General features: G+C 44.8%; 5 protein-coding genes and 2 pseudogenes across 18 annotated transcripts; 3 read left to right on the top strand and 4 right to left on the bottom strand.

Annotated features, from left to right (window-relative positions):
* Nucleotides 1-29227: 29227 nt before the first annotated feature.
* On the bottom strand, nucleotides 29228-36354 carry LOC101040132 (zinc finger SWIM domain-containing protein 5-like; annotated as a pseudogene).
* A 24987-nt stretch (nucleotides 36355-61341) lies between these two features.
* LOC101039803 (TBC1 domain family member 3B-like) lies at nucleotides 61342-68607 on the bottom strand (annotated as a pseudogene).
* Nucleotides 68608-71987: 3380 nt separating this feature from the next.
* On the bottom strand, nucleotides 71988-102624 carry ZNF286A (zinc finger protein 286A). 3 transcript variants are annotated; one of them, XM_003929267.4, is made up of 6 exons: nucleotides 102551-102624; nucleotides 101942-102175; nucleotides 100963-101051; nucleotides 96708-96822; nucleotides 94863-94955; nucleotides 71988-79848 (listed from the first exon to the last, which is right to left on the bottom strand). In XM_003929267.4, the coding sequence occupies exons 2-6, from the start codon at nucleotides 101976-101978 to the stop codon at nucleotides 78617-78619; spliced, it is 1566 nt and encodes a 521-aa protein (XP_003929316.1). In that variant the 5' UTR covers nucleotides 101979-102175; nucleotides 102551-102624; the 3' UTR covers nucleotides 71988-78616. The 3 variants fall into 3 exon arrangements, with proteins under 3 accessions (XP_003929316.1, XP_074244304.1, XP_074244305.1); XM_074388203.1 differs by lacking the exons at nucleotides 100963-101051; nucleotides 101942-102175; nucleotides 102551-102624 and adding an exon at nucleotides 100723-100955; XM_074388204.1 differs by lacking the exons at nucleotides 96708-96822; nucleotides 100963-101051; nucleotides 101942-102175; nucleotides 102551-102624 and having other exon boundaries at nucleotides 71988-79907; nucleotides 94863-94951.
* Nucleotides 102625-114698: 12074 nt separating this feature from the next.
* On the top strand, nucleotides 114699-205029 carry FBXW10B (F-box and WD repeat domain containing 10B). 5 transcript variants are annotated; one of them, XM_039476067.2, is made up of 15 exons: nucleotides 165142-167823; nucleotides 168479-168557; nucleotides 171440-171604; nucleotides 172936-173136; nucleotides 173228-173355; nucleotides 174150-174272; nucleotides 178168-178277; nucleotides 181048-181248; nucleotides 185952-186073; nucleotides 187623-187771; nucleotides 188789-188931; nucleotides 197232-197390; nucleotides 199331-199602; nucleotides 201458-201514; nucleotides 204155-205029. In XM_039476067.2, the coding sequence occupies exons 2-15, from the start codon at nucleotides 168479-168481 to the stop codon at nucleotides 204976-204978; spliced, it is 2733 nt and encodes a 910-aa protein (XP_039332001.2). In that variant the 5' UTR covers nucleotides 165142-167823; the 3' UTR covers nucleotides 204979-205029. The 5 variants fall into 5 exon arrangements, with proteins under 5 accessions (XP_074244303.1, XP_010338180.3, XP_039332001.2 ...); XM_074388202.1 differs by lacking the exons at nucleotides 165142-167823; nucleotides 168479-168557 and adding an exon at nucleotides 114699-114964; XM_010339878.3 differs by lacking the exons at nucleotides 165142-167823; nucleotides 168479-168557 and adding an exon at nucleotides 160623-160709.
* TRIM16 (tripartite motif containing 16) lies at nucleotides 114958-164367 on the top strand. Its single transcript, XM_039476068.2, has 9 exons — nucleotides 114958-126562; nucleotides 129462-129532; nucleotides 131454-131573; nucleotides 135294-138714; nucleotides 146334-146429; nucleotides 152091-152324; nucleotides 155126-155291; nucleotides 156085-156180; nucleotides 159163-164367. The coding sequence occupies exons 4-9, from the start codon at nucleotides 138172-138174 to the stop codon at nucleotides 159744-159746; spliced, it is 1719 nt and encodes a 572-aa protein (XP_039332002.1). The 5' UTR covers nucleotides 114958-126562; nucleotides 129462-129532; nucleotides 131454-131573; nucleotides 135294-138171; the 3' UTR covers nucleotides 159747-164367.
* An 8592-nt stretch (nucleotides 205030-213621) lies between the features above and the next one.
* On the bottom strand, nucleotides 213622-220219 carry LOC101043442 (TBC1 domain family member 26). Its single transcript, XM_003929264.4, has 9 exons — nucleotides 220157-220219; nucleotides 219958-220040; nucleotides 218103-218142; nucleotides 217572-217652; nucleotides 217263-217370; nucleotides 216819-216928; nucleotides 215484-215532; nucleotides 214394-214528; nucleotides 213622-213708 (listed from the first exon to the last, which is right to left on the bottom strand). Exons 1-9 carry the CDS (start codon nucleotides 220217-220219, stop codon nucleotides 213622-213624), a joined length of 756 nt encoding a protein of 251 aa, XP_003929313.2.
* An 8807-nt stretch (nucleotides 220220-229026) lies between these two features.
* Nucleotides 229027-278596, top strand: TVP23C (trans-golgi network vesicle protein 23 homolog C). Of its 8 annotated transcripts, none has more exons than XM_074387974.1 (8): nucleotides 229118-229184; nucleotides 230042-230193; nucleotides 236362-236444; nucleotides 237570-237714; nucleotides 243726-243815; nucleotides 244976-245107; nucleotides 250635-250763; nucleotides 252088-253107. In XM_074387974.1, exons 2-8 carry the CDS (start codon nucleotides 230191-230193, stop codon nucleotides 252112-252114), a joined length of 609 nt encoding a protein of 202 aa, XP_074244075.1. In that variant the 5' UTR covers nucleotides 229118-229184; nucleotides 230042-230190; the 3' UTR covers nucleotides 252115-253107. The 8 variants fall into 8 exon arrangements, with proteins under 8 accessions (NP_001268789.1, XP_074244079.1, XP_039331651.1 ...); XM_074387976.1 differs by lacking the exon at nucleotides 229118-229184 and adding an exon at nucleotides 229196-229391; NM_001281860.1 differs by lacking the exon at nucleotides 230042-230193 and having other exon boundaries at nucleotides 229027-229184; nucleotides 252088-253296.
* The last annotated feature ends 9762 nt before the right edge of the window (nucleotides 278597-288358 follow it).

The following is a 288358-nucleotide window of genomic DNA, read 5'->3' as shown; positions in this document are numbered from 1 at the left end:
TTTGGCCACGTATTGTGGCTGACACCTGTAATCCTGGCACTTTGGGAGGCCGGGGCAGGCGGATCACCTGAGGTCAGGAGTTTGAGACCAGCCTAACCAACATGGAGAAATCTTGTTCTCTACTAAAAATACAAAATCAGCCAGGCGTGGTGGCGCATGCCTGTAATCCCAGCTACTACGGAGGCTGAGGCAGGAGAATCGCTTGAAGCTGGGAGGTGGAGGTTGCAGTGAGCCGAGATCAAGCCATTGCACTCCAGCCTGGGCAACAAGAGTGAAATTCCATCTCAAAAAAAGAAAAAAAAAGAGTTAGATTTGTATGTATTGATGTGGAAGGATGCCTATGATACATGAAATAAAAAGTGGGCTGGGCGTGATGGCTCACGTCTGTAATCCCAGCTTTGGGAGGCCAAGGCGGGTGGATCACTAGGTCAGGAGTTCAAAAGCAGCCTGGCCAAGATGGTAAAACTCTATCTCTACTAAAAATACAAAAAAATTAGCTGGGCGTGGTGGTGGGCACCTGTAACCTCAGCTACTTGGGAGGCTGAGACAGAGAACTGCTTGAACACGGGAGGTGGAGGCTGCAGTGAGGCACGATTGTGCCACTGCACTCTAGCCTGGGTGACAGTAAGACTTCATCTCAAAAAAAAAAAAAAAAAAAAAAAAGAAAGAAAGAAAGAAAGACATGAAAAGGAAGGTGCAAAGGTGTAGCGTACTGTGTAGAATAGTCCCATTTTTATTTAAAAATATATAAATGAACCTATATATTTTATGAGTAACAAAAAATATACTCACTGTTACCACTGATTACCTTTCAGGGTGAGTAGTAAAGGAGAGACAGATTATGTTTTTCTTCACACATCTCCATTTTGCTACCAGTATACCTAAACATTACTTCGTAATTAAGAAAAAGTCCAATACATTAATTCACCAATCTATTCATTTTTAAATTTCAACAAGACACATCTAGATTACAAAGTCCATACTATATTTTCTGAGACTCTACAGTTTTGTTTAAAAATTAATTTATGCAAAACTAGTGTTTTTGCTCCACGTCCTTTTGTTCTAATAATCAAATTATTCATATCCCATGTCAACCTTCTATCTACAACTTATATTTAAAGTCCAGCTTGTTTCTCCCTCAAATTCTAGTTATTTGAGGAGGCTCTGAAGTTCTGAAACAGTATTCATGAAAAAAATGCAGAACAAAATGACAAAAAGGCTCTGCAGAAACATAGCTAGTGATTAAAACTCAAGCGGCAGAGGAGCTTCTGTATAATAACATTATTTAGCATTTTATAAATGCTTACAGATAAAAATACTCAACAGTACCTGGAGTAAAGACAGGACAAAATGTGGGGTGCAAATGCAGCGGTGCCTTCTAAGTTAACATTGCAGTTTTCTTACTGTTTATATTTAAAAACATCCAGCAAATGAGTTTTAAATCATTCCAAGAACTCTGAATCCGAAGTAAAGGAATTCCAGAATATAAATTTCAGTCTCACTTGCAAGCATTTAAGTTATTTTTACACAGAAGACATCAATGTCTCTTCTTTCTCACACCAACCCAATTTTTCTACTGATTCTGTGCTGTTTGGTTTGACACTCCAAAACATCTTCCTGAGTTTAAAGAGCATTCCTGGCCGAGAGTGGTGGCTCACGCCTGTAATCCCAGCACTTTGGGAGGCCAAAGCAGGCAGATCATGAGGTCAGGAGATTGAGAACATCCTGGTCAATGTGGTAAAACCCCATCTCTACTAAAAATACAAAAAAATTAGCTGGGCATGGTGGTGCATGCCTGTCATCTGGCTACTTGGGGTGCTGAGGCAGGAGAATTGCTTGAACCCAGGAGGTGGAGATTGTAGTGAGCTGAGATCGCACCACTGCAATACAGCCTGGGCAATAGTGCGAGACACTGGCTCAGCTCAAAAAAAAAAAGCATTCCTGTTCCTGATTTTCCTTATATTAGAAAGTAACTCTTGTCTTATACTTTGGATAATGTAGCTAATAGTTCCATGCTGAGAATTGCAGGAGGTTTTTATCTGATGGATGTTGCTGAATTGGATTTGGATCTTCACAAATACACGTTACCTCTGGAAGCTTAAAACAACATTTTGAATTGTGGATCACTCAGAGTTGAACACTACGTTTCCAGGGCAAGTTTCATCCACGAGGCTTTTGGTGTAGCTGTCATTCAATCATTTTCCATTATATTTCTATTGCTGTTGTCACCGTGCTTATCTATCTGGCTTAGCAACGTCCTTCGTGATCAACCAAACATCTGCTTATGTTGAGCCCAGCAAGATTCTAGAAATCAGCCCAAAGCTTAGTGGCACCTTGTTTCAGAAGAGGTAATGCAAGTCGGACCTGCATGAAGAGGCTCAATCAAGACCCCACAAAAGGAAGCCAAACTTTCTGACTTCTTTGGATTAAGGAATCACTCACATGGCTTCCTACTTTGCCTTGAGTAGTATGAATTCCAAGATAATCAGGTATCGCAGTCAAAAGGAAGCAGAGAAATGAATGCCAAAAAGTAGAACCTGGGTCTGTGCTGCAGCCAGCTCAGCCTCTGCTCTGCCACTGTGCCCTCTCAGCACTCCAGCTACAGATAGCTCTTCTTCATGAGACTTGTACTTTGTTTTTTCAGGACAATCTCATTTTACTCTCCAAATAAAAGACTGAAGCTTCTGAGAAAAAGTAAAAAGAGTGACGGATCATCTTTGATCATGCAGCGAGCTGATTAAAAAATGTGGACAAAAAGCAGACACTCAATGGCAATGACTCCAAGAAATAGTGAATGTCATGGGGATGCAAGTGGGCTCTTTAGAACGAGGCAATTTCTCTTCTACACATTTCCCCTTTCATCTCGACATGGCTATGGCTCCCAATCATGGCAAGGGCTGGGCTGTCTTTCTTCCACCAAATGCTCTGCTTACACTGTCCCACAGGGACAAGCTAATATCTAGGACAGGCCAACGGGTTTTAATTCCTAGTGTTCCAATTTTTGGGTAGCCAAAGGTTTTTAGACATAAAAAAAAATGTCAGGCTGCAAACGCCTGTACTAGGCTCCTTCCACGAGAACTTCCAACAAAGAACTGTGTGGTAAAGCAGAGATGTCCAGGATGAACACCACAGGCCCCTCCGGAATTTACACAGAGGCCTGAGCTTTCCTCTACTGCCAAGGCCAACAAACCTTTTTTATTTCATAATTTCAACCTAGAAATCCAAAGGCATAAGGGAAATTTATGTCCACACTGTTCAAATCTGTAAAGACAGGCGTCAGGGAACAGGGAGGTAGACACAGCTCTTTACAATGAAAGACTGTGTATTTAACGCCATAAATGTAAACTATGAAAAATAGTACTATGTGAGTGAACAGATGACGCTGGCTGCAGTAAGAGGATATGAGAGGACCAGGTTCTACATCAAGAGCCAAATTAAATGCCAGAGGCCCCTGTCTGTCACAGGTGCTAAGGTGAGATTTGTTCTGAAACTGCTTAGAAATCCTAAGGGGAATGGGCCCCTCCACCTGGGAGAGGGGCTCGGTACCACAGCATCTCTGTCAAGAGAGCTGGAAAAGGGACCTTCGGGACCCAAGAATCTATACCACCAACTGTCGCCCTTCCCCTCTCCGCAGCAGCTGGAGAACATGTGCTGAGCGGCTGTGACCCATTGGAGCCATCAGAGCAACACAGAGGGCAGTGCGGGCACATGCAGTGATGCTTGGGCTGACACGGATGTGCACTCACAGAATTAAAGCCGATTCTTGTGAAGTCTACACATGCTGCGCCACCACACTGCTCACCTCTGAGAGGGGACAACCCAAGAACTGGTGGTGCAGGCAAAACACAATCGAATCACAAACATTCTATTTAGATACCAATAGCACTATTTAGGCACTGATGTTAAGTGTGCTTAATGATCTCTTTTAAAGACGTTTTCCATGGGTGTTTACTGGTGTTATATAAACATGGTAAGAATTAAGTAAGTCACCTTAAAATAATGGCATTTACTGTTTCAGAACAAGAGAAATAAATGAACACAGTAAATGGAGGTCTTTCCCTGCTGCTGTTAGAGAAGTCTGGGTCATGCACTGCTCATCAACAAGGGGGAAACTACTATGTCAAAGAGGTTCAAAGGATTGCACCAGAAAGATGCTAAGGCTGGCATTGGAGTTTCTGACTCTCCCACCAGGAAAAGGTCACCTGACCAACCAGCCCGGAGAATAGCAGAGCTTAAAGGGACCTGGTAAATGACTCGCTTTTCCCACCTCTGTGTGTGTGTGTGTGTGTGTGTGTGTGTGTGTGTGTGAGAGAGAGAGAGAGAGAGAGAGAGAGAGAGAGACAGATTCACACTTGTTGCCCAGGCTGGAGTGCAATGGTGCGATCTCAGCTGACTGCAACCTCTGCCTCCCAGGTGCAAGTGATTCTCCTGCCTCAGCCTCCCTCAGCTGGGATCACAGGTAGCACCACCACACCCAGCCAATTTTTTTATTTTTAGTAGAGATGGGGTTTCACCATGTTGGCCAGGATGGTCTCGATCTCTTTACCTCGTGATCCGCCTGCCTCTGCCTCCCAAAGTGCTGGGATTACAGGCATGAGCCACCATGTCCAGCCGGTGAAGCTTTTCAAGAGCACCGATGTTCTAGTTCCACACTCCAGATATATGGAGGCAGAATTTCCATGGGCAGGAACCTGGGCATGTGTGCACTTAACAGTTTCCCAGGTGGCTGGATCGCCTCTCCCTGCATAAAGATAACCTGCAGCCCCTCGTTCTCCCTGCCTCAAATTCACTCCACATGGCTAACAGAGTCATTCAAGTTTAAATCTGATGGTGTCAGTCACCGAGCTGAAATTCCTCAATGGGTCCTCATGCTCCAACCTAGAGCAGTAGTTTTCTATGAAGGATGTGAATCAGAATCACTAGAAAAGGCTAAAAAGATGCTTGAGGGCTGGTCCTGTCCCAGCAGTTCTAGTTCTAGTGGGTCTGGGAGTCTGTGTCTGAGGTCATTCTGCAGAGTAGAAAACATTCCTTAATTTCTTTTTATTTTTTCAGTCAATTTCTCTCCTATCAGGATATTATGTCCCAGAAGGAGTGACTGGTCTAGGGCTGGATTCAAGTGTCCGAGGGTCTCTGAGCAAAAACATATCTGAATAATACTTCAAAATCCTTTAAAAAAAAGTTTAACAGCTTTTCCAAAGACTGCTTGGGTTATTGTCAGTCTTGGATATATGATGATATAACCACAGGGTGGGCCTGAATTTTGCTGTGGACATTAATTATACACTGGTTTTCTTGGTGTGTCTCTGCTGACTTTTAAGGATTTAGGGACAATACAACCTTATTCTCAACAGCAATATATCACAAAAACAAAAACAAAACAAAACAGAATTTTGTCTTCTTTGACTTTTCGTCTCAACCATGCTGCTGGGTTTGGAAGGATACACTGATGATGATGGCGTCTAGGTTTTCAGGTGCATCCTGAGAACAGCCTGGACGGCAATGACACTGAATGCCGAGGTGCTGCAGTTCCACTGCATGTCATGTCCAAGCAGGAATGGGGCAGACACTGTTAACTCTCACTCTAACCAGCTAGTCAACGTCTGGAATACAAAGTCAATTCTCAGGTTTTTGGTAGTCGCATAGAGTTGCCAGGCACACCAACTCAGCAAACGCTGAACTACTGTCCCTAGGAAAAATACAGGTTAGGCTCCTGAGATCCTCTGGTCACAACATTCTCATCAACTGAAATGCCATTTGCGTTATGTAGGCTCACCTGCCAATAACTTTATAAAACAAGCAAGTGTCATCAGCAGTGGAAACCCATTCTTCCCACTTCCTTCTTCCTAACACCGAGCAAGTATTTTTAAATTCTTCCTCAGTTTCCTGATCTGCAGAACCTACCTAGCCTACAAGGTTACCTTTCTCACACATTACAGCCTTTTGAAACTTGGGAGCCGACCAGCACTAGCTGAGAAAGCTGTTAACATTTTTCTGACCCTGACTGATGTGAACATACATTTCTTTGGTTTTCGGCCTCACAAGAATGTTGCCCATTGCTTTTTAAAACTGGCTGTCATCTCATGAATCCATGAATTTGGCCTCTTTTCCATAGCTGCATAACACTCTACAGATGTCCCCTTTAGCACTTCTCAGGGCAGCTTTACATACATACATTTCTCCTTTCTCCTTTCTTCCTCTCCTTTCTCAGATATGCTGTAATTGTTGATTAAATAATTCAAGCTCAACAGCACAAGAGCTCATGCCTTCACGAGGCTTCCCCAACACACGTGTTTCCTCTGCAGATCTATCTCCGCCTCCCTGTGCTTAGGGACAGTGGACGGCACTGCAGCACTGCACTTGGGGCCATTTTAAACAGGAAAGTCACCAAAACCAAGCACAGAAATGCGAAAAGCATAGTACTAAATAGACGATGGAAAAGACACATGTACAGTATGAGAAGGTAAAGTGTCTGTCTGACCTGAGTTGGGAGAGTAAGCACCGGATAACTCAACTTTTTCACCTCTCTGTGCACATCCAAAAATGACAAAAGTAACTCTGCGGAAGTGCTCTGGGTATTGAATTGGGGGTTAAAATACATTTTAGCGGCTGGGAGCAGTGGCTCCTGACTGTAATCCCAGCACTTTGCGAGGCCAAGGCAGGTGGATCATCTGAGGTAAGAAGTTTGAGACCAACCTGGAGAAACCCTATCTCTACTAAAAAAAATACAAAATTAGCCGGGCATAGTGGCACATGGCTGTAATTCCAGCTACTTGGGAGGCTGAAGCACGATAATTACTTGAATCTGGAAGGCGGAGGTTGTGGTGAGCCAAGATTGCACCACTGCACTCCAACCTGAGCAACAAAAGCAAAACTCTGTCTCTAAACTAACAAACAAGCAAACAAAACAACAACAATAAAAACCATTTTAGCAAGCAGGTGAATTTACAAATACGAAATCTGTGAATGATTGGCAGCACGGGGTGGGGAACTTCTCAGGCCACTGACCAAGCTATTCTTAGTAATGGGTGATGTGACCTAAATGCTTTATCCATTAATTTTTTTTTTTTTTTTTTTTTTTTTTGAAGCAGAGTTTCACTCTGTTGCACAGGCTGGAGTGCAGTGGCACGATCTTGGTTCACTGCAACCACTGCCTCCTGGGTTCAAGAGATTACCCTGCCTCAGCCTTCTAAGCAGCTGAGATTACAGGCACCCGTCACCACACCCAGCTAATATTTATATTTTTAGTAGAAAGAGGGTTTCACCATGTTGGCCAAGCTGGTCTCAACCTCTTGACCTCAGGTGATCCACTCACCTCAGCCTCCCAAAGTGCTAGGATTACACACATGAGCCACCACACCCAGCCACGTCTATTAAGTCTTTTGTCACAAAAGCAAAACATGTTACAGGTGATAATTTGATAAGGCTCATTTGGACAAAGTAAACAATGTTTAACCCCTTTTAAAAATTTCTTTCCTGGCTGGGCATAGTAGCTCACGCCTGTAATCCCAGCACTTTGGAAGGCTGAGGCGGGTGGATCATGAGGTCAAGAAATCAAGACCATCTGGCCAACATGGTGAAACACTGTCTCTACTAAAAATCAAAAATTAGCTGGGCATGGTGTTGAGCGCCTATAATCCCAGCTACTCGGGAGGCTGAGGCAGGAGAATGACTTGAACATGGGAGGTGGAGGTTGCAGCAAGCTGAGATCAAGCCACTGCACTCCAGTCTGGCGCCTGGTGACAGAGTGAGACTCTGTCTAAAAAAAAAAAAAAAATTTCTTTCCCAAGTCAAAGCAAACAATGAGCTCAAAAACAAGCCACATGATGCCTCTTCAGCAACTACGTGGCTGACATCTGTAAGTTACTTGATATCCTACCATCAATGGCACATGTGCAGGAACTGTTTTCTTCCTTAGGGGAAGAGCACACATTGTCCATCCACTCTGACACCTATTATCCATCTCTATCAGATGCAGCACAGTGTTAATACTTGGTGACTAGTAAGCTTTTCTTTTGAATAACCCACTCCTACCCCGCAGAATGTCCTTAGGAAGGGTCCCTGTGAACTCTCACAGTCACTGCTGAACACGTGGCCTCCAAGCCAATCAGGCTGCTTAGAGACAGTGGCAGCAGCATGGCTCACACACAGCACATCTAGCACAGCCAAGAAACATTTGTGGCCGGGTGCGGTGGTTCACATTTGTAATCCCAGTGCTTTGGGAGGCTGATTCCAGATGACTGCTTGAGTCCAGGAGTTTGAGGCTGCAGTGAGCTATGGTCGCACCGCTCCACTGCAGCCTGGGCAACAGAGTGAGACCCCATCTCTAAAACAACAACAACAAACAACAAAGCATTTGCTATTTTTCAGTCACTTATGTTGCTTACTCTTTTCTTCTGTTACCCAGTTTTCAACTTAGTTTAAGGTAATAATGATTGTTTCTTAGATGCCATTCTTCTTGGGAGAGTATAGCACACTCAAATGAAAGACTCTTCATAACTCCCAGCCAGCACATGGTCCAAAACCTTCCCACAGTCACCCACTGCTGCTGGTTTCTTTAGTGTTCTGCTCACTACCGTGTGGGCTGACCCCACTTATTTTTTAGCTCACTGATGAGTTGATTACTGTGTAACTTGACAGTCCAGTGTTGTTCCACCTCATCTTCCAATGCAAACATGGTTTCTTTCATGTCTTTGATCCCTACATCACTCTCTGATGCTTTTTCATGCAGCTTTAGGCTGATTCTGTTCAGCTGTTCTGCATAGTGATTACGTATCTCCTTCAGTTATGAATAATCCTTTTCCACCTAAAATAAAAGGCAAGTTCCCTGGTCGGTTTCACAACAAACTTCCCACAGTGATCAGCACACTACAAGCCAAAGCCCCATCGTGACACAACATACCCATGTAACAAACCTATACATGAACGGCCTCAATCTAAAATACTACATTACAAAAGCCCCCCCCCCCCCCCCAACCACCACCACCGCCCACTGCGCCTCCGGCAAGTCAGCAGCAGGCTCATGGACACACTGGCAAAGACGCCTTTGGCATGTGCTGTTTCTTGCGTTTTTCACCTCAGAAACAGCCAAAGCGGCGAATAGTCAGAAAAGCACGATGTATGCTTGCAAGTCACTGGATTCTGTGCCCCTTCCTACAAGCCAAAGGGAATCTGCATACAGTTAAATATTCCTCTTTCCTGCAGCTGTGGGGAGCAGTGCTTCCCTGGGAGGCACTGGCCCTGCACCAAGAGGGCTGCCTAGTGTGGTCACCCCACTGCACATCAGCCATGGAGCGGCGCCCTCTGCTGCTGAACTGTGAACAACACCCCTGAAGCCAAGGCTGATCTGCAATCTCCTTGGCCATAAGATACTTGAGGTTACAATGTTTCTTTAGAGGCCTACACTGTGAATGTGATAGAGAATCCCAGCAGAAGGCAAAGAGCACTGAAATGTGCACACACCAGAAAAGTGGCACAGTAGCCACTTTTTGTTCAAAAACTGAACAAGTGGCCGTTCAATTTTTGATTATTAAACATTTTAAACAGATAGGAAACTACCAAAAATAAAAATAAACAGGCACCCAGACTTAACATTAGCTAAATTTTGCCACACTTGCAAAACCTTTTTATTCTAGGAAGAATTTTTTAAAGCTTCAATGTTCCCTCCCACCTCAGAGAGTAATACACATTATCCTAAAATTGTTACGTGGTCATCCCTTGAATGGGTTTTCACTTTTCTGTATATGTATGTGTCCATAAGAATATATAGTATTGTTCTGGGTGTTCTGAAGGTTTTATACCATGATGTTATACTGTACTGTACTTTTGCAGTGTACTGTATTGTGTTTGGTTTATAATACAGTAATATGCTCTGTCCTTCACCACCCTATGCTTATTATGCCCTTCAGCTTGTTTTTAGCTGTGTTTTCAAAATGTAGCCATACTGATACACATCCTGCTATGTGGCTACTTTAGTTGCTGCATAGTATTCCACTGTCTGCAAAAGAAACTATCAACAGAGTAAACAGACAACCTATAGAGTGAGAGAAAATATACATTGTAAGGTATATATTAATAAAGGGAAGCCAGGCAGGTGGCTCAGGCCTGTAATCCCAGCATTTTGGGAGGCTGAGGTGGATGGATCACCCAAGATCAGGTGTTTGAGACCAGCCTGGCCAACATAGTGAAGCCCCATCTTTACTAAAAACACAAAAAATTACTCAGGAGTGGTGGTGGGCGCCTGTAATTTCAGCTACTGGGGAGGCTGAGGCAAGAGAATCACTTAAACCCTGGAGTCAGAGGTTGCAATGAGCCGAGATCATGGCATTGCATTCCAACCTGGGCAACAAGAGTGAAACTCCATCTCAAAAGAAGAAAAAAAAGAACACAGTGAGAAGATACAGCAACTATAAATTTATATAAACCTAATGACAGGATCCCAAAATATATTTTAAAAAATTGACAAAATGAAAGAGAGAAATAGATACCCTTACACTAATATTGGGATATTTCAATACCCAACTTTCAATAATAGAATCAGACAGATCAATAATAAAAAAAAATACAGGACTTGAACAACACTACAAACCAATTAAGCCACAATAGACGTATATAGAACATTCCACCCACCAAGAGAATACATACTCCTCTCAAGTGCACACAGTACCTTCTCTAGGATAGCCCACATACTAGGCCACAAAACAAACCTTAATACATTTTTAAATATTAAAATCATTCGAAGTATGTTTTCTGATCACAGTGGTATAAAACGACAAATCAGTAACAGAAGGAGAATGGAAATTCCACACATGTAGAAATTAAACATGCTCTTCCATTGGTCAAAGAAGAAATCAGGGAAATTTGAAAATATCTTGAGACAAAGGAAAATGAAGAGTCAACATGTCAAATGTTATGGGATATCACAAAAGCAATGTGAAGAGGGAAATTTATGTAAATGCATACACTGAAAAATAAGAAACGTGATAACCTGATCATAACCTAATTATATACCTTGAGGAGATAGAAAAATAGAGCAAACCAAACCCAAAGCTCGAAGATAGAAATAAATAATGATTAGAGCAGAGACAACATATAGAATGGAAGAACAGGGAAACTCAACAAAACCAAAAGCTGCTTCTTTAAAAGACCAAAAAAAAACGGACAACATTTTAGCTACAGTGACTAAGAAAAAGGGAGAAGATTCTAATTATCAAAATCAGAAATGAAATTGACTAAGAAAAAAAATGCAGAAGATTCAAGTCACTAAAGCCAGAAGTGAGACTGGAAACATTATTACTTATTTCTTATTTCATGGAAAGAAAAAAGATTATAAGAGAATATTATGGGGAAAAAAAAGAGAATATATGAACAGCAGTAAATTTTAAAACCAATACATTTTACAACCTGGATAAAATGGACATACTCCTAGAAACACACAACAAAACTGACACAGTAAGAAACAGAAAATTTGAATAGACCTAGAACTAGCGAGGAAGTGAGGAGATTGAATCAGTAATAAGACACCTACCAATGACAAGTCCAAGATCAGATTGCTTTACTAGTGGACCCTACCAAAAGATTTAAAGAAGAATCGTGGCCGGGCGCGGTGGCTCAAGCCTGTAATCCCAGCACTTTGGGAGGCCGAGGCGGGTGGATCATGAGGTCGAGAGATCGAGACCATCCTGGTCAACATGGTGAAACCCCGTCTCTACTAAAAATACAAAAAATTAGCTGGGCATGGTGGCATATGCCTGTAATCCCAGCTACTCAGGAGGCTGAGGCAGGGGAATTGCCTGAGCCCAGGAGGCAGAGGTTGCGGTGAGCCGAGATCGTGCCATTGCACTCCAGCCTGGGTAACAAGAGCGAAACTCCGTCTCAAAAAAAAAAAAAAAAAAAAAAAAAAAAAAAAAAAAAGAATCAACTCTAATTAACTCTAATTCTTTTCCAACTCTTCCCAAAAATCAAAGTGGAAGAAACGCTTCCTAACTCATTCTGTGAAGTCAGCATTATACTGATACTAAAGCCCAATAAATAAAGACATCAGAAAAACATAAAATTACAGACCTATATGCCTTACGTATTTTGATGCAAAAGTTCTCAATAAAATATTAGCAAAGTTGAACCCAACAGCATATCAAAGAAATTATTCAACATAAGCAAGTGGAATTTATTCCTGGAGTGCAAAGATGGTTCAAAAAACAACCAATAAAATGCACCACATTAAAAGAATTAAAGAAAAAAACTGTATGATCATTTCAGTTGATGCAGAAAAAAACAATTTAAAAAATCCAATACTTTTTCATGATAAAAACATTCAAGAGAGTAGGGATAGAGAGTAACTTCCGTATAAAGGCCATATTTGAGAATCCCACAGCTAACAATATTCTCAGTGGTGAAAGAGTGAAAACTTTCCCCTAAGATCAGGAACAAAGACCAGGATGCACACATTTGCCACTTCTCTTCAACATAGCACTGGGAGTACTAGCCAGAGCACTTAGACAAGAAAAAGAAATAAAAGTATAAACACTGGAAAGGAGAACAAAAGATGATCTCTTTTCACAGATAACGTAATCTTATACGTAGAAAACACTAACAATTCCATTCAATGGGGGAAAAGGACAGTCTCTTCAACAAATTATGGTGGAAAAACTGGATATCCACATGCAAGAGAATGAAGTTGAACCCTTACCTGACACCATATACAAAAATTAACTCAAAATGGACTACAGGCTAAAAAGAAAACAAGAGAAAATCTCAATCAACTGAATTTAGAAATGATACTCTGTATATGGCAACAAAGGCATATATAATTAAAGAAAAAAATCAGATAAATTGAACTTCATGAAAATTAAAACTTTTGTTTTAATAGGACCAAAGGATACTACTGAGAGAGTAAAAACACAAGTCACAGAATGGAAGCAAATAATTGCAAATCACATATCTCATAAGGGATTCATATCCAGAATACATAAAGAACTCCTAAAACTCAACAGTACGTAGTGTGCAAGATAAAATTACGGGCTATAAACAAAACTAAATAGGCAAAGTACTTGAAAGTTGTTAGTTGGCTCAAGAAATCTAGAGAGAAGTAAAGTTCAAAGAACATGGGTGGTATCGTGTGTCTGGACTAGACTTCCTGAGGGCAGAGACTCTACTGGGCTTCCTAAGGGCAGAGACTCTGCCATACCTACGCATGGTAGGCTCTCTGTCAGCATTTGTTGGGCGGATGGACAGGTGACTAGCACATTCCAGCTAAGGTAGGTTGGAGCCATAATGCAAATATTCTTCACTGCTAAGGAAAAGCATCCAGAATATGTTAGTATCCAGAATATATTAATATAAAGAATGCTTATAACAGAATAATGAAAAGACAACCCAAATGTGGATTAAAGATGTAAAGAGACATTTTACCAAAAAAGACATATGACTGGCCAGCAAAGCAAATGAAAAGATGCTCAACATCATTTGTCATTAGGGAACTGCAAATCCAAACCACACTGAGATACCACCTCACATCCCCTGAGATGGCTAGAATGAGAAACACAGTCAATGACAAGTGTCAGTGAGGATATGGAGAAATCGGAACCCTCGTGCATGAAGTGAATTATAAAACAGTGCAGACACTTTGGAAAGCAATTTGGCAGTTCCTTAAAATGTTAAATGTAGAAGTATCATATGATCCAGTAATTCCACTTCTAGGTGTCCCATCTACTTAAGAGAAATGAAACATGTCCACCCAAAACTTGAACACAAATGTTCACAGAAGCATTATTAGTAATCACAGTAACCAAAAAGTAGAAACAATCCAAATGTCCATCCACTGATGACTGGATAAGCCACACGATATATCCATAAAATGAAATGCTATTTAGCCACAAAAATGAAGGAAGTACTGATATACGCTACAGCATGGATGGTCCTTGAAAACACTATGCCAAGTGGAAGAAGCTAGTCACAATATACCACATACTGTATGATTCCATTTATGGAAAAAGTCCAAAAGGGGCAAATCTATAGAGACAGATACTAGATTAGTGGTAGCCTGGGGCTGGGGAGAAATGAAAACTGATGAGGTTTCTTTTTGGGGAACAAAGAGAACATCAAAATGTTTTAAAATTACATTAGGGTGATGGTTGCATAACTCTATAAATATACTAAAAAACAGCCTTGTACACTTTGCACAGGTGAACTTTATGACATGGAAATTGCATCTCAATAAAACTGCTAATTCAAGGGGAGGCAAGAATTGGGCAGTCGGTGTACAAAGAGGGAAAAAAGACTGTATTGTATCTTTCAATACATTCTGAGTTTCATACCATCTGACTATACTATCTATTCAAAAGCAAATCTAAAATGAAAAGATCAAACAAAATTAAAAACAGCCTCCGATTCTCCCCTGATTTCGGTGGGGGAGTGGAAAGGGAGGGAGCTACCGCCCACCCTGTCGTAGTGTGAAGAGCTGGTTGAGTGGAAGGCCGGCAGTGCGTCCTATGTGACAAGGGCAGCCTTGGGAGGTTCCAGGACCCATTCACGGCCTGGGAGCCACCAAAGCCACTGGACCTGAGGAGGAGACAATGCCTGACTGAGCAGACGGCAGGTGCCCCACTGATGAGAGCGGCTGTCCATGTCCTTCCTCCTCTATCACTATCTCAACCTACATAAAATCCCAGAATCACCATTAAGCCCCAAAGAGGAGCACAAAAACCCTAAGACTGACAGCGGCCTGGCAGAGTAGAAGCCTAACAGAGAAGTTCCATTAACGGAAAGTGAAGAAAGGGAACTCCCTCTGACACTAGTTCTGTGGTTTGGGCTCACAATCCCAGGTCACCGCAGACTCAGATGTAGGATGAAGACTCTCCCCTGCGCCCTGAGACCAGAGAGCAGCCAAGGAAGGTGATTCTCAGAGCCCTCTGCTTGTAACTCCTCACATGCTTGGCCGGTTAACAGGTGTTGCACCAAGAAAGATCTCTGTGGTCAAATTAGCTTGAAAAATGCTGGGTTAAAGAAAGTCAAAACATTTTTTTTAATCTGCAGGTCTTCTCAGAGCCTTTTCTTGTGACTCTTCAAGAGGGAGTCTGGCAGATTCAAAGCACTTTTGTGTTTTTGAGGGGTATCTAACAGGAAAGACAGCCCTCTCCATTTTACAGCTGAGGGGAGGTGGCTCAGCCAACGTCCCAGAGTGGGTCACTGAACAACCGGCCAGGGCTGATTCGGCAGCACCAGGCAGCCTCTGCCAGCGCCAGGTCACAATTCTGGCTGGATCCCAACTTGTGGTCCCAGAGCACTGGGCAATTTCATCCTGTGTTGAGGCGGCCTCCAGTCACCGCCTTCTCCAATTCTCTCAGAAATTATGTATTTGAGATGCTGGTTGGGTAAATGCCTGAGACATGGTTGGTGAGCACAAAAGACAATCAGAGAACAGACGTGCTCTTGCCTGGAGTGTGGGGACAGAGCAGCAGGGAAAGGCTGTGAATCCAGCCTGTGTCCGGGGTCCATCTGGTGCTGGGTTCCATCTGCGCCGTGAGGGACCTGCAGTTTTCCCCTCAGCCTGTTAGATATAAGTCAGCTGCAACCCCTCCCACCCCCCATGCCTGCACCTTGGGTCTCAGGAGCCCAGGTGGGTGGCTGGGGCCCAGGTTCCTAGCATCCCATGGGGCACTGCCCACCAGTGCACACCGAGCAGAGGAAGGCCTCCTTGGCCTTGGGATGAGATATCAACTATGGGATGGCCTAAGTCTTCTAGATCTGGCCTTGGCCAAATTTGGGGGCCTGATCTCCTGCTCGTACCCCTCCCCCCGGGCCAAGCAAGCTCTCCACCCTCCCAGCATCACTCAGGACCTTTCTTCTTCCTGGACATACTTATTCATTGCCTGGTCAGCTCTTCCTGCTCCTCCTTCAAGGCTCCACTGAGGCATCACCTCCTCCAGGAAACCATCCCTGACTGCTCCAGCTCAGTGGTGTTCGTTCTCTGTGTCTTGTTAGCTCTGCCCAACATCTAGCAGAGCCCTGGAGAGGCTGAACCCCAGAGCTGCAGAGCCTGAGTTTGAATCTTGACTCTGCTGCACACCAGTGGAAATCCTTGGTGGCAATTTATGGAATTCCTCTGTGCCTCCATGTTCTCTGTGTAAAACGAGGACAAGAACATTCCCTGTCTCACAGGTGGTTATGAGCACAAAGGGAGGAACCACAGTTACATTCTTAGAGCAGGTTCTTGGCACACAGTAAGTCCTCAATAAAAACTGGAGGGCTGGGCACAGTGGCTCACACCTGTAATCCCAGCACTTTGGGAAGCCGAGGCAGGTGGATCATGAGGTCAGGAGTTTGAGACCATCCTGACCAACATAGTGAAACCCCGTGTCTACTAAAAATATACAAAAAATTAGCCGGGCATGGTGGTGGGAGCCCGTAATCCCAGCTACTTGGGAGACTAAGGCAGGGGAGTCGCTTGAACCCAGGAGGTGGAGGTTGCAGTGAGCCGAGATTGCGCCACTACACTCACTCCAGCCTGGGCAACCATGCAAGAACTCCATCTCAAAAAAGAAAAAAAAAAAAAAAAGGCTGTGGAGAATGAACACTATAGCCCATACAGCATCGCACAGCGACTATATGCCTGTGTCTTCCCAATCCTCTGAAACCTCCCAGGGATGGGAAGCCCAGCAGCAGCCAAAGACAGAGTGAGAGGAACGCAACAAAGAAAGCCCATGGGCCCTCAGGAGGAAACGGAAGGACGAGGACACAGGCAGGTGGAGAGGAAGGAGGGAGGCTCCGGGAAGCAGCTGGAGCAGGAGGGTGGTGCACAGAGCAGGAGAGGGGACGCAGACAGTCGGCAAACACAGAACATGCCCAGTCTCCCAAAATTCAGAAAAACACAACTGAACAATGAAAAACTAACTTTCACCCATCAGGCTGGAAAGTTTTAAAGTTGGTAACATCAAGGGCAGGGGGTGATCTACGGAAACATGAACCAACACCCCGCTGGAGGAGGGAGCTGGCAGCAGCCTTCTGGAGGACAACCAGCCAGAGTCAGTTAAATGTAGAAGACAGACCTAACCCACCCCTCAGAAATAATTCTCCTCAGTGAGCCTCCTAATGACAGCGAGAAACTGGAAACAATATAAAAGTCCATGCAGCAGAGGATGCCTGAATGAGCAGGGTGCACGGGCCAGAGCCAGGAGTCTAGGCCACAGTTAAAACGATGAGACAGACATGAAAGGTCTGAGGACAGACACTGAGTGAATACAAGTAGTTTACAGCATGTATCTTTACCAGGAGGGAGTGTGAGTTGTCTAGGTCCTTGATGTTTTGAAGAACTGAACAAAACACACAAAGTAACAAAGACATGAAACACAGGAAGGAAGCAGGAAAGCAGGGATTTATTAAAGCAAGAAAGCACTCCACAGCGTGGGAGTGGCCCAGAGCAAAGGGCTTAAGGGTTACAAAGCTTTCTGAGTTTTAAATACTCCTTTTTAAGTACTCCTATAGGCTACCCCTTACCTGGATGAAGGATTTGGTTGTGGCTAATTAAGGGCTGGGGTGAATTGGTGCCCTATGCAGATGAAGGGATGGCTTGTGCTTGGCGCTGGCCAATCCAAGGCACTCTCCCTTTCCATCTGAGATGTGGTGGAAGGGGAGAGTAGCCTTTGATCCTCTGCCACTTGGGTGTGGGAGATCAGTTTGTGTGTCGGGAGGGGTTAGCCTTCGGAGGTTCGAATTAATCGGCCTTAGGTTCATTGCCCCCAGATACAGGTGTTCTCTCTTTTATGGAGTCAGCATGAATTGATCCTAGATTCCCTGTCCCTAGAACTTGGTGGTTTCCCTTGATTGAACTTTAGGAATTCAGCATGAGTTGGCCTTAGGTTCCCTGCCTCAGAATGATGCCTTTTAGTAAACCAAACATCACACGCATACACACACGCACAAACACACGCACATACAATATAGTACTGTGTTGTCTGTGATCATGCACACATGACTGTGAAGCCTAAGAAGTCTGCAAGGACATGCATGACAACACTGGCTACCACTGACTGGGGCAAGAGGGAACCAGAACTGGGGTGACCATCAAAGAGCCTTTAGTGCTATTTGTTACCTTTTAATTTCATTGCTTGTATCAACAAACAGTAACAAAACCACAGCTGGGTTCTGGCAGGTGGATTTCTAAGAGAGGTAACAAACAGATCCCACTGCTAGGAAATTTCTGCCTGTGGAAATGAGCAAGTTTAAAGTCACTAAGGATGCCCTTGTTGTGCCCCACCTCCCCTTCTGGTTGCACATCCCAAGGGCTGGGGTTCTCAGCACCTCACAGAGCTGCTGACTCCAATACTACAATACTGCTCTAATATTCTAGTTTCACACATGAAACCAGTGGCCTTTAAAACTCTTAAACTCAACCTGCTACAACTTGCTAAGGGTTATGGATTCCAGCTTTGGAGATGCAGGTGAGGTGTAGGGACTCTGTACCCATACCCTTGCCTGATTCACCAGTGTCCAAGAGTCGATGGCATAACAGGGCCCAAGGAGCGCAGCCAAGGTGCCAACCATGCGTGTGGGGCAGCTGTGCCTCATCATGCTTCTTGGGAGGTGACAGAGAACTTGGGAGAGACTTAGAGCTGAATTCCACACATTCATCAGAGTGACCTCCAGGCCAAGATCCTCCAGCTGAAGGAAGGCAGAAGGCAAAGCAAACTGAGCATCCTTGACCTGGCTGAGGACTGAGGGCATCAGGACAGAGGAGAAGACAAAGGACCTGGTGGCACCACACTTGCAGTTGTCAACCTCAGAACTGCACAGCAACCACATGACAATTTCTGGGCATGGCAAGGAAATTTCTAGCACTAAAGCATTAGTGGCTGTCTGCCAGGGGCCCTTCTCAGCACCTTCTCACATGCTCCTCCCTTTTCAAGCCACCAAGAACATGCAGAGTCCTTCTCATGCTTTGAATTTCCCTGACTTCTGCCACAAGCCAGAGACACCGCTTGACTTTTACAGGGCTCTGTGATTCGGTGGGGCACATCTGGACCAGCTCCCTGGGTCATATAAAGGGGAGGACATTATACCAGGGAGAATCATGGGGATCATCCTTAGAGTTCTGTCTGCCACATTCACTCTCTTGGCTTTCTGTTCCCCCAGAATTCTTACTGGAAATTACATTAGAGATGGAGATTCCCCCATCGTAACACAAAACTAGGAGCTCAAAGTAGACTTTTAGATGAAAGAATAGGAGGTGTAGGGGTTCCCTGGGTCAGGGCTGCCCTTGGCTTAGAAAACAGCTAACACTCATTAGCAGCATGAAATCTGAGGACTCAAAGTAATCTGTCTGCAGGGCCTTCCCGGGAGTGACTTATTCCAAAAAGACCCCAGGATGTCTGAGTGGGGCAGAATGTGTGGAAGACTCTCCTAGGCACACCATTTTGAGCTCACTGAGGGCCTCACTTGATAGTGAGGACAGACTCATGTCCTTTTACTGGGTCTCAATTCTGGGCCACTCAAGACGTCAAGAGCTAGCCCAGGGCTCAGCAGGTGGGTCTGGCTGCAATGCTCACTTCCCCGTGCCACTGACCTTGGGTGACCACTGTGTGTCACTTCAGCTCCTATTGCCACAGTCACTGTAGTGAGGACTTCCTTACTCTGACCTTCCACACCTAGTCCTTGGTGGGAAATAAATCTTCATGCAGACACCAAAGCCCTTCAGGGGAGGGGAGCAAGTGCTCGAATGTCACCTCCCTGACCACTGTGTATCAATTGTACCATTCACCCAACATTCCCAATCCTCCTTCCCTGCTTTATTTCTCCCCACAGCAATACTACCTTCAAATACAGTACATATGTTACTTTTTAATATTAATTAACTACCCAGTGCCGCTGAGAATGTAAGTTCCATGAGAGCAGGGACTTTTGCCAGTTTCATTCACTGCGGAATCCCCAGCACCTACAATATTACCTGTAGCTGAACAGGTCCCTGAACAAAAGTTCATTATTTGATTAATACATGGAATGAGGCTGAAGGAAACCAGAGATTGCACAAATAAATGGAAAAACATTCCATGCTTATGAACTGGAAGCATTAATATGATTCAAATGGCCATACTGCCCAAAGCAATTTACAGATTCAGTGCTATTCCCATCAAACTACTTTTCACAGATTTAGAAGAAACTATTCTGAAATTCATATGGAACTAAAAAATACCCTGCATAGCCAAAGCAGTCCTAAGCAAGACCAAAACAAAAGTTGGAGGCATCATACTACTGAAATTCAAACTACACTACAACTCTACAGAAACCACAACAGCATGGTGCTAGTATAAAATCCAGACACATACATCTTTGGAATAGAACAGAGAACTGAGAAAGCTTTATACCTACAATTATCTGATCTTCAACAAAAACAAGCAATGGGGAAAGAACTTCCTATTCAAAAATTGATACTGAGATAACTGGCTAGCCATATGCACAGGAATGAAACTAGACACCTACCTTTCACCACATAAAAAGTTAACTGAAGATGGACTAAAGATTTAAAGGTAAGACCTCAAGCTATCATAATTCTGGAAGAAAACCTAGGAAATACTCTTCTCAACATTGGCCTTGGCAAAGAATTTTTAGCTAAGTCCCCAAAAGCAATGGCAATAACAACCAAAATAGACAGATGTAATCTAATTAAAGAGCTTCTGCACAGCAAAGAAAACTATCAATAAACAGACAACTTACAGAATGGGAGAAATATTCACAAACAGTACATCCAATATCCAGAATCTAGAAGGAAAACTTAAATCAACAAGCACAAAACAAATAACCCCATTAAAAAATGGGCAAAGGACATGAATGTATCTCAGAAGACATACAAATGGCCAATAAACATATGAAAAACTGCTGATCATCACTTATCATCAGAGAAATGCAAATCAAAACCACAGTGAGATGCCTTCTTACATCAGTCAGAATGGCTATTTAAAAAAAAAAACACACGCTAGTGAGGCTGTGGAGAAAAGGGAACACTTATATACTATTGATGGAAATGTAAATTAGTTTGCCAGCATGGGAAGCGGTTTGGAGATTTCTCAAAGCATTTCCAACAGAGCTACCAGTATCGACCCAGCAATCTCATTACTGGGTATGTATCCAAAGGAAAACAAATCACTGTAACAAAAAGATATGTGCACTCATATGTTCATTCCAACACTAGTCACAATAGCAAAGACATGGAATGAACCTAAATACCCATCGATGATAGACTGGATAAAGAAAATATGGTACACATACACCATGCAATACAACACAGCCACAAAAAAAGAAGGATACCATGTCTTTTGCGGCAAGAAAGAGGCAGCTGGAGACCATTATCTTATGCAAACTAAGGCAGGAACAGAAAACCAAATACCGCATGTCCTGACTTATAAATGGGAGCCATCAAGTACACGGAGACAAAAAGATGGGAACGACGGATACTGAGGACTCCGAAAGGGGTGAGGCGGGTCAGGGATAAGGCCTGAAAAGCTAACCACTGCACACTATGTTCACTACTTCTGTGATGGGATCAATTGTACCCCAAACCTCAGCATCACACAATATGCCAATGTAACAAACCTGCACATGTAACCCCTGAATCTAAAATAATACACATGGGCACACGTGCACACACACACAGAAGGAGAGAGAGAGGGAAGGTGGCGGAGGGAGAGACAGAGAGAGAGGTGACATAACCTATCATGCTATACTTTGGTGAGTTAAAAGAAAGTTATTTCAAGGAAAAAGCACATGGCTACTGGTTTTCAAAAAGATTATGAACCATCTGACTTGCACCCGTTGTTTTTGGCTTTCTAATTCTCAGAGAACAAGCCTATGAGGCATCATAGACAGACAGCTCTAAACACAATATTTTGTAAAGAATAAATTAAGCAGACACATATTTATATTTCTTTCTCTGTCCCCACCTCCCCAAAAGGCTTGAGGCTGGGAAGGGAGTGCTGTGGTACCAGAATCTTTGGAAGGTTGTAAAATGCAGTAGGAGTGGTGATTTTAAAGACAGTTTCTACTTAGTGTGAAGACAGAAGAATAAAACTTTCACAGGAAGACATAGGACAGTTATCTTCATTATCTTGAAATAAACCAGGTCTTACACAGAATACAAACAGCACTAATCGTTCAAAAAAAGATTGATGAATTAGACTTAAGAACTTTGTTCTTCAAAAGAAAATTTAAGGCACACTGGATGAAGGTATTTGCCACACAATTATCTGACAAGTGATTAAGAATACATTTAAAATGTGTCAAGAATACACTTAAAAAACTCTTACAAGCAATACGAAAGAGAATGACAATCTGATTTTTTTTTTTTTTTTTTTTTTTTTTTTGAGATGGGGTCTTTGTTGCCCCGGCGGGAGTGCAGTGGCACGATCTCAGCTCACTGCAACATGCACCTCCCAGGTTCAAGCGATTCTCCTGCATCAGCCTCCCCAGTAGGTGGGAACACAGGCACCCACAACCATGCCTGGCTAATTTTTGTATTTTTAGTAGAGATAGGGTTTCACCATGTTGGGCAGCCTAGTCTCGAATTCCTGACCTCAGGCAATCAACCCACCTTGGCCTCCCAAAGCGCTGGGATTATAAGCATGAGCCACTGCTCCCGGCCAACAATCTGACGTTATAAATGTGCAAAAGTTCATGTTCTGCTTACAGAGCCAATAAATCCCACCCTGCAAGCAAACAACGATGACGGTTTCCAGCTTCATCCATGTCCCTGCAAAGGACATGATCTATCTCTCTTTTATGGCTGTCTAGTATTCCATAGTGTACATGTACCACATTTTCTTTATCTAGTCTATCACTGATGGGAATTTGGATTGGTTTCATGTCTTTGCTATTGTAAATAGTGCTGCAATAACCTACATGTACATGTGTCTATACAGTAGAATGATTTATATTCCTTTGGGTATATGCCCAGTGATAAGACTGCTGGGCCAAATGGTATTTCTGATTCTAGATCCCTGAGGAATCACCACACTGTCTTCTTTTGAGAAGTGTCTGTTCATATCCTTTGCCCACTTTTTGACGGTTTTTTTTTTTTTTTTGCAAATTTGTTTAAGTTCCTTGTAGAGTCTGAAAATTAGACCTTTGTCAGATGGATAGATTGCAAAAATTTTCTCCCATTCTGTAGGTTGCCTGTTCACTCTGATGCTAGTTTCTTTTGCTGTGCAGAAGCTCTTTAGTTTAATTAGATCTCATTTGTCAATTTCGGCATTTGTTGCGATTGCTTTTGGTGTTTTAGTTGGGAAGTCTTTGCCCATGCCTATGTCCTTGAATGATACTGACTAGGGTTTTCTTCTAGAGTTTTTGTGGTGTGAGGTTTTACATTTAAGTCTTTAATCCATCTTGAGTTAATTTTTGTAGACCATGTAAGGAAGGGGTCCACTTTCAGTTTTCTGCATATGGCTAGCCAGTTTTTAAAGCACCATTTATTAAATAGGGAGTCCTTTCCCCACTGCTTGTTTTTGCCAGGTTTGTTGAAGATCAGACAGTTTTAGATGTGTGGTGTTATTTCTGAGGTCTCTGCTCTGTTCCATTGGTCTATATGTCTGTTTTGGTACCAGTGTCATACTGTTTTGGTTACTGTAGCCTTGTAGTACAGTTTGAAGTCAGGTAGCATGATGCCTCCAGCTTTGTGCTTTTTGCTTAGGATTCTCTTGGCTATACAGCCTCTTTTTTGGTTCCATATGAAATTTAAAGTAGTTTTTTTCTAATCCTGTGAAGAATGGCCATGGTAGTTTGATGGGCATAGCATTGAATTTATGTATCACCTGGGGCAGTATGGCCATTTTCACAATACTGATTGTTCCTAACTATGAGGATGGAACACTTTTCCATTTGTTTGTGCCCTCCTTATTTCCTTGAGCAGCGGTTTGTAGTTCTCCTTGAAGAGGTTCTTCAAGTCCTGTGTAAGCTGTATTTCTGGGTATTCTGTGCTCTTTGTAGCAATTGTGAATGGGAGTTAATTCATGATTTGGCTCTCCGCTTGTCTATTGTTGGTGTAAGAATGCCTGTGATTGCTGCACAGTGATTTTGAATCCTGAGACTTTGCTGAAGTTGTGTATCAGCTTAAGGAATTTTTGGGCTGAGATGATAGGTTTTTCTAAATATAGAATCATGTCATCTGCAAACAGAGACAATTTCACTTCCTCCATCCTATCTGAATACTTTCTTTTCTTTCTTTCCTTTTCTTTCTTTTCCTTCCTTCCTCCCTCCTCTGTCTCTCTCTCTCTCTCTCTCTCTCTCTCTCTCTGTCTCTCTCTCTTTCTCTCTCTCTCTCTCTCTCGACTGAATAGGAATGGTGAGACAAGGGCTCCTTGCCAGACTTATCTTTAAAGAAAGTCTTTGCAAAACAAATATCTGAAGAACTTGTGTGTAAAATATACCAAGAACTTGTGAAATTCAACAGTAAGAAAATAAACTACACTTAACAAATGAACAAATATATGTAGTAACACCTCCCAATAGCAATTATTCTGACAGAAAATAAGCATATAAAGATATGGTGAACATTAGGGAATTAGGAGGAAAAGTAATGCACTGTACACTAAGGAAAAGCAAATTAAGGCTGGGTGCTGTGGCTCACACCTGTAATCCCAGCACTTTGCGAGGCCGAGGCAGGCAAATCATGAGGTCAGGAGATCAAGACCAGCCTGGCCAACATGGTGAAACTTTGTCTCTACTAAAAATACAAAACTCAGCTGGGTGTGGTGGCACATGACTGCAATCCCAGAAACTCAGGACACCGAGGCAGGAGAATCCTTGAACCTAGGAAACAGAGGTTGCAGTGAGCCAAGATCATGTCACTGCACTCCAGCCTGGTGACACAGTAAGACTCTGTCATATACACACAAAAAAGATGATGTTAAAGTTTTAGATATTTAATACCCTATGCTTCTTATTGTTATTTTAGAGTATATTACTACTTATTTTTTTTAAGGTCAACTATGAAACATCCTCAGGGAGTTCCTTCAGGTTTCCAGAAGGCATTGTTATCATAGGAGATGACAGCTCCATGCTGGCATGCTGGTTACTGCCCCTGAAGACCTTTAGTGGGACAAGATGTGGAGGTGGAGAACAGTGATACTCATGATCCTGACCCTGCTTAGGCTTAGGTAAATATGTGTGTTTGTGTCTTAGTTTAACAAAAAAAGTTTTAAAAATAAATAATAGAAAAATGCTTGTAGAATAAGTTTATAAAGAAATAAAGTATTTTTATACAGCTATATAACTTGTGTGGTTTTTGGTTTATTTATTTCTTTGAGACAGGGTCTCATGCTGTCACCCAGGCTGGAGTGCAGTGGCACAATCATGGCTCACTACAGCCTCAACCTCCTGGGCTCCACCGATCATCCCATGCTGGGAGCCATGGAGGCGGAAACCAGGGTGTGCAGCCTGGGCTCCTCTGCCTCGCTGGAGAGAGGCTTCTCTCATTCACAAGAGCCACAGTCCTGCTGCTGCAGGACCTCTTCCTTCTGCTGGTGCTGGTGGTATCTATCTGTGTGGAGGAGGCACCTGAGATCAGGAAAAAAAGCCTGTGAAGAAGGGTTCCAGCAGCTCCTCCTGCTCCCAGAGGTAGCCTCCTCCTCCAGGCGTGGAGGTCTCTCCACAATTGGGCATCTGACCTGTTTGCCTCTGATGTCCTGCCCAGGGTGGCCTCTTCTTAACAGATGGGCAGCGGGTGAGGGAACCAGGGGGTGGGTCCAAAAGCTACAGGACCTAAACCTTCCAAACTCTTATGCCCCGGGCTCTCCATGCGGCCACCTGCCCTGGCTTATAGTCATAGTGTTAAAATTAGCAGTTCATGAAATAAACTTTTAAATGAAGTTTGGCTTTTGGAAACTTCACGTCTTTTTAGACTCTCTAATGTTAGATCATATGTTTCAGACTATCCTGAAAATTGACTATCCTGATAGTTGTGTCTTTTTGTTGTGGTTGTCTATGTGAGTTACCATCGAATCAACTGTTACTGGAAACCTTTCAGGTATGGCTTTTAGAAGATCCTGACCTACTTTTGCCTGTTTTGAATCTCTGGTTTATTGTGGAGAGAGGAATAATGTAGATTCATTTTTCCAGTAGATCAATCACGTTTGCCATCAAGGACCTGGCATCGGAGTTTCCAAGAATTATGTGTACTAGTTGATATGCTGGTACTTAACTAATCTGGGTGTCAACACAGAATGCCATAGACTAGATAGCATATAAAACTTATTTATCACAGTTCTGGAGATGGTAAAATCCAAGGTTAATGGTCACAGATTCCGTGTCTGAAGAGGGGGGGCTTCCTGGTTCATAGAACAGCCATCTTCTTACTGTGTCCTTACATGACAGAAGGGATGAGGGAGCCCCGGTGCTCCCTTTGATAGGGATACCAATCCCATTCATTAGGTTCCTGCCTTCACGAACTTAATGACCTCCCAAGGCCCCACCTCCAAATACGAGCACACAGGGAATTAGATTTCAACACATGAATTTGAGGAGGAAAATAACATTTAGTTTATGACATCAGCTCACCCCGAGCCATATGCACTCACAGGAAATCTATAATCTATTATTTCCTGGTCCCCTATGGATTTAGGGAATTTTTCTGTTTTTTTTTTTTTTTTTTTTTTTTTTTTGCTTTAAGAAAAATGATCTTTTCTGTGATCCATAAGTAAGAGTGGTCTCTCTCTCTCTCTCTCTCTCTCTCTCTCTCTCTCTCTCTAACAAACCCATCGGGCTGTGACGTTCTAGGGGCCCTTGGCTGGACAGTAAGACCTGAGTAGTCACAAACGGCAAATACAACTTCTTGGTCAGTTTGTAGTGAAAATAGTGACAGTTTGCCTTAGTTCACATTCTAGCTACATCACTCCTTCACTGTCAAACCCGACCCCAAACTCAGGAACTAAGACATGAAACAGTAAACACCAAGGTACTGGTATCCAGCTGACTCTTCTGAATGCTCTTGCTACCTCCTACAACAATTCCAGGCTGAGCATAGGGGTAAAGAAGGTGGAAGAAAGATGATGATACATTGCGGATGTCAGCCAGGGATAAGACAGGGCTACCCACTAGGGCTAGAAATTAGGGAGAAGCTAAGTGCAGACCAGCCCTAGCCTCCAAGTCAGTGAGCAACCAGACTGTGACAAAAGCAGGGAGAGGAAGCTTGAGGTAGAAAGGCAGGGGAAGAAAGCAAGCACGGGGTCAGAAGAGACTGTGCTGCTAAAGAAGCCAATCTGATGGCAGAGGGAGACTGCTGCTTGGAAGCTCCTTTGGTGACAGAGAATGAGTAGAGGTCACACAGAGATGGGTAACAAACCTTTAGCTGGTCAGAGCCATTTAAGAGGAATGGGAAGATAAATCTGGCAAAAGGACACATTCACGTAGATCCTCAAAGATGAACACGCAGACATGCCACCACGCAGAAATATGCTCAGTTACACATATAAAAAACACAAATGCGAGGTCAGGCGCAGTGGCTCACGCCTATAATCCCAGCACTTTGGGAGGCCAAGGCAAGTGGATCATGAGGTCAGGAGTTCGAGACCAACCTGAACAACATGGTGAAACCCTGTCTCTACTAAAAATACAAAAATTAGCTGCGCGTGGTGGCACACACCTGTAATCCTAGCTACTCAAGAAACTCAGGTAGGAGAATTGCTTGAACCCAGAGGCAGAAGTTAAAAAAAAAAAAAGATGCATGGAGAGCAAGCATACACACAGACACAAACATATGTTTACACATGCACTCATGGAGACATAAACATACACACTAAACATGAGCTATATATACAAACTAAACATGTACAAACATGAAAGCATTTACACACACACATACACACTAAACTTAATGCACAAACATGAGAGCATTTACACATAGATATGCATCCTCACATGTACGCAAATGTTACATCCTCACACAGAAACCCACAGTCCAGTGTGCACATATCCACACAGGTACGACACAGACACACAAAAATAAAGGCCAGGCGCAGTGGCTCATGCCTATAATCCTAGCACTTTGGGAGGCTGAGGTGAGCGGATTGCCTGATCTCAGGGGTTCGAGACCAGCCTGGGCAACAAAGTGAAACCTTGTCTCTACTAAAATACAAAAAACTGCCTGTGGCAGCATGCGCCTGTAGTCCCAGCTGCTCGAGCAGCTGAGGCAGGAGAATTCTTGAACCCAGGAAGCATACGTTGCAGTGAGTCAAGATCGCGCCACTGCACTCCTGCCTAAGAGACATAGCAAGACTCCATCTCCAAATTCACACACACACACACACACACACACACACACACACGCACATACAGAAAGGCATGTACAGATGTATCTATACACAGATATATATACTTAGCCATACAGATACATACACACAATTACAGATGACACCACACACTATCTAACACAAAGGTGACCAGAGTAGACAAATATTATGAGCTTAGTGGCTTCCCAGACCTTCATCTGCCTGCACTTGTTTCTCATGCGCTCAGCCAACCCCTGGTGAGGCTGTGTGAGGCAGGAGCAGAAGCTTTAGGGTCCTCACAGCTTTGTGAGGCAAAAGTCTGAGTTCAGTCCTGGCCTCTGCCCCTCACCCACCACTGGGTCTGTCTGTAGGTGAGAAATTATGCATAGACTAGTCTTGGGATTTTTTCTAATTGGCTATTTTTCTCCTCGGCACCCCCTCCTCTTCCACTGCTAACAGCATACCCTCTGCAAGGGATACCTGAGAAACGGTTGTGAGTCTCCTCAGACAATTAGCATATCCTCCCACCCACAGCTACCTCAAGTGCCCATCCAATCAGAACCAGAATTATAAATAGTTACAACCACCTTACGGTAATTGGCAACATATATACTATCGTATTTACTGTACCATAAATGCATCTGTTTCTCTGGTTAAGCATCTCTGAGGTCGAACAGTGTTCTGTGCTTGCCAAGGGAGACAGGGCCAAGACCAGAACACGCAGGATATAGGGGCAGGTGGCAGCATATCGTGGGGTTTCTAGTCGACCTACTGGGCCCAGCTCCTCCATGAACTGTTGTGAGAAGCTTGCCAAGGTAGGCATATTGACTAGAGTTGGACTCTCCCCATCCTTAGCCCTGTGGTCCTTTGGCCTCAGCCATAGGTGCTCAGGGTCATCTCAGGGTGGACAAATGTGTCAGTGTCTTTGGCCTAACCTGATACTACCTGGGAACCCAGGCTGCCGGGGCAGTGAGCAATCTGCTTTCTCAGCCAAAGGGCTCTCCAATCAACAGTATTGCTTTTTCTTGCCTTTGTAGATCTGTGTGAGGTTGTCAATGAACTGGGCAAATTGCAAGTGGCCATCTTGGGGCAGCAGGACAGTCTCCCAAGCCTTGCTTAGAAACTCAATGAACTCTCCATACTGGTGAGGGCTGATGTGTGTTAGGTGTGAGAGTATGGTGTTGACATAAGCATTGAGGGTGGCATCAGAAACTGGCTCAATGGAGCTTTGTCAGTGGATATGAGCTTTCCAGAGCTGTGGCGGCCTGGGGAGCTGGCCAGGCCAGGTACAGTCACCGTGCAGCCTGCACACAGGATGTCTGAAAAGCACCATGGCAATGTGCACACTCTTCACCACCAGGAATATGAGAACTGCCAGCCCCTTCTTGCCTAGAGAGTGGCTGAGAGCACAAGCCCAGAGCACATCATTGATGGCTGGGTGGGTATCCTGGTTGCAGGCCAGGATAAGATGGCTCATGGCCAATGAGGCCAGCTTGAAGGCAGGGAGTGTGTAGCCACAGAGCTCCATGTAGCAGGCAATGGTGAACAGCTATGAATGGGTCATGCCACTGGCAGCAGCATCAGTGGCAATCTGGTAGGCTGCCTCAAAGGCAACGTGGTCTTTCTCACAAGAGTGCAAGGACTGACAGGCAACGGCTCTGGGGATGCTTCATAGCGCACTGCAGGGCCAGTGTGTGAGCACAGCTAGCCAGTTCCTCCCGCTGTGCATAGTTAAGACTGAGGCGCAGGATGGTGGTGTGGGACACAAATGTGGCAGCTACACTACTAGTAGACTCAGTAGTGGGGAAGAGTGTGTTCCAGCTCTGCAAGATGCTCACTGGGGCCTGCACACCTGTCAGGGAGAACATGAGCTCAGCAATGGCCATCTGGGTCCTGATTCAGGTCTGCACAGATTACCGCGTGGGGTTGAACTTAGCCAGCAGAGATGAGTTCTCCCTCCTCCTCAGCAACCTCGAGATGATCTAAGGCAAACCAGGGCAAGGGAAGCATCCTACATGGCCAGACCCTATTTGGGGTCTCTTTCTATCCCTTCCTTCCCCAGGTCAGAGGGTTGAAAGTTTCTGCAGGTGTTCTTAGCCCATCACAAGTATGGAGCAAAAGAGTCTGTGGTTTGCTTGGCTTGAGGCCAGGGATGCAAAACTGCCAGAGGTTCTAGCTGAAGTGGGGCCTCTCAGAGTAGAGTCCTGTGCTGGGGCTTTGGGCTTAGAAAAGGTCCTAAGTCTCTAAGGTGTCTAGGGTTTCTCACAAGCATGGACAGGGGCAGGGAATAAACCACCAGGCCCACGACCTCCCAAGGGTGCACTTGAGTACTGGACGCTGAAAATTTATTCTCTTAGACACGTCTCTGATGAGAAGGTCAAAGTGCTGCTGACATCAGCATACGGTTCAAGCAGTGGGGACAGAGCTTGGGCTGGCTGAACAGAGGCCATCTTCTCCCACCAGCAGCCCCATCATTTCTTAGGCCACCAGGAATAGGAATATGAGAGATCCAAACATTCACTGTCCTGTCCCAAGAGTAGGCCCAGAAACTCCTTCCTCCCCTGGGGGCAGACGGAGGTGGAAGATGCCTACTTCTGCACCACAGGTCATCAACCATCGTACCATCTCTCGGTGTCTCCACTCAAGGGTCGGTCAGGTCATCTATATCACCTGTAACCCAGGTTCCAGGGCCAGGTTGAGTAGGGTGCTGTCAGAACTACTGTCAGTGGGAGTAGCAATCCCGAATGCATTTTAGGCCAGTTTGAAGATGAGGGAGGAAGAAGAATGTGTTTCTCTATTGCTTTCAGAATTGTTCAGAGCCTGCAAGTGTCTCCTTTGGCAGCAGTCAGCACGGTGGAGGCCAGTTCATGCTGCTATGATTCTAAGTGTCCAAGCGTGAACCAGCGAGGATAACGGCTGGACACCACAAACACCATACGGTGAGGGAGGGATGTGTCACCTGCACAAGCTAAGTTTTCTAAAACCAGTAACCTCATGACACATACGGCTAATTTATAGGCCAGGTCTGGATCATGAGGCAGCAGAGCTGAGAACAAATACTTGGCAGAGGTATGCAGGGAAATGCTCTCTCAGTGCATGACTTCTTACAGACTGCTGAAAGGCCCCCTTCCAGCAGTAAGATGCATTGTTTTTGCAGTGTTTGCATTAGCTCATCATCCAGCTGCAGCTCTTGAAGTTGGCTCAGGAGCTGCTCATCATTATGGCATACCTTGTTCCATGTATAGAGACCTTCATGCATTACCCTCTGTTGATCCAGGCCCACTGATGCTCCAGAGCCAATGACAAGTAGGACACACTGCTGTTTGGGGAGCCCACAGCCACACTTATATGCTGGTACACAGGGTGTCTGTTTTCATTCATATCTGGCATCTCCAGACGCCCATCATCATTCAGGAGGCTGGCCCCAGTCAAAGTGAGAAACGCAGCCAATGGGATCAGGGGGTGGCCCACTCAGCCCTCCAGGTCTGTGATGGTTGTGGTTCCTCTCTGCGACACTTCTTTCTTCTGATGCTTGCATATTTTTAGTTGCCGCTGCTGCAACCTCAGAGTATTAGTAATGGCCACTGTGAGCCTCAGGACCTCTTTTAGATAACCATGGGAATATAGGGTGTCAACCCAAGCAAAGGCTATAGGCACATGCTCAAACCACAGTGGCTGGCCTTGGGAATTAAAGAGTAGCTTTCACTTTTCCGCTGGCAGGTAGGAGCTGTATAAACATCACTGCTGATTATACACTGTAGGTGGCTGTCTTGTCAATGTCATTCACAGCCCTCAATAGCTCTAGTGAATACTGTTTGTTTCAGTCTGGATAAGGAGTCTGGGCTGTGCATGGCATTCTGGGGAAGTACACTGGTGATGATGGGCAGCTCATGTCCATAGCTCCCATCCTCCAGGGGACAGGCATCCAGGTTGCTCCACACCTGCAGCTACTGCAGCCAGTACGATTTCTCCTCCAGTTTGCACTGTGGATTTAAAACTAAGTGCACCCCTAAAGCCCCTAGCTCTAACCTGTGGCTCAATGCAAGACTGCCAGAGAAACCCGGACTTTGGGCAACTTACTGTTCCAGCTCTGCCGGAAAAACCCTGACTTTAGGCAATCTACTGCACTCCAGCCTGGGCAACAAAGCATGACTGTCTGAAAAGAAAAAAGAGCCCAACAATACTCAAAGTTTAACTGGTAATAAAGCCACATGAACTGACTGTAAAAGCACATCTTGGCGGGGTGTGGTGGCTCACTCCTGTAATCCCAGCACTTCGGGAGGCCGAGGTGGGTGGATCACAAGGTGAAAAGATTGAGACCATCCTGGCTAACATGCCGAAAACCTATCTCTACTAAAAATACAAAAATTCGCTGGGCATGGTGGTGGGCCTCTGTAGTCCTGGCTACTCAGGAGGCTGAGGCAGGAGAATCACTCAAACTCGGGAGGCGGAGGTTGTAGTGAGCCAAGATTGTGCCACTGCACTCTAGCCTGACAAAAGAGTGACACTCTGTCTCAAAAATAAAGAGAAGAGCCCAACAATGCTCAAAGTTTAACTGGCAATAAGGCCACATGAACTGACTATGAAAGCACATCTCTCTGCTTTGGGCCAGGGTTATCTGGAAATGGCAATTCTGTACAACCTCAATATAAACTAGGAAAGGGAACTATTCCCCGGACACTGCAGTCCGGTTGGACCAGTGATTCCTGAGTCCTCCCATCTGGGTGGCATGAACAGAGACTCAATGGACCTTGCTAAGAGGCCTTGTAGAAGGCTGCTCCATGCTGGGTGTGTAGAGGAGGCCACCTGAACATATTTTCCAGGAACACTTCCAAGGGCCTTATGTGCTGCCTTTGAAATCAAAACCCATTCCAGAAGGAATCCCAAAGACCACAGACACAATGCAACGCCTGTGGCAAGAAAATGCAGTTTAAGGCCCCTACTCCAAATGTAATATTCAGGGTGGGGAGGGGATGAGTAGCAGACACTTAAGAAGAAGGGGAAAGGGAGCTCCCGGGCATGGAGGGGGCTGAGTGGAATCAACTTACAGGGTATGAGTGGCAGCACTGTAAGGGAGCGTGTGAGGAAGGACAGTGTTTTAACTGGAGTCAAATCCAGAAGGAATCCCTGGCAGTGAAGCAAACCACAGGTCAGGTCAGTGGTGGTGCCAGCTCTAGTAGGGCCCCTCCCTGGGCAATGCACAGTTTATCATGAGGTGACCCAAGGCCTCTGGGCCCCCAACCCTGCACTAGTGCTACTGTGCTGCAGGGGCAGGCCTTGGCATGGAAGGAATTGGGAGCTGCTTATTGGGAGCTGCTCGCTATAATGCAAACATTTGTTAAACAGCTCTTTTGCCTCTTCCATTTGACTGTTCCTAGAGTCAAACTCAACCACAAAACAGGCAACACCCACATGAGAGATCCTCATTCTGAAGGGAGCACTACACATAACTATACATAATTGAGACCTTTTCTGTACAATGTACAAGTGCGCCAAATGCAGGAGCCCTGCTGATCCTGCCACCCCAGGATCCACTGTTCAACTCTCCATCTCCCTCTTCCATTCTGCCAGTTTACCCATAGATGGACCCCTTTCTCTGGTTCCTCCCGCCCTGAGAGTTGGTTCTGCTGCCCTGACCCGAGACCGGTGCGCTGGGCTGTCAAAGTTGGTCCCATCTGGAGCCAGGAGCAGCCAACTGCCATAAATAGGTTTTGGCTAGAGGGCAGGTCACCAAAAGCCTTCAACCCCTGAGAGAGAGAGAGAGAACAGCTGAAGTTCACGGCATGCACTTGCTGAAAAGAGACATTGCCTCTGCTCAGCAGAGGTCACGTCACCCATTCCCACTGTGGTGCATCTGTGGCTGCTTGAGAACCAGAGGCTGGTGGGGATTCTGCAGCATCTGGGGTGGAGAGGGGAACACAGATCCCAGCAGGAGTGTGAGAACCTGTAGAGTACAGGAGCCCTAAGACATGCTGCCTCCCTCAAGCTTCTGATCAAGCCACCAAGATCGGAAAAAATGACATTTTATTCAACAAATATGTGAGTGCCAAAGTGTACCAGGTGCCAGGAATAGAACATGAACAAAGTCAAAAAGCCTCACCCTGAAGATACAAAACGGCCTGGAGAAAAGACCGCTTTTGTGATCAAAGCCAGCTCTGGCCAAAGAATCATCAACTGACTGGTTGTGTGGCTGTGTGCAGAAACCCTCAGAGTTTAAACACTCCCATTTGAAAGGTGAGAGGGATGACGATTCTACCTAAACCTCATGACTCCCATATGACGACTAATGAGAAAATGCAATTAGTAAAACCCAGCACAGGAATGTGAAACGGTGCTGCCACCTTGGAAGAGTCTGGCAATTCCTCAGACAGTTAAAGGCAGAATTACTCTAGGACCCAGCAATTTCACCCTTATGTATACACACCCAGGAAAACAAAAAACAGGGGTTCAAATAAAAACTTGTGCATTAAAACCCAAACATTTGCCAAAGGTGGTAACAGCCTAAACATCCACGGACAGAAGAACGGATGCACAAAGTGTAATGGATCCACACAAGGAAACATTATTGAGCCAGAAAAAGGAACGAAGCATCACATACACTACAACACAGAGGAACATCTAAAACACGATGCTAAGTCAAAGAAACCAGACACAAAAGCACACGTTACAGAATTCCGCTTACGCAAACGGTCTAGAATAGGCACATCCACAGCACAGAAAGCAGATTAGTGGCTGCCAGGGACTAGAGGAAAGGGAATAAGGAGAGGCAGTTAATGGGTATGGGGTTTCTTTTGCGGGTGATGAAAATGTTCTGGAATTAGACAGTGGAGATGGTTGCACAACATTGTGAATATGCTAAAACTCACCCAACTGTATCCTTTAAGAGGGTGAATCTTAAGACAGGTGAATTATATCTCAATTTCAAAGCTGCATGAGCACCAAGAACACTGAGCATAGTGTCTGGTCTGTGAGGTCTCAACAAATGTGAGGCACTGTTCCACTTCACGATCCACAGAGCCCCCACTCCCCAGACCGAAGGTAGGAGCTCAACACAGCGGATCTAGACACACACTCTGGCTCCATCTCCTTTCTCAGCCACACCCAGCTAGTAAGAAGGAGCTACACCTATAATCCCAAAACTCTGGCAGGCCAAGGCAGGTGAATCATGAGGTCAAGAGATCAAGACCATCCTGGCCAACATGCTGAAACTTATCTCTACTAGAAACATGAAAATTAGCTGGGCATGATGGCATGCTACTCGCGAATTGGAGGAAGGAGAAACGCATGAATCCAGGAAGCGGAGCTTGCATTGAGCCGAGATCGCGCCACTGCACTCCGGCCTGGTGACAGAGGGAGACTCCATCTCAAAAAGAGAAAAACAAACAGAAAAAGGGTACAACCAGGCCTGTTTATCCAGTCCCCTTTGGAGAAGAGTAATACAAATGAAAACCCAAATTCTCTGACTGCTGCTTACACACACAGCCTGATCCCTGGATGCCCTGAGGGGTCCCCCTGATGTGCTTTTTACTCAGTACTCTCCAAACTAAGAGGCCCCACCACATCACCTCATTTCGTCGCTGCAGACTGTGACTCAGAGAGGAGAGGTCATGTGCCAGAGGCTGCGCAGCCTCCAGGCTGAACCAAGAATCCTCTTTCCTTGGCTTCCGCCTACAGGGTCCTCAAGGTCACCAGGACCAATTGGGGCTGTGTGCCTGGAGTCAGCGGAAAGCTAAGACGGGAGAGGCTTGCTTTGATCCAACAGGGGAGTGGATACTGGCTGCAGACACAGCCCAAGAGGGCTAAAGGGTGTGTATTAGAAATCCCATCTGGGAAGGCAGAAGCAAAAGCAAGGAGAGGTCTATGCTCTCTGTGAACTCCAGCTGTGTCCAGCCAACCTTAGGTGGGCACACACACTCAGCCTCTCCACCTCCCCATTCCAGGAGTGCACACACCCTAAGCAGACCTCACCCAGAGGCCTTGCATACAGCATGGGAAAGCTGAAGCTGGAGAACTTCCGGTGTGCATCTGGATTCTGACTCCCAGCTCGGCCTCTCATTGGCCACAAGAGCCCACCTGTGAGGTCAGAGGCCAGCCCACCAGGCCATTCCTCCATCTCCAGCTTGACTGTGTGACTTTGGCCTCTGAAGGCAACTTGAGGTGTTGTCACATCATCAGCTACATTTACCTGACCTTTCTCCAGGAGGGACTGTAGGAAACCGTGGGTTCAGCATCTGTTCCCTCAGAACCCAAGCCTGGGTCTCAACCCAGGCATCCTCAGCAAACCTCTGCTCAGGACCCCTGTGTGCGTGGCCCTGGGTGCTGTACCTGGGAGCCTGCAACAGCCACACTGCTGGGCTGTGACTTCCTGATATGGATCACCACAGAGGGGACTGACCCAGGTGGGCAGGCTGGGCAGGCGCAGAGCAGAGGGTGAGGTGCAAGGTCTCTGGGAGGAGGAGCAGGCTGGGATGCAGGTGACACCCCATCCAGTGTTCATCACTGCAATGCCACAGTGATGGAGAGCAGAGGAGTGGCTGCCTCAGGTTGGGGGGCAGAAGGGTGGGGGTGACAGCCAAGGGGTGAAGTGCTTCTTTTGGGGATGATGAAATGTTCTGAAAGTGACTGTGATGATGGCTGCACATCTGTGGGAATATCATAAAAATCATAGAATTGTATAGTTTAAATGGGTTAAATGTGTAATGTGTGAATTTTACCTTAATAAAGCTGTGTAAAAAAATCACTCATCAAGGCCTATGTCAGGCGTTGGGGAAGTAAGGATAAGGATTGCCCCAACTCTCGTGGGCACACAGTCCAAAGGCAACATAAAATTACACCAGTCCTTCTCCAAACCCAAGGAAGTCCAGCATCTGGGGTAGCAGAGTAGGGGTCCTATTTAAGTTTTCTGATGACTCTGCCTCAGCCAGATGTGGCTTCATTCAAAGAGGCAGGAACAGAGTTGACAAAGGGCAATGGCCTGATCCACTGGTTACAGGAGGGAAGCTGGAGTGCGCCGGGGGCCGATGGGGTAGGAGACTGGGGGGATGGAGGGCACCTCCCCTGGGAGAGCTGCCCAGGTACTGGCAGCTGGACGGCAACAGGACCTCCAGATGTTCTTGCACCTCGAGGGTCCCGGGACGCAAGGAAGGCATGGGGAGCCCTGTGCTGCCACACAGAGAAAAAGCCCTGAAAAAGGTAAGTACCCTAAACACACAGGTGAGTCCAGGGGTGCAGAGGACTCTCTAGGCAAGGGTACAGCTGATGCACAGGTGCAAAGGCAGAAATGATGGCACTATGGGGCCACGAGGGGCCATCTGTAATTACTGAGAGCTCAATCCTCAGACCCAGGGAGCCAGGGACCAGGACCTGGCCGGCTACGGCACCGCCACTCTTCCCTCTCACAGCTAGTCATGTGGCCTGTGCAGCTTTCTCCAGCCTCCTCAGCTCCCCAAAACCCGGCCCTCTCTGCCATCCCTCAGGGCTTCCCCAAAATGTCCCTTCCTCAAGGGGACAGTCCTGACCCTCCCGTCAGTCTCTAACTACTCACTTCTTCTATTACCATCACTGCACACCACAGAACTAATTTCCATCTACTGTTTCATTATGTAACTACATTGCTATGACATGACTGCCCCCCACCGCCACCTCAGAACCTTCACTCCAGGAAATCAAGAATGGGGTTGGCCCGGCCCTGGCTGTGTCCTTGATCCTGAGGCAGGTGTGCAGAGGGAGTAGAGGTGAGTATCCTGCCAGCCTAGGCCAGCAGTGGGTGTGTGGTGCCGGCTCTGAGCTTCCTTCTCCTTACATAACCTAGGTCCTGACTCAGACAACCTGTCCTCACCCCCCAGGTGTGGGAAAGCCGTCCCAGGAAGAGCTGCTGCTTCTCTATGTCTCAGTCTATCTAAAAATGCTGCATCTTCCCTGGCACAGCAGACCACAGTGTCTGTGAGTCCAGAAGTGCCCACAGGCAGAGGCTCCTACGCAGGCCCACCTGCTCCTGGGGTTGCGCCTCTGAAAGGCCCTAAGGCAGGCATCCCCAAACTTTTTACACAGGGGGCCAGTTCACTGTCCCTCAGACCATTGGAGGGCCGCCACATACTGTGTTCACCAAAGAAAGAGGTGCCCCTTCCTGAAGTGCGGCGGGGGGCCGGATAAATGGCCTCAGGGGGCCACATGCGGCCCGCAGGCTGTAGTTTGGGGACGCCTGCCCTAAGGTATTCTCTTCCAGAGTGTCCTATAGTAATCTGAAACTGGGACACTAAAACAGAAAGCCCAAAAGGCAGCAGGCAGAAGGGAGTGTGCTTTGGAAACGCTGCATGGGTAGGCTTAGCTTTGCTGTTTTCTGGTTGAGCTGCTGGGCATTTTGGAGGGAGGCAGGAGAAACAGGTATCTGTTGTTGACACGCGGGATCCGAGCTGGGCTGTAAGGACCTGAAAGAGGGGGCCCGAGTCCCGTTTCAAGCAGCCCTGCACACAGGGCCTCTTTCCTATGCAGGTCCTCCCAGAGGATGCATCTGGCTTCGGAACCCATATAAAAGTGACCACATGAGACTCCCTGGAGCTACCTCCTCTCCAATTAAACTCGGCCTTCCATCATGACACAAACAAGCCAGAGGCTGTACTTCCGACTGGCCTCTAGGAAGAAGCTGCTGGTGGTCTGGGCGTGCTCTTCAACCCAAAGATCTTTCAAAAACAGTGCCTTGAAACTTCTGCCTCCTGGACAATGAGGCAAATCTCATATAGTTATACACTAACTAGAAAAGTTTCACTGCAAATACAATGATTACAAGCAAGTTGAAAATTAAAAAATAATGATACATGCTGCAAATATTAATCTATGGAGAACAAGTTGTTATATTATCAGATAAAGTATATTTCAGCACAAAGAAAATGACCAAGACTGAGAGCAGTATTACATAATAAGAGTCAATTCATTGAGACATAGTCATGTACATGTACATTTAAACATCAGAGCTGCAAAATAATGTGAAGCTAAAACTAATACAACTGAAAGAAAAAATAAATAAATCCACAAAGATTGTTGGAGGCTTCAACCCTCTCAATAACACAACTAATACAGTCCTAGGAGAGAACTAAATGTAACTAAAATGCTCATATTAGAAAAGAGGAAAGGTCTCAAATCAACAATCTAAGCTTCTATTTCAAGAACCTAGAAAAAGTAGTACAAAATGTACCAAAAGCAAGAAAAAGAAGAAAATAAGATAAAAGTAGAAATCAAAGAAATTGAAAAAAATCAATGAAATAAGGAGCTGGTTTTCGGAACAGATCAATAAAATTGACAAACTTCTGACAAGACCAACAAAGAAAAAAAAGACATAATGGCAGAAATTAACATCTGAAATAAAACAGAGATAACATTACAGATTCTGCAGACAGCAAACGGATGAGGAACACTAATACAATTCTACAAACATTAATTTGACAACATATAGAAAATGGACCCATTCCGCTAAAAAGCACAGATAATTAAAATGATACTACAATAATTAAGGAAACCGAATATGCAATTTTATAAATCATAAAAAAGAAATCTCCAAGCCCAGATGGTTTTACTGAAGATTTCCACCAAGTGTTTAAAGAAATAATGCTAATTCTATGTTATCTTTTTAAGAAAACAAAGGTAGCACTTTCCAACTCATTTTATGAAGCTAGTATTACCCTGACACCAAAGCCAGACAAACTATATGACAAAACCCAAAAAATTCTTTAAAGGTGAAAAAAGAACTATGGGCTAATATCTCTCATTTATATATATATTGTATATATATATATGTATATATACATATATATGTATATATATGTATATATACACACACACACATACACACACATATATATATACACACACACATATATATATATATATGTGTATATATATATATATATATATATATGCCCAATTTTGACAAAGGTGCACCAGGAATTCAATGGAGGAAAAACAGCCTTTCAACAAATGTTGCTAGCTAGAGTGAGTGACTGTTCGTTTCATAGGTAAAAAAACAGAAAAGCCTCAGGCTGATAGAAAAAGTAATGTTATACCAAAAAAAACCACAAAATCGAACAAATTTTAATTGATAAATTGGACTTCATTAAAATTAAGAAACTTTTGCTCTGCACAAAGTCCTAAGAAGATGAAAAGATAAGCCACCAAGTAGGATAAAATATTTTGCAAACGACATATCTGACAAAGGAGAAGTATCTAGACTATATACTAGTATCTACGCTACATTAAGACACTTAAAACTCAATACTGAAAACACTGAACAGTCTAATTAGAATGTGAGAAAAAGACATGAGGAGACTTTCCACAGAAGATAGATAGCATGAAAAGGTGTTAAATACCATAAGCTATAGGGGAAAAGCAAATTAAAACCACATGAGATGTTACTATGCTCCTATCAAAATGGCTAAAAAAAAAAAAAAAAAAATGGTGACGACACCAAATGCTGGCAAGGTCACAAAGTAAGTACATCACTCATATCACTCACACACTGCTGGTGGGAATCGGTTTGGCAGTTTCTTAAGAAACTTAACATGCAGCTACCATACAACTTAGGAACTGCACTCCTGGATATTTACTCCAGAGAATGAAAACATACACTCACACAAAAACTACACGCAAATGGTTTGTTCATATTAGCCAAAAACTAGAAACAACCTAGGTGTCCCCTCATATGATGGAATGCGAGTTAGCAATGAAAAGCAAACTACTGATCCAAGCAACAACCTGGATGAATCACCAGAGAATTCTGAGTGAAAAAAGCCAGTCTCAAAGGTTCCAGGATATATGATTCTCTTCATGTAATATTCTTGAAATGTCAGATTTATGGAAATGGAGAAGGATTCCTGGGTGGCTGGGGCTGGGGTGATATGAGAGGGAGGCGGCGATGGAGACACTGGGTACTCTGTGCATTGTAGCCAGTATCCCAGCTGTGGTGCTGTACCACCGTGTTGCAGGAGGTCACCATCGAAGGAACTGAGCGAAGGGGTACACGGGATCTCTATGATTTCTTACAACCACAGGAGAAACACAATTTAAAAGTGTAATAAAAACTTTTTATTAGTTTCATTTCTTACAACTAGAGGGGAAGCACAATTAACAGTTTACTAAAAAAGGAAAAACAAAACCCAGCCACTGTGGCCTCTTCAGTCAGTCCTCAGGGGTCTACAGTGGATGGCCATGGGCCTCCTCCAGTGACACCGCCTGCCATGGCCTTGAGCTGTACCACATGTGCTCTGCTGGCCTCTCCAGCTGCTTCCCTGGAGGCCACGCACACCCCCTCTCTCAGGAGTTCTTCTGCCCCTTCCCCTCATCACCCTCCCCAGGCAGATCTGGTACGCATGTCAGGAAGAACTGAACTATCTCAACTTTGGGTTGCCCAACTGCCCAAAGTGGGCGGCCAGGGGCAAGGGACGGAGAGGCATCCCAGCCAGCTATATGTCTTAGAAGTGCAGTGGCAGCCAGTTGTCAAGCTGCCAACACTGATGCTTCCCAGATGTGCACAGGTCTCTGGACACAGCCAATCCATCATAACCAGCTCACACGACATGCTTGGCACCAAAGAGGGCAGCCCTCAAAGAATCAATACAGACAGGTGGGTCTCACCCACCTTACCCCATCACATCCTGCCACCCAGACGGCCCTCTAGGGTCCCATGCCCCCTCACCTCCCATACACAAACATCTTCTATTCCATGGAATAAGGTGGCTCACTGTCCCAAACACAGCCCTCTCAAAATCCCACACCTCCTTCAAGAACCCTAACAGGCCCAGGCCAAATGTATTTCTTCTCTCACACCACCACATCTCCTCGCTACAAGAATCCTGCCTCATCCAGCAAAGCACCCGGTACAAAGCTGGGCTTCAATGACCAAATAAATAAAACATGTGAATGAATCAATGGGTATACTTTAATTAGTCACTCGCACTCAGCTGAAAAGGTTAACTGCTCCCTAACAGCTCTGAGTGCTGCCGGAAGGCCCTCCCAGCCAAGACCTGAGTGAGCCAGGCTGCACCTCTGCCTCCCACACCCAGAGCTCCCAGGTCTCTAGGACGACACTGCTCAGTACCCAGCAGTGAGGGACAATCAGCACTCTGAGGAGCAAATAGACACAAGCCAGAGCTTGGCTCCCACATGGCTGAATCCAATTTGTACTTCTCCTTTCTTGAGTCCAAGTCTCCAGGTGTGCCACTGTGTGCACTATGCCACCAAGGACAAGAGGCAGTGCGTGGACAAAGCTGGCACTCAGACAGCAGCACACGGCCATACACAAGAGCCACGGCACTTCCAAGACTTAATACAGTCCCTGTATGAGGTTTTTGTGCCTCTTTAGGGAATAAACAAAACCAACAGCTGAGAAAATAAAGCTCAAACCAGAAAGCTTAGAGAAATGTCTGCTCCTGGGAAGATGACATCTCAAGAGCAAAAGCCGGCCAAGGCCGCTCACCACCTCCCTGGGCCCAGTATCCTCGCCTCTTAAAGAAGGGGCGGCCTCAATGGCGGCTGATGTACCTTCCATCTTTGAAGGTCTAAAATAAGCTCAAGATTGAAGGGGCAGCAGGATGCACGGGCTTGGGGGAGACTGGGAACCGATTGGTGGAGGGTTTCTAATGGAGCCATAAGGATGAGAGTGAGAGGGTGGGGGAGAGCTGGATGCAGAGAGCAGCACAGAAGGCTGTGGACAAAGGCCCTGAGTCTCCTCTCTTTTCAAGAGCGGGTTCTTCCCGAAAGACCCCAGGAAGGAGAAGACTGGGCTAATCTCTCCCAGCACAAATAACCCCACTCATTATTTCAGAAACTACCATTCCAACTGTGCCCTGAAGGTCTCAGGCCAGTTTGAAAACCCACAATTCAACTTTGAATACAGTGAGAGTGCAGTATATTAAGTTTTCCTCTCCCAGTAAATCCAATAAATAATCAATAGATTTTTTAAAAAGCTTAGCAGACTGGACTCAAACATGCAGATTCCATTCCAGTTTATCTAAGCTTAAGAATTCACAAACAGCCCCTATGAGGCGTAAAGTTACCAATTCTGGCAGTTACTTTAAATAACCAGGAAACCTAGAAACCTCTGTCAGAACCTTGACAACTTCTTCAATCAAAGTGTGCATGTTTTTTGTTTGTTTGTTTGTTTGTTACATTGTAAGAGAATAAAGTTTAATAAAATGTCATTTCTTGCTTTTCACAAATGTTCAGTGAAGGAGGTAAGCCAGGGACCAGTACTCCTAATTTACAGATAAGGAAATTAAAATATAGAGGTAAAGGGATTTGTTCAAAGGTCACATGGGTAAAAGTGACAGCCCAACACCTGAAGCAGTCTCCCAACTCCTCCTCATCACATAAACTGTTTTCCCAAAAAAAGCATCCAGATGAGAAGAGGGAAGCAAGTTCTTTACACTCCAGAACACTTTCCCAGGTAACAGTTCTACCCATCCCAAGCTGACCTTCCCCAAAGCCCTTGGTATCTTAACCATCTATGACTTTGCAGCCTTGAGTGTTTGATTAAGCTTTCTGGTTTTAGATGCAAAGAATCTTTTCCTGGAGGTTGGAAACCTGACCTCAGAGAAATGCCCCGTGCCCCAGGCCCTGCCCCATCACCCAACTCCAGTTGGCCATGTAAACGAGTCAAACCCCGGGACAACTGAAGTGGCATCAAAACCAACCAGGCCCCTTCACTGAACACTGACAGCAACGTTTTCAGTCTAAGGGGTTCTTCTGCGACAGGAGTGGCTACAACTTGTTCTTACTGGACTGGAATGTGAAGGGAGTTTCCCTGGCTTCTCTCAGGAGGCCGAGAGAAAGCTCTGAGGAGGATGGAGATGATGGCTCTGGGGAGGGCACCCAGGCACATCCCACGGAGGTGCACACAAGGCTCAGAATCCTGGAACTCTAGGAGTTCAGATATCGATCTCTGCAGGGGTTCCCGAGGGCCCTGGGGACTGCAGCCAAGCCTCTTGGGGCCTTTTAGCAATACAAATTCCCCATCTCCCAAATCACTCCGGGCGGCGGGGGGGGGGGGGGGGGGGCGGGGAGTGGGCAGAATCTGTGTTTAATGGCTATGACTTTAATGCAGGTTTGGGAGCTACAACTAAGTCACAACTCTGTTTGACAGAGAAGGCTGGGAGACAGAAACCAACTTTCCCGAGAACCCCCAGGTCTCTTCACCCCTCGGCCAGTGACCAGGGAACTGGTCCCAGCTCTCCCCTCAACTACAGCCTCCCAGCCTAAGTTCAAGGGCAAGAGCCTCCTCGCCAGACTCGGACACCCTTCGCCTCTCTCCAGTCCTTGACGGTGATGACGATTCCCAATCGGGGCAGGCTGGGTCCCACTAGACAGAAGCCCAAAGTCTCCCCAACAATCCGACTCCCTGGGTCACTCTGGCTGGACAAGTCCAAGTCTGGTCCCAAGCAAGAATCTGAGGGAGGGGGTCCCTTCAAGCGGCATCCAATCCCCAAGTGCTTTGTTCCTACTAAGGGAAACCGGGCGCTTTCGAGTCACCCCAAAATCATTTTCCAACAGTTGGGCAATGGGAACGAGAAAGGATGTTATTTTTCCGCATAGTTGAGTTTGTCTCGGCTCTACCAATGCGCTTCCCTTTGTCCCCATGCCCCAGGACTCGCGCAATTCCCTGCCCCATTTTCCTTTTTTTTTTTTTTTTTTTTTGAGACGGAGTTTCGCTCTTGTTACCCAGGCTGGAGTGCAATGGCGCGATCTCGGCTCACCGCAACCTCCGCCTCCTGGGTTCAGGCAATTCTCCTGCCTCAGCCTCCTGAGTAGCTGGGATTACAGGCACGTGCCACCATGCCCAGCTAGTTTTTATTTTTGTATTTTTAGTAGAGACGGGGTTTCACTACGTTGACCAGGATGGTCTCGATCTCTTGACCTCGTGATCCACCCGCCTCGGCCTCCCAAAGTGCTGGGATTACCTGCCCCATTTTCCTGTTCCCCGCAGCCCTCCGCGGCGCCCCCGCCCCCGCCCCCGGGGGTGTCCGCCCGGCCAGGCAGCTCACCTGCCTCAGGTCCTCGGAGTTGAGCGATGCGACTCGCGGGGCGTGAAGCAGTTCTGACACTCGCCCTTGTTGAAGATACGGCCTGGAATTTCCTGCACGGGTTTTCCTTGGCCGCCGACCTGGTGGCGCCGCGGGCCGGCCGGCGGGGCGCTCCAGGAGGGCTGAGGGCTCAGCGCGGCCGCGGCAGCGACGCTCGCCGGCGCCGTCTCAGGCCCGGCCCCGCCTCCTCCCGGGCGGCTGGGTGCACGCGCCGAAGCTCCTAGTCTCCCGGGCCTCCTACTCTCCCGAGCGGACTCGAAGAGCTGGGGGAAATTATGGGAAATTAGCCAAGGCTGAGTCTCTGCCAGGTACTGAGCTAGGCATTCTTTCCCCCGTGATGTGCTTGAGGAAATGAAGGGTCAGACACCTGGAGTAATTTGTTCAGGATCACTCTGCTAGGAAGGGGCCGAGCTGTGACTCCTGTCCTCCACTGTCCAGCCGCCTGGCCAAAAGACAAATTGAAAAAAGCTGTCACATCGATTGATAATAGGATTCATCTGGGAGAATATGTGAATGCTACAGGTTTCCAGGGTCTGTTGGAGTGCAGGAATCTATGTTGAGGCAGAGTCTTGCTCCAGGAGTGCAGTGGCGCGATCTTGGCTCACTGCAGCTTCAACCTCTGGGGCCCAAGTGATCCTCCCCTGTCAGCCTCCTAGGTAGCTGGGACTACAGCAGCGTGCCGCTGCACCTGCTAATTTTTCTGCAGAGATGGGTCTCACTATATTGCACGGGCTGGTCTAGAACTCCTGTGCTTAGGATATCCCCGTCTTAGCCTCCCAAAGTGCTGGGATTACAGGTGTGAGTCACTGTGCCCAGCCTAAGAATCTTTTTTAAAAAAGTATTTCTGCTAGGCAAGTTTTGGAAACAGTAGGTGGAGCTATGGTTCTCAAATCCTGGGGAGTTTAAAGAATTCGTACTCTGGAGGCTGGACATGGTGGTGGCTCATGCCTGTAATTGCAGCATTTTGGGAGCCTAGGCAGATGGATTGTTTGAGGCCAGGAGTCTGAGACCAGCTTGGCCAATGTGGCAAAATCCATCTCTACTAGATATACAAAAATTAGCCAGGCGTTGGCCTGCCGCGGTGGCTCACACCTGTAAATCAGCACTTTGGAAGACTGAGGCAGGCGGATCACCAGGTCAGGAGTTGAGACCAAGGCCTGGCCAACATAGTTAAACCCAGTCTCCACTAAAAATACAAAAATTAGTCGGGTGTGGTGGCATATGCCTGTAGTCCCAGCTACTTGGGAGGCTGAAGTTAGAGAATTGCTTCAACCTGGGAGGCAGAGATTATAGTGAACAAAGACCATGCTATTGCACTCCAGCCTGGGTGACAGAGTTAGACTCCCTCTCAAAAATAATAATAATAAAATAAAAAAATAGCCAGGCGTTGTGAAACAGGCCTGTAATCCCTGTTACTCAGGTGACTTGAACCTGGGAGGTGGAGATTGCAGTGAGCCTAAATTGTGCCACTGTATTCCAGCCTGGGCAACAGAGCTAAACCCTGTCTCAAAAAAAAAAAAAAAAAAAAAAAAAAAAAAAAAGATTCCTACTCTGGCCCATTCCCAGCCATTCTGATTTAATTGGTGTCTGTAAAGGTTCCTCAGGGGATTCTCATAGCTACATTGGAGTTTGAACCACTGGATAAAGGAGAGTGGAGAGGCAAAGGCTCTGGTGTAGTGGTGTCTCAGTCAGCTATTGCTGCAGAAAACCACCCCACCCTACCAAGCAGAGTGGCTTGAGCACTGTTTTCTTATTTCTCTGACTCTGAGAGTTGACTAGGCTCTGCCCAGCAGTCCTGCTGGTCTTGCTTGCTGTAACTGCAGCTGCATGGTAGCTGGTAGCTGGGTGGGGTCATCAGAGGCTGGACTGAGACAGGGCTGGCTGGGCCCTTATCCTCTCCTTGCAGCCTCAGAGCCTCTCCTTTCCCCATGGCCTCCCCTTCTGCTCAAGGATCTATAGACAATACATGATAAAGGGGTTCAGCTGTGTTCTAATCAAACTTTATTTACAATAATAAGTGGAGGGCCAGACTAGGCCATCTCTTGGGTCCCCTCTTTTCCTGTTGCTTGGGTTTCCCTCTCCTGGGCTGAAATGTTGGTCTCCCTGTCCCAGCCAGCACCTGTCATCACTGAAGAATTCATGATCATTGAGCACTGACAGTGTGCCAGTGCCAGGCTGTGTGCCATGTGCTGGGCATCCGTCAGGTCAAATCTCACTAAGTCCAGATGTCATCATTTGAAATTAGCTCTGGCAGGATTGGTGGTACCTGATGGGGGTCCGTAGTGCCCACCCCCACCTACCATCAATCCCCCGAAAGCCACCCCAAATAAATATATACTTTTTAAATACAGCTTCAAGAAAAATCTCCTAGACCCTTTCCAGTTGCCACCCCAGGATTACTATTATCCCCGCTTATAGATGAGGAAACTGAGGCACAGACAGGGCAATTGTTCAAGGTCATACAACAGTAAATGATAAGGCTGGGATTCAGACATTTGCAGCATCTTCATGAGCACTGCTCTACATAACCTCCAACCTAAGGAGCTGCACGTGGCCCTGACAGCGCCGGGGCTGGGCCCCACTCTTCCCTGGAAGCCAGACCACAAGATCTCTGAGGCCCTTTCCAGCTGTGACTCCATGAGACTTTTCTACAGCAGGCACCAAATGAAAATAGTCTCCAGATGTGCACTAAGAGAGAATGTAGTGTACAGGACACAGAAAGTCCACCAAAAGGGTAAGTTGGAATTTTATTTAAATGTTAAGTCTGTGACCCCTTTGACATAGTGATTCCAATTCTAGAAAGATAAGCTGTAAAATTGCTTACACAGGTACACAGAGGTATTATGTACAAGGATGTTCATTGCATTATTGTTCTTAATAGCAGAAAAATGGAGACACTCCAATTGTCTACCATTAGAGGATCAGATGAACAAATTATGGTTCTTTGATGATCCAGTGGAGTACCATGGAGCTGTTAAAGACTGAGATAGTGTTAACAAGGCTGAAAATATGGTAAGAGAAAAACTTAGTGGAGAAATGGTGTGCATTGTTGTAGCTCATTCTTGTTTTAAGAGCATGTGTGCTAGCAATATTCACAGTTAGGGTTTGCATGGAGAAGGTCAGGGGCACATACGCCTAATCGTTCATTGCAATTAACCCTGGGAGGTGAAAGAACGGGGACTCACACGTAAGCTATAGATTTATATCGTCTTTAAAATATTTAATATAAGCTTTTGTTTTCTTACTAACACAGAGAAAATCATACAATGAAGGTGGATGTATCTATCACCCAGCTTCCGTATCAACTCAGGCAAGTCTTGTTTCAACCATACTCCCTCATCCACTGTGTGTGTGTCTGTAAAAGATAAAAACTATTTTCAAAGAGTAGCCACTCACACCTAAAAAATAATTATTTAATATCATTAAATGTCTAATAATTGATTTCCAGTTATCTCCTAAGAACATAAATTATTTTTTTAATAAGAAAAAAAAAAGGCTGACAAAAAATTGTCAATCCAGAGAGAAGATCAGTACAAATTTCCTGGAGCTTTGTTTAGTGATACTTATCAAGAGTCTTAACAATGTGCGTATCTTTTGCCCTAGTAATCCCCACCTGTGAATTTATTCTAAGAAAAAAAAAAATAAAGAGGTATACAAACATTGTTCACTAAAGTATGCAGTGTCTGTTACAGAGAAAACTATTTGTTGAGGCTAAGTGTGGTGACTTACACCTATAATCCTAGTGCTTTGGGAAGTTGAGGCAGGAGGATTGCATGAGACCAGGAGTTCCAGACCTGGCCGGGGCAGGGAGAGGCGGCAGCTCTTTCGGCCTGTGTGCCTGCGTATGGCCAGGCTGGGGAGTGGTTTGCTTAGAGTCCACAGGGCTGGGGGCTGACACTTCTAGTTCACCAGATCACTTCAGGGGCTGTGACTCCTGTGTGTGTGTGTGTGTGTGTGTGTGTGTGTGTGTGTGTGTGAGAGAGAGAGAGAGAGAGAGTGAGAGAGAGAGAGAGAGTCATGGATATATCATCTCCTTAGATGTCTGTGCATGTCCGGGGGTCAGGGAGGTCTGGCTATCTCTGAGGGTGTCTCTAAGAATGACCATGTTATGTGTCTACATGCATGTTGGCCTGTTTATCTGGGGGTCTGTGCCTGCATCTCTGACTTGTGAATACCTGTGTGAATTGTAAAGATGTATCCATCTTTGTGTGTCTGTTATATCATGTGTGAGATGATGGTACATACTTATGTGAGTTTGTGGGCAACTGTGCTATCAGGCTGGCCCCAGCGCATATATATCTGGGCTTCTATGTGATTGTCTATGAGTGTCATTGTGTTTGTGTGTCTATTCTGTCTGACTGAGCTGTGTATGTCTGTTGTATGAATGGGGGGGTCCATGTGTTCAAACTTATGTGTGTGTCTCAGCTGGGCAAGTTGCCTCATGCCTGTAATCCCAACACTTTGGGAGGCTGAGGCAGAAGGATCATTTGAAGCCAGGAGTTGGAGACTAGCCTGGACTACTATAGGGGGTACCCAGTAGCTTACCACCACTGATACTGCGGGAGCATCTGCCGAGTTTCTTCACTGTAAAAGAATTGTTTTTATTCTTTCCATACGTGGTGAGACCTCATCTCTACAAAAAATTGAAAAATAAACTGGGAACCGGGTACAGTGACTCTTGCCTGTAATCCCAGCACTTTGGGAGGCCGAGGTGGGCATATCACTTGAGCTCAGGAGTTTGAGACCAGCCTGGCCAACATGGTGAAACCCTGTCTCTACTAAAAGTATAAAAAATTAGCCAGGTGTGGTGGCTCATGCCTGTAGTCCCAGCTATTCAGGCAGCTGAGGCAGGAGAATCACCTGAACCTGGGAGGCAGAGGTTACAGTGAGCCATGATCCAGCCACTGTACTCCAGCCGGGGCAATAGCAGAACGGCCTCAAAAAAAAAAAAAAAAAAAAAAATTAGCTGGGCATGGCAGTGCACACTTGTAGTCCCAGCTACTCGAGAGACTGAGGCTGGAGGATCACTTGAGCCTAGAAGACTGAGGCTGCAGTGAGCAAGGATGACATGACTGCACTCCAGGCTGAGCAACAGAGTGAGAACGTATCTCTAAAAGTAATAAAAATTGTCCCGAACTGCAGGACAACAACAGGAGCCCGAAGGGAGGGAGTGGGGATGGATGGGCAGGAGACGCGAAGAATGGAGACAAGACAGGAGTCTGATCAAGTCTCGTTTATTGTTGCTGAGCTCACAGCTTAAATAGGCCAGGCAGGGGGGCGGGGCAAAGGAAGCTTGCAGCTGGGAAATTCCGGCCAGGTGTGCCAGGTGCCGCTACCAGCCTGGTGCCGTCCACAGGCTGGACCTGAATCATCAGGACTTGAGCCTCCCACAAGCGGCACCTGGGCTCTCTTGGCCCCAGGATTTGGCCTGTGCTGCTGCCCACAGGTCCCCCTTTTTTATTTTATTAGGCTGAGTGGTAGTTATGCCCGCGGGAACCGTGCCTGTCTTAGGTCAGAGGACCCCACATGAGAGAACATTGACTCCTTATTCATCATGGGGAGGGGAAAAACGTTTTCCTCCTTATCTTAGGCAGAGTGTCCTTACTCATGCTCCTCAGTTGCTCGTCATTGGCTAACCGGTTCAGCTCACCGGGTGACCTGAGAGGAAAGGTATCAAGTTCCATCTCTAGGTCTGCCATCTCCAGTCTGTGGTAATGGACCTGAATGGGCTGCATCTTTATGGCCTCAATTTGTGATCTTGAGAAACTCCTGAGTTTGCTGAGTATAACAGGACTGATTAGATAATAAGACAAGGAGGGAAAGCAATCAGGATAAATAATACCATGTTGTTGACTCCTAAAAAGGAAAAAGATAGAAGACCCTCAGGGCTCGGTGTCATCCCTGGGTGGAGTTGGTTTTTCGGATTTTTTGATATTTACTTGCTTTACAAGTCTCTCGGGAAGCCACCTGGCCAAATCGGCTTCCTTGGCATAAATGCACACCGATCCTCGACCCCAAATCAGGACCGGGTCCGGGCCATGCCATGCGCCCGTCATGGGATCTTTCCATATTCAAAATGCCAGTGTCGATCAGCAGCAGAGTGTACTTTCACCTTTACTCCTCGCGCCTTTAATGCTATGCTGAGTTCTTCTACAAACAACTCATGCTTACTAATTTCCTGACCCATAATATCATCGTCCACTTACCAGAGAGCAAGGCCGCAGCAGGTTCCCGCGGTGACTCCTCCTCTGGATTTCTTCCTTCAATCCAGCCGGCTTCGACGACGTCCCTCACTGTGTCCCTCTTACTTTGGGTCCCTGTTCGGGCGCCAAACTGTCCCGACCTGCAGGACAACAGGAGCCCGAAGGGAGGGAGTGGGGATGGATGGGCAGGAGACGCGAAGAATGGAGACAAGACAGGAGTCTGATCAAGTCTCGTTTATTGTTGCTGAGCTCACAGCTTAAATAGGCCAGGCAGGGGGGCGGGGCAAAGGAAGCTTGCAGTTGAAAAATTCCGGCCAGGTGTGCCAGGTGCCGCTACCAGCCTCGTGCCGTCCACGGGCTGGACCTGAATCATCAGGACTTGAGCCTCCCACAAGCGGCACCTGGGCTCTCTTGGCCCCAGGATTTGGCCTGTGCTGCTGCCCACAAAAAATAATAAACAGAGTAAGATTAATACATGTCTGTGTCTGTGCCCATGCCTCTGCGTGACAGTTTGTCAGTGTGTGTAGCTGTGTGTTGTGTCTGACTGAGTAGGCACATGCGTGCGTGTGAGTGTTGGATGCTGGGGCAGTCAGGGTTTAAGTCACTCCCAGTCAGCACCTACTCCCCACTTCCTCGTGCCTGTTCCTACAGGTCCCCACAAGAAGCATCCAGGGCCCAAGCACTCCCTGCCACCCCCAAACCCCAAACACAGGCAGGAGAAGGATGAAGGTGGCCAGCTGGAGAGTCCAGGCCTGGAGGACCCTGAAACCAATTCCTGGTGTACACACTGCAGTGTCAGCCTGCCCTGGCCTGGCTCCTGAGGGCCCCTTGCTGTTGGCCAGTTGGAGAGCTGTTAATTTGGGACACAGCCCCAAAGCGGGCCACCACTTTATCCCGCCCTCACATACTTCCTAAGGCCATTTGTTGCTAGAAGACAAGCACAGGCAGTCTGCTTTGATGGCTCTCTAGACCACATATCCCTATCCCTTCCCACTGGATTACCTGGCGGATGGAGGGAGATGCCATCATCAACTCGGGAGTGAGCTGAGATGCTCTCCCCATATGCATACTCCTTTATGCAATGAAAATAACCTTCTAAGATGATAGGTAAGACTAAAGGCATTATTTTTTAACCCTTTTCTGGTTCAAATAGGCAAAATCCAAGTACTCTGGTGAATCAGTACGAAATGAAGACCTGCATGACACTCAAGTCTGAAGTCCAATGGCTCCAGGTATTTCCCTCTCTCACCGCACAAGCCTCAGTTACCTGGAACTCAAGCAGGCAGAACAGTCCACCCACCATCAGGGATGATGGACTCCAGCAAGTCCCGCCGACTGCACCGAGTTGGAGCAGGTTCTTTCCCCTGAAGCGTGCATCTTACCACATTCCATTAAGGCGATTTTGCAGGGCAGTTGGACAAAGGAAGTACAGCCTTTCATCGCTCCTTCTGCCTCTGCTTGTCCCACACCACTCTGTTCCGTCCTTCCACAAGCTTTTGACACTGACCCTTTTGCTACGGACATTGTAAGAGCATCATTGGCTGGATACAGTGGCTCATACCTGTAATCCCAGCACTTTGGGAGACCGAGGTGGGTGGATCATGAAGTTAGGAGTTTGAGACCAGCCTGGCCAATATGGCAAAACCCCGTCTCTACTAAAAATACAAAAATTAGCTGGGCGTGATAGCGCATGCACCTGTAGTCCCAGCTACTTAAGAGGCTAAGAAAGAAGAATCGCTTGAACCCAGGAGGTGGAGGTTGCAGTGAGCTAAGATTGTGCCACTCCACTCCAGCCTGGGCAACAGAGCAAAACTCCATCACACACACACACACACACACACACACACACACACAGAGCATCACCCTCATTTCGTTATCCAGGCAAGAGTCACTTTAGGCCTCTCATGCTGCTCCAGCTAAAAAGTGAATGCCCAATAGAGTACATTTCCTAACAATTCAGCTCCCACTTTTGCATGCTACTGCATGTTCCTTAGGATGTAGAACTGGGCCATGAAGAAACCAAGGTTCCTTTTCCCTCACACAACATTAGGCTGCTCAGCTGAACTGCCCTTGAACCTTCTGCAAAACACTCTCCATAAACTGACAACCAAATACTGACAGTCAGTGAAGTTGCTCCAGGATGGTGGTGGGAAGGCAGAGGGAGATGCACGGGCAGAGGATGGCTCTGTCCTCAGCATGCCAGGAAAGACCCAGGCAAACTGTGAGGCAGGAGAGTGAATGGCTTCCCATGCTCAGGTTTCCCACACAGCAGTTTCATATGGTTAGGCTTCGCTTTCCCGTCCTCTTCCCTCCTCTCTATCTGGACGCTGGGTGCTTTCCCATGACCCCAGGCCATTCTCCCAGGGAGTGGCATCCAATCCCATTCATCCACGCTTGGACAGTCACCTGCTTTAGAAGGGCAGTAGTTTACAAATTAAAGTAAACTAATTGCAACGCGACCCCCGCCCTCCACCGACCTTAATGTGAGGAGCAGGGAGAAGTAGGAGAGTGAGGGTGGGTAATACATTGCTAATGAGCAAGTGTGGGCCTCACTGTGTAACAAGCCTGGACCCTCATCTTGGCTCTGCCACTTCCTGGCCACATGGACTGGACAAGTCCCCTGGCCCGGCCCACTCAGTACTTGTTAGCAGCTGCTTCGCAGGGTGTCTGCTCACCACCAGTGGGGCTCCAAGCTTGGCAGAACACCCCAGACCAGTGCTCCCACCTGCACACAGGCAGCATGCTACATGCCCCCAAGGCTCAAGAGAGGTAGCACTGATCACATGTGCCTGGTTCACTGAACCAGTCTGAATTCACTGAGGGACCAAAGAAAAAGCTGGGTCTCTCCAGCTAATGTCTTTTAATACACTCCCTTAGTGTTTTGATTATATTATAAGGATAACCTTCTTAGGGCAATCAATAGTCATTCTCAGATTATTAAAGTCCTAGTTGGGGATGGGCACAGTGGCTCACCCCTGTAATCCCAGCACTTTGGGAGGCCGAGGCGGGCAGATCATGAGGTCAGCAGTTTGAGACCAGCCTGGCCAACATGGTGAAAACCCATCTCTACTAAAAATACAAAATTAGCTGGGCATGGTGGTACATGCCTGTAATCCCAGCTACTTGGGAGGCTGAGGCAGGAGAATTGCTTGAACCTGGGAGGCAGAGGTTGTGGTGAGCTGTGATTGTGTAATTGCACTCCAGCCTGGGCAACAAGAGTGGAACATTGTCTCAAAAAAAAAAAAGAAAGAAAAGAAAAGAAAAAGGAAGGAAGGAAGGAAAGAAAGAAAAGGAAAGAAAAGCATGTTCTGAACAGAAAACAAAAGGTATGGCAAAACAGCTATTTGATGGGGAGATCGTGGTTGTGACTCATGGATTTAATCAGCCATCTCAGGAAAAGCCAAGAATGGAGATGGATTATATCCACAGAGATAAAGCTAGTTTGAACTAAAGAAGAATTAAAAAGTGGGATGGCATAAAGGAAGACTGTCAAACATCTTGGATTCTACAGGACAGGACAGTAAAGCTATTAGGCCGCAAACATTTTCTTGAATGCCGTATCGCTGGATAAAAGAGAATGACCATGTAGGTGACTCAGAGGTCTTCAGGGCTGCACTCTCCTCAGAGACCCAGGGAAGACATTAGGACTCTCTCCCCCACTTGCAAAGGAAGGGCCATAGCTTTAGGTTTCCTAGGCCAGGCGGCTGCTGGGTAGCATCTTGGTTTTCTGTAGTAAGATTACAATTTTTCAAAGTAGATACTTTATTTATCTTGCTTGAGATGTATTGATCTTATCAAATCTTTGGGTTGATATTTTATTGATTCTGGAAAATCAAACATTTCTGAACTATTTTTCTTTGAATGTTACTTTTGTGTCTCTTTCTCAACTCTCCCAGTGACACCAATTAAATGCCTGTTAGGCTGTCTCAATGTATTCCCAAAGTTTTTATCCTCTCTTCTGTGTTTTCATTTTTAGGCTGCTTTCTGTATATTTTCTTATGACCATTCCTCAGGTCCATTCATTTTTTTTCCTTTCATTCAAATAAAATCTGAAATCACTCCCATTCAAATTGTTCCGTTTCAATGTGTAATTGCACGGGAGTGATTTTAGATTTTATTCCAATGAAAAAGGAACAATTTCAGTTTTAAAGTTTTCAGTTGTAAAAATAATTCATTTTCAAGTTTTGTTTTTGTTTTTGTTTTACTATTTTTTAAGTAACCAGTTTCCTAATCAAATTTTACTATCTTGGCTTTTATTTATTTTTTTCTTAATAATGTTACTTTTAGTTCTGTGACATATGTGCTGAACGTGCAGGTTTGTTACATAGGTATACATGTGCCATGGTGGTTTGCTGTGCCTATCAACCCATCATCTCGGTTTTAAGCCCTACATGCATTAGGTATTTGTCCTAATGCTCTTCCTCCCCTTGCTTCCCACACGCCCTGACAGGCCCCAGTGTGTGATGTTCCCCTCCCTGTATCTATGTGGCTTTTACTTGTTAAAACAAATCATATTTGCTTAATCATCTGTTGGAAACAAATGCTTGTTTCTTGGTGCTGAAAAGAACCAGCACTGAGACAAAGAACATTTCTCAGCAAGGCGGTTTTACTTTCTCCAGAAAGGATGCTTCTCGGAAGTCTGAATGCCACAAGAGCACATTGAACAAAGAAAAGCAGAAGTTTTTATCCCTGACGCATTGGATCCTTACTGCTGTGTCCTGTCTCCATTGGCTGGAGCTGGACCTCACAATCTAGACTGATCCTGATTTGCTAAGAACTTAAAACTTTCCTAATTAGGTAAATGCGTGATGGAGAATAAAGAAAGAAAGGGAGTTGTTTACAGGAAACTAGGAGAATAATAACATTTCCAAATAAGGAAGAGGTGTCGATGATAAGCCAGGAAATGCCTGGGCATGTTTGGACATGTCCAAGCAAGTCACAAGCCAGAACAAATAACTTGGTTAAAGTACAGAAGATAACAAGGTCAAGAGATCGAGACCATCCTGGTCAACATGGTGAAACCCCGTCTCTACTAGAAATACAAAAAATTAGCTGGGCATGGTGATGCGTGCCTGTAATCCCAGCTACTCAGGAGAATTGCCTGAACCCAGGAGGCGGAGGTTGCAGTGAGCCGAGATCGTGCCATTGCACTCCAGCCTGGGTAACAAGAGCGAAACTCCGTCTCAAAGAAAATAAAGTACAGAAGATAGGGTTTACTTATTTCATTTCCTTACTATATTTAACAGCTACATAGGGCATAATGAAGAGTTATTAGTAAAATGCAAGGAAGCTTGAAGGAAGTTAGTTTTTAAAAGAAACTATTATTTCTAACACTTATTATTTATTTTGTAACAAGAAGGGAAACTTTGAAGTGGAACTTTTTACTTTTCCCAATTGCCCTTCTTGATTTTACAGTTGTTTTTCTCTTCAAACTTCCTTAACATTTCTTGATTTAGTTGTTCTGCTTGACACTTTAAAAGAAGAAGCGTCTCTGAATAAGGTTGAGGAGAGTTAAGGGAGGTTTTAGTAAGTGCTGTCTCTATGAGTCTTTGCACCAGCCCACAGATGCATGATATGACACAACACCAAACAAGAATGAGTACACCTACTATGGCTGTGAGAGAAGTAAGAACTGAGACTATTATTTCATTCCATTCACTGAATCATATTTGTAGCCACCCTGTGAAAGGTGTATTTACTCCTGAGTTTTTGGCTAACTCATTGGACAGAGCAGTTAGACCTTGTAATGCCTTTGCTATACTTCCATCAGAGGTGGTATTGTTTGGGAGAAGGTACAACATTGAGTTTAATCATGATGCAAACTCCTCCTCTTTCTGCTAATATAATGTCTAAGGCTATCCTGTTTTCCCAAGCCATCTGGCTAGCAGCCCCTAATTGCTCAGCTATTCCTTTAATAGTGTCTTTAGTGTAGATAATAAATGGCTGTAGGTTGTAATAAATGTAATTTATCCAATCTATTTTTTTTTTTTTTTTGAGACGGAGTTTCGCTCTTGTTACCCAGGCTGGAGTGCAATGGCACGATCTCGGCTCACCGCAATCTCCGCCTCCTGGGTTCAGGCAATTCTCCTGCCTCAGCCTCCTGAGTAGCTGAGATTACAGGCACGTGCCACCATGCCCAGCTACTTTTTATTTTTGTATTTTTAGTAGAGACGGAGTTTCACCATGTTGACCAGGATGGTCTCGATCTCTTGACCTCGTGATCCACCCGCCTCGGCCTCCCAAAGTGCTGGGATTACAGGCTTGAGCCAATCTATGTTTTTATTAACTGTCACCCACCAAAATATTGACTCAAATTCTGCAGCTATTTCTTGAGTTTTAAATTTATCTGGTACTCCTTGTGGGACTCCAATTGCATCTAAATAAACATGAGACTTGAAAGACCCATAAAGGGCTTCCCTTGTTTTACGATGTTGTTGTAGTTCTTTTCTCTCTCTGGTTGATGAAATGCCAGGGTCAAAGAGATAGCCAATTGGACTAGAGCACAATTGCTGCTCTTGTTACTTGGCAGAGTGTCCATTAAAGGTCCACCACAATACCACCATGCATCTGCTCGGAGATGAAGCAGGGCTGACTGATTGGTAAGCTCTTGAAAAGCCTTAAGCTCATTGCATCCTTTTGGGTCTCCAAGAAACACTAAGTTTCCTCCTTGTCATGAGAGACATGAAGTGAACTTAGTTTCAAGAGATGGAGGCTGGATGGCTCTTGGGACTGACCCTCAGGGTGTTGAACTTTGGGATATAGCAGAGAGAGAGCTTGACACACTTGCTACCCCAAGCTGTGGAATTGTGGAAAAGAGCTGCCACACAGCCCATGCCTGGTTAGCTGAAGGACCATCTTAGTGGAAAGGGGACAACCCGGGCCTCTAGCCTGCTATGAGCATTAAGCATAACAATTGCTTTTGTTTAAAGTGCGGACAGAATATTTGATCCATTTCAACCAGGCATTCGCATCTTGATATCCTGTCTCAATTGCCAAAGTTTGCTTTAGGTCTTTAACTTCTACAATAGCTACCTTGCTCTTGTCATTAGATGGAAGAGGAACAACTGTTTCATTGAGAGAGGTTTTGGACGAAGGCTTAGGGGAAGATGTAGGCAGTGGGGGATCAATGAAATGTATTTTAAAGAACCCGATACGGTCTGTTCCTGAAACCCCAATCCCCGTACCATAAAACCAGCTTAAAGAAGGGAACTGGCTTAGAGAAGGAGAAGTTTTGAGGCTTTGAAAGAATAACCGGTATTGGATTGCACTGGTTTAGCTAACAGGGGAAGCTGTTCCTTTAGTAAAATGAACGTACGGTTTTAGGAAATTACAACTACTGGTAGGGGCAGTTCATCCTTGCTGTTTAGTGGTCTACAGAACGTTGAAACAGCTACGGAATAAAATCTCTGTATCAGGGTGGAGGGGGTAAGACTCCCGGTTGATACTGGGGTCTTCATTGAAATCTTACCAGACTAAATAATCCCAATTCACTAATGTCTACTGAGGAGAGCCAGAAAGGATAGGGGTACTTTTCTGAAGTAGAGAGCTGTTTTTGACTTGACAAGTCTCCACAGGGTATAACAAGGCAACCATCAAATGTAATAGTTTGAGGTAAAATTGACTTGTTTATATTAATAACTAGGTGGTCAGCAATAGAGTAAGGAAAGAAGAAGGAATAATAGAATAGATGAGAGAGTTAAATTTTTCTTAGCCTTAGTTTGATAGGGTTTTCCCTTGAGACTCCAGAGAGGGTAGTGTTTTCTTGACTCGAGTGTGATGGATCCATCCTCTCTCTCTGCTGTCCAGACTGCAGTTTTAGTAGTTAGGAGCACTAAGTAAGGTCCTTCCCAGGCCAGCTTGAGCTTCTCCTTTTTCCAGCTTTTGATGAGGACGTGACCCCCAGGCTGATGCTGATGCACTGGGAACTCCAGGGGCAGTGCCTATGTCAAGAGACCTTTAGTTCTCAGAGAAGAGAAATTAGAAGACAGGCTTGAGTATATAATTTTTAAGAAACTGATCTTTTGTTTCAAAGGTAGGAATGTCAGCAGTGGAGTATAAATAGGGAAATCCATAGAGCACCTCATAAGGAGAAAGACCAATATCTTTCCACAGTTCAGATTCTCAGAACGGCAATAGGAAGACACTTGGTCCATGGTAACCGAGTCTGCAGAACCAATTTGGTTAAGTGGTTCTTTAAAGTCTGATTCATTTTTTTCTATTCCCTTGATGAAGATGGGTGCCAGGGAGTACTCTATTCCATCTAATGTCTAATGTTTGGGATAGCTTTTTAATGATGTGTGTGGTGAAATGAGTTGCAATGTCTGAGTCAGTATTTTCTATTAGTCCAAACCTGGGTACTATATTTTAATTAGGGCCTTGACTGCATTATTGTTTGTTGCATTTGAAAAGGGGATAGCTTCAACCCAGTGAATGAGGTGATCTACTATTACTGGTAAGTATTTTAGATGACCTATTGGAGGCATTTTGGTGTAATCAGCTTGGATACTTTGGAACGGTCTTAATTCTGGATTTCTTCCACCAGGAGGTAGTTTTCTGAGGGCCTGTTTATTAGTCTTTTTACATACCAGGCAACTATTTGTAACCTGTCTTGCCAAAGTATAAATTCCTACACATTCATAAACTCTGAGGTTTGTGTCACACGTGGCTTGGGGGTCCCCAATGGGTCCCTTCGTGCAGTTAGAACTAGATCTCCCTCATAAATGGTTTAGATTACATTTTTCTCTGGTGTGGCAATGTCCATTTTCCTTCTGAATTCTCTTTAGCTCCTCTTTTTATTCATTTTTAGACCAAAGAAAGCTAAACACCATTTTATATTTGATAATGGTTTCTGTATGATTTTATACTAGATATGCTAAATTTTATCTTTATATACTAGTGTGCTATTAAACTCAATTTTAATAAAACCGTTTAGCTGTATTTATCCAGTTTTAATGTCTGATCATAAGGTAAGATTTGTATACTCTTTTTTTTTAATGTCTAAGATGATAACAGTTTTTTTCCCAAAGCAAACTTCCTTTATGTCTGTGGACTAGACTGCTTCAGGCCACAAGATGAGAAGTTAGGATAATACATGTTACACTGTTAACTTTTAGCAAACTTTACTTTTGTTGAAAACCTTGTAAATTTGAGATTTTAATTATATGCTAGATGTAGAGCCTAGGACCTAGACAGTGCAGATGAGATCTGGCTTCTTTTAGTATTTAATGCAATGTGTCCTACGTTTACCTAGCTGTAAAGCAGGCCAGCTGTACAGCTAAGAAATGGTAGCCTGTTTGGCTATCTGATCTGCTAGGTTATTCCTTCAACTTTCAAAAGAAAGGCTTTTCTGGTGTCCAGGGACATGGACAATAGTTATTTCTTTTGGCAACTTAAGGTTATTTAATAGTTGGGTGATTAATTCCTTGTGGACCAGGTCTTGGCCTTCACTGTTAATAAGACCTTGTTCAGCCCAAATTTTCCCAAAGGTGTGAGCTAACCCGAAGGCATATTTAGAATCAGTAGAGATGGTTCTTTCCTGGTTCTTTAAGACTTTAAGGTCTGGCTGAGGGCAAACAGCTCACAAGTTTGGGCAGACCCATTATTGGGCAAATTTTCTGACTCTATTTCTTCAACAGTTTTTCTGTCAATTACCGAATACCCATTGTGTCTTTTTTTTTCCCCCTCATTCACTAGGGGAAACCATCTATAGATTAAATGCCGTTCTGTCCTAAAGGAAATTTCTCCTAAGTCTGGTCAGACATTTGTATTGTTTTACCAGAGCGAGTGTAGAAAATTAACACCGAGACAAAAGTATGCCAAAGTGCAGGGTCTTTATTGCCCGCGGCGACGGAGGACTCACATCTCTCCAACCCGTGGCCCCAAGCTCAAGGGGTGCAGGGTTTTTAAACTGAAAAACCACATCCTGGTATTAGAACCAAGAGGGTGAGCGGATGCAGGGCAAGCAACTTTACAGCAAGCTAGCTGTTTTTATTTACAGAAGCCAAGGTCAGCAGTTACTGCAAGGAAAACGGGGCAGCAAACAGTTATCACAAAGGAAACGGGGCAGCAGTCACAACTTAGTTTTGGAAAAACCAGTTTTCTTGGTGCTTGCAGGGGACAGGGTTTAAGATGGCATTGCTTAGGTTCTAACTCTGGGTTAGCTATGGCACATGCCCCCATTTTTATGTACATTGAATCAAATCATTGATTCTTGTATTTGGAGAGACTGCTCAGTTTGGTACAAGGGCTCGTATTGGATCTGAGGACCATTAGTTTTAGAGAGTTGATTCTTGACTGGAGTATGTTGAGTAATTGGTTTAGGAGGCAAGGTCCAAACATGAGTCCTAGTATAAGTAGGATTAGAGATCCCACTATTGCAGTAACCAGGGAAGTAAGCCATGAGGACCAAAAGAACAATTTTTGATGCCAGTTTTCTGAGGCTTTCCAGAGCCGTTTTCTGGTTTCTAAATATTGTCTGACTAAAGAGAGGCTGTCCTGGATAAGGCCTGACTTATTGGCATAAAAACAGTATTGTTCGTTGAGGGCAGCACAGAGCCCTCCCTGTTTTAGGAAAAAATTTGTTCCATTGTAACTTAGGGGAAGAGTCTTATTACAGAAGTGTTTGTAAGGGGAACTGGCAAGGGTGTAATCAGGGACACCTGGGTGTCAGGAAGGCCATGCACTCAAATTTGATCCCTTTCTGTGACTGGCCTGCTGCTGGTTGACCCCATTCCTTCTTCTCTGGGCATAAAGGAGACAACCAGGATTCAGGACAGCCTTCTGACTTGAGTGTACATGAAAGTCACTTGAGGCCCTTGACGTGAAGGAATCCTTGCCAGGCTTGGATTGCAAAACCCAGGCTGTGGTATAGCAATGTGCGTTTTGTAGCAAGCTCCCTTAGCGATTGGAGAGTTGCAAATGGAAAGACATACTATAATCAGTGGAGAGAAAATGTGCACAGCTATTCTAGTGCACGGTTCTGTGACAGATCACAAGGCCGGGGTGATGTCCTCTCCCAGTGGCCTCCATACTTCCCCTGCCCTCAGCGGGTCACAGTTCTCCTGCTTGGCCTCATCTTTGACTCTGAAGCCTCTGAGTTCTGAACAGTTCTGCCCCCTCTTTTTTCAGATGCCTCTGTGGCAAACCTTTGTGGCAAGTTATTTGACTTTCTTTACATGGAAACACCAAGAACACCAGAGAGTGCCCCGGGTTTCAGACTTAGTCCAGTCTCTTCACATTAAATAGAACCATTGTTGTGTTCCCCTGGGGGAAGCTTCACTCTGCCTGGGTCCTAAGACCTTCCAACCAGCATTGTTCCCAGGTGGTGGAAACAATGGAAATATGGAAGAAACGACCTTCCCAGTCTGAGCTGCTGAGGCATCCCACCCTCTGGGAAGCCCAGCTGGAAGGCGCTTGGCAGTGGTGCCTGCTGTGGCTGGGGCAGCAGCTAGGCTGCAGGATGGAGCTTCCAGGAGGGGGATGGTGTGGCAGGCAGGGCCTTGAAGCCTCCAGGTGGCATATTGGCTTAGCAGACCGTGGTACTCGGGGCGCTGCTGGGCCAGGCTCTGGTGTGCAAACTGCCTGTACTGCAGTTATGACATCAGGAAGAGGCAGTAGTGTTCACAGCTGTTGACCTCCTTGTGCCAGCCACCCATATCATCACTGCACAGGCTCAGTGTCCCTAGTCTGGCTTGAGAATGTTCTCTGATGTGAATCCTCGCAGCACCCAGGGCTCGCAGTGCCCTGGTCCCCTGCGAGTCACCTGGGGGCCTGTTGTGCCCCTTTCCTCCTAGGACTTTGGCTGAAGCCGGGTCCCTCTGGGCCTGGGACATGGGCTCTGGGGGAGGGGCTCTGACTGACAGGTGGGGTCAGAGGCTCCAGGGCACGCTGCTGGCTGGCTGGGGCTGCGGGAACCTTATGCTTAGCATTCCCTCCAGAGGCCTTGATGGGACCACAGTCCCCATTGAGTAGTATTTCCCAAGGCCCAGAAGCCAAAAATAGAAAATAAAAATAAAAGAACAGTAAAAAACAAGGTTCAGCAGCCATCTGGAGCCGTGAGGCAGTTGGGCGGGTGCCACATGGACTCCTATGCCATGCTGTTCTACTGAGGACTCACAGGCAGGGGAGACCTTGATGTTCGGGTGTCTCGCGAAATGCCTCCTCTCTGTCATAAGCCCCGGCAGGGCCTGGTGTTGGGGTCCCAGTGGGCTTGCTGGGCAGGGTCCCTCTTGTTGTTTCAGGGCTGTCCACGAAAGATGCAGAAGTGACAGAGTCCCAGAAGCCATGTTCAAAATGGCAGTACGGGAGACATAGGTCCCCAATGTGTGGGTCTGTGTGGAGCAGTAGCACGGAGTTCCCAGACAAATATTTCTGCGGAATACAAAGTCTGAACTTGCCGAGGGACTTGCTGCCCTTGTCTTGACCCTCTGGTCCCTCCAGAGGGCATCATGCTGCCCCGGGTTCTGGAGACACCACCTCAGAGTCCCCGGAGCCATGTTCAAATGGTAGTGCAGGAGACACGGATCCCCGAAGTGCGGGTCTGTGTGGAGCTGTGGGATGGGGTCCCTGGGTAAGTGTTTCCATGGAATGGAAAGCCTGATTTCACCAGGGGACAGGCTACCCTCATCTTGAGCCTCTGGGCCCCACAGAGAGCAGCCTGCTGCCCTGGGTTCTTGGGAATCTCCCTCATGCTGCTGAGCCTTGGCCTGGGCCTTGGGGACAACCCCATCAGGCCAGGCTGGGGGAGGACAAGGCTTTTGTCACAGGTGGGTTGATGGCATGAGCTCCTGGAGCTAAGCTGGAGGGGTGGGGAGGGCCAGTCTGTTCTCCTCACAGAGGGTCCCAATGCCAGGGGACACCCTTGAGGACCCTCGTTCGAGCTTGGCTGAGAAAAGGAAACAGACATGGTTAGCATCTTCACCAAGCCCATCTAGTCTCTTCAGGGCTACACCTCACAGGCCTGGGTCTCTGGAGTCCTCGGGGTCCCTGTGTGGCCCCCTGGTCTGACACTGAGGATGCCCCTGCAGGCAGCTGATCCCAGGGCAAGGGCTGAGTGTAGTCTGGGATGGGGGAGCTTTCGAGGAACGTCAGGTCACTCCTAGAATGGCCCCCAGGGTTCCGGGTGGCTTGGGGCTTCCGGCCTCACGTCCTCACCTCAGGGCCGTTTGGTATCCCTGATTCAGAACACAGGTGGAAGGGACCTGCACTGTCACCCAGCTTTCTTGCCATCTCACATGGGGGCCTGTCTCCACAAAGCATGAGAAGGCCTGGGCATGGGTTCCCCTCTGCCCTCCAGGCCCTTCACTCCATGCCAGGGCTGGACCCATCCCACGCCCGGCTGAACTCTTGGTTCTGGCTCTGCGTCAGGGCTTCCCCACAATGCCCTCTGCCTAAATCCTCTCTGGGTCAGGGACACTGATTCTCTTGTTCCCCTGTGTTGTTATCTTGACACCCTTGGGGGAGCACTCAAGAATAGGGGGTCTTGGCTGCTTGGAGGTAGGGGTGGGGCCTTCCATAGCTGGGTCTGATTCCCCCAGTGTGCCTCAGGGCCCTTCAAGTGAGAGAGGAGAACAACATGGAAAGTGTGAGAGGGGTGTTGGGGGGTCCTGCCCACAGCCCCTGCCTACCGGCACAGCATGTCCAGGACACGTGCGCTCAGCACCTGCCCTGAGGACCAGCAGACCCATGTGACTTTCTAGAGGAGGAAGAATAGGTGCAGGAGGAAGGCCAGGTAGGAGGGAAGGTGGGGCCAGGGCACTCCCCACCATTGACTGCCCAGAGGGTGACTCAAGAGGGGATCTGGTGCTGGAGCCCACCTGGGGGTGGCAGGTCCCAGTGTGTCCCTATGAGTTCCTTCATGGAGGCCTGAAGGTTCCTGAGGATGGCATTGTCCTCCAGAGCCCAGCTCTGAGAGAGCCGCTCCCGAAACTCCAGGATGGTGTTCCAGGAAAGCTTCATGAGGCACTCTAGGGACAGGGTGACTCGAGAGGGGACCTGGTGCTGGAGCCCACCTGGGAGTGGCAGCTCCCAGTGTTTCCTTGTGACTTCCTTCATGGAACTCTCCTGTGAGGGCCATCCTGTGTGGGACCCTGCCAAGCTCCTAAGCTTTGGGGCAACACCAGGAGGGGAAGGTCATTTCTTCATCTAACGTGGTGGTTGGGTCCACGTGACACCAGGAGTCTGGGCCTCAACCCTTTTCAGCCAGCAGTGAGTTTGAGTCCTGCCTACTACATTCTAGTAGGTCATGAACTCTGGATTTTCAACAAGTGCTGACACCCCCGAGAAACACCCATGCCTGTGAATACAGGAATATGGCCCAGGAATATCACTGCCCAGGAATACTCACAGGGTTATATGCAGAATAGGCAATGAGAGTATCACATAATTCTACTACCTAGAAAAAAAGGAAAAGAGAGTTTTGTGCAAATGCTGTCAGTTTCATCTTGTCTATAAACTCAGATAATAAACAAAATTCTGGGTTCAGATGATCCCCCAAATAAGCAGTGATCACTGATCCAACTGTACACCTGTAATATTTGCATGGCAAGGAATGTTGGATTTTACTGAAACAATTCCTAAAAACTTGTTTCAGTAAAATCCACATTCCTTGCCATGCAAATAGCGCAGGTTGGATCAGCGATCATTTTCACTCTGGTTGATTTTTTTCTTCCCTCATTTCTCGGTTTGCGCCCACAGAAGTCCAGTCTTAGGGAACCACCTGGGTTTTCACCCCACACGTCCCAGCCTGGCCCAGGGCTTACAGCCCCAGAGGTGCTCAGTCCATGGTGCTGGCTGCTCCCTAGGGCAGGAGAGCCCTTTGTGGCTCTGTCACCCCTCCTGGGTGACCCTGGCCTCTGCCCTGGGGAAGCCCTCATTCCTCTGGATTGCCCAATCTTCCCTGGCACCCCTGCAGCCCCCACAGGACTTACTTGACCCCGAGTCCTTCTATGAACATCTTGTGGTTCTGGAGGGTGTGCTTGACATCTAGCTTGATGAGGCCGATGATCCTGGAGGAACTCTTGCTTTTCTCCTTCATGACCTGTAGGGAAGGACCAAGAGGAGGAAGCAGCCTCAGAACAGACAAAAGACTCCCTGCCCCAGACAGCAGCCATCCCACAGTCAGCACTTCTGCAAGGAAAGGAGGAAGGTTTCCTTCTGCAGAAAGCTCCTTTTTGCCTTGTTTCTGAAGCCAGGGAGGGTCAGCAGAGCCCAGCGCACCTGTGGTGCCTGAGTCACTGTCCATGCCTAGGATGTGCATCTGACTAGAACCCACCCCCTCAATCCGGGTTTGAAATTCCTTCCAGCTGGGGTTGTGGGCTCCTGATACAGCCTGGTCTGTTGTCCTGCCCTGGCTGATATTTCCCCAAGTTCTTAGCCTTGACTTTGTCAATGTCTAGCAGAAGTGACCATGCCCAGCCCCTCACTGTCAGGGTAATGCCTTTGTACACTCTGTGGGAGAGCTACAGACAGAAGAACACTCCAGTGAGACAGGACATGGGGCGACCATGGTGAGGAAAGCTGGCGAACAAGGCTGCTCTCCTATGATGAGGATGGGTACCACCCACCCACTGAGAGGCAGGTGGTGCCAGGTCACAGCCATGGGCACCTGTCTCCTTGCTCTGTAGAGAGTAGTCACGGGGGCCACTCCCTCCCCATGGTACCTTCTTGCTTGTTCTGTATTTTGGCCAGTCTCTGAGCATCTTCAGCCACTTCTTAGTTTGTTTTAGTTCCTGACTTCTTTGCTGCCGTATGAGCCTTGATGGAGTTAGCAGAGCTGTCAGGCTTCTGGTGGTGGATCGTGGATTCTGGGTTCTGTGCTTCAGAGCCCTGAAGGAGGCAGGAAAGGGCAGATCCCAGGGGCTGAGACCCTCTGAACTAACTGGAGCTGGGAGTGTGGACTGGTGATACCAGGACACACCATCTTTAGGCCACAGACACCCTGAGTTTCTGTCAGTCCCAGCCTTCAGCTTGGGACTTGGTGCAAACAGGCAGTTGACTCTGAGCCAGGACTGCAGTTCCTGGTTTGGGTTTTGGTCAAACCCTCATGGAAACAGAATCCAGCAGGAATGGCTGCCCCTCCCAGTGACAGCTGTGGCCCACTCACCACCCACCGGGCCCACGGGCCACCCCTACTGCCTCACCAACCACCCGAATTCCCCGTCCCTCGACCAGCCTCTCATGAGGCAGGCCCAGGCTCTTACCTTCACCTCCAGAATACGGACAGGGAGCAGCTCTGTCTCACTGTAAGGCAACCCAAGCAGAGCTGAGGACCTGCCCAGGCCAGGATCCATCCCCCTCCCAGAGAGTGCCCCACAGAAGGACCAGCCCATCCCTGTCCACCCTAAGTCTCAGCCCAGGAGAAGGCACAGGGAAGGAAGGCAAGAGCCTCCCTGTGGAGCTGATGCCTGCGAGGCACCAGGACCCTAGAGAAGAGGGAGCTTGATGCTGGCCTGGTGGGGGCCACTTGGTGCCTGTGGGGTGCCTTGGGCTGTACAATGGGGTTGCCCCTCCTGGGCTGGAGGCAACACCCTCTGTGGGAGCTGAGTTAAGTCCAGTCCTGAGACAGGATAGGTGCCACCCAGGGTGGGTGGCCAAGCCCTGACGGACAGCAGTGCCTCGGGAGTGACCACATCACTCACCAGAGTCCAGGGAGCCTGGCCTGAGACCTGCCCAGGGCCCTGAGGACACACCTGGAGCCTGTCCCACTGGACACTTCACACAGGCCTTGCAGGGTCTGACCTCCCAGCATGCACCTGCCTCTGCCTGCACCCTGGCCGCTGACCCTGCCTGCTCCCCGCCTTCCCCCATCCTGCTTGGCCCAGAGACTGTGGCCTTCACTCAAGTCACCCTGGCCTTTCTGTGACCCTTGTCCTGTCAGAACCTCTGAGTGAGACCTCCCTGATCCGTCCACACCCAAGCCTCGGCCACTCTCTCACTGGGCTGCCCAGCACTGCTGGGGAGATATCCAAGGCAACGAGGGTGAGCAAGGGCCCTGCAGCTAGTGGGGCTGCCCCACCACCCTGCCTTCAGCCTCAGCTGGCTCTCAGGTCACTGACGTTCAGCCCTCAGCCTCCTCCAGCCACTTCGAAACCAGGACATGGGGTGCCTGGCTGTCCTTTCCCTACTGTCCTGCCTGCCCTGACTCTGTGCCCCCATCCACCCTCTGTGGTGCTGACTGAGCCAGCGGGAAGCAGGGTCTCTGGAGGGCCACGCAGAGCCTTGGGGACTGACTGAGTCCCCTGACTGACGGGTCCCCTTCACACACACACACACACACACACACACTTGCACACTCACACACTGGAATAAAATGAATTTTGTAGCAAGCGTGCAAGTGTGTGTGCACTGCTGGGTTACTGGCCTGTGTTTAGCTTCATGAACATGGGTTTCATTTTATTTTTATGAGGTTGCAGCTCTTGCTCATAGAATCCCTGACTGATTTGTAATCTTCCCTTGTTTACTGCCTGTGGGCTTCAAGTAGCAGACACAGAGAAAACTTTGTAGAGACCGTTTACTCAGCCCCCTCAGTTTCCATAGCAGGTCTCTTAATTCCCATCACCTCCAGGGAGGTCACTGCTGAGATCCTAGGAATCGTGTGCCTTGTTTTTTGGCCACAGTGGTAACCATGATAGTCAACTATTCCCTCTGTGCAATTCTGGAACTAAAAATCTCAGGTAACAAGACTATAGGAAGCAATGAAAGCAACACGAAACTGAGAGTTTGATGGCCTGTGTTTCTAAGAAATTTAATATTTTTAGATAAATAACAAAGGAATGACTTTTCTGAAGTTCCTATCATTTATGCCGTGGATTGAACTCTTCTGTGAAAGTGGTTTCATTGATGAATGTGGACAATTAAATAAAAGATTAGAGTCAGCAATTTGTAAACATAACTGCTTTTTTATGACATTAATCATACAGTTGTGGATCTCCAGAAATATATATTTGTATGCATAAGTTCTATATTGAAATATCCAAATTTGGAATCCTTTGGATAACTTATTTTTCATCAACTAGAAATAATATTAAAACTTAAAAGATTTATTACAATTTAGATTATTTGTCCTAATGGCAAAAATGAATTCAAATACATTTATTAAAGTATAACATGCACAGGAATCCTTATTATTCTACTACTCAGTGATTTATCTTAAACAGAACACATGCTTGGACCTACCACAGGGTCCAAGAAAATGAACTAAAAATAACAATCTGGAAACCCCTCTCCTGAAGACCTGCTCCCTAACCACCGCATATCTGTCTTGCCAAAGCAAATAATCACCTGGTTTTTAGCAGCCCCAATTAGTGCTGCCTGTTTCATGAATGGATTCATGGAGGGCCATTCAGTAGGAATGGTTGTGTGTGTGGCTTCTCTGGCCCAGCATCACATTTGCAACGCTCTCTCATGTGCTTTCATGAAGCAGTTCATTTCTTTTCCCTGCTCGGTGATGCTCTGCGTGAATACGGCACATCTGTCAATTCTACTGCTGGTGGACACTGGTGTGTTTCCAGTTTGGGGCTATTAGCAATAAAGCCACTACAAACATTCTTGTTGATTTCTTTTGGTACACATGTATAGATATTTTAGTTAAGTACGGACCTACAAATAAAATAGCTTGGTCATAGTAACTGGGTATGTTCCAATGCAATGCATGTCACCAAAAATTTCAGCTAGGAGGAAAAAGCTCAAGAGCTCTATTGTACATGTTGACTATAGTTAATAACAATGTGGTAATGCTTGAAATCTCTAAGACAGCAGATTTTAAATGTGTTCACCACACAAAAAAAGATAAGCAGCTAAGGTAACTGATACACCAGATAGCTTGATTTAGCCATTCTACAATGCATGTCTGTGGATTTCGCTATTCTACAATGTGTGTCTGTGTGTATATGTATATATAAATAAAATGTGGTACACCACAAATACATATAACTTATCAATTAAATTTTTTTAATTCCAAAAATTTTTTCAACTAATATACAACCCAGCCACAAGTTTAAAAGAGTTTTAATTAGATGTCCTTTCTAACACTTGATTTTGCCAGTCTTTCTTTTATATATTCTGGTTAGTGAGTAATGCTATTTCATTTTTATTTATTTTGGTCTTCTAATTATTAAAAGGCCTGAAACCATTTTCATATATGTTTATTGAAAATGTATATAATCAGGCTGGGCTCAGGGGGTCATGCTTGTAATCCCAGCATTTTGGGAGGCCAAGATTGGTGGATCACTTGAGGTCAGGAGTGTGAGATCAATCTAGCTAACATGACGAAACCCCGCCTCTACTAAAAATACAAAAAAATTAGTTGGACGTGGTGGTGGGCACCTGTAATCCCAGCAGGTTTACAGGAGGTTGAGGCAGAAGAATTGCTTGAACCTGGGAGGTGGATGTTGCAGTGAACCGAGAATGTGCCATTGCCCTCCAGCCTGGGGTACAAGAGTAAAATTCCATCTCAAAAAAAAAAAAAAAAAAAAAAAATAGGCGTGGTAGTGGGCGCCTGTAATCCCAGCTACTCCAGAGGCTGAAGCAGAAGAATTGCTTTAACGCAGGAGGCAGAGGTTGGGGTGAGTCAAGATTGCGCCACTGCCCTACAGCCTGAGTGATAGAAGCAAAATTCCATCTCAAGAAAATAAAACAAGACAAAACAAAACAAAAAAGAAAAGGTATATAATCATATTTTCAGGGGTTTGCTGTGCAATTTTTTATACTTTTTCTACTGTGGTAACAACCCTTCTAAATGATCTTCAAGAAGTTTTAAAAAATAAATTCTTGATATATATTTTGGGATTTTGCGAGTTAAAGGTATAAATACCTTCACTTTTAAGAAAGAGCTTGTTGCCAGGCATTGTGGCTCACACTTGTAATCCCAACACTTTGGGAGGCTGATGAGGGTGGATCAACTGAGGTTGGAAGCTCGAGACTAGCCTGACCAACGTGGTGAAACCCCATCTCTACTTAAAATACAAAAATTAGCAGGCTGTGGTGGCACGTGTCTGTAATCTAAGGAAGCTGAGGCAGGAGAATCCCCTGAACCAGCGAGGTGGAGGTTGCAGTGAGCTGAGATTGCGCCATTGCACTCCAGCCTGAACAACAAGAGGAAAACTCCGTCAAAAAAAAAAAAAAAAAAAAAAAAGAAAGGAAAGAAAGCTTATTAACGGCTAATCAATCATTGGTGATACGCTTTAGGTAATATAGAAAAAAATAGTCTTTTAACATAATTGTATTACATATACTTTTGCCTTGTATTTTTGTTAGAGAATGGGTCTAACTTTGGGTCAATATATGTGTTCACTTATTTTTTTTTTTAATTTGAAAGAAACCTGAAACTTACACAAAGGATGCAACAGAACTACAAAGGATAGCCAGGTTCCTCTTGGTCAGATTGACACACTGTTAACATTTAATCCTGCTTATTTTATCATTTGCTTTTTCTATACACAATTTTTCTTGACTCATTTAAATGAGGGTAAATTTCATACATAACTCTTTTTTTTTTTTTTTTTTTTGAGACAGAGTTTCACTCTTGTTGCCCAGTCTGAAGTGCAATGATGTGATCTTGGCTCACAGCAACCTCCACCTCCCAGGTTCAAGCGATTCTCCTGCTTCAGCCTCGGGAGTAGCTGAGATTAGAGGCAAGCACCACTATGCCTGACTAATTTTGTATTTTCAGTAGAGACGGTGTTTCTCCATGTTGGTCAGGCTGGCCTTGAACTCCCTACCTCAGGTGATCCGCCTGCCTTGGCCTCCCAAAGTTCTGGGATTAGAGGCGTGAGCCAATGCACCCAGCCCACATTATTCTTCCTTACCTTTAAATACTTCAATATGCATTTCCCAACAATAAGCATATTATTAATACTCTATATAACCATAATATAGTTAACAACTGCAGTAAATTTAACATCAATACAATACTTTTATCTACTTTATTGCTTGTATTCCAGTTTTGAAAAACTAAACCAATAATGTCTTTGGGGGACTTTCTCTCACACAAGACCTAGTCAAAGATCCTGTATTGCGTTTGCTTGTCTTGATTCTTCAGTCTCTTTTAATTTGGAACAGTTATTCAGCCTTTCCTTGTCTTTTGTGACATTTTTGAAGAATGCAGTCCTTTTAATAGTCCTCATTTTGGGGTGTGTCAAATATCTCCTCATAATTAGATTCCAGTTATGCATTCCCAGCCAGAATAATACACACATTATGTTGTGTCCTTCTTGTGGTATCACATCTGAGGCACACAATGTCTATGTGCTGCTTACTGATTATATTAATTTTGATCACGGATTCAAAGTAGTTCCAAGTTCTTCCACTATATAATTATTTTTTTGCCTTGCAACTGCTGATCATAACAAGCAATCTCTGGAAAAGATATTTGAATTCTAATCAAATACCCTGTTCCTCATCAAAATTTCCCCTTAGATTTAGCACCTATTGATGATTCTTGCTTGAATCAGTGTTTAGTGTTATGGCTACAAAATGATAGTTTTCCAGCTCCAAAATTTCCTTTGCCTTTACATGTTGGTATCAGGTATTTTGCTGTAAGCAAGGGTCCTCTGTTAACGCTCATTTATTTACTTACTATCAATGTGAACTCATGAACTACTTTTTCAATGGCTTGCAATTCGTCCTCGTTTTGCTTTGCTGCTCAAATTGTTCTTCCTGTGTCTTTGTGACCTACCCTCATTTCTTTGAGTACTATTTTTTTTTTTTTCTCCCTGAAATAGATGTTCCAGGATCTTCATGGAGTTTCTTTTTCTCAGACCTGGAATCAGCCACTTTTCTGAGGAGCCTTGGTTCCTTTTAGTAGAAAGTGGTATCAGAAACCAAGATCTGAGCTCATTGAAACTGAGGTGTTATTGCTTTTGGTTCAAGCCATTCTCCTAGACTCAGCTAGGAAATGTGTGTGCTAAGGTGTAAAAGGGATGTGTGGCTGCAGGAGGTTATTTTATGTGTTTGTGAGTTTTGCTTATTTGCTAAGTTGCCTGTCTACAGTAGAGAGTTCTGATTACCTAGATCCCAGTTAATTTCTTTGGTTAGCAAATCTGTGATTAATATGAGTGGCTATGAGGCTGTATGAAAATACAAAATAGTGCAGAAAAGTTAACACAGCAAGCCCGAGCCTGCTGTCTTTAGAAAGACTTGCTTGCAAGGTTGGCCACTGGCTGGCATCTGGGAACTGTAACTTCGGGATTGTTCCCACAAATCCCAGAATTGATGAGTGGATCACTGCTCCTAAACTGCCTGTAAAAACAATGCCATTTATGTTGAACACCTGCTTTCCTTCTGGAAGTCTGGCATTTTGGTACATGCTAGACAGAGAGTGCTTATGTGACTAGCACCCAATAAAAACCTTGGGTTTTGAGGTTCTACTGAGCATCCCTGATAGACCACATTTCACACATGCTGTCACAACTCGTTGCTGGGGGAACACAGCAAGTCTCCTGTGACTTCACTGGGAGAGGACTCGTGGAAGCTTGTGCCTTGTTTCCTCCAGACCTTGCCCCATGAGCCTTTTCACTTTACTGATTTTGCTGTGTGTCCTTTCACTGCGGTAAACCACAGCCAAGCGAATGACAATATGCTGAGTCCTGTGAATCTTTCCAGTGAATCATTGAAACTGGGGGTGGTCTTGGGGATCCCCAAACATGTATAAAAGAAAATGTGATGTTTTTATCAAAAGAAAACAGGACTATTTTTTCTCTTAGAGTGAAATGTGTGCTTGTTTCAGAATATAAAAGATAGTAAAGGACAAAACCAGAGAGGATGCTGGAAGTTTTAGAAGGTTTGGGTGAAAGTGAACGTGTGCTTTTTAATAGCTGTGAATACCAGAATGAAGAAATAAAATGTATTAAAATTCTGACAAAAGCTGGCTTGATTTTGACGGGTTTATTCATTAAAATCTTTGTGAAATCTTTAATACAAAATATTACATTTAAAAATATTAAACTTTTGTTCTCTTCACTTAAGTGATAGTTTGTTCAACAAGAGAAAGGGAAAGATCATTCTTTTTTTTTTGAGACAGAGTTTCACTCTTGTTACCCAGGCTGGAGTGCAGTGGCGCGATCTCGGCTCACCGCAACCTCCGCCTCCTGGGTTCAGGCAATTCTCCTGCCTCAGCCTCCTGAGTAGCTGGGATTACAGGCACGCGCCACCATGCCCAGTAATTTTTTTGTATTTTTAGTAGAGACGGGGTTTCACCATGTTGACCAGGATGGTCTCGATTTCTTGACCTCGTGATCCACCCGCCTTGGCCTCCCAAAGTGCTGGGATTACAGGCTTGAGCCACCGCGCCCGGCCTATCATTCTTTACCTTCTGTGTAATCTGCCCAAACAGTAGAGATTGTCTCATCAGAACATGGTTTTGTGCTTTGTGCTGTTATGCTTTTCATTATATATATGTATGTATATGTGTATATATATATGAATATATTCATATAAATATATTACATATTCATATATTATATATATAAAAGACATATAATGTCCCTCTCCATAAGTTTTATTGACAAGGCAGCAGGGTATTCCCCTGTATGTTGCTACAGAATACTGTATATTACTACAGAATACAGACTACAGAAGGGAATTCTCTTCTGCCTTGTCAGTAAAACTTATGGAGAGGGACAGCTCATATGGCTCTGGGTCCCAAGACTGGCTAGTTGGGGTCTAGAAAGAATTACACAAGGAAGGAAAGAAAGCAAGCTTCCAACCTGAGTCATCTTCTAATAAACACATATTTTTAAAAGTGAGAACACATCTAAGAAAATGAAAATTGAGAGACTTTTAATAGATAATTGATCTAGTTAACTGTCAATCAATTTGAATGATGTTTAGTATTCTTACATTATCATTTTTACATTTTGGGTGGTATTACATTGTCTTCCCCCAAACCAGATAGAATTAAAAACTTACACAAAATCAGATTTTTACCACATTTTGCCTAATATTTAAGACAATAATAGTTTTTTTTTTTTTTTTTTTTTTTTTGAGACAGAGTTTCACTCTTGTTGCCTAGGCTGGAGTGCAATGGCATGATCTCAGCTCACTGAAACCTCCATCTCCCAGGTTCAAGCCATTCTCCTGCCTCAGCCTCCCGAGTAGGTGGGATTACAGGCATGCGCCACCATGACCAGCTGACTTTGTATTTTTAGTAGAGACAGGGTTTCTCCATGTTAGTCAGGCTGGTCTTCCCGCCGTCAGGTGATCTGCCCACCTCGTCCTCCCAAAGTGCTGGGATTACAGGCGTGAGCTACTGCACTGGCCCATTTTGCCTAATTTTAAGTGTGTTTTTTATACAAATTTCATTCCTTCCTTCCCCCTCAATTAGCCCTACTGAGTGGTGCCTATACCTGGCCTGGGAATTCAGCACTACTTATTAGACACTACCTTCCTCTACTGCTTAACCTTCTTGCAGATACTCACGGCTGCTGAGGGTATCTCCCATCCCATCATTCCAGAAGTTGTGAAGCCAGATGAACAACTAAAAATGGGATTGGTATCCTGAATGATACGGAAATATTTTATGGTTGGTCCTTTATTACATTGTAGGTTGGTTTTAAAATATGCTTTAAAAAAGAAATATTTAAAAGCAATTAACAAAAGTTTCAGACAATACATATACAAACATCTTTATTGACAAGTGAGCCAATAAGAGCACATTTAGTTCATAGATAATAAAAAACATTTGAAATGCCGAACGTTAAAATGTCCACGATTCATGTTGCAGTACAAACATGTGGCAAGTTAAACATCAGGCATAAAAAGGGACAAATAATGACATGCAAAGGGCCAGAAATCTCAAGCCCTTTAACGCTATTTAAAATGCTATTCAACTGCAAACTTCAGCCTCTGGAAACATCCCAAGTAGCTACTGGTTAAGTGATACTCAGTAGGAAAAAAAATGGTTCTGGAAGGTCTCAAGGAGGCTGTGTAGAGAACAGCACCAGATGGATGCAAGAGCAGAAAGAAGTAAAGTCCCATCTTTACGATAAGCCAGAGAGAACAGGATGATCACAGTTCTTCATGGATAAACAAAAGATGTGGAAAACACACCCACCCCTTAAGTAACTTCTACTGATGCATGCTCAGCCACTTCTCTATGGAGACAAGGAGAGAGAAAGAGAGCACCAAGTAGGAGTGGGGGATTCTTATTTATTGTCTGCCAGTTCCTTTAATCCTTATGACAACCTTATGAGAGGCCAATGATGTATTTCCTTTGTTGAAACCTAATACAGATAAAGAAACTGAGACTCAGAGTAGGGAGTTTTTCAAAGTCACAAGACTGCCTAGTGGGAGTGGCAGAATTCATACTCAACTCTGGAAAGCCCATGTTGGTCTTCCTTCCTTAGTCAAATTTTGGGCCTCAAATGAATTTCTTTTCACTCAAGAATTTGGCAAATTTCAATAACTTGAATTTTCTTGACAATGCATAGTAACATCCTAGAGTGAGAAGTATTTTGATGCATCATTTCCCATCTCTTTTATTTATCTGACCCCACTTATCTCTTGATAAGTTCAATTTTTCCATTCCACCTAATTTCTCTGACTGGTTTAAACCTTCTATCCCACTTCTTGATGAATGCTCTAGAACAGAGGTCAGCAAATATTTTCTGTAAACAGTGAAATAGTAAATATTTTAGGCTTTTGGAGACAATACAACCTACTATGGGCTATATCTCTACCAAAGTTATATGATGAAACTTAATTCTATGATGATATTAGGAAATGTGGCCTTTTGGAGGTGATTAGGTCATAAGGGTAGAGCTCTCATGAATGGGATTAGTGCCCTTATAAGGGGCTGAAAATACCAGAGCTCTCCCCTTCTACCATGAGAAGACACAGTGAAAGGTAATTTAACCAAGAAGCAGAACTTCGCTAGACCCTAAATCTGTTGGCATCTTGATCTTGGAATTCCCATCCTCCAAAACTGTCAGAAGTAATTTTCTGTTGTTTATAAGCTGCCCTTTTTGTGATATTAAAGCCCAAAGGCACTATCTCTGCTGTAGCTACTCAATTCTGCCATAGGACACAAAAGCAGTCAAAGACAACATGTAAATGAGTCAGTATGACTGAATTCCAATAAAATGTTCTGAGAAATAGGTGGTGGGCCAGAGTTGGCCCATGAGTTCATACCACAGATTGTCAATTCCTGTTCTAAACCATTAGTATTGAAGACTAAGGTGATAAAAGAGGTGAGTTCCTTTTTTTTTTTTTTTTTTTTTTTTTTTTTGCAACAGTCTTGCTCTGTCAGCCAGGCTGGAGTGCAATAGCATGATCTCAGCTCACTGCAATCTGTCTCCTGGATTCAAGCAATTCTCCTGTCTCAGCCTCCTAAATTGCTGGGACTAAAGCTGCATGCCACCATGTCTGACTAGTTTTTGTATTTTTGGTAGAAACGGGGTCTCAACATATTGGTCAGGCAAATCAAAGAAGGTTACCATAGTAGAGGGATAACAATGATATAAATCAATAATGAACATAATCCATGTGAACATAACTTAGAATGATCTGTAAATATTATACATCCTAGTTACAGTCATCAAATTGGACAGCAACTTGTTGGGAGAGGAAGAGAATCCTAATGACTTTCAACCCTGCCTTTTTGTTTTTTTTTATGGCTAATATAAAAGAAATGACAGTCTGGAGGAATTACACCATATGCATATCTAGATCTCTACTTGGGACTCATAGAGTAATAAATAACAACACTATGTCTTCCTGATAAGGATATAAGCCCTCAACCTAACCTACCCAGTAAGAATTTCCTTACAAAGTGAGAGGCTACAACAAAGCTCTGACATAACCCAGAGTGGGGAAAACTAGAATTTACAATGTTTGTACTGCTACCCACTCTCAGGGACTTCTTGAATTTCCACAAATAGCTATTTGAGAGGTTGGAGATTAAAATTTTAAAATTGCTGGCTAAATTTTATAATTATCAAATTAATGCACATAAGAAACCTGTCTATGGCTCAAAACTATGCATTATAAATGAAATTAGATGCATAGAGAATTGGTCCTCACATGCATATTATGGATGGGTCTTCCACCTAAACAATCAAGTACTTAACACAGTGATAAAACCAACTTACATTTTTTCACATTCAGTAACTTTTTAGGGCTTCTCTTCAGTGTGAACTCTTTGATGTCTGATGAGAGATGAACTGCACTTAAAGCTTTTCCCACACTCAATACATCTAAAGGGTTTCTCTCCGGTGTGTGTTCTCTGATGTTGAATAAGAGCTGATGAATGAATGAAGGCTTTTCCACACTCACTACATTTGTATGGTTTCTTTCCAATATGAATTCTTTGATGTTTAGCAAAATTTGAGCTCCGGCTGAAGGTTTTCCCACATTCACTACACTCATAGGGTTTCTCTCCAGTATGAATTCTCTGATGTTGAACAAGATGTGTGCTCTGACTAAACGTTTTTCCACATTCACTGCATTCATATGGCTTTTCTCCAGTATGAACTCTCTGATGCTTAGTTAGGGATGAGCAATGGCTAAAGGCTTTCCCACATTCTTGACATTTATAAGGTTTCTCTCCAGTGTGAGTTCTTTGATGTTTAATGAGTGCTGATGAATGAATAAAAGCCTTATCACATTCATTACATTCATAAGGCTTCACTCCAGTATGAATCAACTGATGCTGCACAAGATGTGTACTTCGATTGAAACCTTTCCCACATTCATTGCATTCATAAGGTCTCTCTCCAATGTGAATTCTCTGATGTGTTGCGAGGGATGAGCTTTCTGTAAAGGTTTTCTTGCATTCATTGCATTCAAAGAGAATTCTAGTATGAGTTCTCTGATGTTTAGTTAAATTAGCTCTGTGGCTAAAAGATTTTCCACATTCACTGCAGGTATAGGGTTTCTCTCCAGTATGGACTCTCTGGTGTCGAATAAGCACTGAATGGTAGGTGAAGAGTTCACCACAATCATTACATTTATGAGGTTTTTTCTCTTTATAAGTTCTCTGCTTTTTCATTAAGTTTGATTTTTGTTTCAATCTTTTTTCAAGTGTATGGAAGGCATAAGATCCTTTGGGAACTCTGTCTTCAGTGATAAGGACAGACTTCTGATTGAAGCTTTTCCAATACACATCATGCTCATGGTCTGTTTCCTCAGAGAGTGAATGCATGTGAGTGAACATTTCTCTCAAATGTCTCTCCCCATCTCCTTGCTGATTCTCTAACCAATTTTCACATTCAAGAGCTGCTTCCAAGTTGGAGTCACAGACACTATTTCTTGTCAGTCTGTCTATTATTGCAACTTTGCATGATTCTGCTTTGGAAAAATCTTGCACTGAAGTTGAATCCTTGCTCTCTGGTCTAGCCTTCATGTCTGAAAGACATTGGAAATGCAAATTTCCTTCGTTTTCTGTGCTCAACAAAAAGGCAGTTCTGTAATAGGTAAGAGTTAATGAAAGTGAAAAGCATGCCTTCAAGGAGCAAGTGGATTTGACTCGTAGATGATTTGCAAAGAGAAACAAATGGAGGGAAACAAATGCTCAGAATATGCAGAGAAAATGAGTACATTCTATCCAGAAGAGTCAGAAGATGGGAAAGATGACAAGAAATGTAAGAGCAGAGATGCCAATAAAGATAAAGCAATATATCCATGGATGAGCAGCCAATGAGTACATAGATCAGGATAGGGAAAAACAACATTTTATAGTGGACATACTTGTTGTAATAAATTTCTAGGCACAGAACCATCTCAGTGTAGAGTACAGTTATGGCTTCTAAATTTTCAATATTCCAATCCTACTCACATCCAAATATGTATTCCATTGCCAGTTTAATCTTCCTAACAATGCTTTTGTAACATTTCCCTGATCAAAAATCTCCTAAGATCTCCTAAAGGCATAATGACAAATATATGAAATGATACATGCACAAGGCTATTCATTGAAGTACTAATTGAGGTAGCAAAAGACTGATAACATCTCACATATCTTACTATACAGGAATGATTGAACATATAGTGAATACATACAATGGAGTACTATGCAACTCCTTAAAAAATGACAAAGATTTTTATATATTGCTATAAAGTGTCCACCAGGATATATTAGCTTAAATAGAAAAAGCAAGATATAAATAAGCATGCACAGTTTGCTACTTTTTTATAAAACAAAAAAAGGGGGTACAAATTCATACACTATTTTGTTACATTTTCAAATACAAAAACAAAAAAGGATAAATGGAAAACTAGTAAAAATTGGTACCTATAGGAAAAACATCAGAACAGGGGAGAAAAGGCAGAGATGGGAACTTAACCTCTCTAAATATATCTAATATAAATATAGTAGAATTTTTATATCAAATATAAAGCTGATTTATAGAAATTATTATTTTTTTCTGAGACAGAGTTTCATTCTTGTTGCCCAGGCTGGAGTGCAATGGTGTGATTTTGGCTCACTGTAACCTCCACCTCCTGGGTTCAAGTGCTTCTCCTGCCTCAGCCTCTCCAGTAGCTGGGATTACAGGCATGCGCCACCACGCCCAGCTAATTTTGTATTTTTAGGAGAGACAGGGTTTCTCCATTTTGGTCAGGGTGGTTTCAAACTCCAGACCTCAAGTGATCTGCCCCTGGCCTTCCCAAAGTGCTGGGATTAAAGGTGTGAGCTACTGTGCTCAGCTGAGATAAAATATTTTAAACAGTGTAGTTCAAAGAAATAAACAGAGGAGTAAAATAGAAGAGCAAATACAGAAATAAAGCATATATAAGAATAAAAGAGAATATGATGGTGATATTTCAGTCAGTGAACAAAACATAATTTGTTTCTCCAGTGATGCCATGGCAACTGATTAACTATTAGAAGAAAATTAAGTTAGATGAGTCACTCATTTCATACACTCAAATAAATTCAATTCCTTCATCAATTCATCTTCTATTCATTTTATTCAACAAATATTTATAGAATATTTTCCATGTACTGGGCTCCAAACTAGTCACTGGGGAAAAACAGTCACTATGCACATAGAGGAAAAAAGAATTCAATTTAACATTCACAAGCAAGATGTGAATTGCAGTTCTGCCACTTACTATCTGTGTAATACTGGGTAAGTTATTTAACCTCTCTACTTCAGTTACGTTACATGTAAGAGGGGGCAATGACAGTACCCATCTCACAAGGAATGCTAGCAATACCTACATTAATGAGCATTAAATGCAAATATTTATGAAGCACTTAAAACTCTGACATAGCATAGTGTTTGTTAAATAAATAAAACATAAATTGATACAAGACTTGTATAGGTAAGTAGGGGTAAAGATCTTCAAGTATGGTCTATGAACCCCTGGGAAACTGTAAGTTGAAAACTCCTTTCGAAGTAACATTTAGGTGTTACTTGCCTCTTTCATTGTCTCAACATTTTCAATGATGTTGTAAAAGTAATGGTAAAATTGCTAACAACTTAGCACAAATCAAGACAATGATACTAAACTTACTAGCAGTCACTGTATTCTTCCCCATTATGTACTCTTGGTTTAAAAAAAAAAAAAGCCAGTTTTATTTTAAAATGTCTAAGGAAGCATAAACATTATTAATTTCATTGGATTTCAACCCTTGAAATGCCTTTTTTTTTTTTTGAAACACAGTCTCACTTTGTCACCCAGGCTGGAGTGCAGTGGTGCAATGTCGGCTCACTGTAACCTCCACCTCCCAGGTTCAAGCAATTCTCCTGCCTCAGCCTCCTGAGTAGCTGGGACTATAGGCATGTGCCACCACATCTGGCTAATTTTTGTATTTTTAATAGAGATGGGGTTTCACAGTGTTGGCCAGGCTGGTCTCAAACTCCTGACCTTGCGATCTGCCCACCTCAGCCTCCCAAGTGCTGGGATTACAGGTATGAGCCACCACGCCTGGCCAAAATGTCTTTTTAACATTCAGGGTTAATGAAATTGGATATATTTGTAAGACAATTCTGTTTACAGCAAAGAACGATAGTCATCTTGAGGAAAACCACTATGTAATCATTTGAGTTGTGAGCTGAACCTACCACTTGTTTCAGAGACCACCATTTTCCCTGAAAGAATGACTGAATGAGGCCGGGCGCGGTGGCTCAAGCCTGTAATCCCAGCACTTTGGGAGGCCGAGGCGGGTGGATCACGAGGTCGAGAGATCGAGACCAACCTGGTCAACACGGTGAAACCCCGTCTCTACTAAAAATACAAAAAATTAGCGGGGCATGGTGGCACGTGCCTGTAATCCCAGCTACTCAGGAGGCTGAGGCAGGAGAATTGCCTGAACCCAGGAGGCGGAGGTTGCGGTGAGCCGAGATCGCGCCATTGCACTCCAGCCTGGGTAACAAGAGCGAAACTCCGTCTCAAAAAAAAAAAAGAATGACTGAATGGCAAACTATGTTATCTAATTTAGGTATTTCGCAGACAGTTTCAGGCAGAAATTACGAGTTGTGGAAAACTTTTATCTACCACTAAGAGCTTGATGGCTTCCTAAAACTTCTGATAAGGTCAGTTATGACACTAAAAGTTATAATATTTTAAAATATTGCACAATGTAAAGTGTCAATATAGATCTGCATAACTTAGTGAACCAATAGTGTTCAAAAGATTGACAGATTTTAATATATGAAAAATTCATGGATGTTGGTTCAGATTCCACATTGCACCTAGTCTTTCAGAAAGTACCACTTGTTCAGTTTTGGAGCTATTTCAAAGAATAGCTATAATGACCTGAAAAGAATATAAAATACTCCTTCCTTTTCCAACTTATATCTGTACGATGCTGGATTTTCTTCATACATGTCAACCAGAACAATGTATCATATCAAGATGCATTCAGAAGCAGTTGTGAGAATATAGTTATCTTCTATTTATGAGATTTAAACAGATTGGCAAAAGTATAAAACAATTCCATACTTCTTAATAAAATTGTTTTTTGTTAAATAAAATAGCTGGGTTTTTTTAAATAAAAATTATACTATGGTAACATGTAACAGGTTTTAACTGTTTATTTCTGTTTTTCTTTTAAGAGATGGGTCTCACTGTATTGCTCAGGCTGGTCTCTAACTCCTGGGCAACTGACTCATCCACCTTGGCATCCCAAAGCACTGGGATTACAAGTGTGGACCACCACACTTGGTCAAATTAGCTAGTAACTTAAAATTTTTCTCAGTTTTAACTTGTTGTATAGTAACTATTGGTAGACACAACCCATATAAATGAAACACCTTTAGGGTCTTTAATAATTTTTATAGTTACAGTAGGTCCTTTAATGCCAAAGCATTCAGAATTGCTACACTAGAGCACAGAGACGGAAGAAGAGTTAGCTGTGAAATGAGGCTGGGATAATGTGTAAAAGGCAGATTTCACAAGATTCTGTAGATCTCCAAGGTTTTATCTGTTACCCTAAAGGCAGTGAGAAGCCACCGAACATGTTTCAGAGTGATGACAAGATCAGATTTGATTATGAAAATATCACTGTCACTACAATCTTGAGAATGAAGTATTGAGGGCAAAGGTGGAATCAGAAAGAGTATCACAGTATTCCAGGCAAACAAAAAATATATAAAGGGAAATTAACAGTGAAGAAATACTTAGAATATAATTAAGTAAACACAGTGATGAATTGGATAAAGAAAAGGGGAAATGTAAAGACTGTTCAAAGGTTTCCGGCGTGTACAATTTGATGACAATAAGTACCATTAAAACAATTACTGGAAAAGGATCCCAACTCGGGGTGGGAGATGGGAAATTTAGACTTATTTTAGACATTCAGTTTTAAACATGTTGTATTTGGGACTCATTTTGAAAGAAGGTAACTGGTTGTGGGAAGGATGAGACTAATGAAGGAGTAAGTAAAGGCTGCAAATGGTTGATCAGTTGGCCAAATCTGACCTTTGACACATTTTCTTTGGCCCACACTGTTTATACAAACTTTTAAAATTAGTTACCGGCCGGGCGCGGTGGCTCAAGCCTGTAATCCCAGCACTTTGGGAGGCCAAGGCGGGTGGATCACGAGGTCGAGAGATCAAGACCATCCTGGTCAACATGGTGAAACCCCGTCTCTACTAAAAATACAAAAAACTAGCTGGGCATGATGGCACGTGCCTGTAATCCCAGCTACTTAGGAGGCTGAGGCAGGAGAATTGCCTGAGCCCAGGAGGTGGAGGTTGCGGTGAGCCGAGATCGCGCCATTGGACTCCAGCCTGGGTAACAAGAGCAAAACTCCGTCTCAAAAAAAAAAAAAAAAAAAAAAAAAAAGGAAAAAAAGAAAATTAGTTACCCATGTTTAAAAATAGAAAGATTACAGATAAATGAAAATTTGGGCTTTCTCTTTTGAAAAAAACTGGAAGCATACCGAATGACAACAACCACTTAGAGCAGGGATTGGCAACTACAGCCTGCTGTCTACTTTTCTAAATAAATTTTTACTGGGACGCACCCACTCATGCACGTATAACATTCATGCACATATTGTCTAGGGCTGCTTTCATGCTTCTGCAGCAGACTGAGTGACTGCAGAAGCCTAATTATTTACTATCTAGCCCTTTACACAAAAAGCTTGCCAGCCCTTGAACTAGAGCTAATGAAGTAACAGCTATTTCTTTCAGTTGAGGCCTCTACTCCTCTAGTTCACCAGTTTCCACCATTTTTGCTTAACTCACTGATATTTCCTCCTGTCCCATGTAAGTACTCAAGTTTCTGACTACATGCATACAAAAGGAAGGAAGATTAAAATCAAATTTTGAGCAATTTAAACACTTAATTGTTCATAAAGAAGGCAAAGAAGATACACTCAGAGAAGTAAGAGGCAATTCCAAATGGATTAAGAATTTAAAGAATTTGGCAGGAGATCCAAGATGGCCAATTAGGAGCAGCTCAGGATTGCAGCTCCCAGCGAAAGCCTGGAGGGCGAGTGCACGCTGCATTTATAGAAGGATTTTTATTACCTACAGACCAAGAGATTCCCAGATGGAGGAGCCCCACGGGTCACCAGCACAGCTGTTTTGGCTGGCACAACTGTTTTGGCCAGCGCAGCTGTTTTGGCCAGTGCCCCACCGCCACGGATCTCTGCACAAAATATACAGTCCAGGTGCCATTTTAGCTGGCGACTGGGGCTCCTGGGAGACAGAGTCACCCATTCAACTGACAAAAAAGGGGACTGAAATAGGGAGCCGCCCAGGAGATTCCTGGACAGAAAAGCAGCATGAATCTCAGCATGGCTGTTTCAGCCAGTGCAGTGGGTTGCCACAGGGGAAATCACACAGATGCCGGTGCCTCTTCAACAGGCGACTGGAACACCTGGGAGACAAGGTCACCTTTTCAACTAAAAAAAAAAAAGCGGGGGTCTGAGGCAGGGAGACAGGTAATCAGGCTCAGCTGGTCCCATCCACACAAAAAAACAGCAATCTGAAACGTTCTGGGTTGAGTGTTACACAGCAAGCACAGCTGAACCAGGGACAGTCCAGCTCTGTGGAGGAGGGGTGTCCACCATTACCAAGGCAGTCCACTACTACGAAGGTAATCCACCATTGCTGAGGCAGCCTGCCATTGCTGGGGCAGCCCACCATTACAGAGAGAGTCCGCCATTACAGAGGTGGAACGCCATTGCTGAGGCAGTTCTAACTACATCCATACAAACAGGACTGCAGGGAAGTTCACATGGCAGCTGGGCAGAGCCCACAGCAGCTCAGCAAAGCCTCTGCAGGCAGACAGTGACTAGGCTGCCTCCTCACTGGGCAGGGCAGCCCTGAAAAAAGGCAGCAGCATGACAGAAACTTATAAACAAAGCCCTAACTCCCCAGGACAGAGCATCTGGGGAAAAAAAAGGGAGGGTTTATGAGTTATACTGCAGCAGACTTAAACATACCTGCCCAGCAGCTCTGAATGAACAACGGAGCTCACAGTTCAGCACTTGAGCTCCTATAAAGGACAGACTGTCTCCTCAAGCAGCTCCCTGACCCCCATATATCCAAAGAGTCACCTCATAAAGGAGAGCTCAGACTGACATTGGGCAGGTATCCTTCTGGGACAAAGACAGCAGAAGAAACTGGCAGCAACCCTTACTGTTCTGCAGCCGCTGCAGGTGATCCCAGGCAAGCAGGGCCTTGAGTGGACCTCAGCAGTCCTATAGCAGAGGGGCCTGAATGTCAGAAGGAAAACTAAGAAACAGAAAGAAATAATTTCATCATCAACAAACTGGATGTCCACTCAGAGACCCAATCTGAAAGCCAACAACTACAAAGATGACAGGTGGATAAATCCACAAAGATGGGAAGAAACTAGAATAAAAAGGATGAAAACACTGAAAACCAGAACCCCTCTCCTCCTACAAGGGATCACAACTCCTCACCAGCAAGGGAACAAGGCTAGATGAAGAATGAGTGTGATGATTGACACAATCAGGCTTCAGAAGGTAGGTAATAAGAAACTTCACTGAGCTAAAAGAACATGTTCTAATCCAATGCAAAGAAACTAAGAACCTTGAAAAAAGATTTGATGATATGCTAACGAGAATAAACAACTTTGAGAAGAATACAAGTGAATTGATGGAGCTGAAAAACACAACACGAGAACTTCGTGAAGCATACACAAGTTTCAACAGCCGAATTGACCAAGCAGAAGAAAGGATATCAGAGGTCAAAGATCAACTCAATGAAATAAAATGAGAAGGCAAGATTAGTGAAAAAAGGGTAAAAAGGAATGAACAAAGTCTCCAAGAAATACGGGAATATGTGAAAAGACCTAATCTACGTTTCATATGTGTACCTGAATGTGATGGAGAGAATCAATCCAAGCTGAAAAATACTCTTCAGGATATTATCCAGGAAAACTTCCCCAACCTAGCAAGGCAGGCCAATATTCAATTCCAGGAAATACAGAGAACACCGCAAAGATATTCCTCAAGAAGAGCAACCCCAAGACACATAATCATCAGATTCACCAGGGTTGAAATGAAGGAGAAAATGCTAAGAGCAGCCAGAGAGAAAGGTTGGCTTACCCACAAAGGGAAGCCCATCAGACTCACAGCAGATCTCTCAGCAGAAACTCTACAAGCCAGAAGAGAGTGGAGGCCAATATTCAACTTCCTTAAAGAAAAGAACTTTCAACCCAGAATTTCATATCCAGCCAAACTAAGCTTCATAAGTGAAGGAGAAATAAAATCCTTTATGGACAAGCAAGTACTCAGAGATTCCATCACCACCAAGCCTGCTTCACAAGAGCTCCTGAAAGAAGCACTAAACATAGAAAGGAACAACCAGTACCAGCCACTCCAAAAACATACCAAATGGTAAAGAGCATCAACACAATGAAGAAACTGCATAAACTAACAGGCAAAACAGTCAGCTAGCATCAAAATGGCAGGATCAAATTCACACATAACAATATTAACCCTAAATGTAAATGGGCTAAATGCCCCAATCAAAAGACACAAGCTGGCAAATTGAATAAAAAGCCAAAACCCATCGGTGTACTGTATCCAAGAAACCCATCTCACATGCAAGGATACACAAAGGCTCAAAATAAAGGGATGGAGGAAGATTTACCAAGCAAATGGAGAGCAAAAAAAAGCAGTAGTTGCAATTCTCATCTCTGATAAAATAGACTTTAAACTGACAAAGATCAAAAGAGACAAAGAAGGACATTACATAATGGTAAAAGGATCAATGCAACAAGAAGAGCTAATGATCTTAAATATATATGCACCCAATACAGGAGCACCCAGATGCATAAAGCAGGTTTTCAATGACTTACAAAGAGACTTAAGACTCCCACACAATAATAGTGGGAGACTTTAACACCCCGCTATCAATATTAGACAGATCAAAGAGACAGAAAATTAACAAGGATATCCAGGACTAGAACTCAAGCCTGGACCAAGCAAACCTAATAGACATTTACAGAACTCTCCACCCCAAATACACAGAATATACATTCTTCTCAGCACCACATCACACCGACTCTAAAACTGATCACATAATTGGGAGTAAATCACTCCTCAGCAAATGAAAAAGAACGGAAATCATAACAAACAGTCTTTCAGACCACAGTGCAATCGAGATAAAACTCAGAATGCAGAAACTAACTCAGAATTGCACAGCTTCATGGAAACTGAACAACTGGCTCTTGAATGTTGACTGGATAAACAATGAAATGCAGGCAGAAATAAAGATGTTCTTCGAAATCAACGAGAATGAAGACACAACATACCAGAATCTCTGGGACACATTTAAAGCAGTCTCTAGAGGAAAATATATAGCAATAAATGCCCACATGAGAAGCAAGGAAAGATCTAAAATCAACACCCTGTCATAAAAACTGAAAGAGCTAGAGGAGTGAGATAAAAAAAAAAAACAAAACTCAAAAACCTAGCAGAAGACAAGAAATAACTAAGAGCAGAACTGAAGGAGATAAACACACAAAGAACCCTTCAAAAAATTAATAAATCTAGGAGCTGGTTTTTTGAAAAGATCAACAAAATAGACCACTAGCCAGATTAATAAAAAAGAAAAGAGAGAATAATCAAATAGATGCTATAAAAAAGAATAAAGGGGATATTGCCACAGATTCCACAGAAATACAAACCATCATCAGAGATTATTACAAACAACTCTCTGCACATAAACTAGTAAACCTGGAAGAAACAGATAAATTCCTGGACACTTGTATCCTCCCAAGCCTAAACCAGGAAGAAGTCAAAACCCTGAATAGACCAATAACAAGGGCAGAAGTTGAGGCAGCAATTAATAGCCTACCAACCAAAAAAAGCCCAGGTCCAGATGAGTTCACAGCCAAATTCTACCAGACATACAAAGAGAAGCTGATACCATTCCTTCTGAAACTATTCCAAACAATCCAAAAAGAGGGAATCCTTCCCAAATCATTTTATGAGACCAACATCATCCTGATACCAAAACCCGGCAGAGACTCAGCAAGAAAAGAAAACTTCAGGCCAATATCCATGATGAACATAGATGCAAAAATCTTCAATAAAATATTGGCAAACCGACTGCAACAGCACATCAAAAAGCTTATTCACCATAATCAAGTAGGCTTCATCCCAGGGATGCAAGGCTGGTTCAACATACCCAAGTCTATAAACATAATTCACCACATAAACAGAACCAAAGACAAAAACCACATGATTATCTCAATTGATGCAGAGAAGGCCTTTGACAAAATTCAACAGCCCTTTATGCTAAAAACCCTCAATAAACTAGGTATTGATGGAACATATCTCAAAATAATAAAAGATATTTAAGACAAACCCACAGCCAATATCATACTGAATCGGCAAAAACTGGAAGCATTCCCTTTGAAATCTGGCACTAGACAATGATGCCCTCTCTCACCACTCATATTCAATATAGTATTGGAATTTCTAGCCAGAGCAATCAGGCTAGAAAAATAAATAAAAGGTATTCAATTAGGAAAGGAGGAAGTCAAATTGTCTCTATTTGCAGACAACATGATTGTATATTTAGAGGACCCCATCGTCTCAGCCCAAAATCTGAAACTGATAAGCAACTTCAGCAAAGTCTCAGGACACAAAATCAATGTGCAAAAATCACAAGCATTCCTATACACCAATAACAGATTTAAAAAGAGCCAAATCAAGAACGAACTGCCATTCACAACTGCTACAAAGAGAATAAAATACCTAGGAATACAACTAACAAGGAACGTAAAGGACCTCTTCAAGGAGAACTACAAGCTACTGCTCAACGAAATAAGAGAGGACACAAACAGATGAAGAAACATTCCATGCTCATGTTTGGAAGAATCAATATTGTGAAAACGGCCATACTGCCCATAGTAATTTACAGATTCAATGCTATCCCCATCAAGCTACCAATGACCTTCATCACAGAACTGGAAAAATCCACCTTAAACTTCACATGGAACCAAAAGAGAGCCCGCATAGCCAAGTCAATTTTAAGCAAAAGGAACAATGCTAGAGGCATCACACTACTGGACTTCAAACTATACGACAAGGCTACAGTAATCAAAACAGCATGTTACTGGTACCAAAACAGAGACATAGACCAATGAAAGAGAACAGAGGCCTCGAAGGCAACACCACACATCTACAACCATCTGATCTTTGACAAACCTGACAAAAACAAGCAATGGGGAAAGGATTCCCTGTTTAATAAATGGTGTTGGGAAAACCGGCTAGCCATGTGCAGAAAGCAGAAACTGGACCCCTTCCTGACACCTTACACTAAAATTAACTCCAGATGGATTAAAGACTTAAACATAAGACCCAACACCATAAAAAACCTATAAGAAAATCTAGGCAAAACCATTTAGGACATAGGTGTAGGCAAGGACTTCATGACCAAAACACCAAAAGCATTGGCGACAAAAGCCAAAATAGACAAATGGGACCTAATCAAATCCCACAGCTTCTGCATGGCAAAAGAAACAGTCATTAGAGTGAATTGGCAACCAACAGAATGAGAGAAAATTTTTGCAATCTACCCATCTGACAAAGGGCTGATATCCAGAATCTACAAAGAGCTAAAACAGATTTACAAGAAAAAGCAAACAAGCCCATTCAAAAGTGGGCGAAGGATATGAACAGACACTTTACACAAGAAGACATACAGGAGGCCAACAAACACATGAAAAAATGCTCATCATCACTGGTCATTAGAGAAATGCAAATCAAAACTACACTGAGATACCATCTCACACCAGTTAGAATGGCGATCATTAAAAAATCTGGAGACAATAGATGCTGGAGAGGATGTGGAGAAATAGGAACACTTTTACACTGTTGGTGGGAGTGTAAATTAGTTCAACCATTGTGGACGACAGTGTGGTGATTCCTCAAGGACCTAGAAATAGAAATTCCATTTGACCCGGCAATCCCATTACTGGGTATATATCCAAAGGATTATAAATCGTTCTACTGTAAGGACACATGCACACGAATGTTCATTGCAGCACAGTTTACAATAGCAAAGACCTGGAACCAACACAAATGCCCACCGATGATAGACTGGACAGGGAAAATGTGGCACATATACACCATGGAATATTATGCAGCCATAAAAAACGATGAGTTCATGTCCTTTGTAAGAACACGGATGAACCTGGAAATCATCATTCTCAGCAAACTGACACAAAAACAGAAAATCAAACACTGCATGTTCTCACTCATAGGTGGGTGTTGAACAATGAGAACACATGGACACAGGGAGGGGAGCAGCACACACTGGGGTCTGTTGAGGGGAAATAGGGGAGGGACAGCGTGGGGTGGGGAGTTGGGGAGAGATAGCATGGGGAGAAATGCCAGCTATAGGTGATGTGGAAGAAGGCAGCAAATCACACTGCCATGTGTGTACCTATGCAACAATCTTGCATGTTCTTCATATGTACCACAAAACCTAAAATGCAATTAAAAAAAGAATTTAAAGAATTTACACAACCTTGGGGTAATGAAAAATGTTTTAAGCAGTACTGAAAAGGCAGGAAAAAAAAATGTAAAACATTGAATTTGTAAATCAAAACATACAGCAAAATTGAAAGGTGAAAACTAGAAAAAAATACCTGTAACATATCAAAAGGTAAAAAACTCATATATAAGGATCTGTTAACAGATCACCATGAAAACTGCAATACCCCAAAAAACGGAGATGGGTGGTCAGTGGGCAAGTCACAGAAACTGATAGGTCTATGAGGGGAAAGGGACATATTTATAATCACAGGTAAAGATTTTAAAACTCTTTCAATATTCAAAAGTATAACATTTTTTAAAAAAAGAGAATATCCAGGAAGGATTTTCTTTATGAGCTATAAATACTACTAAGTATAGTAATTAGAACAGTATGGTATTAGACATAGACAGACAAGTAAACCAGAGAGACAAGAAACAGAACCAAGTACACAGGGGAACTGGGTTTACCAAAGCTAGCATCACAAATCAGTAACAGAAGGTTATTCAATGAACAATCCTGGACTTACTGGCTTTAAGCAAGGAAAAAGACAAAATTAGTTTTCCTATTTCTACCATAAACAAACATACATACCCATAAAACAAAATGGAACATTTTGGAATAAAATAAAGATTATCTTTCTGACACTGGGATAAAGTACGTAGAGAATTAACAAAAAAAAAAAAATGTTTAAAAAAATCAAATTCTATATTCCTAAGACACCAGAAAATAAAATAAGCCAAAGATTGGAAGAACCAATTTCTTCTCACTGATTTGCAATGCTACTTCTGTCATATATTAGCACCAAAAATAGATGAAGGATCCACCAAATCAAGAGAAAAGCCCTATCTCAAAAAATAAGCAAAGGGTATCAACAGGTAACTCAAAAGAAGAAACTTGAATAGCTATCACATATGAAATGCTGAAACTCATATTTATCACTCAGAGAAATAAAAATGTTAAAACATCCATTTGCATCCATCAGATTGACAAAAATTAACAAGTCTGATAACTCAACTTTTGGCAGCTCCTGGTAAAGCTAAACATGTGAGGATTTAAGATCTACGAATTGTTCTTCCAGTTATCTCCCTAAACCAGCTCTCAAGATGAACATTAGGAATCAAAGAATGATTACTGCAACTGCTACTAATGGCAAAAAAACAAACTGTTCAGTTTATTCACACAATGGACTTACTGCTCCACAGTAGTTGAAATGAATAAACATTATTCATACATATTAACATAGATTAATATCAAAATACACTGTGAACATTAAAAAAATTAGACTACATAAGAAAAGGTACAATAATAAAATATACATATTGCTTTATATACATATGTATATATGTCTCTGTGTATACACACATATACACAAACATTGAAATCATCCACACCAATTTCAAGATACAGTGATTGCTTCTAGGGAAGAAAGAGAATAAAAGGGGTTTCTTTTTTTGTTTTTGTTTTCTTTTTTGAGACAGTCTCCCTCTTTTGCCCAGGCTGGAGTGCAATGGCATGATCTCGACTCACAGCAACCTCCGCCTCCTGGGTTCAAGATTCTCTTGCCTCAGCCTGACAAGTACTGGGATTACAGGTGCCCGCCACCATGCCCGGCTAATTTTTTGTATTTTTAGTAGAGATGGGGTTTCACCATGTTGGCCAGGCTGGTCTTGAACTCCTGACCTCAGATGATCCACCCACCTCGGCCTCCCAAAGTGCAGGGATTACAGGTATGAGCCACTGCACCTGGCCGAAAATAAAAGGGCTTAAACTGAATATGTAGCATGTCTCCTTTCTTAAAAAATAAAAGATACCACACACGTCAAAAGGGTGGTTAAATGAAAACGAGCAATATTAAGTGTTGATAACCATGTGGAACAACTAGAACGCACACACTCTGCTGCTGGGAATGTAACTGGTGTAATGACTCTAGAAACCTCTTTGGCAACATCAACCAAAAGTGAATATGTATCTATCCTATGATAAAACAAGTCTACTTGTATGCATATATCCAAAAGAAATGCATATATTTATTCACCAAAAGGCATTAAAAAAGTGTACATAGCAGCATTATTCAGACAGCTAAAAACTGGAAACTATCCAAATACTCATCTTCAGGAGAATAAACTGGTATATTAACAAAATGAAAGATTACGTAACAATGAAAATGAATAAACTACCATGACATGCAACGACGTGGACATATCTCACAGCTAATGCTCAGTGAAGGACGCCAGATACAAGGGTATATACAACACGATTCTATTTACAGACAGTCCAAGAACCATCAAAACTTGGTGCTCTAAGTTAGGATAACATTATCCTTGGGAGGAGGGAGGGGCTGAAAGAGGGGGCACAAGAGTTCTTCTAGGGGTGCTGGTGAGGCTGTTTTCTTGATTTGGACAATAGTTATATGAATGTGCTAAATTTGTGAAAATTCATACAACTGTATAATTATGAGTTTTATATTGTAAGAAAAAGGAAGAAACAAAAAGAGGCAAACAAAGCAAAACAGGAGTATGTGTCTAATCTCAGTGGATATATGAATGTTATTTTATTTTCTGGACTTCTGTATATACTTAAAATGCTTTAGAATTTTTAAAAAATTAAAAAATAAAGGTGCACAGGCACTTCTAATATTCTTTGTTAAGCATTGTGTAATTATGAATTTTATATTTTAAGAACAAGAAAGGAAGAAAGAGAAAGAAAAGAGGTAAACAAAACAAAATATGAGTATGTGTCTAATCTCACTGATAGGTATACGAATGTTATTTTATGTTTTGGAATTCCCTATATATTTATAATGCTTGAGAATTTTTTAAAAAATTAAAAAATAAAGGCGCACAGGCACTTCTAACATTCTTTCTTAAGCACTGATAAGTATCATTTCTTTGTTGTCCTGCTAGGCTATCATTTCTGAAGACTCCCATCTATGTGACTCACCTGAATAGCTGTTTTTAGGGGCTTTTCTCTCAAGCTTCAATGGTTCTTTTCCATTCTCCAAGGTGTAGTTGTCAGGTTTGGAAACTGGAAGCCCTATTCATTTAAAAAAAAGAAAAAGAAAGAAGAAAGTAATAGGAGTAAGTTATTTGTGAACTTTTTCTTCCGGTAGGTTGAATTGTTAGATATTCCTTAGTGAATTCCAACTTTCTTTATTTTCTTAATTTATAAAAATTTATTTTTTATTTCTAAAGTTAATGGGGAGTAACTATAGTGCCCAGGCAGGTCTCGAACTTCTGGGCTCAAGGTATCCTCCCACCTCTGCCTCCCTAAGTGCTGGGATTACAGGCGTGAGCCACCATGCCCAACTTTCATGGTCCCTGACCTGCTGGACTTAAGTTATTTGTAACAGGTATCAACATCTAAACCAGAATATGGTCTCAACCTCTTGATCTACAAAAACAAAGTATTACAGGAAAAGCTGAAGTAAGGAAGGATGGACCTCTAAATGAATATCTGCAGTAAGTGTCTGGGCCTGGTAATGAGTTCAACTAGATTTGCAAATACAAATATTTTCAACCATCAGAAAAGAAAGGAATTTTTCTTTATTTCCTTATTGTGTGAGGAAACTTCAGAGAGATGTTGAAAAGTGGTCCTTACCCCAGAAAAGGAGGAAAAAGTGGGACCTCAGTGGCAGCACCACACAATTGTAATGGTGGTAACTTAAGTTTTTATCTTCTAATGTTTTCCCTTTCCTCTTTCTTCAGTTACTAGAAGTCACTTTCCTAGGGGATTTTTTTTACATAAGGTTTGGGAGGGGCTAACCGTCCCCTCCACCCATCATACAAACATATGCATGCATGTGTGTACCAGCATGCACAATAGTAGGCCCAGGATCTAAAACTGGCCACAGAGTACTCAATCTCTCTGGCTCTAGAGACTGTTTCACCGATGGGCATCTGACTTTATTTGCTGAAACGCCAAGGACAGAAGTAGTTTCTTTTTTAACTTAGCTATCTAACTGGAAGAATAACAAAACCGTGGGCTGCCACTTGCCATCTTTGCCACATGGGGAAATCCTAAGAATAAAGCTAATACAGGTCCTGGCATGGTGGCTCACGCCTGTAATCCAAGCACTCTGGAGGCCAAGGCAGGCAGATCACCTGAGGTCGGGAGTTCAAGAATAAAGCTAATACAGAGCAAAACCAAGCCAATTGGTCAAAAATAAATCAATTAAGAAATAAAGGAAATTCCTGATAATATATTTGGACCCTTGAAAAATCAAGATTTTTTTCCCCTTTAAGAGTGTGAGTTAAATTTCTGTCACTTAAATCCAAAGAATCCTGATACAAGACAAGCATAGACATTTCATCAAGAATCTAGAGCAGGAACAGATTTTCAACATAGGCCAAAAAGAATTAACTTTTTTTTTTTTTTTTTTTGAGACGGAGTTTCGCTCTTGTTACCCAGGCTGGAGTGCAATGGCGCGATCTCGGCTCACCGCAACCTCTGCCTCCTGGGTTCAGGCAATTCTCCTGCCTCAGCCTCCTGAGTAGCTGGGATTACAGGCACACGCCACCATGCCCAGCTAATTTTTTGTATTTTTAGTAGAGACGGAGTTTCACCATGTTGGCCAGGATGGTCTCGATCTCTTGACCTCGTGATCCGCCTGCCTCGGCCTCCCAAAGTGCTGGGATTACAGGCTTGAGCCACCGCGCCCGGCCAAGAATTAACATTTTTTGACTTCTGAATGCAAAGGTGAAGGCTTTGTTAAGCTATTTCACTGTCATTAAACCAATGATGTTCTCATAAGCAGATTCCAGAGTCACAATGAGAATCCATTCTTACATAGTGAGACCAGGTTCCTATAGTTCTCCAGCATCACATCCCTTTGTGCAGGATCCAGCTTCCCCCACTCCTCTGGTGTAAAGTCCATGGCCACATCCTTGAATGTCACTGTTTCCTAAGACATAAAACATTTTTTTCAACATTTTTCCCTTGTAACCTCTCTTTCTTCTCCCAATTTCTGCTGGCCCTGGAGCAAAAGCCTGAGATGCACTTAACAGGGGAACTGACTCTGATAAATAACAAGTATTCTAATGGTGTTCAGATTCAGAATATTTTACATAAAGGGTCACTATCATTTATGTGCCAGGTACACTATACTAGATTCAATATGAGAACCAAAAGATGACCCTGGTTTCTCCATTGAGACACTACAATTTTTCTGGGGAATAAAGTATTAAAATATGAACCAATGAGTCAACAATGTAGTTTGATTAAAGTAAAATATAAGCAGAGGGAAAAAAGGTCATGTCTACATAATGCTTCTCTGAGTCAAGAAAAAATTGCAGAGTCAATCTAGCCAATCACTAGATAAAATGCAATACAGAATTTGTAAATGGAGAAGTCATGGAATGAAAAACAGCAAAAAGCAACCAGTTAAACATGAATTAATTCAAGGCAAAAAGCATTACACTGGAAACAGCTTCAATGTATTAGACACAACTCATAAATATTTATGTATAAAATATAATAAGATTATACTTCTATAAGACAAAAAAATACAAAAACCATAAGGAGATAGGTATATATCTGCATTGAACCGGCAGCTTTAAACCCACAGGCAACAGGAATATTTTAAGGTTACTGAAATAAATATAAACCAAATGCTCTAACTGGATAGAAAACATCTTCTGTTTAAACATTCATGTAGCATTTGCAAAAAGTAACAAAGTAAATTTCAGTATATCCCAAAACAAAAATAGAACAGAATAATTGATAATAACTGAAAAAATATATCAAAATATGAAAATAATGATGAAATAAAATAGAAAAAAATGCTAAATGGATAAAACTGTACTCAGAGGAAATTTCATAGCTTTAAACACTTCCATTACGTTTCTGAAAAACGCAAATAAATGAGCAGAGCACACAAATCAAGTTAGAACAAAAAACGTAGGAAAACAGAAATATTTACAATATAAAAGCAGAAATTTTAAAAAGAGAAAAATAAGACAGCTGGGAAATCTGAATAAGGTCAGTAGGTTATAATATTATACCAATGTGAATGTCCTGGTTTTGAAAAAATAATAACAAAGCAAAGTAAAATATAAATTTTTGCAAAATCTGGGTGAAACATATATAAATTTTTTGTGCTATTTGCAACACTTCTTATGAATAAAATTATTTCAAAGTAAAGCTACTATAGGGAAAATAATCTAAGATTTAAGAAGTAAGATAAAATTATTCCCTTAAGATAAAATAATATGTAAAAATTACTAAGTAGCCCCTACGTAGAAAAGACATTATGAGGAAATGACCTTTAGCCTAGAATCTGTATATACATAACTAAATCAACCTTCACTGGGGATTAAGTGCTAAACAATCAAAACAAAAAGCAAGAACAACAAAAATGCAAACCACTGCACAAACAGTAGGGAAAATACGAAAGAGGAAACAAGAAAGCACAGGAAACAGAATTATAAAAATTACATGGCAAGAAAAGTTTGAAACATATGTATTATACGTGAATGAGAAAATTCCCCTTATAAAAAGGTTTTTCTTTGTTTGTTTGTTTGTTTTTCAAGCCACATCCTACATACCGAATAGGCTATCCAAACTGCTAGGTTGGGTACTGGTGGGTAAATGGAAGGAAATTATGGTATACCATATGTCTGAATGTAGTAGCGCAAGCACAAAAAAATATGGAAAAATATACATCAAATGTTAGTAGGGAGAGGCAGGGACTGAAATTGAAGGGGAAGTAGCACTACCTTTTTTGTTTTTTTGTGTGTGTTTTTTTCTTTGAGATGAAGTCTCACTCTGCAGCCAGGCTGGAGTGCAGTGGCACAATTTCATCTCACTGCAACCTCCACCTGCTGGCTTCAAGTGATTCTCCTGCCTCAGCCTCCCAAGTAGCTGGGATTACAGGCACGCATTGCCATGCCCAGCTAATCTTTGTATTTTTAGTAGAGATGGGGTTTCACCATGTTAGCCAGGATGGTCTCATTCTCCTGACCTCGTGATCTGTCCAAACTGGCCTGCCAAAGTGCTGGGATTGAAGGCGTGAGCTACTGTGCCTGGTATATTACTTTACATTTCTGTTTATCTGTGTTGTTCACTTCGTTACAATGAGCAAGAATTAAAACTTTAATATTTTTAAAAATCAAATAAATCAAAGATAAAAAATAGCCCAGGCAAATTCTAGTAAGCAAAAAAGCTGCAATATTGCATTTTAAAAATCCAAACAGAACAAAGAGAGCTTTTAAAATTTTCCATTAATAGGTTCAATCACTTTGATGCTATAACAGTGTTGAATCTAATATCAAAGTACTGAAATATAGATTCACTTCTGGTACCTGTGCCCTAATTTTCCCCTAGCTACTATGCCTGGCCACTTTGAGTCTGTGTAGTTCAGGAAGTACTGACTCCAACTCTGACTCATGAGGTGGGATGTGTGCATGCTCCTGGGTGTGTGTAGGGGTGTGTGTTTGTGTGTGTGTGTGTGTAGGTATACTCTATAGAGAATTAGATTTGGCCAACAATTTATCCAGGAATGAGCCTAATACCCCATTAGAGTCAATCCCAGCACTTCTGCAAGAATGACTAGAAGAGAATCTGCCCTTTTTCTCTGGCCTTCAACACAGGAAAATGTAAGCCTAAACTTGTTAGAGGCCAACACTAGGAGAAAAACCTGCTTGACAACAAACTCATGGAGAAAAAAGAAAAGGTTAGTAAATGAAGAAACAGGTTTTAACATTCTTGCTTGAGCCCTAGATATAGCCAGACCCAGATTTTTCAGTTTGTTCATCATTAGTTACTTCTTTTCACTTAGGCCCATTTGAATTGGTTTCATTAGCTGCCACTTAAAGCTTCTTGATTAATAAAGCCTTTAAGACTTCAGGTTGAGAAGCCAATGGAGACAGGCAAGTATATAAAGGATACTGAAAAGTCACTTTTACAAACACTACAAACATGCAGCATCTACTTTTTACACTTTGGATTATAGAAGCAAAGAGAAAGGCTGACTGAGGACTCTCTGGGTTGTGGTATGCCACACACATCATGGAAAGCTCCTTTTTTCCTACTCAACTTCTTTTCTTTTCTTTCTTTTTTTTTTTTTTTTGAGACAGTCTCACTCTCATCCAGGCTGGAGTGTAGCAGCCCTATTTCAGCTCCCTGCAACCTCTGCCTCCTGGATTCAAGTGATTCTCATGCCTCAGTCTCCACAGTAGCTGGGATTACAAGCGTGCACCGCCACACTCAGCTAGTTTTTGTATTTTTAGTAGACACGAGGTTTCACCATATTGGTCAGACTGGTCTTGAACTCCTGACCTCAGGTGATCTGCCCACCTCGGCCTCCCAAAGTATTGGAATTACAGGTGTGAGCCATTGTACCCAGCCCCAAATTCTTTTAATAATATCTTCAAACATACAAAAGTTTAAAGATGAATATAATAATCACTGATACAGCACAATCACCACCTAAATTAAAAAATTCTTAATATTTGTCTATTTACCTTTTGGGAGAGAGGGGCTAATAATATAAAAGTAAGTTGCAGACATAATACCTTAGCTTCCATCATCTCAGAGGGCTGGATTCTAATTGTAACTCTTTCAATTATGCCTTCATAGGCTTTCCTTTTCCAGCATTTCTTTGAACTATGTGAGTACTTATTATTTTTACAATCACTTCAGCATTTAAGTGCTTTCTTAAATTGCTACTTAAAGTCACATACATCCTATTTCTTCTAGAGAAACAAGTTTTGAGAGGTATTAACACATTGTATTTAAAATAGTTTCTCACATTACCAAGCACAGAAATGAGCATAGAAGGCTAAGAAAGGGAAATGTTGCTTACCTGATACCTGTCTGTTGAGGGGCAATAAACACTAAATGGGGAAGAAATCCATCCAGTGTTATGAGTAAGTAGAAAACATTTTCTTCTGAGTTAAGTAGCTTCCTGAGTAGTCTCTTAGATTTAGAACTCAGCTCTGTAGATAGATTTTAGTGGATAAAGAAACTCCACATCAAAAAGAAGGGAGCACATCTGTACTCTAAGAAACAAGGTGTAATTCCAATTATCAACAGACTCACACACCTGGGATCTGGCCGTGAGGCGCAGAGCAGCCACTTCTCCCTCTTCTGTGCTCTTCTCTTGGAAATGGGGAGAATCCTGGGAAGACAGAGCTAACGGCAAGAAAGCAGTAATAATGAAGCCTAGACTTATCTAGCTACTCAGATATAAAGTCTAAAAACTGCTCCAACATCCTGTATGTGCACCCCACAAACACTGAGACTGAAGGCAGCCCAAAACCAGCCTCCCACTAGGACCCTCGTCCCAGGATGTACAGGAATACTGCTACCCCAGGCTCAAATTCAGTTGCTATAATCATAACACATTCTGGAAGACGGCATCCTCTGATCCAGAAATTAGAATATGTCAGTTAATTTCCCAGCTTAATCTATACTAAATAATTATCAGAGAAATAAGCTCAATTGTTCTCACTCTGAAAGCTTACTTATAATGTAGATTGCTGGACCCCACCTCAAATTAATAAGCATTAGTTGAGCCTGGGGTACAACCTAGAAATCTAACAAACACCCCAGGAGGAATTCTGATACAGGAGATCACAGCACAACCTTCATGAAAGTGGTCAGGTAGAACTGAAGCCAATCACTGACGACTATGCCTGTTTTCTTCTATGTAAAACAATATATTTTTGCGAACCAAAGAGCTGAATTCTCAGGCCCAATGGAGACTAGCATGAGATAATCATTTGGGAGGAAGAGTACATGAGAAAATGAATTAATTGAGACTTTGTTGCTTATGCCCTAGAAGTTAACACTTCACTCACATTTTGGAGTTAGCTTTGACGGGTCCACTGTGTGTCCAGCTGCCATGGAAAGGGCAATGCTCCCATACCAAGCCCTCCAGTCTCACTTAAAAAGCCCACCCATCCCCAAGACAATGGAGACAGCCAGCCAACTGCCACCTCCCCTGAGCCAACGGTTTTCCCTTCAGAAGCAGAAATTTCGCCCTTTCACGTCCACAAGTTCAACACGTCCGCAGTTCTCACCTCTTTTCTCGGGCATTTCGGTCAACTCTGTCTCCATGATCACCACCTCCTCCTTATTCTGGAGATTCTGCTCTTCACCCCAATTCAGACCTCTCTGCCCAGACGAGTTAGAAGCCCGGGCCTCGTGGACCCACTTCCCAGCTTCCCTCCTGGGCTCTGATGAAAGGCCTGGGTCAGGCTGGGTCGGGTTTCTTCCTCACGGTGGAATCTGCCTCGGTCCTACGGAGCTGGACCCTGGAAGCCCGGAACAGCATCCCTGAGTCTGGGACCTCAGATGTCTGTCCCCACCGCTTGGAGATGTCCCTACAGCTTGGAGCTGTCACTGTGGGGACCGGGCGCCTGGACGAGGTGGCGCTGGGGCACCAGGAGCATGGACAAATTCCGCCGCGCTGGGGGCACTGGCCCAGGACCCCGCGACCGCCCCGCCCGTCGCACAACGGCGTCCCCGGAGGAGAGGACCAGGCTAGAGCGAGAAGGGACGGGGCTCATGGTATGCCCTCGAGGCCCCTTTAACAAACGCGCACTCCAGCCCCGACCCGGCGCAGAACGACCCGGGGAACCACCGCCGAGACCGAGCGGAGATGAGCGACATCACCACAACCGACTCACCTCCCATCCCGGGCTTCACAAAGGGTATGAACTTCTTGGGCCAGCTCGGGAGTTGCGCATGCGCAAGAAGGAGCGGAACCAGGCGGGTTGCCCTCATTCCGCCCGGAACTACAATTCCCAGAAGCCCCCCGGGCATCGCCGGACTTCAGTTCTCCGCAGGTGGGAGCACCCGTGATGCTGCTGGGAGAATCCAAGGATGGAAGAGCTCTGTCCGCCTCGCGAAAGTATGATGCAACATCTCAAATTTGTTAAAACAGCATCAATCTTTTCAATTCGTTTTAAATACATGAAATTACAAATAGTCTGTGGATCCAGGAACATCGGACTGAGCGTACAGAAGGACCTGCTCTTCCTAAAGGATCTTGTGTCTGATCCTGCCGGTCCTTCTCCCCTCCCGCCTCCCCCCACCCCTCGGTCTGGGGAAGGAGGGAGCAGATCCGAGTCCAGTCTGTCCCCGCGCTTTGTCTGCACAAGATCCTGCGGCACAGTGCTTAAGACTGCCGAGTTCGGCCGGGCGCTGTGGCTCACGCCTGTAATCCCAGCACTTTGGGAGGCTGAGGCGGGCGGATCATCTAAGGTTGGCAGTTCGAGACCAGCCTGACCAACATGGAGAAACTGTCTCTACTAAAAATACAAAAATTTAGCCGAGCGTGGTGACGCATGCCTGTAATCCCAGCTACTCAGAAGGCTGAAGCAGGAGAATCGCTTGAATCCGGGAGGCGGAGGTTGTGGTGAGCCGAGATCACTCCATTCATTGCACTCCAGCCTTGGCAACAGGAGCGAAACTCCGTCTCGGGGGAAAAAAAAAAAAAAAAAAAAAAAAAAAGACTGCTGAGTTCAACCCAAATTACTCCAGTTTAGTAAGATACATTAAAATACATAGCTTTTATCCATATTTTGTCCTCCCAGAACTCATCGTTTGCTTTCAAAACATATGACAGATCTTTTTAGGAAGAGCAGGTCCCTCTTTGTACGCTCAGTCCGATGTTCCTGGTTCCACAGACTATTTGTAATCCTAAAATATCACGTATTTAAAATGAGTTAAAAAGATTGATGCTGTTTTAACAAATTTGAGCAACAGGTTCTTTGCAGACATAAAAATTAGTTTAAATGTATCATAAAAAGTGGTTCTTTCAAGAGATCGTGATATAGTCTCTCCAATTCTGTCAGGGAACTAACCCACCCACCTCCAGCTTCGTGTCTAGACTGCTCTCCTTTTTCAGTGAATGAGTTAACTGCCAACTCACTCATTTGCACAAGCTAGAACCTGAATATTCTTAACTCTTTAATCTCACCATCTATTTATCACCAAGTCCTATTCATTGTATCCTAAGTAACCCCAATTTTTCCATCTTTCTCTATTCCCAGTAGCATTACTTTAGTTGGGGCCACCACCATTTCACTAGGATTGCTGTCGCAGCCTGATAACTGGATTCCCTAACTAGGGTTTTCTCTACCACCAATCTGTTCTCAATACTTTCTGGCTAGTGCTCATTCTAAAACAAGCATATGCTATTACTTTACTGCTTAAAACCATTCAGTGGCTTTTAGAAACTTTAGGAAAAGACAATTTCCAGTTCCCAAAAGGGATTTGTTCCTCTCATTATCTGAGACTCCTGGTAGTTACACCCTTGTGCAATCCCCTCCTCTTGTATATGAACTGGGACTCACTTGTAACCAATACAGTACAATAAAGGCGACACATAAAAGTCTAATGTGTGTCTTGTTAGGAGACTCCTCTCTTGCTGGCTTTGATGAAGTGGTGGTGATGTTGCAGAGGCCCATAAGCCAAGGAACTGAGGATGGCCTCCAACCAAGAGCCTGCAAGAATGGAAGGCCCTTAGTTCCACAACCTGCAAGGAGCTGAACCCTTTGGACAGCTCTGTGTGCTTGAAATTATTCCTTGTAGAGTCTTCCCATGAGAACCCTGTCTTGCCTGACATCTTGATAGCAGGCTGCGAAGGACTCAGTTAAGCTGTGCTCCGACTCTCACTCATACAAACTATGAGATAATAAACTTATGTTATTTGAACCACTAAGTATGTGGCAATATTGTTATGCAGGGAAATTCACCTAATATAACTTTCTAACATAAAAGAGGATCTTTGTCAAAATCCAATCTGGAGATTCTCTGCAAGGGGGAAAATTGTTGGATTGAGCAACTCTACGGTTGGTCCTAGGAGGTGTGTGGCCTGTATATATACTTTTAAAAAGCTATCCTAAGAATGATAAAGGAGGATACTTGAAATATCAAGCAAGAACTTACCATAAAAATAAAAACAACAAAACTGTGTGTCAAAATATAATGGTTAATACTAGGTTGAATGGCAGAATATGTAAAATTGAAGAGTGAATATCTAGAATAGCCTAGTGAAGCTAGACTATCAGGTCAGAGAATTCTACACTTCCATAAAATATCAGGGAGAAAAAGTTGAAAAATATGAAAGAAATGTTAAGCAGTATGGAGACTGGCTAGATTTTATATAATGAAAACCGAGAATGAAAGAAAAACAGAGAGGAGGACTATTTTAAGAAACAATAATCAAGAATTATGGAAAAATTAAAAATTAAAGACTTTAGATTGAAAGTATACATAGAGAGTCAAACAAAATTATGAATAGACACCACATATTACAATGAAATCTAACAAAGAAGAAATTCTAATGCCTTCTAGAAGCAAAACAAAAAAGAAAAAAAAATCACAATTAAAGAAAAATCATCAGTGTTAAAAACGGTGGTTGGCATTTTGTGGCTTCTCAACAAATGATTTGTCAATAGCAGGACTGATTACAAGAAGAAAATGTAATACTGATAAATAATATTTGTACGTATTTATGGGGTACATGTGATATTCTGATACATGCATAAGATGTGTAATAATGAAGTTGGTATTTAGGATATGCATCACCTTCAACATTTATCATTTCTTTGTGCTGGGAAAATTTGAAATGTTCTTCATGCATAGGATATGTAATAAGCAAGTCAGGGTATTTATAATATCCATTACCTTCAATATTTTTCATTTCGTTGTGTTGGAAAAATTTGAAACGTTCTTTTCTGTACGATTTTGAAATATATGATATATTGTTGTTAACTGTGCTATCAAAGAATCAAACATTTCTTCTATCTGTGTGTTTGTACCCACTAACTAGCCCCTTTTCATCACCCTCCACACCCTTCCCAGCCTCTGGTAATAATCATTCTATTCTCTACCTCCATAAGATGAACTCTTTTGGCTCCCACATATGAGTGAGAACATGCAGTACTTGTCTTTCTATGCCTGGCTTATTTCACTTAACATGATACCTTCAGTTACATCCATCTTGCTGCAAATGTTGGTATATCATTTTTTATTATGGCCAAATAGTATTGCATTATGTATATATACCACATTTTCTTTATCCATTCATCCACTAGTGGACACTTAAGTTGCTATTGTGAATATGGCTGCAATAAACATGGAAGTGCAGATATCCATGTGATATACAAATTTCCTTTCCTTTGGATAAACACTCAGTAATGGGATTGCTGAATCATGTAGTAGTTCTATTTTTAGTTTTTAGGCTGAGTGTGGTGTCTCAATGCCTGTAATTCCAGAATTTGGGGAGGCCAAGGAGGGTGGATCACTTGAGGTCATGAGTTCAAGACCAGCCTAGCCAACATGGTGAAACGCCATCTGTGCTAAAAATACAAAAAAAAAAAGGGGCCGGGCGCGGTGGCTCAAGCTTGTAATCCCAGCACTTTGGGAGGCCGAGGCGGGTGGATCACGAGGTCAAGAGATCGAGACCATCCTGGTCAACATGGTGAAACCCCGTCTCTACTAAAAATACAAAAAAATTAGCTGGGCATGGTGGCGCGTGCCTGTAATCCCAGCTACTCAGGAGGCTGAGGCAGGAGAATTGCCTGAACCCAGGAGGCAGAGGTTGCGGTGAGCCGAGATCGCGCCATTGCACTCCAGCCTGGGTAACAAGAGTGAAACTCCGTCTCGGGGGAAAAAAAAAAAATACAAAAAAAAAAAAATGATGAGGTGCAGTGGCTCATGCCTGTAATCCCAACACTTTGGGAAGCCAAGGTGAGTGGCTCACCTGAGGTCAGGAGCTCGAGACCAGCCTGGCCAACATGGCAAAAACCCATCTCTACTAAAAATACAAAAATTAGCTGGGCATGGTGGCATATGCCTGTAGTCCCAGCTACTTGGGAGGCTGAAGCAGGAGAATTGCTTGAACCCAGGAGAAGGAGGCAGCAGTGAGCCAAGATCATGACATTGCACTCCAGCCTGGGTAACAGAGTGAGACCCCATCTCAATAATGATAATAATAAACAAACAAACAAACAAAACACACACAAAAAAAGAAACCCACAAAAAATTATCTGGGCTTGGTGGCACACACCTGTAATCCCAGCTACTCAAGAGGCAGGAGAATCACTTGAACGTGGGAGTTGGAAGCTGCAGTGAGCCAAGATCATGCCACACTGCACTCCAGCCTGGGAGACAGGGTCCATCTTAAAAGAAAAACAAATAAAGATAATTTTGCTGTATATAGTATCCTAGACTGAACAGCATAAAAAATGCACATTCACAACTGTAAAAGGTGGATGCCAGGTGGGGAAGAAACCTATGTGTGGATTTTAATAAGTTAGGTACAAACACCAGGAGAATAAAAATAGGATGTATACTATTCAAACCAGAAGAAAAGAAGTGATTATTCCATGGAAACTCAGAGAAGAGGACTAAAAGAAACAGAAAGTATGGAAAAGAGAAAACACAACCCTGTCTCAGAAAAAGAAAAGAAAATACAAAATGAGACCTATTTATCACAGTAAATGTAAACGGGTCAAACTTACCTATCAAAAGGCTGAGAATCTCAGTTTGAATTAAAAACTAATAAGTGGCCGGGCGTGGTGTTTCATGCCTGTAATCTCAACACTTTGGGAGGCCGAGGCAGGTGGATCACGGGGTCAAGAGATCGAGACCATCCTGGCCAACATGGTGAAACCGCGTCTCTACTAAAAATACAAAAAAAAAAAAAATTAGCTGGGCATGGTGGCATACGCCTGTAGTCCCAGCTACTCAGGAGGCTGAAGCGGGAGAATTGCTTGAACCCGGGTGGCGGAGGTTGCAGCGAGCCAAGGTCATGCTACTGCACTCCAGCCTGGTGCCTGGTGACTGAGTGAGACTCTGTCTCAAAAAAAAAAAAGCAAAAACTAATAAGTAAAAAAAAAAAAAAGTGCAGCAATATTTTTAAAATAAAACATATATTGGGATTCAAGCAAAACAAAAATATTAAAATCCAAGTTATTACAAAATATATACCAGCCTAATATGAACAAAAATAGCCAGGCAATGTTATTAATAAAATTAAACTCAAGATTTAAAAAATCATAATGAACAAAAAAATCGACATTATATTGTAAAACTTGAGGACAGGTATGGTCTACTGTATTTGATTATATTTTAAATTTTTCTATTATTTCTTCCTTCCTTCCTGATATTCCATGATACTTTCGTTTACTATGTTCTTTTTGTTTAGAGAACTTCCTTTAGTCATTCCTTAAGGCTAAATCTATAGCAACAAATTCTTTTTTTTTTTTTTTTTTTTGAGGCGGAGTTTCGCTCTTGTTACCCAGGCTGGAGTGCAATGGCGCGATCTCGGCTCACCGCAACCTCCGCCTCCTGGGTTCAGGCAATTCTCCTGCCTCAGCCTCCTGAGTAGCTGGGATTACAGGCACGTGCCACCATGCCCAGCTCATTTTTTGTATTTTTAGTAGAGACGGGGTTTCACCATGTTGACCAGGATGGTCTCGATCTCTTGACCTTGTGATCCACCCGCCTCAGCCTCCCAAAGTGCTGGGATTACAGGCTTGAGCCACTGCACCCGGCCGCAACAAATTCTTTGAGTTTACATACATACATTTGAGAATGATTTGATTTCCTCTTCATTTTTGAAGGATATTTCACTGGATACAATTCACAGTTTGCAGTTCCTTTTTTTTCCTTCAAGTTGAAAGCACTTGAAAAATATCCTATTTGTTTCTGGCTTTCATGATTTCAAACACGAAACCTGATGTCATCGAATTGGTGTTCCCCAGATGTCATGGAAACATTTCTCTCTGCTGCTGTTAATAACTTTTTAATCTTTCGTTTGCAGCATTTTAATTATGATGTATCTTGTTAGGAATTAGTTGACTTTATTTGGGGTTTGTTCAACTTCTTGAATCTGTAAGTATATGTCTTTCATAGTTTGGAACATAAACGAAATTTGGGAAATTATCTTCTACTATCTCTCTTTTTCTTTTTGAGATGGTGTCGCACTCTGTTGTCCTGGAGTACAGTGGCACGATATCGGCTCACTGCACCCTCTGGCTCCCCCCGTTTAAGTGATTCTCTCGCCTCAGCCTCCTGAGTAGCTGGGACTACAGGCATGTGCCACCATGCCCCGCTAAGTCTTTGTGTTTTTCGTAGAGATGAGGTTTCACCATGTTAGCCGGGATGGTCTTGATCTCCTGACCTTGTGATCCACCCACCTTGGCCTCCCAAAGTGCTGGGATTATGGTTTTGAGCCACTGTGGACGGCCTACTATTTCTTTAAATACTCTCAGTCCCACCCATTTTTTTCTCTCCTGAGACTCTGATGTTAAGATTGCTGGATCTTTTTTTTTTTTTTTTTTTTTTTTTTGAGACGGAGTTTCGCTCTTGTTACCCAGGCTGGGGTGCAATGGCGCGATCTCGGCTCACCGCAACCTCCGCCTCCTGGGTTCAGGCAATTCTCCTGTCTCAACCTCCTGAGTAGCTGGGATTACAGGCACGCGCCACCATGCCCAGCTAATTTTTGTGTTTTTAGTAGAGACGGGGTTTCACCCTGTTGACCTGGATGGTCTCGATCTCTTGACCTCGTGATCCACCTGCCTCGGCCTCCCAAAGTGCTGGGATTACAGGCTTGAGCCACCGCGCCTGGCCTAAGATTGCTGGATCTTTTGTCATTGTCCCAAAGAAAGGCCCACGAGGCTGTGTTCATTTATGTTTAGTCCATTTTCTTTTTGTTGTTCAGACTGGGTAAATTCTAGTGATCTCTCGTCAAGTTCTTTGGTTCTATTATTTGTCATCTCCACTCTACAATCAAGTCCATCCAGTGAGTTTTAAATGTTTTAGTAATTGTATCTTACTAAATAATATATATTGTATATGACTAAATAATATAATTTTCGTTTGGTTCTTTTTTGTAACATTTCCCTCCCCTCCCCTTCCCTTCCCTCCCATGTTCAAGGGATTCTCCTGCCTCAGCCTCCCAAGTAGCTGGGATTACAGGTGTGTGCTGCCAAGCCCAGATAATTTTGGGGGGTTATTTTTGTTTGCTTCTTTGTTTATTATTATTATTATTGAGACAGAGTCTCACTCTGTCATCCAAGCTGGAGTGCAGATTTTTTATTTTTTATTTTTTCATCTGTTTTAAGAACATTTGTAATTTTTTATTGAAATTGTTTTTTAAGATGGTTGCTTTAAATCCTGGTAAGATGATTTCAGAATCTGATTCTTCTCAGTATAAGCATTAGTTGATTGTTTTTTGTCTTTCAAGTTGTGATCTTCCTATTTCTTGGTGTGATGGGTGATTCTGGATTGACTTCTGGATATTAAGAGACTCTGGAGTCTATTTAAATCTTTAATTTTAGAAGAGTTATTTAGGTTTAGAATATAGTATCTAGGCCTTGGTCTACTTTTTGTGGTGGGTTGTGCTTCCAGTGACTATCTAGTCTTCAGAGCCTTTGTGGCACTATTTTGGTCTGCTCTGGGTCATCTACTGGCACCTGTTAGTGTTGCCTGAATGAGTGGAAAGAGCTTGTCCAGGCTGAGCCAAGGTGGGGAAAGGGATTCTCCAGTCCATGTGGAAGTAGAGTGCTTCCTGTATGGCACTCTCTATATGGTGGAATTTCCACCTGCCTGTACTAACCAACCACCTGGCATTGCTAGGAGTGTGTGTGTCTGTGTGTGTGTGTTTGGGGCGGGAGAATGGGGATTCCCAGGTCTGACTGCGCTAGTGATTGCTGTGGCAGGATCCCCTATGATGGTAATGTCCATCCACCTGTTGTTCTAGATGGGAGAGGAGAGTCTCAGGCCTGATGGGATCTCCTCTGGCTACCTATGGTTAGTGAGATTTCCAATCAATCCCTCCAGGCTTACCTGGTGTTGTTAGTGGGGCCCTTGTTCCACTGGGGGAGGAATAAGTCTATGTAGGCCATCTTCTAGTGCTAGGCTTGGGGTTATAAGATGCCCCACTAACATGATAATCCTCCAGTCCTGGGGTCTCCCTCTACCCAGTCCAATTTCCTTTTTATTTCTTTTTCTTTCTTTCTTTCTTTTTTTTTTTTTTTTTTGAGTTGGAGTCTAACTCTGTCGCCAGGCTGGAGTGCAGTGGTGCAATCTTGGCTCACTGCAACCTCCACCTTCCAGGCTCAAGTGATTCTTCTGCCTAAGACTCCTGAGTAGCTGGGACTACAGGCATGTGCCATCACACCTAGCCAATTTTTGTATTTTTAGTAGAGATGGGGTTTCACTGTCTTGGCCAGGATGGTCTCGATCTTTTGACCTCGTGATCTGCCCTCCTCAGCCTCCCAAAGTGCTGGGATTACAAGCGTGAGCCACTGTGCCAGACCCCAATTTCCTTTTTCTACCTGTTAGAGTTCTTGTTTGTTGTTTCTAGTGTTCATAGTACTCAGCAGGAAGGAATGGAGAAAAACATATCTACAACACCTTGTTTGGACACATTATATACTTATAAAAAGAATGTGAGATCAAGAAGATATATTGACTGACAGAAAAATCAATAATTGTAGTAGGAAAGTTTTACATAATCCTCTGAAAAACGAATATATCAAATAAACAAAAGGAAGGAGAGCTTTAGAAGTTTCAGTAACAGGATTATGAATCTCAAGATAACAGATCTACATGCAACTTCACATGCAACAAACAGAGAATATACATTCTTTTCTAGCACACATGCATTATTCAGGAAAGTTGACCATATGCTAAAACACAGATGACTCTTCAATGAATTTAAAATAATTCATACACATCTATACCACTATATATAGAGAGAAATACAATGTAAGTGACATATGTAATTTTAACTTTTAGTCACTATATCTTAAAAACTTTTTTAAGAGGTGAAATTAATTACATAAACATGTTTGTTTATTTATTTATTTATTTATTTATTTATTTATTTATTTATTTGAGATGGAGTTTCGCTCTTGTTACCCAGGCTGGAGTGCAATGGTGCAATCTCGGCTCATGGCAACCTCCGCCTCCTGCGTTCAAGCAATTCTCCTGCCTCAGCCTCCCAATTAGCGGGGACTACAGGCGCACGCCACTATGCCCAGCTAATTTTTGTATTTTCAGTAGAAACGGGGTTTCACCTTGTTGAACAGGATGGATGGTCTCGATCTCTTGACCTCGTGATCCACCCGCCTCAGCCTCCCAAAGAGCTGGGATTATAGGTTGAGCCACTGCGCCCGGCCTCATAAACACATTTATTAACTCAACATATCCAATATATTTTTATTTTACTCCTCCAGGACACATACCTCTCGGCCAGCCAAGCAGCTTTGTTCTTTTGTTGCAGGCCTAAGTAACAGCCCACAGGCTTTGCCTAGAAGACATGCTCCCAGGACAGCCAAGCAGCTGTGCTTCTGTGTCCAGGGTCTGAGAAACAGTGCCACAGGCCACCACTGGCAGGCACCCTCTAGGCTGGCCAGGCAACAATGCATTTGTGTCCCCATTTAGAGTTAATAGCCCCATAGCCCCAACTCCAGTGATCCAGAGCCCGAGTTGGCTGAACCACCATGTGCACAAATGAGCCTGTGACTTGAGAAACAGCCCTGTGCAAAAGCCACATGACCACTACTACCATCTCTCAGCCTAGGCCACTGAGACATTCACAAATGTCATTAGCTTTTTTTTTTTTTTTTTTTTTTTTTTTTGAGAGTCTTGCTCTGTCACCCAGGCTAGAGTGCAGTTGGCTCACTGCAACCTCCACCTCCCGGGTTCAAGCAATTCTCTTGCCTCAGTCTCCTGAGTAGCTGAGATTACAGGTGCCCATCACTGTACCTGGCTAATTTTTGTATTTTCAGTAGAGATGGAGTTTTACCATCTTGGCCAGGCTGGTCTCAAACTCCTAACCTCAAATTCCCAAAGTGCTGGGATTACAGGCATGAGCCACCGCACTTGATCTGTCACTAGCATATATTACAGCTGAAGAAGCTACATAGAGAATACGCTACTGCATCCACCTAGAACGAAAGCCAACACATTTCATTGAAGCAACACCCCAAGACCCATTTAAATAAACCTTTCCCTACAGAACCTACTCCATGAAATTGGAAGAGGTGATTGTTTTATCATGCATTTCAAAATCAATGCAGAGCTGGGTGCAGTGGCTCACGCCTGTAATCCTTGCACTTTGGGAGGCTGAGGTGGGCAGATTGCTTGAGTTTATTCAGCCTGGCTAACATGGTGAAGCCTTGTCTCTACTAAAAATACAAAAATTAGCCTGGTATAGTAGTACATGCCTGTAATCTCAGCTACTTGGGTGGGTGTGGCAGGAGAACTATTTGAACGCGGGAGGTAGAGGCTGCCATGAGTTGAGATCTCTCCACTGCACTCTAGCCTGGGTGACAGAGCAAGACTCTGTCTTAAAAAACAAAGAAAGAAAAGAAAGGAAGGAAGGAAAAGAAAGAAATGTAGAAACACATGAAACATGAAAAAGCAAGGAGCACAACACCTCCAAAAGAACACAATAATTTCCAGGAACAGACATCAATCATAAGAAAGTATACAAAGTTCCAGAAAAGGAATTTAAAATAATAATCTTAAGGAAACTCAGTGGAATTCAAGAGCATACAATTACACAGTTCAATGAAGTCAAGAAAGCAATTCATAATTCGAATGAGAAATTTAACAGAGATATAAAAAAGAACCAAACAGAAAACCTAAAACTAATGAATTCAATGAAAAATACAATCAAGACTTTAATACAGACTAGCTCAAGCATAATAATTTCTGGGCCAGGCATGGTGGCTCACGCCTTAATCCCAGCACTTTGGAAGGCCAAAGCAAATGGATCACCAGATGTCAGGAGTTTGAGACCAGCCAGGCCAACATGGAGAAACTCCGCCTCTACTAAAAATATAAAAATTAACTGGGACTGGTGGTGCGCACCTGTAATCCTAGCTACTTGGGAGGCTCAAGCAAGAGAATCGGTTGAACCTGGGAGGCGAAGGTTGAATTGTGCCACTGTACTCCAGCCTGGGCGACAGAGTGAGCCTGTCTCAAAATAAAAATAAAAATAAAAATAAAAATAAAAATAAAAGAAAGAAAGAAAAAAGAAAGAAAGAAAAATAAATCCTGGCAGAAGGATTTCACAGTTGCAATTTTGCTTTCTTTACAATAGCATTTTTGTGGATGCCCAGAACATTCTGTTCAGAAACGCGGTCAGGAAGACAGGATCTAGAGCACAGGGGCAAAAATTGGCTGGATTTAGGTACGGCTCTTCTCCTGAGGGGTGTGGTTGGCGGTGGAGGTAGTGGCAAGCCTGAGGCTGTCCTAAAAGCTGGTTCTTGCCACCTCCTCATTCTGGAAGCGACAAAAAAGAGAGCAACAACTCAACTGTCTTCATTCTTGTCCCAGTAGAACCGAGCAGAACTATATCCTGAAAAGTCCGTCATGGAGAGTGTGGTGCAAAATGGAACCTGGATAAATATAAAATCAATCACTAAGGGATTTGGAGGAATGTGATAAGATATGTAAGTAGCTAGGAAACAGGAAATAACAAATAGGAATAACGGGACACTGTTGTGGGCAGAGGCATGTAAGATGGCCCAGGGAGGGCCCCAGCTCTCCATGAATTGGAACACAGCACTTCTGTGATAGGAGCCCAAACGCCCATCGGAGGACCACCTGCTTCGGCTGCAGGGGCGTGGGAACCACTGAACCAGAATGTGAGAGCGAGGCTCATTCGTTAGGATCCTGGAACGAGGCAGGACCTCAGGTGTGTGACTGTGGTGTTGGGCGCTGAGAAGTAGCGCTGCAGCCCTGTTTATTTCGGACTACATTACCCAGGAGCCTCTGCACGTACTTCCGATTCCGGCCCCTTTGTGTGTACGGGCTCTGCGCGCGGCGCGTCTTGTGTCCTTCCTGTCCTTCCCTACAGAGACCCTCCCCGTGTCTGGACCCGGGAGGAGCAGACGCTGGACAGGGTGTGGGTGTGCAGCAGTGGATTGTCAGACTTGGTGTCCCGGCTGCTCCCCAATTTGTGTGTGTGGCAGTGGGGTGCATGTGTGTTTCCTATCCGAGACACCTCCGGGTCGTTTGCTCGGAAACAGGCTGAGGGCCCGCGTAGCCTGGAGCACCTTGGCTGGAAGGTGAGGCAGGTAGCGAGCGCCCAAGGCTCCCATGCCCGGGCCAGGTCAGGCACCAACGAGTCCCTTAGGTCTGCAGTATGGTGGAACCGTTTTATAGACTGACAGTGTGAATGTAGGAGGGGGTGGATATCAGAGATCTGTTTTATCTGCATTTTCAGAGAGTGGTATTGCTCTTTGATATGAGTGTAGGCAGGTTACTCTCTGTGGTTCCTTTCTTTACTTATAATTTGAGGTTTGTTGTATTGTACCTACTTTTAAGTGGTAGTTGTGAGGATTAAATGGAATTTTGATATGCAACAGTTGACACAGGGCCAGACACCAACTCAGGCATCAATGTGTCGTCGATTTTATTAATAGTAGACATCCATCTCCCCATTTGTACATAAGAAGGAAACACCTAGCAAGGAAAAGTAACGTGTTCTGGGTCACCCAGCCAACTACCATATTGCAGAAATTAGAATCCAGGCACTCCCAGCAGGGGCCTTTCCACCACCCTGCACTTGTGTCTCCATCAGGAACCTTATCTTTACTGCTGTCTGTAACTGTCTGTGTTCCCAGTATCTGACTCTTCAGGGCCCTGGGTACTCAGACTTGCCTGTGTTTAGGGTTTCCTGAAGATTAAATGGCTGCTGAAGTTCTTAAGTTTAGCTTTTAGCTCAAAAGATACTGCTTCAGACTCTACATTCTGAGTAGAGTGTCAGAGAATGGAAAAAGAAATACAATGAAAAAGGAGAAAACTTCAATCCAGAATTGCTTGCCAGAGTTTCTGGGAAAATGCTGGCAATTCCCAGGAAGATATGTGGAGAATGGAAAGGTTGCTACATCCAAACAGTGGTGCAAAGGCTGTGATTATGGAGAGTTGGACCTGCAATCTCCAAAACAGAGGTAAGAAATAGAAATAAGAGAGGGTCCCACCGTTAGCTGGGAATCTACAGTGTGCACACACAACCTCATTTTAGTTTTTCTTCACAGCAACCTTGTAAAATGTGTGTGGGCAGCACAGAGACCTTGGGCAAGTTAACAGTTTCCTCATCTGTAAATAGTGATTTATGGAAAGTGCCTGGTACCTGAGTGTGCAAGAATGGTAATGATTTTGCTAATATTCCCTTTTTATTTGAAGCTCTGAAAAAACAAGATACCTTACTTCCATACTCTTTCCATTATACCAGCTGCCTCTCTGAAGGATGAGTGTAGGATAAGTCAGACTCCTTGGAAGAGGAGAAATAAATAGATATGGAGAAGCTGATGATTTGATTTTAGCATTATAGCACAGGGGCGAGCCCTAGTCCCTTGAACCTTCTGTGAGCTCAGGCCTGCATCCCCAGGATCCTTGGCCCTGCTGCTCGGTTCTGGCAGAATTAGGGACTGCTCCTCAGCTCCTTTTCAGTTTTGTCTTAAAAAGTACTTTCTCTTAAGGAGATACAAAGAGATGCCCCAGATTAGAAGGGACTTCCATAGTCTATCTTTAGCTTGTTTGACTTTCCTCTAATATCCTGACCTCAGCCCCTCTGATTTCTGGAAGACCTGGAACTTATGACTTCCTAACTCTGCCTTAGCCCTCATTGATTGTCAGTGTCCAGTACAGGGAGGGGCAGGCATCTTGCGGGGAGGTTGGGGTTTGGGATTATGACCAAACGTATCGATCATACCTTTTTTTCCTCGTAAAACAGTCTGTCAAAAGTGCCATGAAGTCTTGGTTAATGTTGATATACAGAAAATATTGAGAGTAACAATTAATTGACAATGAAATGACCTTTCCTGAGTGCCTATTCTGTACCAGATACTGGTTTGGCTGCTTATGTGCATTAATGCACATTTTAGCAAGGTAGATACTGTTATTATTCTCTTTTTTAAAATTAGGAATCTGAAGCACAGAAGAAATTTAGTTATGGTCATACAGAGCCAGAATGTAAAGGCAGCAGGCAGGCAGATTCCAGAGCCAGAGTTCCAGGGCTTGGAATACTGATGATGGGGTGGCTGAAGGTGTCTGTGACCATGACATCTGGGGTGGGCACTGCTGCCTTTTACTGCTGTGACTCCCTTTTTCTTGTATGAAATTGGTCACTTTCTCCATTTGCAAATAAAGGAGTTGAGCCTGGAGGTCTTTAAGCACCTCTCCAACTGTAACATTACACTTCTTGTTTTGTTTTAGGGATTTTTGGTCCCAGGGAACCTCATTTGCAGAGCAGTGGATCACACAGATCCTGAACCCAATAAATGGTCATACCTTTCCCTGACTAAGTTTATATTCTGTCCTCTGAGATTATCTTTGAAGCCTCATTATATAGATGTCTGTAAAATCCTTCAAGCTATGGACAGCCAAGGTCAGAGGCATATTTTGTCATAAGTGGCTATTTCTAAACTCAGGTTGTTATTTGATACAATTTGATATATACCTATATATCTAGAGGTGTATATCTATATATATCTATAGGTGTATATCAGATCAAGCTAGGGTGACCCCAGGCTTGATTTGAAGATTGCAGGAAGAGATATTTAGTGATTAAAGCAGGGCTTTCTGTCTTTTTGGCATTAATACTTTTTAGGTTTTCTTTAACAGGCAGTTGTCACATTATCACTCTTTTCAGTTTACAAGTTAGTCCCCTTTAACACCGAGCTTAAGGTAATCACTTCCTCCCTTACCTCTTCTTTGTCCACTGTAACTGAAAATAATATCCTCTGAGTACCAGCGCCACCTACTGTTTATATCACTCACATATGCCTATGACACATGATCATTTTGGTTTGATATTAATATTTGGCCTTATTCTCAGTTATAACATCATCAGGGACCGTGATTTTCATATCATCATCATCATGATGAGGGAAACCTATTTTTGTTTAGGTCTTTTGTTGCTGATTTTAAACAAAATAATACTTGCATGTGGTTAAAAAAATCACATGAAATAGAATTTTTCCATGAAAAGTTGTTCTTCTAAGACCTTTGACATGTTAGATATATATCATATACTTGATGGTTAATGGGTATGTTTTGCCAAGAGTCATCTATACAAAATACAGTGGCTTGAGATAACCATCTCAGGAAAAATCATCTCATTCTTACATTTTACTTAACAAGAATTCATGTATCTGCACCAAGATATCCCCCTCAAACCAAAAAATAAATTAGTGTAATTAATAATACTATAAAATTATATTTTACATATATGTATAAAATTCTATTATTTATCTATTTATATGTGAGTTATTATCAGAGCTATACACAAAACCAGCTATATTTTATGGGCAAATTCAAGGATTTATAAAGACAATATTGATATCTCCCTGTTTTCATCTTACATGCTGACTATGGAAGTAACCTGTGTAAGAGTATGAGCGACTCCAGGGAATCCAGAGGCTCAGCCAGTTCATTCATGTATAGTTTATTCCTCTCCATGAGTGTTTTTGCTTGGTGTGCCAAAATTGACTATATCAGAAGATATGCCAATTCATCCTAGTAGGAAGATTCCTAGGATAGGATACAGCAACATGGAAAATTAGGAAGCACTTCAGATTAATCCAGGTATCCACTTAATCAGCTTCATATATTAGGCCCTGAATAAATATGACTGTAATGAAAGTGGGAAGACATTAGACAATATTAATTTGTACGTTATTGACATCAGATGATGCACATTGACAAAACCCTAGAAATACAATAACTATGTAGTGAGGCTATGGCTTAGGATTCTTTGGTTATTCAGTATCATGGTTTTTATAGGACCCCAACACTAGAAATTAAAGAAAAAGATTCCAGTAACACCAACCTAATTGTATGTAGAATAATCTTTACTGGAGAAAATACTTAACAATTGTATAAAAAGCCTACAGTGGATCATTTGTAATCATCCCTGGTCATAGATTTTAGAACCAAAAGGGAACTTTGAGTATCTAATAAGGGCCTTTTATTTTGTGAGTGAGGAGATAGAGATCTGGAAAGATTAAATGATACGCTCATGCTATTTGGGGTGAGGGCAGTGGAGAGCAGAACCGAGCTTCCACAGACCCCCCCAACCCTGCAAAATAAAAGGCCTTTCTGTGACATGTAGACCATAGAGAGCCTCTGGGAGAGCAATGGGCATAGGGATGTTTTGAAGTGGGGGAAATTAGTGACTAAATGAGGGACAGGAAGGAGCTGGTTTACATTTAGTGGTAGTTACTGACTGGAGCACTGTGATGAGGCCATGGTACAGAGTGCTTTTTTTTTTTTTTTTTTTAAGACACAGTCTTGCTCTGTAGCCAGGTGCCAGGCTGGAGTGCAGTGGCTCGATCTCAGTTCACTGCAACCTCCGCCTCCTGGGTTCAAGCAATTCTCCTGCCTCAGCCTCCCAAGTAGCTGGGACTACAGGCGCACACCACCATGCCCAGCTAATTTTTGTATTTTTAGTAGAGATGGGGTTTCACCATGTTGGCCAGGATGGTCTCGATCTCTTGTCCTTGTGATCCACCCGCCTCGGCTTCCCAAAGTGCTGGGATTACAGGCGTGAGCCACCAGGCCAGGCCCACAGTGCTTTTAAGTCTTGCCCTGGGCCTGGGAATGGAGTCTGGACACGTGTGGCAGGCTTTGCATCCTTGTTGCTTCTGCCCTGTGGGCAATTGGGGATTTACTGGATGAAAATGGGTTTTCTTGTGAAAATGGGTTTTCTCGTTATGGAGTTTAAACTACAGAATATCTTCTTCAAGCTATGAAAATAATTCTGTGTGCATGCACCTGTGGGTTAGAACACTCATTCTAACTAATTTGAGGAAATTATCTTATGAGTGAATGAATGAGCACCTTTTATTTCTCTACTCTGCACTCAACAAGACTCGTTCTTTCACATTAGTGGTTCTCAACCAGGGGTGATTTTTTTCCCCCTTCAGGAGACAACTGCCAGTGTCTGGAGCCAGTTTTGGTTGTCACAACTGGGGGAGGGGATATGACTGGCACCTAGAGGATAGAGGCGAGGGATACTGCTAAACATCCTACAATGCACGTGACAGCCCCCACAAAAAAGAATTGTCCCGCCCAAAACGGCAACAGCGCTGAGCTTCAGAAACTTTTGGATAAGCAATTTACGGAGGCAGTAAACTACCACGAGGTGGCGGTACAGCCCCCTGCTGCAATGTTAAACTCAAACTAGTAGTTCACCGTCAGCAGTTGAGCAGTTGATTGTAATAACTATTCTCTTTTTCAAAAAGTACACTTAAATGTTTTTTACATTACGAAAGTGAAATATTCTTTGTGACAGATTCAAATAGTATACTTTAGAAGTGTAAAAGTAAAAAAAGGGGGGGTTCCTGAGTTCCCCTTCAAATCCTCCCCTTTAGAATTGATGTGTATCTTTTCAGATTCTTTTCTTGTGTGTGTATATGATGTATACATATAACTAATGGTGTGATGTTTGTGTTTCATTCACTTTTAACTTTCAACATTATACTGTAGACATCTTTTAAAATAATTTAGAGGTATCTCATTTTTTAAATGGATGCATTGTGTTCTGATGTATGGATGTCCTATAGTTTTTATATATTTTTATAATTTGGCATTTGGAGTCTTTCCGGTTTTTTTCCTGATACAGGCAATTTAATGGTCATGCCGTTATTTCTGTAGAATAGCCTCCTGGAAATGTGAGAGCTGGGTCAGAGTACATTTAAAATATTGATGAATTGGCTGTACTAATTTATACTCTAAAAGTGTAGCAGAGTGCCTTTTTTAAATCTCCCTAACATTGGATACTATCAGTATTTTATTTTTAATATATATTTATTATATTTAATGTTGAATGTCTTTTCTGTGTTTATTTTTTCCTATGTTTATCAGTTAGTCGTAGTTCTTCCCTGAATCGCCTATTCCTTTTCAAGTTTTTATTGGGTTGCTTTCTTTTTATCAATTTGGAGTAGCTCCTTATACATTTTGCTTATTAATGCTTTGTCTGAAGCTTCTTTTTGAATACGGGATAAGTTAAGGATGACATAGCTAGCCGATGAAATTAACTGTCTTTGTTGAATAATTTCTCCCTTTCTCATTGAGTTGAAATATATACATATATGAGTCTGTTTTTAGACTCTGTTCCATCTAATGCTAGTTTCACAGGGTTTTATTTATTGTGGTGTGTAGCTGTTTGGTGAAGAAGGATGGGAAGAATGTTGGGTGGTGTGCTTTCACGTGCAAACGCTAGAGATAGGAAAAAACAGCAAGGGATTGAAGGAAGGCCAGAGGCTAAGGAAGGAACGCGGGCATGAGGAGGGAGAATGCCGCTGGAGCACAGGTGGGGCTCAGATCATATAAGACCCTGCAGGCCATTTTCAAATTTGGATCTTTATTCTTAGAGCCATGGAAAGATTTTAACCAGAGAAGTGACATGATCAGACTTCTAATTTTTGAAGCTGTCTTTGGACTTCTGATTCTGGCTATGATGGAGTAATTGGTACTAGGCTAGCCCTTCTACCATGAACTGCTATACAACATGACAAAACAGATGAGACAACTATTTTCAGGCAGTGAAAAATAGGTAGCACAAAACTACTGATCCCAGACAGAGGGAAACTCATGAGGTAAACCCCACGATCACCCAACTGTCTGTCTTGGAACTGTTCCCAACCATGGCACAGAGAGCTGGAGTCCATGTAGATCACAGTGGTCGCGCTGAGTGGAAGATGTGGAAATTGGGATTCAGAGCAGCAGAAGCAGATAGATAGTGTGGAGTGAGATACAGAGAGGAGGGAGTTGTATAAGAGCATACACGAGGACACGTCTAGGTCCCTAGTAAGTTGAAGGTTGAGAGGCGAGCTGAACATGAGCTAGGTGAGATCACTCAAGAAGATAGCGGCTACTGTGGGGTTGAGAGTGGAACAGTGTCCCAGTGGGATCCTGGGACATACAAAGGACACTGGGAAAAAACTAGGAAATCTGATTAAGTATGGACTTCAGTTAATAATGTATCCATATTAGTTCATTAATTGTGACAAACTATCATAGAGTAACAAAAGATGTTAACAGTAGGGGTATTGTATACCCCTATGTCAGATTGAAGGGTCTTACGTACCCTCATTGGGTATGGGGTATACAGCAACTCTTAAAAAAAGACTTTGATCTACCATGGTAGAGAATTTATTCTTTCCATAGAAATGATGGATTTCTTAATAGAGAAACATTTAAAGAGAAGTGAGCCAAAACATAGAAGAAAAAAGTATCATAGATGTGTATCATGAATTAATTGATTAAATATTCCCTCTGGGTAAAAATGTTGCTACTTCTGCTTGCATCTTACACAATTGCACATGTACGTTTTTGCTCGAAAACCATCAGAAGGCCCATTTGGTCACTTAGGACGTCATGTACTCAAGAGTTGAGATACAATGAAGTTAATAATTTTTACTGTTGTTATCAGGTACCTCTTAAGTGAAACTGGCTTCTTTTTTAAATTTTATTTTCAGTTTTTGAGTGTGTGGAGGGGAAAAGTACAATGACTACTGACACAGTTTGGTGCCACCACTTTGATTTGTGTTGAGGCCCCAGCAGTTTACTCACTATTGCTCCTGCATCAGGTGTGCAAATGACAATATGGTGAAAAAGGCAAAGAATACTCAAGTGTTATATCATGAAAATAGTTTTGACCTAACACATCCCTGAAAGGGTGTCAGTGAAGCATCAGGGGTCCACAGACCATGCTTTTAGAACCATTGTGTTAACAGCAGGTATCTGGAGTTTATGTAAGGTGAAGGCAAACCCCTACAAATACTTTATGCCCTTAGACTTATCCCATTCATAAGCCTATTAGTTCTGCTTCATCCCACCCCACCCCCCTAAGGCAGAGATTATTAGATTGAATAAAAAACAAGACTTGCTTACATGATGCCTGTAAGAGATGCATTTTAAATATCCAGAGCCAGGTAGGCTGGTAAAAGGATGGGGAAAAGATAATACCAAATAGCCTAAATGTAGAACAAACTCAAATGCTCATTAGCAGGGTAATGGATGAAGATGCTTAGCTATAGTCATAGCATGAATACTGCTCAGCAATGAAAACAACAGGCTACTGATATGCACCAGGACATGGGTGAATCTCATAGATATTTTATTGAGTGAAATAAGCCAGACAAAAAGCCTTCAATATATGTTTCCATTTATATGAAATTCCAGAACAAGCAAAACTATTTTATAATGATAAAAATCAGATTGAAAAAAAAAATCAGATTCTTAGTTGCCTGGAAGCAGGCATGGTGGAAAGATTGAATAAGAGGACATGGGAGCTTCCCGGGTGCTGCAAATATTTTCTATCTTGATTGGGTGGTGGTTACCAGAATGGAGTTATTTGTCAAAACTCATTAACCTGGATGCTTAAAATAGGTGAATTTTATTGCATGTAAATTATACCTCAATAAAGTTGATTTTTAAAAAAAGCTTTCTCTGAGGGTGGGTGCAGTGGCTCAAGCCTGTAGTCCCAACATTTTGGGAGGCTAAGGCAAGAGGATCACTTGAGACCAGGAGTTTGAGTCTAACTTGGGCAATATAGCGAGACCCTATCTCTACAAAATAAAAATAAATAAATACATAAATGCAAAGCTTTCTCTGGATGCAGAATGGAGAATGGATTGGCGGAAGCAATGGGTAGATCTAGGAACTCTAGTGTGGAGCTTATTGCCATCATCCAGGCAAGAGACAAGGATAGCCTGGACTATAGTAATGGCAGTGGAAATAAAAAGGGAAGAGGATTTGGAGATATGTGGGATGTAAAACGGTGATGGGGTGGCCATGGGTTGTGAGGGAAAGAGAGGAGGGAGGGGTGCTCCCTGGGTTTCTGATTTGTACATCTAGTTGGATGCTGGTGGCCATCTCTGAGAAAGGAACCATGAGGAGGATCAAATTTGTTGTGGTGGGATCTGGGAAGGCCTTAAGGTTAATTTTGGATGCGTTAGATTCAAGGTGCCCGTGAGAAAGTCAAGTCTTTATACTTAGAAAGTAGTTGGATAGGCCGGGCGCGATGGCTCAAGCCTGTAATCCCAGCACTTTGGGAGGCCAAGGCGGGTGGAATACGAGGTCAAGAGATCGAGACCGTCCTGGTCAACATGGTGAAACCCCGTCTCTACTAAAAATACAAAAAATTAGCTGGGCATGGTGGCACGTGCGTGTAATCCCAGCTACTCAGGAGGATGAGGCAGGAGAATTGCCTGAACCCAGGAGGCGGAGGTTGCGGTGAGCGAGATCACGCCACTGCACTCCAGCCTGGGTAACAAGAGCGAAACTTCGTCTAAAAAAAAGAAAGTAGTTGGATATACAGGTCTGAAAGTTGAGCTGAGACAATCAATTTGTGAGCCATAAACAGGTGGTAACTGAAGTCATAGAATGGACAAGCTCATCTAGGAAGAGAGAATAGGTTGGGAAGAAGAAGTGGTCTTGGGCTGAGCTTCAAGGAGCTTCTTACCTTTTCAGGCAGAGGAAGAGGAATAAGAAGACTGGACTGAAAAGCAATGGCTACAGAGTTGTGGGCAGCCAGGAAAATGTGTCATCACTTGAATGTTACCTGTTCGTTATCTGTTTTCCCGATACATTGTGTTGTTTTCTAACTTAGACTCTTACAGTAATTCCAACAATCAGACAAAGCAGATAGTACTCTAATTTTACAGGTGAAGAAACTTGAGTCTCTGAAGGCAGATGGCTTCTAGAGAGTGTCAGGCAGATGACTGAGCTGGGAAGCAGGCCCATGTCTTCTGACTCCTACATCCTGGGTGGCTCTGTTGGTGAAGACACTCACTGAACCACCATAGGAGCCATGTCAACAAACAGATTTGCTTTTAAGTTACTGTTTTCTAATTATTTAAATTATGCATTGTTATTTTACAAATGAGAATATATAGGAAAGCACAAAAAGGTGGATACCTACAATCATTTCATGCAGACACCCAACATTACCATTTTTATCTCTTCCTGCTGTATACATTTATGCATAGATACACTTAAAGCTATGCTTTTTGACATAGTTGGGCCCATAGCGTACAATCCATTCTACAGCCTTTTAAAAAATACTTAACATGATCCTTTTTTCATGCTATTAAATAATGAGTTGTATAGCAGCAGCTTAGAAAAGCCAATAATAAAAATTTCCGGAAGCAAACACATCCTGTTGAACAAAACAGGTGATTTACAATACCACCCAACTGCTTACGCTTTTTTTTTTTTTTTTTTTTTGAGATGGAGTCTCACTCTGTCACCCAGGCTGGAGTGCAGTGGTGCCATCTCTGCTCAGTGCAACCTCTGCCTCCTGGGTTCAAGTGATCCTCCCACCTCAGCCTCCCAAGTAGCTAGGACTACAGGCATGTGCCCCCACACCTGGCTAATTTTTGTATTTTTAGCAGAGACCGGTTTTCACCATGTTGGCCAGGCTGGTCTTGAACTCCTGATCTTAGGTGATCCACCCACCTTGGCCTCCCAGAGTGCTGGGATTATGGGTTTGAGCTACCATGCCTTGCCCTGCCTATACCTTTTAATATACTCTTTAATAAAGCCAAAACATCTACATTGACTTTTTGGAATGGAGAGTGGTACAGGAAGAAAAGTCTCCAGAACACAGATTTGTCATCCCTACTGCTCTGATGTAACCTTGGAGGGTGTAGGTTGTATGTCTCCGCCTGGTGTGATGTTACTCTCCCACAGATAGGCACTAGGGCATGCACAGCCCAGCTGCTCTATCACTGGCCCAGGTCTAAAGAAACGTTCACAGATCTCCTAGTGAGTGACCACTGCCCACCTCACAGGCCTATGTTTCTAGTCTATGAGGACAGGATGAACACACTCTTCCCTAGGTCCTCAAGATGAAGCCACACTGTATTTGAAAGATATAGCTACTATTATCTCTACTCTCAACTGAGGGAAACAAAACTAATAGGTCAATATAGATGTCAAGACAGGCACCAGGCAGGAGAAGCCTTGCAACCCAACACAGATCCTGAAGCTACGCAGTCAAGTCTGGCATGGGATGGGGAGCACACCTGCTCAAGAAGTCATTGGAAATAGTGTTTCCTGGTTCTTGGTCAGGGCAGGAGATATAAGACACATCATGACATTGATACCATGACAGGAGCCACCTCACTCAGGAAGCTTCCCCAAGGTGTGTTTTCCTAGGACGTAGTCTGCCTAGCTCTGAGACGCTAGAGCTGATGGGGAGAGCTCAGATCCAAACAGAACAGGGCAGGTGTGGCCACAGGTCTTCTCTGTCTGGATCATGTCAGTGTTTTGCCCACCTTTGTTGTCACTCGAACCCCTGACCTCAAACGATCTGCCCGCCTTGGCCTCCCAGAGTGCTGGGATTACAGACGTGGGCCACTGCGCCCAGCCAGCTCTCACTACTCTCACGCCTCTCCAGCTCCCATATTTACTGTCCTCATCTTCTGTGCTTTACAGATTCTCTAACCAGTTGTGGCCAAACCTGATGCTGAATAGATTCATACTTTTTCAGCTTAAACAAAGCTTAGGTTCCCTAAGGATACGCCCAGTCCTGCTACGTGCTCTGTTTTTAAGTTTCACCTGTGCCTGTGTCTCTGCCCCAGAAGAGAAGATGGGATCATCTGTGCTGTTTCTTCAATCTTAAAATGGATTTCTTGCCGTTACCTCCCTTTGTAAGTATCAGTGTTTGAAATCCACCAGTGCCACCCTTTTCTGCTGTGTAGCTGTTCCCACATTTGGCTCCTAGAACCTGTTTTGCTTTCATAGCTCATCTCGGAACCAAGTGTTAACTTCATTTTTAAGCCCCATTTTAGCAGACGTGTTGCCTGTGTTCACCGTGGGGCCTGTACACATCATGTGTGGTTTTAGTCAAACACAGTGTCCTCCTTTGTGGCCACATGGGAGACCCACAACCCAATACCGCATCCTGGGCTGATGACAGTACTGCATCTGACCAGACACGGGATTGGCCTGGGGTGGGCAAGCGGAGTGAACAGCATCAGCCAGAGTTCCGTGGCATTCATTGTATGGAGACTGGCAGGCACAAAGTCCTTTCCCGTTTTGGACCCCAAGCTGTAAGACAGTTTAGGCCTGCTATTTGGCATCTTTCCTGGCACCTGGAGAGAGTGTATCATTTAGGATGCTTCCAGCTGGAGCAATAAAGATGCATCATCTTATATGACTTATAAGCCTGAAAACAAACAAGCAGTTTAGATAGTTTAACAGCCCAGCAGTGTCGCTGGGGCTCTTTCCATTTTTCCATTTCATTATCCTCAGCTTACTGACCTAAATCTCACGGTTCTCATGATGGCAAGAAGGCCTCTGCAGCCTGAGAAGCAGAGCTAGAAGTCAAATTAGAAGGGAAGGTAGAATTCCACAGATACTATAAATACAGGACTGGTAGCTGTGCTTTTCGTGGGCAGGACCTGTGTCATATTCTGAACTTATTTTGTGACCTCCACAAGTAAGTACGAGCGTTCAGCATGTAATGGATGCAGAATAAAGAATGAATGAATGAAGAGATCCTGAGTGGAGAGGAGGGTGGCATGTGCACGTTTTCTAAGTTATCTGCGAGGCCAGGCCAGACTCTGGGACAAATGGACGTATCCAGAGGGCACTTGAGTGATTGGGAAACAGTTAAAATAAGGAAAGATGTTTCAAGAGGAAGAAGAAATGCCAGTTCCTGAGACAGTATTGTGCCCTTGTCCTCCTATACTGAGGAGGAGAATGCTCCCAAGAAGACAGAGCTGAAGGTCAGTTAGGAACTGAGGGTGCGCAGCCCAGCTTCTTCACCACCAGCCCAAGTCTAAAGAAACTCACAAATCTGCTAGTGAGTGACCACCTCCCTCTCTACTGAGCAACTGAAAGATACCTAGGAATAGCCCTGTCCTATCCTGGAATTAGCCAGAAGGTCCCCACATAGCCTATCAGAACTTTTCTGGCCCTGGAATCACAAGTGTACATTTGAATTTTGGCTCTACCATCTACCATATGTATGGCTTTGGGCCAGTTACCTGATCTCATTAAGTTACTGTTTTTTCATCTGTAAAACCCTATCTCATGGAGATAATAGATTCCCTGCTTAGCAGAGTCCCTGCACAGAATGTGTAGTCAGCTATGACGGTGCTGGTGGTGGCAGCAGCAGCAGCAGGTTTCGAAGGCAGATCTGCTCTCAAGCTGGAGACAACACGTGAAAGAAAATCACAACTTTGTGCTAGAAATGCTCTTGATTGGGAGTTGAGGCTGGGATGTTCTGAGGGTCCAACTACAGGAAAGATGAAATTTAGGGACTGAGAACCAAGAGATTCAAAATAGAATGTGTGCAATGTGTGTAAACAGTAGAAGAAACGGGTGAGTATCAACTAAGAAGTTTAAAGAAAGCCCAATGGAGTCGTGGTAAGGAATCTGGGACTCATGAAAACTGGAGTGACTCAGGAGCAGCCACTTCCTATCCCAGGATCCACAGGGAGGTTCCTACACAGCACCTTTTTTAGCCTTGGAATCACAAGTGTGCATTTAAATTCCGACTCCATCATTTGGAGTCAAATGGGAGTCCCCATTTCTGATTCTTCATGGGGAAAAAGGCTGGTTTTCCAAATGCCTATTTTAAGAGCCGAGGAAACTCCAGCAATGTTCTTCTTATATATCTTTAGCTTAAATTTGCAAAGACTTCTTTATTCTTGAAGCAGTCACCACTGGCCGACAGGCTGCAGTAAGCAAGTCTGGTGCAGATAAACAGAGCCCATCCTGGAGTTGGAGCGCATGGATGTTGGAGGGTCGTGTTTTCCAAACTGTGGAATAAAAAACAAAAAGCTGTTGTTTTTCCAGGAGGTATTGAGAATGACGGCGAATTTGGGAATCAGTTGCCTGGGTCTGTGTAGTGCATTTGTGGGGCATCCCACCAGGAGTCTCCTAATGGAAAATGCATCCTGAGAGGAGGAGTTAATTATAAGCTTAGCTACACCTCAGAATTTCAGGGTCAGAGTGGGAAAGTGGTTCTAAGTAGGCTAGAATCTGTCACTAGGATCTCCTCTTAAGCCAGGTTCCATGGCATGTTGGAGCTTAAGGGAGAAAAGGAGCTCTGAGTAAAAAGAGGATGAGCAGTTTCAGTTAATATTAGAGGGACATATTGTACTAAGCATCCTTGCTTTGGGCTTCATCTAACAAACAGAATATAATCTACTTCATTACCAGGCATCCTGGGCACCATATGGACTGCAGGGCATCAGAGGCAGCAATGGCAGGAGAAGAAGGTGCCCGTGGATGCAACAGTGCCCCAGGGACCCCAAGAAACGATGAGAGGAGGGGTTGGGCAGGTCCAGGACCCTTGCTTAGGGAAAGGAGCTGTGGAATATGAATGTTGCCTATAAATGTGACAGGCTTCTGGGGAAGTTGGGGTTTCTTACATTTTAGAGAGAGGAGGGTGATCTTTAGCCAGCTCCTTGTCTCACAGCTTAAGAGAACTCACTAGAAGGAGCCTTCAGCTCCTCAAATCCTGCTCTGTTTGTGCCCATATGATTAGCATACACGTTCCTTTGCATTTGCATAATGTGTTCACTTTCATTTTCTCAGAAACCACTTATAAGGTTGTCAGAGCAGATACTACATCCCCATTTGAGAGGAGGAAACTGAGATTCTGAGAGGTAAGTTACTTACCAAGGTCACACAGCTAAAAGGTGCTAGGATCAGGACTCCGACCACCTGCCGCTTCTAACTCTGGATTTTCTTTCTGACCGTATCAGGAACCCTGCATAACATATACCATGTATCACGTCTCCTGATTAATATGCCTGTTTCCTTCCTACTAAAATACTCTTGACAGGGCCATGGTTATTTTGCTCTCATGGAGGCGATAGCCCCTCTGTGTTCTTTTGAGCATTCTTGTTGCTTTATTTGCTTTCTGAGTCTAGGTACCATGCTTGGAGGAGGGCTGCCTCTCATCCCGGGAAACCCACGTACAGATGTTAGGCTTCCTCCACGCAGACAGGCAGGGGTATAGAAATACAGAGTGTTTAACCATCTGGTTTTCTTCAATGAGGTGGAAATCAAAACCATTTGAGCAAATGGGTGTCCCAGGGGAAGTGGAACTAAGAATTGAGCTTCAGTGGCTGCTGAGACATAAGCCCTTCCTAGAAGACTTTGCTGAGACAGAGTATGTTGTTTATAGGGAAACTGGCTCATTGTCCTCTGGCCCTGGCCACGGCAATCGAGGGAGGGACACATTTTTTGGCCCTCGAATGAACAATGTTTTTTCCTTCCTTTGTTGAGGAATCTAGGTCAGGGGTCCTTATTTATTGTTTAAAAAAAGAAAAAAAAGACTCAGTAAATATTAGGAAGGTGAAAGGTGGAAGGAATGATTTCTGAGATTCCTTCTACCACTGAAGGGCTATATCTCACTAGTAAAAAAAAAAGAGATTCCTCACCCTCACCATGTAACTTGTTGCTACCTGGAGGCATCTGTCCGCACGCCCACCTGTGTGTTCCTGCCCAGCAAGCCGGGCCTGCCCTGCCTCGCCCTGGCCATCGGCCTTGCCGAGCTGCTGAGCTGCTTCTCTCAGCACCCTGGAGTGTTCACACCTGGCCTGAGATAAGTCTGCCCTTTCTGAAGGTGTATACGGCTGCCTGGAATGTGTGGTATCCGAGCAAAAAAAAGCAAGATTAGAGGTGCCCATTTTGACTGGGAGCTGGACAGCTGCCCAAGTTCCAGAAAGCCAGCCGTGCTGAAACAACAGCTGGCCCAGGGCCTCAGGGGAGCCGGCCCGGGAAACCCATCTCCTTTCCCAGGGCAAGAGAACATTTGCTACAGATTTAAAAAAATTTACTTCATTTATTATGTGTCGGTTGTTTTGACATTTGAGGCATAACCCATAAAAGTAACTAGAGTTAGATTTGTGTGATTATTTGGGTTTTATACCAATGTTAGAGTTAGTGTATTACAGAGGTTGACATGGAGATTCAACAAAGCATAGTTCAGATGTGCCATGTGCCACATAAAATGTCACGCCCTTGTGTCTGGAATTTACTGAGGGTCATTTGAGATGTGGTCAGATTCTTGAGCTCTCCGTTTCCAGGGCATTACAGACTCCCCCAAGTAGGTTTCTAGGTGGGGTCCAGCTGCTAATTCTGGCCCCTTAAGCTTGGGTGGTCTAGAAGTGGTGATCAAGGCGTTGCCTGTGCACCACACCACACCTCACTGGAAGACAAAAGAGAACCCTAGAACAGCCCAGACTGGACCTTCGGAGACTTAGGGAGGAAATGACTGTGGCGCACCCCCTCAGCTGGCAGATGTCTAAAGGCACAGTTGAAGCTGACTTCAGTGTTTTCTTCATCCAATAGTGGGGTCCTTCAGGCTGTGTGCCAGCGGCTGTGCTGGCAGTCTTGTCTTATGCAGCAACAAGTGTGTCCTCCTGTCTTTGTGAAGAGAAGGCATGCACAGTGCCCTGGGACAGCCCCTCCTTCCTGGGGAGAGGCCGTCATTCCAACAATGGTGTTCTGAGACTAGGAGCAAAGGCCCTTCGTGTCTGTAATCCTGTTCTCCTCCCCTTTATTTTGTTCCTTTGTTAGTGGTGATTAACTACCGAAGTGATCCAAGAGGCCGTCTTTTCATGTTAGGAGAAATGCAGGGCTGGAGACCAGTTTGCTGATAGTGATCCCAAGCCAGAAGGTTCACTGGGCCCACTCCAGGTAAGCCAGGAATATTCTGAGCTGGTTTCCAGAGGAGTAGTGTGACTTTCAGCTTAGTGCTTCTCAGACTTTGAGATTTTGCCAGAAAAATTGCAAAGTGAATTTGGAGGACTGACTTAGCCGTCACTCTTCCAGACATTCCCAAAATACACTCATTGCTATCATTTTATAAAAGATAAAACCTGTAATTCCAGAAAAGAGGGAAGGACACAATCTCAATAAAGTACAGTCCTGTAATTCAATCAGATTCAGGGTTTATTATTTTTATTTTTCTCAGTTTGATGGACTGATTTTTCCTGAACTCTGGTGGATAAATATTACCTTATGTTTGTGAATCATGGCTCTGTGTGACTCAGCAGAGACACAAATGAAGAAAAAAATTCAGTGGGATTTTTGAAGAGACAAATGGAAGGGTGTTTTTGTTTAGCAAAAAAGCTTGGATAGCTTCTTTAGCCAGAAACTGCTATAGAGTGTTTGGGTTAAAAAAGTTCTTTTTAAGGCTGGGCGCGGTGGCTCAAGCCTGTAATCCCAGCACTTTGGGAGGCCGAGGCGGGTGGATCACGAGGTCAAGAGATCGAGACCATCCTGGTCAACACGGTGAAACCCCGTCTCTACTAAAAATACAAAAAATTAGCTGGGCATGGTGGTGCGTGCCTGTAATCCCAGCTACTCAGGAGGCTGAGGCAGGAGAATTGCCTGAACCCAGGAGGCGGAGGTTGCTGAGCCGAGATCGCGCCATTGCACTCCAGCCTGGGTAACAAGAGCGAAACTCCGTCTCAAAAAAAAAAAAAGCTCTTTTTACCTGAGTTTACCTGGATTCCTGAGAGTAAAGGTCTTAAACCCCGAAACCAGGAGGGGACGTGTTGGCAGGCATTGCTTATGTCCTTTCAAAGGCCTTAACTTTCAGAGCTTGTCCATTGGTTGGATTATTTGTCACAGACTCAACGGGATGAAAGATGAATCATTACCTACCTACTACCAGTTGCCTACCACGTATCTTGGTAGCATCTGAGTCATCAAAATTCTAGGTGGGGATTCCTCCCTCAATTCTGGAAAGGAATTCCGAACCACACCTTGGCTTCACATTCCTGGTTACAGGTTTGATTTAGGCAAAAATAATATCTAGGTGAAATTAGTTGTGTGAAGACAAGAAAGATCCTTCGTCTTATGCACGAGATACTTCATTTTAGCCCCTGAATGCTTGGGGTTAGAAGAAAGCCTGTCATGTCCATTCAACACCTGATGAACCTCAGGCATTTTCTCCATGGGGCATTAAGCAAGCTGTAGGCATAGTCAGAGAGTAGGATTCTCAATTTCTAAGTTTGGAGGTTGGGATTTCTGTTGAATGCAAACTCCAGGTATGAAGAAGGAAATTCAGATGCATGCTATGATATGAATGAACCTTGAGGACGTTATGCCAAGTGAAAGAAGCCAGTCACAGAAAGACAAACACTGTATGATTTCACTCCTGTGAAGTGCCTAGAGTAGTCAAATTTATAGACGCAGAAAGTAGAATGGTAACTTCAGAGGCTGTAGGGAGACGAGAATGAGGAATTATTGGTTAATGGCTACAGTTTCAGTATTGCAAGATGAAAAGAGTTGTGGAGATAGATGGTGGTGATGATTGCATAACACCGTGAATATACTTAAAGTCACTGAACTGTACACTTTAAAATGGTTATAATGAGCCAAGCATAGTGGTGTGTACCTGTAATCCCAGATACTTGGGAGGCTGAGACGAGAGGATCACTTGAGCCCAGGAGTTTAAGGCTGCCATGAGCTATGATCACGCCACTGTGCTCTAGCCTGAGCAACATTACAAGATCCTGTCTTTTAATTTAAAAAAAAGTTAAGATGGTAAATTTTATGTCCTTTATATTTTATGTTATATTTATCTGTATTTTATCACAATTAAAAATAAAAAGAAATCCAGGTGTGGGTGGTAACCACAGGGCAATAAGGATTCAGAGGCTAGATATGGTGGCTCACACTTGTAATCCCAGCACTTTGGGAGGTTGTGGAGGGAGGATTGCATGAGTCCAGGAGTTTGAGACCCGCCTGGGCAACATAGTGAGACTCCATCTCTACAAAAAATTTGAAAATTAGCCGAGTGTGGTGGAGCACTTGTAGTCCCAGCTACTTGGGAGGCTGAGGGCTGAGGTGGGAGGATTGCTCGCGCCTGGGAGTTTGAGGCTGCTATGAGCCATGATTGCACCACTACATTACAGCCTGGGAGACAGAGTTTTGAGACCCCCGTTTCACAAATCAAAAACAAAACCAATCAAACAAAAACCAAAAAGCATTCAGAGGTAGAAAGTTCTGAGAGTGGATAACAGAGTGGGGGTAGAGGGGAAGGCTGTGAGCCAGAAGCTTAAATCTTCTGTCACTAAAGGGAATGACCGGGAGGCTGTAGAAGACAGCCAGGAGGAGAGGAGGGGTGGTATTTTGGGGCACAAAAGGGGAGCAGATTTTGTAAGGTGGCTGGGGAGGAGTGATGGTCTGGATGTTGTGATGGTGGCTGAGGGGGACTCCCATCCCACCTAGGAGATGAGAGAAGGAGCTGCACCAGTTGAGAGGTGGCAGGAAACATTGTCTTTAGGGGACATTCAAGGTTTGATTAAGACAAGGCACAAAGCAGAATCCAAGGAGAGACAGAATATCAAGATGCCCCAGGGCCCAGTGGAACAAAGTAGGGTGGCAGCTGTCGAGACTTTGAAGCAATAGGGAATTTGAGTTTAAAAGAATCGTGTGACTTTCTAGCCTCAATGTTTGGGTGCCGAGGGTTTGAGCATGGACATTTGAGGCTTGATGAGCTGTGCCACAGTCCCTGGGAGCAGGATCAGAACTGGGGCCTAGTGGTGTTCTGCTTCGAGGGTTGGCAGAAGAGGGGACTTAGAAGTTGTGGTGAATTCTGTGGTCCCAGAGGGCTGGAGACGAGCCTCCAGAGGGGCCACCACTCCCAATCCTGTGCCCCTGCCAGATACCACAACCTGAACATGATGCCATCTCCCAGTAAGCTCAGAAATGCACTTAGACCCTGCTGCAACATAATTCCTCTGCAGGCCAAACTAGAAATCGACTTACTGGCCCTGACTTAGGCCAGCATACTCATTTCATGGACAAGGAAACTCAGGTTAAGAGAGGACAAATGATTGGGCCAGGCCAGGCCAGGGCCCACATTCACTTTCCTGTTTTGCACACCACTGTGGAGTGTCTGCTAGCTCAGGGCTTCAGTGGGGGCGTTGATGAAGGGCTGAACACGTCCATGAACTGCTCTAAAAGGGTTAGCTGTAGAGAAGGGGCAGGCATGAAACAACGCATGAGAGAAGAAAAGGTGGGAATGAGATAGGGAGGGAAGAAGTGAGCCACGTGGAAACCCAAGCAGGCTCTGTGCCTTCTGATTTCTACTGAAGCTGCAGGAAGGGCCAGACAGGGCAACCACCTTTTCTTCCCCCTTCTCAGATCAGAGACCCTGTGGCATATGGGTAGACCAGGTGAGCCTCCAGTACCAGGTCACTCTGAAAAAGGGATTAAAAGGAAAGCACGCCTGTCCGTTAATACTGGAGAAAGCACTGAGAATGGTCTGGACTGGGAGAAGCCAGTCCTCCTGGCTGGAGACATGAAAACCATGAAATTAAATTCCAGCGCTCTCATAGAAGCCTGTGTGGCTTTGTGTGGTCTGACAAGCTACATTTTTTTTTTTTTTTAATTTTTAAAAAGGACCCAAAATATAAGGACTTCGATGACGGGACAGCCATTCATCCTTCCCCATCCATAGAACTGGACCTGAGGCAGCTGGGAATAGGATGCATGTTTCTGACCCTAGCCAGTATCAGGAAGAAGGAAACCTCCCTGAGGTTATTCAGCAGTGGAAGAGGGCAGTCAGGACAGGTACACTGAGGACGTGTTACATTACTAAAAAGGGCTACTTATGCATATACTATGCATGGTTGAAAATAAACAGGACTGCATCTGGGATGAATTTGTAAAGTCTTCTTTGTCTCCCAACTCTGAGTAGTCACTGGGTTTCTTGGATTTCTGAAAAGTCCTGGTGAGTGACAGGAAACACCCCTGTGTTTACCTAGTTTCATCCAAATCCTGTAGCGCTCACCCCAGGGTTCAGAGCCATAGGGAGTGTAATATCTTGGGACCATCCTAATGCCTGATCGCTGGGGCTAGCTAGATCTGACCTCTCCCTCTACACCCGATCTTTCTCTGTTCCATTCACCTTCCAAATCCATTTGAGTTCAGTTCAAATGTATCTGATTCAATAATCCCGGAAAAGCTGTAGAAAGCTCTAGGATACAGAATTTGAGGTCCAGGTACCCTGGAATAATCCTGGATTCCTTTGTATCCATCTGCAAATGGGGGTACAAATGCAAATGTGTACCCCCATCTAGGGGTCATGCCTAGTAGCTCCTTCTAAGGAACCAGAGGCTTCCAGTCTTGTCCCCTGACCATGTGCGATGGGCTGAATTATGTCTCCTTCTTCTCCAAATGTGCATGTTGGAATCCTTACCCTTAGTACCTCAGATGTGACTGTATTTGGAGAGAGAGTCTTTAAATAGGCAGTAGAGAGTGGGCCCTAATCTAGGCTCACTGGTGTCCTTATAAGAAGAGGAGATTCGGACACAGATATGTACAGAGGGAAGACCACATGAAGACACAGGAAAAGCCACCTGTGAGCCAAGGAGAGAGACCTCAGAAGAAAGCAGCCCTGCCAGTGACTTGATCCAGTTTCTAGAAGTGTGAGGAAATGAATTTCTGTTGTTGAAGCCAACCAGTGTATGGTTGTTTGCTGTGGCAGCCCTAGCGAACTCATACACTGTGTGGCTTAGCGTGTTTGTGTTGCTGAAAAGGAATACCTGAGGAGGTGGGGGTAATGTATAAAGAAAAGAGGTCTTTTGGCTCTTGGTTTTGCAGGCTGTATAAGAAGCATGGTGTTGGCCTCTATTTCCGGTGAGGGCCTCAGGCTGCATCTATCCACAATGGAAGGGACAGGGGAGCCAGCATGGGCAGGGTTACATGGAGAGAGAGGAAGCAAGAGAGGGAGTGGTTCCAGGCTCTTTTTAACAACCAGATCTCATGGCAGCTAATAGTAATAGAACGAGAACTCACTCATCACCGTGGGGATGGCACCAAGCCATTCATGAGGGATCCACCCCGATGACCCAAACACCTCCCATCAGGCCCCACCTCCAGTATTGGGGATCAAATTGCAACATCAAGTTTATGGGAACAAATGCCTCAACTACAACACCATGTCTAGAAACGTTTTGTAAAGTGGACAAAAGAACTGTTAACCTGAAGGGGCTGAATGAAGCATTCTGTGGAAGGAGACAAAGTCTTCCCTGACCCTCCTGATCTCCACCGAGTACCCACATGATGTTCATCTCCCGGAGTATGATGGACATTACTGGAATGTTCAGGAAGATGATATGGAAAGGTCAGCATCAGAAACGTGCATCCTGGCTGGGTGCAGTGGCTCGTGCCTGTCATCCCAGCACTTTGGGAGGTCAAGGTGGGCGGATCACCTGAGGTCAAGGGTTTGAGACCAGCTTGGCCAACATGGTGAAACACTGTCTCTACTAATAATACAAAAATGATCCAGACAGGTGGCAGGCACCTGTAATCCCCGCTGCTCAGGAGGCTGAGGCAGGAGTATCACTTTAACCCAGGAGGCCGAGGTTGCAGTGAGCCAGTTAGCACCAGTGCACTCCAGCAGCCTGGGGGACAGAGTGAGACTCTGTCTCAAAGCAACAACAACAACAAAAAAGAACAGGCTGGGTGCAGTGGCTCAAGCCTGTAATCCCAGCACTTTGGGAGGCCGAGGCAGGTGGATCACGAGGTCAGGAGATCGAGACCATCCTGGTCAACATGGTGAAACCCCGTCTGTACTAAAAATACAAAAAATTAGCTGGGCATAGTGGCACGTGCCTGTAATCCCAGCTACTCAGGAGGCTGAGGCAGGAGAATTGCCTGAACCCAGGAGGCGGAGGTTGCGGTGAGCCGAGATCGCGCCATTGCACTCCAGCCTGGGTAACAAGAGTGAAACTCCGTCTCAAAAAAAAAAAAAACCAGAACAAGCATCCTATTCTAGCTGTCTTATGTCCAGTTCTGTGAGATGGGAGTAGATTAATGGCTGCCCTGTTGTTGGAGTCCTTACATTTTACATCTCTTTAAAAAATGAAAACAGAATCGTCGCTTGTCAGATCACATAAAGGCTTATAACAGAGCTCAGGAATCTCCAGTCCTTTCCAGAACAGGCACAGAGACACGTGGTCTTCGGCAGAGCCTATGGGGTACAGATGATTCATATAAGAATAGAAGTTTCAGGGCTGGACCTGAGGAGACAGCCTGGGACTGAGCCGGCCACCCTGAGCCCGAGTAATCTAGCTGCCTTGTCATCATTGCATCTGGCTGCCATCCAACCCCAGGACACAGTAATGAGAGACTGAGCTTCCTCTGGGAGGAAGGAAACAGTTAAAATCCTGCAGCAGCTGCAATCATCTAGGCGTGGTTCTCTTGTCTGACTTGGGCTGTACAGATCCTGGACCAAAGGACAGAAGAAAGTCAGCCTAGGAACAGAGCCTCCCAGATGGCTGAGTTGGATCTGATGGCTCCAGGGCCACTGCCCAGGGCCACTGCTCATCCCCCAGCCCCTCTCAGCCCAGACTCTGGGTCACCCAGCCCAGATTCTGGGTCAGCCAGCCCAGCAGAAGAGGAGGAGGTGGGCTTCTCGGAGAAGCTTGGCAGGGAGCCAGAGGAACAGGACAGCGACTCTGCAGAACAGGACAGTGACTCTGCAGAACAGGGGGATCCTGCTGGTGAGGGGAAGGAAGAGGTCCTGTGTGACTTCTGCCTCGATGACACCAGAAGAGTGAAGGCGACGAAGTCCTGTCTGACCTGCATGGTAAATTACTGTGAAGAGCACTTGCAACCGCACCAGGTGAACATCAAACTGCAAAGCCACCTGCTGACCGAGCCAGTGAAGGACCACAACTGGAGATACTGCCTTGCCCATCACAGCCCACTGTCTGCATTCTGCTGCCCTGATCAGCAGTGCATCTGCCAGGACTGTTGCCAGGAGCACAGTGGCCATACCATACTCTCCCTGGATGCAGCCCGTAGGGACAAGGAGGTGAGTGCTTGGGGCCCATTCTTCCATTTGGGAGAGGGTGCTGAGGGATGGTGTGCCCTGCTGGCTACAGCTACTGGGTCCACTGACGCCACTGCTATTCTCTGAGTGTACCTGAAAAGGACTTTAGCCTCAGCGTCTGCCTGCTGGGTCAGTGTAAATATACATTGCACTTGATTTTGGAAACTGTGTGGAGTAGATTGCTCTGTCCCCATCGCTGTCCCACTGTCTCTGTGTGATCTCTGTCTGTGTCTGTCTCTCCTCCTGTTTGCTAGTTTCCTTCTGTGTCTTATACAGCTTTCGGTGGTGTGTGTTTGGGTGGAAGGTGCAGAAGTTGTGGGGCTTAGGGCGGTGATACGTCCGTCTGGCTAGATCGATGTGGCACATCGTTAATTAATGAAATAAAACCTTGGCAGAAATTCAAGAGAAAAGAACAACTCTTTCTCCTAGTTTCCCCTTTTCTCTTTACCCCAAGCAAGAGACCAGTAGAATGAGCCCCTCTGGAGATAACAGGAAATCTAAGAGCTTGAAAAGTGCTAAGATAGCAGAGATTTTGAAATTTAGGTCCAGGTATAATGTCACAGGAGGCTTAGGGAAAATAAAAGTTCCTCACCAGATAGAGGTATCAGGAGAGACCAAGAAACATCATGCTCATAGCCTGTTGTTTTATTTCCATCAGATAAGGAAACTGTTTCTAGAACAACTCGTTTTTCTTTGCCCTAAAGCTAGATCCTGGAGAAGTTCCTTGAAATGGATTTGGGACTTTTACGCTTTTTTTCTTCTACTCTGACTTTCAGCGAACACTTTTAGTTTTCAGTAGGGAAGTGCAGTTGACTTTCGTCCCAGATTTCTTACATTCATAATCAAGGAAGTTCCCCGTTTACACTTCGTGCAGACGGAAGACCTATGGCCATTTCTTGGCAAATGTTCCCTGGCATCAAAGGAAAGGGGTTTCTGGGAAAGGGGTTCTACTTGCCAGGGCCCCTTCTCTTTGTCAGTCCCTAGACACAGATTTTAGCTGATGCTAGTGGGATTGTTCTGGAAACCTCTGTTTTCCAGATGCCAATGAGTCACCATTTCCGGCCCGGGAAGCCACTTGCCAAACTGTTTCCAGGGTAGGGAATGTCCCATCAGGAGGACAGGTAGTGAAAACAGATCAAAGGAAAATAGCCTTCATTGAGTGTTGCCATGTGCTAAATGGTTTTTGTGGATTTTCTCACCCAGTCTTCACATAACTGTGAAGTTACCTCATGTCCTCATTATCTGCACCACACCTGTCCAAGCTCAGAGTCAACTAAGTCACAGAGTGAGGAATGGAAGCCTCTGGAAAGCCGTCCTCTTTTTTTTTGCACCAAATTGCACAATATTATCCTTTTTTTTTTTTTTTTTTTTTTTTTGCACCAAAACCTGCCACACATAGACAAGAATTGTATTATTTGTAACTGGAAAAGTGATGCATGAAGATGTTAAAAAATAATCACCAGCTGGGTGCAGTGGCTCATGCCTGTAATCCCAGCCCTTTGGGAGGCTGAGGTGAGCAGATCACGAGGTCAGGAGATTGAGACCATCCTGGCTAACACGGTGAAACCTGGTCTCTACTAAAAATACAAAAAATTAGCTGGACATGGTGGCACACACCTGTAGTCACATCTACTCGGGAGACTGAGGCAGGAGAATCTCTTGAACCCGGGAGGCAGAGGTTGCAGTGAGCCCAGATCGCACCACTGCACTCCAGCCTGAGTGACAGAGTGAGATTCTGTCTCAATAATAATAGTAATAATCATCATCATCATCATCATCATCATCATCATCGTCATCTGCACCAAACAGTGCAATTGATTTTACTAGGAAAGGAGGGTCCCCAGCCCATCCCGGATCACCACACCTCCCTTTTCTCCTCAAAGGCTAATATGGTCTATACTTTCTTGTTTCCTTGCAGAAATGTTCTATGCCTGTACCAATAAAGATACAATATAAATTTTGAATATAGGGCACCTAATGTATTACAGAGACGTGGGGGGTAATTGCAATTTCAAGCAGTAGAGGTTGTGTAGAGCACATGCCAAACTCTGAATTCGGACATCCTAGGAGAGAAGTGCGTAAGGTAAATGAGGACAACCGGGGAATGGGCTCGAGGGCAGTTTGGGGCTGAAAAGCAACATGGCTTTAGGTACACTGCGAAAGCCCCACTTTCCAGGCCCCTCTGCTTTCTGGTCTGCTTAAAAGCGCTCTTATCCTTCCCATCCTGTGTCCTTGTTTTCAGCTCGGAGAGCAAGTTTACTCTTTACGTGTAGCCGCCCTCTCAGTGGCTCCCTTAAATCTTAGAAGCCAAAAGGTTTCTTGCAAGAAGCCCAGGAGATCAGCCTAGAAGACACAGTACCTTGACAAGCCTGCAGCCTCCACCAGGATGATTTTGAAAGTCATCAGACATAACTAAGGCTCCTAAAGCCCAGTACTCCCTGCTGGAGTTTCTTGCTGAAGGTCACTTTGGGGCGTGTGAAGGGCTAATTACTCAGGCAGGCATGCTGTGTATAGGAAACTGCAAATGTCAGGGTCAGCCATGAGGACACAAAGCGGCGAGTTCCTGCTTAGGGTCCACAGAACGACTCATTTCTCAGTTAACCAAGTGAGCCCTTTCTGAAGCTCCTATGGTTTCTAGCCATGTTGGTGAACAGACACTGGGTGCTTTGAGAGGCAGTGTTCTTTGACTGTCTTTTCTCTCCTGCTGAGCTTTCAGAGCCTAGCTGTTTTTCACAGTGATCCCAGCATTCCCTTTTGCATCTCCAGGCCCCTTTGGTTTTAAGAGCAGCTGGTCTCGCCTACTGGCTGTGAAGTCTTCTCACCTTCTCTGAATCTCAGGTTTGCTATGTGGAAATGAGACTGTGTGTGTGTGTGTGTGTGTGTGTGTGTGTGTGTGTGTGTGTGTGTCTGTGTGTGTGTCTGTGTCTGTATGAAATTTGGACTCCTCCTATGACCTCCTTTCCTTTTTGTTCTGATCCATGGAGAAGGTATGGTTCATTCCTGTTCCTCAGGCGTATCAAATGTTACTGAGTGCTTCCTACGGGCTAAGTCCTGGGCTACACTCTCTAGCCTCCAGGAGCTTGGACTCTAATTAGGAAGCACATACCCTAACTCCATGGAGTGCCAAAAGGCTGGCATAGTGCAACTGCTGCACCTTTGGAGCCAACCCTGGGAGTGAGGGAGTGAGGCTGTGAGGCCAGGGCAGGTTCCTAGAGACAGCAAGACCTAACTGAGACTTATCCTAGATCTTTGGAGAGCATTAATGGCAGGCCACAACACTGATCCTCAGCATCGGTCCCAGAAAGTTCAGGACTGGATGCTGACTGCAGACATTGTCTCCACGGTGAGCAAGAGCCAACTATCTAGAGCCAAAAGTATCCATGCTCATCTGGAGAGCAGTTAACCGGCGTCACTCACAGCCTGTTTGCTGGTAGGCCAAAGGTGGACAATATGCGTATGTAGCCACTTGGGAAAAGAAATTCTTGGTCTGGGCGCAGTGGCTCACACCTGTAATTCCAGCACTTTGGGAGGCTGAGGTGGGTGGATCACCTGAGGTCAGGAGTTCGAGACCAGCCTGACCAACATGGTGAAACCCCATCTCTACTAAAAACATTTGAAAATTAGCCAAGCATGGTGGTAGGCACCTATAATCCCGGCTACTTGGGAGGCTGAGGCAGAAGAATCACTTGAACCCAGTTGGCAGAAGTTTCAGTAAGCCGAGATCATGCCATTTCACTCCAGCCTGAGTGACAGAGCAAGACTGTCTCAAAAATAATAATAATAATAATAATAATAATAATTTCTTTCAGCCATTTTGAGGAATGCCCTGGACTCAGTATTGCATACCTTGTTTTTTCTTATTCTGCCAGGCTGTAAGTATTTCGAGAGAGTAGAGCATGTGTCTTAAGTGACTGAGCTGGCATGTACTGTGGTGAATTTTGACCAGCTGACTGAGGAATGCAGTCAGCGTCCAGGTGACTCTCGTGCTGCCTTCTCTAGAAGGGCTAACCTTGTGTGCCTGGAATACAAAGGAACTGGCACAGTCTGGGAATTTTTTTCTCTCTTCCCAATCCCTCTGTTTGTTTTTTCATCTCTAACGTGACCTGGCCGCCACTCTCTGTGTGCTACCTTTGCCCTGTAGCAGAAGGAACCATTCTGTTAGCATTTTTTTTTTTGAGACGGAGTTTCACTCTTGTTACCCAAGCTGGAGTGCAATGGCGCGATCTCGGCTCACCGCAACCTCCGCCTCCGGGGTTCAGGCAAATCTCCTGCCTCAGCCTCCTGAGTAGCTGGGATTACAGGCACGCGCCACCATGCCCAGCTAATTTTTTGTATTTTTAGTAGAGACGGGGTTTCACCATGTTGATCAGGATGGTCTCGATCTCTTGACCTCGTGATCCACCTACCTCAGCCTCCCAAAGTGCTGGGATTACAGGCTTGAGCCACCGCGCCTGGCTCTGTTAGCATTTTTGTGTAGCCTTGCACCAGATGAGAAGCTAAATGACTTGAATGACTTGACAAAGTCTATATGGCCAGGAAGTGGCTGGCCCCAAAATACTTCGGACCCCTAATAGTATGTCTTTGACACATTTGTCATTATCTTGCTGAAGTGGGCAGGACTCACCCAGCCCCACTTAGGTGCAGAGTTCACCCTGACCTGAAATGTGTGTGTGGCTGACTTCTTGGGAAACCCTGAAGCCAGAGGCTGAGGCACCCATCATTTTCTAGAAACAGGAATAACTGGAGAAACAAGTCTTTCAAAGTGACTCCACCTTTTGAGGTAACTGGGAGTGCTTTTTCTTGGGGTGACTCACTCAGGAAGTCCCCATTAGGTACTCAAGAGTCCTTTTCTCTCCTTTTATGGCAGTCTGCAAATAGCAGAGAGAAGCTCCTGACTCTGGATGCTCCCTGGGTGCCTGCCTTTGGCCCTGCTGCTGCCTACTGCTTTAACACATTCTTCTGTCCCTGCTGTTTAGATGCCGCCTTGTAGGAGCCTGTTGCTAGGGTGTGTTCTGTTGTGTCTTCCACTGCCTTTAAACAAGCAGCTCATGTTCCTTTTCTCTCTCCTAGAATGGGTCACTGTGTAAGCCTTTTTCGAAGGTCAAGATTCCAGGATTGCCCCCAAATAGGCCAGACTCACCCCCACTCCCCACTCCCCACTCCCCACTCCCGGGTATCAGGTCTCAGGTATGAAGGGTGAGAGGTCCCTGGAGCTCCCTCAGCTCCACTCTCGGTGACCTGGCGCCTGAGCAAACATTACCTGCCTTCTGCAGAGTGTCCTGGAGAGGCAAGTCCTCTGTCTGCAGCAACTTCCCTCCCAGGGGACCTGGAATTCCCTCAGTCTTCAGTGGAGAATGGAGAGACAATTTATTCCCTCCGAGTTCTATTAGGCTGTAATGTCTCACAGCTTGAAATGCAGACAGAAGCTATTAAAAGCAGTGAAAGTTATTTATTCTTTTTTTTTTTTTCTTTTTCTATATTGACTTGTGGAAGAAGGAAAGTGACAGGGTCTTTGAAGTTTGCAAAGCCTATGTGAGCCTTGGCACACCTCTTGGCGGAAGGTGTTTAGTGGATCCCAGGAGGCAAGATCGAAGGTGGGGTCAAAGCAGGCAAACCCGAGTTCTTGGTCAGGCACTTGCCTGGGCTGGGTGGGCTGGCTCTGGCTTCAAATACAGAACATGAATGGAAAGCAGCCATGGTAGCAGGAGCAATGATGATGATGATGACGTTGCTGGCAATCACTGACATTTATGGAACTCATTAATAATGTCCCTGGTACTATACAAAGTTCTTACTGACATACATTATCTGATTAGTCCATTCTTTCCTAATCCCGTAAAGCAGACAGTTTATTGATCCCCATCTCAAAAGTGATGAAATGGAAGTTTAGAGATATTAAGTTGTGAAATAAGAAACTTAGGTTTGGTCTCTGTCCCCATTTCCTGGCACCCGACAGCTCTTAGGACCCTCAGTCTCTCTGAAGTGATGTGTCTTTTTGAATGCCAATGAGATGACTGGGTGCCTGAGGGGGCTCCTGAGAGTCTGAGGATGGGGGCCAGGTGCCGTGGGAGCCAACCCTATGACTAAGGTGTTTGACTTCCAGCCCCATCTCCCCAGCCTCTTTCCGGGGCGGTGGGAGCGGGGAAGTGAGGCTGAAGCTTGAAAGGATCACCAGTGGCCAATGATGTAATCAGTCGTGTCCACACGATGAAGCCTCCATATAACCCAAAAGGCTGGGCTTCCAGGAGCTTCTGGATTGCTGAAGGGGTGGAAGTCCCTGGAGTATACCAACCCCGCACCTGGAGAGGGCGTGGAGCTGCCACTTCTCTCCCACATCCCTTGCCGTGTGCATCTCTTCCATCTCCAAGCAGGGAGTATCAGAATTGAGTTATGTTTTAGGACACCCTGCTGATGTTGGAGAATGGCTTTATGTGGGGAAAAAAACCCACATGTTTCGGTTATGAAAGTGTTCTGTGTTGTGTGAGTATAAGACAAAGAAAGTTTGTTTTTCAAATACACATGTAAATTTGCCCAAAGTCTCAACTGCTAAGTAAAAAAAAAATGTAGACTTCTCACCTGGCCATCTGGCTTCAAGCCTACACTCTCTGTTAGGCTCTTGTGGGGTCAGCCTAGGCTCAACTCCATTGATGAACTTGGAAGCATGGCTTGATTTTATCACCTGCATATTTGAAATAATAATCATTTTTACCTATGTTGACAAAAGGAGGAAAACTCTTTAAAATATTTGAAGATATTTATTTTGAGCCAAATATGAGTGACCAGTGGTCTGTGACACAGTCCTTGGGAGATCCTGAGAATGTGTGCCCAAGTTGGGGCACAGCCTACTATACGTTTTAGGGAAACGTGAGACATCAGTCAAATACCTGTAAGATATATATTGGTTCAGTCCAGAAAGATGGGACAACTGGAAGCCAGGGCTTCCAGGTCACAGGTAGATACAAATATTTTCTGATAGGCAGTTGACTGAAATAGTCAAGTTATTGTCTAAAGGCTTAGAAATGTCTGAGTTAAGATAAGAAGTGGTGGAAACCAAGGTTTTATCATGTGGGTAAAGCTTCCAGGTAGGAGGTTTTGGAGAGAACAGATTGTAAATGTTTCTTATCAGACTTAAAGAGTGTGCTCTATCAGTAATTCCAAAAGGGAGGAGGGTGTAATGAGGCATGTCTGACCCTTGCTTCCCATCAAGGCCTGAACTAGTTTTTCAGGTTAACTTTGGAATGCCCTTTGCTGCGAGGAGGGGTCCATTTGGATGGTTGGCAGGCTTAGAATTTTACTTTTGGTTTACAGCTAACATAGGTATGGCAAGGATGGTGTGGGGTAATTTGTAAAATGCTTGAAATGGTGAGCAGCACAGAGTATGTGCTAACTGCGTTTTTACTGACTCATGCTGACTGCAGCCCCAGGAGGGCACGGGCTCACTGCCCACGCTTTGTGCCTCCTGGCTGACTTCTGAGATCAGCTGCAGAGGTTAGACTTCTTTCCAGGGAAGAAGGGTGGGGATGTCAGGGGTGGAGAGTGCCTGTGTCCTTCTGTGTGCATTGGGCTCCTTCCTCCTTAATTATCTGCTTTCCGCTTTTTAGGCTGAACTCCAGTGCACTCAGTTAGACTTGGAGCGGAAACTCAAGTTGAACGAAAATGCCATCTCCAGGCTCCAGGCCAACCAAAAGTCCGTTCTGGTAAGGTCAGCCTGGGTCAGCCAGGCCTGTCTGGGGATGTGGAACATGGTACTGCATGCCTAGCCTCCATGCCTATAGGTTCCTCGGGATTTCTCTGCAAGTGAGAATTGTAGATTCACTTGACTACACCATGGGGTAGCCTCACCTTGATGTCAGGATTTGTTATGAAATTAGCTTAAGTGTTAAACCCGGCAAGTGATCCGCTTTTTAAGAATATAAATTAGGACCAAGACTAATCCTTTAACAACAACATTCTTATTTCTACATTTGCATATGCTGTCCTGACAGGGTGCATGTGTGTGTGGGGCTGGGTATTTAGTCAGAGGTCCAGAAATCATACAGAATCTTGGCTTCTTCCATTATGTGAGGGTTTCTGCATGTGAGTCTCACCAGTCCTGTAAGACCTGGCAGCTGGAAAAAAAGGAAACTCAGGATTAGTGATGGTATTTCTTTCTTTTTTTTTTTTTTTTTTTTTTTTTTTTGAGACAGAGTTTAGCTCTTGTTACCCAGGCTGGAGTGCAATGGCGCTATCTCGGCTCACCGCAACCTCCGCCTACTGGGTTCAGGCAATTCTCCTGCCTCAGCCTCCTGAGTAGCTGGGATTACAGGCGCGCGCCGCCATGCCCAGCTGATTTTTTGTATTTTTAGTAGAGACGGGGTTTCACCATGTTGACCAGGATGGTCTTGATCTCTTGACCTCATGATCCACCTGCCTCGGACTCCTAAAGTGCTGGGATTACAGGCGTGAGCCACCGCGCCCGGCCCTAGTGATGGTATTTCAAAAGGCCATGGTGTGCCAGGCTAAGTAGGCAGTAAGTGGTCTCCAGGTAGACTCTGAAAAGGTCTACAAATGCCTCTCATCAGTGGCAAGCCAATACCTACCACTCAGAAGAGCATGCAAAACAGGTTGAGTGCAGTGGCTCACACCTGTAATCCCAACACTTTGAGAGGCCAAGGCAGGCGGATCACTGGAGGTCAGGAGTTCGAGGCCAGTCTGGCCAACACAGTGAAACCCTGATTTTACTAAAAAATACAAAAATTAGCCAGGCATGGTGGTGCTTACCTGTAGTCCAGCTACTTAAGAGGCTGAGGCAGGAGAACTGCTTGAGCCCAGGAGGTGGAGGCTGCAGTGAGCTGAGTTTGCAACACTGCACTCCAGCCCGGGTAACAGTGAGACTCCGTGTAAAAAAAAAAAAAAGAACACTAAACACTTACCCTATGAAGTGAATCAGCATTGTCATTTTTATATCCTGAGAATGAATGATTCCATCCATCATCCATCCATCCATTCATCTACCCTTAAAGCATGTATTCATTTCAACTTAATTTTCACCTCCTGGATGTTTACAACTAACTAGCTACTGAAGGATGAAACCTCTTTCTTACCCACAACATTTTATTAAAGGAAGAAAGAGAATTATCCCTTTAAAGCCTTATAAACCTTCAGAGATAATTGATTTCCAGGCTCAAGATAATTTGGAGAACCTCTAGGAGGATCTTGTATTTTCCCAGCTCTTTAATTTTCAGACATGTTGATCCCTCCTCAGTTCTCATAATTACATGATGACCAAGGGCAGTAGTTATTACAATAGCTAGCTACCATGCACAAGGGGCATGAAGACATGCAGAGATGACTCGTCTGGAGCCCTCTAGAGTGATGGAATGGGAGAGCATAGGCTTGTTGCTCCCTTGACCTAAGAATGACTCAGAATATTGACAGGCATGTACACCCGCATCAAATCTTTTTTTTTTTTTTTTTTTTTTTGAGACGGAGTTTCGCTTTTGTTACCCAGCCTGGAGTGCAATGGCATGATCTCGGCTCACCGCAACCTCCGCCTCCTGGGTTCAAGCAATTCTCCTGCCTCAGCCTCCTGAGTAGCTGGGATTACAGGCGCACACCACCATACCCAGCTAATATTTTTTTGTATTTTTAGTAGAGACGGGGTTTCACCATGTTGACCAGGATGTCTCAACCTCTTGACCTTGTGATCCACCCGCCTCGGCCTCCCAAAGTGCTGGGATTGCAGGCGTGAGCCACCGCGCCCGGCCAAATCTTTAAACCATTACCTGCTGGCTCCTTGGATGTGTTTGAGGCCTCTCCTCTCTATCTGCTTGTCATCATTTGGGCAGTAAATACCCTCTGCACATTACATTTACATGCAGGAAAGCAGTATTTCTCAATGGGAAGGTTTAGGAATGAGAGGCCAGGCCATAGCAGAAGTCAATCCACCAATATCATCTGACGCCTCCCACCATCCTTCCTCAGATGGCCTCAGTGGGGCCGAGGGTGAGGATTTAGATCCTGAATTTGTCTTTAGTCTTCATGCCTCTTAGCCTCATGGTATCGTGCTTCTAGGAGGAATCTATGGCTCATCACTGGAGACAGGATTCTGCTCCTTTCCCACAACACCCTCATGCTGGTTCCCATGCTGTGTCCTGCTCCTGCTTTCTGGAGGTGATTGGGAGTGGGCAGAGCAGGCAGGGGGCACCCTCAGGCCTCTGTGCCTCCTGGAACCTGGATATCTGGAGCCTGAGTGGGCATGAAGGGTGAGTAAGCCAGGGACCTAGGACATGTTAGCTAACATAGAGCCTGGATCAAACACCACCACCACCATTTGCCCCACTCCCTAATGGTTATAAACAAAACTCCCCTGTCTTCTGAGGTAGATTTCTCCATCTTCACTTCTTTGCCATATGGAAATGTAATTTAACTTTTAGATTTAAATCCAGTCGTGATGAATATCTCAGAATTTACAGTATTTACAATGTCAAGGAGGCGACACTTGTAAACATTTGGTTCAGAAATTGCTGGGGAGGCTTGGCCTCTTTCCCTCTTGGTACCTGCTCAGCAGTAGCCTGTGTATTTATGGGCATAGGATGTGCCCGTAACTGGTGCCCACAGTGAACAAGCTAAAACCTGTCTGTCTGGTCTTGGGTGGGCTTCTTAAATGTCCTTGGGCTGAACTTAAATGCCCTTACCTGCAACCCCCACAGGACCACAGCCCATGGGCTGAAGCTCAGCTGAATTCCTCATATGCCTCCCTAGCTCATCCTAGTGAATGTGCCAGGGTCCAGAGGGAGAGGTCGGGCTGTGCCAGCTGTACTGCAGCCACATGGATCCCTAACCCACTTCAAGGCAATGTAGAATGGTGGTCAAGGGGATGGACTCCAGAGACAGTCTGGAGTGTGACGTTGGGCAAATCAGTCCATTTATCACTGTCTCGGTTTCCTTATCTAAGAAATGGAGACCCTCATAGTACCTACCTTTTAGGGTTGCTAGGAGACAGCACCTGGCACATAGTAAGAACTTACTACATGTTTGTGGTTTTTATGATTATTGTTATATAATTAGAAGAGTGACCAGACTGGCAGCAGAGGGTCCTCACTCCCAGGGGAGTGGGAAGAGGGAGAGAAGTGAAGTGTCTGAGGGCTGTAGAGTCTATACCTGGCAGAGCCTCAGGTAGTAGGTTTGCCACCTGGGGACCCTGGGTGGGGCCCAGGTAGCTTTCCTGGTTCTCAGGTCTTCACTCTTCAGACAGTGCTCTGAACCCCCCATGCACAGCCCAGAGCCTATTCTCTGCCTGCTTCCTTCTCCGCTACTGTCCCCACCCGATCTAACCTGAGATCTCTCTGAGCAGCTGATTCACGTGCTGCTCTTCCTACTCCCAAGGGTGAGGGCCAGCCCTGAACACCAGGGCTCCAGAGGGAGCCACAACACCGGGTAGCCTCAGGTTTCCTAAATTGCCTCTCCTGCTGCCCTCTCCACACCACCAGCTGTCTAAAAGCTCTTCTTGGTGTAGGCTGGAAGCATTTGGAGAAAGTCTACCATCCCCCCCACTTCCTTAATCCTATTACCACAGCTTATTTGCTCCCAGCTCTGTCCAGCTGCCTAACCTCAAGGAAGCCAACCGGTGATGGAAAAGTTGGCATAAAAATGAGAATGTAGGCCAGGCATGGTGGGTTACACCTATAATCCCAGCACTTGGGGAGGCTGAGGCAGGCAGATTGCTTGAGGCCAGGAGTTTGAGCCCATCCTGGGCAACACAGTGAGATCTTATCTCTACAAAAAATATAAAATTATCTGGGTATGATGACATACACCTGTGGTCTCAGCTACTTGGGACGCTGAGGTGGGAAGATCACTTGAGCCTGGGAGGTCAAAGCTGCAGTGAACCGAGATTGTGCCCAAAAAATAAATAAATAAGTAAATAAAAAAAGAAAGAAAAAGAGAAAGAATGTAGGGAGTGTGTCTCTGTCTTTGCACCACCCCCCTCCTGTAGAGATACACCTTGCTTTCTTTCTGCTGCTTATTCTTCCATTTGCCACCAGATTGAAGACCTATCAGAGACGAGTCATTCTCATGGATTGAATTCCTGAGCTCTGGCCTAAGCGGGCCTGAGTCAGGCAGAAGACGTCCTATCTGGTGTCGTCATTTTTTCTTCCCATCTCCCTCCAAACTTCTAGGCTCCTGTCTGTCCTGGGCCCGCAGTCCCATCCTTTCTGAGTCCTCTCCTTACTGTGTGCCCCTTTTTGATCTGAGTCTCATTCTCCCGCCCTCTCTCCCTCTCTCCTTTCTTGCCAGGGGTGAGAGGTGCCCCTGAAACCTCTGCCCAAGGATGTCTGCTATTCTGACTCATTTTGGAGTCCTGATGTTCAGAGCTGGCCCTTAACCTTGGGAGGAGAAAGAGAAAACGGCCCCTGGAGGGGTGTTCAGAAAATCTCAGATGAGATAGGTCTGGGTGGGGGACAATGAGGTAGACTGAGGCAGGCAGAGAATGGGCTTTGGGGTGTCAGATGGGGGAGTGAAGGGAGTCTGAGCAAGGGAAATTTTATGCAAGACTTCTATATAAAATATAGGTAATTAGTGTAGATGTTATGACAGTATCAGTTTGAGCTGTCTGCATGAATTCCTAAGAATACCAGAGAAACGGAAACCTTCAGAACTTGGAAGGATGTTGTAAACATGATATTGATTGAAGGCATTCATAGAGGATGCTGACCATGCAGAAGCGTCCACATGCATAGGCTCCATCATTCAAACCCTTAGTGTTTCCCACATGGGTTTTCTTTTGTATTTTATTTGAATGTCACATTCTGTTCTGCACATATATGTTTGTCCTGCAGTTGCTTGGTGCTGTGGACATCTACACACACCCTAAACATTTTATGAGGATTCTGTATGTGGTAGAGACAGTATCGTCTTAGACATGCGTTTGCCTCTGTTGGACTCAGTGGTCAGTTTGACCAGGCATAATGAAATGCTAAGAAAGCTAATTCATGCTACTGATTGTATAAAAAAAGCCAAATTCTTTACCTCTTGAAATATAACTTATCAAGTAGACTGAACACATGCATTGCTCTGGTAGGAAAATCAATTTTGGAAACTTGATTAACAGTCAGAGTGTCAGGGCTGTAAGGGAGCTCAGGGGTCATAGAGGAGTTCACTTTCTCATCAATTGGATGAGGAGAGGAAGTTAATAAGTAAATCCTTTTTCCAGGAACCTGAAATTCACATGAGAATAAAGGATTCCTGTTACAGTAGAAAACTACCCCCTAATATTTGGGTTTCTCAAGCTGACATTTCTTTATGCTGAGCTTCTGTAAAGTTGGACACCTCACTAACAGGTGCTTGGCTGCCTTCAATCCCTGTCCCCCAACCAGGTGTCGGTGTCAGAGGTCAAAGCAGTGGCTGAGATGCAGTTTGGGGAGCTCCTTGCTGCTGTGAGGAAGGCCCAGGCCAATGTGATGCTCTTTTTGGAGGAAAAGGAGCACGCTGCTCTGAGCCAGGCCAACGGCATCAAGACCCACCTGGAGTACAGGAGTGCCGAGATGGAGAAAAGCAAGCAAGAGCTGGAGAGGATGGCAGCCATCAGCAACACTGTCCAGTTCCTGGAGGTATGGGGAGTGAGGGAGCAGAGGCATCCCACAGCTGCACCTCAGAGTGCCCTTGCTGTGCTAGGCCCATGGCCATCTGTGAATGGAACTGTCTTTTGATAAATGGTGTGCACAGGAAGCTGTGGAACAGACAGAAGCAGATTCTTCATTCAGTAGAGTATAGGAGGGGGAGGGAGGGAGGACTGCTCAGAGCAGGGAAGCTTGAAGCAGGTCCTGGAAGATCAGTTGGTTCAATATGCAGTATGTTCCAGGTAGAGGGAACAACTTAGGCAAAGGCAGAGAGGTTTGAGGAAGCACAGCTGACTTGGGGAGCCAAGGTACTTTAACAAGGGTGGAGCCTGGAATGCTGGGTACAGAGTGATGAGGCTGGCATGGCCAGGCAGGTGTCTGGCTGGGAAGGGCTGCAGATGGGAAAGTGATGAGAGTCAATGAGTATGTTTTATAAACCACTCCAGCAGTCTGCTGCATGGAAGTTTGCTTGGTAGGGGTAACACTGGAGCCCGGGTGCTTTTCAGAGAGGGCTGTGGCTGGAGTACTTGAAGAAGGCTGGGAAGAGGAAATGCTTTTCATTACAATGTATCAAACCGCAAGCCACTGGAGCCCGATCTGAAGAACATGTAACCTTTCAGGAAAGGAACACTAGGTTGGGGGTAAACACCAATCTGTCACTAAACAGCTCTGCTCTTAACCTCTCTGGGTCTCAAATTTCTCATTTATCTGCAAGCCCACTGAAGTAAATATTTCAGAAGGCTCCATCCAAGCTCCAGTATTCTGAAATAGGATTCTTTTCTTGCTTGCATTTTTAAAAAATTCTCTGCTAGTTACAAAAAATAAATGTTTGTTGTTAAAAAAAAAAAACTTGGAAAATGCAAAAAAAGAGGGAAAAAATTATCCATAATCCCAATACACAAGTGCAACATAGTTAACTTCTGAATGAGTAAAAGAGAAGCTGAGAAAGACAAAAACACCAACAGTGTCCCTCTGTGCTTTTCAATATCAAAACAAAATACGAATAAGGGTTTGGCTTCCTGCCTCACAAGTTTCCCTCCAGATCTCCTACCCAAAAAGTGTATAAATTGGCCGGGTGCAGTGGCTCACGCCTGTAATCCCAGCACTTTGGGAGGCTGAGGCGGGTGGATCGTGAGGTCAGGAGTTCGAGACCATCCTGGCCAACATGGCAAAAACCTGTCTCTACGAAAAATACAAAAATTAGCTGAGCATGGTGGCATATGCCTGTAGTCCCAGCTACCCGGGAGGCTGAGGCAGGAGAATTGACCCAGGAAGCAGAGGTTGCAGTGAGCAAAGATCGTGCCACTGCACTCCAGCCTGGCGCCTGGCAACAGAGCAAGACTGTCTCAAAAAAAAAAAAAGTGTATAAATTTTTTTCTTCGTTTTCTTTTCTCCTTTTGTAACTTTATTTTTAACATAAAACGACTTTAATACCTAGAAAATAAATTTTAGTGTAAGATAACATATTTATTTATTTTGGTGAAAGATAACATTTCCCCCCAAATTGTTGGTTAGGCATTCTGCTACTTTTGTCATGTACAGAATATAGCATTAAAATATTGACTCACCCTCTATCAATTCTCTGATTTTTATTTCCATGGCCCTATCTAATCATTTTCATACAAGTGTTTTAATTGCTATGGTTTTGCTGTGTGTCCTGCTATACCTGCTGTGCTCTTTAATGCTTCAGTTGCAGCTGAAGTTTGATACTGTGTTACATGTGAAAGCATCCTTCCTGGTAACACATTGTTTTGAAACTTAGGTGAAACTATGATTATTTGTCTGAAAATACTTTGTAAATGCTAAAGCAGGTATAGGCATTACAGAAGTTTATGCATTGGATGAAACTGACAAGGAAGAGGTAGCACTCCTGTGTGAGAGCTCCTCCATTTCCTACCATGGCTTATGTTTAAAAATTGTCAAAAAACAAGTACTGATGGAATGAACAAAGCAAGAATGTTCTTTATTTTTGGTTTTTGGTCCCCAGTCTGGACTGTGTATTGGAGCTATTCATGGTCATCTAGTACATCTTGATTTTTAAAAACCCACTTTCTCACTTGATTTTTAAAAATCCCACTTATTTCGAGGGCCTAACAGCTAGTGAAGAAGGGAAATAATAGCAATAATAGTAAAAACAAAACCTTATAATTTGTAGTTGCTACATAATAAATTTTGCTGTGTTGTATGCTGTTTAATATAAAACTTAACCCCCAGCTCTGTGTAAAATGAACTAACTCCCTGTAAAACTTACCTTATTTATTCTCCCCACATTCTCAGCGAAGTTCTCAGGCAAGAGACTCTTGTTTTTCTTGTTGACCAGGTGCAAGGACACAGGGCCAGATAACATCCAAAGAATGTACAATGTGTTTCTCAAAATGCTACTTTTCAAAGTAAAGTACATCACAGCATGTTGCAAATTAATTAACTGTTCTTTGTTCTGGCTTCAGGAAACCTGTTAGCTGCTACCTCCTCTCTCCAATGTCTAAAAAATACCCCATTTTCTTTCTCCTTTGCTCAGCCTTGGGATGCTAATCTGCTGAGCCAGTGGCCACCTTAATAAAATCCTCCTGTTTCACCCTTTGGTCTCTCCAGTCTCCTGAATATTCTGCAACATTAGAAAAGTGCTTTATATTTTGTTAGACCCTGAGCTTGAAATTTTACACGTACTTTCTCTGTGAAGGACACAATACTGTCAGCCCATTTTACAGATGTGAAAAGTGACTTAATGAAGAGAGAAATGTGATGTTAGAATACAGAAACCACAGCAAGTTCTGCTGTTTTCTTTTCTGCAGGAATACTGCAAGTTTAAGAATACTGAAGACATCACCTTCCCTAGTGTTTACATAGGGCTCAAGGATAAACTCTGGGGCATCCGCAAAGTCATCACGGACTCCACTGTACACTTAATCCAGTTGTTGGAGAACTATAAGGAAAAGCTCCAGGAGTTTGCCAAGGAAGGTGAGATGCTTTCTGGGCCATGGGCTATGGCGGGTATGTCTCTAGCAGTAGATGATAGGAAGGTGAGAGACAGGGAAGGGAGGATGACATCAGGGTGACTAACTCATTTTCTTTTTTTCTTTTTAAATTGAGACAGAGTCTCACTCTGTTGCCCAGGCTGGAGAGCAATGGCACAATTTTGGCTCATTGCAACCTCCACCTCCCAGGTTCAAGAGATTCTTCTGCCTCAGCCTCCCTAGTAGCTGGGATTACAGACACCTGTCCCCATGCCCAGCTGATTTTTGTATTTTTAGTAGAGACAGTAGAGATGGGGTTTCACCATGTTGGCCAGGCTGACCTCAAATAATCTGTCTGCCTCAGCCTCCCAAAGTGCTGGGATTACAGGCATGAGCCACCCGCCCAGCCTAATACCTCATTTTCAAAGCCATCCTTCCGACAGGCTGTGTTACTCATGGACTCTGTTCTTGATGATTTTATTCTACCATTGAGACCCAGAGAAGGTCAGTTAGTCATGCTTATATTATGCCATTGGCTGGCATTTCTATGACTAGCTTCTCAGGTTGCTGAGGCCTATACTTTTTAAGTTAAATCCAGGACAGTCTGGATCACTTTTTCAGTGGTTTCTGCCTTACCTCTGAAAGGACTGTAGTCGAACATATTTCTGTGAGACATTACTAGGCTTCAGCCCCTTCTTTCCCGAGGAAGCCCAGGGAAGCGTGGCTGGGAAGTCCTGATTCACAGATTCTCCTGACCACCTGCACAGGTGTCCATTCACAACTCTCTGATTTTCTAGAGGAGTATGACATCAGAACTCAAGTGTCTGCTGTTGTTCAGCGCAAATACTGGACTTCAAAACCTGAGCCCAGCACCAGGGAACAGTTTCTCCAATGTAAGTTGTGAACGCATCCCCTTCTCCAGTTGTCGGTATCACTTTGCAAAGTAAGACTGCCATCTCTCATACGGGTTTCAGGTTCTTGCAACTTCATGTCCATCCCTAAATGATATACTTCTTAAAATTTAACCATTTTTTTAACATTTCATTTTGAAATAATATGAAACTTACACAAATATTACAGAAATAGGACAAAGAATTCCCATATATGTTTCACTCAGTTTTTCCTAATGTGAACACTTTACATAAGTACAATACACTGATCAAAACTAGGGAATTAACATCGCTACAATGCTATCAACAAATGTACAGAATTTATTCAGCTTTCACCAACTGTTTCATTAATGCTCTCTTTTTTTTTTTTTTTTTTTGAGACGGAGTTTTCGCTCTTGTTACCCAGGCTGGAGTGCAATGGCGCGATCTCCGCTCACTGCAACCTCCGCCTCCTGGGTTCAGGCAATTCTCCTGCCTCAGCCTCCCGAGTAGCTGGGATTACAGGCACACGCCACCATGCCCAGCTAATTTTTTGTATTTTTAGTACAGACGGGGTTTCACCATGTTGACCAGGATGATCTCAATCTCTTGACCTCGTGATCTACCCGCCTCAGCCTCCCAAAGTGCTGGGATTACAGGCTTGAGCCACCACACCTGGCCTACATTAATGCTCTCTTTTCTGGCCGAAAGTCCAAAACAAGATCACAGATGTTTCCATGTCTCCTTAGTCCTCTTCAATCTGGATCAGTCATTCAATCTTTGTCTTTCATGACCATAGCACTTTGAAGAGTCCTGGCTAGTTACCAAGTGGTTCATTTCTATGTATGGCTTGGACAGAATCGCATAACTCATTAACCTGTCTCTAAGTGGTATTGACTTGGTCCATTAGCATTTTTAAAACACTGTAAAGTTGACCCTTGAACAACATGGGGGTTGGGATACTAATCCCTCATATAGTCGAAAATCCATGTGTAGCTTTTGATTCCTCAAGAACTTAATTAGTGATAGCTTTCTGTTAATCGACATAAACAGTCATTTAAAACATGTTTTGTATGTTTGCATATATAAACATGTAGACATATATATATGTATGTATGTATATTTTTTTAGACAGGGTCTCCATCTGCTCCCCATGTTGGACTGCAGTGGCTCCAGCATGGCTCCCATGATCAAGCAATCCTCCTCTGTCAGTCTCCTGAGTAGCTGGGACCACAAGCACATGCCACCACCTCTGGCGAATTAAAAAAAAAAAATTTTTTTTTTTAACAGTTGTAGAGATGGAGGCTTGCTATGTTGCCCAGGCTGGTCTCAAACTGTTGGCCTCAAGTGATTCTCTCCTCTCAGCTCCCCAAAGTGTTGGCATAAGCCTTTGTATCCAGTGTATCCAGCGAGAACTTTGTAAATTAGGGGATTTTTTTGGTTGCCCAGGCTGGAGTGCAGCAGCGTGATTTCGGCTCACTGCAACCTCTGCCTCCCTGGTTAAAGTGATTCTCCTGCCTCAGCCTCCCAAGTAGCTGGGGCTACAGGTGCGTGCCACTATGCTCAGCTAATTTTTTGTATTTTTAGCAGAGACAGAGTTTCATCATGTTGGCTAGGCTGGTCTCAATCTCCTGACCTCGTGATCCACCTGCCTCGGCCTCCCAAAGTGCTGGGATTACAGGTGTGAGCCATCACACCCAGCCAATTATGGGATTTTTAAATAGTCTTTAACGTGCTAATTCATTTGGTAAATATATACTGAGTATCTTCTCTGAGCTAGAGAAGAATCTTGTGCAAAATGTGGAGCTCATAGAGGGAGGACAAGCAGGAAACAAACACTCACATGAATATACTGTTATAAATGGGGAAGGGTGCCAAGTTTATAAAGTCATGGTGCTCTAAGAGAAAGCGATTTAGAGTTACAGAGGGCCTCTTCAAGGACATGGACTCTCAGCTGCAGCCTGAACAGATCAGTAGGAATCACCAGACTTAGAGTAGGGCATGATCGTGTCTCAGAGGGAACAGGCTGTGCCAAAAGCCCAAAGGGGGTGTTGAGTGCCGAGTAGGTCTGAGGTCAGCATGGCGGGAATGTAGTAATCAAGGGAGAGCGTCAGAGACACAGGAAAGGACTGGGGATGTGGCGCCTGGTAGGCCAGGGCAAGGGGTTGCTGCTTTATCGTAAGAGCAGAGGGTACCATGAAAGGGTTTTAAGCTAGAACAACATGACTGGCCTCAGCCTACAGCTTGAAACAAGCAGCATGGATCTGTTGTGGAGAAGGTCTTCAAGGGGGCAAGAGAGAGCAATGAATGACCAGTCAAGAACACATTGCACTAGTCCAAGTGACATGAGTGATGGCTTAGGTGGGGGGTAGAGCAGGGGTCCGGAGAGAAGTGGTAGAATCTACAGGAGTTGCTGTTGCCTGTGTGTGTGGTGAGGATGGGGGATGAGAATGATGGCAAAACAAATGTCAAAAATGATACAGAGCTTGACTTGAGCAATGGGGTGTATGAGATACTTTTATTCTTTGGGATTGAGATGGGAATATGAGGGCATGTTTGAGAGTTCATCATGCTCCATTTGATCCATCGGTTCACTTTTAAGATATTGGTCAAATATTTTTTAAAATGAATGAATGGATCAAATGTGGGAATAAGAGTACCTGCTTCCTCAAATACTTTAAATACATGTTTGTTGACTGACTGAATGAATGAGTAAATTAATCTATTCCTTGATTCAGTTCATCAAATGATTTCATCAATGTCAAGCAATTTGAGCTTCATAAGGGAAATCTTCCTAAGACTTTCTTGAGTATTATCCTTGTTGATAAATACATTGATGAGATTAGGACCACTCAGCTCTTTTCCTAGGGAAATAGCCGCCTGGGTAAATAGAGAACAGAGAAATGGATGCTTTCTTACATGTGCTTTGGAGGCCAGCTGTGTTTAAAGTGTTCGTCTGAATCAGCTGTCAATTCCTGAACCATTCTGCCTTCTGCGTCTCCCCAGATGCACACGACATCACGTTCGATCCGGACACAGCACACAGGTATCTCCGGCTGCAGGAGGGCAACCGCAAAGTCACCAACACCACACCTTGGGAGCATCCCTACCCGGACCTCCCCAGCAGGTTCCTGCACTGGCGGCAGGTGCTGTCCCAGCAGAGTCTGTACCTGCACAGTTACTATTTTGAGGTGGAGATCTTCGGGGCAGGCACCTATGTTGGCCTGACCTGCAAAGGCATCGACCGGAAAGGAGAGGAGCGCAACAGTTGCATTTCCGGGAACAACTTCTCCTGGAGCCTCCAATGGAACGGGAAGGAGTTCACGGCCTGGCACAGTGACATGGAGACCCCGCTCAACTCCGGCCCTTTCCGGAGGCTCGGAGTCTATGTCGACTTCCCAGGAGGGATCCTTTCCTTCTATGGTGTAGAGTATGATGCCATGACTCTGGTTCACAAGTTCGCCTGCCAGTTTTCAGAACCAGTCTATGCTGCCTTCTGGCTTTCCAAGAAGGAAAACACCATCCGGATTGTGGATCTGGGAGAGGAACCCGAGAAGCCAGCCCCGTCCTCGGTGGAGACTGCTTCCTAGCCTACAGGAACCGTATGCCAGGCCTTTGCTAGCCATAGTGATGGCATTTGCATTTTAGGGTGATTTGTGGGCAGAAATAACTGCCAATGGCAGCAGGCTTTTGAAATCCTATGCGTCTCTGAACGAGAAGATTCTCCAGCTGCTCTCTTTTGCTCCATACGGTGCTGTTCTTTATGTGTTTGTAGTAATTCTTTTTTTCCTTTTATTGAGAGTCTCGCACTGTTGCCTGGTCTGGAGTGCAGTGGCGTGATCTCGGCTCACTGCAACCTCCACCTCCCAAGTTCAAGTGATTCTTCTGTCTCAGCCACCGAGTAGCTGGGATTACAGGAGCCTGCCACCACGCCCAGCTAATTTTTTGTATTTTTTAGTAGAGACACGGTTTCACCATGTTGGCCAGGCTGGTCTTGAACTCCTGACCTCGTGATTCACCCTCCTCAGCCTCCCAAAGTGCTGGGATTACGGGTGTGAGCCATGCCTGGCCTGTTTGTAGTAATCTTAGGCACCAAGTCTCCCTCGTCTCCTAGTACCAGTCTCCTGTCTGCTCAGGTAAATGTCACATTGTGCCCAGAATGGATGACCAGGAATCTTCAGAGTGGCTGAGAAGATTGTAGAGTTACCATAATAACTTGAGAACTTGGGTATTTCCTATGTGCCAGACACTGTTCCTTGTGCTTCCTGCACATTAACTCACTTCATCATCATAGAAGATTCATGGGGTAGATGCTTATATCATCCTTATTTTGGAGATGGAGAAACCGAGGTCCAGGGCAGTTAGCTGACTTGTTCATGGTCACTCTGGACACATGGTCAGTGAGTAGCAGAGCTGAGATTCAAGTCTGGGTAGAATGACACTGGACTTTTAACCACCACATCATATTGCCTTCCTTATTAGATCATGGACATTGTATAGAAGGGAGTAATGTGCATAGCAGAGAAATAGAGCATCTGAAACCCACGTCTTTGGTGAGTTTGCAGATCCACATACAACATCTGACTCGGCCCGTGCTGCCATGCACTGCCTCACTGCCTCACTGCCCCACTACCTCCCACAGCAGTGCTTTCTGTTTTGGGACAGCAAGGATTAGAAGAAATGTCTTAATAGAGTCTTAATCCCTGTGACCTCTGGGAAGGGGCCCTACTCCTCTTCTCTAAAGTAACCTGGAGTATGTGGACTTGTGTGACTTCTCATTCAAAGAATGGTTCTTCAAGAACTCACGTAACCCCCACACCCCTGGTTTTCTTGTTTTCATATTAAATTTCTCCCCTTCCTTTATGGTTCTCAGTCCTTTGCCCCTCATTATTTCATCTTCTTTTGACAGATGAGCTTCCTAAGATTAATCACAAGCATTTATCAAGCTTTTTTTTTTTTTTTTTTGAGACGGAGTTTCACTCTTGTTACCCAGGCTGGAGTGCAATGGCGCCATCTCGGCTCACTGCAACCTCCGCCTCCTGAGTTCAGGCAATTCTCCTGCCTCAGCCTCCTGAGTAGCTGGGATTACAGGCACGCGCCACCATGCCCAGCTAATTTTTTGTATTTTTAGTAGAGACGGGGTTTCACCATGTTGACCGGGATGGTCTCGATCTCTTGACCTTGTGATCCACCCGCCTCGGCCTCCCAAAGTGCTGGGATTACAGGCTTGAGCCACCGCGCCCGGCCAAGCTTTTAAGCAAATAACAAACTGTCTTTAAATGGGTTTCCGAGGCTATAACCTGAAGTCTCTGGTGGGATTCACCAGATATATAACTTTTGAGTCAGTTCCTGTGACCTCTGTCAAGGCAAATCTCTTTTTCTTCAATCAGTCTGATTGGCCTGTCTCAAGAGTATATTACTTGAGAATAACAAGACTTGTATCTATGTTTGTATCTAAGGATATATACAGTGTGAGATTTAAAATGATTTTACTTTAATTTCATTACATGATTGCTTCATGCTAAGATACTTTCAATTCATGATTCCTCATACAGTATATTCCCTCTCCTTCCTAGCTTAGGAATATACTTCATCTGCACAATCGGTAACCCTTTCTTCTTCTTTTTTTTTTTTTGAAATGGAGTCTTACTCTGTCACCAGGCTGGAGTGCAGTGGCATGATCTTGGCTCACTGCAACCTCCACCCCCAGGTTCAAGTGATCTTTGATATGCTATGTCAGATATACCTTCTGAGTAGCTGGGATTTCAGGCGTGTGCCACCATGCCTGGCTAATATTTGTATTTTTAGTAGATACAGGGTTTCACCATGTTGGCCAGGATGGTCTCAATCTCCTGACCTCGTGATCTGCATGCCTTGGCCTCTCAAAGTGCTGGGATTACAGGTGTGAGCCACCGTACCCGACCAGTGCTTTTTTCTTAAGTCTTATCCTGTTGATAAATCTATTGATGAGTTTAGGACCAAATCTAGAATCTTGTGACACTCAGTCAGTAGCTTCTAGGTTTAGTTATATACAAATTATGTATGAGTGGGCTGGGCGCGGTGGCTCATACCTGTAATCCCAGTACTTTGGGAGGCTGAGGTGGACAGATCACAAGGTCAGGAGATCGAGACCATCCTGACCAACATGTTAAAACCCCATTTCTACTAAAAATCCAAAAAAAATTAGCTGGTGCATGCCTGCAGTCCCAACTACTTGGGAGGCTGAGACGGGAGAATTGCTTGAACCCAGGAGGCAGAGATTGTAGTGAGCCAAGACTCTGCCACTGCACTATAGCCTGGGTGATAGTGTGAGACTCCATCTCAAAAAACAAAAAACAAACAAAAAACGTGTGTGTGTGTGTGTGTGTATGTGTGTATATATATATACATATGTGTATATGTGTGTGTGTATATATATATATATATATATATATATATATATATATATACACACACACACATGCATGGGTGTAACTGCAATAATGTTAGCCCCCACCCTTTTCACATTTATCCACTGATCATGATGAAAGACATTTTCATGTGGCAGAAATCAAGTTTTGGTCTGAAAACTGAAAATTGCCTAAAACAAATAAAAAATAAGGAAAGAAAACATAGAACAAGGGCTTGTTTTAGGCAGGGCATGATGGCTTATATAAGTCTATAATCCCTGCACTTTAGGAGGCCAAGGCAGGTGGATCACCTGAGGTCAGGAGTTCGAGACCAGCCTGACCAACATGGTGAAACTCTTGACTCTACTAGAAATGCAAAAATTAGCTAGGCATGGTGGTGCATGCCTATAATCCCAGCTACCTGGAAGGCTAAGGCAGGAGAATCACTTGAACCCAGAAGGTAAAGATTTAAGTGAGCTGAGATCGTGCCACTGCACTCCAGCCTGAGTGACAGAGCAAAATTTCATCTCAAAAAAAAAAAAAAAAAAAAGATATGCTATGTCTGAATTTCTTTGATCTACCTGTCTAATCATGATCTCAAAAGACAAATTGAGATCAGCTCCGACTACTTCATTTTCTTGAACCCCTGCTGGTTGTTGGTGCTTGGTCATTTTCTTTTCTAAATGCTCACAAAACATTTGATAAACCACTTTAGAATTCTGTTGTGGGTTAATATCATGTTTACAAGTCTGTTGTTTCCAGAATCTATCTTATTTTTCTTTTAAAAACATCAAGATAATTTTGCCTGCCTTCATTTGATGCAGTTTGCTTATTTGTCCCCTCCAAATCTTATGTAGAAATTTGATGTCTCAGGGCCGAGTGCAGTGGCTCATGCCTGTAATTCCAGCAGTTCGGGAGGATGAGCTGGGCAGATCACAAGGTCAGGAGTTTGAGGCCAGCCTGGCCAATGTGGTGAAACCCATCTCTACTAAAAATACAAAAATTAGCTGGATGTGATGGCGAATACCTGTAGTCCCAGCTACTTGGGAGACTAAGGCAGGAGAATCACTGGAACAATCAGAGGTTGCAGTGAGCTGAGATCGCTACTGCACTCCAGCCTGGGCAACAGAGCGAGACTCTGTCTCAAAAAAGAAACAGAAATTTGAAAATTTGATGTCACATGTTGGAGGTGAAGCCAGGTGGGAGGCGTTTGGATGATGGGGGTGGATCCGTCATGAATGGCCATGAAGACACCATGCTTCTTGTACAGCCTGCATAAGACAAATCAACTTCTTTTCTTTATAAATTACCCAGCCTCAGGTATTCCTTTATAGCAACACGAAGGGACTAGACCACTGTCCTCTATCATTCTCCCTAGTTTCTCAGAGATTCCCACCTGATTTGCAGTCACGTCATTAAATTGTGTCAGCGTCCTGAAATGTAATTTATTCAGGCCAGAATACCTGAGCTCATATGAAAGGAACCATTTAGATTGTCTCCTTAACTTGTCTTGGATTTCGTTTTCCTGTTAACTCTTTTTGTCTATTAGTTTTCAAGTTCAAGAGCCTTCTTAATATAAAAGATAAAAGCAAAAAAGAGTTGGGTATATTGTTTTCTGTCATCGCCTCAAGCACTGGGCATGTCTTTTTTCTTTTTCTTGGTCTTAAAAACTGAAAATGGCCTAAAACAAATAAAAAATAAGGAAAGAAAAAATAGAACAAGGGCTTGTTTTATATTCTCTGGCATTTTCCTTAGCTGTGTGTGTGTGTGCCACTCTTTTGTATTTACACATCCTAATCTCCTCTTTAATTAAGTAGACTTATTTAAAAAAATAAATAAACCAAACAAAAATCTGAATTCACCAACAGCTTACTTTGGTGCCATATGGTTCTGTTACATTACCATACCATTTGTGATTGCAGAGTCAGAATGTAATTTTAACCACCACGTCCATAATGCATTCTTATCTCAACTCTTTGAAATCTGCATGCATACAGCATTCATTTCTGAGTATCTTATGAATTATGAATAAATCCCCACTTTCTCCCAAGATGCATGATAAAGTGATAACATAATGGTATTGGCCCAATCACGGAGCTTTTATCTCCCCGATCTGGCTCAGCATGTTTTTGGAATGACATCCCTAGTTTAAGTAGATTCAATATACGTGGCATTTATAATGTGCAAGCTTCTGTGCTAGGCGCTAAGAAAGAGTAACCCAGAAACTAAGTAGCTGTGTCATTTGATCATAAGAAGGGGATTTAAACTGAAGTAAAAGTGTTCATACGTGAAGAGCTAAATAAATTTGCTCTTCAAGACAATAATAGACAAGGTGATATACGAAACGGGTTTCTCACACTGTGTCCCGGCGTGCTGCTTCATTTTCTCAGGCCGTCTTCAGGGACTGGCTTCTGTCTTGTGTCCTTGAGTGACCTTCTCCCTGGTTGCTCCCTATCTCTGCAGCGACTGGCTCCATTCCAGGGGCCACCACTCCAGCCGCAGATGGGAGATGGAAGGAAAGGTGGTGCATATACTTCCTGCTTCTCTTGGCTTCCTCAGATTTCAGCACCGACTCCCTCCCTCTGCACTTGTGAGTAGACATCTTGGTGGCTGGGGAGGAGGCCCTTGCAGGGCAGTCTGTGGTTCATATGCCCCCAATATGTCCATGCAGGGCACAGACTGCACATGGCTCAGGTCGAGTGTTGGCCATGCCTGCTTTGCTGGGATATGCCTAGTTTTTTCTCTATTTCTGGCTTGTTGGGAAAATCCCACTGTCTCCCAGAAGGAGGGAGGGAGGTCAAGTACTGGAAAAGAAGAGAGAACAGATCATTTCACAGGGACCAAAGGTCAATACAGCAGTGGTCAGACATTTTAGGTGAAAATGCTTCCCCTCACATTAATAACTTAAGTAGTGACCCTGAATTACCTGAAAGAAGGTGTGTGTATATGTGCATGCACTGGTTTCTCATGAACAAAAGCTTTTTAAAATTTAACTTTGCCAACAAGTGTAATACTGCATGATGGGAAGGGGACAGATGAGACATCACACTTTTCCCCAGACTCCCTAATGATACTAATAATACTTGTTAGCTCTTTACATGGTGTAAAAGTCGACTCATTTGACCCTGACAGCCACCTATGAGCTGGGTGGGCCTGTGGTCTCTATTTTATGGAAGAGGAACAAGCTGAGAGCGGCAAGTGAATTATCCAGGGGTAAGAAGCTGCTCTGCAGCAAAGCCCAGTTCATTCCTTGCCTTCCTACTCTGAAACCTGCATGCTTTCCCGAATCCCTGCTGGCTGGCCAGGGCAGGTGGCAGTTGAGGAAGGCAGAGGGGCTGGGCTGCAGCCAGCAGAGGGTCAGGTCCTCTGGTGAAGTGTCAGGTGCGACAGCAAAGCTAGATGGGTGTGACATATTATCCCCTACCCAGCCCAGCAGTGGCTGCACCTTCCAAGGGTCTCGGTACCATGTGGGAAGGCAGGAAAAGCAAGTGGAAATTTAGGTTTGTGTGCTGAGGGGGTTTCAGCAGGATCATGAATAAAACAGGGCAGAAGGGGAAGGTAGGGGACTGGCATGAAGCCTCCAGACTGCTCATAGCCTGAATACTTGAGAGGTCTCAGATGCCCTTCTCATCCTAAAGCATTCCTCTGAGAAGTGCTCTTCCCCACTGGACTCCTGTGAGTCACTCTGATGAGGCCTGTTTGCCCACCTGCCTCTCTAAGTACCACTGGCACCATGTCCCCACATTGGTCTGTCCCATCTAGCCCATCTGCCTTGCCCTGTGCCAAGGCCACATTTTTAACTCTAAAATCAGTGTATGGCCCAGCCTCTAAAAGGTACAGGCCAGCAGGTGGCAGGGAGGCAGGCAGGGAGGCGCTGCCCGCTCGCACTCTCTTGCTCTGGAGCACCCCTTGTCCCTCTGTTCTCAGGAGATGGTCCCTTATCATATTCTCCAAGAAGCTGTTTAGGAAAGGAGGTGCAGAGTGTGGCAACAACCTACTATGGTCCACAGCTGTTTAAGGAGAACCATGTGTGTGCAGTATTAAGGGAGAGGGGATGGAAACAAACCACGACTGATGTGTGAAACTTAGTCTCTCACTCTGACTCCCAAGTTTGTGACCCTGAAATGTGGAATAAAGACTGAGTTGGGTGGTTGAAACTGCTTGCTTGAGGAATGTCAGCCTCATAGGTTAAAACCCAAATTTATTTAAACCTTTAAAAACAAGCTATTTATAATGTGTCATTATAAATAAACAAGTTAATTAAGGAAAAAGAAAAGAGCTACTTTTAGTTTACAGCACTTCTGAGCATAAATGGACTCACCTTACAGATTCAAAGAGTCTGCTTCGGGCCTCCCTTCTCTTTGCCACCATCCTTTGTCTGGTCTTCCTGATTAATTATATATTAATCTACGCTCGCCTTTTCTCCAGATTGCTCTTTAGACAGAAGAGGTAGAGTTGTGAGAACTGGTCTCATTTCTAACTGATTCCTATCCTGCATTCTGACTCTAATCTGTGACTGCCATCACCAACCAAACCCCAGCAATGGACTCCATTACTTTTCTCTGGTTGTGCCTAGTCTCCTGACCTGGGCATTAGAAAGGCACACGATATTGCAAACCTTTGGGTTTTATCTATGTTAGTAATACTTTAGTAACAGTAACAATAGCATCAACAACTGATCTCATATTTAATGCAATCCTAGAAGGTAGTTATCATTTTCTTATCCATCTTTATCTTCCCCATCCTCATAACTATGATGGAGACACTGAGGCTCAAGAGAGGACAGGTTGCTTGCTCAAGACCGTATAGCTCCTAAGTACCAGAGTCCATGTTTGAACCTAGTCCTGCCTGAAGTAGGAGAATTATCTCAGCGTGACTTTGAAACTCTTTCTGTGAGCTGCCCAATATTTTTTGCCTGAGAACTTTGACTGCAGTGAGATTTCTGGTTAGTATTCTGAAGCAGTTAAATAAATTATATTAAACATTTCTGGTTTTACTTTGATGATGACTTTAGAAAATGAATATAAACATATTTAGCATCATTGGGACAGCCACCTTGTAACCGAACAGATATAAGAAGTTTGCATTTTTTCTTATATTCATGAATATTCAGAAGCCATTAATAACAATAATTAAAGCACAATATCATTAATAGTCCATATATTATTTAAATTTGACTAACGGTATTCTTGTTTTTCTAGAAATGAGATGACCAGCTCTTTCAGAATATACAGCAACTGCCTCCACATAAAGCAGTGCCAGGTTTAGGAGATTTACGGTAAACCCATGTTTCCAAGGAGGTCTGTACAGAAAGCCAGACTTCTACTGGCAGTTTCTGGGACAGATACGCTTTCCATCCATGGCGGCCATTTACTTTTGATCTGGGAGACATTTATACTAGAAAAGGCACAAGTGGGGTATTACTTGTTTCCCTCCTTTCCTCTATTGTTTGGTGGCATTGCCGTTGCAAGTAGGCAGGGCTAAAATGAACTGGTTACCTCAGGATCATGGAAAACCTGGAATCAAGGCTCAAGAATGCCCCCTATTTTCGTTGTGAGAAGGGAAACGATTCCATCTCCATATGCCAGAAGTGTGAGACGTGTGTCTTAGCCTGGAAGGTCTTCTCTACCAAAGAGTGGTTCCGCAGGATCAATGACCTATCTCAGAGGAGGTTTCTAGTTAGCATTTTGAGGCAGTTAAATAGCTTATATTTGTTACACTATTTCCAAAATATCCTTCAGAGCACACAGGGAAAGGATTTCATCTATAACAGGTCCCGGATCAATCTCAGCACGAAGGAGGGGAAAGTCGCTAAGTCCCCCTTGAACCAAATGTTGGATAAAACAGTAGAACAGAAGATGAAGGAGCTCTTGGACTGGTTTGGGAACAGCACCCACTGGACCAAGGCGAATTATACTCTCTTACTGCTGCAGATGTGCAACCCCAAATTGCTGCTCACTGCTGCCAACGTGATCAGAGTCCTGTTTCTGAGAGAACAGAACAATATCTCAGGTAAACAAGGCCACAGGCAAGACCAGAGGGCCCCCAAAGACCAGAAAGCCAGACTTCAGAAATCTGTGAGGAACTGCAGTTGTAGACAGCTTAGGCAAACGGAGTGCACAGAATACAGCATAGGTTCTTTGAATTGACACCTTGTCCTGACACCCGATCCTGTTTACCAAAAGAGAAATGACTGAATGTAACTTCCTTCTTGAAATTGATAAATGCAGGAGGAAGTGCAGAACTTTTAACTGTCAAGCATTTATAATGGATTGCTGCATCTCATAGGCCCAGAAATGGCTGGTCCCTGCCTCTGACCCCTTAATGCTGGTGTCGTTCCTGCTTTAGGGATGGGACTGGGCTTGAGAGGATTGTAAAGGGGAAGCTGATCAATTATTTTGCTCTTCAACTGCCCTGCACAAAAACCAGGGCAAGAAGTCAAAACTCGGAGCTTTTGTTTCATTCACTCCACTATGTTCCTTGCTTATCCATGACATCAAACCTTGAAGTAGAGTTTCTCCAAGGCTGGAGATAGCTTAAGGGCCAAATAAGCCTAGGGTGGTAGTTTTATAACTGTGGCTTGTATCAGGATCTCCAGCAGGACCTGTTAAAACAAGCTTCTCCCCCAGAACTTCGGACTCAGCAGGTCTGAGGTGGGCCTGGGATTCTGTATTTCTAACTAACAAGTTTCCAGCTAGTGATGATGTTGCTGGTCTGGGGAGCTCTCTTTGAGAATCACAAGCCTAGGGTGTTAGAGAATCCCGGAAGTGTTTGGCCAGCTAGTTCAGGGAAGCAAAGGAAACCATAAGATTGGTGTCTGTTTTGCTTTGCTACAAAGGAATACCTGAGGCTGAGTAATTTATAAGGAAATGTATAAGTAATTTATAAGGAAAAGAGGTTTATTTGGCTTGCAGTTCTGCAGCTTGTACCAGAAGCACGGCACCAGCATCTCTTTCTGGTGAGGGCTTCAGGAAGCTTCCACTCATGGTGGAATGCCAGGGGAATCATGTATCATGCGGTAAGAGAAGCAGCAAGACAGGGGGAGGGGTGCCAGGCTCTTTTAAACAGCAGTCTCTTTTAAATAGCCGGCTCTTGCTTGAACTGTATTAACGGAGTGAGAACTCACTGTGGGAAGGGCACTAAGCCATTCATGAGGGCTCTGCCCCCATGGCCTCACCTCCAACATTGGGGGGGTCACATTTCAACATGAGATCTGGAGGGGACAAATATCCACACTGTATTAGGAGGCAAGACACTTGAACTTTGGAGGGGTCCAGGAGTGGAAGGTCCAGTGTGGGGAAGCTCGGATTTAGGCAGGAGTGGGACAAAGCTGGGAGGCGGTGGTCACATGGAGGAGTTTTGGAGTTTTAGCTCTTGAAGGTGCGTAATTCCTGTCCCCAAGGAGACCTGAGAGGTGGTCATATTTGTAGACTAATGGAATTCAAAAGAATTTTAAAGCCAGACGACCTAGGATGCAATTAGATCACGATGTATGTCACTTGATTTATTTGGTGTGTCGGGGTATAAAAGAATGATAATATAGAATGAAGACAGTGAATCCCAGGGTATCGAAAACAGTATAAGTTAGATTGGAGATCAACCAGTCCGATTCCTTAATTTTTACAGAAAGAGACCAAAGTCCAGGGCATCTGAGTGACTTTGCTTAGGTCACCCACCACATAGGATGCAAAGGAGGATCCCCTCCTGAGCCCCTTCCACTCTGGAGGGCCGCCAGCGGTGGAGGGCCTGGCTTGTAGGCACAGGTGCAGTACTCCAGGTGCTCTTTTAAGAGCTTCATCACGCACCGTAGGAATGGGCTATTTATACTGAAGTTTTATAAGACCTGTTACAGGGATGGCAACCATCTCTTTTCTTAGATCACATTTGCTCTTTTTTTTTTTTTTTTTTTTTGAGATGGAGTTTCGCTCTTGTTACCCAGGCTGGAGTGCAATGGCGCGATCTCGGCTCACCGCAACCTCCGCCTCCTGGGTTCAGGCAATTCTCCTGCCTCAGCCTCCTGAGTAGCTGGGATTACAGGCACACGCCACCATGCCCAGCTAATTTTTTGTGTTTTTAGTAGAGACGGGGTTTCACCATGTTGACCAGGATGGTCTTGATCTCTTGACCTCGTGATCCACCCGCCTCAGCCTCCCAAAGTGCTGGGATTACAGGCTTGAGCCACCGCGCCCGGCGGCACATTCGCTCTTAAAAAGTTAAGTGTTCTGGCCAGGTGCGGTGGCTTATGCCTGTAATCTCAGCACTTTGGGAGGCCAAGGCAGGCAGATCACCTGAGGTCAGGAGTTCAAGACCAACCCAACCAACATGGTGAAACCCTATCTCTACTAAAGATACAAAAATAGACTGGGCGTGGCGGTAAGCACCTGTAGTCCCAGCTACTTGGGAGGCTGAGGCAGGAGAGTCACTTGCACCAGGGAGGCAGAGGTTGCAGTGAGCCAAGATTGCACCATTGCACTCCATCTTGGGCAATAAGAGGAAAACTTGGTCTCAAAAAAAAAAAAAAAAAGTTAAATGTTCTCATTTGACTTGAGGGTGGTTATTTCTATCAATGAAGAAAATTCAGTATGAGCTTCCAAAGAGCATTCCCTGTTGCAATTCCTGACCTCGACTCACTCACTCTGTCTGTCTCTCTCTCTCTTCTTGTATACACAGCTCAATAAATTTTAGACTGGAGGTGGACTGAAAAGCTAACAGGAAGCTTTCTGAGATTTTTGCTTAGAAGTTTGGAGGCCACAAATAAAAATAGACGTAACAGCCTTGGTCCATACAGTGCATTTTTAAAAGAAGGAAGAAAACATGTAACCGTTTCTCTCCACCTCATTTTCCTCAACACACCTGCTTCAAGAGCAACCTTGCCTTCCTGTTTTATTTTCCAGGGCTCAATCAAGACATCACAGATGTGTGTTTTTCCCCCGAGAAAGACCACAGCTCCAAGTCTGCGACCTCGCAAGTCTATTGGACGGCCAAAACTCAGCACACGTCCTTTCCTTCATCCAAAGCCCTAGAAAATGAACACTTGCTTGGGGCAGCATCTACCCCGGGTAAGTCCATTTTTAGCAAGAAAGACAATATGAAACCATTATGAGAATGGGAAGTCCCAGTGGAGCTGAAGGGGCTGGCAGGATGATAGCATCTGGGGATGGCAGATTTAAGGACCTCACATTCATTTAGCACCTGCAATGTGTTGGGCTCTTTACTTCCCTATCTAATTCTCACAGCTGATGGGGGGGGAGGAGCAAGGATTAAAATTGATCAGTATGGCCCCAAAGCGGTATTTTCACCTTTCCACTGCAGTGCCTGCAAGAGACATCTGACAATAGAGATCAGAAAGGAAACTGTCAGTGGTTTCCTCTGGAGTCTTTCTCTGCTCTGGGCCACAATCCGTCATCTAGCCTCTGGGCTCAGGCGTGGTGGGCAGCTCTAGAATTAAACCCATCAGTGGCTATTTTTGCAGTATTGGATTCAGTTTTGAGGAGGGAAAAAAATTAATGGGGAATTTGGTTCCCAACCTCATGGTACTCCTAAGTTGGGTTTTGCAGCAACACATATACATAAAATATCATAGGAGACTCAATATTATAGGAAATACAAGGCATAGATTCTAAAACACTCTTTATATGGAAAATTTCAAATTTCCTAAGTATGGAAAACAGTATAATAACTACCCACATAGCACTGGTTTCAATAGTTATCAACATTTTACCAATTTTATTTCATTCCGTTCATCCCTGCTTTCTTTCTTTCTTTCTTTTCTTTTCTTTTTTCTTTCTTTCTTTTTTTTTTTTTTTTTGAGATGGAGTTTCACTCTTATTGCTCAGGCTGGAGTGCAATGGCACAAACTCGGCTCACTGCAACCTCCGCCTCCCGAGTTCAAGTGACTCCCCTGCCTCAGCCTCCCGAGTAGCTGGGACTACAGGCATGTGCCACCACACCTGACTAATTTTATATTTTTAGTAGAGACAGGGTTTCTCCATGTTGGTCAGGTTGGTCCCAAACTCCTGACCTCAGGTGATCCGCCTGCTTTGACCTCCCAAAGTGCTCGGACTACAGGCGTGAGCCACCATGTCCAGCCTCCCCCTTTCTTAAACTGATTGAAGTTTTTTCTTGTTGGAGTATTTTTAAGAAAATTCCAGATACGATGTCATTTCAGACTCTGATACTATAGACTTCTCTTTGTGCTGAAAAGTACCCGTATATTTGGATCAAAAGGTTCTATTCTCATGCGGCAGAAGAGATGACAAAAATCTAGTGGCCTAAGGGTAGACTCTGAGGAGGTTTATTTTGCGGGAGAGCTTTTGGTGAGGACTTGTTCTTGGCCTGGAGTTTCTACAAAGCCAACTCAACCACATACCTTTCTCTGGCTTTACTCTAGAGGGACCGTCGAGGCGTTCACTCCAGTGTATTTCCGAGATGAACTGGCTGTTTTCTGAAAAAGGAGACCTCACTGAGCCAGGGTTCGATCCCTGCAGTCTGTTGGTTGACCTGGATGACATCAGAGACCTGTCTTCTGGGTTCAGCAAATACCGAGACTTTATCCGTTACCTGCCCATCCACCTCTCCAAGTACATTCTAAGTATGCTGGGCCGTATGAGGGCATTTCTCAGACACCTCCCATCTTGGCCCAGTTCTGGGGTTTCTGGATCCATCTTTTTTCTTTTTTCCAGGAATGCTGGATAGACACACCCTGAACAAATGTGCCTCTGTGAGCCAGCACTGGGCCGCACTGGCTCAACAGGTCAAGGTGGAATTGTCAGCGCACGGCTTCATTCAGAACCAGATTGCCTTCTTGCAGGTACTGCCTGCAAGTCTGAGAGGGGACTGTCTGAGACCAGCTTCATTTTTGTGTTGAGATTGACTGCGAACCTTTCAGTGAACCCTTAGCTGGCCTCCTGCTCTACATTTGTGGCCTTTTAGGCTTCATGGGTCCCTTCCTTTTGGTCCAAACTCCTGTCGATAACTGAGTACTTTCATTGTCAGTGCATCTCACAAGGACAACAGGAATAGAGACTGCTCAGGAGCAGAGAGGCAGCCTTTCCAAAACCTCACAAAGCAGAGAACCCGAGCCCCCCGGGAGTTATATCACAGCTTACGCAGCAAGAAAGCCATAATTCTGTTTCCGCATCAGCCTCATATGGAACACAGATGTTTCTAAGGCTGCAAAGTACTTCTTAAGTTAAAATGCAATTTTCCCAAATGGCAATCTACTCTGGCCTTTTTACTTCTGTTTCTTGCCAGAAGCCTCACCCTAAACCATGGATTTTGGTAGCTTAGGGTTTTTGTTTTTGTTTTTTCCCAGCAGAGAGAGTCGACAGAGGACGAGAAACAGCAGATATGGTGAGGCCGGCGATAGTCTGACCACCTTTGCTGATCTCCCTGTGGCATTTGATGCTTATTTTCTCCTCCATTCGGTCTACACACAGTGCCGGGGAACCAGCCAGGTCTGGGCCTGCCTGCCACAGCCAGGGCTTACCTGTCCTTCAGATTTTGCCAAGAACTAGTTTTCCCTTCCTCTTGCAGAATTGGAACTCACAGTAGCCATTTTCTGTGTTTATTTTATTTATTTATTTATTTTTGGTCATTTTCCAGGGGTCCTGCACAAGAGGAATTGATCCTAATTACGCCAGTAAAGTTTCTATCCCAGTTCCTAATATGGTCGATGACGGGAAGCGGGTGCGTGTGAAACCTCAGAAGTGGAAGCTGAGAACGAAGGTGGGTTCCTGCGACATCTGGGGCAAGCAGCTGTGTCTCATTCGAATCGGCCATTGAAGGCTGAGGTCCAGACTCAGCCCTGGAGTAAGAACAGAGGATCACGGCAGATGACATTCCCTAAGGAAGACCGGAGTTCTGTGTTGCTACTGACTTGCAAGTCCCTTCTTCTTAAGCCTTGCTTTCCTCATCTGTTGGATGGGTAGATCGATTTGATTGTCCTCCCACGGTTCTTCCTTACTTCAAAGCCCACGGCCATGTTCTGCGTCCATGGCACCAGGTCATTTGGTGGCAAGTTCAGAGGCCGGGAGCAACCCCATCAGCTTCCCGTGCCTCTGGAGGCTCCAGAATCTGCTGCTCAGGAATTCGAGGAAGATCTGAGGGGAGGGCCAGGGCTGGTTCCAGATGCCTAGGGCCTGGATGAATTTGGTTTCCTCATCCCTCACTTCCAGGTTCATTCTGGCTCTAGGTTGGAAGGGGAGAGTTAATTACATGCAGCCCTCTCCACTAGTTCTTAGGCAGTAATGAAGAGTGAACAGAAGACCCTTCGAGCTCTACGCTTTGCCTCTCAAGGCATGGTTAGTATTCCTAAAACCATTAGATTTCTGCCCCCTCTTCTCTGCTTAAAGTCTATTTTGAAGTCTGTTCAGTTGGTCCAAAATGGTTAGTTAATGAGGGATGGTTTGACTGTCACTTTCCATAAGGAAGCTGTGTTAAATTAGAATTTGAGAAACAGAAGCATCCAGAGAGAGCGTCTAGTTCACATGACCTGTAGGGACCAGGCAGGTGACACAAAGGAGGAGGCGGGTGATGTGGGCAGCAGAGGATGGTGTGGCTGTGATGGGATGTATTGACGAGAGCAGGAGAACCGTCATCTTGGGCAAACACCACCACTGGAAGTTCCAGGTCCCTTGCTAACCTCATGCATTTCAAGGAAATCACCTCTCTTCTAACTACAAGCAGCCAGAAAGAGCAGACAGTAAAATACAGATAAGACAGCTTGTGCTCAGAGGGAGGTGGAGGGAAAGTCTCTTGCGTAACTGCCCAACTTCAGTCTCATACACTGGGCCTTAATAAGCACATTCCTTTCTCTTCAGGTGTGCTAAGATAGGGAAGCTGAAAGCGGACTTGGGGGTATGCCTGCAGCTGCAGAAAGATGTATGGGGACAGACACACAACTCTCTCTCCCAGAGAAACAACAAAGAGACACAGAAACAGTCCAAGCCTGTGATAAACTGTCCCACCCTGAGTCCTGAAAAACTCTTAGTCTGTAAGAGAGTGCAGCTTCTGAACTAACTGGGTTAGAAGTCCCTCCCAGGTTGGAAATAAACCTGTTGACTGTCAAGCCACCCTTTGTATTTCTCTTCTCATTAATTCTTACATGTATAATTTAAGAAAACTGACCAGGTGTAGTGACTCACACCTGAGGTCAGGAGTTCAAGACCAGCCTGGCCAACATGGCAAAACCCTGTCTCTGCTAAAAACAAACAAACAAACAAACAAACAAAAAACAGAAAATTCGCCGGGCATGGCTGTGCATGCCTGTAATCCCAGCTACTCAGGGGGCTGAGGAAAGAGAATCACTTGAACTGGGGAGATGGAGGTTGCAGTGAGCTGAGATTATACCACTGCACCCCAGCTTTGGCAACAGAGCGAGACTCTGTCTCAAATTTAAAAGAAAAAGGGAGAGAGAGAGAGAAAGGGGAGAGAAACGGGTGATGTAGTATGGAGAACACACAAAATAGCAAGAGCAGGCAGTTACGGAGTCTCCTAGGGAAAGGTGGAGTTGAGTGCTTCTCAGGGTGGTGTGTAACTGCGTGAGTGTCAACTGTATGCCAGGCACAATACCCATAGCTCTGCATACAACATTTACTTGATTTCACCAGAGATCAAGGAGACGTCATTGCTCCTAGTTTATGGATGGGGAAATGAAGGATTTGGTATGAGAAAGTGTGCCCAAGGTCTCATAGCTGAGCAGTGGCAGAGCTAGAATTGAAGTTCAGGTCTTTTCCCTCCCAATGACTCCACCATGTGGTTTCTGGGGCTCACAAAACTTAGGAGATGAGCAAGGACCAAGGAATTCCCACCTGGGTTGGGAGAATCCAGGGCAGCCTCATTTAATTCACGCTGGGGTAGGGAAAGCTGCCTGGACACTGGAGGGGAGGCAGGTTGGCAGGTTCTTCTGGGCAGAGACTTTTTTTGGTGGGCACTGATACATGGTTGAAGATGAAGAAGGAAAGTGAGCAGAGGAGAGAGGGCATCTGAGGAAGAGTCTACAGGCATGGAGCAGAAGACTAAGGTTTGGAAGGAGACTTAGGAGATGTCCCCAGGAGGACTTTCAGGTGCAAACATGACGCTATGTTCTTCTTTGCCTTCAAGATAAATATATTCTGCTTTTTTTTTTTCCTGCTAGTTTAGTGGGACTGTTATTCCCTGCTATTTGAGGATAGAGTGTGGCAGGGAAGATAAATGGAACTGAGAGTCTAGTTCAGTCACCATGCCAAAATTTAGCATGTCTGGCCTGCCATACCTGCTCAGAAGGTGTGTGATACAGGAAGCAAGGGAGAGAGCAAAGGAGGGAGGAAGAATGAAGGCAGGCAGGCAGGTAGGAAGGAAATAAAGATTGGGAAGCAAATGAAAGCGCCCCTGTCAAGACTTGATACTATTGATTTCATCTCCCTGAGTCCCAGATACCTTCCCTGTAAAATAATGGGAACATTTTGTGCAGCAAGTGATCTATCTACCTTGTAAGGCAGCTGCAAGAACAAATGAAGGTTGCAGATGTATGAAAACTTTGAAATGCAAATACAGGCTGGGTGCAGTGGCTCCTGCCTGTAATTCCAGCACTTTGGGAGGCCAAGGCGGGAAGATCACCTGAGGTCGGGAGTTTGAGACCAGCTTGGCCAATGTGGTGAAATCGCATCTCTACTGAAAATACAAAAATTAGCCAGGCTTGGTGGCCTGTGTCTGTAATCCCAACTACTTGGGAGTCTGAGGCAGAATTGCTTGAACCCAGGAGGCGGAGGTTGCAGTGGGCCGAGATTGCGGCGTTGCATTCCAGACTGGGTGACAAGAACGAAACTCCGTCTTAAAAAAAAATGCAAATGCATAGCGTGTGTAGCAGTAATTTCACATATGGCTTAAACTCCCTTGAGTGTGCTTTGTACTATCAGGTAGATGTAACATACCTATGACCTTCTGACTTCTGTAAAATGGTCAGTCAAAGGGCCCCTGTGACATTATGTTGTGAGGATACCCCTTGTGAGCTCATTTTTGAAAAAGTTGCGTTATTGGTAACATTTGGAGTTCAGCATTGAAAGTTCATGGAATCAGGGGACATGGTAAACACAAAGAGGTAAAAGAAGAATCAGGACCCTTAACCCAACACTTTCTTTCTTTCTTTCTTTCTTTCTTTTTTGAGATGGAGTTTCACTCTTGTTACCCACGCTGGAGTGCAATGGCGCGATCTCGGCTCACCGCAACCTCCGCCTCCTGGGTTCAGGCAATTCTCCTGCCTCAGCCTCCTGAGTAGCTGGGATTATAGGCACGCGCCACCATGTCCAGCTAATTTTTTGTATTTTTTTGTAGAGACTGGGTTTCACCTTGTTGACCAGGACGGTCTCGATCTCTTGACCTCGTGATCCACCCGCCTCAGCCTCCCAAAGTGCTGGGATTACAGGCTTGAGCCACCGCACCCGGCCCAACCCAACACTTTCTAACTCATGATTTCCTTTGGTGCTTGCTCACTGGCCAGTCCCTTCTCTGCAGAGCAGCAATCTCAGCCTTCAGATGAAGAATCCGTGAGCCCTGTGCCCTTGCCAGGGAGACCCTAGGGGCTCTGGGACTGTGGGTATTTAAAGTTGCCTCTGAGCTTTAACTTCAAGTATTCCCTTGTTAGAATGACTACAACCTGTGGACTGCATACCAGAACCAGGAAACGCAGCAGGTCCTGATGGAGGAGAGAAATGTTTTCTGTGGGACCTACAATGTCCGCATTCTCTCTGACACGTAGGTACTCTGGGGTCAGAATCTAGGTCTCCAGGGACGCTTGAGCTATCTGCACTGGCACTTGGGATTTCCCTGATCCTTGTGTACGTGGAAAGGCAGGCTCTCCTCACCGCACGCTCTAGTCCCAAACTTGCACATGATCCACGTAGACAATAAGTGCTTCATTTCGCACTGTTCTTGGCAGTGGGTACAGGATGCTTTTCCTTTATAACCTTTGGGTATGCTAACCAACAACCTTTTGCACAAGTCGCACACAAAATCTTTATTTTTTGGAATGTCTTTGTTTTGTTATATTAATTTTAGAAATAATATCTGCTTATTGAAAAAAAATCTTTCAAATGTATAGAGAAAGGCAAAGTTTTGCCTTTTTATAATCACCTGGTGATAACCACCATTAATATTGACGTCTATCCTTCTAGAATTCTTTTATTTGCATACATATAGCACATATTTTAAGTAGAAGTGGGGTTACATTACACATTTTTTTTTTTTTTGAGACAGAGTCTTGCTCTGTCACCCAGGCTAGAGTGCAGTGGTGTGATCTCGACTCAGTGCAACCTCCACCTCCCAGGTTCAAGCAATTCTCCTGCGTCAGCCTCCCGAGTAGCTGGGATTATGGGCGTGTGCCACTATGCCCAGCAAATTTTTTGTATTTTTAGTAGAGACAGGGTTTTGCTATGTGGCCAGGCTGGTCTTGAACTCCTTACCTCATGATCCTCCTACCTTGGCCTCCCAAAGTGCCAGGATTACAGGCGTGAGCCACTGCACCTGGCCTGTTACATATGTTTCTGTAACCCAGTCCAGCAAGATATTATATAGATATCTTCCCATGGTAAATATGACAATCGTATTTATAACAATTGGATACTCTCACATTATTGCAATATGCCGAGAGAAGAAGGTTCTTTAAAAATCAACTTTCTGTCATATTTTAGGCCTAGGATTCCTTACTTTATATTCACAAGGTTTGGCAAAATCCACCTCTACTTTATTTTTGGCCATGAATCTTATTAACAAATGGCATCTTGACAATAGAACAGTCAGTATGGGGAAGACAGACCAAATAAGATAGGAGAAAGGCAAAGCTGAGTTTTTATGGATAGTGTGGTGATAACTGCTCTTTAGAAGAGATGGTGACTAGTTGAACTCTAGGTATGACAAATGGAATGAGGGCAAAAATATCAAGAATTGCTCCTTATATATGTGTGTGTACATAAATACAGATATATGCACACATACACATATGTACATGTATATACATAAAAATATATGTATCTGTAGATATATATATATATTTATATTTATTTATTTAAAGAACAGTTATCACCATAACATCCATATTTCTTTTTTCAGAGTGAACCTCATTCTGTTGTCCAGGCTGGGGTGCAGTGGTGCAGTCTTGGCTCATTGTAACCTCCACCTCCTGGGCTCAAGCGATCCTCCTGCCTCAGCCTCCCAAGTAGCTGGGACTCTAGGCACATGCCACTGTGCCTGGCTAATTTCAGAATTTTTTTGCAGAGATGGGGTTTTGCTCTCCTGGCCAGGCTGGTCTCCAAGCTCCTCATATTTAGAGTGATGAGATATCCCTGTTTATTGGAACAATCCCTCTCTACTCTGCAGTCCTAGTGTCATTAATAATGGTGTCCCCAGGTTGGATGCCGTGGCTCATGCCTGTACTCCTGGATCGTTGGGAGGGAGGCTTAGGTAGGAGGATCACTTGAAGCCAAGAACTGGAAGTTACAGAGAATGCAGAGCAAGACCAAAAATAAAAGGAAGGGCGCAGTGGCTCACTTGCAGAGCAAGACCAAAAATGAACAAATACTGTCCCCTTCCTTTTTTTTTTTTTTGAGATGAAGTTTCACTCTTGTTTCTCAGGCTGGAGTGCAATGGTGCGATCTCAGCTCACTGCAACCTTCACCTCCCAGGTTCAAGCGATTCTCCTGCCTCAGCCTCCTGAGTAGCTGGGATTACAGGCATAGACCACCATACCCAGCTAATTTTGTCTTTTTAGTAGAGACATAATTTCTCCATGTTGGTCAGGCTGGGCTCAAATTCCTGATCGCAGGTGATGTCTCAACCTTGGCCTCCCAAAGTGCTAGGATTACAGGCGTGAGCCACTGCCCCCAGACAGTAGTGTCCCCTTTACAGTAAGAAAGTCTCAGGTTGGACAATACATTATTTGGTCATCCTGTTCATATTTTACCTATTTACTAATAATCCTATCATTGGAAAATTAATTCAACTCACCTAGTTTTACGGGACAATAAGCTCATTGTAAGTAAGGTCCTTATCTGATAATTCTTGGTATTTCCTGTGGTATCTGCTAGCACAGGACTTTGAACCTGAAATATGCTCACTGAATATTAAGGGGGAAAAAAGAAGAAAAGAAATACAGTTTGCACAGCGCTTCCCAGCTGTGTTCCTCTGATGTTTTCCAAGAAAAAAAGGTTTCCATGATCAATTACATTTGGGCAATGCCACAGACTCCATTCTTTCTTTTGGGTATTTAGCATACATTTACAGAATTTAAAAAAAATTGCCTGTGTCTTTAGGTTTTAAATTGAACACAAATGGATTTTTGTCATCATATGAGAGTGGGGATCCCTCAGGGCCTGTTAAATCTCGGCCTGGCCTTCTGCTGCTTCCCTTGCTGAAAGGCCCTGAATTTTCCTTTATACCATTGCTGCAGGCAAAAGTCATGGGGCTAAGTCAGTCCCAGGATGGACACTGACTCTTCTTTCATGGATAATCCTTTTCTCCTGGCACTCAGGTGGGATCAAAACAGAGTCATCCACTATTCCGGGGGAGATCTGATAGCTGTGTCATCTAATCGAAAGATCCATCTCCTGGACATCCTGCAAGTAAAAGCAATCCCCGTTGAGTTCCGAGGCCATGCTGGGAGTGTCCGAGCCCTCTTCCTGTGTGAGGAGGAAAACTTTCTCCTAAGTGGGAGCTATGACCTAAGTATCAGGTGAGGAGCCCAAAGGCATCGTGATCCCCATCCCACCTAGGGCCTAGAGGACCCACAGCTCATTTTCTTTTTATATTTAACAGTTATCCTAGAAGATACTGACTTCTAGAATACCTTCAGCTTTTTTTTTTTTTCGACAAGGAAAAAGGAACATATATATTGCTTAAAATTTGAAAAAGATAGATTTATAACAGTTATCAGATGTATTTTCTAATTGATGACTGTGAATCGGAAAAACTTTCTTTATTAGCATTCTTAGATGAAGAAATAACTTACATTTGTTCTTACAGATTCTTTCAGGGGAACATGGCTTCTTATGAGTATGAGACAGAGTATAGATGCAAAATCGTGTTTTAAAAATGCATATGTATGTATATTTTTAAGCAATGTAAAAAACACTCATGCATCCCTCACTCAGGCCAGGAAATAAGACATCACCATTCCCCAGTCCTCCCAACATGCCCTTCTCTTCCTGCTTCTTCCTGCCAACCAGAAGTAATGTTATCCTAATTTTATACTAATTATTCTCTTGCATTTCATTATCATTTTTGCTTCCTTCTTATCTATCTCCAAGAGTACTAATTACTTTTGCCTGTTTTTGAACTCAACAGAAAACGAATCATATTTTAAAACTTTGTTGGTACTTCATTCTTACATAGAACTATGTTTTTAAGATTCACCTATATGATGTAGATGGCAGTAATTAACTTATTTTGACTGAGATACAGTATTAAATTGGATAAATGTATTATCACTCATTTATTTATTTTTCTGTTGGTGGATATTTGCCTTGTTTCTAGTTTTTAATTATTTCAAAGAATGCTGCCAGAGACGGGTTTCGGATATGTTCCCTCATGCCCATGTGCAGGAGGTTTTTAAAGGGATAGTCTTAGTACAGGAATTCCTTTTTTTTTTTTTTTTTTTTTTTTTTCATTGAGATGGAGTTTCGCTCTTGTTTCCTAGGCTGAAGTGCAATGGCGTGATCTCGGCTCACTGCAACCTCCGCCTCCCAGGTTCAAGTGATTCTCCTGACTCAGCCTCCTGAGTAGCTGGGATTACAGGCATGCGCCACCAGGCCTGGCTAATTTTGTATTTTTAGTAGAGACAGGGTTTCTCCATGTTGGTCAGGCTGATTTCGAACGCCCAACTTCAGGTGATCTGCCTGCCTCAGCCTCCCAAAGTGCCGGGATTACAGGCATGTGCCACTGCGCCCGGCCGTATGGGAATTTCTAGGAAGGAGTACTAAACTGTTTTCCAATGTGGTTGTATTAATTTACATTCCCATTGGCAGTGTATGAGAATATCTCTTCTTATATATTCTCACCAACACTTAATATTGTCAGTCTAACAGTTTTGTCGACCTGATGGGTGTTTTATTGGGGTTTAAATTTTAACTTTCCTGATTACTAATGAAGTTGAACACCTTTTCACATGTGTATTAGTCAAGGTCTCCAGAGAAACAGAACCAACAGAATATGTATATACATAGGAGACTGATGATCAGGTATTGACTTGTGTGATCAAGGAGGCTGGCAAGTCCAAAATCTGCAGCATGGGCTGTCAGGCTGGGGACCCACGAGGCCAGCAGTGCAGATGCTGGCTTAATATGTCCAAAGGCCATCTGCCGGAGAATCTCCTCTTGCCAGGACTCTCTATTAACTTTGTTCATAGTGTCTACCTGAATTTTGTTGAACAAAAATTCTCAATATAAGTGTAATAAAGCATCAGTTTATCAGGGTTTTCTTCCCCCCTCATTTCTGTGATTCTTCCCTCTTCCAAGTCACAGAGATAGTTTCTGACGTTTTCTTCTATCAGCATTACAGTTTTATCTTCTGCATTCAGTTTTTAAATCTATTTCCAATTCAGCCTTGTATGTGGTGTTAGGTAGGGTTTCCCTTTCATTTATTTATACTTAAATAAAGTAAGCAGTTTCTCCCCCACAGCAACTACCATATAACCTACCGCTTCCTCTACTGATCTATGGTGCCATCTTTATCACACGGAAATTTCCCATATGTTCATGAGAATGTCCCTGAGCTTTCTGGTCTAGTCCATTGTCTGTTTTTCTGTTTTTAATCAAAATCCCCCTCCTTGAAAAGTTTCTTTTTTTTTTTTTTTTTTTTTAAATTTTTAGCTATGCATTTGGAGAATGTTTTAAAATGTGATGGGGAGGGAAATTCTCCTTTTCACTTTTCTTTTTTAATGTAACAGCTATGGTATATACATTTTGAGTTTTTGGAGTAAGTTTATCAACTTTCAATAAAACCTAACGAGACTTTTTATTGGGGTTGCATTGAATTTATAGATTAGTTTGGTAAACACACTCAAATCCTCTTTGTTCTTTCTTAGAGACTTAGTTTTCTTTATAAAAGTCTTGTGTATTTTTACTTAATGCCTGTAAACGTTATAATTTTATTACTATTGTGAATGGTATCTTACTTTGCTTATATTTTCAAATTAGTTTTTGCTGGCGTAGAGAAATGCAGTTGATTTTTGTAAATTGATCTTGTGTCTGGCATCCTTGCCAAACTCTCTTATTAGTTCTAAGAGCATGTATGTTGAATCGGCTTTTCTATGTAAGTGATCTCTTCAACTGCAAATAATGACAATGTATTATCTTCTTTTCTAATGCCTATGCCACCTTTTGTTTTTCTTTCCTTCTGACTTTGCCTGGGCCTTCCAGTGCCGTAGCAGGCTGTAGCAGTGAGAGTGGGCATCTTCATCTTGTTTCCCTTCTGGAAGAGAATGCATCTACACTTTCTCCACTGAGCATATTACTTACTGTTAGGACTTTGGCTTATACCTTTTACTAAGTCTGGAAAGTTCCTTGTATCCCTATTTTTCTTTTCTTTTCTTTTTTTTTTTTTTTGAGACGGAGTTTCACTTTTGTTACCCAGGCTGGAGTGCAATGGCGCGATCTCGGCTCACCGCAACCTCCGCCTCCCGGGTTCAGGCAATTCTCCTGCCTCAGCCTCCTGAGTAGCTGGGATTACAGGCACGCGCCACCATGCCCAGCTAATTTTTTGTATTTTTAGTAGAGACGGGGTTTCACCATGTTGACCAGGATGGTCTCGATCTCTTGACCTCGTGATCCACCCGCCTCGGCCTCCCAAAGTGCTGGGATTACAGGCGTGAGCCACTGCGCCCAGCCTGTATCCCTATTTTTCTAAAAGTATTTATCAAATACATTTTTTTGTATAAATTTTAAAAACCAACCTGAAGACGTATATCACCATATTGCTAGCAACAGAAATTCAAAATAGGCTTTTTTTCAGAGCACAGGAGCATCATTCAATGCACTGTGGCTGTATTGTAGGCTCTGAGAAGCTGGTGAGGCATTGGTAAGGCTACAAGATCCTTGGGAATATTAGAAAAAAAAAAAAAAGCTTAACATATCCAAAAAAAACCCCAAAGACATATTTCTTAATCATTTTTATGTGCCAAGCCACACAATAATTCTATGAAGTAAGTATAATTATTATCCCCAGTTGAAGTATAATTATCTTATTATATTATTATAAGTATATATAATATATACTTATATATTATATAATATATACTTATAATAATATATAAGTATATATTATATATATGCATAAGTCTATATAATATATATTATGTAGACATATATATAAAAGTATGTATTATATATATACTTATAATAAGTATATAATAATATTATACTTATATATATATACTTACAAGTATAATATTATTATATACTTATTATAAGTATAAGTATAATTATTATCCCCAGATCAAGAAACTGAGGTACATGGTGGTTCAGTAAGTTACCTAGGATCACACAGCCAGAAAGTGCTGGGCCTGGGAATGGACTGCAGGCAGCCTGCTCCAGAGCCCACTCACAATGCTGAGAGCATTCTGCTTTGTCCTGTCTCGAAAGCAACCTAGTTGAATCGGAAGTATCAATGGTATTGAGAGACCTTGGGCAAGTTTTCTTATTAAAAATCACGATAACTTATCTTTGCTTCCATCTGTCTCTTAGATCTGCTTTATATGTACATAAGTATTTTGGATCCAAATGATTGGTAAAGGATTCTGTTGCTCTTATTTGAAGATTAGCCGTACCATTGAATCAGTGCCATGGATTCTAAGCCTGGTGGTCATTCGAAACGCTTTTACCTAAAAACCACCTGACATTGATCAACCATTTTGTACATGTTAGTCACTATTCCATTGTTACCTCCACTGGGGCAGGGTTTCTTAACCTTGCCATCAGGGGCTGGAAATTCCTTTACTGTGGGGCCTGCCCTATGCAATGTAGGATGTTTAGCAGCATCCCTGGATTCTATGCACTAGATGCCAGTGGCACCTCCTTCTCTGCTTGTGACCAAAAATATCTACAGACATTTCCAAATGGTCCCTGGAGGTGGAAGTTACCCATGATTGACAATCACTGTATTCGTCCATTTAATTCTTCACAGCAACCCTACGATGTGACTACTCTTATTATCACTTCCATTTTATCAATGAGGAAAGGAACTTACACAGAAATTAACTTCCTCAAGGTTACACAAAATAGGTGCTGCAGCTGGGATTCAAATCCAGGCCCCTGACTCTAAGCTGAACCATGAGACTCTGCTGCTTCCCAACTGCCTACTTATCTACAGGGGTTCTACGCAATATGATCCTCTGGGCCCTCAGGAACTCTCACAAACATTCTTTTGGCCTGATTCCTGCAGATACTGGGATCTGAGAAGTGGGGCTTGCACACGAATCTTCAATGGTCACCAGGGGACTATCACTTGCATGGATTTATGTAAGAACAGGCTTGTATCTGGAGCAAGAGATTGCCAGGTAAAAGGTGAGAAAGAAGTGCATTAAACTTTCTAACAAGTTTTCCCCAATCCCAAATGCTGTGTATTGCTCATTTCTATGGGCAGTAATTTATTCTTTATCATCCATCCATCCATCCATCCATCCATCCATCCATCCTTTTTTCCTTTCACGTATCTGTTAATCCATCCATTCAACAACTATTTGTAGAGTGCCTACAATCAGCTACACACTGAGCTAGGTGCTGAGGAGAAATAAAGAATAGGATATGGTCCTTTAGATACAACTTTTTATTTCTTCAAAGGGCTCATAGTCTGCTAATGGAAGCAGATACATAAATATATAGTGGGGAATATAATAAATACATGAACAACAGTAGCTGCCACTTACTGAGTACCAGTATATGACAGATGCTTAACATGTATCATTTAATCCTCATGAGAGCCCCATTGGTAATTTTATAAGTGGGCCAAGATATATACACAAAATATAAGTGAAAGAAAGCATACATACTTACATAGCTAGGGTTAACCTAGCATAATGGTTAAGCACATGGCCTCTGGATCCAGACTCCCTAGGTTCAAATCCTGGCTCTGCCACTCACCACCTGCATGACTCGAGCAGGCAATCTAACTTCTCTATGCCTCAGTTTCCTCATCTGTGAAGTGGGGTACTTGTCTTGTGAAGATGAGCTAATGCATGTCATCCACCTCGAGTGGTCGCTGGCTTACTTTTAGTGCTATGTAAGTCTCAACTCACATTATGTTTTGTCTCAGGTTGTTATTATATTTTGTCTCAGGCCACTTGTTCTGTTGCCTGAGGAAGAAGGTGCTTTAGGGGAGCACCTTTGAAGGAGACGTCAATGTTTTCATTCCTGAATTCATAGAGCTCACTTTCGACTTCTTCCTTTTAGCCCTGTTCTCCCACCCACCTACCCACTCTTTTCCCCACTCAGCACCTAGAAGATGCCAGACAGTTGTTTTAACACAGTCTGTGTTGAAGCAGCAGTAGACCCACCCCTAGCCATGACCATTTCTCCATAAAACCCAAAAGTCAGATTCAGAAGTATTTAAATATGTGAGAGCAGACAACTTTCTTTTCTTTTGGGGACAGAAGGTGTGAGTCAGGAAGACAGCATCTGGAAAACACGACAACACTAAACATATGCCATGATTTTCCTTTTTTTTTTTTTTTAATTACTTTACCTGCTCCTACTCAAACTGTATGCCATGATTTTATGAAATCTACTCAATAGCTAGCATGTTTCAGGCTTGAGGCATCAGCTGATTGGAGATGAGCTGTCTAGCACTTGGGCCTCAAGGCTAAGTTCCAGGGCCATAGCCAAGGTCTTCCGTACTGTGGGCTCCCCAGCCACCTGCAGTCAGGGTGCTCTGTGCTGTGGGTACATGAGCTGTTGGAAGTGCTAGGCCAGGGGAAGGTCTTCTAGAATCTGCCTTGATGGGCTCGGTGAGTCTTCGGTTCTGTGATGGGAAGCAGTACTCCACTGTAACCTTTCCTTTTCTTCCTTTTCTCCCTTTTCCCCATCCCATTTCTTCCTATTTCTCCCTCCTGTTCAGTGTGGGATGTAGACACAGGGAAGTGCCTGAAGACATTTAGACACAAAGACCCCATCTTGGCCACCAGGATCGATGATACCTACATTGTGAGCGCGTGTGAGCGAGGGGTGGTAAAAGTGTGGCACATTGCCACGGGCCAGTTGGTAAAGGTGAGGGGGCAGTGGGCTGCCTTGGGGGAAAGGGCACAGGGAGGAGATGGGTGGGCTCCCCCTACCTAGCTCCCCAGGTCATCCTAGAGCAACTGAGTATAGCCATTAAGAAGGACAGTCCTGACACCCTAAAGGGGAGAGCCCCAAAGTGCAGCATGCAGAGTCCATGGAGGGTAGGGGCTCCACCACCCACATCATAACCCACGGTATCATGGGGTTGGTGGGGAAGGCTGCATTCTAACTCAGCATGAGATACGGGCTCAGGGCCTTCTCACAGCAGTGCAGGTGAAGTGCTTTTTTCTCCTCAGGAGTGTTGCACTTTGATTCTGGCGTGGGGTGAGGGGATGAACAAAACATTTTTTTTTTTTTCCCTAAGAAGAAAACACTGCGGGATGAACAGAGAATGTGTATTCTTCTTGCTCTCTAATGAAGAGAGAACATTGATGGTCTTGAAAGTGACTGGATGGTCACAAAACATATTCTTGCCGGATCTGAACCTCTGGCCTTAGCGGGTGGTGTTGATACATGTTTTGTACCAGGAACACAGGATCACAGTGAAAAGTGGCTGGCTTGGCCTGTGGAATTTTCCCACCAATCTTGTCACTAGGGCCAATCTAGCAATTGCCGGCACAGAGATGGCTCATGTGCACTCTGGGTTCTGGCAAGGAGCTGGGATGGCACACCTTACCTTCATCCTTCTGACAGCAAAGGACAGTGATTTCTGACCCTCTCCGGTGCTCCAAGAAGGTAGTGTCTGCCCCAAACTCAGGAGCAAGGCCCCTCCCTCATCCTATTCCTCCTTAACCAGAGAGAGACAAAGCTCTAAAGAGAGGAAGGCTTGGAATGGACTCCACTGGCCTTCTTAGAGCAAAAGCAAGATTAGCTCAGGTACCTACTGGGTGAATGGCAGTCACGGGCTGGTGGGGTGTGGCTTTGGGATTTGTCTGAAGAAGCCTCAGCTTTGGTTCTTGGAGGAGTCACAGTCTGAGTTGAAGACAGTGGCGTCTTTTCTTGCAGACTCTCAGTGGCCATGAGGGAGCTGTGAAGTGCCTGTTCTTCGACCAGTGGCATCTCCTCTCGGGAAGTGCTGACGGCCTGGTCATGGCCTGGAGCATGGTGGGGAAGTATGAGCGCTGCCTGATGGCCTTCAAGCATCCCAGGTAGGTGCCTGTGAAGCCCGGAGCAATAAACCTGCTGTCCTTCCCTTCCCTGTCACAGCCTAAATTGCAATTATTGGCAGACCTTCTGCCCACTGTGGACGCCGTGTTCCCTGTACCTCACCCCCTCTGCTTCCCCCCTCTTCCACTTGGGACCCATTTTCCCCCACCATCTTCTCTGTCTGGCTATTAACCTCTTCCATGCTATCTCATTTCTCTCGAGCAGTAACTACGGGAGCTGGGGGTTTTGAGAAGTTAATGAAACTGTATACTTACGACATGATAAATTCATGATGAATTCATACCAGATACCTATCAGACATATGAATACTGGCAGAATCATCCCAAATAATGCCAATTTGAGTAAACCTAAAATTCTAGGAATTGGTCTGTATCTCAGGATGCTTGTGCTCACAAAAGCTTAAAAATGATCCAAAGACTTAAAACGAGCTGAGAGCTGGCCGGGCGCGGTGGCTCAAGCCTGTAATCCCAGCACTTTGGGAGGCTGAGGCGAGTGGATCACGAGGTCAAGAGATCGAGACCATCCTGGTCAACATGGTGAAACCCCGTCTCTACTAAAAATACAAAAAATTAGCTGGGCATGGTGGCGCGTGTCTGTAATCCCAGCTACTCGGGAGGCTGAGGCAGGAGAATTGCCTGAACCCAGGAGGTGGAGGTTGCGGTGAGCCGAGATCGTGCCATTGCACTCCAGCCTGGGTAACAAGAGCGAAACTCTGTCTCAAAAAAAAAAAAGAGCTGAGAGCTTAAAAAGAGGAGCTTATAACTACAAGTCTGCGGGCTAGGTCCTGTCTTGGGATAGCACATGGATTTTCATTTACATGCCAACTCAAATTTAGTGGTGTGGCTGCTTGGAGCCAGTTGATAAGCATTCTGAGACCTCGTCCAGGCTTGTTTGGAAAGAGTATTGTGGTCAATGAGTGATTCCGCCATGGTCACGGGTTTTATATGCTGCTATGCTACTCTTATACTACATGAATACAGCTTCTTCTGCTGAATGCATTATAAAAATTTCCAGGAAACTAAATGCTACCTTAATTGATTAAACGAATAACTGGGCTTTCTAGGGGATCTTTCAGGGAAAACTTATTTTTAGTAAATTGATCTTTTTTTTTCTTTTTTTGAGATGAAGTCTTGCTCTGTCACCCAGGCTGGAAGTGCCGTGGTCAATCTTGGATCACAGCAACCTCTGCCTCCCAAGTTTAAGTGATTCTCATGCCAGAGCCTCCTGAGTAGCTGGAATTACAGGCACACACCATCATGCCCAGCTAATTCTTGTATTTTTAGTAGAGGTGGGGTTTTGCCATGTTGTCCGGGATGGTCTCGAACTCCTGAGCTCAAAGCAATCTGCCCGCTTCTGCCTCCCAAAGTGCTGGGATTACAGGCGTGAGCCACTGTGCCCAGCTCATTATTTTTAGTATAGTCCTAGATTTTCTTATATCCTTATAGGAAACTTTGAGGCGGGCACATTAGTTTTGTGGGATGTGTAAAGGCGTGTGGGTGTATCTGTGTGGTCTCGGTCTACGGTATATGACTGCATTATTGATAGGTAGGTGCCAGGAAGGCCCTGTGTTCAGTGACTTAGCTTACCCTTAGATATAAGAGTCAGAATGAACCATGGTTGCTTCCTGATTGCTAAGTTTTGTGAAAAGCCCTCTTAGTCCCCACCACAAGATTTTAACTCCATCCAACCAGCTTAGTAAACCTTCTGGATTTCAAGCCTTGATCTCAGGGAGGAAGTCAAACTTTATGAAATCACCTGATAATGTCAACTCCGTGTTTTAAAACCTTCTAAGCAGGATTTAGTAGGATTAGTTAGTTAGCACAAAATAATTTGTTCCTAGCAAGCCCAGCAATTTGGTCACTGTTCAATCATGTCATTAGCCTCTCCCTCCGCCTCTGCTATGAGACCTTCTCAGGTAACTCTCACTGCTATTGAATGACAGTCCCTAACATAACATTCATCTTAGCTCTCGCTACCCTACACAGGCACAGAAAAACCATAGACATCTGGAAGACATGGTCAGTACTCTGATTTGTAGGTCTTCTCCCCACTTGTCTTACTTGTCTGTAGGAGCGCTGTGCTCAATAAATGTATCTAACTGATTGGTAACAAGGAATAATTTGACAGCTTGCCTTTCTGGAAAGTTCTAAGGATTGGACTGATAACTCCTATTGTGAATGTGACATAGGTGAGAAAGCAGATATAGTTGCTGTCTGTCCTTTGATGGAAGAGGGGCTGGAGAAAGTGGTCTCCTTTCCAATCCTGGTCTAATATTTTTTCAACTGCAATTAAGATTTTTGCATATAGCATGGGACAGAATGGATAGGAGGGAGGAAGTCTGAGGGTGCAAAGTAGGGCTGACTGATGATCTTTGGAAAAGCTTCCGTACTATGTAGTGTCTTTTATTTTATTTTATTTTTCTTGAAACAGTCTTGCTCTGTTGCCCAGGCAGGAGGGCAGTGACATGATCTTGGCTCACTGTAAACCTGTGACTCTTGAGTTCCAGCAAGTCTCCTGCCTCAGCCTCCTGAGTAGATGGGACTACAGGCGTGTGCTACCACACCTGGCTAATTTTTGTATTTTTAGTAGAGATGGGTTTTCACCATGTTGGCCGGGCTGGTCTCGAACTCCTGACCTCAAGTTATCCCCTGTCTTGGCCTCTCAAAGTTCTGGGATTACAGGCATGAGCCACCACTCCTGGCATGTAAAGTGTCTTTTTTTTTTTTTTTTTTTTTTTTTTAAATTTAAGCCTGACCCACATGGCAAAACCCTGTCTCTACAAGAATTAGTCTGGCATGGTGGCACATATCTGTAGTCCCAGCTACTCTGGAGGCTGAAGTGGGAAGCTCAACCTGAGACTGGGGAGGTTGAGGCTACAGCAAGCTGGGATTGTGCCACTGCACTGGGTGACAAAGTGAGACCTTGCTTCATCAAAACAAAACACTTTATTCCTTAATGTATTTTCCATAGCTTACATTGTAATTTGGTTTTCTTTGCAATTTTTAATTAGGATATGATTCACATGACATAAAATTCACCACTTTAGTGTACAATTCAATTTTTAAAATATATTCATAATGTGCAACCATTGCCACTATCTAGTTACAGGACATTTCCATCAGTTAGTAGAAATGTCCCCTGCTTCATTCTTTGTATTGGTAATTTGAGTCTTCTTTCTTAGTTTCTTGGTCAAAGATTTGTCAATTATCTAGCTAACAGTTTGTTGACTTTTTAAAAAGAGAACCAGCCAGGCATGGTGGCTTATGCCTGTAATTCCAGCACTTTGGGAGGCCAAGGCGGGTGGATCACCTGAGGTCAGGAATTTGAGACCAGGCTGGCCAACATGGCAAAACCGCATCTCTACCAAAAATGCAAAAATTATCTGGGCTTGGTTTGGACGCCTTTGATCCTAGCTACTCGGGAGGCTGAGGCCAGAGAACAGTTTGAACCTGGAAGGTGGAGGTTGCAGTGAGCTGAGATCGCGCCATTGCACTCCAGCCCAGGTGACAAGAGCAGAACTCTGTCTCAAAATAAATAAATAAATAAATAAATGAAAAGAAAACAACTTCTGGTTTAATTTGATTTTCTGTATTTTTAAATTGTCTATTTTTGATTTCTGCTAAAATCTTTATGATTTCTTTTCTGCCTTTTGATCTGAGTTTTGTTTGATCTTTTCTAGTTTCCTAAGGTGAAAGGTTATTGATTGGAGAAAGATTGCCATCTACCACTCTAAATTTCCCTCTGAGAACTCTTAGCTTCATTCCATAAGTTTCGATAAGTTGTGTTTTCATTTTCATTCACCTCGAATTATTTTCTTGTTTCCTTTCTGATTGATTCTTTGACTCAGTGGTTATTTAAGAGAAGGTTGTTTAATTTCCCCATAATTATGAATTTTCTAAATGCCCTTCATTATTCATTTCTAATTTAATTTCATGGTAGTTGGAGAGCATACTTTGTACGATTTCAGTCTCTCAAAATATATGAAGATTTGTTTTGTAGCCTAACATATGGTCTATCCTGGAGAATGTTCCATGTGCCCTTGAGATAAAGGTGCACTCTGCTGTTGTTTGGTGGAGTGTTCTGTATAGGTATGTTAGCTCTAGTTTTTGATATTGTTCATGTCTTCTGTTTCCTTGTGGATCTTCTAACTAGTTGTCCTTTTCAGTCCCACCCTCTCAGGAGGAGGCTGAGGTAGGAAGATCACTTGAACCTAGGAATTCGAGGCTGTGGTAAGCTTTGATCTCACTACTGCACTCCAGCCTGGGTGATGGAGTGAGACCCTGACTCTAAAGGAAAAAAAAAAGACTTACTTCTGTCATTATGCTATTTGTTTTTTATAGTCTTGTGTACTTCTATTTCCTGAATTCTTCCATTGCTGCCTGCTTTTGCATTAATTGTATATTTTTAGTGTGTCATTTTAATTTTCTTGTCATTTTTCTTTTCTGTAATTTGAATGTGTCCCCAAGAAGTATGTGTTAGAAACATAATCCCTAATGCAACAGTGTTCGGAGGTGGAGCCTCATGGGAGGTATTTAGGTCATGAGGGGTCTTCTTTCAGGAATGGACTAACTAAGGCTCTAGTTGGAATAGGTCCATTACTGTGGGAATGGGTTCCTTATAAAAGGATGATTTCAGTTCTCTCTTGCTCTCTCTCTTGCCCTCTTTTTGCCTTTCTGCCACGGAATGGCACAGCAAGAAGTTTCGCACAAGATGCCAGCCCTTTGGTTTTGGACTTCCCAGCCTCTAAACCCGTGAGTCAATAAGCTTCTGTTGATTATTAATTACCCATTGTATGGTATTTTGTTATAACAGCACACAATAGACTAAGACACTCTTCTAAAGAGAAATCATCAATTAATCTTACTCGAGGATCCTTTTTACATGAGGACCTACCTGCTTTTCTCATGCTGTTCTCATTATTCTTTTCACCCTCGGTTTTTGAACATTTGATGATGATACCTCTAAGTGTGGAGCTCTTATAGTTTATCCCAGTTAGAGTTTGTTGAGCTTCTTGGACTTGTAAGTTAATGTTTTTCATCATATTTGGGAAGTTTTCAGCAATCGTTTGTTCAAATATTCTTTCTGCCCCTTTCTCTACTTTCCTCCTGGATTTCCTATTATGCATATATTGATTTGTTTGATGATGCCATATAGATTTCTGGGGCTCTATTGATTTCCTTTCTTCTTTATTTTCTTTCTGTTCCACACACTGCGTAACTTCAATTGACCTTATGTCAAGTCCTTTGCTTCTTCTGCTTGCTTATATATGCTGTTGAGCCCCCTCTAGTGAGCTTTTTCTTTCTTCAGCTGGTGTAGTTGTCAGAATGAGGTCCATTCTGTTCCCTCCACTACCAGAAATGGAGGCTGTTACTTTCATGGCTACCACTGGGCTGGGAGGTGGGAAGTGGCACAATCTCGGCTCACTGTAACTTCCACCTCCCGGGTTCACGTGATTCTCCTGCCTCAGCCTCCTGAGTAGCTGGGATAACAGGTGCGTGTATTTTTAGTAGAGACAATGTTTCACCATGTTGGTCAGGCTGGTCTTGAACTCCTGACCTTGACGTCTCATTATTCTTATTGACACTATGCCATTTTCCTTGTCTAAGTTCTCCCTGGGTTGCTGCAAACCTTTGATTATTTTCCAGAGTTCTGGATAAATTGATTTTGGAAGTTTTTGCTAGGTTCTCTTTGCTTTTATGGAAGGGCAGAATTTTGGAATTTCTTATACCACCATTTTCATCCACATCAGTCTACAGTGACTTTGATGAAGAAGGAGCAAAGAAAGGAGACAATTTATTTGTAGGGCAGAGATAAAACCTGAAAGGAGACTGGGCTACTGTAAGATCACAGTAACCACTATTGTGTCAGGGATTGAGCTAAGTTTTTTAAATGCCTTAATTAATTTAGTGCTAACAGCAATCCTCTGAGGCAGAAATGACTATCTCTACCTCATAGAAAAGAAAACTGAAGACTGAGATATTAAATTACTTCCCGAAGGTTATACAGCCCGTAAGTGATAGAGTCAGGTTTTGATCCCAGGTTTTCTGATCCCAGTTGTGTTTAAATTACTAGGCTACAACGATGTAGACTGAACTACCAACTATCATGGGGATCTCTGGGAAGAGAAGTACTGGCTCAGCTCAGCAAGATCAAAAGAGATACATGAAGAGGCCAAATTTTCTATCACATGGCATTTCTCCCCGCGCTGGGTTACATGATTGGCACACTGATGTGCTTAGGACACCAAAACAGTTCTATTTCCACCTTGAAAAAATCTCAAAATTTGTTGGACTTTTTCTTTCTTTCTTTCTTTCTTTCTTTCTTTCTTTCTTTCTTTCTTTCTTTCTTTCTTTTTCTTTCTTTCTTCTCTCTCTCTCTCTCTCTCTCTCTCTCTCTCTCTCTCTCTCTCTCTCTTTTCTTTCTTTCTTTCGAGACAGGGTCTCACCCTCTTGCCCAGGCTGGAGTGCAGTGATGCAGTCATGACTCACTATAACCTCATAATTTCAAACTCTTACACTCAGGTTAGCCTATCACCTCAGCTTCACAAGTAGCTGGGACTTGCGAAGCTGCTCGTGAAGTACACCACCATGCCTGGCTAATTTTTAAATGTTTCTTAGAGCCAAGGGCTCGAACTCTTAGCCTCAAACAATCCTCCCATCTTAGTCTCCCAAAGTGCTGGGATTTGGCCTTGTTAGACTTGTTAATACTTATTTTATAGATTAGTTTTCTCTCTCTCTCTCTATCTTTACCTATCACGTAATGAGGGGTTCAAGTCATATTTGCCTCTTTGCTGCTCTTTGGGTATGATGATCATGCTCCTGCCTTTTGAGGTCTTTGCTGTATCTGTTTGGTTAATGGTTGGGGCCTTGAAAAGTCTTCATCTGATCCTGGGATCTGACCAAGTCTGAGGCCAAATGGCATAGGGTGGATGTCATTCTTTTAACGCATTGTAGCAATGACCACACTCTGAAAACACGAGCAGATATTCACTTTTTCAAGAAATATAAATTAAGGACCTATGATGGGCTGAGTGCTGTGGTAGGTGATGAGCATGCAGTGATGAGTTGTGCCCAAGAGAATCTGAAAGTATACTTGCAGTTTGCACACATGTGTGATGGAGGGAGACGTGGGAAGAATTTAAGATAAGAAATGGCTGTTTGAAGAAGGAAGCACACGAACTACGCCATGAATGGACTTGGATGGGTAGAGCTGGCGGGGATTTATAGACTTGCTTTGCGTATACAATCTAACAAATTGGTGGTATCAAATTCATCTTTTCTGTGTCATTAACAGGAATGGGGTACTTTTACTTCTTAGAATTGAGTGCTTCACATATCTGGGATCTAATCTGAACCCAGAAAGTTTCTAGAAAGTATTTTGTTGGAGGAATCTGTCTAGATCTTCTTCTGGTCCCTCCTCCCTTTTCCTACTGGCCATCAAAAAGGGTCACTCCTGAGGCTGGGCGCGGTGGCTCACGCCTGTAATCTCAGCACTTTGGGAGGCCAAGGCAGGTGGATCATGAGGTCAGGAGATCAAGACCATCCTGGTCAACATGGTGAAACCCCGTCTCTAATAAAAATACAAAAAATTAGACAGGTGTGGTGGTGCGCCTGTAGTGACAGCTACTTGGGTGGCTGAGGCAGGGGAATCTCTTGAACCCAGAAGTGGAGGTTGCAGTGAGCTGAGATCGCACCACTGCACTCCAGCCTAGTGACAGTGCGAGACTCCGTCTGAAAAAAGAACACTCCTAAATCTCATCCCTGGATATAATTTTCCTTAAGGATACTTCACTGAAAGAATAAAAGCCACCAATTTAAGACAAAAAAGAAACTGCTCAAATAAAAAGTATTTGCTTTATATAAAGATAATCATTTTCCTTACTGTTTTCTTTTTAATATGATAATATTATTTTAAAAGGAATCAAAACATCAAATAATTCTCAGCATGACTATGTATAACTAAAAGCCAGGAATCAAATTGAAAGAGGCAAAGATGATCATCTATATGTCAGATCAAAAAAAAAGATTGTGACATTAGCCCCTTTGTTCTGTCATGTGTGGCCCTGTGACCTAATTGCAGGGAAAGTAGCTCCAGAATGGGAAGAGGTATGTCTTGAGAGTGGTTGGTGATTTACTTCCACAATTACGAAATGACGGTAAACACCATTTCGAAGCCAGTTACGGCCACTGCCCCCAATCACACACAAAACACCCCAAACTCCAAACAAACCCAGGCACTTTATGAGAGGATGGGTACTGCCTGCTGCTCTGTTCCCTTCCAGGGAGGTGCTCCACGTGTCCCTTCTCTTCCTCCGGGTCATCAGCGCCTGTGCAGATGGCAAGATCCGAATTTACAATTTCCTCAACGGGAACTGTATGAAGGTGATAAAAGCCAATGGCAGAGGCGATCCTGTGCTGTCCTTCTTTATTCGGGGCAACAGGTGGGTGGTAGGTGTGGAGGTCAGAACTGTGAGTGATTCTGTCTGATTTTTTTCCTCCCCTGGGATACCAGCCCTGGATCTGCTGTCAGCAGGAGAGCGTGGGCAGTGCCTCTCTACAATTTTGGCTGGGCGGAGCGATAGTCTTGTGGTGGGGACTGATAGGGCTTTGCACAAAACTTAGTAATCAGGAAGCAATCATGGTTCATTTTGACTCTTAACTTATCCTGGGTGTTTGTGGGAATTGCAGTGGGTGCACCGTAACGCTTCTGTAAGGACCACAGTTCTATCAACGTGCAGCCCCTGCTTGCTTTGTGATCATGCCTTTGGCTGCCTGAGAGTTCTATCAGCTATCTCTGATGCCTCACTTCTAATGCAAAGGACAAATAAGAGGGTGGGAGGTGGCAGCAGCAGGGGGTACAGTAAAGGAGAGCTGAGCTGGCGAGCTTACAAAACTAGGACCTTGACTGTCTGCATTGTATACAGTACTGAGCTTTTTATATGCATGGATTCAGGTGCTATCATATGAAAATAACCAAATAGAGCTAACCTATGAATTCTACTTCAAGCTCACTTCAGGCATCACTTAATCTCCCTGAACCATTTTGCCTTCCTTTTAGTGAAACTTCATTAGTACTATTTACCATCTTAAAGAGGGCAGCCTGGTAATAAGGCTCAATTAATGAACACTTTTCAGTCAGGCTGCTAAAAAAAAAAAAAAAAAAAAAAAAGCTCAGACCATATTTTATTCACAGCATCCAAAGAAAGGTGATTTCCGTTTGGCTTGAGTAAAAATAAGTCTAAAAGAGATTTCTTATTGCAATGACTCCCCCCATTCCATTCCGGCAGTTCCAGCCAAAACAGTGTCATTGGTAAGGTCTTAATGTTGCAGCCTTTTGGAGCAGAAAGGAGCCTGCGCAGTGTATTTCCATTTCTTGCTTATAGTTATTGGAAGAGCACAGACAGGGGAAATCCACTTGCTTGTGAAACTGCGGGGTCGGGGAGGCAGTGCTGAGGGGGACAGGAAGAAGATAGGGAGGGCAAGTTCTGGAGCTCTTTGTCTATGGAGCATAAAAGTGGGGATTAGAGAAGTTAGAAATCAGCTCGCTCTGTCAAGTACAGATGCTCTGTCTACATCTAGAGTATGTGCAGAGATTCTGGAATGACAGCATGGGGTGTGTGGTGTCTGTGCGGAGGATCTGAGAAGGAGACGAGGTCTCCCCACTAGAGAGCTTCCCTCATTCCCAGCAGCAATAGTAATATTGGGTTTGGAAACTGTGCAAAATTAAACAGCAAAACAATCCAGTGAATTTCAAGACATCTGTGCACAGAGGCACTCACTCCAGGAACAGAAATTCATTTAAAAGCATTTTAACTTGAGGTCGGGCATGGTGGCTCATAATCTGAGCACTTTGAGAGGTCGAGGCAGGTGGGTCGTTGAGTTCTGGATTTCAAGACCAGCCTGGGCCATATGGGGAAACACTGTCTCTACTAAAAACCCCAAATGAGCCGGGCATGGTGGCACGCGTCTGTAGTCCCTGCTACTCAGAAGGCTGAGCCATGAGAATCACTTGAACCCGGGAGGTGGAGGCTGCAGTGAGCCGAGATAATGCCACTGCACTCCAGCCTGGGTGACAGAATGAGACTCTGTCTCAAAATAAATTTTTTTAAAAAGGCATTTTAACTTGAGAAGTGAAATAATCAGAACACACGTGCCCCAGTCATGTTTACTTTTTAAAGAAAAGTGACAAAGCTAACGAATCCTGCTACATGGCCTGATACCTTTCAGCACTCTCCACCCTCCAGCCCCCTACACCACTAGTCTGTTGGGTTGTTGCCTGGACACTGTTCCCTTGGTCTGAAGATCAGGTGGGACAGTAACTGCAGTGCATCGTTCAGTGGCCTCCACGCTCCATTTATGGGCAACCCCGTTTTGGTTCCAGGATGGTGGTCAACACAGAGAGCAACGTTCTCATGTTCCAGTTTGAGCACGTAAAGTGGCAGTATGCCATGGAAAAAATTAAACCAAAGAAGAATAAGGAGAAAGAGGAGGAAAAAGAAGAAAATATCCTCATGGAAATTCTCTCTAAGTCGAATACTCAGATTCACAGCCCGAGAGAGTCTGTATCCAGTAAACAAACTGTGATCCAGGAGCTCCTGCCAAAGAAACCTCCCAAGTGCCGAGTACTCCTGAAGCCGGCCAAGTTATCTTCAGGTAAAAAACCTGAAATACCAGCAAGTTGAGCGATAAGCCACAGCGTAGGTCGGGGTTTGGTGGGGGTGGTGGGAACAGGGGAGGACTGGTTTCTTTGTGGAATGTTTTGGCCAGTGGGTTCCTGAGGATATAAATCCTAACCCTCCAGGAACGTAGGAGCCATTCTCTCTGATCCGCCAAACAATTTATCAGCTGCCTAAAGGGAACTTTCTGATTTGCAAGAGCTAGATTTTCAAACTTAAAAGAATCTTTGCACAGGAGATAAGACTAGTCTTAATACTTGTCACTGAAACATAAAGCAAGCAACCAATATCCCATCCCCCAAATTCAAAACGTATGTTATAAAACTGTTTTGGGCTGGGCGCAGTGGCTCAAGCCTGTAATCCCAGCCCTTTGGGAGGCCAAGGTGGGCAGATCACGAGGTCAGGAGTTCATGACCAGCCTGACCAACACGGTGAAACCCCATCTCTACTAAAAAAATACAAAAATTAGCCGGACGTGGTGCCGCACGCCTGTAATCCCAGCTCCTGGGGAGGCTGAGGCAGGAGAATCGGTTGAACCTGGGAGGCGGAGGTTGCAGTGAGCCGAGAGCACTCCAGCCTGGGTGACAGAGACTCTGTCTCAAAAAATAAATAAGTAAATAAAACTGTTTCTTCAAGACAGAGACAAAAGTTGCTGTAAACAGAAAAAGGATCCATGCAGAATGTATTGTTTTTAGACCCAAGAGATCATGTTTGTAGCTGGAAAATCTTACGTATAAAGCAGGTGTGTGCGTGTGTTTGTGTGTGTGTGGCTGTCAGTGGGGGTGTAGGCATGGCCAATGCCATTTATAAGACATCCAAAGACTAATCATCGGTGGGTTAGGGTGGCAAGACTCCTTCCTTTTACCAGCCCTATATAGGGGGAGTCAGGATGAGATCTAGACCTGAGACTTGTCAACCTAAAATAATCGAAAGATTCGGGATCTAGCTAAAAGAGTTTACCCAAGTGCAAAGTTTGAGGGCAGCATCCAGGGGCACAGGGACACCAAACACTACTGTGACCAGTGCTCCTGGGGTGGGGAAAAAGGAAGATCCTTTACATAGACAGAAACAGAGGTGCTGAACAGAATTCAATTTTCCACACAAAGCCTAACATACAGATGTAAGACTAGATTGGTTACTATTGATTACACTCTAATGTGTTGCTTAACATTCTGCTGTAAAGAGGTGACGATCACAAGGGTGTCTGTCTCCACGTCATAGTCTCAGTTTCAGTGAAGACAAGGGAGTCTGCTTAATGGAAAAGACCTCAACACAAAGGTCAGGGAGCATTGATCACACACCAGAGCAGGAAAGCAGCTGTGCTATGTGACTCAGTTTCCAGGGCTTCACTTTTCCCCGTCACGCAGTCAATTTAGAACGTCGTTACACTCCCTTTACTTTTCACGGACTGCAGGTAACTATTTGGTTTCACATGACAACAAACAAATACGGTGTTTTGGTAGAAAAATACAGTTAGATGGAAGGAATAAGTTCCAGTGTTTGGTTGCACAGTAGGGTGACAACAGTTAACAATAAGGTGTTGTGTCTTTCAAAATAGCTAGAGGAGAAGATCTGGAATGTTCCTAACACAAAGAGATGATAGATGTTTAAAATGATGGATATCCTAATTATCTTGATCTAATCATTACACATTGCATGCATGTATCAAAATATCACATGTACTCCATAATTATGTATCTATAAAAAACAAGATAGTGATATTTTGTATAAAAATCAGTCCAATGATCAGCCCCCATTATTACTGATTATATTATTTTATGCCCTAATTGAAGTGTATAATGACTACGTTTTCTTTCTCAATCCCAATTTAGCAGTGTTAACAGAGGTACCTCAAAGTCAAGGAAAGTCAAAATTACCCCGGAGAGACGGTAAGAGGAGAGTTTATTCAGTTCATAAGGGAACAAATGGCATGGATGGTGGGCAGGAGCATTTGGAGGCAAAATCCATGGCAGGAGATAAGATGAACAGTGATACTTAATTCTAAATTAGTGGCAAGATCCATACTCTCTCTGTGTCTCTCTCTAGTTTCGTATTGTTTTCCAGGTTGCAGTGAGCCAAGATTGTGCCACTGCACTTCAGAAAAACAAAAAACAAAAAACGATCCACAATACTCTATCATTTGAAAAAAGACAAATTAATAAACAATGAACTCATCACAATCCCTTTTTGTATAAAAGGAGAAAAATTCTCTTTTTGAGTTTGGAAGGAGAATAGGGAAGATTTGGATATCTTGATTTCACTCAGTTTTTTTATTTTTGTGGGTTTTTTTTGAGATGGAGTCTTGCTCTGTTGCCCAGGTTGGAGTACAGTGTCGCAATCTTGGCTCACAGCAACCTCCGCCTCCGGAGTTCAAGAGATTCTCCTGCCTCAGCCTCCCGAGTAGCTGGGACTACAGGTGCCCATCACCATGCTCAGCTAATTTTTGTATTTTTAGTAGAGATGGGGTTTCAGCATGTTGGCCAGGCTGATCTTGAACTCCTTACATCAGGTGATCTGCCCACCTCGGCCTCCCACAGTGCTGGGATTACAGGCATGAGTTACTGTGCTCAGCCACTCAGTTATATATGTCCTAATACAACATTGTTTAATTAAGAAAATAAAGATTGGCTGGGCGCGGTGGCTCAAGCCTGTAATCCCAGCACTTTGGGAGGCCGAGGCGGATGGATCACGAGGTCAAGAGATCGAGACCATCCTGGTCAACAAGGTGAAACCCCGTCTCTACTGAAAATACAAAAAATTAGCTGGGCATGGTGGCGCGTGCCTGTGATCCCAGCTACTCAGGAGGCTGAGGCAGGAGAATTGCCTGAACCCAGGAGGCGGAGGTTGCGGTGAGCCGAGATCGCACCATTGCACTCCAGCCTGGGTAACGAGCAAAACTCCACCTCAATAAATAAATAAATAAATAAATAAGAAAGTAAAGATCGGGGAAAATGTGATGTTTCATTCCCTCCTAGTGTGTCCATGCACAAACATCTTGGGATAAAATCTCTTTGGCCAAGGGAAATTACATGCTTCACACACTGTTATATTTTATCTTCTGGTATAGCCTGGGGTACGGATTTTATTTGTTAGGTTAGACTAGGCAAACAACTTCTACTTTTCATGACTCAGTTATTCCTTTTTTAAAATGAGGACAATGCTTTTGGTGTTTCTGTGAGGTATTGTAGGGATTGAAATGCTCAAATGAGAAAGGCATAATAGATTTGCTCGCCTGTGAAGATATCTTTGTTAACTTAATGGTCTTCATACCTCTGAGTTCTTGATCGAAACCAACATGGCAGGAGGAGTCTCTGACTCAGGTCAGTAGCTCTTGGACCTGTTACTAATCATTCATTTTGGGAACTCCTCTTTAGGAACTGCCTTTTAGTCATGTTGTGATTATTTGCATTACCCCGGGGTGACATGTTAGCTGAAGACAGGTTTAATTTTGAGCAACATTCAAGATTATTTGGAATCAAATTCGATTAATAAGATAAAGTTCAAATTTTGTGATATAATTATTGTTGAAAAATATAGGTATGCTACTATAAATTTATAAGATCTGCTTTGTGTGAATCCTAGATGGGACATGAAGGTCATTCCCAATTTCACATTTTCAAAAATATGTGGAGCATTGAAATCACACCTGTTGCCTTCAAAATATGCACACCTAGAGGATAATATACACTTTACTCAATACTAGCATTTTATTAAAAACTTGTTTTAGGCAAGGTGCTGTGGCTCATACCTATAATCCCAGCACTTTGGGAGGCCGAGGCAGGTGGATCACCTGAGGTTGGAATTTGGAGACCAGCCTGACCAACATGGAGAAACCTCACCTCCACTAAAAATACAAAATTAGCCTGGCATAGTGGCGCATGCCTGTAATCCCAGCTACTCGGGAAGCTGAGGCAGGAGAGTCACTTGAATTTGGGAGGTGGAGATTGCGGTGAGCTAAGATTGCACCATTGCATTCCAGGCTGGGAAACGAGCAAAACTCCGTGTCAAAAACAAAACAAAATAACAACAGCAAAACCTTGTTTTATTAAATCATTTCTAGTATCTTCTTTTTTTTTTGATGGAGTCTTGCTCCACCACTCAGGCTAGAGTTCAGAGGCTGAATCTTGGCATACCGCAACCTCTGCTTCCTGGGTTCAAGCAATTCTCCTGCCTCAGCCTCCTGAGTAGCTGGGATTACAGGTACCTGCCATCATGCCTGGTGAAATTTTGTATTTTTGGTAGAGATGTGGTTTTGCCATCTTGGCCACGCTGGTCTTGAACTCCTGACCTCAGGTGATCCACCTGCCTCAGCCTCTTAAAGCACTGAGATTAAAGGCATGAGGCAGCACACCTGGCTTGGCATCCTCATTTCTAATACCACTGAGGATGCTTGCCTATACAATGGCATACCTGTTGGGCAACAAAGACCTCAATGTGCTTCAAAGTTAGAATGCCTAAGTACTTAATGCATACAGCTTAGTATTTTTCACAGAATGCCAATTTGTTTTTATTCTCCTTTTTTGAAAAAGCGGATGATGTGGAAAAAGGACAAAAACAAGGAGAATTGGAAACTCCAGAGGAATTGATCAATCACCCAAAGAGAAAGTCTTGGAAAATCCCTATGACACCTGATCGATTCCTCCTGACTGTCAGCGCCCTGCAGCAAGCCCATAATTCTGGGGAATTTGCCTATCCCTGTAGGCCCCAAACAGAAATCATTGATGCCTGGGGACCTTCAATTACATACCCAAGGAAGGTCTTGAATCTCAAAGGAGAATCCATCCAACATGCAGTTAATCGGTTGAGATTCAGCAATCCTCCCATAGATGTGAAACAAACCAGCATTCCCCTTGAAATCCAGAAACTGCAGCCCAACTTGAAGAACTCTTTGCACAGTCCCAGAGTCCAGTCCACCATACCCCAGCCCATGATTATCCGCTCCAGGTTCTCTGGCAGCTTAAAGGGTGGAGACCAAGTGACCAGTTCAATTGAAAGGGCAGTGTGCAGTACGGGTCCCCTGACCAGTATGCAGGTCATTAAACCAAACCGCATGCTAGCTCCACGAATGGGCACAGCCACCCTGTCTCTTAAGAAAGATCAGCCTCGAATCTACACAGCCCTTGATCCCCTTAGAGTGAACACTGAGTTCGTGCTGTTAACTGTGAAGGAGGAGAAAGAATACCAGGAAGCCAAGATGAAGGAATATCAGGCCAGGGAGTCCACTGGAGTGGTTGATCCAGAAAAAGCTCGCAAAGCCGCGTGGATCAGAAAAATCAAAGGCCTGCCTATTGATAGTTTCATGAAGCAAGGGAAAACAGTGGCCCCTGAACTTGGACAAAATGTTTTTATCTAAACCAGCCTTGGGAAATTACAATGTCTTACAATAAACAGAAAGCCAGGTGGATGATGCTGTTTGGCCTTTTTTTTTTTTTTTTTGACTGTTTCTTCTTGGTATTTAACATGGGAACTCTTAATTCTCTTAATTGTCTTCCTCTAAGCCAAATATCTGATATCGTCAAAATAAGAAAACAGAAAGAGGCTGGGAGGCTTCTCTAGTCCCACTGAAAACAATTTAGTGAGCATTAGGAAAACTCAGTTTCATTGATGGGGGATGAAGAGATGATCATTGGAAATTAGATACTATTCAGTACTACCAATTTAGTGCTATTAGTTTTTCCAGCAAATGAAGTCATGGGATTATATCAGGGTAACAAATTGTGGAGTTTTCTGGTATTTTTACATAGAAGCCTGATGAAACCCACTGAGTGAAGAATTTGAAAGGGGAAGCACTCAATGGGATTGACCTGGTTGCATTTGATGACGTTGGGCTTTTCCTTCTCAGGGCTAACTCCTAAGGAAGAGAATTAGCATATTTATCCTCTGTACAAAGAGGACCAGTTACATCAAGTGCACTGAGGTTTCTGCTTAAACCTTTGGACTGCGGTGTCAGGGACTAGGTAATTTAGAAGAGTGCAGCCTGCTACAAAAGCTATGGCCCACTGGAAAGTTCAAGCCTTGGCTAGGCATGGTGGCTTACACCTGTAATCCCAGCACTTTAGGAGACCGAGGTGGGTGGATCACCTGAGGTCAGGAGTTTGAGACCAGCCTGAGCATCATGGTGGAACCTCGTTTCCACTAAAAATACAAAATTAGCTAGACCTAGTGGCGCGTGCCTGTAATCTAAGCTACTCAGGAGGCTGAGGCAGGAGAATTGCCTGAACCCAGGAGGCGGAGGTTGCGGTGAGCCGAGATCGCGCCACTGCACTCCAGCCTGGGTAACAAGAGCGAAACTCCGTCTCAAAAAAAAAAAAAAAAAAAAAAAGGTAAGTGAGATTCTCAAAGTGGGAGTAAGAGGGGAGACCCCCTCACCTCCTTCTATTTCACCTCCTCCCTTCCCTGCTTCCAAATGGGAAGGAGAGTGAAGAAAAGAAAAAATAAAATACCTAAGAGGGAGGAAAAGAACTCCCTTTTTCATTCCCAACATCTCTGTGATCTGTTCACATACATTCGCAGCTTTCTCAAGGTTATCTGTGCCCACTGGAGCCAGGCACTGGGTCACACCCCCACATCTCCACGGACCCGGCTCCCTCCTGCAAACACCTCTGCCAATCAACAGCTTGTTGGCTTTGTCTTGTCTCTGTAAGCCCCCGTCCCCGTGCCGGTCCCCGCTCACCCTGCATATGAATTGGCCAATCAATGAAGCCAAAAGATTGTAAGGTCAGACGTCCAGCAAATGGACAAGGACATAGTTCCACATCAGTTTCCTCTTTAGCGTTGTAAGGCTATAAATGGGGAGAGAAGCTGCAGCTCCAGGAGCTCGGTGAATGAGGCTGTAGCCCCCTGCAGCTCCCGGCTGAATAAAAAGCCACTGCCTTCCTGGGTTTGGTGTTCAAAAGGTTTGTTCCTGGCTGCTCCCGCTTCAGTTTTATAGTGCATCTGACCAGAAAGGGACCCCTTGGGTAACTGCAGACCCACTCTCACCAGTGTATTAAAAATCACCTGCATGTCTGAGAGGCTGGCTGTCCTTTCCCTGCTGCACAGGAAGATGTGGGCTTTCCTCCTTCAGATGCCTGAAGGCAGTGCTTTGGCCTGAGTGGTTTGTGGCCTCCCTCCAGCCCCAGGCCCCTCCCTGGGTCTGGGCTCCCTGGTGGGCACTGCAACCTCCCTGGACATTTCCTCCTGCACTAGCACCACTAAAAGGTATAGACCTGAGTGCTGTTGTACTCTGGCTTAGTGTGTATCCTTTTCATTGTGTAAAATGGGGGTTCTTTTCATAATTCAAATGGCTGTTTTGTTTACTATGTCCTTGAAAAGAAACATTGTGACAAAAACTTTCCAATGACTGTGCTGTAGTTGGACATTTTATTACCAACATCTTTACACCTTCCTTTTCCCTCTGGTTTTCCGGAGCTGTTTGACTCCTTCTCTCCTGATAACTTGCAGTCTTTCCTATGTCATAAGAAGGATACATTTTCTTCTGAAAACCGGCAGGGTCTCCCTTCCTAACACAATCAGCCGAAGAGAGGGTGGTAGGAGGGAGAAGAGCAGCCAGGGCAGACCAGCCTGTGTGGGGGCGTCCCTGGTCCGAGTCAGTGGCCAGAGCTGCCACCGGGCTTTGTGCCCAGCCTTGCCAGGGTGTCAGGAAGGCCATGCACTTACACTTGATCCCTTTCCGTGACTGGCCTGCTGCTGGTTGACCTCATTCCTCCTTTTTTGGGCATCCAGGATTCAGGACAGCCATTCCTTTATTCCTTGACGTGAAGGAATCCTTGCCAGGTTTGGATTGCAAGACCCAGGCTGTGGTATAGCAATGTGTGTTTTGTAGCAAGCTCTCTACGTGATTGGAGAGTTGCAAATGGAAAGACATACTATAATCAGTGGAGAGAAAATGTGCCCAGCTATTCTAGTGCACGGTTCCGTGACAGATCACAAGGCCGGGGCGGACCTCTATGATGTCCTCTCCCAGTGGCCTCCATACTTCCCCTGCCCTCAGCGGGTCACAGTTCTCCTGCTTGGCCTCATGTTTGACTCTGAAGCCTCTTGAGTTCTGAATAGTTCTGCCCCCTCTTTTTTCAGATGCCTCTGTGGCAAACCTTTGTGGCAAGTTATTTGACTTTCTTTACATAGAAACACCAAGAACAGCCAGGCGCAGTGGCTCACGCCTGTAATCCCAGCACTTTGGGAAGCCGAGGCGGGTGGATCACGAGGTCAAGAGATCGAGACCATCCTGGTCATCCTGGTGAAACCCCGTCTCTACTAAAAATACAAAAAGTTAGCTGGGCATGGTGGCGCACGCCTGTAATCCCAGCTACTCAGGAGGCTGAGGCAGGAGAATTGCCTGAACCCAGGAGGCGGAGGTTGCAGTGAGCCAAGATCACGCCATTGCACTCCAGCCTGGGTAACAAGAGCGAAACTCCGTCTCAAAAAAAAAAACAAAAAAAAACAAAAAACAAAACAAAACAAAACAAAACAAAAAAAACACCAAGAACACCAGAGAGTGCCCCGGGTTTCAGACTTAGTCCAGTCTCTTCACATTAAATAGAACCATTGTTGTGTTCCCCTGGGGGAAGCTTCACTCTGCCTGGGCTAAGACTTTCCAGCCAGCAAAGCTCCATTTCTCCAGGACAGGAACAGAAAGCTTTGTGACTGAGAAATGAGGTGCAATACTGAACACTGTCCGCTTTCACACCTTGACTCTCAGACCTGTACCTTCTGGCTGTGAGGGAGTCAGCACCATCTGCTGGTTTCCAACAGAAAGGATAAAATTCAGCATAACTGAGTGATCGTAAGCCCAGTGGCTTCCAGGCGGTGGGTGATGTAGTGAAAACAGTTAGTTCCTTGGTCTGGGGTTACTGCTGCATGTCCCTTGCTGTGAATGAAGTGACCTGGTCCAAAGCAACGCCATGTGGGCTGCTGTCACGGTGACAGGAAGGACAGGCAAGGCAAGTCTATATCCAGGTAGGGGCTCCGTGCAGTGAAGGCTGATCTCAGCCCCCTCCACAGTGTGGCATCCTACCCACAGGCAGCCAGCCAGTCCTCCTGGGAGATAGTGCCAGCCCAGGGATCAACAGCAAATCTCTCATCAGCAGATGGGGTGCTTGGCAGTGGTGTTGGCCTGGTCAGCCTTGGTCAAGCCACGTGCCGCATGCTGAGCCTGTCATGTCCCAAGCCTGCCTGATGGCCACTTGTCCCCATCCTAATGTGGTGGCCAGGGAAAGGAGCTGACTCCATCCACCTGGCATGCCATTTTGCCCACCTTTGATCAAGAGCATCCTCTGTAGGGAATCTCTTTGGTGGGAACAATGGAAATGTGGATGAAACCACCTTCCCAGTCCGAGCCGCTGAGGCACCCCCACCCTCTGGGAAGCCCGGCTGGAAGGCGCTTGGCAGTGGTACCTCCTGTGGCTGTGGCAGTGGCTAGGCTTCAGGACAAGACTTTCAGGAGGGGAATGTTGTAGCAGGCAGGGCCTGGAAGCTTCCAATTGGCATGTTGGCATTGCAGACCAGGGCGCTTGGTTGGCTGCTGGGCCAGGCTCCAGAGTGCTGACTGCCCGCACTGCAGTGATGAAGTCAGGAAGAGGCAGCAGTGTTCACAGCTGCTGACCCCTGTGCCAGCCACCATATCATCACTGCACAGCTCAGCATCTCTGGACCGGCTTGCCCAGGTTCTGTGATGTGAATCCTCGCAGCACCCAGGGTTCACAGTGCCCTAGTCTCCTTCGTGGTCACCTGGGGACCCACTGTGCCCCTCTCCACCTAGGACTTGTGTTGAAGCCAGGTCCCTCTGGGCCTGGGACTTGAGCCATGGGGAAGGGGTTCTGACCCACAGGTGGGGTCAGAGGTCCCAGGGCATGCTGCTGGCTGGCAGGGGCTGCGGGAACCCCATGCTCAGCCTTCCTCCAGAGGCCCTGATGGGGCCAAATTCCCCATCGAGTTGTTTTTCCCAAGGCCCAGAAGCCAAAAACATAAAATAAAAATAAAAGGTCAGTAGAAAACAAGGTCCAGCAGCCATCTGGGTCTTCGAGGCAGAAGAGCAGAGGGCCCCTGGGCTCCTTCGACGCCATGTTGTTCTTCTACCGAAGGGAGTCGCATGCAGGGGAAACCTTGTTGCTGAGGTTTCTCTTGAAGTGCCTCTTCTCTGTCATAAGCTCAGGCAGGATCTAGTGTCAGGGTCCCACTGGGCTTGCTGGGCGGGGTCCGTCTTGTAGTCCAGGGCTGTTCACAGAAGATGTAGAACTGACAGAGTCCCAGGAGCCGTGTTCAAAATGGCAGCGCAGGAAACTCGGGTCCCTGAGGGGAGGGTCTATGTGGAGCAGTGGCATGGAGTTCCTGAATGAGCATTTCCATGGAATGCTAAGCCTGACCTGACCAGGGGAAAGGCAGCCCTCATCATCTTGAGCCTCTGTATCCCCCAGAGGGTGACATATGGCCCTGGGTCGTGGAGAAGCCTCTGCAGAGTCCCTGGAGCCATGTTCGAAATGGCAGTGCAGTAAAGGGAGGCCCTTGATGGGCAGGTCTCCATGGGTTGGTGGCACAGAGCTCCTGGAAGAGCTACTGGATGAGTATTTGTCTCAAATGCAAATCCTGACCTCTCCAGGGGACAGGCGGCCCTGATCTCGAGCCTCTGGGCCCCCCACAGGGCAGTGTGTGGCCTTGGATGAGTATTTGTGTAAAACCCAAAGCCTGACCTCTCCAGGGGACAGGCGGCCCTCATCTCGATCTTCTGGGCCCCCCACAGGGCAGCGTGTGGTCGTGGAAAAGTATTTGTGTGAAACGCCGAGCCTGACCTCTCCAGGGGACAGGCGGCCCTTGTCTAGAGCCAATGAGCCCCCCACAGGGCGGCGTGTGGCCTTGGATGGGTATTTGTGTAAAACGCCGAGCCTGACCTCGCCAGGGGACAGGCGGCCCTCATCTAGAGCCAATGGGCCCCCCACAGGGTGGCGTGTGGCCTTGGATGGGTATTTGTGTGAAACGCCGAGCCTGACCTCGCCAGGGGACAGGCGGCCCTCATCTAGAGCCAATGGGCCCCCCACAGGGTGGCGTGTGGCCTTGGATGGGTATTTGTGTGAAACGCCGAGCCTGACCTCTCCAGGGGACAGGCGGCCCTCATCTAGAGCCAGTGGGCCCCTCACAGGGCGGTGTGTGGTCGTGGAAAGGTATTTGTGTGAAACGCCAAGCCTGACCTCTCCAGGGGACAGGCGGCCCTCCTCTTGATCCTCTGTGACCTCCAGAGGGCGGCGTGTGGCCTTGGATGAGTATTTGTCTGAAACGCCACGCCTGACCTTGCCGAGGGACAGATGGTCCTTATCTTCAGTCTCTGGGCTGCCTCTGGGTTGTTGGTGAGCCCTCTCATGCTGGTGGGCCTCCATCTGGGCCTTAGGGACAGCTCTGTCAGGCCAGGCTGTCGGAGGACAAGGCCTTTGTCGTAGGGGGTCTGATGGCATGAGTTCCTGGGGCTGAGCTGGTGAGGTGGGGAGAGTCTGTCTGTCCTCCTCACAGCACGGCCTGATGCCAGGGGACACCCCCGAGGACCCTTCCTTGAGCTTGGCTGAAAAAAAAAAAACAGACGTGGCGAGCATCTTCACAGAACCCATCTGTTCTCTTCAGGGCTACACCCCACAAGCCTGGGTCTCTGGAATCCTCAGTGTCCATGTGTGGCCTCCTGGTCTGACACCGAGGATGCCCCTGCAGGCAGCTGATTTCAGGGCGAGGGCTGTGTGCAGTCTGCGGTGGAAGACCTTTCGAGGAACCTCAGGTCGCTCCTGGAATGGCCCCAGTGTTTTGGGTGGCTCAGGGCTTCCTGCCTCCCACCCTCACCTCAGGGTTGCTCAGCACCCTCGATTTAGAACACAGGTGGAAGGGACCTGCACCGTCACCCAGCCTTCTTGCCACCTCAGATGGGGCCTGTCTGCACAGAGCATGAGAAGGCCCCAGGCACGGGCTCCCCTCTGCCCTCCAGGCCCTCCACGCCATGCTGGGGCTGGACCCATCCCACGCCCGGCTGAACTCTTGGTTCTGGCTCTGGGTCAGGGCTTCCCCACAATGCCCTCTGCCTAAATCCTCTCTGGGTCAGGAACACTGATTCTCTTGCCTCTTGTCTTGTTATCTTGACATCCTTGGAGGGACACCCAAGAATGGGGGGTCTCTGCTGCGTGGAGGTAGGGGTGGGGCTTCCACAGCTGGGTCTGACTGCCCCAGTGTCCCTCAGGGCCCTTCGAGGGGGAGAGGGGAGCAACGTGGAAAGTGTGGGAGGGGTGTTGGGGGGTCCTGCCCACAGCCCCTGCCTGCCGGCACAGCATGTCCAGCACACGTGCGCTCAGCACCTGCCCTGAGGACCAGCAGACCCATGTGACTTTCTTAGAGTAGAGGAGGAAGAACAGGTGCAGGAGGAAGTCCAGGTAGGAGGGCTGGTGGGGCCAGGGCACTCCCCACCATTGACTGCCCAGAGGGTGACTCAAGAGGGGATCTGGTGCTGGAGCCCACCTGGGGGTGGCAGGTTCCAGTGTGTCCCTGTGAGTTCCTTCATGGAGGCTCGAAGGTTCCTGAGGGCGGCATTGCCCTCCAGAGCCCAGCTCTGAGAGAGCCGCTCCCGAAACTCCAGGATGGTGTCCCAGGAAAGCTTCATGAGGCGCTCTAGGGACAGGGTGGGCATCAGGCCAAGAGGGTTCCCTGGGAGGGGTCGGTGCCCACACCCTGTTTCCACCAGGCCCACCTCCCATTGGGTAGTGCCGGGTCCTTTTTGGCCACCCGGGGTTGAGCTGTGCACAGGAGGCCACAGCTGGGGAAGGCCGTGCAGGGAAGTGCACCGCACTCCTGACTTCCGTCTGGGTCACGTTGGGGCACAGTGTCATCAGGCCTTGCCTAGCCCACCAGGCCAGACCCCCGACCCGATGGAGCGGGCAGTGTAAGGACAGTTCCCTCAGGCCAGCCGGGGTCTGTCCCGCGTGTTCCCCCAGGCACCCTTGGGCACACGCGACTTACTCCTGTGCATTTTGAATGATGCATGCGCCATGGCCGTCAGTACCCGCTCGCCCTCCAAGATGAGCACATCCCACAGCCGCAGTGTGAGTCCGAAGGATTTCTGTAAGGACGGCAGGTGTGGGAGGGCTTGGGCTTTCCAGGCGGGGGTCGGGGGCCTGAGCAGTGCCCATCGGGGTTTCAGTCCCCTGGAGTGGTGGGGACCCTTGTTCATGGGATGAGACCCCCCATGAGGTTGGGTCAGACAAAGTCCTGCAGCTCCTCCTGGGGGACTCATCAGTGCTGTGGCTTCTGGAAGGAGGGGCTTCCTGAGGACTTGGGGCTTCCTTGTCAATTTGGGTCCTAATCCAGTCTGCCCACAAGGCTGGGCCTGAGCCCTGGTCTCTGCTGTCAGATGCCCCCTCTCAGGCAGGGCCTGGCTTGTGTGCCCTGCAGGGACCTGCCTGTGCCTTCTGTGGGCTGGGGTTGAGCCGGGTCCTCCTGGGGAAGCCGGACCCCTAGGCTGAGGGAGCCGGACACTGCAGGGCAGGAGGGTCCCTGGGCTGGGGTCTCCCTGTGCCTCCTTACCCTGTCAACGAAACACTGGAGTAGCCTTGTCAGCATGGAACCCTCAATGCACAGCCCTTCCTTGCCCTGAAGAAAGGAGCAGAGGTGCTCAGGGTTCCCTGGGTTGCCCTGAAATCCTCCCACTTGCAGGCCCCTCTGCAGACCCTTCCCCAAGGGACAGAACCCAGGGCGGTGGCCAGGGCTCCAACACCTGCCCCATGTACGGATGCCCAGTGGACACACTTCCCTCAGCCCTGCTCAGCTGTGGCTTGGCCCTGGCCCCAGTGCCTCTACTCCACCAGGGCAGAAAAAGGAAAGCCAACTCCAAACCCATGGAGAATGCCCATCCCAGGTCGGGCCGTGGCTGGGACTTGGCCTCTTGCCAGCCCGATGAGGAGCTCGGGCCTCCCCTGGCCCAGGGACCCAGGGCTTCTGGGGAGGAGCCGAGGGCGTCATCCACTCACCAGGTGTCTCATGATCTCGGGGAAGGACTTGTGCAACACGTGCTCCTGGTGCGATAGGAGCTTCTGCAGCGGGGCTGGATTTGGGCTGTAGAATGCTGAGAAGCCCCCGACCCATCACCCCATCAGAGCCCACTCCCAAGATGTGGAGGCATCAGCTGGAAGAGCTGGGCAGGGAGGGGGACCCTGGACCCCAAGGCCTCCCTCCCTCCCATCATGGTGACCCCTCATGTGGCCCTAGCCCTAGGGAGGTGGGTCCTGGCTGGAGGCGCTGCCCAGCGGCATCCTGGGTCCAGGTGCCAGGAGGGCAGGCCTGTGTTTGACACCATGAGGCAGGTGCCAGCAGGGAGAACAGGGTGGGAGCTCGGGGCTATGTGAACATCTCTTGGATGTGAGGTCAGGTTGGGGGACACGGGATGGGCAGACACTGCCATCTTGGCCTTGCTGGCCCATCCATGGGGAGGGAAGGTGGCTGGGAACACAGCCACCTGGGAGGCAGGAGGACATTCGGGGAGGTGAGTATCACCTGCACAAAGTCAAGGCTGGCTTCGGTGACAGAGGGCGACCAGGGGGAGGTATCAATGTCCTCTGCTGTTGGGGATGAAAGGGATCTGACCTGACATGAGGGGGTCCCTGCCCAGACCCAGGCTGCTGTGGGACCTCAGCAGGGATGTCCTGGAATCTCCAAATGAGCTGGGATACAAGGAAGGCACCTTGCCTGGAAGTCCGGATCACCGGACAGGGTGGCCGTCCCCTGGCATGGCTGTATAAGGCACTGGGGACAGATGTCCACCTACCTTGCAGGAAGTGCCTGTCACTGGCCAGCAGCTGGGTCAGCGCCCAGAAGGCATCTTCCTCTGGCAGATACAGGAGGAGGATTGCGGCGATGAGGCTCAGGTCCCTGTGGTAGCACATCTCCTGCAAGAGCCAGAGTCACTGTAGAAGGATGTCACCTGGGAGGGCGTGTGTCACCAGAGATGGCAGAGGGTCTCAGGGACACCTGCCTCAGGCCCCAGGGGATTTGAGGTGCAGCCTCTGCACCCCTCCCCTGGCCCATGAGGACAGAGCAGGTCAAACACAACTCATCTGACAAGGAGCCTGGGAGGACCCCTGCCGTCAGCATTCAAGCTCACATGGCCCAAAAGGGCACAGGCAGGGATTGTTCTTGCCCCTCACCTGGGCCAGGCTGGAGAGGGCACTGTGCCAGGCCTGGGGCAGCACCTATGAAGTGCACCCGCCATGAGGGCAGGCGGTGGGGCGCTGACCACCACACAAACGTCCCGCAACAACAGCCCAGGGGCTGCCTGCCGGGCACAGGAGGGTGGATGGGTCCAGACCCCATGTGAGCAGCCCATGGAGTCAGCTCAGCAGCTCTCCCTGCCTGGAATGGTCTGGAAAGTGGGGGCCAAGCAGGAGCAGCCACCTGGGTGACCCCCTCCCCTATCTGCTGTGCTCCCATGGGGTTTGGGCAAAGGGGAAATTGTATCCTTTCCAGGTTTCCAGTGAAGAAGAGGCTTCCTCAGGATGCAGACTCATTTCATAAGAGCCTGGCCCATCAGGCACCTCAGCAACGTGTCAAACCTGTCTCCTGTGAGGGCCATCCTGCGTGGGACCCTGCCAAGCTCCCAAGCTTTGGGGAAACACCAGGAGGGGACGGTCATTTCTTCCTCTGAGATGTGGTGGTTGGATCCACGTGACACCAGGAGTCTGGGCCTCAACCCTTTTCTGCTAGCACTGAGCTTGAGTCCTGCCTACCACCTTCTGGTGGGTCACAAACACTGAATTTTCAAGAAGTGCCGACACCCCCGAGAGAAACCCATGCCTGTGAATATGGGAATATGGCCCAGGAATACCGCTGCCCAGGAATACTCACAGGGTTATATGCAGAGTAGGCCATGAGAATGTCACATAATTTCTGCTGCCTGGAAAAGAGAGTTTTGTTTGTTTTGTGTGGATGCTGTCAGTTTCATTTTGTCTACAAACCCGGACCACAAACACAATTCTGGGTTCAGATGATCCCCCAAATAAGCAGTGAGCTCTTCAGGACACCTGAGTTTTTAGGAATTGTTTCAGTAGTAGAATCCACATTCCTTGCAATGCAAGTATCACAGGTGTACGGTTGGATCGGTGATCATTTTCCCTCTGGTTGATTTTTTTCTTTTCCCCTTTCTGGGTTTGCACACACGGAAGTGCAGTCTTTGGGACGTGCAGTTCCACAGCTCTGAACTAACGTGCAGGGCCTCCCATCCACCACTGCAGCCCCTCCCGGAGCAGCTCCTTCATCCTCCAAGTCCCCAGCGCGTCCCCTTTGCGGCTGACCTCTCCCGGCTCCGTCAGCCCCTGGCCATCCTGACCTGTTCTCTGTCTCTGTGGTTTGCCCTATTCCTGAATGGTCTGTGAATTGGAATTCGACAGAGGTAGCCTGTTGGGTCTGACTTCATTCCCTCAGCAAGATGCATCTACAATCCACCCATGTTCCTGCGGGCATCAGGGGTTCGTTCCTTTTCCTCACTGAGTCGTCTCTGGCTGAAGAGCGGAAGCCCCTTCCTCCCCAGTTCCCGTGTTGAAGATCATCTCGGTAGCCTCCAGGTGTGAGTGACAATCAATCAAGCAGTGAACGTGGCATGCGGGTTTTACTTGAACGTCAGTTTGAAATCAGTGTGGTCAGTATCTGTGACACTTTGGGGTTGTGTGGTACGAGGCTACTGAGCTTTGTGAGCCGTGGCCTATCTGACTTCTAAAGTAGCTGTGCCCTGTAGTGTTCCCACCAGCCATGGATGAGAGTTTCTGGGCCGGGCATCCTCCCTGGTACTGTGGGCTGTTAGTGTTGCCCAGGAAGGCTCCCGAGCCCTGGCATCCTGCCACCTTCCCATGGGTCCCTACCCTGGGTACCTGTGGGTCATGGAGAGCACTTTTCACCGTTCTGCATATGCATTTCTTTTTCTTTTTGCTGCCTGTCAGCTCCTTGGGAACCACCTGGGTTCTAGCCCCACACGTCCCAGCCTGGTTCAGGGCTTAGAGCCCTGGAGGTGCCCAGTCCATGGTGCCAGGTGCTCAGTCCATGGTGCTCGCTGCTCCCTCGGGCAGGAGAGCCCTTGGTGGCTCTGTCACCCCTCCTGGGTGACCCTGGCCTCTGCCCTGGGGAAGCCCTCATTCCTCTGGATTGCCCGATCTTCCCTGGCACCCCTGCAGCGCCCACAAGCCTTACTTGACCCCGAGTCCTTCTATGAACATCTCGTGGTTCTGGAGGGTGTGCTTGACATCTAGCTTGATGAGGCCGATGATCCTGGAGGAACTCTTGCCCTTCTCCTTCATGACCTGTAGGGAAGGACCAAGAGGAGGAAGCAGCCTCAGAACAGACAAAAGACTCCCTGCCCCAGACAGCAGCCATCCCCCAGTCAGCACTTCTGCAAGGAAAGGAGGAAGGTTTCCTTCTGCAGAAAGCTCCTTTTTGCCTTGTTTCTGAAGCCAAGGAGGGTCAGCAGAGCCCAGCGCACCTGTGGCACCTAAGTCACCATCGGTGCCTGGATGTGCATCTGACCAGAACCCCCACTCCCAACCCCGGCTCCACATTCCCTCCAGCTGGGGTCCCGGGTGCCTGCCACGGCCTGGCCTGTTTGTCCTCCCCTGGCTGAGTCTGGGAGGGCCTTACCCTATATTTCCCGGGGTTTTCAGTCTTGATTTGGCCAATGTCAAGCAGGAGTGACCATGCCTGACCTCGTACTGCTTGGGGAATTCCTCTGTACACTCTGCGGGAGAGCTACAGACAGAAGAACACTCCAGTGTGACAGGACACGGGGTGGCCCCAGCAAGGAAAACTGGCGAACAGGCCTGCTATCCTATGGTGAGGATGGGTGCCACCCACCCACTGAGAGGCAGGTGCTGCCAGGTCACAGCCATGGGCACCTGTTTCCTGGCTCTGCAGAGAGCAGTCATGGGGACCACTCCCTCCCCATGGTACCTTCTCGGTGTTTTTATATTTTGGCCAGTCTTTAAGCATCTTGACCCACTTCTGGATGCGTATTGCATCCTGACGTTTTTGCTGTGAAATGAGCCATGATGGAGTTAGTGGAGCTGTCAGGCATCTGGTAGTGGCTTGTGGATGCTGGGTCCTGGGCTTCGGGGCCCTGAAGGGACCCAGTGGGTAGGAGCCAGGAAAGGGCAGACCTCAGGGGTGGAGACCCTCTGAACTAACTGCAGCTAGAAGTCTGGCCTGGTGATGCCAGGACACAGACCTGCTGAGTTTTGGTCGGTCCCAGGCTTCAGCTCGGGACTTGGAGCCAACAGGCAGTCGACTCTGAGCCAGGACTGCAGTTTGCGTTTTGGTGAAACCCTCATGGGAACGGAGTTCAGCAGGAGTGGCTGCTCCTCCCATTGATAGCTGTGGCCCACTCACCACCTCCTGGGCCTGTGGGCCACCCCGGCTGCCTCACCAACCACCCGATTCCCTGTCCCTGGACCAGCCTCCCACACAGCACTCCCAGGCTCTCACCTTCACCTCCGGAATACGGACAGGGAGCAGCTCTGTCTCACTGTAAGGCAACCCAGGCAGAGCTGAGGACCTGCCCAGGCCAGGATCCATCCCCCTCCCAAAGAGGGCCCCAGGGAAAGACAGCCCATCCCTGTCCACCCTAAGTCTCAGGCTGGGAGAAGGCACACGGAAGGAAGACAAGAGCCTCCCTGTGGAGCTGATGCCCATGAGGCACCGGGAGCCTGGAGAAGAGGGAGCTTGATGCTGGCCTGGCGGGGGTCACTTGGTGCCGTGGGGTGACTCCGGCTGCACAACGGGGCTGCCCCTCCTGGGCTGGAGGCAACACCCTCTGTGGGAGCTGAGCAAGTCCAGTCCTGAGACAGGATGGCTGCAGCCCAGTGTGGGTGGCCGAGCCCTGACGGACAGCAGTGCCTCGGGAGTGACCACATCACCCACCAGAGTCCAGGGAGCCTGGCCTGAGAGCTGCCCAAGGCCCTGAGGACACACCTGGAGCCCGTCCCACCCGACACTCCCCACGGGCCTTGCAGGGTCTGACCTCCCAGCATGCACCTGCCTCTGCCTGCACCCTGGCCGCTGACCCTGCCTGCTCCCCGCCTTCCCCCATCCTGCCTGGCCCAGAGACTGTGACCTTCACTCAAGTCACCCTGGCCTTTCTGTGACCCTTGTCCTGTCAGAACCTCTGAGTGAGACCTCCCTGATCCGTCCACACCCAAGCCTCGGCCACTCTCTCACTGGGCTGCCCAGCACTGCTGGGGAGATATCCAGGGCAACGAGGGTGAGCAAGGGCCCTGCAGCTAGTGGGGCTGCCCCACCACCCTGCCTCCAGCCTCAGCGGGCTCTCAGGTCACTGACGTTCAGCCCTCAGCCTCCTCCCAACCACTGTGAAAACCAGGACATGGGGTGCCTGGCTGTCCTCCCCCTACTGTCCTGCCCGCCCTAACTCTGCCCCCCTCATCCACCCTCTGCGGTGCTGACTGAGCCAGCGGGAAGCAGGGTCCCTGGAGGGCCACACAGAGCCTTGGGGACTGACTGAGTCCCCCAACTGATAGGTCCCAGGTGAGCCGCTGTTCCCTGCCCACCCCATCTGCTGTGCTCCCCAGACTGTCAGCTCCACGCTGGGCCGGCTTGGTTCAGGTGCTTCCCAGAAGTGGCAGGTCTCACAGGCTCACTCTGCACCCCTCCCGCAGGCTCCTCCCTCTCTGGATCCTGTGAGTCCTGAGGGGTGGGCTCCAGGCTGGGCTCTCCTTCCCAGGCCCAGAGCCCTTCCCAGCACCACTCCGGGGCCTTCAGCTGCACGCTCTGTTGTCCCCCTGGCTTCAGTGAGAAACCCAGGCCAGGGACCTGCTCTTCTTCTTCACAACCTTCCACGGCCAGGGCCAAGGCCCTCACTGTCCCCATGCCCCCTCCGCTGCCTGAGCCCCCCGAGCTCTCAGAGATCTGCTATACAACTGCCCACAGGGAGGCCAGGTGTCCCTTGCCCTGTGGCCACAACCCTCAGATCTCACCAGGGCAAGCCTCATGGGGACAGGGCCATACCCTCAGGCTGCCCCGTCCTCTCCTGCTTGCTTGGAGACCACAGTGCTGAGAGCCCAAGGACCTGTGCCAGTCCCCTCTCTGTCCCCACCCACTGTCCTGAGCTCCCTACATGTGCCATGAGGCTGTGCCAACCCTGACCACGAGCTGGACCTACAGGAGAGCCCGGGAGGGGTCCTGAGCCTGGAGAGGAGGTTGGCCCGAGCCGGGGAGACATGTCCTGCTTCAGAGGGGCCTTTCTAAAAACAAAACCCATTGCTGAGGCGACACTGGTGGTTGGGGTTGGTGGCAAGGGGTGGGGTGAGGTGGGCAAAGGACTCACTGCATAATCCCAAGGTGCTTGGTGTCTTTTTCATTATCAGCAGCCCCATGCCCCATGTCCACTGCTGCGCCAGCTTGGTGTCCCTGAAATCCAGAGGTGGCCAGGGTAGGGGGGCAAGGTGAGGGTTTTTCAGCCCAGGGATGTGAGCAGAAGGAGAGATGAGCCCCTGCCTCCCTCGAGGGAGTGGCCTGACCTGTACCTGGCAGATGATGTCGCCTTGCCCCTGGCCGGGCAGTGTACCCAGGGCCTCATCCACCTCCATCCTGCAAGACAAAGTCATCCAAGGTTCTGCTGCAGCCGAGAGCTCCAGAGAACACCCGAACCGCTCCCACTGCACCCCGAGACACACTCCACTGTGGTAAGCCCCGTTCCACTACCCTCCCTGATGACAGGGGCCAGACTGAGTGGCCCCGCCCCTGACTCAATCTCTGGAGTTCTTGCCTCCAATCAGTGGTGGGCTCCTTCCTGAGGACTTGAGCACATGGGGACCTAACAGAGAGGCCCATTGTCCCCAAGCAGCCCAAGCCAGACAGGCACTGATCCCGGCAGGACAAACAGCGTCTACTTACTGAGGGGGAAAACCCCACAATGGGCTGTTCTGAGCACTTGGAGACAGGTGGGGTCAGGGATCCTCCGGGGATTTTTCAGGGACCAGGAATATACTCAGTTTTCTGTAGGAAGCAAGACATCTGGTGACTGCTCCCCTCTACTCCAATTCTGACTCACTCTGGCCGGTGAAGCCGCTTCAGGAACACCACCAGACAAGCACTTTGGTCTGGGGAAAAGACCATCTATTGACTCCAGAGCAGCCTCTGTGCTCGTGAAGACCCTATCTCAGGTGGAGGGATGGCAGATTCCACAATTCCTAGCTGTCATTACAAGAGGGACAGACAGAATGGGACACGGTGGGAGGGTTCCAGTCCCCAAGACCCTTTGACCAGAAGGTATGATCGTCACCCTCCAGGCAGCCCTCCAGGGCTCCTTCATTTTCCACAACTGCCTGAGGGGAGAGCACTCCTCACATCACTCCTAGATGAAGGACCCCATGTGTCCAGCAGGTCCCACAGCAGCCATCAGTGAGCGCACCTGAAGTCTGAGTTGGTGAGACCTCCTCCTGTGGGGACCCAGCTTGGGGCACAGACTTGGAGCAAGAATTGCACCCTCCACCCCACCCACAGGGCTCTGTCGCAGTGCCTCTTCCAGGACCAGACTCTGCCTCACTGGAGTCCAGAACTCCAAGAAGATTTGGAATCTAGGGCAGGGGGGTCACAGGGGTCAGAGCTCAAGTCCAGCATGGCAAAGGGTAGGGCTGAGAACACGGCCCAGGTCACATCTGGGTCTCTGGGCCAGTCACCACCTCTCTGACTCACACATCTCCCCTGTGGAATGGGTACATCTGGGGACAGCATCCACACCACAGAGTCGCTATGAGGACAAATGAGAGGATGGTCCACCCAGTCAGTGTAGAATGTGCACCCGGGGAGTGCTGAGGGATGGCTCTCCTTGGCATCTGCCCAGAGGTCACTCACCTGAGTCTACTGAGGCAGTTGTCTCTACCACTTAGAAAAGTCATTTATGCACAGAACCAGACACCTGTGTGTGTCTTGTGTCCAAGTGTCGCACAACACACAGGTGGGCGGGTGAGCAGGTGGGTGGTCCCTCAGTATCAGTGACATGGGGTCATGACACTCATCACAATGGCTCCATTGCCCAGGCCAAGAGGGCCCAGAGTCCGTGGCCTCCAGCCCCCCAGGTGCCAAGATGTGTTTGTGAGATGTGTTTGTGCGGATGAGCATGCAGTTTATGTGGGTGAACATGCGTGTGCAGGAGTAGCTTCTCTGGCCAGGTCTAGCTGTCCCATTTACATGTGCACCCAAGTTCTCATCAATTCCTCATCAGTATCACCTTCCCCTGGGGCCTGTGGCCAGCATCACAGCATCCATGGTCTTCCCCGACCTGAGACCTCCCCACCCGGGGCAGTCCTGAAGATGCAAATGGGGGTTGGGGGTAGACCGTACAGGGTAGGCCTCCTCATCACGGGGAGCTCAGCTAGACTGTAACATGCTAGGTGTGAGTGGCAGGGTCGGATCCCACACACCTTCTCACCTCCTCTTCCCGGTAACCTTCCAGGCTGCCATGACTTATTTCTGCTATGGATGGAGGCAAGGACACACCCTGTGCCTGAGGTCACCCAGCAACTATCTGGCCAGGCCCCCACTAACCAGACCCCTGCTGGCCTGGCTTTCACTGACTGTTTGCCTGGTGACCAGGCCTTCCTGACCAGGTCCCCACTGCCCAGGTCCCTGCTGCCCAGACCCAGAGCAGCAGTGCTCAACGTCCCCTACTGCAATTGCCCACAGGCAGACAGCTCCCAACCCTGCACCCAGACAAGGGACCCCATGTGTCCAGTGGGTCCCACAATGATCATCAGTGACTGCACATGAAGTCTGACTTGGTAAGACCTCCTCGTGTGGGGACCCAGCTTAGGGCACTGACTTGGACTGAGTACCACCCCCTCCACCCCACACATAGGAGCTCCGTCCCAGTGGCTCTTCCAGGGCCAGACTCTGCCCCATCGGGGGCCAGAGCCCCAGACAGATTTGGAAACTAGGGTAGGGAGGTCACAGAGGTCAGGGCTTGCACAGGGCAGGGCTGAGAGTCACAACTGGGTCCCTTGGCCAGTCACTGCCTCTCTGACCCTAGGCATCTCACTCACCTGTGATATGGGTACATTCGGGGACAGCACCCACCCCACAGAGTCTACCAGGTCAGTGCAGAACAGGCACCTGGTAAGTGCTCAGGGATGACCCTCCCCAGAAGCCAGGACTGCTTATCAGGTAGCGACTGTCCCCAGGTCGGCAGGGAGGGAACAGGGCAGGTCACACTCACCCGAGTCTACTGAGTCAGCTGTGTCACTGAGAAAACTTTGTCTTTGCAGAATCAGACACCTCTATGTCTTGTCTCCAAGAGCTCCAGACACAGAGAGGGGAGGCGGGCAGGTGGGTGAGTGTCAGCACCAGTGTCACTGTGAGGTTACAACACGCATCACAATGGGCCCCTGCCTGGGTCAGCAGGGCCCAGAGTCAGCGCCCTCCACCCCATGAAGTGTCCACATGCTTGTGTGCAGTGTTTGTGCATGTCAGCATGCACGTGCTATGTGGGTGAACACGTGTGCATGGGTGTGTCACTGCTCTGGCTGGGCCCGGCTGCCCCACTCACATGAGCACCCAGGGCACTGGGTCACCCTTGCCATCGTCTCTCACCTTGGGACCCATAGTCATCATCTGAGCATCCCCATCCAGGGCACTCCTCGAATTACAGAAAGGGGGTGGGGGCAGAAGGTTGAGGTTTGGGGGCAAAGGGCAACGGGTAGGCCCCTTCCTAGCAGGAGACTCAGCTAGGCTGTGAAGTGCTAGGTCTGTGAGTCAGGGCTGGATTCCACACACCTGCTCACCTCTTCCTCCCAGTAGCCCTCCAGAGTGCCATGACTCGTTCCCACTACAGATGGCGGCAAGGAGGCTCCAAGGACAAACCCCTACCTGAGGTGACCTAGTGACCACCTGGCAAGGCGTTTGCCAGCCAGACCTCCACTGACCAGCCCTTCACTGACCAGTCCTTCACTGACCAGGCCCCACCGACCAGGCCCCACTGACCAGGCCCCCACTGAGCAGAACCCTGAGCCTCGGTGCTCAGCGTCACCTACCAATGACCCCACTCAGTTCACAGACCCTCCCCTCCCCACATCAGCACCAACAGGCCATGCCCTGGGGGTCTTGTAGGGTCAAGGCTCCTCCTCCAGGACATAGAAAGGGACAGTCAGCCTCACGATCTGGATGCCCAGCTTCATGCTCACCCCAAAAGCCCTCTGGGCTCACCTCAATGGGGGCAGTGAGGTGGCCTGGCACTGCCTGGTCATGATGTCTGAGCCTCTTCCTGAGCCACAGACCCAGAGGAAGCAGGAACGTTTGTCAGGCCAGACACCCCATTCTGCTGAGTCTCCCTGGGTGCTTCCCGCAGAGGCTGGATCCAGAGACACACCACAGAGGCCACAGGGTTACCGGCCCAGAACTCTTGAGACTGGGCCAGGGACTACATGAGGACTGTCCCCAGATGGCCAGAAGACCCTTTGCTAATTTCTTCGTATCTCATTACTTACCAGCTGCCCTTCCCCCACCAGGAATCCCTTTCTTGCAGAGTCAATGAGGAGAGGAAGATGTTCACAGAATCCACTGAAGGAAACAAAATGACAATAGAAGATCATCTATTTCCTTTCCATCTGAAAGGAAAGCCCAAGGAAGCCTATCGGGTTCCATGAGTCTGAGGGCCCCCGAGGATGGCGTCAGACAGTGCAATACCCAGCAGCTGGGGCTGTGCCCGATCCCTGCAGATGTCATCAAGGGCACACCTGGGGACGTCTAGTGTCATGGACCTTGACATAGAGCAGAAACTGGGTCAACAGGAGTGCGCATGCAAGCGCGCGCGCACACACACACACACACACACCTGCACACTCACACACTGGAATAAAATGAATTTTGTAGGAAGTGTGCAAGTGTATGTGCACTGCTGGGTTACTGGCCTGTGTTTAGCTTCATGAACATGGGTTTCACTTTATTTTTGTGAGGTTCCAGCTCTTGCTCATAGAATCCCTGCCTGTTTTGTAATCTTCCCTTGTTTACTGCCTGTGGACTTCGAGTAGCAGACAAAGAGAAAACTTTGTAGAGATTGTTTACTCAGCCCCCACAGTTTCCGTAGCAAATCTCTTAATTCCCATCACCTCCAGGGAGGTCACTGCTGGGATCCTAGGAATCGTGTGCCTTGTCTTGATAGCCACAGTGGTAACCATGATAGTCAACTATTCCCTCTGTGCAATTCTGGAACTAAAAATCTCAGGTAACAAGAGTACAGGAAGCAATGAAAGCAACACTAAACTGAGAGTTTCATGGCCTGTGCTTCTAAGAAATGTAATATTTTTACATGAATAACGAAGAAAAAAGGACTTTTCTGAAGTTCCTACCATTTATGCTATGGATTGGGTTCTTCTCTGAAAGCAGTTTCATTGATAAATGTGGATAATTAACTGGAAGTAAAAGATTAGAGAATCAGCAAATTGTAAACATAACTGTGCTTTTTTATGCTCAAATAACATTAATCAGATTGTTGTGGATCTCCAGAAACATTTATTTGCACGCGTAAGTTCTATATTGAAATACCCAAGTTTGGAATCCTTCGGGCAACTTATTTGTCATCAAATAGAAATAATACTCAAATTGCAAAGATTTATTATGATTTATATTTTTTGTCCTAATGGCAAAATGAATTCAAATATGTTAAAGTATAATTTACACAGGAATCCTATTATTCCACTACTCAGTGATTTATCTCAAAGGGAGCACATGCTTGGACCTACCACAGGGTCCAAGAAAATGAACTAAAAATCACAATCTGGAAATCCCTCTCCTGAAGGTCTGCTCCCTAACCACCACCCATTTGTCTCGCCAAAGCAAATAATCACCTGGTTTTCAGCAGCCCCAATTAGTGCTGCCTGTTTCATGAATGGATTCATGGAGGGCCATTCAGTAGGAATGGTTGTGTGTGTGGCTTCTCTGGCCCAGCATCACATTTGCGACGCTCCCTCATGTGCTTTCATGAAGCAGTTCATTTCTTTTCCCTGCTCGGTGGTGCTCTGCGTGAATACGGCACATCTGTCAATTCTACTGCTGGTGGACACTGGTGTGTTTCCAGTTTGGGGCTATTAGCAATAAAGCCACTACAAACATTCTTGTTGATTTCTTTTGGTACACATGTATAGATATTTTAGTTAAGTACGGGCCTACAAATAAAATAGCTTGGTCATAGTAACTGTGTATGTTCCAATGCAATGTATGTCACCACAAATTTCAGCTAAGAGGAAAAGGCTCAAGAGCTCTATTGCACATGTTGACTATAGTTAATAACAATGTGGTAATGCTTGAAATCTCTAAGACAGCAGATTTTAAATGTTTTCACCACACAAAAAAAGATAAGCAGCTAGGGTAACTGATATACTAGGTAGCTCGATTTAGCCATTGTACAATGTATGTCCGTAGCTATATATATACACAGATTTAGCTATTCTGCAATGTCTCTCTCTCTCGGTGTGTGTGTGTGTGTGTGTGTGTGTAAATAATGTGGTACACCACAAATACATATAATTTATCAATTTTTTTAATTTCAATTTTTTTCAGTAATATACAACCAAAGTACACGTTTAAGAGGGTTCTAATTAGATATCCTTTCCAACTCCTGATTTTTTTGTCTTTCTTTTATGTATTCTGGATAGTGGATAGTGTTATTTCATTTTTATTTATTTTGATCTTCTAATTCTTAAAAGGCTTGAGACCATTTTCATATATGTTCACTGAAAATGTGTGTAAGCAGGCTGGGCGAGGTGTCTCATGCTTGTAATCCCAGCACTTTGGGAGGCCAAGGCGAGCGGATCACTTGAGGGCAGTAGTTAGAGACCAGCTTGGTTAACATGACAAAACCCCATTTCTACTAAAAATACAACAAATTGGTAGGCCATGGTGATGGGCACCTGTGATTCCAGCTACTCGGGAGGTTGAGGCAGGAGAATTGCTTGAACCTCAGAGGGCGATGTTGCAGTGAGTCGAGATCCGGCCACTGCACTACAACCTGAATGACAAGAGTGAAACTCTGTCTCAAAAAAACAAAACAAAATAAAAAATAAAATGTATATAATCATATTTTCAGGGCTCTGTGCAATTTTTTATACTTTTTCTACTGTGGTAACAATTTATTTTTAAAAACTTCTAAATGATCTTTGAGAAGTTTTTTTTTTTTTTTTTTTTTTGAGAAGGAGTTTCGCTCTTGTTACCCAGGCTGGAGTGCAATGGCGCGATCTTGGCTCACCACAACCTCCACCTCCTGGGTTCAGGCAATTCTCCTGCCTCAGCCTCCTGAGTAGCTGGGATTACAGGCACACGCCACTATGCCCAGCTAATTTTTTGTATTTTTAGTAGAGACGGGGTTTCACCATGTTAACCAGGATGGTCTCGATCTCTTGACTTCGTGATCCACCCGCCTCAGCCTCCCAAAGTGCTGGGATTACAGGCTTGAGCCACCGCGCCCGGCGAGAAGTTTTTAAAAATAAATTCTTGATGTACATTTGGGGATTTTGTAGCTAAAAATGGAAATATCTTCTCTTTTAGAAACAGCTTATTGCCGGGCATGGTGGCTCACACTTGTAATCCCAGCACTTTGGGAGGCCGAGGTGGGTGGATCACCTGAGGTTGGAAGCTCGAGACTAGCCTGACCAACCTGGTGAAACCCCGTCTCTACTAAAGCAACAAAAAATAGCCGATCGTGGTGGCACGTGCCAGAAATTCCAGCTACTCTGGAAGCTGAGTCAGGTGGAGTTTGCAGTGAGCCGAGATTGCGACATTGCACTCCAGCATGGGCAACAAGAGCAAAACTCCGTCTTAACTTAAAAAAAAAAGAAAGAAAGAAAGAAAAAATCAAAGAATAAAGTTCAACCCTTGTACATAGGGGATAGTTTTGCTCAGCAAAGTCAGATCTTTTGTGTCTTCAAGAAAAGCCACACATTCAGATTTTTATGTGAAATGTCCTAAATTGTAAAAGATGGTAACAAATTTAAACAAAATGCCTTAAAAAACCAAAAACAGCCGGGCGCGGTGCCTCAAGCCTGTAATCCCAGCACTTTGGGAGGCCGAGGCGGGTGGATCACGAGGTCAAGAGATCGAGACCATCCTGGTCAACATGGTGAAACCCCGTCTCTACTAAAAATACAAAACATTAGCTGGGCATGGTGGTGCGTGCCTGTAATCCCAGCTACTCAGGAGGCTGAGGCAGGAGGAGGTTGCGGTGAGCCGAGATCGCGCCACTGCACTCCAGCCTGGGTAACAAGAGCGAAACTCCGTCTCAAAACAAACAAACAAAAAACCAAAAACAACAACGAAAAAAAAAAAAACCAGCACAAAACTCCACAGCACTGAGTGGGCTACTGAAAACCTGCCATGGGCAGGCTGGACGTACAGGCCCCGAATTCATCAGCTTTTCAACTCCATGGGCACGAACCCAATTGTGCTGCCGAACTTTTATCCCCCTTGAGAAATGTGTGTGTGTGTTTTCTCCTATCATTATTAGGATTTAAATGGCACTGGCAAACAGCCAGGTAAAAATTTCCTTAATTGAATGCCTTCAATCATAGCATGAGCCTCTGGACTTAAGAAGAATACCGTCTCCCATTTACTACTTACACTGTAAGGATACCATGATTACCCCCACTTTACGACTGATGAAAGAAGTACATAAAGATTGCTAATATGATTGGCAATAGGGACCCAGGCGCCCAGGCCCCAGGGCGCATGGTCTCAACTCCTACTCCTTAGTTTCCTGGCGTCTAAGGTTATAACTCCCATAATACCGTCCATTTCTTACTCTAGAGTCCTCCTGCCTTGTTTTCCTTAATAACGTTTTACTTATTCGCAAAAGCATATTTTAAAAAGTTGCTTCTACAATTTAAAGTACAAAAGTAATAATGGGGCCGGGCGCTGTGGCTCACGCCTGTAATCCCAGCTCTTAGGGAGGCAGAGGCGGAAGGATAGCTTGAGCCCAGGAGTTCGAGGCCTGCCTGGGCAATATAGCGAGACCCCGTTCTTCACAAAAAGGAAAAAAACAAAAAGACCAAAAAAAAAAAAAAAAAAAAAAGCGTAACTTCCTTCAAAAGTAATAATGGGCAGGAGTACGTCTTTGTAAAACAGTCAAAGAAAATTTAATCATAGACTAAAACCCCGCCCCCTGCCTTCACGGCAGCGACGCTGGCGGGAACGACTTTAGAGTTTGCACCGGGTGGGCAGCAAACATTTCCCGGAAACAGGCCACGAAGCTTTCCACTTGGAGCCCGCTGTGGTCCTGGTGCCTTTCACAGCTGGTTTTCGGTACTGCTGGGACCAGGCTCCGCCTCCGCCGAGTCCTTGCTTCTCGCTCCGCTCCACGCACCGGCTCCGCCCCGGCTCGCCCGGCTCCCGGAGTTCCTCCTCTGGCTACCTGCTTCTAAGCGGAAGTGAACCCGGACTGCGGCTGGTACAGTGGTCCGTCCTGGCCTTCGGTGACGGGTTGCGTCAGTTCCGACCCGGACCTGTACGTTGCTGCGCTGACGTGGCTCCCGGAAGTTGGGCTGGCGTCGGGCCGCCATGTTGCAGCAGGTGAGGGGCTGATGGCGCGCTGGGAGGGTGGCGGCTCCTGGGAGTGGAGGTTTCGTGGGACTGGAGTTCGTGTTCCCGCTGCCCGCTTCTCGAACTCGAGGAGGAGCGGGGCGGGCGGAAGTGGAGGGCTGTGGGTGGTTGTCTCAGGAGGGCGGCTGGGCGCTCTGAGGCCTCCGGAGGAGGCGTGACCCGTGTGCCGCCGAACAGGTACTGCTTTCGGCTGTGAAGACGCCCATTGTTAACCAGCGCGAGCCGGGGTCTTTTTTATTTCTCAGCCTTTAGGTGAGGAGGAGCGGCCTGCGGGCCTCTTTTAGCTCCCTGGCCTCCAGGGCCGCGCTGCGAATTTGTAGGAATCCACGGCACCGCCAGAGCCGCGCTTTCAAATTGCTGTTACCAAACTAACGTTGTTGGTGACTCTCTGCTTTATGTGGATTGTAGTACACGTGTTGGCAGCCAGAGACTAGTAAAATTAATAATCTTTTACTTCTAGAAAACATTACTGTTTTGTCACTTAGATTGTCTTAAGTGTTTTTTTCTTTCGGGTCGCATAATTTACTGAGAGATTACTGTGACTCAGACACGGGCCCAGGGATAGGGCTGTGAACAGTACAGACAGGTTTCTTGCCCTGTATTTTCAGGTTAGGGAAGTGGGTTCTAGGGGATTGGGGTGGGGCAGTGAGACACGATAAATTATGTAATTAAAGATATTTTCAGATAATTGCAAAGAAAGGGTGATAAAAAAGCAAGTCTCTGAGGATAGGACAACTGGGATTTGTGGTCAGAAAAGACCACTTAGGAGGAGATACCTTGAGTGGAGAAAGTCCAGTGATGGTTAAATTCAGCTCTCTGTGTTACAGGAAAGTGGTCGCGATCCAGACCCCAAAAGAGGGTTCTTGGATCAGGCAAGAAAGAATTCAGGGCGTGTCCGCGGTGCAAAGTGAAAGCAAGTTTATTAAGAAAGTAAAGGAATGCTGGTTGCCCGTGTTTATGGTTATTTCTTGGTGCTATGGTAAGCAAGGGGTGGATTATTCATTCTTCTCGTTTTTAGACTATGTAGGGTAACTTCCTGACGTTGCCATGGCATTTGTAAACTGGCATGGTGCTGTGGGAAGTATAGTAGTAAGGATGACCAGCGGTCATTCTCATGACCATCTTAGTTTTGGTAGGTTTTGGCTGGCTCCTTTACTACAACCTGTTTTTTCAGCAATATCTTTGTAACCTGTATCTTGCGCTGACCTCCTGTCTCATCCTGTGACGTAGAATGCTTTAATTCTCTGGTAAGGCTCAGTACATTTCAGCCTCATTTCACCCAGCTTCTGTTCAAGATGGGGTGCTTCTGGTTCACGTGCTTCTGACATCTGACCCTTCACCCAGGCCAGATGAGGCTGGAGAAACATGACCATGCTGACTGTTCCCGCTTTTTATTTGTTTGTTTACTTATTTATTTATTTTTGAGATGGAGTTTCACTCTTGTTGCCCAGGCGGGAGTGCAGTGGTATGATCTTGGCTCACTGCAACCTCCAACTCCTGGGTTCAAATGATTCTAGTGCCCCTGCCTTCTGAGTAGTTGGGGTTACAGGAGTGTGCCACCACGGCTAATTAGCCTGGCTAATTTTTGTATTTTTAGTAGAGACAGGGTTTCCCCGTGTTGGCCAGGCTAGTTTCAAACTCCTGACTTCAAGTGACCTGCTCGCCTCACCCTCCTGAAGTTCTGGGATTACAGGTGTGAGCCACCACCCCCGACCAGGACTGACTTTACATTGTAATAAATCCTGTTGTCTAGCAGAGCATTCAATCAAGTGGTATATTTGTTGAAGGTATGAATAAATAAGCAAAGGAGGCTATAATATACAGCTGACTGTGATCAGGGCTGAGAAATCTAAGTGTAAATGGGAGCCAGGGAAAGAAGCAAATCATTCCTACTACAGGGTACTGGAGAAGCTTTTTGGAGGAGAGTTTAAACTGTGTCCTGCCAGTCCATGTAGGCCTCTGCTCACTCTAGTCCCTAGATTAGGTTTATTTTCAAAGGCATGGGTGGGAATACAGGAAGTTGGTCTAAGAAATGGCCAAGTAGCCCATGCAGTAAGTGACCGATGGGAGAAGCTCCTATTGAGCTAAGGCTGAAAAGGTAAAATGGATTCAGATCTATGAGACTAGTGGTTCTCAACTCTGGCTATAATTAGAATGCTCTTTTTCTTTAAAAAAAGGAAAAAAAGCTGATACTTGGGTCCTGCCCCCTGATACTTGGGGTTCAGATATAAGTGCTCTGAGGTGTGATTATAATGTCCAAGATTGAGATCCACTGTATGATGTTATGAATAAAAAGCTGAGGCCTTCTGCTCTCGATCCCAACAGTCTAATCGCCATCCAGTGGTTAGGGAGACATTTTCACATCAGATCATATTATTTCCCTACTGAAACCCCTCACTCAGCTCTATGACTAAAAAACAGACTGCCTATCATGAACTGTCATGATCTGGTCCATGTCAATCTCTAAGACCTTATCTTAGGCCACTCACCTTTCATTAACTGTGGTAGGCTGAGTAATACCTCCTTACCCCTGCCAAAAATGTCTAGGTTCTAATCCCTGGAATCTGTGAATATGTAGATTTACCTGGCAAAAATAATTTCACAAATGTGATTAATTGCTATTAAGGATCTTGAGGTCCAGAGATTATCCTGATTATCCAGGCTGGCCAGATGATGTGATCACAGTGGTCCTTACAAGAGAAACAAAGGAAGGTCGGTGAGAGAAGGTGATGAAACAAGCAAAGTAGAGATCAGAGACATATTTGAATATGCTATGCTGATGATATTAAGGGTGTTTAGAAGCAGAAACAGAGAAGGAAACCGATTCTCCAGAACCCCTACCCACATCTTGATGTTTAACCCCTTGAGCCTCATCTGGACATCTGACCACCAGAACTTTATAACAGTATATAGGAATTTGCTGCTGCTGCAGTAGGAAACTTACATAGTACATCAGCTTCTGCCAGACTGGTTTTTTTTTTTTTTTTTTTGAGACAGGGTCTGTCTCACCCAGGCTGGAGTGCAGTGGAGCAATTGGGTCACAGCTGCAGGCTCTACCTCTCATGTCTGAGCCGTCTCCCCATCTCAGCCTCCTGAGTACTACAAGCCACCATACCTGACTAATATTTTAATTTCTTGTAGAAATGGGATCTCACTGTGTTGCCCAGACTAGTCTCAAACTTCTGGGCTCAAGCAGTTCTCCTGCCTTGGCCTCCCAAAGTGCTGTGATGAGCCACCTGGCCTTCTTTTCAGTTCCTTAAACATGCCAAACTTGGGCCCCATCCAGTTCTTTTGCACTTATGGTTCATACTACCTAGAACACACTTCTTTTATCTTGCTCTTTGAAAGACCAATTTCTTCTCATTTATTCAGTAAATACTGAGTGCCTACCAAGTGCCCGGTACTGCTATAAGTGGTACAGATTTAAAAAAAAAAAAAAAAAAGACAAATAGCTCTGCACTCCTGGGGTTAAATTTACTAAGATGGGGAAGACTATGGACACAGAAGATTTCAGGGCAAAATCAGCAGTTTGATTTTGGACATTTTAAGATGCTAGTATTTTTAAAACCAAAAAGCACTGAGAGGGAGACCCATTGGAGTATTGTAAGTGTTTGTTAGGCTGCATGTTCTGACTCACCTGTTAAAAAGAAAATTCTAGCTACTGTAGTAAAGATCTGGAGGGGGAGGGGCAAGGAAGGAGGAATAAAGACATGAAGCTAGGAGGCTGATTAGGAAACTGCTTCAATCAGGAGGCCAAGAAGTAATGGCTTAGTCTAGGGTGGATGCAATGGAGGCGATGAAAAATAGATTCGAAATACATTTTAAGGTAGAGCTGCCAGGATTTGCTGATGGGTTGATTGGGGAGGTAGAGGATAAATAAAAGGAATAAAGGAAGATTCCAAAGTTTTTGTCCTGAACAACTAAAAAGATGATGATGGCTAAGACAGACTCTTGGCATTCTAATAATTAGAGGTCAGAAAGGTAGAAGGAATAGACAGTGGGGACTGCAAAAGAAGTGTCAAGAAATGGGAGGTGAGCCAGGAGTTGGTCGTGTCCTGGAAACCAAATGAAGTGCCTCCAGTAGGAAGATCCAACATCTGTGTCAAATGCTGCTCACAAGTAAGATGAAAACCAAAAAGTGACCACTATTTTTAACAGGTCATCAGGGACCTCAGTAAGAGCAGTTCCAGTATGGTTGGGAGAGGGGAGGAAAGGCTGACTAAAGTGAATACAAGAGAGACTAGAAGAATTAAGAGACAAGTCTATATAATACAAGTCTTTAAAGGAAAAAAATAGGGTGACAAGCAAAAGGTCTTGTGGTATCAAGTTTTTATTTTTTAAGGTAGGTGAAATTAGGGCTGGGCGCGGTGGCTCAAGCCTGTAATCCCAGCACTTTGGGAGGCCGAGGCGGGTGGATCACGAGGTCAAGAGATTGAGACCATCCTGGTCAACATGGTGAAACCCCGTCTCTACTAAAAATACAAAAATTAGCTGGGCATGGTGGCGTGTGCCTGTAATCCCAGCTGCTCGGGAGGCTGAGGCAGGAGAATTGCCTGAACCCAGGAGGCGGAGGTTGCGGTGAGCCGAGATCGCTCCATTGCACTCCAGCCTGGGTAACAAGAGGGAAACTCCGTCTCAAAAAAAAAAAAAAAAAAAAAAAAAGTAGGTGAAATTAAAACATGTTTATATGTTGACGTGAACAAATGTTTTTAAAAGGATTAAAAAATTGATGTTGCAAGAATTACTGGAACAATACCTGGCGGCAGTAGGCAAGAGGAGACGGAAACCAGGACACAAGTAGACAGGAAGACCTGAGAATGAAGCACTGACAGTCCACTTATCAAAAGAATATGTGGCAGACCACGAGTAAACACACAATTAAATAGGCAGGCAGTGTGAAAATTCTCTTCCGATGGGTTCTATTTGTTAGTGAAACAAGAAATGTTACCAGCTGAGAGACTGTAAGAGAAGAAATGTTGAAAATTTGAGTTTTAATAGTGGTAGTTGCCTAAAGTGAGAGGGTGAAGGGGCTATGGAGATGTAGAATGACTGCCTGGCAGCACTAAGGGCTCAACTGAGGTTCACCGTCACAAATATATCAAGTGGGAACAGTTGGCGTCTGGCGGCTCACACCTGTAATCTCTTACCAGAACTTTGGGAGGCTGAAGCAGGTGAATCACCTGAGGTCAGAAGTTTAAGAAGAGCAAGACTGTCTCAAAAAAAAAAAAAAGACTTTGCCCTTTAGGTTCTCCAGCAGCTTAATCTATATGGAGGTAGGAGAGGGTAGACCTGCAATAAGAATATTCTGAGATACTGTTCAAATGGAGATTTGTCCTAATGCTGTGGGAACATGGGGATTTCAGAGACAGTTTTTCAGCCGTTTCAGTGTGTGAGCTAAAAAACTTAAAGGATGATTTGGCATTTATCTGGAGTTGAGCAGGGCATGGGGAAGGGAAGAATTCTCTGAGAAAACGTGAAAGGCAGGAGATGGGAGAGAAATCCTCGTGTTTCTTAGAGATCATGTAGTAATAGTATTGCTACAGTGCTCAACAGTGCTCAGTGGAGAAAATATCAGAGGCAAATGGGGGCATTAGATTCTGTGATCTTCTATGCTTTATGTGAAGGAATTAAATTTTATCCTTTATTTGGGGATGCCATTGAAAAATCTGAGCAGTGGAGTGACATGGTGTGATTTCCATATTGGGAATATTGCTCTGGGTAATGTAGAGGAGAGACTGGAATAGAGAGGGATAAAGGGATGGAGGCTGGCGAGTGGCGCTAGGAGAGGAACAGGAGCACGTTTGTTGTAGTTGAGGGGACTTGCAGTGAATTGAAGTGTGAACCACTCTTAGAAGCCTAAGGTGGTAAAAAGAAGCAATGCTTTGGAAAGGTAGAGGATTGAAGGGGAGATTCAGGATTGGGTTTTTTTTTTTTTTTTTTTTTTTCTGAGACGGAGTCTTGCTCTGTCGCCCAGGCTGGAGTGCAGTGGTGCCATCTCGGCTCACTGCAGCCTCTGCCTTCTGGGCTCAAGTGATTCTCTGGCCTCAGCCTCCTGAGTAGCTGGGATTATAGGCGTGTGCCACTATTCCCAGCTAAGTTTTATGTTTTTAGTAGAGATGGGGTTTCACCAGGATGGTCTTGATCTCCTGACCTCATAATGCACCAGCCTCAGCCTCCCAAAGTGTTGGGATTACAGGTGTGAGCCACCATACCCGGCCAGGATCAAGGTTAAAAAAATTTTTTTTTTTTTTTTTGCCTAATAAGTGGCCTTGAAGAAGTTTATATGCTGATTAGAAAGATCCATTAGATGGTGGTGGCTCATACCTGTAATCCCAGCACTTTGGGAGGCCACTGCAGGCAGATCCCCTTACTCTGGCCAGAGTTCGAGACCAGTCTGGCCAACATGATGAAACCCCGCCTCTTCTAAAAATACAAAAATTAGCTGAGTATGGTGGCATGTGCCTATAATCCCAGCTACTCCGGAGGCTGAGGCAGGAGAATCACTTGAACCTGGGAGGCGGAGGTTGCCGTGAGTCAAGATTGTGCCACTGCGCTCCAACTTGGCTAGCTCCAATTTTGGTGATGAGTGAAACTCTGTCTCAACAACAGCAAGAAGGAAAGATCCCATAGTTAGCCTTGAAGATAAGAAAGTGTAAATAAAGGGAAAAGTGATGAAACAAGTCCCCAAGCAAGGAGGCATGAAAAGAAGCGATTCTGAGCACAAATAATTGATTTAGCCTTGAGTAAGAAGAGAAGGAGTTGTGAGGAGGGGTCCTGGAACTAAGTGTGCAGTCAGATGATTTTGTGAAGGAGCCAGAACCTTGAGATGATCCCCAGTAATCTTGACTTGCTCTGTGACTTGGGAGAGAACACGTGAGGATAGGAGTAAGTTTGTAGGAGCATCATCTGCACCCCACAGTTTTCTCAGAGGGTACAGCCCAGGGGCAGGGATGGATCCGAAGAGACTTGGATTATTCCCTGGGGTTTTGAGGATCTGCACGTGTCCTTTTTCTAAATTTTGAATTTCTGATGCTGTGACCATGTCATTATTTTTTCTTCTGTTTTGATGAGTATGCAGCTTTGCATGCAGTAACCATGTAAACGTTGAATTTCCTTTTGCTTCTTCAACATTTACTTTTCCTACTAGGATAGTAATGATGACACCGAAGATGTTTCACTGTTTGATGCGGAAGAGGAGACAACTAATAGACCAAGAAAATCCAAAATCAGGTAGGAGGAGAAGTTGCATGAGCTGTGTTAGTGTCCAGTGTTGTTCTGTATGTATGTCGGTGCTAGGTGATGGGGGTCAAGGCAGAGTTGTTTTCATGTGCTTTTGGATACTGCACGTTGCTAGTCTGACATTTAGTGTAAGACAAAGATGACATTTCAGATTTTCTTGGGAGTAATTGGCATATGGAATGTTACTTAATACTGAGTTTTAAAGTCAGCAAATCCAAATATTTGAATACCTGTGTTTTTAATTCTGTGCTGTTTTCTACCATTTCTTTATATAGTTTTTATAGATACATTTTGATTTGTTGTGCACATTTCAAAATTATATAACATTTCTATTCTAAATTTAATTCTCTGTAAATAAATTCACTTATTGAAAGCCAGTTATACCTGAACTTTGTTAAGATGCTGTCTGTCACTTTGCTTTCATCTTTCATGCCAATCACAACCAACCATGTATTGTATGATTTCATTTATATGAAATATCCAGAAAGGCAAATCTTTAGAGACAGAAAAGAGATTAGCTGTTGCTAGAAGCTGAGGGATTTGAAGGTAAATGGGAAATGACTGCCAGTGGATACAAATACTCTTTCTGGGGTAATGAAGTTGTAAAGTTGATTGGACTGATGGTTTTACAACTCTGTGAATGTACTACAAACCATTAGATTGTTCACCTTAAATAAGTAAATTGTATGATATGTGAATTATATCTCCAAAAAATTATTAAGAAACAAGAAACAAACTGTACCTGATGAAAACTTTGTCTTAATGTCTGAAGTGATTTCTGAGGGCTACTGATTGGCATAATTTGAAAATGGGATTCAAATTCTAAGATAACAGTTTCCTTATTTCTGCAAGCGAGGTAAAGTATTTTTTATATATTTTGTGAAAGTTTATATTCAGTGAGGTGTTAAAGTCATGTGTGCATAGTGTATTTTCTGTGACGCGAGGGCCTAGTCAAATAGTGGGACTTAAGAAAAAGAGAGGGAGGAGGTTTGCTTGCTCCTTTTATTTTGACAAAGCTCTTCACAGTTACACCATGGCTAAAACATTTTTCTCTACCTTTGCTAGTACCTGTCGTAAAATGTAATTGCATTTCTTTCGTTGTGTTTTGGCTTCCAGACATCCAGTAGCATCCTTTTTCCACTTATTCTTTCGAGTCAGTGCAGTCGTCGTCTATCTTCTCTGTGAGTTTCTCAGCAGCAGCTTTATTGCCTGTATGGTGACAATTATCTTGTTGCTGTCATGTGACTTTTGGGCAGTGAAGGTAATTTTGATTGTTTTTATTTTAAAATTATATTTAATATGAAAATGATGTATAAATAGTAAAAAAAAGAGAGTATTTTGCATTAGCGTTAATCTTTTGTTACTTCAAACCTCATCTTTGTTGAAGTGCTAGATATATCAAATCACATGTAGATTATTATTTTTTTTTTCATTTTTTTCCTTTGACAACACAAGATGAGACATAGAGGTTACTGTGCTGCTGCTTTTTCTGTGCCATCTTCTAACCTACATCAGCTTTAAAGTCTCATAAATAAACAAATGTGACTAGCAACCACAGACTCTACAATGTTGCTTCTAATCTATACCATGGTTTGCTTCAGGCTTACCTGTAGGTTTGCTGTATAGGATTTTTAGATGAGGCTTCAGGATAGTTTGTCTACAAGTACCTGAAAAATACCTACCTTTTGCAAAGGCTCCTATGGATGCTATAGGGCAGTGTTTCTTAACCAGAGACAAATTTGCTACCCGTTGAATATTTGTCAATGTCTGAAGACGTTTTTGGTTGTCATGACTGGAGGTAGGAGTGTGCTATTGACATCTAGTGGATAGAGGCCAGAATGCCGCTAAATATCCTAAGACACAGGACAACCCCCCTGCAACAAAGAATTATCTGACCCAAAATGTCAGTTGTACCAAGGTTGAGATACCTGCTGTAGGAGATAGAAGGGAGTATAAGAAATAGTTTCAAATTCAAGAACAATGATTAGAGAGATGGACGAATGGATAGACAGGTACGTAGATAAATAGGGAATCAAGTAAGCATAATAAAATACTAAATATGGACTCTAGGTGATAAATATTTGGGTATTCACTGTAAAATTTAACTTTGTATGTTTGAAAATTTTCATGGTAAAATAGTGGGGAAAAAATCATAAAGACTAATTTTGGAGTTTTGGGGGCATATACTGAATTCAAAGACTGGTAAGATGTTACAAGTCCTTTCACACCCACCAAGGTAGCCATTTTTAGATTTTTTAATTCTTAGAGATAGCAGAAGTGGTTGGCTTGGTGATGGTCAGTTTCCACAGGCCACAAAATGCTGAGAAGAAATATTTCAGAAGTCTGTTTTCTTTACATTTTTCTTTTGTCCACTCTTCTTTGGCTTATATTTCTTTGAATTTCTTTTGTTACTTTATGCTGTAAAGTATTTGATACATACTAGTCACAGTTTTGTTTTGATAGACGTTTCTTTTTGTTGTTCATACAGTTTCTGTTCAGCTAAATAGAACATGCTTTCTAGTCAATTCTTCCTGGTAATTTCCAAACTCTTAAAATTTTTCTGGGTTTAGAGTTTTTAAAATGTGATCAAATGGTTTATTTTTTGATAAGGTATTTATTTATTTATTTATTTAAACACGGGCTTAAAAAATGGCGTCCTTTTATCATTGGCACAATTTACTTATAGATAGTCAATGGCGATAGGAGGCAAAATTAAGAAGTCAAGAATAAGGAAGTTATTAAGTGGACTTGGGAAAGGGATAAGAAGGGTTCTAAAACAGTTAAAACAGAGATGTGTCATAATTGTCATAAATCTCAGTGTACTTACTAAAAAAACAAACAAGCAGTCTTCATCTAAACCCCTAGGTGTCCAATATTTTGGCTTCCCTAGACCACAATGGAAGAAAGAATTGTCTTGGGCCACACATAAAATACACTAACATTAGTTGATGAGCTTAAACAACAACAATAACAACAACAACAACAACAGCAAACCCCAAATCACAAAAAAATCTCATAATGTTTTAAGAAGGTTTATGAGTTTCTGTTGGACCGCATTCAAAGTTGTCCTGGGCAGCATGAGGTCTGTGGGTGGCAGGCTGGATAGGCTTACCCTAGGTGGTGTTAATGAAGATAAAGAAGAGGTAGAGAGGGGAAAATTATTTAAAGGTGTGTTTAAATGCTAAAGCTTATATCGGTTTTTATTTTATTCTTCACTCTGACAAATTGAGTAAAAAAGGTTAAATAATGGTTTTAAAAACTTAATGACAGCTATTAGTAAAATTTAAAACAAGTCATGTATCTTCTGCAACAATGGAGAAGATGGAGCAAATAAAACAGTTCATATAGCAAAAGAGGAAAACAAAGCAAGTGTCAGGGAAGCTTAAATATCAGAAAGCACATGTATAAGGTGATGTCTGTAATAGCAAATAATAGTAAATATAATTTGATTAAACTACCCTTTTAAAGACAAGAATACTAAGATTGGGCCAGAAGGTGAAGTCCAAACAAAAGATCTAACCAAATTAATGACCTTAGAAAAAATAAAATATGGCAAAGATAACATCAGATCAATTCAAACAAAAAAAAACCCTGGCAATATATTATTATCAGATGAGATAGGAATCAGAATAAGAAAGCACTAAGTGGAACAAAAAAAGATCATTTTGTGAATCACAGTGAAGGTCACTCACAGAATAAAACTATATCAAACTATGTGTAATAAAATTAGGAATATTAGAAGATAGAAAAGCATTATGAAAAATCTAAAAAACTACTGTCTTTAACAAACCAAATTGCCCAAAAATAAATAAGGTCTGAAGAATCTGAATGCAATAATTAGCAACATCAATTTAATAGCAGTATTTGGGACCGTGTATGTACAGAGAGAATACTTTCTTGTTAAAATTGACTAGTGTGAAGAAAATCCAAATAAAATTGCTCAAAGCGTCTACATTTTCTAGTCCAATGAAACAAAACTAGAAATTAATAGAAAGTGGTTGTCAAATTGAAATTCTTTTTAAAAAGCTAACTGCTTTGTATCTTGGGTTTAAAAGGAAGCAAAAACTGCAAATACAGGTTATTTATACCTTAGTGGTGGTGATCATTTGCAGTCAAGCTTTCTGAATATGTCAAAAACTGAATTCAGGGGAAAATCATAGACTAAAGGCTTTTATCTTAGACAAAGAGTGAAAATAATGGACTACCTGAGTCCAGAAGTTTCAAAAACAAGCAATAAGCCTGAGAAATTAGGAAAACAAACTAATAAAGATAAAAACAGGAAATAAAGAGTTGGGAAATGGGAACATAGAAGAGTTCGAAAGTATTCTGAGAGCATTCTTTGAAAATACCTATAGAAGAGACCTCTGGTTTAGGTCCCTTGCCAGCTCTTTTTTTTTCTTTTTTACTTAGCCTTTAGTTAGAATCTCTCTTACAGGAATTTCGGTCTCATAAGACTCCTTTTCTTCTGTATTCCTTTCCTAAGGGGTGCCATCTGTGCTTCTTGTTTCGATTGCTGATCTGTAAACTGTGTTGCCTCCTAGATCTGTATCTCCATCCAGATTTGCCCTTACAACTCAAGGCCTCTTCATGTGTCTTCTTGATACTTTTATGTGGCTGTCTTGAAGGCATCTCAAATCTTTTTTTTTTTGAGACGGAGTCTTGCTCTGTCGCCAGGCTGGAGTGCAGTGGCTCGATCTCGGCTCACTGCAACCTCTGCCTCCTGGGTTCAAGTAATTCTTCTGCCTCAGCCTTCCGAATAGCTGGGACCACAGGCGAGTGCCACCATGCCTGGCTAATTTTCTATTTTTAGTAGAGACGGGGTTTCACCATGTTGGCCAGGATGGTCTCGGTCTCTTGACCTTGTGATCTGCCTGCCTGGGCCTCCCAAAGTGCTGGGATTACTGGCGTGAGCCACCATGCCTGGCTTTTTTTTTTTTTTTTTTTTTGAGATGAAATCTTACCCTGTTGCCCATGCTGGAATGCAGTGGCACAATCTTGGCTCACTGCAGCCTCCACCTGCTGGGTTCAAGCAATTCTTCTGCCTCAGTCTCCCAAGTAGCTGAGACTACAGGCACTCGCTACCATGCCCAGCTAATTTTTCTATTTTTAGTAGAGACGGGTGTCACTATGTTGGTCAGGCTGGTCTCAAATCCAAGTGAGCCACTGCACCTGGCCAGGCATTTCATATCTTAACGTGTAAAATACTACTTGTCATCTTCCACTCCCCAGAAGCTCTTCTTTAAGTGTTCCCTTTCACAGGGCCTGGAATCACTATTTTTTTTACTTGAGCAAACCAGAAATGGATCAGTTGCTTCCTTCCCACTCCATATCCAATTAATGACCAAATCCCATAAATCCATAGATTGTACTTTATTCATTAGGGCTTCATTGCCTACTGCTCTATCTTCTTGCTCCCATATCATATTAATACAAGTATTCCTAATCTTTTTATGCCATGGACCCCTTTCATAGTTTCATGAATAATGTTTTCACATACATGAAATACATAAGATTACAAAGGAAGTACTTATATTGGAATATAACTTAAAATTATTAAAAAGGTACATTTCTGATTGAGTTACGTGTGTAGTAGTCCCCCGATTATATGAGATTTCACTTTCTGCAGTTTCAGTTATTGCAGTACATTACACTAAGTACACTAACGTTGTGAGAGAACTACATTCATGTAACTTTTATTAGAGTATGTTGTTACAGTTGTTCTATTTTTAGTTCTTATTAATCTCTTACTGTGCCTTATTTGTAAATTAAACTTTACCATAGGTATGTATGTATAGGAAAAAGTACAGCATATATAAGGTTTGGTATTATGCACAATTTTAGGCATCCGCTGGGGGTCTTGGAATGTATCCCCTGCAGATAAGGGAGGACTGCTATGCTTTGTGAATGTATTAATGATAAGATCTAGTGGCAGGTTTAATAACTACTTTCAAAGAAGTGGTGAGCATAAGCAATATTTTGAGATAACTGCAGCAAGTATAGTACAAAATGAAAAAATTGCATCAGGGTATTTTTAATTTTGCCTATATTCATAGTTTGTTGTCTACATTCATAATTTAAAGGTATGCTAAATTTCAGCCAGAGGTTAATGAAAACGAAGATAACATTTTTTTCCCCCATCAAAGTTCACAGAACCACTGAATCTATTAGTGAACATCATTAATTAAACATCCCCAGTACTGTTGATTCCTATTTATCCTTTAAATTTCATTCCAAATGTTGACTCTTCATGGAGTCATTTTCTGATACCCAGACTAGATTAAATTTCACTGTTATGCTCTTGAAGCATCCCACACTTTTCCCTTGCAGCACTTCCTTCATTTGGTAATGGTTCATTTGTGTGTTGTCTGCCTCTCTTCGTCTCTTTCCCTGAGGAAAGAGATGGTATCTGTTAGTCACTATTTTATTACCAGCACATAGTAGATGCTCAGTTAATATTTGTTGAGTAAATAAACATTAGGAAAGCTATCAAAGTAATTTGTTACCTTAGTAAGTAGGAAAAGAGCTTGGTACACTTGAGAGACTGACTGAAGGCCAGTGTCTATAACCATTTTTAGGGGGATGTAGTTGCAAAATATATGTAGCTATAGTCAGGATATAAGGTGGGTGACAGTAATCAAATAGCAAGGGGTTTAGGTAAAATTAGGGAACTGGAGAAAGGGCAAATTGTTCGTGAGGGAAAAGAGAAGGGGTAATGTATGTTGGTTGGTTGGTTGGTTGGTTTTGAGACAAAGTCTTGATTCTTCATCCAAGCTGGAGTGCAGTGGTGCCATCTCGGTTCACTGCAACTTCTGCTTCCTGGGTTCCAGTGATTCTCTGCCTCAGCCTCGCGAGTAGCTGGGATTACAGGCACCTGCCACCATGCCTGGCTAATTTTTGTATTTTACTAGAGAATGATGTTTCACCGTCTTGGCCAGCCTGGGCTCGAACTCCTAACCTTGTGATCCACCTGCCACAGCCTTCCAAAGTGCTGGGATTACAGGCGTGAGCCACTGCACCCAGCCACTGAGAAGGGGTAATGTGTATGGGTGGACTTGTTGCTTGCTTTGTTACCTCTACCCCCCTGCTAGTCCTGCCATTACCATTTTACTTAATCATTTAGCCAGGCCTGATACATAGTAGTCTTTGCTAACTGGATATTATGGAGGAAAGCTGAAGATTTTTATTTGTGAAATGTTAGACTAAGATATGAGCTTATGATAGATCTTTAAATAATGCTTTTAAAATGTACCTGTTTATATTAATCTTCACCAGAATGTCACAGGTAGACTAATGGTTGGCCTACGTTGGTGGAATCACATTGATGAAGATGGAAAGAGCCATTGGGTGTTTGAATCTAGAAAGGTAAACTGCCTTTTTTGTTTTAAATAGTGTTATCAGCTAAATTATTTGTAGATTATATTTCAATATTGGAGGATAAATTATTCAGAAATAAAAACACTGTACCAAATTATTTAGCATGCCAGTACTAAATGAGATGGCCTTGTAGAATTTAATGCATTTTTCTGTCTAGTTCAGACCAGAAACAAGCAATATACAGAAAAGAATCTTGAGAGAAGGTACTGGGTCAGAGTTTATACAGTGTGCTAAGCTGCCTGTCAGGGATTGCTGATAAAAGATCTATTTGTTGTCTTGGTGGGTATCTCCATGTGTCCCTCTATGTTCAGCAGGTAACTGCTTTCAACATCTGTCTTTGCTTTTATGGCTGTCTTTTATTTCTGGGCAGAAAAAGGAGGAGGAGGAGGAGTGCAATTGGATAGTAAATCTGGTTGGAGCACTCTATTCTTTAAGCTGCTGCCTTCAGGAGCCCTGGGGATCCCGTGTGTGCTTTGAGTTAGCCTGCTACCCTATAGTGAATATTCACTTTCCTCTTGGAAATAAGTTTTGGAAGCAGAGGACAAAATTCCTGGCAATAGTACACCAAGGGCACTGACAAGTAATTCTAAGAAAGTGGTACTGTGTTCAATGAGTCTATATTCTTTTGTATTATAGAATCTACCTTGTAAACAACTTACCACCTTGTAAATTCCTGGGTATTAAGACATTTTGATAATTGTTCAGTATCCCTTGATTCCATTTTTTTCCCTCTGGACCCTAATTTGACCTTTTAGTCTCTAGAATGATTGTAACTGTGATTTCCTTGATCTTTAGTCAGAAAGGTATCATTTAGAACTTCCTTATAAATAAATATTATGAGTGCAAGAAGAATTGAATAGAAGCCTATCAGGGACCACTCTTCACTGTCGTGAGTTGTGGTAAACTGTCTGTCTTGCCCTGAAAATGCAAAATTCTTGAGTTGATATAAATCAGTTCCTAAAGTTACAAGAGTGATAGAGTAATTTTTTGGGGGGGTTCTAACTTAGGACTTGGGCGGGTTCTAACTTAGGACTTGGGCTGTCTGTATTAATATTTGAACTTTTAGGTAATATGTCTTTTATTAAACATGGTGAACTTTTTATTGGTAAATCTCACAACATGATAACTGAATTTGTGTTCTTTGATAGGAGTCCTCTCAAGAGAATAAAACTGTGTCAGAGGCTGAATCAAGAATCTTTTGGTTGGGACTTATTGCCTGTCCAGTGCTGTGGGTGATATTTGCCTTTAGTGCCCTCTTCTCCTTCAGAATAAAGTGGTTGGTGAGTATCAATGTAGAACTTTCAAATAACCCATTAAGATGTCTGATGGTAATCATAGGAGGCAACAGCCTAGTCCTTATCATTAGGGACCTATCTTGAATAGGCAGCTTCATCATGTAATTCCTAAGTTTTGCTTCCCAACTCTACCTTTGTCTGTAGTACTGGAGAAGAGATTCTATGAAAGACTCCTTCCCACCAGTTTTCTAGGCTTTAGTGGTCTTTTCAGTAGTCTGACAATTACTGTCTGAGTAGCTGTAGTCAGACGGTAGTTGGAATGATTGGAGGTTGTGAGGCATCTTTTCTTCATGAGGTTCCATGGCCTCTCCACATGTTTTTCCATGTGCCTCAGTTTGGGCTTCCTCATGGCATGGTGGCCTCATGTTGGTGGGACTACTTACATGTAGGCCCAGGACTCCACTTGGGGGGTGTTACAGCTCACGAGCTTTTACAGTCTAGCCTAAGATGTCATGGCATCACTTCTGCTGCCTACCCACATTCAAGGAAGTGGGAATTAGGCTCTATTCTTGCTACGGAGTAAGAAGGTGCTAGAAGACTGTGTAGAAGAGTAGACATTGTTGCTGCCGTCTTTGGAAAATAGTTTTTCACTTGACCAATTTGTCAGTCTTATTCTTTCTTACAGCTCACATTATTTTTTCTTATTTTATATCTGATATCACACAATACTCATTGATATCAGATATATTTTGGCCTTAATTATGTTTTTCCTCCTAATTTGTAGTATTTTCTTAGTCCTGTTTTGTGATATAGGTTCTTTTTTTCTTGTGTGTGCTCATACATTCATACTTTCCTTTTTTGAATTTGGAAGCTTATTGTCTTTTCAGTTCTAGTAGTTACCTCTAGTACATACTTTATATGTTTATATCATTACCCTCTTTGTTGAATTTGGAAATTCATTTCAATATTTATGGATTTCCTGCTCTGGAAAATGGGAAGTTTACACTCATGTGCTTTCTTTAACTTCTCCCTGCTCCTACCTCTAGATTTTTGCTTCTTATAGTCTTATTTTAGTCCTTCTAGTGGTTTTCTTTGTCACATTAGTTAATGTACTTAAGCCTGTTTAATGACTTAATAGACTTTGTTTAGAAAGGGAAGAAAATAAACACTCATATTCCTTCCTATGAGTTTCTTTCTTTCTTGTTTGTTCCAACATTATTTTTGTGTTGCCAAGTTCATAATAGTTATCTTTTGAAAACATAGTCTTTGATCTTTTTTTTTTTTAAGTCGATTCATTGCCTATCACAAGTCTTACTGCAGCTTCTCCTTTTACCTATTGGTTGGCTACATTTCACTGTTGGGTGATATTTTGTCAAAGAACATGTACGCATTATTTTCTTCTGACTCACGTTTAAACATATGAGCCTATGGACTGTTCCTGAATGATGACTTGGCTGGATTAATATTCTTGGGTCACAGTTTATTTCTTTGTGGAAGACACTATTCCATCGTTTTCTTATATTAAATATTTTGGAGAAATCTGAAGCCAGGCTTACGTAAGATTTGTAATCTCTCCCCATAAGGTTTTGTTTTTTAGTTTGTGACATTTAAAAATACAACATGGATGTATCTGTATTTATCTTTCTTTATTAAGTTTTCTGGGGCCTGTGTGCCTTTCTGACAAGCAGACTAAAGTTTTGCTTGGAATCAGGAAAATTGTTTTCTGTTGAATCTTTGCATTTATTTATGTTCTATTTTTTGACCTTTAATTCTGACGTACCAGTTATGTCTATGTTGGATCATTTTTATCTGTTCTCATCTATTTTCTTGTTGCTTTAAACCAGGTGTCCCCAAACTTTTTACACAGGAGGCCAGTTCACTGTCCCTCAGACCATTGGAGGGCCGCCACATACTGTGCTCCTCTCAGTGACCACCAATGAAAGAGGTGCCCCTTCCTGAAGTGCGGCGGGGGGGCCGGATAAATGGCCTCAGGGGGCCGCAGTTTGGGGGCACCTGCTTTAAACATTCATCTTTTCCTTATTTATTCAGCAATTATTTTTAAGAGTTCACTGTTAAATCAGAGCTGTCTGGGGACACAGGGGGATAAATTAGGAGACAGGTAAGCAAGATGACTGCTCCAGTAGAGCTTACGTTCTAGTGGAAGGCAGACAGTAAAAAGTACAGTAGGGGATGTTAGTTAATGATACAAAGTAATGGGGTAGAGAGTGCAGAGGAGAGAACAACTATTTTAGGAACTATTTAGAGAAGCTAAAGCTTCTCTCTGTATTTCCTTAGCTCTGCCAGCTCCATTTTCATCTCCTGTTATCTCACCGTCAAGCTTTTTGAGTTCTTATCTTTGGGTTCCTCTATTGGGTGAAATATTCCCAGGAATGCTTTTATTTTGGTGGGTTTTTTCTTTCAGAGTAGATTCTTCACCTGTCTTCTGGATACTATGCTTCTTTTTTCTTTTTTTTACTGTAGTTTTGTATAAATGCACTTCCCTTTTTCCTTAATCCATTTTGCTCATCCTTACGGTGACAGCCCTGTCTAGCCCTTCTCTTTCTGCTGGTTTAGTGTTGGTGAATCCTCCTTGACCACCTTCCCCTGATGTCTGAGACATGTGGCTGCTGCTTTGAGCTGGAGTTGCAGTGCTGGGATTGGTGGCCTGAAGACACGGGTGTGAGGTGCAAGGTGGAGAACTTGGCCAGGCTCTGGCTCTTTGCTGGGCTGCCTGGGTTTTGCGTTCTCTTTTCCTTAATGGAGCTCTTGTCTCCTGATTGGCTGTGCACTCTTTTCTGTTTCTCCCCTTCTGCTTTGAATTGTTTGTGAGACCTTGGAGCTTTAGCATCCATCCAGGAGAGTCAGCCCAGTCTTTTTCTAGTAGTGTTTCTACTTCCTTAAAACGAAACAGGGAGAGGTTATGTGAAAGCCAGTTTGATCCTGTGTTAACCTACTTATGCCTAGGGTTCCATTATTGGAACGCTAGGCATGTGGGAGTTATTTATATCCTGCTCAAGGTCATCACCAAGGTTTGATTTTTTACTAAAAAAATTGCAACCTACAGCATAAGTGGGTTAAGACCACAGGACACAAAGGGGCTTTAACTGAGGCTCCCCATGAGTATCCCACCTCCTCACTTCTCTTACGACGATCAGCTCTCATGATTGTTGGTCCTTCTATGCTTCCTCTCCTGCCTTTTTCCCACCTGGTGTACCACTGTGGCCAGCTGCAGGTATATTCCTGCCTTTTTGGGTCATTCTTAGTTGAAAGAAGTTTCTGCTGTCATGACTATTTCTGCATTTTTTTCTCTGCATTTTTTTGCTTTTCTGTAAGTTGCTGGGGATGGTAATTATTAGTGAAATTTTCCTTAGAGCTTCTTTGGAGAGTTTGGAACCGTTTAGGATTGTTCCAAGCTGGCTCTTTCTTTGGCCACTAGCCGTTTTTTATGTTTGTTGGTATTAGTTTGTTTGCATTTTTAAAAACACTGCTGTTTATACCTTAAGGAAGGGAGATCTTCATGTCTGACTTCACCGCACCATCTTAAACCAGAAGTTTAACTTACAGATGTTAAAATTTGTTGCCATTGAGTAATGGATGCCTTAGCAGGGCGCTTGGTTCTGTGAATTCAGGTGCACCCTGGCATGTTGATATGTACATACCCAGTAGTGCCCCTGTTTGAGAAGCATGGAAAATTAAAAGGAAATTTACTCAAATAAAGACACAGTTTTATGTTTACTTAGGTAACTAGCAACCTCTTATTACACCAACACATTTAATTCCATGAAACAAAAGTTTCGAACAGAAAGTACCACCTCCTCTTCTTTTACTAGGAATGTGAACCTGTTCATTAATTGAACATTTAAATCCATTAATTAAACAATTAAATCAACTATCTGTCTTGTTAAGGGTAAGGAGAATAAATCTAGATTGGAAAAAGACATTTTGTTTAGCTGTTTTGATTATCACTGATATAAAAGAGTAGAAGGTCTGATGAGCTGTTTATTCCAGAACAAGGGTTGGCAAACTGTGGCCTGTAGGCCAAATCCAGCCTGACACCTGTGTTTGTAAATTTTTGTTGAAAAACAGCTTTGCCCATTTTTAAAAATATATTGTCTGTGGCTGCCTTTGGATTAGAACAGCAGAGTTGAGTAATTGCAACAGAGAACATATGTTCTAAAATATTTATGATTTGGCCCTTTACAGAAGAACTTGGCTGATCACTGTATTAGAATTTTTAACATTTTGAATTCCTCACATTTTCTTAATGAATTTTTCTAATTAAGATTAATTAGAAATTTTTTTTTCTTTTTTTTTTTTTAAATTGCATCTTAGGTTTTTGGGTACATGTGAAGAACATGCAAGATTGTTGCATAGATACACTTGTGGCAGTGTGATTTGCTGCCTTCTTCCCCATCACCTATATCTGGCATTTCTCCCCATGCTATCTCTCCCCAACTCCCCACCCCACGCTGTCCCTCCCCTATTTCCCCCCAACAGACCCCAGCGTGTCCTTTGTAGGAACATGGATGAACCTGGAAACCATCATTCTCAGCAAACTGACACAAGAGCAGAAAATCAAACACCGCATATTCTCACTCATAGACGGGTGTTGAACAATGAGAAATTTTTAAAGAGTGGGTTTTTGAGTTTCTTTTTCTCACTTCTCATTGATCCTAGTGAGATCACCATAGGTGAGAAAAAGAAACTCAAAGGAACAAACAGCTCTGCAAAAGTGCAGGCGTATGTTGATTGCTGCCTTAGGGCATTGTGTCCACTTTACCAGAAGCCAGTTGTCACATAGAGCAGAGAGTCATCTCTACCTGCTCTCAGTTTATTGAACTTGATCTGCCTCTTTACTGTTCTTTTGTAATTCTTTTTTTTTTTTTTTTTTTTTTTTTTTTGAGACGGAGTTTCACTCTTGTTACCCAGGCTGGAGTGCAATGGCGCGATCTTGGCTCACCGCAACCCCGCCTCCTGGGTTCAGGCAATTCTCCTGCCTCAGCCTCCTGAGTAGTTTGGATTACAGGCATGTGCCACCATGCCCAGCTACTTTTTTTTGTATTTTTAGTAGAGATAGGGTTTCACCATATTGACCAGGACGGTCTTGATCTCTTGACCTGGTGATCCACCCGCCTTGGCCTCCCAAAGTGCTGGGATTACAGGCTTGAGCCACCGCGCCCGGCTCTTTTGTAATTCTTAAAGGGATAATGAATATTTGAGCCTTTCCCGAGTCTCATTCACTTTTCCTAACTTTACTCACAGACCAATGGGAAACAGAGCAAGAAGGCTCCCCCTTCATTGCATCCCCAGTGGCTCTCATGGTGCCTGGCACATAGAGCAGTTGTGTTGAGTAAATACTAGCTGGGTGAACGACTCGTGCCTTGTACAGAGTGTCTATCAGATGGGTTTGTTCTGGCAACTGTCTCCGGAAGAGTCTCACTGGCACAATCGTGACTTTGCAGAGCTTCCTGTTTCCTCTGTTTCTCATGACAATCTGCCTTGTCTCATTTATGGCACAGAGAAAGGTCAATTTCAAGCCAGTAATTATTGATTATTTTTTCCCTTGTCCCAGGCGGTGGTCATCATGGGTGTGGTGCTACAGGGTGCCAACCTGTATGGTTACATCAGGTGTAAGGTGGGCAGCAGAAAGAATTTAACCAGCATGGCTACTTCATATCTTGGAAAGCAGTTTTTAAGACAAGTAAGTGTTTTCTGGATGTTATCAGTGACTAATGCAATGATTTTTAACTTTTATAGTTTAATTTTTATGAAATGCTCCTTAACAGAAGTTTTTTTAAAGTCACATAGTTATTTAAATATAAGATAAATATGTTTGAATTGCTCTTTGGAGGTGTTAAAGACATTCTGGAAGTGTATTGTCAGTATCCTAAAATTATTTTAAAGCCAGGAAACATAAATTATCATTGATAGTAACTTGTTTTTTAAAAATTACTTTAGGTTCATTTGTTTTTTATTAACTATGGGAGCTTTAAATGAATATCCTTGAAGAATGTATGTTGTATGGTTTTAGGGAGAACAATTGATTTTTTCCTTCCCCCTAGTACATAAAAGGTTTTACTACAATACCCCCATGTCAGGGTTTTCAGGAGGATAAGTAGTAATCATAGACAAATAATTATTGGTTAAATCTCTTGGGAAAAATGAGTAGGTCTTTATATGAATAATACCTTGCATTTGGTTAGTACAGTAGGTTGGGGAAGTGATGTTATATGTTATATAGGATAGGGATTCTCAAACTTGAACATACATGAGAATCACCTAGAGGACACAAGATTGCTGGGCTCTACCCCCAGGCTGCTTATTCAGTGGATCCGGGGGGTGGGGTCTCACAGTTTGCATTTCTCCCAAGTTTCCAGGTGGTACTGAGGGCGCTGGTCCAGGGTTTACATTTTAGATAACTAAAGCCCTGAGAAATTACATGATTTACTTAAGATTATACAGCTAAAAAGTGGTACAAAGCTAGATCTTGAACCCAGCCCTCTGTACTCAAAATATATTGTTCTTTTTATTTTACCATACAGTTTCTCTTACAGAAGATGAAAAGTAGAGAAAACAAGTATTCGTGTATAGGGACATGTCATCTCATTCTGAAGGATTTTTGCATGGCCCCAATATATCTTTACTGTGGTCCACCTTAGGGTAACTTGCATGTGTGTGCTTATTAGGTTTTTTCCCTTAGAATTTTCAGTATTTCTGAAGGTGCAGCGGGACATGGAATACAGGTGAAATAAAACCTTAAGCCTGACATAACATGGATAGGGTTAGTATCTTAATAGTACCTGGCATCTGCGCAAATGGGACTAATTGGACAGTTGGGTGGATGATGGTATCCATGGATTTACTTGTAGCACGTCTATTTTTTTAATGTGATTGGGTGTATGTAAGGCACTGCTCTGCTTAGAAATATAGAATGTTTTCCTAGTCGTAGGCCTTGAAGTCCATGGTGTGTGAAGTAAAATAACTTTGATATTAAGGATTTTTTTTTTTTTTTTTGTCTCTTGCAGAACACTGGAGATGATCAGACTTCCTGAAAGAGAAAGATTATGTGCTTGGTTACATTGGGGAACAACTGAAGAGATTCTTGACTCTGAACCTTTTAGAGCTTAGTCCATGTTGCACCAAGGAGTGTTGGCTTTGTTTTTCCACTTAAAAACTTTATTTATAAAAAGAAAAAGTAGTTTTCTTATTAAGCTTTTATTTCCTTTCTAGCAGTTGGGGCTAGAAAGTATATGTTGGCTCTAGAAATGTTGTCAAGATTTGTTCTGTGGTGTTGGTATGCACATGTTCCATAGGTATGCGCACGGCCATGTCTTATCAACATATCCCAAGTTAGTGAAAGTGTTCATTTATTTACATAGGTAATAGAGACCTTTGTATTTTGATCCACAGAACACAGAGGGATGTTTTTAGTCTGTCTGAAAGCTCTATGTGTTTACATATTATTTCTTTAGATTATTTTCAGAAGTAAGTTTTGCTTCCATGGTTGAGTGAGCACTTTGGCTTATGTATAAGTTAGAAATTATTGTTTGTTTTTAATATGTACTTCATGGGGAAATTTCTTAGACATATGCAAGCAAGTGAAAACAATTAAGGCCAATGATATCAACTACTTTCTAAAATTTTATTTTTATTTGTAGGAAGTCATTTAAATGGAATCACCATAGTTTGTTTAAGGAATACCCAGAGATTGCTGCTGTTCTATTTATTTTGCAGAAAGGATAGCTAGATAGAAAACTCTTCAGTGGACCTTGAGCTAATAAATGTATCTTTTATCTAAAGAGCATTATTCTCATGTGATAATGGGAATAATCATTTACATACTTGGCATAATAAATGCCTAAAAAGACATTTTATTTTCTGAATCTATTTTTTTCTTGCTATAATGGGGATATTGTAAATTATGAATTTGTATTAATGGTATTTCTTAAAGCAATAGATGTAACTGTAAACTAAACCAATCTACAAACTATTGTAGGCATCTGTAAATTCTGTTGTAGGTACTATAAACTTTGTTGAAGTCTTAATCAGATTATGTTGTGAATATATTTGTACATTTTAAAGATATTTTTAAGATTATTTGTTTATTGAATAAGTGTCTTATTGGGATGATAGCTTTGAAGGGGCAAAACTTTATATTTGTATAAAATTCTGTTTACAAGGCATTTGACATGTGTAACCTCATTTAACCCTGATGACAAATACATAATACTTTAGATGATGAAGCTGAACTTCAGGTTATTGAATGACTTTCCCAAGGAAAACAGACTACAGGAATCTGTAGGCTATAAAACATGATATATTAGTATTTAGAGAAAATATTTGCTCTAAATGCCGTTTCTTAAGATTTATTAATTTATTAAGGGCTTGTTTATTTTACTTATACTCAGCTGTTCTGTCTGGTGAGAAAAGTTGATACTTCACTAAAGACATTTTAAAATTTAATCTGAAAGATCTAACCTAAATCTTTAGGGTTAGAGTCTAACAGAGGATACATTGGCATAGTTCTTTAGGTAACTGTGTTATTTGAACTGCAATTCTAAACCATGAAACAATTGAATTTTAGAATATGCACATGGCAGGAGCTATCATGTATTCCCTAATAATCGTTTTTCTCCTACGGATTTCCCGCTTAATTAGCTAGGGCATGACATCCTGGAATAGAGATAACCTTTCCTAGATTTTTTTGTTATATCTTGGTGTGGCTACATGACAAAGTTTAGGCCAATGGGGACACTTCCAGGAAGTATCCTTAAAAGGAAGCATGCCCATCCCTTCCCCTTTTTTCCTGAAAGGTAGACAGAACAGCTGGAACTAGAGCAGCCGTCTTGGACTATGTGGTAAAGGCCTTGTTTTGTGAATGGCAGAGAATTGAGGTAGATACTGTCTGAATCCCATCTTGGAGTATAGCAGCCCCAAACTGCCTGACGGAATTTTTTGTTTTGAGATGGAATTTTGCTCTTGTCACCCAGGCTGGAGTGCAGTGGTGTGATCTCAGCTCACTGCAGCTTCTGCCTCCTGGGTTCAAACAATTCTCCTGCCTTAGCCTCCCTAGTAGCTAGGATTACCACCATGCCTGGCTAATTTTTGTATTTTTAGTAGAGACAGGGTTTCACCACATTGGCCAGGCTAGTCTTGAACTCCTGACCTTAGGTGATCTGCCCGTCTCGGCCTCCCAAGGTACTGGGATTATAGGTGTGAGCCACCATGACTGGCCACCTGTCTAAAGGAAGGAAACTATCTTCTTTAAGTGTTACTCTTCTGGCTTCTCTGTTATTCATAGCCTAACTGGATTCTTGTCAATATAGTGCACTTTGAGCATTATCTATGATTATTTCAGTTTGTACTAATTTTCTAAATTGTACTAACAACTCCAGTTATTAGTACAGTATTAGAGATGTAATAATTTAGTAAATACCTATTTGACCTTTAGTAATTGAAATGTTATAGGTGCCAACGAGTTGTACTGTTCCAGATGCTGTTGCTACATAAAAATGTACCCCCAGAATTACTGGTGAAAAACAAGTCATTTTATTATGCTTACAAATTCTGTGGGACAGGAATTTGGATGGAGCACAGTGATGGCTGGGGAAGGAGCCAGGCAGTGGCAGGGAGCTTTTCAGCCACTGGCCTGGAGGTTGACATTGGCCATCAGCTGTGGCCTCAGCTAGGCTGTGGGTTGGAACACGTACACTGTGTAGTTTCTCCCTGTGGTCACATTTGGCTTCTTCACAGCCTGGAAAGGTGGAGTCTCGCTCTGTCACCAGGCTGGAGTGCAGTGGCATTACCTCAGCTCACTGCAACCTCCACCTCCCGGGTTCAAGTGAACCTTCTGCCTCAGCCTCCCGAGTAGTTGGGACTACAGGCGTGTGCCACCATGCCCAGCTAATTTTTTTTGATATTTTTAGTAGAGACGGGGTTTCACTGTCGTGGCCAGGATGGTCTCGTGATCTGCCCGCCTTGGCCTCCTAAAGTGCTGGGATGACAGGTGTGAGCCACCGCGCCTGGCCACTTACCTCATTTTTACAGATGAGCCAGCAGGCTGAAAGTCATAAGCACAAATAAATACCCTGTTGAAGTGGGAGGAGCTTGTGAGGATTAAATGAGATAACTCATGTAAAAGGTTCCATATAGTCCCAAGCCCACAGTAAGCACTTGAAAACGGTAACTTGCTCAGATGGAAAACTGAGTTGCTAAGTTAACGGTGGAGCAGTCAGGAGACCTAACCCATAGTTAGGTGGTTCTCATCTAGTATAGGGAATGGATATTCCAAATGCAGCAAAGCAGTCAATTATAGGAAAGAATGCTGATTTTATTTTTTATTTTGTTTAGAACAAGTTAGAGATAATAAAAGAAAAACTTGAAACAAAATAAATTTCACAGTTGCAGCAAAGAATGATTCATGGAAATTGGGCTTTGCTTTGAAACATGGGCAGGGAGTATTTATAGGCAGAAAAAGCTGAAGAATTCAGAAACAACACAAAGTGAATTGGTTGCTTCAAAGTTACCTTCCTTGTAAAGGTTAAAGCAGAGGGGAACTTCCTTATCAGGCAGGCTAAAACTGGTCTTGCAGATTTGGCTATTATTATCTCCCTCTCTCTCTAGATTTCTTGGAAGGTCAGGTAAACAATGTAGTTTTGGCTTGGTGACCTGGAACTTTACTATGAGTAACTCCATTTTGGTCTATTGGGGCCTAGTGCATGAACCCAGTTCAAACCAATGACCCCCTATAAATTTTATGTAATAGAGATCATAAGTTTATGAGCTGGTAACTTGCTATAACATTCATTCTAATTTATTTTCTAGTTAAAGCACATCCTGTTATTTATATTTTTTGGATAATTGTTGAAATCCAACACTGCTACAAATGAGTTCTAATGGTTTTTAAACATTTCTTCTAGGATATTGCCTTTCTCTGCAAGCCCAGTTCCTGTTTCTTGCTTGTAACTTGCACTAAATCCTCTAGATGGCAGTAGACTAACGTATGATGTAAATGAAACAAATGGGTACTGGAGCACCCGATTAACAGTTTAGTAAGAAAGGATGGTTTTCCTACAAGTGGTGCGTTAAGACTAAATCCATGTATCTTCTTGTGAAATTAGTGAAAATCAGGGCAAGGGGATGAATAGATGAATAAATAAGTACAATAAAATACCCACCACGTACCAGACATCAAGACAGGTAATGTAGACACGGTGAGACATAAGAACTATGTGTGATATGTGTCTACCTTCCTGATCTTGACAAACCCTGCCATTTAACAAGAGAGGAAACCGAGGATTAGGGGATCTGTAGCTTTCCCGGGGTCATATACCTAAGGAGAGGTGAAGCCAGGACTTCTCAATGGTGAGGGGAAGATGATGAGCTTGAATTTAAGATGTGTCAGATTTGAAGCCAATGGGTCCTATCAAAGTAGCAAAGTGCAGTGGAAACCTGGAACTCAAGCTTAGGATTGGGCCAAAGGTATATGTTTAAGAGGCATCTCTGTAGAGCAGACTTGAAGCTGCAACAATTTAGGGGTGGTCTATGGCAACTGTGTCAGTTAAAGAACTGATAGCTGAAGCGTAATTCCCAAAGAGCAAGGTGATAGGGCAGAGGGTAAAGGGCACACACAGTGCAGACAAACCTGAGTTTAAATCCTGGCTTCATACTTACTTGCTGTGTTGTTCATGGCATTTAACCTCCTAAATATGAGATACTTAATCTCTTTGACTCTGCAATAACCCTATGAGGGAGATACTATCTCCATTTTACAGATGAGGAAACTGAGGGTTGGAGAATGTAGGAGTGGAGCCAAGGTTATGGTGCATCTAGTGCATGATGGAACCAAGATTCACATCTGGATAGTCTGCCTTAGCATTACAGTGCTGGGTACCACATGCAGTTTCCCCGATCATATCCCTTACAACACCACCTTTGAATATGGGTCTCCTTGTGCCAGAGATGAGCACGGGCAGACACACACACACACACACACACACACACACACACACACACGCACACAGATTGATTGATTTCAAGGAGTTGGCTTATGCAATTGCGGGAATTGACAAGGGCAGGCCAGCAGGCTGGAACTCTCAAGCAGGAGCTGATGTTGCAATCTTGAGGTCAACTTTCTACTTCCTCAGGGAAATCTGTTTTGCTCCTAAGGCCTTTAACTGACTGGATGAGACATTCCCACACAGTAAAAGGGTAAACTATTTTACTTAATGTTAACAGATTGTACGTGTTTATGAAATAGCTTCACAGCAAGCAATACCTAGGTTGATTAAATAACTTAGTGCTAGCTAAGTTGATTGGTTAAATAACTCAGTACTAGCTAAGTTGACACAAAAAATTAACCATCACCTGCCTCCAGTTGTCTGTAAATGCTACTACAGCAGGAAGCCCATTTTTCTCATTTGCCTTCACACTATCAGTGCATGGCCCAATGCCGGGCACCTAATGGCACTCAATAAACATTTACTGGGCATGTACCCCCTTATAACAATGTAGGTGAAAGCCGTGGTATACCTGCTGTTTTCAACTATTGACCTGGGCTAGGTACAGATTTTCAGTGTGTTGAACTCACACATTACTTTCTCTGGGGCTCCCTCGATGGAGCAGTGGAAGGACTGATCTCAAAGCAGGATACAGATACACCTCCTCCTTGGAGATCTGGCTTGGCCAGCTGGGTAGTTTTCCTTTTCAGAAGATGAAGCAACTGATGGTCATTGCCAGAAGCCACGAGCAGGCCTGATACTGCCAAGAGCCAAGTGCTGGTCCTGCTGGGACACTGCTCATGCACTGTGTCTGTTCTTAGGTCTCAGCGGGCATCTGTTTCCAGCTCCTGGTGCTATTTGCAACTTTGGGTCTTAGGATGAAGGTGTAAAGGTTTTCATGCAGGATTGTTGCATAGGTACACACATGGCAAGGTGGTTTGCTGCCTTCACCCCCCCATCACCTACATCTGGTATTTCTCCCCTCATTATCCCTCCCCACCCTGCCGTCCCTCCCCTAGCCCCCATCTATTGATCGCAGTGTGTGATGCTCCCCTCCCTGTGTCTATGTGTTCTCATTGTTCAACACCCGCCTGTGAGTGAGAACATGCGGTGTTTGGTTTTTTGTCCTTGTGTCAGTTTGCTGAGAATGATGGTTTCCAGATTCATCCATATCCCTATGAAGGACACAAACTCATCACTTTTTATGGCTGCAGAGTATTCCATGGTGTATATGTGCCACATTTTCTTTATCCAGTCTATCGATGACAGACATTTGGGTTGGTTCCAGGTTTTTGCTATTGTAAACAGTGCCGCAGTGAACATACGTGTGCATGTGTCTTTATGATAAAACAATTTATAATTCTTTGGGTATATATCCAGTAATGGGATTGCCGGGTCAAATGATATTTCTATTTCTAGGTCCTTGAGGAATCGCCACACTGTCTTCCACAATGGTTGAACTAATTTACACTCCCACCAACAGTGTAAAAGTGTTCCTGTTTCTCCATATCCTCTTCAGCATCTGTTGTTTCCAGATTCTACTCTTAAAAGTTTGTCATAGTTTGGTTTGCATAGCTTGGCCTCCATAAAAGACAGCTGACAGTACTTTTAAAGCGTGTTGAGAAAAGTGAGTCCTTTTCTCAACCCTTGCCTCCCAACCTTTGAAAAATGAAGTAGACAGGGTTTTAAAAGAGAGTTTCCCCCATGCTTAACACATAATTTGTGTATATATGTATTTGAGATGGGGTCTTACTCTGACACCCAGGCTGGAATGCAGTGGTGTGATCATGGCTCACTGCAGCCTTGAACTCTTGGGCTCAAGTGATTCTCCTCCCTCAGCCTTCCGAAGTGCTGGGATTACAGGAAGTAGCCACCATGCTTGGCTTGTATTTATATTTTTATTTGGTTTCTCACCTCTGTTTGTCTTTTCTGGAAGGCAGGGTCCATTTCATATACATGTTTTCATGTTCCAGTAATAAACTGGTAGTATGTGCATACCAGGTTCTTCTCCAATACCTAAGTGAATGCAAGGTGTATTAGTCCATTTTCACACTGCTATAAAGAACCACCGGAGGCCGGGCGCGGTGGCTCAAACCTGTAATCCCAGCACTTTGGGAGGCCGAGGCGGGTGGATCACGAGGTCGAGAGATCGAGACCATCCTGGTCAACATGGTGAAACCCCGTCTCTACTTAAAATACAAAAAATTAGCTGGGCATGGTGGCACATGCCTGTAATCCCAGCTACTCAGGAGGCCGAGACAAGAGAATTGCCTGAGCCCAGGAGGCAGAGGTTGCGGTGAGCCGAGATCGCGCCATTGCACTCCAGCCTGGGTAACAAGAGCGAAACTCCGTCTCAAAAAAAAAAAAAAAAAAAAAAAAAACCACCGGAGACTGGGTAGTTTATAAAAAGAAGAGGTTTAATGGACAGTTCCGCACGGCTTGGGAGGCTTCAGGAAACTTACAATCATGGCAGTAGGTGAAGGGAAAGCAAGGCACATTTTACATGGCAGCAGGAGAGTGAGAGAGCACGGGAACTGCCACATGCCTTTAAATCATCAGATCTCATGAGAACTCATGCATTACTACAAGAACAGGATGGGGAAAACCATTCCCATGATCCAGTCACCCCTACCAGGTCCTTCCCTGGACACATGGGGATTACAATTCAGGATGTGATTTGAGTGAGGCCACAGAGCCAAACCATACTGCAAGGTGATTTGGCCTGAAGAAGGGTTGGAAAACCTTTGTCTCATGTTCTGTCCTTCTTGCATCCAGGGCAGACATCACTAGTCAACCATGGAGCTCTTCTCTACTGAGCCCAGTCCTAGCCATGGAATTCTTTGGAAAACACAGATTCTAGACAATCACTTCTAATCAATTAGAGTTAGCATGGACACTGTCTGTTTGCCATCCTAGAGCTGAAGGAACGCTTAAGATTCTCTAAGGCACAGTGACAATCTGTCCTAGTCACAGTCTGTTGTTGACCAGCTGCTGAGAGCCCAGCTGTCATCTGCTTTCCAGATGTAGGAGTTACATGGGTATTGCTGGCATGCTGATGGTTCAGCTGAGTGCCAAGGGGAACATTTTGAGCCCCTGAATGCTAGGGATGCCTTCTGGATAATGCATATGAAAGGCTTTTTAGCTTGAACGTGCTGTTGATACAGTGTGCAGCATTGCAACTATATAGAGTAGGATTTGGGACATGATCACATCTCTGAACCCCCTTATATCTGAGTAGACCCTGCTGCTGTATTGGCTTCAGCTCCTGACTCTTAGTGCCTGTGGGGTTCTCTGTGAGAGGCCAGGAACATTCTTGAGTGAGAATTCTCTTATGGCACAGTGGGAAGAGAATGGCCATGGGACTCAGCTCTGAGCTCACCTTCTGTCTCTGCTTCCTGCCACCTGTCTAGTCATCTGGGTGTTACTTACCTTCACCAGATGTGGCCTCCTCCTCCCTAGGGTGTGATGGCAACATCCACCTGAAACCACTGTTTGGAGGTTTAATGAGGCAACCCAGCTAATGTGTCAAGCACATGATGGATATAAAAAATTCCCAGTACCCATACAGGTTGACTGTGCACCATGTGCTAGATATATTAACTCATTTAATGCTCACAACAACTTGAAGAGGTGGATGATAAAAGTGATTGTCACCCTTATTGGATAAGATGAGGAAACTGAGGCAGAGAGTAGATAATTCTACTCAGGGAGGGCCACACAGCTAATACTTGGTAAAGATAAGATGCCGACCATGGAATTCTGCGCTCTTAGCTACTGTACACCTGTTAGAGATCAGTACCCATTTCTCTGCGTAACTATTGACACATACTTATTGACCACCTGCTCCCTGAAAGAAGCTGTGTTAGACGCTGGGGAGGATACACATATTAGGAAGGTACATTTAGGATGAACGAACAGGGCTATGACATTGAGTGGGATACAGTCCCAGGCCACAGAAAGCTTAAATATCAGTTGGGGGGTGACAGGGAGATGGAAACGGTGGACAGCCAAGTTGTCCATAGAAAGAAGTGTCCCGTGGAAATGACTGGCGTGCATTATGCTGCCAGGAATCTCTGTGGGTAAATTATTCAATAGACACTCTCATTTATAAAGCAGTGTCTTTTGAGTTTGCTCGACAAGAGAGCTGACTGACAGGGGGCTTGCTCAGCACTTGAATGGATGCAGTTGAGTTTTTCAGCTCGCACACCCGGGGTGAGATGCCATGCCTGTGCTTTTCCCAGACAGCACACACTGTGGGATGCACCGCTGAAGTAGGGCAGGCAAGCAGGATCTTCTAGTTTTCTGCAGCCACGGCCTCTCTCCTGAAGTTTATGCCCAGATCTCTGGTATATCACCTCAGGTGTATCACCTGCTGGATGTTCATACTTGGGAGGTGTGGTTATCACCTCAAACATGGTCTTTCTAGAATCAATCAACCCCACCATAATATTGCTAACTGGTTTTATTTTATTTTATTTTTTTTGGAGACAAAGTTTCGCTCTTGTAGCCCAGGCTGGAGTGCAATGGCATGATCTTGGCTCACTGCAACCTCTGCCTCCTGGGTTCAAGCGATTCTCCTGCCTCAGCCTCCTGAGTAGCTGAGATTACAGGTGCCTGCCACCATGCCTGGCTAATTTTTGTATATTTAATGGAGACAGGGTTTCACCATGTTCACCAGGCTGGTCTCGAACTCCTGACCTCACGTGATCCACCCACCTCAGCCTCCCAAAGTGCTGGGGTTACAGGCATGAGCCACCGCACCTGGCCCAATATTGCTAACTCTTAAGGGATGAATTGTCCACCTCCACCACCAAATTCATACGTTGGAGCTGTAACCCCACACTACTTTTCAAGGTGATTGCATTTAGAGACAGGGTCTTTAAAGAGGTGAGTAAGATACAATGAGGTCATATGGGTAGACCTTAATTCAGTCTGACTGGTGTTCCACAAGAAGAGGGTATGAGGGCACCGACACACACACAGGAAGGACCACGCGAAGACAAAGGGGGAAGATACCGTCCACAAGCCAAGGAGAAGGGCCTGAGAGGAAACCAGCCCTGCTGACACCTCAGTCTTGGGCTTCCAGTCTCCAGAACTCTGAGAAACACATTTCTGCTGTTCAATCCACCCAGTCTAGGGTAGCTTGTTACAGCAGCCCGGGCTGACGAACGCACTAATCATCTCTCCCTTCTTCCTGTCACATCCATTATCAAGTCCCTAGTTCCTTCACAACAAACATCTGTAGTTCTTTTTTTTTTTTTTTTTTTTTTTTGAGACGGAGTTTCGCTCTTGTTACCCAGGCTGGAGTGCAATGGCACGATCTCGGCTCACCGCAACCTCCGCCTCCTGGGTTCAGGCAATTCTCCTGCCTCAGCCTCCTGAGTAGCTGGGATTACAGGCACACGCCACCATGCCCAGCTAATTTTTTGTATTTTTAGTAGAGACGGTGTTTCACCATGTTGACCAGGATGGTCTCGATCTCTTGACCTCGTGATCCACCCGCCTCGGCCTCCCAAAGTGCTGGGATTACAGGCTTGAGCCACCGCGCCCGGCCAACATCTGTATTTCTTTTCCATTCTTGCTATTGCCTCCTGGCTGTGCACTGTGGCAGGTGGCCTTTGGCCTCGCTGTATGCATTCGACTGTTCTTTCATTGGTCCAAAGAAATATCTGAGACTGGGTAATTTATAAAGAAGAGAGGTTAATTTAACTGGCTCATGTGTTCTGGGGAGCTTTTACTCATGGTGGAAGGTAAAGGGGGAGCAGCCGTCTTATCTGGCAGGAGAAGGACCGAGAGACGGGGTGCAGGGGCCACACACTTTTAAAACAACCAGATCTCATGATAACTCTGTCAGGACAGCACTAGGGGCATAGTGCTAAACCATTCATGAGAAGCCACCTCCGTGATCCAATCACCTAATGCCAGCCCCCATCTCCAGCATTAGGGATTACACTTCAACATGAGACAGGCAGGGACACAAACCAAAACGATGTCACTGTGCCTGCCATTTATTCATCTCGCTCAGGTCAGCAATCCACCCAGAAGACATATGGAGACTAGGGCAAGGGAAGGGTGTGGTGAAAGCTGGGGTTTAGTATCCTTAGGGTCTCTACTCCTTGGGTGTGATGTTAAGGGACTTGTCCTCTATCACCTGGCCTTTCTAGATTCTGACTCTCCACTAATAAAAACCATTTACAGCTAGTGCTCGACTTACGACCACGATTGGTTCCGACAGGCTGGTCGTGACACGATTTGGTTGTAAGTTGAGTAGCCTATATGTACAGTACAGTACTGTGAAATGATGTTATAAAAATCTTTTAAGTCATATTTTCTCATAATTTTCTTTCATTATTGTTATATATCGTAATTTTCTTTGTTCATTTTATGCCATTTGTATCATCTCTACACCATCTTGTTTCTTATTTTTACATTCGTCAGGTTTAAGTAAAACACTGCATTACCAGTATAACTGGTTTAATATTTGCAAAACATACAAAATTAGAAAATACAGGTGCATACAAAAATACAAAATACAGGTGTAAAAAATACCATAGGAAACATTTTCCCAATCGCTTTGTTATAACTGCTGATCGCATGGGTGCAGAACCTTTCACAGCTTCACAAATTCTTTATCTTTCAAAACCGTCGACACAGTCGAGTGTGATAACTTCGTATCACGTGCGATCACATTCACTTTCTTTCCTCCTTCGTACTGCTTAATTACCTTCATTTTCGTGTCAGATCGATGGCCTTTCTTTCCTTCTTGGTAGGCTGAGGTCTAGACAAAGACAATTTCCTCTTGGTAGACATCTTGGGAGGGGTTTGATGAAAAATACCCAAGACGCAAAACACAAATTGCGGTACCGAGTCTGGGATACCAGTTGAAATGGTGCACGCGGAGATGGTAGTGCTGCCGGAAGCCGGTCCGCACTGCCGTACGCCCAGCTGGGCAACGTTTGCGCTGCCAGACGCGGAGCAGTCGTGGCTAGTGATTGTGGTCGTAAAGTCGAATAGTTGTAAGTTGCACAGGTCTTAAGCCGATCAATACCTGTAAAAGGATACCTGTATTCTCACTCTCCTCTGAATTCAAAGTACTTTTTCAGCATGAAAATCGTATCTCGTGTAGTTCATTTTCCATTGCTTGTGTTTCAAGCTCCCAACTGAGCATATATGCTTCCCCAGTGGAGGCAGGATTTCCCTCTGAGGGGTTAATTCCCCAACAGTGCCAGGCCCGGTGCCCGGTTCACATGGGTGCTTGTCTTAGGCTAGGCCCTCAGGAGCAGATGCTTACGTGAGGATTCCTACTCAGATGATTTATTTCTGGTTCCACGGGAGTAAAGTTGAGTTGGGGAAGCATCAGGTAGGAGGGGGTGTAATTTTAGGCTAAGTTCCAGGGTGTAGATTCAGTCGGATTGCACAGGGTGTCTCTGGAGTGCACGTTTTTCCTTTGCCCCCGGGACCCAGGGAGCGGGGGCTTTCTGGCTCGCACATCTGTCAGTCATCGGCTCAGGGCCAAGCCCACTGTGGGGATGGGCACTCCTAGCCACTTCCGCTTCTGTATTCCAGCGGCCGTGTTTCCCGCACCCCAAAGGCAATCCTCGAAAAAGGAGTTGCACTTCTGGGCTGTTGGAAACCTGAAGCACACTGAAGCTGGGGAAAGATGCCTCTCACCTGCAAAAGGGATCGGTGGGGATCTGGGCGGCATGCTCCCCGTGTCCGCCGCAGCCACGTGCGCCTACGTCCCTGTTCTTTCATCCACCAGAGCAGTGGCTCAGGTTCGGGATCCGTTGGCTCAGTTTCGCACTTGGGTTGTCCTCTGTGGCTTTTTGCTTCGTGCGTATCTCCTGTAAGTTGTCCTTGTAATAGCAGAGGTCTCACGTGCTGACTAACGTGAACCCTTTTGACGTGGCAAAATACTGTATTATTTTATGTTTAACCTTTGAGGCCAGTCGTTTCCTTTGTAGAACTCTCTGCGTTTTGCCATAAATTGCCTACATTATACTCTGCCACACTGATGTCAGCTTCCCTCACCTTTGGATTTCTGTGCTCCTTATTTTCCATTTTTCCTCTTTCTTTCATGCTACTTGTTTTCTATCACATACAGTTCAGCATTTTTATCATTCTTAAAAGTAATAAATAAATGCCAGAGCATGCACACACTTCTTTAACCAAGTAGTCAGAAAGCTACATAGATCTTACAGTTTAACATGCAGTACTAAGTTGGAAAGAGGTGATGTGCTTAATGTTACAACAGAAATCCTAAGATTAGTTTTTAAGGATTACTGAGTGCCTGCTTAGAAACATTTCCTGTTCTTTTGAAGTGACCCCCTTCTTGTTTGACTTGTTTAAACCACCCAGTCTATAGCATTTTGCTATATCCGAGCCAAGGCAGGACCATTGAAAAGGCTGCTCCAACCTGAAAGAGGCTTCTTAGTTTATTAAAAAGTGTGTTTGTTGCCAGATGGATGGGCCGTATGCAACCATAGAGTCCAGCCTCTGCTCCTAAGCAAGTAGCCCAGAGTAAATAGCTGCACCCCACAAATGGTGATAAGAATGTTCTCTTGGAAGTGTGCAGAGGCTGCTTCTGAATGCTGTGGTTTTCCGGTTGGTGACAGGCCGTGGGTCTCTGGGCCTCCCTCACTGTCTGCCCCTGCATTTGAAGCACACTTGAGAAAATGATGGAAAGCACTTTATATCCAGCTTCTTCTGCTCAGTGCTGAGACTCAGACAGTAGTTCACCGTCACTGCCTTTTCTGTCTCCATATTATTTTAGCGTCAGTTAGGGAAAGGTTGCATGGACCTGGTGGGGTGGTGATAGGTAGGTACTCTTGTATCCATTTTGCTGGACATTTCAGTCCATTTACAGATCTGCTGCTCGTGTACTGCTGGGAGAAGCCAGGCAATGCCATGAGCTAAGCATTTGGCAAATACTAACCCCCTGGTTGAAAAGAACCCTTTGTCCTGCTGTTTGATGCTGTGAAAGAGAATCCTCAAACTGTCAGAAAGAAAAGAGAAAGCATTTTACCTCTTTGTTTCGAAAATGTAGATTGCTTGAGAGATTTAAAGTTATGAATTTTGGTCCCTTGCTGTCGACGCTATGACTGGACAGCCCTTGAAGCGTGATGCTCAATCTCCCATCTCAGGCTGAAGCCTCCTCTATACTTACCAATTCCAGTTGTGAAAATCTAAATAAAGAAAATGGATAACTGTTTTAAAGAAGAAATATTCAATTGTTTTCACATAGAAAGTTTTGTAAAGCATAGTTTAAAATTCAGTCCGCGTTCAGGATATTTTTAGTCTCTTGAGAATGTTCCAGATCGCTGACTCAGTAAGCCCAGGCTCTTAAAAATGCATGTTTTTAAACTCCACAATGTGACATTGTCTGAGTTCCTTGCCATTTGAGTCTGACCGTATATTCTGAAGTCTGCCTTGGCTTCCTAGGGACTGTTCCCGGCCTTGTGGAGTCCCACATACTCCCCCACTCAAATCTGATGATGGAGTAAGTTCCTCGCATAGTACAAAGAGAAAGGGCCCAGGAGTGGCATGCAAAAGAACAGAAAGTTACTGTGTTTATGGCTGTCAGAACCAAAAGTGCTTCTGAGCAAATGAAATCTAGCATCCTAGCTTTCTAGAAGAAGAAATTAAAGTCCAGGGAGGAGAGGAGAGGGAACTTGCCTAAGGTCCCACATAGCCCGTTTGTGCCATGTCCTCAGCCTTCCCAAGCAGAGGGGACTCCAGGGGTATGGGTGGGTCACTCCCTTTTGATTTGATATAGTCCTTAATCAGGCATTTTTCTTTGGCCCAATTAGGTTTAGTCATGGTAGTAGGGTTGGTTTGCTTGAAATACAATGTCTGCTAGGAGTTGGTAACTTAATATTTCCTGATAGGAACTATATATCTGTAATAAAGATATATTAATATTATTCTATGGGCTATTTAAAATTTACAGGTATGTCCGGGTGTGGTGGCTCATGCCTGTAATCCCAGTACATTGGGATGCCTAGGCTGGCGGATCATCTGAGGTTGGGAGTTTGAGACCAGCCTGACCAACATGGAGAAACTCTGTCTCTATTAAAAATACAGACTTAGCCAGGCATGGTGGCGCATGCCTGTAATCCCAGCTAGTCGGGAGGCTGAGGCAGGAGATTTGCTTGAACCTGGGAGATGGAAGTCGCGGTAAGCTGAGATCACACCATTGCCCTCCAGCCTGGGCAACAAGAGCGAAACTCTGTCTCTAAATAAATAAATAATTAAATTTACGTGTGTGTGTGTGTGTGTGTGTGTGTGTGTGTGTGTATGATGTTCACGCAGTCAGTAATATGCAAAGCAAAGAGCATGGCTTTCAGTAGCTTGGGCATTGTAGCAACAGAGATCGCTTTCCACTTGGCTACTGGATGCCACCAGAGGGACAACAAGACTCTCCTTTCTTATGAACCTTCGAACATTGCAGGGATTATTTGGGTGTTGTCATAGTTACCGATACTGGTGAATTCCCCCTGTAGCCTTGTCCTCCTTGTGTCTACTTATGGAAGGTCCTTTTGGGATCCGAGGGTCATATGGAGACAGTTTAGAGCCTGGTCTTGTCAGAAGGACCTTAGATCTCATGATTTCTTGCTCTTGAGACAAAGCCTGGATTAAAGAAGGAAACTCTCCCAAAGATTTTACAAATGAAACCTGTCATCCTGGCTTATAGTGTCTTCCCCAGTCTCTTCCTAACCCCACCACGTCAACATCAGAGCAACCCACATCCCAAGAAAGACACAAGAGAAAGCTTCTGTGGTTTGTCTTTCTTGGTCCTTCCAATAACCATGTAAGTCAGTGGTTCTCAAGGGTGATCCCAGGACAAGCAGCCTCACTGTTATCCGGGAGGTATGAAAGTTATTAAAAGTGCAAATCATGCTGTCCCACCCGATTCTACTGAATCAGCAACTGTGGAGATGAGTCCCAGCAGTCTGTGTTCCAACAGGTTGTCCAGGTGATTTTTGAGAAGAGCTGTCCTACTTAACCACTAATTAAGCCATAATTTCCAATCCCTTGAGTCTTCTTGGTACTCCTATAATTAATTTGTCTGCTAGTAAACATTAAAAATCTCAGATTACTTAATTTTACATATTAAATATTGAAAATAATATGAAACTATTGTGAGATCCTATCATGTCAGATACTGAAAATACACAGTATTTTTCCAGAGTCATTCAACACAATTGAAAGGAAAAAAAGAATACAACAGCGGTATTCTTGAGCCATTAAGTGGGGACATGGGAAGCCCATTCCATAAACTTGAGGACATTCTGATTCAAGGAAGGATAAGGACCTGAACAATTCTTTGATTAGAACAACAAGAACTGGGAAAATTGGACCAATTAAAAAATGATCTATCGGCCGGGCGCGGTGGCTCAAGCCTGTAATCCCAGCACTTTGGGAGGCCGAGGCGGGTGGATCACAAGGTCAAGAGATCGAGACCATCCCGGTCAACATGGTGAAACCCCGTCTCTACTAAAAATACAAAAAATTAGCTGGGCATGGTGGCGCGTGCCTGTAATCCCAGCTACTCGGGAGGTTGAGGCAGGAAAATTGCCTGAACCCAGGAGGCGGAGGTTGCAGTGAGCCAAGATCGCGCCATTGCACTCCAGCCTGGGTAACAAGAGCGAAACTCCGTCTCAAAAAAAAAAAAAAAAAAAATCTATCCTTTAGTTTCTTAACTGTGTAGAAACCTAAAACTGTAAAACTAGCAGAAACTAGTAGTACTTTATATTTCTTAATGATTCAAATTCCTTAGGACCTAAAACCAGTTGTTTGTCTTCCTGGAAACGGCAGGAACTTTTAGGATGCTATTCTATTAATGAATTACGATTTTAACATTTTCCAAAGGCTTCCAGTGGGGCAAAATTGATGCCTTTAAGATCAGGGACTCTGTCTTTATTATGGTGACACATGGGAGTGAAATAGAGTCCTTGTTCTTGATCGCACTGAGCACTTTGACTTCTGTAATGTCATTGTTTGCTCATAATAACCTCTCACATTTGTCTGGCTCTGTGGTTTTTAAAGCTCTTTGAATTTGGTCTTGTATTTTATTTTTATAAAAGCTCTCTATTGTAGACCAGTTACCTGTGATTAACATTATGATCCTGTTTCCTTAGCTATGAAATGTAGGAAGGCGCTTGTCTAAGGTCCCGTGACCTCTGAGTGGCTGCCTCTTCCATTATCTTTTTTCTTTTTCAGGTTTTTGAGATGGAGTCTTGCCCTATTACCCAGGCTGGAGTGCAATGGTGTGATCTCAGCTCACTGCAACCTCTGCCTCCTGGGTTCAAACAATTCTCCTGCCTCAGCCTCCTGAGTAGCTGGGATTACAGGCACTCACCGCCATACCCAGCTAATTTTTATATTTTTAGTAGAGACAGGGTTTCATCACGCTGGCCAGGCTGGTCTCAAACTCCTGACCTCAGGATCCACCCGCTTTGGCCTCCCTAAGTGCTGGGATTACAGGCATAAGCCACCATGTCTGGCCCCATTATCTTTTCTTAAAACAAAAAGGGCCAATGATACTGTTTTTCTGTTTTTGTTTTTGTTTTTTTCCAGAAAACACATGAAAATATATGAATATGTATAAAAGTACTGACATGTTGCTAGAACTTGGTAAATGGTAGTCGTTTTTTATTATCCTATTATCTCATTTAATATGGGGAATCTCAGAGGAATTAGGGGCTTTTTTGGTGACATACAGGCCATTGCAGAGTTGGAACTATGACTAAGATGACTGGGATCTTGGCTCCAAACTCCTTTCCCTGAAACACTAGGAAGCAGGCAGCAGACACATCTGACACTTGAGAAAGGTTTCAGCAATTTCAGCTCAAGGCTTAAAAAAAACTTTTTTTTTTTTTTTTTTTTTTGAGATGGAGTCTTGCTCTTTTGCCCAAGCTGGAAGGCAGGGGTGTGATCTCAGCTCACTGCTGCCTCTGCCTCAGCCTCCTGAGTAACTGGGATTATAGACGCCCATCACCATGCCCAGCTAATTTAGTAGAGACGGGTTTCCACCATGTTGGCGAGGCTAGTCTTGAACTCCTGACCTCAGGTGATCTGCGTGCTTGAGCCTCCCAAAGTGCTGGGATTATAGGTGTGTGCCACAGTGCCTGGCCTAAATAAACCTTTTTTAAAAACGTTTAGCTCTGGGGGCACATGTGCAGGTTTGTTACATGGATATATCGCCTGATGCAGAGGTTAGGGCTTCAACTGAACCTGTCATCTGAATAGTGAGCATAGTAATCTATAGGGAGTTTTTTTTTTTTTTTTGAGACGGAGTTTCGCCCTTGTTACCCAGGCTGGAGTGCAATGGCACGATCTCGGCTCACCGCAACCTCCGCCTCCTGGGCTCAGGCAATTCTCCTGCCTCAGCCTCCTGAGTAGCTGGGATTACAGGCACGTGCCACCATGCCCAGCTAATTTTTTGCACTTTTAGTAGAGACGGGGTTTCACCATGTTGACCAGGATGGTCTCGATCTCTCGACCTTGTGATCCACCCGCCTCGGCCTCCCAAAGTGCTGGGATTACAGGCTTGAGCCACCGCGCCCGGCTATAGGGAGGTTTTTAACCCTTGCCTCCCTCCCTCTGTCCCTTCCCATTTTTAGAGTCCCCAGTGTCTACTGTTGCCATCCGTGATTACCCAAAGTTTAGTTCCTTCTTATACGTGATAACATATGGTATTTAGTTTTCTGTTCCTGTCTTAATTTGCTTAGGATTATGTCTTCCAGCTGCATCCATCTTGCTGCAAAAAGTATGATTTTGTTCTTTTTAATGGTTATATAGTATTCCTTGGTGTACATGTACCACATTTGTTTTATCTAATCCACCACTGATGGGCACTCAGGTCTATTCCACATCTTTGCTATTGTGAATAGGGCATGTGTCTTTTTGGTAGAACGTTTTTTTTCCTTTGGGTATAATATTGGGTTGAATGGTAATTCTATTTTTGGTTCTTTGAGAAATCTGCAAACTGCTTTCCATAGAGGCTGAACTGGTTTATGTTCTCACTAGCAATGTATAAGCATTCCCTTTACTCCATAGACTGGCCAACATCTGCTATTTTTTGACTTAATAATAGCCATTCTGACTAGTATAAGATGATATCTTATTGGTTTTGACTCGCATCTCTCTGATGATTAATGATGTTGAGTATTTTCTCATGCTTACTGGCCACTTGTACGTCTTCTCTTGATAAGTGTTTGTTCATGGGCTTTGCCCACTTTTTATGTGGTCGTTTGCTTTTTTCTCGTTGATTTGTTTATGAGCTCAAGTCTTAGTCCTTAGGTCTCATCATCATCTTCCTGCAGCCCAGCTCTCCTCTCTACTTCCTCCCCTGGAACTCTTAACTAGAACCCTGAAAACAGCAAAGAGAAACATTTCCTGAACACTTGCTGCAAATCAAACACGATGCTAGAGAGACACAGGCCGGCTGGCCACCACATGTCATTCATTCTAAGTAGCACTTTTGCTTTTTTTAGAAAAATGTCAACATCTCTGAAATCCGGGTATGTCTTACCAGTCAATAGTCCATTGGCAGGTCCTTTTCTTTGTTAGAGATACATAAAATAATGATGCATTTTACAACCATGGCATCTCAGGCTTGTTGAAATATAATAGTTGCTGCCTTCAAGGAGCTTAGCAGTCTGCCTTCAGGGTGAGGCAAGAGCACAGTAAGAGCTAAGTCAGAGCATGCCCTGTGAGTCAGGGAAGGAGCACTTCCGTCTAACTCGGAGCATCAGAGGGTTCTCCCTGATAGGGGTGGATCTCTACTAGAGCCCGAAGGATGACTGGATTTTTCTCTTTTTGCCCTTGCTCTGTCGCTCAGGCTGGAGTGCAGTGGCACAATCATTGCACTCTTCATTGCAATGGTTCATTGCAGCCTTCATCTCTTGGGCTCAAGTGATCCTCTCACCTCGGCCTCCCAAAGTGCTGGGACTACACGTGTGAGCCACTGTGCCCAGCCAGATGAGCGGAATTTTAATAGGCAGAGGAAGTGTGGAAAAGCATTTTACTCTCAGGGATCTGCATAAGCAAAGACCAAGAAACTTGCAAAGGTAGGGCTGGTAGGAACCACCACTTGGAAAGAAGGTGGAGTCAGTGCTGATATTCAGCACTCCTTGCTGTTAATTTTCCAAAGTATTGTCTGACTGTTGTAACCAGCAGCTGCTCCAGGCTTCCCAAGTGCATCCCGTCACCTGGGCTGCCCCTTAGCACTTCCCCTTGGTCCAGCAACTATGGGGCTCATGTGGGCTGAGCCCAGAGCCTCCAGGTCCCTCTGATTGGTTGGTTGGTGCCAGGCTCTTCCCTCTGTTAGAGGTTGTGCTTACTACTCTGGTGGGAGAACAACCCTGGGGGCTGATATAGCAAGAAAACCTCCCTGAAGCCAGACCAGAGAATGACAGACAGGCACTGTGGGCCAGGACCCTGGCTGCCAAATCTTTAAAATTGTGCCCTTTCACCTTTGCTCATGCATCCTCAGTTACTGTGTATTTATTAATGTAAACAGCTATTACTGTGCCGTTATGTAAATCTAAAACATATCCCAGGATAGAAGTTTAACAATGAGATAAAAACAAATAGAAATTGAAGTCAGAGCATTTTCTGTCCCCAGTGCAGTGACTCATCGGGGTCTCTTCCCCTGGCAAGTGCCCCCCAGCTTACCAGGGCACTGTCTAGGCAAATATTTACAGACCACAAATATTTACAAAGGACCTGAGCCTGTCTATGAGAAGCTATTGCTGCCGTGAAGTTACCTTTCATGTTAGAGGCATGAGGAACACAGGGAAGGAAATAGCGATAAGAGGCAAGACCAAGAAGTAGGTCCCGAAATGCTCAGAAAGGTGTTTAAACATGAAAACCATACCTTGGCCTGTGCTCGTTTATAAGCTATTAGTGGGTCACTTTCCCGGTCCCAGAGCAGCACTGTATACACAGTGTGAATGCGTGACTCAGTAAGGTGGTGGAGCTTTGGGTACGGTGAGAAGCGCCAGGGAAGCCACAGGGAGGGGAACGAGGGCCTGTGAACCTCAAGGGGAGAGTGATTGGAACTTGGGACTCCCCAGTCCCCTGAGGAACAGGGGGTCGCTCCTGGCCATGTGGGAGCAGAGCATGTGAGCACCTGCAGGACCAGAGTGGGACGCTGCCTACCTTGGCCCAGTTACCTGGGGTCTGGGTGGAGAGCCTCAGATGTGATGTCTCTCCATTCCTTCCAGAGGTCTTCGGGGACAGGACAAAAACCACAGCAGCCCAGCTCTGCTTTTCCTTCCTTTCTCATCTCCAATGAGGGGTAAGTGGAGTGGCTGTTACAGGGAGGTGGGCAAGAGAATCACAGTACCCCAGGGTCAGGTGGCGGGCATGGAGCTGGTCCCCACCAACTCAGAGATGCCTTCATCCCAGCAGAGGAGTGCCTCCTAGGGATGCAGTCAGTTCACGGGACATGTGTGCAGCCTGGGCTCTGGGCTGATCTGACTGAATGGTCAGACCACAAATATTTTCAAAGGTCCTGAGCCTGTCTGTGTCAAGAGATGGTTCTCCTTTCCTGGCTGGTAACTAACACTTAATAAACATTGTAATATGGCAGCCACTGTGCTAACACTTTCACCTACGAATTCATTTACTCCTCCCGTGAACTCTAAAGGAGTGGTCCTTTCTTCATCCCCACTTCACAGATAAGAAGATGGGGGCATAGGAGGATAAAGACTTCCTTTTTTTGTTATTGAGTTTTTATATAATAATCATAAACTTAACTCTGCAATCCAGCTAGGCATGGAAGGGAGCACGGAAAACAAGGAACCCAAAGGGAACTGAGCAAGGACACAAAGATTCTAGGACACTGAGAGCAAATGGGGTGGAGCAGCGCCCTCCTGAGCTATGGAAGAAATGGTTTGGTGATTAAGGTAAAATACAAGTTAGGGCCATGCGTGGTGGCTCACTCCTGTAATCCCCGCACTTTGGGAGGCCGAGGTGGGCAGATCACAAGATTGATCAGGAGATCGAGACCATCTGGCCAACATGGTGAAACCCTGTCTCTACTAAAAATACAAAAAATTAGCTGGAATTGGTGGCACATGTTTGTAGTCCCAGCTACTCAGGAGGGTGAGGCAGGAGAATTGCTTGAACCTGGAAGGTGGAGGCTGCAGTGAGCCGAGATTGCGCCATTGCACTCCAGCCTGGCAACAGGGTGTGACTCCATCTCAGAAAAAACCAAACCCCACCCTCAAAACAACAACAACAACAACAACAACAACAATAACAACAGAAAAAACACACACAAGTCAAACTTTAGAGTTGTCCACAGTGAGCAATGGTGATCGTCTTGTTGGTCTTGCCGTTCCTGGACCTAAAGCACTCCATGGTGTCCACAATAGCCATGCCTTCTCTCACCTTGCCAGAGACCACATGCTTCCCTTCCAACCACTCAGTCTTGGGAGTGCAGATGAAAAACGGGGAACCGTTTGTATTTGGTCCAGCATTTGCCATGGACAAAATGCCAGGACCTGTCTGTTTTAGGATGATGTTGTCATCATCAAATTTCTCCCTGTAGATGGATTTGCCACGAGTGCCATTATAACATGTAAAATTATGCCTGACATAAACTCTGGCATAATTCTGTGAAAGCAGGAGCCCTTATAACCAAATCGTTTCTCTCCAGTGCTCAGAGCATGAAAGTTTTCTGCTGTCTTTGGAAACTTGTCTGCAAACAGCTTGAAGGAGACATGGCCCAAGAGCTCATGATCGGTGGCAATGTCGAAGGACATGGTGGGGTTGACCATGGCTGATAGTATGGGGCTCCCGGCAGCAGCGGCCTCTGCAAAAGCCAAGACTTTCTTGGGTTATACAGGAAGGAAATGACAGTGCTGGGATCTGAACCCAGGAATGTCTTGATCTAGAATCTGTGCTCTGAACCACTAGGCATCACTGCCTAAGACTGCTGGGAGAATTGACATGTGCTCCACGGTGCACTGCAGGTCCACTAACAAACTCCCAGCCCGCCCACCGGCTCATGAGCTCATGAGCAGCAACTCGGACCAAAGATTTCCATGCATCTTGGAAAGACACATAGTCCAGATTTTTTCTAAAAACTGACATGGATGGTTTTTTTTTTGTTTGTTTGTTTGTTTGTTTGTTTTCTGGCCTCCTTTGTTTTGCTGAACAGGTTTGCTTTAAATATTAAAGGGAAAAAAGAAAGCCTGGGACTATAGCTCCACGTCTGCCTTCATGGCCACTACTTCGTCAGTGCTGAGAACACACATGCATTGACTGTGTAATCGGTATGTAACGGGGTCCGTGTGGCCTGGGCTATGCATGATGTGAGCTCAAAGAAACAGCAGTTTTATTGGACCCTCTTCTTTTTCCAGAAGAGCCATGATAAGTAATTCCAATTTTTAGTGCCTCAAGAAACCCCTAAAGATCAGAGGGAGGGGAGGAATTATCTTCTTGACATACCAGAAATCACCTTAAAAACCTCATCCTCCATGAAACACAGTGGCTCACACCTGTAATCTCAGCACTTTGGGAGGTTGAAGAGAGAGGGTCCCTTGAGCCTAGGAGTTTGAGACCAATCTGGACAAAACAGTGAGACCTGGCTCTACAAAAAGCTTTAAAAATGAGCTGGGCATGGATGTACGTGCCTGTAGTCCCAGCTACTTGGGAGGCTGAGGTGGGAGGATTGCTTAAGTCCAGGAGATTTTGGCTTCAGTGAGCTGTGATCGCACCATGGCACTCCAGCCCGGGCCACAGCATGAGACCCTGTCTCTTAAATAAAATTGTCCTTATTGAAGTGATTGTCAGTATCCTCCAGGCTACTGCAGCTGATTTCCAAAACTGTCTCGTCTTCCGTGCTCTCAGCTCTTAATAAACCCATCCAAAGCGCAGCTCTTCTCTTCCAGCAGCTCCTTGTTTTTATGTTCTTATCCAAGTAAATCTTGGCCTGTCCAAAGCCAAAGTCCCATGATCATGACTCCAATTCTGCCTCTCTTTTCTGGCCACTGCCTCTGTGTCGCCAAACCCAAGGGACAAATTTGCAAAGACAAAAGTGGCTCTAAGAGGAGGAGCTCCCTCTTAGAGAAAGGGTGTGAAAACCCACACATCACAAAGTCTTGTTCCGGTTGAAAACGCAGGAATAGGCTGGGTGCGGTGTCTCACGCCTGTAATCCCAGCACTTCAAGAGACCAAGGCGGGCGGATCATGAGGTCAGGAGTTGGAGACCGGCTTGACCAACATGAAACCTCGTCTCTACTAAAAATACAAGAATTAGCCGGGCGTGATGGCATGCACCTGTCATCCCAGCTACTCAGGAGGCTGAGGCAGGAGAATCGCTTGAACCCGGGAGGCGGAGGTTGCAGTGAGCCAAGATCGCACCATTGCACTCCAGCCTGGGCGACAGAGTGAGATTCCGTCTCAAAAATAAATAAATAAAATAAAATAAAATAAAATAAAAAATGCAGGAATATAAAGCCCAGTACCAGAAGCTTCCCGTTTTTCAGGCCTAGCCCCCTGGTTCCTGGGCTGTCTAGGGAGTGAGGGCCCAGGTCGTGGAGGTGTTTCAGGATCCTCAGGCCTGATTTGGTGGACAGGACCATGTTCAGGGGAAATGTGGAGACAACCAGGACTGCACACTTGCTCTCAGGAGACAGAGGTCTTTTTTCTGAGTGTCCCCGAGAAAACATCCTTAGGTTTGGTGCTACTCACGGGGTTGTGCCTAGCTCCCTGGCTTTGGAACTTCATTCACTTCCCCCCACCCTGCCCAACCCTTCCCTTCTCCCTTCCTACAGACTGAGAACCTCTCCTCCTAGAACCCTACTGTAACTCACCATCCTACAAGAGCCTCCTTCTGTTTGGGATAGAACGTCGATGGTCTGCGTGCTAGCCATGAAAAGTCTCACGGTGGCCTTTTCCTAACCATAACAACCATCTATGTCCACTTGCTCCATTTCCTTCTTCTCTACCTATTAGATTTCACCAAACCATAAACTTACACGTTAACTTGCACAGAATCTTCTGCTAGCTGATTTTGGTGAACACATAACTGAATGCAAAAATCTCCATCCTTCAAATAATTTGACATTCTAATGTCACCAATTTTTGGACATTCTAATGCCAGCAACTCTTTTTAAAGTTGAAATAAAACATAATGAGGCAGCAAAAGGAGGCCAAGAGGGTCCTGCACGTGCTCCCACAATGTTCATTCGCTTCACTGTTCGTGTCTAAGGACTGAGGGGTTCTAAAGCATGTCACCTTTTGCCTCAAGGACTTTTTTTGGGAGACATGGTCTTGCTCTGTCGTCCAGGCTGGAGTGCAGTGGCGTGGTCACAGCTCACTGCATCTCCCACTTCCTGGGCTCAAGTGATCCTCCCACCTCAGCCTCTCAAGCAGCTGGGACCACAGGCGTGCACCACCACACCTGGCCAATTTATTTTTTATTTTATTTTTTGTAGAGTCAGGGTCTCGCTACAGTGCCCAAGCTGGTCTCAAACTCCTGAGCTCAAGAGATCTTCCCGCTTCTGCCTCCCAAAGCCCTGGGGTCACAGGTGGGAGCTGCAGCTTGGGCCATCCCTCGAGGACGTTTCATCAGATAGACATGAATTCTTTCCCGAAGGTCCCTGATCGAACTCTTTTTTTTTTTTTTATTGCATTTTAGGTTTCGGGGTACATGTGAAGAACATGCAAGATTGTTGCATAGGTACACACATGGCAGTGTGGTTTGCTGCCTTCCTTCCCCTCACCTGTATCTGTCATTTCTCCCCATGCTATCTCTTCCCACCTCCCCACCCCCATCCCTCCCCCATTTCCCCCCAACAGACCCCAGTGTGTAGTGCTCCCCTCCCTGTGTCATGTGTTCTCATTTTTCAACACCCGCCTGTAAGTGAGAACATGCGGTGTTTGATTTTCTGTTCTTGCGTCAGTTTGCTGAGAATGATCGTTTCCAGGTTCATCCATGTCCCTATAAAGGACACGAACTCACCGTTTTTGATGGCTACATAATATTCCATGGTGTATATGTACCACATTTTCCCTATCCAGTCCATCATCGATGGGCATTTGGGTTGGTTCCAGGTCTTTGCTATTGTAAACAGTGCTGCAATGAACATTCGTGTGCATGTGTCCTTATAGTAGAATGATTTATAATCCTTTGGATATATACCCAGTAATGGGATTGCTGGGTCAAATGGGATTTCTATTTTTAGGTCATTGAGGAATCACCACACTGTCGTCCACAATGGTTGAATTAATTGACACTCCCACCAACAGTGTAAAAGTGTTCCTATTTCTCCACATCCTCTCCAGCATCTGTTGTCTCCAGATTTTTTAATGATCGCCATTCTAACTGGCGTGGGGTGGTATCTCAAGGTATCGAACTCTTCACGGGACACCTGCGCCCCGCCTTAGTCCTCCGCGTCTCCGTGCGGGTCCAGGCAGCTGCCAACAGATGGCGCCCGTCCGCCAACTTCTCTCCCTGCGGCTTTGGGGCCTGGAGGGGAGGCGGGGAGACTCCCAAAGGCAGAGCGGCTGCTGAGGCCGGGCCAAAATTTCTTCCGGCATCTGGAATGCATTAAAAACAACCCACAAATCTGAAGCTCCTCTTCTTGGGAGCTTGAAAAACGAAGGGGAAAAGGGCGGAGGAGAGGCGGCAGCGCGGTCCCTGCAAGGTTCGCCTTCCTGCGTTGTCCGAGTGGCCCCCGGCACGCCTGGGGCAGGGCCACGTGGCCCGGAGGAAGGACGCGGTGGGCCAGGGGGTTCCAGACAAAGGAGGGGATCCCCAGGGCTCCGGGCCAGGCAGTCCCTCTTTTGCTGGCACCACGGTCCCTCCTAGGCGGGGACCAAGAGGGAAGGGGTGGAGGCCTCCACCTTATTCTCTGCGGGTGGCTGTGTCCCTTTACAGAATGTCAGGCCCTTACTCCCGAGGGCGGGAACTAAGGGGTAAGGCTTAACAAGTCCAATTCCGGAAACGATCTATGTTTTTTTTTTTTCAATCACCCTCTTGTGCCCCGCCCTCCACCCCCCTCCCCCCTCAATTCAATGTTATCTTTTATCTTTTTCTGGGCCTTCGTCGTGAAAAGTGCTTTTAAAGGTTGACCCATTTTACTACGTAGTGCCTAACAGGCCGGGTGATCACGCCCTTGAAGAAGGTCACAGTGGGAAGAACATGGAGAGGGATGGGGGATGAGGCCCTTGAGTTTCCTCCGGCCGGTGCCTCAGTGGTGAACCCTCTCCGGCTTGGGGAGTGAGGTCTGGTTCTCCCTCCTTCTCTTGGGGCCAGTGGCCACCCTCGTGGCCGAGGAGGGAGCAGATCTGGCCTTGTGCAGCTAGCTCTGCCCACTGAGAGGTCACATCTGTTCTCTAGCTGGGTGGCGGCTCACTGAAGCTGGTCAGTTTATACTTCTTCACCGAAGTCACATGATTTCTACTTCAATCCCACTATCGCTGGCTGCCCCACTGTGGACAGCCTCATTAAACTCCCTTGCTCCTAAAGGCAGTCTTTCAATGGAAATACGTGACAGAAAAGACTCAGAGCTACCAGGCCAGGCCCAGCCGACTTACTGCAGTTAGGGTCTGTTATGCGTCGCTTTCCCCAGGGACTCTCTGAGGAGTGGCTATTAGTCCCACAGCTTCTGAGTGCATACTGTGGCCGGTCCCACAAATGTGAGGGTCTCTTCGCTCCTCAGTGAGTCACTGGGTGAAACAGAACTCTTGTTAATAGGGCACCAAGTCAGTTAAAGATTGGGAAGGTGGGCATTGTGAATATGGGATTAAATAATGTCCAAGTAGTTAGAATGAACTTTAAGAGAAATAGAGAAGAAAAGGATCTAGTAGTCATAGTGAATCCCAAGTTGAAATGAGTCAACGGGAAGGGACAGTGATGAATAGGAAGGGACAGTGGGAAAATCTGGACAGAAATGCTTTAGCTACATCCTGTACCTTCCCACTGTTATTAGAGGTTGCTTCATTTTTGTTCTAAGAAATATAAGGGAAATACGTATTCTAGGCTCAACAAGTTATAAATTCCTTAAGGGCAGAAATCTTTTGCAGCTCTCCCAAGGTTTAGAAATTAATAATTGCATATGTACTTAAGAGTTTACAGACTGGGTGCGGTGGCTCATGCCTGTAATCCCAGCACTTTGGGAGGCTGAGGAGGGTGGATCACATCAGGAGTTCGAGACCAGCCTGGCCAACATGGGGAAACCCCGTCTTTACTAAAAATACAAAAATTAACCAGACGTGGTAGGCACACACCTGTAATCCCAGCTACTCGGGAGGCTGAGGCAGGAGAATCGCTTGAACCTGGGAGGTAGAGATTGCAGTGAGCCAAGATCATGCCATTGTACTCCAGCTCTGAGCGACAGAGCAAGACTCCGTCTCGGCTGGCGGGTGGGGGAAGAGTTTATAAGACATTTTCACACCTGATAATTTTTCAGTAAATTCTTAATGAAAGAATGCATAAATAAATTATAGAATAAAAACTATTTCACAAGTTCAAAGAGGTCAAGTAGTAACTCTACCATAATAATAAGCATATAGTGCACGGCCAAAATTGTCAAACCTTCCATGGCTGGGACCACTCACTTCCTGTCTTTCTTTTCTTTCCATGTCACCTACCACTCCTTGGCTTATGTAATTTTTCTCTCCTCCTGATGAGGCAGAGTGAGGTGTTAATAGCTGGGATTTGGAGTCAGGCAAGTCCTAGGTTCAAATCCCAGTTGCTTCAGTGACCAAGTCTCTTATGTTCTTTGTGCAGCAGTTCCGTTGTCTATACAAAGGTGGCGGGAGTGGGCTCTCCGGGGACAGCTATAAGGGTAAAGTGGGATGTGGGAGTGACAGAGCCTTGCAAAGTATTCCAGGGTGGGCCAGTCATATTCCATATATACTGCATGGCTTAGCACTTTCTGCCCATTACATCTAATACAAATTGATTCAAACAGGTGGTAACATGCCGGATTGATAAATAGGACAATTAAAAAAAAAATCAGAATAGAAGCAGAGAAGGCATGCAGCTCCTTCTTCCCTGGGGCTGGATCCCTGAATGAGGTGTGGGCTCCGACCAGCAGAGAGGGAGAGAGTTAACAGCCACCACAGCAGGGAAGCTCTGTGACGAGGTTAGGGTGACCTCTGTGATGTTCACAGGCAGCCTGGCATGTGGCAGAGACAGGCCTCTCATTTGTGAAAGAAGACCCCCGGGCCACCTGCATCTCTGAGTGCAAATTACAACCCCACATGTCCTAGAGGAAGATTTGTCATCCAGCCACCTGGAAAAAAGACTCAGCAGTGTTGAAGTGGAGACACACAGAACTACCCAGAATTTCCTTGGGGGCTTGAGTCATCAGATTTCTGAGCTACTTTTACTGTGGGGAAACTGAGGCACTGAGTGATTTGCTGGCGGTTGAAGTTACGGCGGGAGCAACACAAGAACGCATGACCTGACTGTCTGTTTTCTTACCCGTGGGCAGACTCTGATCACATTCCAAGGGGAACCAGAACTGAGACTGTTCAGCCACTGGCTTAGAATATGATACGGTGACAGGGGGGACAGTGCCCTGGAAACACCCACTGAGAGTTTTTCTACCTGGGTAAATTAGGTCCATTTGGTGTGGAGACCAGGATAGGGTGGACTTCTTAGAAGGCAGCCCAAGGGGCTAGGGCATCAGAAGGGCCAGCATGAGTCTGGAGGACCCAGCACACCACAGGGGCTGTTGCAGTGCTGGCGAGACTAGGACCCTGTTGCCAGGGCAGGCAAGTAGCTGAGCTTACCCTGGGGGTGCAACAGGCATGAGCTCTGGGAGCAGCTGGGATGTGGGCAGGCCATGACCACCTCTGTTGGGCTAACTTCCTCCCAGTTGTCATTCCAAGTTTAATCAAGGACAGGGACCAGCGTGAAAGGGGTTCCCCTGGGCATCGGGCACTACCTGGGCTCTCTGAGTCCTCCACGCGACACTTGCTTCCTGAATAGCATGGCTGAGCTCCAACAGCTTGACTCTGCAAGCTCACTTTTCTTCACCCCTCTTACCTCGTGCCCACCCTCCTATTCCTGTCTGACTCTGCTCTCCCTGTACAGCTCCACTCACGGCACCCACCCACCTCGGCCCCAGCCTGCCACTCTCCTGCCATGTCTCTACCTGGCGTGGAAAGCCTGCCAAGCTGGAAGTTATTCTCCCATTTCCCCTCTAGGCTCAGCACAATATGGTGACGCACAGCACAGACTCGGGAGCCAGTGATGGATGTCAAATTCCGTAGCCGACGCTGTGTGATTTGGGATAGGTTACAGTCTCTCTGGGCTTCAGTTTCATCTCTTCATCTGGAAAATGGGGATAATAATAGCATCTACATCGCTGAGTTTTTGTTGGGTGAAATGAGTTAATGCATGTGAACTGCTTAGTTGGTGCTGGACACAGGGTAGATGCTCAGTAACGTTAGCTATTATTAACGTCTTCTCATCTGACCCTAAATCTGTTCTCCTCAGGGAGTTCTGCTCTGTGGGAGAGGAATGGGGGTTAACAGGGTCAGTCTGTGCCTAGTCTTCCAGGCTAATAGTTTCCAAATGGGAAACCCTGCAGGGTGCTCAAAAAATCTTCTGGGATAGGGAGAGACTTGAATTTCTGTGTTAGAGTTTGCTATGTAGTCACAAAACCTCACTGCCTTTTCCTCCCAAGCACAAGCTAGACTACATTTCCCAGCCTCCCTTGCTGGGACCACATGACTGTCTTTGGATGAATGGAGTCAGGGCAGCCAGGATGTCGTAATGCTGCCCCTTCCAGGTCTAGGTCTTAAGTTTTCTTGCACCATGCAGGCCTCAAGTCTTCTTCTCTTTCTTCATTCTCTGGTTATGAAGAAGATTTGAAGGCCTTAGAGGATGGAAGAACCATGAGATGGAAAGGTCCTGCATCTTCAAATGAATGCAAGGGGCCAACACGCTTTCTACCAACCCCAACATGAGAAAGAAAGAAACTTTATTCTGGCAAGCCACTGAAATTTGGGAGATATATTTGTTATAGTGATTCACCTTGTACCATGTCGACTTCTATTCAAATTTATTTTAAAAATATCATCTTTTGAAATTCCTTATCTTTTGCTATGTTTCTCCCCCTCTGTGTGTGTGTGTGTGTGTGCACGCATATGTGTAAATACACACACACACACACACACACATATATAGTATAGATAGGGTTTCACCATGTTGGCCAGGTTGGTCTCAAATTCCTGACCTCAAATGATATGTCCCCCTCAGCCTCCCAAAGTGATGGGATTACAGATGTGAGTCGCTATGTCTTGTTTGCAAATATTAATGTCAGGAGTTAAACATCTTCAAGTCCAACATATCTATACCTATATCTATATCTATATCTATATCTATATCTATATCTATATCACGGTTTCCAAATGTTTCGATCACATGTTGTTTAACGCTCAAACTTTTTAAATAACATGTGATCAAAACATTTGGAAACCATCACTCCAGACTATTAGAACCAACTTAATTCCTCACTCAGGGGTCAATGCTCACCTGACTGAAGCCTCTTGTCCACTTACCATCTTCCGGCTCACACTGGTATGTTTTATTTCCTTGTCATGTCCTGCTGTCGTCTTGGAGAAAGTCAGTACTGGAAAAACAGTGCTACCATTTTTTTTTTTTTGAATAGTAGCAATGGATAAAATTGGTCTGCACTGGAAATGAGGAGACCAGAGTTTTATTTTCCATTCTAACTGACTTGGTAACAATGGGCAGGGCACGTCTTGGGTGTCTGAGTCCTTATCTGCAGAATGAGGTCTCTAGACTTGATAATTTTGGAAGCACTTCTCAATTCTAACATTTGATGAGCTCTGTCGTGTGTTGATTTATGTGTGTGGGGTATATGCTTAATTGTGGAGCAAACTTTAAAGGGTGGCTTTAAAAATGACTGGAATTGTGTAGTTACGCCCTTTCCCCCTTGGCAGGAGAAAAGGACTTGCTTTGACTACAGCCATCACTTGTTGGGATTAACTTGCCGCTTTCTGGGAACTTACATCTGTATGGAAATTTCAAGATAGAACTTGTTTGAAACTGCTTATTTTCTTCTATTGAAAAGGATCCCCAGGCTTTTTAGAACTCTAGCTTCTTTTAACCACCTCTTCTTTCCAGTTCCTGCCTTCATCCTGGTTTCTGTAAAGAAAATTCTAGTGTGTCTGAAGAACCCAACGCCCAAGCGATCTGTTCCAAGGAAACGTTCTAAATTACTGCTGTTTGTTCTCAGTGCTCTCCAAACGTCTCTGAGGCCAAAGCACTTCTTGCAGAGTCATTGAGCGTGTGCTCGTATGCTAGTTAGGATGAAAGCCAAGGCAGAAACAGCCGTCCTCAGGTTTTGGTTTTTAACTGTCTGATGTTGGTGACTCCAGTTTAAGTATTTACTCACTTCAGCTTTGCCAAATCTATAGAATAAAAATCCACATTTTCTTTTCGGCCTCTACATTTCTGTGCAAGTTTGTGTGTGTAGGGTGGGTGGGGGGTGGGCTCCCATTTTCAAGCCTTGCAACTTGTCTTTGCAAGAAAGGAAGCTTTGTTTATTATAATCATTATACTGTTACTATTATTGCTAGAGACAAGAGTCTCAATCTTAAGGTTCATTTCACCTGATACCAGAAAGCACAATCTTAACAACTGATAATTCAGTCACTTCAAGAATTTTTTGTGTTTTTTTCTTCAATTTAAGTCTAGAATTCCTCTACCTTCCAGTGTCCTTCAGGAAAGGTATCTGAGTTCAGACACCCATTATCTAACACTGGGGCAGGGGTGGAGAGGGGGAGTGGTGAGAGAAGTCAGTCACAGGGATGTAATAGGTCTGCACTGGTACCCAGGGATGTGTCCTTGTCCCTATCCGGCCTTGAGTCATGTGGTCCCCACTGCATCTGCTTTGGCATCTTGGCCCTCGCACCTCAGGTTCTCAGTTCCATCCCTGCTTCCCTCCTTGCTACATTGGAGAACAAGCACATGGCTTCTCCCCTAACCCTGAAGGGTGTGTGGGACTCTATGAGGTTACTTCAGGCTCAGAAGCCTGGGCACCCCATGCAGGATTGTCTTCTCCACTCTCCTGGTGGCTGGCCTCCTTCCCATTGCGGGGTGCAAAGATTCTCACTTAAGAAGAGATCAGAAAATGGTAAAAGTGGTCTTTACTGACATAACTTTCATCAAGAAAAATATTTAACTTGAGTTCTCCTTTCTAAACCCCAAGTAAGTACTTTTCCCTTTGAGTGACTCCACTCTTCAGAGTGGGAAAAAAGAATTGTGAACTTGGGCTAATTTCTCCACAAGAGAAGTTTATAAGATGAACTTCAGTGACCACAAGTTGACCACATTCCCAGTTTTCATGATTTATTTTGACACTTCATCAGTTGTTGGCCTATCCTCTGCTAATCAAGCAGCCTGCACCAATATATGGCTCCTTATCATATGGAGGGCAAGATATCTTCTGAGCTTCATGAATCAGAAAGTAATCATTATCTTAGCTATAACAGCATCTCTTCTATGGCATCGATTTTCAAGAAAAGAACAAAAAGTCTTCCAAGACCTTCATCCGTCACTTTCCCTCCTCCCCTCCCCCCCCATACAGCTGATTCATATTCTGCACATGGGTGGTTGAGATCAGAATCTCTCAACTTCAGCACCACTGACATTTTGGGTCAGAAAGTTCTTTGTGGGGGCTGGCTTTTTCACTGTAGGATTTTAGCAGATGTCCTGACTTTTACACACAGACACCGATAGCACTCTCTCATCCCTCTTCCTCCCCAGCTATAACAACCAAAAATATTTCTAGATTTAGCCAAATGCCCCCTGGGGGACAAAATTGACCCCTGTTGAGAACCGCTGGCTTAGACAAATTACAAATAAAAACATCTGCTGTCATTGTCAGTAATAATGGCTCTTATACTTGGTATTACTGATATTATAAGTGTTCAACAATGTCATCTAATAAAGGAATTTGCCTATTGATGAATTCGAATAAAAGCCACCTGCTTGATGCTAAGCTCAACATTTATCATGCAATCTCTTTTTCCAGCATCTTAGAAACAGTGTGAACTGTCGTTGCTACTTGGATGTAATTTAGAAGATGTGTCTACATTGTGGTCTCTTCCTTTAGTGACCAAATTTATTAGCTTTTTTCTTGGTAAGTATGATTTTGCACTTGTTCTACAGAAAATTAACTGACTTCCAGGCCAGGCACGGTGGCTCAAGCCTGTAATCCTATCACTTTGGGAGGCCGAGGTGGGTGGATCACGAGGTCAAGAGATCAAGACCATCCTGGCCAACATGGTGAAACCCTGTCTCTACTAAAAATATAAAAATTAGCTAGGTGTTTGGCATGCACCTGTAATCCCAGCTACTCAGGAGGCTGAGGCGGAAGAATTGCTTGAACCTGGGAGGTGGAGGTTGCGGTGAGCTGAGACTGTGCCACTGCGCTCCAGCCTGATGACAGAGCAAGACTCCGTCTCAAAAAAAAAAAAAAAAAAAAAAAAAAAAAAAAAAAAAAAAAAAAAAAAAAAATTAATTGATGTCCCAGGGAGTGATTTAATAGAATTTCTTAACTGACAATCCATTGCAGATGGGAGTGGATCATTGTTCCAATGATACTCAATCATAAGCTATAAATTGTCATAATTCTTATAAAATATTTTTGGCAGTTTGTTGGAAATACCAGGACATATAAATTCTCAGTCTGTGTTCCCATGGAGGCCATATGTACCGTAATGATTGTTGTGTTATTCTAATATGTAGTTTATATTTCCATTACATTTATTGTGGTATTCTGAGTATACGCTTTGTCACTGCTTTCATCACTATTTTTTAATGATGTTTAAAATAAAAGATTTTGAAACCCATTCATTTTGTAATTTGAGGCTATCCCATGAGACAGCAGTAACAATAACAAAAGAGAACTTAAATAATATAAGCAGTACCATGCAAATCAGGAGACAAGGGTGGTTGAGATGAATTATACTTTATCAGATGACTGCCGGCCAAGGGTGAGGAATCTAATGCAGTTCATGTAACTTGTGTTCAGGCTTTAGGTTTAACAAGTTAGCTTGTAACAACCACTGGAAACACACGCTTTACATATACCTTTCAGATATGTGAAAACGTAGTGAATAATTGAACTCGTTACCTTTTCTGTGGCTAGCACCATCTTGCTCAGTGTGGGCTGCTGCAATAGGATGCCATAGACCGTGTGGCTTCAGCAACAGACCTCCATTTCCTGCAGTTCTGGAGGATGGGAAGGCAGAGATCTGTGTCTGGTGAAGGCCCTCTGCCTGGCTTGAAGATGGCCAGGCATCTGCAGAGGGAGAGAGAGAGGAAGGGAGGGAGGAGAGAGGAGGGAGGGAGAGAAGAAGGGAGGCAGGAGAGAGGAGGGAGGGAGAGAGGAGGGAGGGAGAGAGGAGGGAGGGAGAGAGGGAGGGAGGGAGAGAGGAGGGAGGGAGAGAGGAGGGAGGGAGAGAGGAGGGAGGGAGAGAGGAGGGAGGAGAGAGGAGGGAGGGAGAGAGGAAGGAGGGAGAGAGGAGGGAGGAGAGAGGAGGGAGGGAGAGAGGAGGGAGGGAGAGAGGAGAGAGGAGAGAGGAGGGAGGGAGAGAGGAGGGAGGGAGAGAGAAGGGAGGAGAGAGGAGGGAGGGAGAGAGGAAGGAGGGAGAGAGGAGGGAGGAGAGAGGAGGGAGGGAGAGAGGAGGGAGGAGAGAGGAGGGAGGAGAGAGGAGGGAGGGAGAGAGGAGGGAGGAGAGAGGAGGGAGGAGAGAGGAGAGAGGAGGGAGGGAGTGAGGAGGGAGGGAGAGAGAAGGGAGGAGAGAGGAGGGAGGGAGAGAGAAGGGAGGGAGAGAGGAGGGAGGGAGAGAGGAGGGAGGGAGAGAGGAGGGAGGGAGAGAGGAGGGAGGGAGAGAGGAGGGAGGAGAGAGGAGGGAGGGAGAGGAGAGAGGAGAGAGGAGGGAGGGAGAGAGAAAGGAGGGAGAGAGGAGGGAGGGAGAGAGGAGGGAGGGAGAGAAGAGGCAGAGAGAGGAGGGAGGGAAGGAGTGAGAGAGGGAGGGAAAGAGGAGGGGAGAGAGACGAAGGGAGCGAGGAGGGAGTGAGAAAGGAAAGGAGGGAGAGAGAGAGTGAGGGAGGAGAGAGAAAGGAAAGGAGGAAGAGGCAGGAGGGAGAGGGAGAGGGAGATGAAGGGAGAAATGAGGGAGAGAAAAAGGGAGGGAGGAAGAGAGGAAGGCAGAGGGAGAGGGGGAGAGAGAGAATGAGGGAGGGAGACGGGAAGGCAAAGAGGAAGTGGGGGTAGGAGAG

The sequence above is a fragment of the Saimiri boliviensis genome, chromosome 17 (genome assembly GCF_048565385.1).
Source record: "Saimiri boliviensis isolate mSaiBol1 chromosome 17, mSaiBol1.pri, whole genome shotgun sequence".
Taxonomy (NCBI): domain Eukaryota; kingdom Metazoa; phylum Chordata; class Mammalia; order Primates; family Cebidae; genus Saimiri; species Saimiri boliviensis.
The sequence above is the reverse complement of the archived record's forward strand: the minus strand, read 5'-3'. Positions and strand labels throughout refer to the sequence as shown.

Bases quoted from the DNA above. Each gene is read 5' to 3' on its own strand.
- TRIM16 (XM_039476068.2), top strand. From the start codon at position 138,172: ATGGCTGAGTTGGATCTGATGGCTCCAGGGCCACTGCCCAGGGCCACT. The intron at 138,715-146,333 runs GTGAGTGCTTGG...TCCGCTTTTTAG, and splicing joins CAGCCCGTAGGGACAAGGAG to GCTGAACTCCAGTGCACTCA. The intron at 146,430-152,090 runs GTAAGGTCAGCC...TCCCCCAACCAG, and splicing joins CCAACCAAAAGTCCGTTCTG to GTGTCGGTGTCAGAGGTCAA.
- LOC101043442 (XM_003929264.4), bottom strand. From the start codon at position 220,219: ATGGAGGTGGATGAGGCCCTGGGTACACTGCCCGGCCAGGGGCAAGGC. The intron at 218,143-219,957 runs GTGAGTCCTTTG...GTTGCCTTACAG, and splicing joins AAGCACCTTGGGATTATGCA to TGAGACAGAGCTGCTCCCTG. The intron at 216,929-217,262 runs GTAAGGCCCTCC...CCTTCCCTACAG, and splicing joins AAAACCCCGGGAAATATAGG to GTCATGAAGGAGAAGGGCAA.
- FBXW10B (XM_003929265.4), top strand. From the start codon at position 168,053: ATGGAAAACCTGGAATCAAGGCTCAAGAATGCCCCCTATTTTCGTTGT. The intron at 173,356-174,149 runs GTACTGCCTGCA...GTCATTTTCCAG, and splicing joins ACCAGATTGCCTTCTTGCAG to GGGTCCTGCACAAGAGGAAT. The intron at 186,074-187,622 runs GTGAGAAAGAAG...CCTCCTGTTCAG, and splicing joins AAGAGATTGCCAGGTAAAAG to TGTGGGATGTAGACACAGGG.
- ZNF286A (XM_003929267.4), bottom strand. From the start codon at position 101,978: ATGGAGACAGAGTTGACCGAAATGCCCGAGAAAAGAG. The intron at 101,052-101,941 runs GTGAGAACTGCG...TCTTGCCGTTAG, and splicing joins CGAAATGCCCGAGAAAAGAG to CTCTGTCTTCCCAGGATTCT. The intron at 79,849-94,862 runs GTGAGTCACATA...AATGTCTTTCAG, and splicing joins CCCTAAAAACAGCTATTCAG to ACATGAAGGCTAGACCAGAG.
- TVP23C (XM_039475717.2), top strand. The intron at 236,445-237,569 runs GTAGGAGGAGAA...TTTGGCTTCCAG, and splicing joins CCAAGAAAATCCAAAATCAG to ACATCCAGTAGCATCCTTTT. The intron at 277,701-278,447 runs TTTTTTTTATTG...GAACTCTTCACG, and splicing joins CCCTGATCGAACTCTTTTTT to GGACACCTGCGCCCCGCCTT.